Source organism: Dromiciops gliroides, chromosome 1 (genome assembly GCF_019393635.1).
Source record: "Dromiciops gliroides isolate mDroGli1 chromosome 1, mDroGli1.pri, whole genome shotgun sequence".
NCBI lineage: Eukaryota > Metazoa > Chordata > Mammalia > Microbiotheria > Microbiotheriidae > Dromiciops > Dromiciops gliroides.
Window position 1 is genome coordinate 303,381,374 of NC_057861.1, and position 288,358 is coordinate 303,669,731.

The following is a 288,358-nucleotide window of genomic DNA, read 5'->3' on the forward strand; positions in this document are numbered from 1 at the left end:
CTAAACTTTGTTTTAGAGATTTCTCTGAAGTTTTAATCCAGTGTTGGGACAGTGGCATAGAGAGAAATATGACAACTCTGAAGTCACACTCAACAGGATTGAACCACATACCTTATGAGGGTATTTGGGGCCTTAGGGAAGAGAGAAAGAGAGAGAGAGACAGAGACACAGAGAGACACAAGAGAGAGAGATGAAAATACAATACATGAAATTATGTGTCATGCTTTTCTTAGTAGAAGGTGAAATAATAGGTAATGTTATTTCATTATGCAAAACATTAAATTCACCCTGTTTTGACAGTTTCAGATGATCTTTACTGTACATGCATACAATATAGAGGATTACAAAGAAAACTAATTATTTTGAAATAGGTATCAAAATCTTTTTTGAAATCCATGGACTCTAGATTAAGAACCCCTGTTTTAAATAATGAATCTCCACTTTTACAATAACTGATTCACACACAACCTTTCAGGAACAGCACTACTATATATAAAGTCAAGCTATACATGTGTTGGTCAATCCCATCCTCACACTGTGAGAATCATCCATTCTGATGACTCGTGGTCACTGGCCCAAGGAGACATTGCTTCAGTTCTTGAAAGGGCTTCTTAATAAACATAGTCAGGACCAGCCCAGTGGTAAATGTTAAAAAGCAGTGTCCTGGGGCAGCTAGGTGGCACAGTGGATAGAGCACCAGCCCTGGATTCAGGAGGACCTGAGTTCAAATCCGGTCTCAGACACTTAACACTTACTAGCTGTGTGACCCTGAGAAAGTCACTTAACCCCAATTGCCTCACCAAAAAAAATTAAAAATTAAAAAAAGCAGTGTCCAGAGAAAAGATAGAATTAAGGAAGGAAAAGAAGGCAGAGTGGGTATGATTATTCTCTGGGAAAAAAATAATTAACTGACATCTTTCCTTTTACTTAGTAAACATGTGATTACAAGCAGGGCTTCAATATAAACACAGGCATGCAGATATAGATATAGATATAAATATATATAAACATATGCATTGGAGCAAAGCCATTCATACCTTTGCCTAGGATTTCCTCTAGTCCTCTCATATATCAGCACACTTCCTAGGCCCTTCCCCATCTATCATAGCACACTTATCTCCCATGGAAACTGTATTACTCACACCCATCCCTCCTCCCCAGAGATCTAAGCTTACTATAAGATTAGAAGTCACAGACAAATTGCAGATTTGTCAGGGAATCCATCATACTGATGAAATCATAGGTCCAGCCCAAATAACGATGATGGGAGGATAGACACAGTTAGTGATATCATTCAATATCAATTTTTAATACCCAAAAGACAATGACAAAGCAAATGCTTTGTAGTAATATTATAAAGTGGAGCACCTAGGTGGCACAGTGGATAGAGCACTGGGCCTGGAGTCAAGAAGACCTGAGTTCAAGTCTGTCTGACCCTGGACAAGTCACTTAACCCTGCTTGCCTCAGTTTCCTTATCTGTAAAACAAGCTGAAAAGGAAATGGCAAACCACTCCAGTATCTTTGCCAAGAAAATCCGAAATGAAGTTACAAAGAGTCAGATATGACTGAAACAACTGAACAAGAACAAATAGTATAAAGTGCTATTTATCTTTATTTCCATTTAGATCTTGACCAGTAGCTTCCCTCTCTAAATTCCATAATCCTAGGATTCACCATTATGACTTCATCAAATAGCTCTGTTGACTAGTTGGCCCCCAAACCCTTGTTACAGAAAGAAAAATTATAAGGATGTCATATTATGCCAAAACACTTCTCCCTTTTTCAAGAAAAAGCAGAAACAATTAAGCTCAAAGAAAATGGCTTTTTATCGCCTTCATTTGCCAATGAAAGAGCAGATTGTGTCACAAAGAGCCAACAAGAGAACTCACCATGTTGGTGTCAGTGTAGTGAATAAGAGTTTCCTGAAGGCCATTGTACAGTATGATCAGCATTAGATGTACCAAGTAGCAGGCGTAACTAATGTGGGCAAGTAAATTCCAAATGTCACCAGAAAGCACTTGATTCACCAGACCTGTGAAGAAACAGTCTTTGACTCACTGTGGTAGTAAACACTTCCTTTCAGCCTGTATTAGATACTCATTTTTGCTTCCTTTGGCTTGAAAGTCAAAATCTAGGAAAACTATCCTAAGGAAGCATCTACTTATTTGGATTTAAAAGGGATTAACACCATTACTAAAACCTGAAGGAACAGCTTCCTTTCACTGCTAGTGGGCCTAGAGAGGTTAAGTCCTATGTACTCATGTTCCCTGACAACAAATTAACACTTTCTACTACACCACACTGCCTGTTATTACCAATCTTCCTGGCTGTTGAAACTAGGCCATGAAATGGGCATATCATTAATTTCTTTATAAACCATTATGGTTACTAGAACACCACTTAACAGACTTCTTAAAGGAACTATGTCTTTTTTCAGAACTCATATTTGGGGGGGGAGGGGAAGGGGGATTGAAACAAAACATACAGTTTTTAAAAATAAACCCAGAAATATGGAAGTATGTTTTATATAACAAAACATGTATAATCTATATCAAATTGCTTTCCTTCTCAAGGAGGGAGGAGAGAAGGAGAGAGGGAGAAAATTCTGAATTAAAAAAAATTTTAATGAATGCTCAAGATTGTTTTTACACGTAATTGCAAAAAATAAAAAACAATAATTTTTACATTAAAAACCAAACAGTGGCTTAGCTGCAGTAAAATTTTACAATTTATCATCATTGAGTCAACATCATTCAGTGAATGGTTATTTCAGCAATAAAAAGTCCTTTATGGTCATCTTGTATTTTTCCTTTTTCCCATTTTTACATTAGTCACCCTCCTAGAAACAAAACAAATGACTCAATAATGCACATCCTATGCTATCCTATACCTCCATAGCCTTCTTGACATGCAAAAATGATCCAACCCACAGGAACAGCCTACAGAGTCCAGTGAAGTGCCTGATAGCGGGCAGCTGCCACTGAGTGTCAAAGGAATCATCCACTAAACATGGCAGAGACACTACTGCTAAGAGGGTGACTAAGCAGCAAAGCCACCCAGCAAGAGGCTGTGTCTGGGGGAGGAAAAATGGTGTTTATAGGTCATTTGGTTATTTTGTAGTGCTGCTCTTTCTTCCTTCCTTTCATTTTTCCATATGTCCCTTTATTCACTGCAATTGCTAAAGCTGTCTCTGCAGTATGCTTTTGTGAGCCCTGTCTCAAGGCCAAAGTATGGCAACAAAGAGTATCTTGGATGTATGTGTGAGGGTTGGGGGAGGGATGTGGATTTGTAATGTTCTGACCACAGTCTGTGTCACTAGCTCCAGAATGCTTCCAAGACCTTCCTTTCACCCCTATTGCTTGAACTCTAAGGTCTTAGTCCCTTGGAAACATGTAGGGAAGTTGTCTGCTGCCTTCCTTGACTTTCTTCTCTCTGGTTATCTACTCCAGATGGTGGGCCAGGCAGAAAGAAGAGGATCATAACAAATTTTAGAACAAAAATAAGTCTTGGGAATTATTGAGTCTACCCCCTCCCATTATATAGATGACCAAACTGAATCTCAGAAAAGCAAAATGTCTTGCCTAAAGTCACACAGCTAGTTAGTAGGAGAACAAAGCTAAACCCTAGGCCTCTGATTTCCAGTCTTTGCATTTTCCTACACTGCCTTTCAAGGAAGGACTTACCTTGCTCTTGAGAATATTAGCCTGGTCATTGTGGTGCATGAAAATACTGAGCATCACGCACACGGGCAAAGGTCTGTAACAGCAGTAGGACTTGTTGTAGTACTCCAAGAAATACAAGACAGCTTCGTGTTCTCTGAAAGATTTGAGGAAATTGGGGCAGTTAGGTGGCCCAGTGGATAGAACACCCACCATGCAATCAGGAGAATCTGGGTTCAAATCAAGCCTTAGACATTTTACTAGCTGTGGGACCCTGGGCAAGTCACTTAACCCTGATTACTGACCCCCTCACACCAAAAACATTGAGAATGCTAAGAAAGTCAAAAGATTTAGGCATGAAAGGAAGCAGGAGCTCATAGATCCATGGGCACGGGGATCAGTGCAAGTTGGAGAAAGCAGGGGCTCATAGATCCATGGTCATAGGGAGCAATGCAAGTTGGAGAAACAATCTGATAGAGTGGGAAGACAACTGACTCTAAGATCAGAGGACATGGATGGGTTTGGATACCAGCTCTGTTACTGAGTGACTCCAAGTGAGTTTATTTCAGGGAGCCACATTTTTCTCAACTATAAAACAAGACAGTTGAATTAAATGATCTCAAAGTTCCCTTCTAGCTGCCGTTAGGTTGCACGATGGATAGAGTGCGGGGCCTAGAATTAAGACTCTGACACTTAGTAGCTGTACAGCTCTGGGCAAGTCACTTAGCCTGTGTCTGCCTCAAGTTCCTCAACTAAAAATGGGGATAATAATTATCCTCACAGGGTTCTGAGGAGGATCAAATGAGATAATATTTGTAGAGCGCTTAGCACAGTGCCTGGCACATGCATAGTAGGTATGATATAAATGCTTATTTCCTTCCTTTTCCCTTCTAGATCTAAAGCCCAAGAGTTTTAGAAAGAAGCATAGTTATCTTCGGAAACTAGAAGGAAGGGGAAGACAGGAAGGTATTAAAGTGTGAGAAAGGGTTGAGGGAGCTTGAATCAAAGTGCCTTGAGGTGAGGTCAGTTATTAGAGAAAGTAAGAGTTTGAATTTGAACAATTATAAGATATTAAAAAATATATTGGGGGCAGCTAGGTGGCGCAGTGGAGAAAGCACTGGCCCTGTATTCAGGAGGACCTGAGTTCAAATCTGACATCAGACACTTGACACTTACTAGCTGTGTGACCCTGGGCAAGTCACTTAACCCCCATTGCCCTGCAAAAAAAAAAAATATATATATATAATGCACTGTCTGGAGCTACAGGGTGTCATAATTATGTCTCTGTTTTGTATTTTACCTCTTATTCCAGAGTTACTGGACCCATTAAGAAATGTACTTTTGTCTTTATCTGTGTGAACCACATGTAAGTAACCATCATCCCAAGCCATTCCTCCCATTTCTCCAAGTAAGAGACAACAGAGACTTCATATTTGAATCCTCAGCAAATATGGAAGTGGCTGAGGGGAACATCTGAAAAAGCATTTCAGCAATGGCTGCTGAGTTCCCACACACTTTGGAAAAGTTCTGTACAGTAGCTGAGTGTTGAGAAGTTTTGAAGAAAAAGGGGGTCTTGATATGGTATGGATGAAAGCTGGGTGGGAAGAACTCAAAAGGAAGGGAGGGGAAGGCTCAGAAGAAACAATGAATGGGTCCTGAGCAGAAAGGAATGGGTCCACAGCTTGTTAAGCTAGAAGGAGAAAAACAAGGCTGGGAAATCCAGGCCTACCCTGTCTTATTGAGCTTCACAGTTATTGCATTTTTTTTTTACAAATTGAAGGTTTGTGGCAACCCTGCATTAAGCATGTCTATCTATGCCATTTTTCCAAATGCATGTGTTCACATCTGTCTCTGTGTCACATTTTGGTAATTCTCACAATATTTAAAACTTTTTCATTATTATTATTACTTTCATCATCATCATTATTATTTTATTATTATTATTATATCTATTGATATGTTATTAGTGATTTGTGATCAGTGTTCTTTGATGTTACTATTGTAATTGTTTGGGGAGACCATGAACTTCAACCAATTAAGAGTGAACTTAATTGATAAATGTTGTGTGTGTTCTGAGAGTTCCACAACCAACCTCTCCTCTCCCTCCCTCTCTCTCTCTCTCACTCTCTCTCTCCCCTAGAGCCTCCTTATTCCCTAAGGAGGGATAAAATTATATTAATAATTAATAACCCTACAATGGCCTGTGAGTGTTCAAGGGAAAGGAAGAGTCAATAGATGAGGCAAACTCCATTGTTGTCTTATTTTAAGAAATTTCCATAGCCTCCTCAGCATTCAGCAGCCACCACCCTGAAGGGTCAGCAGCCATCGACATTGAGGCAAGACCCTCCACCCGCAAAAAGATTATGACTTGCTGAAGGCTCAGATGACAGTTAGCATTTTTTTTAAGCAACAAGGTATTTTTAAATTAAGGTATGTACATTGTTTTTTTTAGACATAATACTATTTCACATTTAATAGCCTAAACTATGGTGTAAACGTAACTTTTATATGCACTGGGAAACCAAAAAAATTCACATGAGTTACTTTATTGAAATATTTACTTTATTGCCATGGTCTGGAACTGAACCTGCAATATCTCCAAGGTATGCCTGTATAGATTTAGGAAATGAAGGCTGGGTAGGGGGATTAACTAGTTGAGGGCCTGGAAATTCAGAATAAAGAATTTTATTGGGTTCAAGAAATAATTGGGAGTTGTATTCTTCTTTTATACTCTCACTCTTGGTGAAAAGAATTTTAAGAGCAAGTACAGTCCATATTTCCTTTGTATGCACGTGTAGAATTCCACATGCAATCTTAATGGCTTAGTAGTTTTAAGGGAAAGAATATATTAAAAATTCCACCTGGGGTGAACATTTACCTCAAATGTACTCATAAGAATAGGGAATAGATTGTGATTTAATTGGTAGAGAGAACTGGCTGGTGAAGAAATTCCCCCTACTAATAAAACTCAACACCTTCTCAGAAACTTAAAATTCTTAGAGTTGCCTAGATGGGTGGTGTCAAACTCCAATAAAAAGGAGCCATTAAACTTTTCATAGGGATCTCCCTGGACTACATATTGATTGAGAAAACCAAACAGTATCCTTATCTATGTTCTGTTCTATTGTATTTTTAAAAATATTTCCCAATTACATTTTAATCTGGTTGCCTTCTGGCCCCATTTGATTCTCTGACCTAGAGGACCTAGAAGTTAAGTGATTTACCCAGGGTCACACAGACGATATGTTTCAGAGATAGGACTTCAACCTTCCTGGCTTCAAAGCTAGTTCCCTGCCCTCTACTATACCATGCTGTTACTAATAGCTTATTGTACATGTGTGCACATCTGTACACACATGTGCATTTGTGGGGGTAGATATGTATGAATGCATATGTGTAAGCATATACACATATAGTATTTTGAGATTGACAAAGTATTTTCCTTGGGATATGCCAGTGAAGCAGATAATATGAAAATGCTAAAATGTGATGGTATAAGTGATGGCGATAGATAATAAAATGGTGATACTAATAACATCTACCACATTAGATCATTGTGAAAATCTTATGTAACTGTTAATTATAGGTAGGGCTGTGGTTGTTGTTCAGTCTTCTGACTCTTCATGATCCTGTGGACCATACTATCCATCAGGTTTTCTTGGCAAAGGAATTGGAGTGGTTTGCCATTTCCTTCTCCAGTGTATTAAAGCAACTGGAGGTTAAGTGACTTGACCAGGATCATACAGCTAGTAAGTATCTGAGGCTGGATTTGAATTCAGGTCTTCCTGACCCCAGGCCCAGGCTTTATCTACTGAGCCATCTAGCTGCCCCTATAGGTAGGGTGCATATTGCCAAATCCTCTTATCATCTCTTTTGAGTTTGCTGACCATGGGGTGGGGGAGGAGCATCAATCAATCAGTCATCAAGCATTTATTTACCACCTACTATGTGCCAAATTATGTTCTAGCTGTTGGGGACAGAGACAAAAATGAATCAGTCCCTGCCCTCAGTGAACTTACATTCTCTCAGGGTAATCAACATTTACACATGTAAAAACATGGAAGATATATACAAATAAATACAAGGTAATTGGGGTGGGGGAGAGGCACTAGCAGCCGTGGTAAAGGAAAACGAGGAAAAGCTTCATGTGGAAGACCGCATTTGTGCTGAGCTTTGAAGGAAAGGTAGAGGAAAAGAGGGAATGAATGATATTACAGGCCTGGGGAAGAGCCTGAATAAATGCACAGAGATGGAAACTAAGAGTCACATGTAAGGAACCATATGGTAGAATACAAAAGAAGGACTCTACCCCTTACCTTGCTTCTAATGGGGATGCAACAGGAAGTTTCCAAGCCAGTGAAAGCAGTGATGGCGAAGGATGTCAGGAAGAGTACAGCTCCCAGGAATCTCAGGACATACTTACCTCTGGGGAGAAAAAGAAGACAACTCTCAAGAGTGAGCTCTCCAGCTTCCTTAGGCTGCAAAGCTTAAACACCTAAGGCCAGGGAAGGAGTAGTTTATTAAGTGTCGATTATATGTCTGGCACTATGCTAGCACTAAGGCATTGAGGTGATGCAGTAGATGTAGAGCCAAAGTCAGGAGGACCCTGGAGTTAGGAAGACCTGAGTTCAAACCTGGCCTCAGAGACTTATTAGTTGTGTGACCCTGTTTGCTTCAGTTTCCTCATCTGTAAAATGAGCTGGAGAAAAAAAATGACAAACCACTGCAACATCTTTTCCAAGAAAACCTCAAAAAGGGGTCATGGAGAGTCGAATAGGACTGAAATGACTCGCTGATGATGGGGCTAGCACTGGGAAGACAAAGATAAAAATAAAAATAATTCCTGTCTTCAATAAGCACAGAATGCTGAGGGAGGAGAAAGGGGAACATGTGCCCTGACAATAAAAATACATAGAAAAGAAATGCAAAGGAATTTAAGGACTGAGGATCACTAACAGCTGCAGGAATTAGGAAAGGGTTTTGGTAGGAAGTGGCGCTTGAGTTGAGGCTTCAAGAGAGGGAAATGTCCTGAGAGGAACTGCGAAGGCATCAGAGTGGGAGATGGGATATTCTATACAGGGAACAACAAGTTAGACGATTTGGCTGGAAAATAAGAGAATCAAAGACAATCATCCTGGAAAGATAGTTGGGAAGTTGGGAAGGGCTTTAAATGGCAAGCAGGGAGTTTACATTTTATCCCTAGAGACAATAGAAATCCACCACAGTTTCTTAACCAAAGAAGAGTGCCCAGGTTAGATCTGTGCTTTGAGATCATTCATTCTGCAACTCTGCAGAGACTGACTTTGAGATGAGTGAAGCTGGATGCAAGGAGTCCAATGAGAAGGTTACTGCAGTAGTCCAGGAGAGAGGTGGCCAAGGTCTGAACTGGGGTGATACAAATCATTGCAGTTGAATATCATGTAACTCCTCTGGTATGTTGAACCCTGTTCCTGTTCCTTATTCTTGAAGATAGTGTGTGTGTATATACACATACATGCATGTGTATGCATGTGCATGTGTATATTGTATTAGTATAAATGTATATATATTATACTTATATATATATATATGGACATATACATTGACTTGGGAATGTATTATTTGCTGGGAGGGTGAGTTTCAGATTTATCTTTTGTTTACTATGCTACTGATAGCTTAATATTGAAATGAGAGTGTATTATCTTTTGCTACATTTGCTGGATGGTGGGAGAAGGTAGCAAAGGGGGCTAGGGAAGATCAAACAGTTGAAAACTCTACCACAGATAATCCACAGATTGTAAATCCATCCATAAATAATTACACCTTTAAAACTTTGCTGAAACAAAATAAATAGAATTGATTTAAAACTCAGTGTTGGCAGGATTCCAGGGGAAAGCAAAACATACATCACTGGCTGGCATTTTAAATTGGTCCATTCTTGCTGATGAATAGTCTTGGGTGCTATGTATGTAGCAAGAATTAAAAAGCTCTTCAGGGGCAGCTAGGTGGCGCAGTGGATAGAGCACTGGCCCTGGAGTCAGGAGTACCTGAGTTCAAATCCCGCCTCAGACACTTAACACTTACTAGCTGTGTGACTCTGGGCAAGTCACTTAACCCCAATTGCCTCACTAAAAAAACAACAACAAAAAAAGCTCTTCATACCCTTTGACCTGGTAATCCCATTTCTGAGAACATACTGAAAGAAATCACCCCAAAGGGTAGAAAAATAATTTGTGCAATGTTATTTCTAGCAGATCTGAGTATGGTGTTTAAAAAAAAACACAACTGGAAATATCCTGAATGCATCATCTAGTAAGAGAAATAGCTTATAAACTATGAGTTATTAATACAGTGAAATATACAGGGATTTTAAAGGACTATCAATATGCAAAAATGGACTTATGAGATAATATTTAATGAAACTCATAGCACAAGTTAACGCATATAATGATAGCAACTATAGAAAAATGTAGTAAAATGTAAGGTTCTTGAAGGCAGCACCTCTTTTTTTTTTTAATCCCTGACACTTGTACAATGCCTTGCACACACAGAATGGTTTTTAGAGGCAGCTGGGTGACATAGTGCACAGAGGACTGTGGGCTGGAGTCAGGGAAACCTGAGTTCAAATGGAGCCTTAGGCACTCCCTCGCTGTGTGACCTTGGGCCTCAGCTTTCTCATCTTTAAAGTAAAGAGATTGGACTACTTATCCCATTAGGCTGATTCCAAATGAATTTCTGATTCAACTGGACAGAAATCAGAAGAAAACTTTGAGGAATGTCAATAATTTAGCATTTGATATTCAATTATATTTGTTTTTCATAGAAAGTTGCTCAAGTTGTTGCTATTGTTCAGTCATGTCTGACTCCTTGTGACCCCATTTGTGGTTTTCTTGGCAAAGATATTAGAGTGGTTTGTCATTTCCTTCTCTAGCTCACTTTACAAATGAGGAAACTGAGGCAAGCAGGGTTAAGTGCCTTGCCCAGGGTCACACAACTAGTAAGAGTCTGAGGCCAGGGCAGCTAGGTGGAACAGTGGATAAATCACTGGCCCTGGATTCAGGAGGACCTGAGTTCAAATCTGACCTCAGACACTTGACACTTACTAGCTGTGTGACCCTGAGCAAGTCACTTAGCCCTCACTGCCCTGCAAAATAAATAAACAAATAAATATTTTGGGGGGCAGTTAGGTGGCACAGTGAATAAAGCACCGGCCCTGGATTCAGGAGGACCTGAGTTCAAATCCGGCCTCAGACACTTGACACTTACTAGCTGTGTGACCTTGAGCAAGTCATTCAACCCTCATTGCCCCAGAAAAAACAAACAAACAAAAACAAACAAACAAATAAGAGTCTGAGGCCAGAATTGAACTCAAGAAGATGAGTCTTTCCAACTCCAGGCCTGACACTCTATCCACTGTGCCAGTTGGCTGCCTGATGGTTAAGTATCTACCTTTTAAAAAGCTTTCTTTTCTTTTACTAAGGCCCTGTGGGGAGGGGTCAGGGAAGGGCCAATTTGGCAGCATCCCAGGCCCAAATGAAACTCACTTTCTATAGATGAAGATCACAAGGGGTGTTGTAAGATGGAACTGGAAATCATCAGTGAGATACCATGTCCAGCCATTGTACTGAAAACAGAGAGAAAGAAAAAGGCACATCTTTCTCACACTTTCCAGCAAAAATAAACTTCCTGAAACTGCAGCTTTTCCTGACTACTCTGACGATGAGAAGGGGGTGCTAAAGGGGAATGTTTGGACAGCTGCTGAACACTTCTGTGGGCAAGTCGTCTCCAATGGGGCCGAAAGGATGTTTGGGCAGCTGGTGGGTCATTCTATTGGCAATTTTTGCCCTCTGAGAGACTAGGGGAATGAGCATAGCCATGTTCAGAACCACCGAGTGAGGGAACTGGGATTCTGCTACAGAGACATTGCAGGGGAGGGACAATAAGCAAACTTCTTCCTCAAAGCAGTCAGTCCTTCAGCCCACTCTCTGTGCACCTTGTGATTTTGCCATGGCCCAGGCCACATGGCATAACAGTCCCCACTCCTTGCCTGATTAACCCTGGACAGCCACCCTCCCACTTGCAGACTCCCATCATCAAGGGATCCCCCATTCTCCCAACTGAAGCCAAATTCATTTGCAGGGGAAAGAACGACCTCCTCTGTAAGATAAGTGTGTGTACACACACACACACACACACACACGTGTGTATATGTGTGTGTGTGTGTGTATATATACAGATATACATACACATATAAACTGGAAAATTAGTGTATGTAAGTATAAATTTATGTATATATATATATATAAACTGTTTGGAAATTCAGTATGTATATACACGCATGTATATGCATGTACATATAAATTTGGAAATTCAGTATGTATGTACACGCATGTATATGCATGTACATATATGTGCACATATATACATACATGTGTACATTCACACACATATATACATACATATATAAGTGTGCGTATGGGTGTATATATACATACATATCTTAACTGTTTGGAAAATCGGTACACAAATTCCTAATACCTGGAGAGTTTCTATGTAGCCCTGGTGATGCTTATAATCCTATTTCCAACATTTGATTAGAGAATTAAAAAAAAAACATGCTCGTTGGATACATATTATGATACCTTCTGCAAAAGAGTGGACCTGGATGGTGTTTGGTTAGTCTGACACCATCACCACCACTACCACCATCAATCCCTACTAAATTTGCACCAGAGAGAAGAATTTCTAATCATAGTTCTGGCCACTGAGCAATTATCTGACATCAGAAGATGGGCAAAAGCCCATATTTAGCCTAAGATTCACAGGAAAAATGAATCACAAGAAGGGGAGAGGATAGAATATTCATTCATTTGTTATTCATTCAACAAATTGTGGCTAAATACTAATGGCAAAAATGGATATCATAGAGGAGATCCGTTAATGTCATGGGGTTTGATGCAGTCATCACAGTATCATTTACCCACGGGAGCATCCATGTATAGGGATTTCCTCTTCCATTTGTATATTGCAAAGGACATCTTCCATGACACAGGAAAACACCTTTGTGGAGTATTCATATTTCTGTTTTGTGTCTCACTTGGCATTAAGAGGGTCACTGAGCAGAGGAAATCTTTGGAGATTGTGATCATTACAATTCATTTGTTACCTACCAGTACCCTTATGGCTAGCAAATTTCCACCATCTGTTACTCTCTTTATCCCTCTATTACTTAATCATCTTCTATGTAGGAGTAAACCAAATCCCAGTTCATTTACAGTTACAATCTCATACCCATGTTCCACTTCAACTCTGTCTGCCTCTTCCACCGTGCCCTCTGCATTTCCCATTCCATAATGACCACACTTCCCTTCATTCTGAATCTCTTCCTTTCATGCTCCTTCCTCCTTCTGGAGCTCATAGAGACCTATCTCCCTCTGGATGACACTGCCTCCCTAGTCATCCCACACATGCTCTTGATACTGTCTTCTTCAGTCCTTGTCATCAAACTGTCCCCTTGGTCATCCCCTTTCTCTCTCTAATCTTCAGTCTCTGTCTACTTCTTCCTCAGCACCTCTGAGCATGCCCAAGTCTCTCTGATCTTTATAATAATCTCCCTAGACCCTATCATCCTCTTGAGCTTTAATTCTATATTTTTCTCCCTTTCTCAGCCAATTTCTAGAAAAATAAACCATTTGCAATCACCATTTCCACTTCCTCTTCTCTCCCAGTCACTCTTCACACCCTTGCAATCTGGCTTCCAGACACATCACTCAACTGAAACTACTTCTCCAAAGTTACCAACATGCTCTTTAATTGTCAAACCCAATATTTTTTTCTCATTCCTCATCCTTCTTGTTGCATATGACAGTATTGATGACTCTTCTCCTCCCTCTCTTTTCTCTGGGGCTTAATGACAACGACTCTCTCCTGGTTCCCCTCCTATCTGCTGTATATGATCACCCCATCTCATTTTCTTTTGCTGGATCAGCATCAATATCAAACTCCCTAAATGTGGGTATTTTTCCAATGTTTCTTCCTTGGGCTTCCTTCGCTTTCTATACTTTCTCTCTTGGGAACCTTATCAGCTCCTTTGTCTTTAATTTGTCATCTCTAAGCAAAGGCTCACAAACCTCTATCTCCAACCCCAAACTCTTTAAGGACTTTCAGTTCTGAATGATGAGCTGCTTATTGGACTTTTCAAACTAGATGTCCCAAAGAAACCTCAAACTTAAGACATACAAACTAAATTTATTACCTTTCCCCTACAGCCCACCAATCTTCCCCAAACCCAGATTTCTGTTAAGGAGGACACTATTTTTCTAGTCTCTAAGGTTGTAACCTTGATTCCTCACATAGTTATACCACATATCCAACTGCTTGGCAAATTTTGCCATTTTTACCTCCACAATATCTCTTGTATCTGATGCCTTTTCTCTACTCACAACACCATCTTATTTTAGGCCCTCATCAGCATTCACCTAAACTAAGTAATGCAATATTTTCTTAATTGGTCTCCCTATCCCAAGCCTCTTATTACTCCTTTTACTCTAATCTAGCTTTCACACAGTTGCAAAATCATTTTTCTTAAGTGCAGAGCTGAGCATTTGACTCCACTACTCAAAATATGACAGTGGGCCCCTCTTGCCTCTAAGATAAGATATAAATTCCTCTGACTTTTAAATCCCTTCACAATCTGATGCTAATGTATCTTTCCAGACTGATCACACATTACTTCCTTTCCCCCTTACTCTATAGTCCAGCCAAACACCTTCTCTCTTACTCATGCATGGTACGCCATCTTCCATCTTTGGACCTCTGCACAGGGGCTCTGGCTATCCCTAATACATTGGATAAACTTATAATAATAATATAATAAAAATTTAAAAACTTTCTTAGTTAATTTATATTTTTGGTACCACGAAAACTAACAAACTATTGTTTTATATAGCTAAAGGAAGCAATAAAATTGATCTAGAGGAGGAAAGGTCAAGACTCTCAAGGGAAAATGATGAAAAAAAGTAGTAAGGACAGGGATCTAGCAATATCAATCTCAAACTATATAAGGCAGCAATCATTAAAACTATTTTGTAATGGCTAAAAATAGAAAAAGTTGGGGCAGCTAGGTGGCACAATGGATAGAGCACCGACCCTGGATTCAGGAGGACCTGAGTTCAAATCTGAGTTCAGACACTTGACACTTACTAGCTGTGTGACCCTGGGCAAGTCACTTAACCCCAATTGCCTCACCAAAAACCAAAACAAAACAAAACAAAAAAACCCCACAAAAATAGAAAAAGTTGATCAATGGAACAGATTAGGGATACAATATACAAAAATCAACAAAAATGGTGGCATAGTGTTTGATAAACTCAAAGGCCACAACTACTGAGACAATCAATGACTCACCAAAACTGCTGGGAAAATTGGAAATGAGTTTGACAGGAATGTAAACCAACTGCTCATACCATATACCGATATAAGTTCAAAATAGATACATAATTTTGTTTTGTTTTGTTTTTTGGTGAGGCAAATGGGGTTAAGTGACTTGACCAGGGTCACACGGCTAGTAAGTGTCAAGTATCTGAGGCCATATTTGAACTCAAGTCCTCCTGAATCCAGGGCCAGTGTTCTATCCACTGTGCCACCTAGCTGCCCCTACATAATTTTGATATTTAAAAAATCACACCACAAACAAATAAGAAACAAGGAAGAAAATATCTGTTACATCTATGGATAGGAAAAGAATTTGTGACAGGAAGGATAGAGAAGATCACAGAAGATAATAAAATGGACAATTTTGATTGTATAAAATTAAATAGTTCTGTACAAACAAAATTAATGTAATTAAATTAAGAAGGAAAACAATTAATTAGGGGAAAACATCTCAGTGGCCAGTTTTTCAAATAGTAGCCTGATGTAAAAAAAACCTGATTCAATTATTTAACAAGAGCCATTCCCTAATAAAGAATATGTACAGGTAATTATCAAAGGAATAAATCCAACCCATCTACAAACATATGGAAATGCTTCAAATTAACAAGAGAAATTAAAATTAAAACAACACTTAGGGTCTGCCACATGCCCCTCAGATTATCTAAAATGATGATGACAATGATGACTTTGGTCACTGTATTGATCAGAGTTTAAAAATCTTTATTTTTCTTTATAGTGTTATTGTTCTTGTATAGTTCTCTAGGTTCTGCTTACTTTTCTCTACATCAGTTCAAATTTTTCCAGGTTTCCCTGAAATTGTCTTTCCTCATTTCTTTTTTTTTTTTTTTTCGGGGCTGTGGGGGTTAAGTGACTTGCCCAGGGTCACACAGCTAGTAAGTGTCAAGTGTCTGAGGCCGGATTTGAACTCAGGTACTCCTGAATCCAGGGCCAGCGCTTTAACCACTGCGCCATCTAGCTGCCCCTCCTCATTTCTTTTTCTAAAAATTTTATTGTTATTTTCATTTCCAAATTTTCTCCCTCCCTACACCCCTCTCCTATTCATTGAGAAAGTAAGAATACAATATCCATTATCCATATCTTTCATTATTTCTTGAGGAGCGATAATATTCCATTACATTTACATACCATAATTTGTTCAGATATTCCTCAATTGATTGCTACAATAAAAAGTGCTGCTTTAAAAACTGTTGTTTATATGGGTTCTTTTTCTCTTTCTCGGATCTTTTTTGGGGTATAGGTCTGGTAATGATATATCTGGGTCAAAAAATGATGCACATTTTAGCAACTTTTGGGAAATAGTTTCAAATTTATTTCCAGAGTGACTACACCAATCATAGTTCCAGTAACAGTGTGTTAATGCAACTGTTTTCTTTCAATATTAAATTAAAAGTTAACACATAATGTATAATTAATTATAAACTTTAAAGCTTTCTAATATGATATTATAAAAGGCTCTAAGAAATTTACCTACTCTATTTAGTTTTCTTATGCCTAACTCCCTTCTCGCTCTGGTCCTTAATAGTGGTTTGCTTCTAGTTCAGAACCTAGGAATCAGATAATAAACACTACCTTTCACAGCCCTCCAGAAAGTGCTGCTTTAGCCATTACTATGCCATGCAAGAGTTTGAGGACCTACCCAGGGACTCTCCTACAACCACTCAAGACAGTTAATCTTACTTCTTCTCTGGCCTAATGACCATGGTCTGGAAAAACCTATCTTATGTCTCCCAAACTTATGGCCAGAAGAAGCTGTCCTTATTTGAAGCTCCAAAACTGGCTTTCCCCAAGCTTCAGGCCTACCTGAATGAAAACCACTGGTTTTCCATTTTTCTTTTCCATCTCTCATTCATTCATCTCTTTCTTCATTCAAGGCTCTATCTTAGATCATCTTCTCTTCTGGACTATTGTATTAGCCTTTTAAACTCATCCTCCTGCCTCCAATTCTCTCTCCAATTCATTCTTCATACAAAGCAAGATTTCTAAAGCACAGGTTTGACATGTCACCTCCTTATTCAATAAACTCCTGTGGCTCCCAGTTATTCTTAGGATAACATACAAATTCCTCTCTTTGACCTTTAAAGCTCTTCACAAGCTGGATGCAATCTACCTTTCTTGTCTACTTTTATCCATTCCAGTCCAAACTAGCCTTTATACTGTTCCTCATGAATAATATTCCATAATCAATCATGCCTTTGCACCAGCTCTCCCCGATGCCTGGAATGCACTACCTCCTCAACTCTACCTCAACTTAAACCCTATCTCCTTCCTATATATCTTTCCTTATCTCCTCACCAAAATTACTGTGTATTTTTATATGTTCTTTATATAATTTCTTTTAAATGAGCTTATATGTACATATATTACCTTTTCTGGTAGAATGTAAACTTCTTGAGGGTAGGGACTCTTTCATTTTAGCTTTTTATCCCCAGCACCTAGCACAATGCCTGATACTTGTTTGTGGTTTAGTTCTTTTTCAGGAGTGTCTGACTCTTTGTGGCCCCATTTGGGGTTTTCTTGGCAAGAGTTTGGAGTGGTTTGCCATTTCCTTCTCCAGCTTATTTTAAAGATGAGGAAACTGAGGCAAACAGGATTAAGTGACTTGCCCAGGGTCACACAGTTAGTAATTGTCTGAGGTCAGATTTTAACTCAGGAAGATGAGTCTTCCTGACACCAGGTCTAGCACCTTATTCAATGAGCACTCAGCTATCCAGCCTGACACATAGTAAGCATTTAATAAATGTTTGCTGATGGATGAATTGATTCCCTCTCTGTATTTCATCCCTTTGAAATCTCATTAGCTCCCTTGGATTTAATGGCTCTATACAAATGACTGGCAGATCTATCTAGTCCTGTTTTTTCTCCACTATAAGAGTTGCAAGGTACAAGCCTGGCCATGTCATTTTCCTGCTCAAAAAATCGGGCCTCTTATGATAAAACACAAAATGCTCACTCACTATGCCTTTCAAGACCCTGGCACAGTCTGTCTCTAACATACTTTACCATTCTAATTTAGTTCTAATTAATTCTAATTCTTCACCCATCAGGCAGCTAGGTTGTGCAATGGACAGAGTGCCAGAGCTGGAGTCAGACAGACTCATCTTCCTGAGTTCAAATCTGGCCTCAGACACTTACTAGCTGTATGCCCCTGAACAAGTCACTTCACCCTATTTGCCTCAGTTTCTTCATCTATAAAATGAGCTAGAGAAGGAAATGGCAAAGCACTTCAGTATCTCTGCCAAGAAAACCCCAAACGGGGTCATGAAGAGTTAAGCATGACTGAACAACAACTCCACCCATACATTCCAACCAAACTGGAAAATCCACTATTCCTCTAACTGGACAATCCATCTCCTCTCTCACATATGTATATGTGTACAAGTCATCTCTGCCATGCTTGGAATTGATTCCGTCATCATATCTCCTTTTCCACTTCCCTAGATCCTTATCTTTTTTCAACTCAGGCACCCCTTCCTCTAAAAAACCTTCCCTAATCTTTCTAGTTATGAATCTCTCTAGTTACTCTTTAAATTACCTGTATTCATTTATGTGTGTAATTATTGTAGACTTTTCATGAAACATGTAAGGTCAGGAACTTTTTCATTTGTGTGCCCAAAGCCTTGGACGGTGCCTCATGAATAGGCAGCACTTATTAACATTTGAACATTTGTCGAGTCAAATCGAGTCCCACTCATTGAGTGCCCAGGAGGTCCTTGAGGTCCATAAGGATATGTGATGTAACTAGACCCACACTCCTAATTCCCACAGAGGAGCATCCACTCTACCACTTCATCTGCCCCTATGTCCTCTTGCTTCCATGAATGGACCAAGCCTGACAAACAAAATCCCATTTGTATCCTCCAGCAATTGCAGCATCCCTAGACCATCTACTAGATGGGGATGTGGCTCATACCATCAGAGCACTGCAAATTAGGATTGCTTGAGCCCTGAGTGCTTCATGTTGGGATGGACTAATTCAGCCACAGTAAACACCATTTCCAGGCTTTCTCTGCAGGGACTGGTTTATACCACTGCTAAACCCCTTGGCTACTGGCCAGAGAGCAATAATCTGGGCAAAGAGGCAACTGATCTCCTAATATTTTCTCCTAAGCATCTGATTGAGAGAGGAAGCACAGTAGGGATGTTCTTCATTCTCTCATATTACCCCCTCAGCCCAGTTTTATTCTTGTTTTCTGGAGACCTTTCCTGAATTTCCAATAAAATGCAGCCCCTATTGTAAAATCTCTGAGCTAAAAGTTCATGAAATTGGACTACACTTTGAACAAGCACCAAACTGTCTGGGTTGTAGAGAGCAAATTAGAACACAGGATCCAGGTGTTGCTTTGATACCTTTCAATCGTGTCCTACTCTTCATGACCCCATACGGGCTTTGCTTGGCTAAGATACTGGAGTGGTTTGTCATTTCCTTCTCCAGCTCATTTTAAAATGAGGAAACTAAGGCAAATGGGGTTAAGTGACTTGCCCAGGGTCACATAGTAAGTGGCTCAGGCAAGATTTGAATGCAGGAAGATCAGTGTTCCTGACTCCAGGCCCCGCGTTCTGTGCACTATGGTGCCACCTAGCTTCCCACAGCATTAAGGGGTATATTTTCCAGAAGTGGCCTCCTGATATGAAGACAGTCATGTGGAAGATATCTGTAGATTTGTTATCAAACCCAGCCTCACCCAGAGCCAAGGTGGGGGGATACTGGCCAAGCTCCCATCAAATCCCACAGTATTGAGTGGAGCTTCTTGATGGACTAGCATTTATTGTAGGTCTTTACATAACACCAGATGTCACACACAAGAATTGGACTATGGCCAAAAAGTAGTGGCATTCACAGGGGAATAGTCTGCTAGACTTGGTGCCAGGAGACCTGGGTTTGAATCCAAGCACCAGCACAAAGGGAGATCATCATACTACTGACCTTGGAGCTTTTGTGAGGAAAGTGATTTATGAGCTTCCTGAAGCACTATATCAGTGCATATTATTAACCATTCTTCTATTTTTTTTTCTTCTTCTTTTTTTTTTTTTTTTGCAGGCAATAGGGGGTTAAGTGACTTGCCCAGGGTCACACAGCTAGTAAGTGTCAAGTGTCTGAGGCCGGATTTGAACTCAGGTACTCCTGAATCCAGGGCCGGTGCTTTAACCACTGTGCCATCTAGCTGCCCCCACCATTCTTCTATTTGATGTACCATCTCTATCTCTATAGCAGTAGCAGGGCATCATGACAAGCCTACATGACTTCCTCATCATGCTGAGAGGTTTGCCTACTGAAATAGCATAGGCTTAGTTTGCCATGAACTTTCTACATGACTGCCTAGACCTCTGGTGCTAATATTATCTGTTTTCTCCACTCCACAGGTTCTGCTGGTCTGGGCAATTGGGGTATATAGGGGGAGGGATAATGGTGGTTCTTAACCCATTTTGTGCAACAGACCCCTATGGTTGTCTGGTCAAACCTCTGCACCCCTTCTCAGAGTAATGTTTGTAAATGTGCAAGATAAATTACAGAAGATTATAAATTTGTTGCTAACTCTTTTGTTGTCCAACTCTTCATGACCCCATTTGGAGTTTTCTTGGCAAAGATACTGGACCAGTTTGCCATTTCCTTCTCCAGCTCATTTTAAAGATGAGGAAACTGGGGCAAACAGGGTTAAGTGACTTGCCCAAAGTCACACAACTAGTAAAATTCTGAGGCCAGGTTTGAACTTAGGTCCAAGCACTCTATTCACTGCATCACCTAGCACCACCTAAGATTACAAAGGAAACCAATTATATTGAAATGTAGTTTTAAGAAGAAATCTATACACCCCATTTTAGGAACTCTAGATCCATATTGCGGAACACTGTGTCTGCCAGCATGTTCTATATCGTGGCATGTGAATGATTATTGTAGGTTGTTGTTGTTCATTCATTTCAGTCATGTCCAACTCTTCATGACCCTTTTGAAGGATTTTTGTCCTCATAAAAATCTCACCCCATTTTAGGGAAGTTGAATCATAAGTACCAATATCTACCCCCGCTTCCCCAACATGAATTAGGCTAGATTTTCCCTAAAAGATAAGGAAGCTGGAACTTAATTGGCCTGCAAGTAGGGCTATGTCAAGCTGCGCCACCCTCGATGCAGCTTCCCGGCATCCTCTGGCTGTATTGACGAGAATTCCTGGTGACCTGGGACACAAAGGTGCCACCCACATGGGGTGGAACCTTCAGATTAGGTGTTTGCCCAAAGATGTGTCACCATGTCCTGTCCTGATGAACAGGTTAGTTTCTGGGACATCTAACTAATCTGTCGGGGTAGCTAGGTGGTACAATACATAGAGCACTGGCCCTGGAGTCAGGAGGACCTGAGTTCAAATCCAGCCTCAGACACTTGACACTTACTACCTGTGTGACCCAGGGCAAGTCACTTAACCCCAATTGCCTCAAACATCTGGGCCTCTCTCCAGTCGTCCTGATGTATATCTTGCCACAGGACCCAGATAACTCTGAAGGAGAGAGTGAGCATGGTGACTTTGCACAGCCCTCCCTCACTTAAATCTAATTCAGTACAGGTTATGACATCACCCCAATGTCATGGTCCTCTTCAAGAATGAAAGATGAACAACAACAACAACCACTGATGCATTTCTCCAACAAGAAAGGAAAGTTATTCTCAAATATTCAAAGATGTCCTGTCAAATGAAAAAAAAATTAAGATCGTATGATCACAAATTTAAAGCTGGGCCATCTGTTACTACCTCTCGTTTTACAGAAGAGGAAACTGAGGCCAATACTGCAATACGGTTAAGATTTCCCATACATAGGACACAATTTTTAAAAACATCATCCTCGGCTCAAAAGACAAACTAATGCAGAGGGTCAGAAAGAGCCCTGTGAACAAAATGACGGCAAGTTTCCAGGAAGTTGGTCAGTCAAAGGGCCATAACCCAGTATCCACGGTGTTCTCGCCTAAGGGGGAGCGCATCTGTGATTCCTCCCTAAAGCTAATTCTTATGAGGTTATAAGCTCTGTGTATGTTCAGGGTATATGGGGATGGACCCTCTATGCCCTTTCATGTAGAGCCATAGCTCTCTCTTTTGCTTAAGAATCAGGGTACTCTTGATAATGGTTGAGAATAGATCAATGCCTTCTTCATACTTCTCTCACTTATTTGGGGTCTCTTGTATATTGGCTGGTGATGTCCCAGGAAGGAGGTCTATGGGGGCAGCGACTGACCAGGCTTCTTTTAAATAAACCAATCGAGGGGGCAGCTAGGTGGAGTAGTAGATAAAGCACCAGCCCTGGATTCAGGAGGACCTGAATTCAAATCCAGCCTCGGACACTTGACTGTGTGACCCTGGGCAAGTCACTTAACCCTCATTGCCCTGCCAAAAAATAAAAATATAAATATGAATAAATAAACAAATAGATAGATAGATAGATAGAGAGAGAGAGAGAGAGAGAGAGAGAGAGAGAGAGAGAGAGAGAGAGAGAGAGAGAGAAAGAAACCAGTCAGACCAGTCCTTAATCCTAGGAATCTGGGCCCCCTTTCTTACTCCTTAAACAAAGCTAGTAGTTTGGAGGGGAATTTTTCTGGGATGTACCTGACCTCATCTGAGAGGGTAGAGAACCTATACTGGACCACCCGTGACACATGAGGAGCTGTCTGCGGTAACCAGGTTAACCAGATCTTCCAAGGGCAAACCTATTTATCTTCTACTATAATCTGTTTGCCAAATAGGAGGAGTCGTTTTATGCCATGCTTCACACACATCTATGGATCTTCCTTCAGTGGTCTGACTTTCAGAGCCAGCACTGACTCAGTTGTCTTCTAGGTATAATTGTGAATAGAGTGCTGGACTGGGTAGAAGGAAATCCTTAGCTCAAATTTTACCTCAGGGAGGTAGAGCCAAGATGGTGGAGTAAAGGCAGGGACTTGTCTGAGCTCTCCCAAATTCTCCTCCAAAAAACATTAAAATAACACCTCAAGGGGGCGGCTAGGTGGCGCAGTGGATAAAGCACTGGCCCTGGATTCAGGAGTACCTGAGTTCAAATCCGGCCTCAGACACTTTACACTTACTAGTTGTGTGACCCTGGGCAAGTCACTTAACCCCCATAGCCTCGCAAAAAAACCAAGCAAAAAACAAAAAACACCTCAAAATGAATTCTGAAGAGCCAGAACAAACAAAAGGATGGGGTGAAACAACTTTCCAGCCCAAGACAATTTAGAAGGTCAGCAGGAAAGGTCTGTCTCACTGGAGTGAGAGCAGAGTGCAGTCCAGTGCAGGTCACTCCCTAGCAAGCCAGCAAGCAGGCCTTGGGGTGACTGTGGCAGTGGCAGTGGCTTCTGAAGCTCTCAGTTCACAGATAGTAAGGGGGGAGGTGTCCAACAACTGGTCAGAAGGAGATTACAGGGCACCCTTTGAAGGCACTAGGAGCAGGATTCTGTTGCATTGCCTATATGGTGTTCTGGGTCATAGTACCAGGGTGAGGAGGAATGGCAGGAGCAGGGACCCTGGTCACAGGTCCAGGGTAGAAAAGAATGCTTATGATCACTCACAGACCAGAGCACAGGCCAAGAGAACAGTAATCATACTGCTCCCTAGATCATAGATTTCAAGATCACCACCTTAGAAGAACTAAAAACTTACAGATTACCAAAACTAGCTCTGAAAACAGCAGCATGAAAAACCTGAAGTTTGGGACAGTACTCCCTCTACCCTGGGAGCAGAGCCCAACTTTAACATAAAGTTAAAAGTCAAGAAATAGGGGGGCGGGGCAGCTAGGTGGCGCAGTGGATAGAGCACTGACCCTGGATTCAGGAGTACCTGGGTTCAAATCTGGCCTCAGACACTTAACACTTACTAGCTGTGTGACCCTGGGCAAGTCACTTGACCCCAATTGCCTCACTAAAAAAAAAAAAAAAAAAGAAATAGGGGGGCACTTGGAGTAGGGGGAAGGGAAAGGTAGAATGGGGTAAATGATCTCACATAAAAGAGGCATGGAAGAGCTTTTACAGGAGAGGAGAAAGTGTGCGAAATGATCAATGCTTAAACCTTACTTTCATTGGTATTAGCTCAAAGAGAGAATACTCAGTTGGGTATAGAAATTTATCTTACCCTACAGGGAAGTAAGAATAAAGAGGGATAAGGGAAAGAGGAAAACTGATATAAGTTATAGCAAATTAAGGGAGACAGTAGTCAGAAGAAAAACACTTTTTGGGGGGAGGCAAAGGGTAAAAGGAGAGAGAGAAAGATAAACGGGGGGGAAAGTAGGATGGAGGCAAATATACAATAATCATAACTGTGAATGTGAATGTGAATGAGCTGAGCTAACCTATAAAATGGAAGCAGATGGCAGAGAGGATTTCACAATTTAGACATAAAAGGTGATACCCTAAGCACATTAGGGGATCATGGAATAGTTTACCTGTCAGATCTATAGACAAGGGAAGATTTTATGCCCAAACAACAGATAGAAAGCATTACGGGATATGAAATGGGTACTTTTGATTACATTAAACTAAAAAGATTTTGCACAAATAAAACCAAAGCAGCCAAGATCAGAATTAAAGCAGAAGGGGGCATCTAAGTGGTGCCTGTCTCAGTGCCACTGCCAAGACTGCCCTGTCTCTCTTTCTCTAAACATATCCAAAGATTATGAAGAATCGAGCTCTGAAGTGCAGAGAGTCCCCTTCAATCTAATCAAGTTCCTACTTTCTGAAAATGTGACAGATCATGTCTTGAAAGATCAATTCACACTGATCAAGAAATGCCAGTGTGGGCAGCTAGGTGGCGCAGTGGATAGAGCACTGGCCCTGGAGTCAGGAGTACCTGAGTTCAAATCCGGCCTCAGACACTTAACACTTACTAGCTGTGTGACCCTGGGCAAGTCACTTAACCCCAATTGCCTCACTAAAAAAAAGAAAAAAAGAAAAAAAAAGAAATGCCAGTGTCCTCTTCCATCTTTAGTTCCCTCAAATAGGCAGGCATAACACAGAAGACTCCAGCGTCAATCATAAGAGGGACAAGAGGAACAATTTCTCCAAGTGGCACTGAACAGCCTTTATTGCTAGGCTATCACTAAGGTGGTTATTACCTACAACTCTTGTTCCTGTTCTCCCAATATCTTGACCAAGTGCACTATCCCTTTCAGGGTAACTGAGGCTTTGTTGTTCAGTTGTTTCAGTTGTATCTGACTCTGCATGATCCCATTTGGGTTTTTCTTGGCAAGGATGTTGGAGTGGTTTGCCATTTCCATCTCTAGCTTATTTTACATATGAGGACAGGGTTAAGTGACTTGCCCAGGGTCACATAGCTAGTAAGTGTCAGAGGCCAGATTTGAACTCAGGTCCTCCTGACTCCAGGCCCTACACTCTAACCATTGTGACACCTAGCTTTCCCTGTAACTAAGGCAGATGGGTCCATTAGGGCTGCTCTGACCAGCGTGTACCAGCACTAAAGATAGTGCTACTCCTTCCTTAAATTAAGAATATAGATCCCTGATACTCATCCCCTGGATCTACAGCCCTAGATGTGCTCGTTAATCCTGTGCCTGTTCCTAATGTATACAATGCTGGGCCTGAAAGGTTCTTACTAAAGGCCATACCATTCCAAATGCCGTCCCTGTCTGTGTGTGCTAAATGAAGCAGCTGCTTTTTCATGAAGCCAAGAAAATCCTTGGAGCAATTCATTTCATTTGTTCAGGGAGAGAAGGACCCTGGCTTCTTTCTTCCTGCAGCCTGACAGGGAGAGGGACAGAACAATCAGATTCCAAGCACAGCTTTGCCTCTGTTAAAAACGAAATCTCTGCCAGGGAAGGGATTTTGTGCACATTTGCTGCTGAGAACCTGAATAATTCTGATTTGGGGGATTCTTGGTGCCCTGTAATTGAAATTAAATGGCACCAGACTCATGTCCTCAGCGCTCCACTTCCCACAGAGTGCCACAGGCGATCCATATTGGGGCCTCGGTGCCCACGCCAAAGCTCAGACTGTTTCAGGGAGGACGGGAGCAGAACCATACTCCATGCTCTTGTGCCCATCCTCAGGGAACTTTCTACACCTGCAGGTATTTAAACAGTGATTTATGCTCTCTCTAAACTCCTGGGCATCTGTGAATGGAAGGCAGTTGTTTTGTTTGTCAACTGGGTTCTGTTGGGTAATTAGGAAGCTGCCACACATGAGCAGTCAGCCATTCAGCAGACTTTGTAGCTACACACCCAGAATCTGGGGCATCATTTAATTACCAGCACAAAGCTTTTATTCACAAGGAGCGAATTACAGGAAAATTGCTTCAGTGTCTTCAGAAGCAGCTCTGGGACTCACCGCAGCCTGTCCAGCTAAAAATCAGAGACCAACTGGAGGTAAGGGTAGCTAACACCCGTGTGATGGGCTGTCTTCTGTGTATAGCGTGGCCAATATGCACATTCTATCAAAATGTGATCAGGTGGGCAGCTAGGTGGTGCAGTGGATAGAGCACTGACCCTGGAGTCAGGAGTACCTAAATTCAAATCCGGCCTCAAACACTTAACACTTACTAGCTGTGTGACCCTGGGCAAGTCACTTAACCCCAATTGCCTCTCTTAAAAAAAACAACAACAACAAAACAAAACAAAAATGTGATCAGGAGACAATCCACCAATTAGCAAGCATTTATTAAGTGCCTACTATATGCCAGGCACTGGAGATTCTAAGACAAAGTGAAATAATTCCTGGCCTCAAGGAATAAGTACAAAATATAGGGTAAGAGTCAACACCCTATGCCACACATACTAAGATGTCCTGTAAACCTTTTGCCTTCCTTGCCTTCCTCTCTAGCTAGGTGGCCACAGTGAATAAAGTACTGGCCCTGGAGTCAGGGGAACCTGAGTTCAAATCTCACCTCAGACACTTACTAGCTGTGTGATCCTAGACAAGTCACTTATGCCCAGTTGCCTTAAATATCCAGGGCCATTTCCAGTCATCCTGATATATATCTTGCCACCAGACCCAGATGGCTCTAGAGAGAGTGAGGTTGGTGAACTTGCACATCCTTCCCTTACTTAAATCCAATTCACTGCAAGTTATGACATCACTTCCCAATGTTATGGTCCTCTTCAAGAACGAAGGACAGGGGCAGCTAGGTGGCGCAGTGGATAGAGTACCGGCCCTGGAGTCAGGAGTACCTGAGTTCAAATCCAGCTTCAGACACTTAACACTTACTAGCTGTGTGACCCTGGGCAAGTCACTTAACCCCAAAATTGCCTCACTAAAAAAAAAAAAAAAAGAACGAAGGACAAACAACAGCAATCCATTCCTCCTAGTCACTTGAGAGTGTTATCTTCTTACTCGAAAGTTAACACCATATATCCTCCCTCCCTGTCAGATTGGCTAATATGACAGAAAAGGAAAATGGCAAATGGAAGGGATATGGGGAAACTGAAGCACTAATGCACTGTGATCCAACCATTCTAGAGAGCAATTTGGAACTATGCCCAAGGGGCTATAAAACCATGCAGACTGGGGCAGCTAGGTGCTGCAGTGGATAAAGCACCAGCCCTGGATTCAGGAGTACCTGAGTTCAAATCCGACCTCAGACACTTAACACTTACTAGCTGTGTGACCCTGGGCAAGTCATTTAACCCCAATTGCCTCACACAAAAAAACAAAACAAAACAAAACAAAAACAAAAAAACACCATGCAGACCTTTTGACCCAACAATACCACTACTAGGTCCGTATCCCAAAGAGATAAAAAACAAAAAGGGAAAGGACTTCTATGTACAAAATTATTTATAATAGCTCTTTTAGTGGTGGCAAAGATTGGAAATTGAGGGGGTGTACATCAATTGGGGAATGGCTGACCAAGGATTGTAATGGAATACTACTATTATAACAAATGATGAGCAGTATGCTCTCAGAGAAGCCTGGAAAGACTTCTATGAGCGGATGCAAAGTGAGGTGAGCAGAACCAAGAGAACAAGGAACATAGTGACAGCAACACTGTGCAATGATTGGCTGTGAATGGCTTAGCTACTCTCATCGATGGAATGATCCAGCATAATTCCAGAGGACTTGTGATAGAGAATGCTCCATCTCCAGAGAGAGAACTGATGGAGTCTGAGTACAGATCAAAGTATGCTTTTTAAAAAACTTTCTTTTTCTTAGGTTTTTGGGGTCTTGGGGGTGGTCTATGTTTTCTTTTGCAATGTAACTAACATGGAAATGTTTTGCATGACTGCACACATATAGCCTATATCAAATTGCTTGCCTTTGGGGGCAGCTAGTTGGAGCAGTGGATAAAGCACTGGCCCTGGATTCAGGAGGACCTGAGTTCAAATCCAGCCTCAGACACTTGACATTTACTAGCTGTGTGACCTTGGGCAAGTTACTTAACTCTCATTGCCCTGCAAGGAAAAAAAAAAGAAAGAAAAAAGAGACAGAAAGAAAACATGAGTAAAAATAAGATGGAAGAAAATTCATAAATAGTAATTAGAACTTTGAACGTGAATGGGATGATTATAGCAGTTCTCTTTTAATGGCGAAGAACTGGAAATTACAGGGATACCCATCAATTGGAGAATGGCTGAACAAGCTGTGGTATATGGTTGTGATAGAATACTACTGTGTTATAAGAAATTATGAGCTCAATTATCTTAGAACTTTTTTTTGCAAGGTAATGAGGGTTATGTGACTCACCCAGGGTCACACAGCTAGTAAGTGTCAAGTTTCTGAGGCCAGATTTGAACTCAGGTGCTCCTGAATCCAGGGCCAGTGCTTTATCCACTGTACCACCTAGCTGCCCTGAGCTCAATCATCTTAGAAAGGCATGGAAAGACTTAAATGAAATAGGTGTCCAAACTACTGACATTAATATAGTGAGCCTGAGATCAGGGGTTACCAGGTTAGCCAAGGAGCAGAAAAGTGGCCTAGGTTGGAAGCAGAGTCAAAGTTCTCATGCCAATCCATGTGACCAGACCAATAAATAGCTTCTACATTTGCAACCTGGCTAAGATAAAGAGACCAGATGGTGAGAGGAGAGGAAAGAAAGAGAAGGCTGGGGAGAGAAACCAGAACTTGTTTGTGGGGTTGGGGAATCCTTTCATCAGAAATTCTTCTTAGAACATTTACCGTACCTGGACTTGACCCATATTTAACATCAAAAACCAAGTGATAAAAGAAGTATCTTTCTTTGTCTGGCTTTCCTTTTCATTGAGAAACCTTCTGGTTAAATAAACTCATTTATGGATTCAACAGATATTTTCTAAGCACTCACTATGTAAATAAGACCCAGAGAGACATGATATATATAAATGCAAATTAGGCCCATATTATTTCAGAACAATGATAAAATGGAAATATATAAATAAACATGCCTTACAAGTCGATTGAAAAGGTATCTCAGTATAACTTTGGGGGTTACTCCTTTTTCGTAATTCCAGTACAGCTTTAAAAATGACCTTGCACTTAAACAGCCACTGAAAGAAAATAATTCAATAATCAAATGAGATTTACTTATTAAAATGCTATCAGTGGCAAGGAATACCTTCCCTTTAATATTGCACCATATAGCTTTCAAAGTCCTTGTAATACTTGATCCCAATTGATCTTTTCAACAACCCTGTGTTTTTTAACTATTGTCCCATTTTTACACCAATTATCAGGGAATTGAAATTACATACACAAGATAACCTGACTAAAATGCTTAACCCAAAATTATTTGGTAACAAAATTAATTAGCTACACTTTATAAATAAGAAACTGAGGTTTTGCTTTTGGGGTAAGCTATTTTTTTTCTTTTAGGTGGGATAGGAGGGTTCAGATCTATTATTTCATCACTAATGGGAATGCTCATTATGGAAACTCCCTCCATCAATTCAGATCAAAGATTCATCTACAATATAATCTTTTTTTGTGAGACAATTGGGGTTAAGTGACTTGCCCAGGGTCACATACAATATAGTCTTTTTTTTTTTTTTAGTGAGGCAATGGGGGTTAAGTGACTTGCCCAGGGTCACACAGCTAGTAAGTGTCAAGTGTCTGAGGCCGGATTTGAACTCAGGTCCTCCTGAATCCAGGGCCGGTGCTTTATCCACTGAAACACCTAGCTGCCCCCACAATATAGTCTTAAAGAGTTTTCCAGGGGCAGCTAGGTGGCATAGTGGATAAAGCACTGGCCCTGGATTCAGGAGGACCTGAGTTCAAATTTGACCTCAGACACTTGACTTCAAATACTTTCTAGCTGTGTGACCCCGTGCAAGTCACTTAACCCTCATTGCCCCCCACACGCACACAAAAAGAGTTTTCCATGGCACTAAGAGATCAGTAAGATCAGCTAATTAGTTGTTCATTGTTTTCCCTTCCTTCTCTCTCTTTTTTTTTTTTTTTTAGTAAGGCAATTGGGGTTAAGTGACTTGCCCAGGGTCACACAGCTAGTAAGTGTGTGTTAAGTGTCTGAGGCTGGATTTGAACTCAGGTACTCCTGACTCCAGGGCCGGTGCTCTATCCACTGCGCCACCTAGCTGCCCCTCCCTTCCTTCTCAAAGAGAACCAAGACATCAGGGTGATATCATGCCTTTCACTGAATTGGATTTAAGTGAAGAAGGGCTGTGCAAAGTTACCAGCCTCACTCTCTCTTCCAGAGCCAATGGGTCCAGTGGCAAGATATATATCAGGACAACTGGAGGTGGCCCCAGATATTTAAAGCAATTGGGGCCAAGTGATTTGCCCAGAGTCACACAGCTAGAAAGTGTTTGAGGTGAGATTTGAACTCAGGTCCTCCCAACTTCAGGCCCAGCACTCTATCCACTGTACCACTTAGCTGCCCCCAGCTAATAATTTAGGGATAAAAGAAAAGAACTGAATCCCAATCTCCGGAGTTTCAAATCTAATATTCCTAGCCAGTAGTCCTCCCTAATGGACAGCTAGATGATACAGTGGATAGAGCACTGGGCCTGGAGCCAGGAAGAACAGAGTTCAAATCTCACCTCAGTCACCAGCTATGTGACCCAGGGAAAGTCATTTAACCATGTTTGCCTTGTTTTCCTTATCTGAAAAATGAACTGGAGAAGGAAATGGCAAATCATTTCAATATCTTTGCTGAGAAAACTCCAAAATGGGATCATGAAGAAAACTCCAAAATAGGGACACAACTGAAGAAACAACTGAATGTCTTTACTGATTGTTTTGGTGAGGACCCAATATGTCTCATCCCGAAGAGAGGGGATGAAAGTGTCAGTGGTAGAGATATAAAGTGACATCTCTAAGGAAGTCTTTCATTCTCTTCCTCCTGTATTTTCCTGTGAAATGCAGCAGGTGGGATGATTCACACCAGAAATTAAAGTCATGTGGCCATTAAAGGAGATGTAGCCAAAATCAGAAGTAGAACAAACAGTTCCGATTTCACCTCCCTCTTCATTTCAAGGTAGAATGAATTGTTGAGCTCAAGAGATCCTTAGCCTTGCCATGGAAATTTACATATCTTCTACCAGCACTGGTTTGAAGTGAGGAGTGTGTGTGTGTGTGTGTGTGTGTGTGTGTGTGTGTGTGTGTGTGTAATTGCTTTTACAAGTGTGAGGGTACAAACTACAGAGAGAACCAAATGCAAGAAAATGGAATCAGAAAAATATAAACAATCCCAAGGAAAAGAAAGACATAAACTTATGAAACTGAGCCTTCCTCTTCCAAAAGAGGTCTCTAAAGAGGAGCAGCATGGCACAACAGAAAGAGCCCTGACTGCTTATCCTAAGACCTGGGTTTGTGCCCCAGCTCTGATAAGTAATAGCTATGTGACTGTGAGCAAGTTTTAGCCACCTCAGTTTTTTCTTCCATTACTTGGGGTATTCATATTTGCACTACCTACTTCACAGGAGTAGGGAGGACCAGTGATATAATGTATATGAAAGTTTTGTGTGTCTATAATGGGAACCGGCATTATCAGTGTGCACAGTCTTATTATCTAGCCTGAGAAAATGACTTCCGTCAATCATAAGTTAATAAGTATAAATAATTTTTGTTCAAAAGGCAGTTTTATGGAAGTTGCCACCCTCATTGGATGCAAAAGCAGAAACTGAAGAAAATAACGATTGTGCAGATCAAAGAGAAAGGTTGAGGCAGGTTGAACTCAAGCTGGCTCTTGGGGCTCTCAAGAGCCTGTTGTTAAATTTTCAGCATGAGCATTTATGCTTGGGAAATTGGCAGATGCTACAAATTAGGACTTGGTATTGTTTTCTTGGTTGTCTACACTCAAGACAGTGAAGGAGAACATTTTAATAATACAGAATAACTTAAAAGTGTATAGTATGTATATTTTTTTTCAGAGCACCAATTGTTAAACATTTACCAGCACACTCCTGCAAATATACCCATGAGTACAGAAATTTATAGCAGTTCTTGTGTGGTAGCAAATGACTGAAAACTAAGGGAGCTTGCCTATCAGTAGAGGAGTGGCTGAGCAAAATATGGTATACGAAGGTAATAAAATATTATTGTGATGTAAGAAATTACAAAAGCAATGGTTTTAGAAAAACCCAGAACGATTCGTGAGTTGATGCAGAGTGAAGTGAGTAGAACCAGAACAACTTACACAATAACTACAATATTTAAAGACAAACAACTTTGAAAGACCTAAGAATTCTGATCATTTCAGTGACCAATACAAAACGATTTCTAAGGACTCAATGGAACAGGCTTCCACTTCCAGGTAGAGAACAGTTTGACTCAGGGTATAGAATGAGATATTTTTTGGGGGGATATAGACAATATGGGAATTTATTTTATTTGATTATGCATATTTTGCAGTTTGAGATGAAGTACCTGGGAGGAAGAAAAGGTGTATTTTTGTTCATTAAAAAAAATAGAATTTAAAAAAGAAAAAAAGAAAAATTTTAAATAGAAAAAGAATATTTGTGGCTTTAAAGCTGTGAATAGAATCAGGGAGATAAATCAGTTACCTAAAATTAAATTTGCACCATACACCTTTTCTTATTGGGAAAAGTTTTCAGTTAGCAATAATCACACCACGGATAAACCTCACTGGCTACACCTTTTCTTATTGAAAAGATAATTGGGGCAGCTAGGTGGCACAGTGGATAGAGCACCGGCCCTGGAGTCAGGAAGACCTGAGTTCAAATCCAGCCTCAGACACTTGACACTTACTAGCTATGTGACCCTGGGCAAGTCACTTAACCCTCATTGCCCAACCAAAAAAAAAAAGGAAAAGATAATTGAAGCAAGAGGAACAGGAAGGAATTGGGTGTGAGGGGGAGTTTGACATTAATTACCTGATTAAGAAAAATGTATCAACTCCAAGGTAGAATGGACCACTTCAAGAAAAAAGGTAGAGGAGATTTTTAAGCACTCTGGTTTTCCATGCAAGCACATTGTCTATAATGAACATAAAAGCACATGTAAGCCTATTTTTCTTAATTTAGTCAATTTTACAATAAAAGATAAACTAATATACTTAAGCATTCATGGCAATTTATTAATAACTAACACTTTGACCTCTTCCAACCCTTGTGATAGTTTTTTTTGGGGGGGTTGAGGTTTCTTTTTGGGTTGGGCAATGAGGGTTAAGTGACTTGCCCAGGGTCACACAGCTAGTAAGTGTTAAATGTCTGAGGCCGGATTTGAACTCAGGTCCTCCTGAATCCAAGGCCGGTGCTTTATCCCCTGAGCCACCTAGCTGCCCCACCCCCCTTGTGATAGTTTTTAACAGAATCAGTGTTAGAGGACACTAAATTCTATTCTTTTAACTGCATTATTTTTCTGTAGACTTTCCCATATTTCTGTATATTCTTCATATTTTCCCCTCTTAATTATGATATAGTCTTCTATCAGATTTTTTTGGGTATCTGAGTTGTTTCCAGAATTTTTCTTTTACTATTGTAATTAGTACAATCATGACTATATTTGTACAAATTGGTCTCTTTTTGCTTCAAATAATTTCTTTGGAATATGTTCTCCGGAGTAGAATTTTTAAGTCAAAGGGTCATAAGGAAGGTTGCCAGCCAGATGGTATTCGACCAGCTTGGCCAGCATTTTATCACAGAAGCCGGCTGCTTCTTCCTGACAGTCTATTTTAATGCTGTTTAGTTTTTTATAGGTTTGATTTTCCTAACTCGCACAAAAGCCAGTTTTATGGCTCTTGCTGAATATTGCCAGATTACTTTCCACAAAGTTGGTACCAGTTTGCATTGCCACCATCAATGCCAGCCAGTAATGTACCTGTTTCTCCACCATGTCCTCTATAAAAAGTTTTATGATTTTTTAAATTTATGTTTGCTGAGTATGAGTGTGAGGTGGTACTTCACACTTGTTTTAATGTGAATTTTTTTCATTACTACTAAGGTTAAAAATTCTACAAGTATTTCTTTTGCTATTTGTTTTTCCTTGTTTTTGAATTGCCAGTTGCCAAAGCAAAGTTCACTGGAGCCTGGTTATTACCCAGCCTATTTTAATGGAAACCAGGTCATCTAATATTTTGTGGTTTGTTTGAAATGGGCAAAGATAATGAGTTTCTCTCACGTTTGAAGACTGTTTAATTACTACTGAGGTCCCCCAGGCAGGGTGCCATGGTGGAAAGTATATTAGGTTCATAATCAAAAGAAATCTGGGGTTCAAAGCTTGATTTGGTCACTTCCTGTCTTTTTTCCTCATGGTGTCACATGTAACCTCTATGTGTCTCAGATAACTTCCTAATTTACCTATTAAGACATAGGTCACATTTTCTAGGGATAATAGATACTAGATTTCAAAGGGATATTATATATTATCTAGCTCAGTCCCCCCATTTTAAAGATAAAACAAAATCAGGGAAGTAATGATTAATACTAGTTGCAAATTAGAAAATGAAATACCTCACTTTACCTAGGGATTCCAGTTTAATTCTGGCTCAAAATTGCATATCATCCTTGCAAATGTAATAAGGAGGTTTTTTCACATGCTTTTCCATTAAAATCCTATTCCAGTATAAATTCTACTCCTTAGGTTCTCAACAGCTATGCCAGGGGAGCACAAACTCAGGCAAGTCCCATCAAGCTAAGTACTGGCCCCAAAATAGGCCACATGCCTACTAACTATCTCAGGAAGTTTGGAGAAACTTATCATCTGAAAGTTGGCTACTCAGTGACAAATATTTTTGGACACGGTAATTCATGAAGACTGTATTTTAAGGCATGGAAAATATGTTGCCTACACCAATGGACACAAAGATCTTTTAAATTATTGAAGTAACTAGTTAATATTTATACTTAATGGAATTAAAGAGTTCTATTTATCATTAAGGAAAATTGAGTTACTTTTAAATGGTGCTTAATTTTGGCCTTCATAGCCATGACTATGGATACTCTGGTAGTTCCAGAAATTTCAAACTTGCCACCACTGGCCACAAATAGTTGCAAAGATCCAGGCCTGAACCAGATTAAAATGTAATTGGGAAAGGTTTAACAAATAAAATGCAATTTAACATAAATACTGTTAATTTGTGGGGAGGTTTTAATCAACATGTGGCCCACAGGGATCTGTTTCTAATTGATTCTGACATCAATGGTTTAAACAATGAAGTACCTGAGCATCATTGGCAGAAGGGTCAGAAAAAAAAGGTCAGTGCTTAGGGCAGATGCTTAAGGCTACTGAGCGAATAGCAAAATGATTTGTTCAACTTCCAATAATAAAATGCAATACTGACCGAACTCCATCTGTGAATATGTCTAATAGCAGTGTGCATTAACTCTCCATACCCAGAGACTGCCAGGCGGTCATCTGACTGGTGTGTCCAGAAATGACCCATAAAAGACTCAAGACTCGAATGCCATTTAATGTAGAGCAGGCCCCTTCAGGTAGCTTCTGAGTCCAGACAGCATGCATGTTCTTCTGCCAGGAAAAACATTTCAGAGATCGGTCCAAGATTCCTAAGAATGCTAAAGAACAAAAATGGTTTCATGAGGAAGTCTGACCAAAGCAGATCATGTTTGTACCCCAGATGACATCTCTAGTGCTTTTCTCAGTTGAGTTCACACACCACGAAGTCTTTGGTGTTAACCAAGGTATAAGGACAGGGCCTATGATTTCATTGATGTAGAGAGCCAGTAAACAATTTTTTAAACATTTTTTATATATTTAAGGGGGAAATATTAAGTTACTATCTTCAGGTTTTTTCCATTTAATTAAACAAACATTCATCAAGCATCAACTTTGTAGAATACAAAGACAAAAAAACCCCACAAACTAGTAACTGTTCTCAGAGCACTTATATTCAGCAAATATACATTTTGAGTTTTGACACTTTTTGCTTGATACTTTGCTGGTTTACTATTGATGAGAATCCTAATGGCTTCCAACAGTGATAACATCTCTAAAATTCCTGGCTCATTTCCAAAAAGTAATTTACTCATTATCAAGATCTAGGCAAACTTTGAAAAGCACAAAGCTTTTCAAGTGAAATACAATTGTATTTGATGAAAAATGAATTGATTTTACCTGAACTTTTATGTTCCAAATTCAAAGAAGCTCTTTAGCCTCAGTTTCCAAATCTCTATTATAAAATAGAGATAACAATACTCACATTACCTACCCCACAGGGTTGTTGGAAGGATCAAATGATAATGTATGTAAAGAATTTTAAACCACAAACCCTATATCTTTATTTTTATAGTTTCATGTTGTTGCCTGGTTTCTAGCCAAAGTTATTCTTCTCCACCCACATGTACAAAAATAGCTACTTTTTTGTGGTGGCAAAGAATTGGAAATTTAGGGGACGCCCATTGATTGGGGAATGGCTAAACAAATTGTGGAATATAAGTGTAATAGAATACTATTGTGCTGTAAGAAATGATAAGCAGATGGATTTCAGAAAAACCTGGAAAGACTTACATGAATTGATGCTGAGTAAAATGAGCAGAACCAAGAGAACATTGTATCAACAACATTTTGTGATGATCAACTGTGATAAACTTCACTCTTCTCAGCAATACAATGATCAGAGACAATGTCAAAAGACTTATGGTGGAAAATGCTCTCCATATTCAGAGAAAGAACTATGGAGTCTGAATGCAGACTGAAGCAAACTATTTTCACTTTTGTTGCTTTTTTGTTATTGTTCTTGTTTATTTTTTGTTGCATTTTTTCCTTTTGTTCTGATTAATGTGGAAATATGTTTAACATAATAGTAATGTGTAACCTTGAGGCTTGCAGGCCTCAAGACGGGGGAGGGAAGGGAGGGTGGGAAAAAATTTGGAATTCAAAAAATATCTTTACATGTAATTGAGAAAAATTAAAAATTAATATTAAAATCCAAAAACCCCCCAAAGTTATTCTTCTCACTCAGCCCTTTTCCCAGGCAGAATCAAGAAGTAATAAAGGCAGCTGTACATGAGCAGGAATTTTAGCTCTCTCCTCTGGTCAGTATTTTCTCTGAATCCATACAGAGTGAAGAGAGAGCTTTAGGTTAATTTTTAAATATATATATTTTTAATTGTATTGATATCTTTTGTTATTTATTTTTTATTTTTTATCATTTTTATTTTGTTATTTCCAAATCTGTCCCTCCCTCTCCCCTTCTCAGAAAGCCATTGCCTCTAACAGAATAAAAGAGAAATTTTGGTATTGTTCAGTTGTTTTCAGTTGTGTCTGACTCTTCCTGACCCCATTTGGGGCTGTCTTGGCAAAGATGCTGGAGTGGTTTTCCATTTCCTTCTCCAGCTCATTTTATAGATGAGGAACTGAGGCAAACAGGGTTAAGTGATTCGCCCAGGGTCACACAGCTAGTAAGTATCTGACGCCAGATTTGAAGTCAGGAAAATGAATCTTTCTGACTCCAGGCCCAGCACTCTATCCACTGCCCCCACTAGCTGCCCCTTAAAGAAAAGTTTAAAAATGGAAAACAAGAAAGCAGTTCTACAAAACTAACCAACTCATCAACTGAGTCTGGTGGTTTATTCAGTGCTACACACCCATAGCCTCCATCTCTCCAATAAAGGGAAGGAAGGAGATAAATGCTTTCATTGTTTCTTGTAGGAAAGTTTGGTCATTATGGTTTTCATTTTATTTGTTATAGTTGCTTTTATTTTTCTTGAGGCTAGGGCTTTGTAAGTACAGCATAAATGTGGGTTGTTACTTAAATCAGGCCTAATTGAAAGTCATCCTATTCAGAAGATTATAGAAACTAGAGTGAGAAAAGACCTTAACCAATCACTTCACCCAACCAAGTCATGCTACAGCTATTTCTGGTTCAGGATCCCTGTTGTCTTATTAGGTCCTGTTGCTTCCTAATTCTCATTACTTTGGTTTATGTTGATTAACTGGCAATTTGATTAGTTGGAGTTGTGTAATTTAAGATTCTAAATGTGGATTCTAATCTGTTCCCCCAGTTTTGGGGGAAACTGACTAAAATCATAAACGAGTTTATGGTTTTTATGGGTTTATTGAAAAATAGAAAGAAAAAGGTTGAGAACAGAATTCCAACAGCCTGGCATTCCTATCTTTCCTCAAATTTCCTGTGAAGTCCTCTGCCGCCACCACCACCACCAAGTCAGGAACCCAAAAGAGCCAGAGCTCTCCGCACAGGCTCCCTCTCCTCCTTCCTGTCTCCTTGCAGAAAATAGGAGGCTCCTCAAGTTGATTGGCTGGTAGCCTTGATAGACAGCACCCATGAGCAAACGTCATTTCCTGACGCCAAGGAAAAGCCACATGGCCTTGCCCTCTGAGGCATTCTCCTCATGGCGGAGCTTTCCCACAGCAAGTCTCCAGTAGGTGGCATCATTCCAGTCATTACAGAGTACAGCGTCCACATGAACAGAAGGAGCGAAAGCACAGTTCAGGTGCGAAACCTGGAAGTGTTTATTGGCAAGTATGGCACACAAGCACGCGGGAAATAGCAAAACGGAGTTTGCTGCTTCAAAGAAAAGATTGGGGGTTTATATGGTTATACAACAAAGGGAGGCAGGAGAATGGAAGGAACACAGAGTACCCAGAAGCAGGATGTTTATGCAAGAACTTTCCATTTGGGGCCAGTATAAACCAGTTTGAGCCAGTTGCTGGCACAGCAGAAGTATCCTGGATTCACCCAGAAGACACCACAAAGGATCACTGGTATGTCAAACTTGAGCAACACTCATTCTACCTCCTGATTGGCTGATTTTGATTCCCAGGTTATTTCAGCCTCTGCTGCATAATAAGGGAGCTGAAGCAAATCAAGGTGATTAAGTCAACTCATTATTCATTCCATTTCTACAATGTATACCTTTGCAATCTCACACACACACACACACACACACACACACACACACACAAATAAACATATTTCAATAGAATGTATAGAACCTTTACCCTGTGGATAAAGATTGAGATCAAAGACTTACCTCTTGGAGAATTGCTAGAAGGGACCTAAGCCGTACCGTGACCTAGGACTTTACTGGGGATAGGATAAAGCTAGATAATTCCTACAGAAGTAAAGAAGCATCTTTCAGCAGTTGTAACCTGTAAAAATGTATAGGTCTGCATAGCAGATGGATATATCAGTAATAAGCAACCTCAGTATGTGACACAGTGAGAAGAACACCGATTCTAGAGACCCTGGGTTCAAATTCCCACCTCTGATACTTTACTATACTCATATAACCTTGGGCAAGTCACTTCATTTCCCTGAGCCTCTGTTTCCTCATGTGTAAAATGAGCGGATTGGTATAGATCATCTCTAAAGTCCCTTCTGGTTAGGGAGGTACTGTAGTGGATAGAGCACTGGGTCTGGATTCAGGAAGATCCGAGTTCAAATCTGACCTCAGACCCTGGGCAAATCACTTAACCCTCTTGGCCTCAGTTTTCTCATCTATAAAATGAGGTAGAAATGAAAATGGCAAACTACTTCAGTACCTTTACCAAGAAAACTCCAAAAAATAGGATCACCAAGAATCACAACTGGAAAATAAAAGTCCCTTCTAGACTTAAATCAGGGACCTAGATCTAGAGAGAATGCTGGGACTGTGGTTGGGAAGACCTGAGTTCAAATCTGACCTTGGCGACTTCTTGGGTGTGTGACCCTGGGCAAATTATTTAACCTCCATCTGCCTCAGTTTCCTCATGTATAACATAAGGATAATAACACCACCTACTTCTCAGGACTTTTGTGAAGGTAAAATGAGATAATATTTGTAAAATGCTTTACAACCTTAAAGCTCTCTCTTTTCACCATCCCATCATCCTTTCAAAGGACTAAGTGTATTAGAATGTGCGAAAAGAGTCTAAAATTGGATGTGAAAGAATAGTTTTGGGGGGCAGCTAGGTGGCATAGTGGATAAAGCACCGGCCCTGGATTCAGGAGGACCTGAGTTCAAATCTGGTCTCAGATACTTGACACTTACTAGCTGTGTGACCTTGGGCAAGTCACTTAACCCTCATTGCCCAGACCAAAAAACAAACAAACAAAAACAAATAGATTTTGGCATTATTTTTCCAGTGAATCCTTGTCTCTAGGTCATAGACTGGACACACACACACACACACAGGTCTTGGTGTCATATAAATACCTACTTTTTCTTCTGCAGGAGATATAATCACAGGTTCCTGATAGTGAAGAGCTACTCTGAGACTCAATCCATCCAATATTTCTTCTTGATTTATCTCCCTCTGTCTCACCCAAAGACAGAGTCCCGTAGGAGGCCAGGGGTAAGTCAGCAGATGGTAATTCGCCACGCTTTCCTTCCCAGCCCACAGCTGCCACGTAGAGAGTACCAGCCACTGGCAAAGCAATGAACAGCCAACTGATGCACCTGTAGAGAACAAGAACCATGTCTCTGCTCAACTCCTGCTTTCCCTCCCACCTAGAGCCATCCCTTTCTCCTCAGAAAGGTTTCTTTATTCCTCGCAAATAGCTCAGTTTCAACCTCCTCTTTATCTTTTTATATGGTCCCAGCTGGCTAAATAACTTGTTTAAAAGCCACCTTTTCCGGAAACCTTCTCTGATTAGCTAGCATTGTATTAGATTTTTCTACACATAATACATAATTCACAAACATGTTTATATAGTTAGTGCCTCAGCACTAACCCTCAGAAAGGATTATTTGACAAAAGCATGAAGTAGAAAAATTATGTATCTCTTCCCATTTCAGGGCCCACACATACCAAGCATATTCATGTGGCCCTTGCATGTTCAATGCTCACCTTCAAAGATTTACCCTCATACTATGAGAACTATTCTACCCGTTAGTGAAATTACCTTGTCCTATGTGCCCATCTGTGAGTCTTTTTTGTGTGTTTTGTTTTGGCAGGGCAATGAGGGTTAAGTGACTTGCCCAAGGTCACACAGCCAGTAAGGGTTAAGTGTCTGAGGCCAGATTTGAACTCAGGTCCTCCTGAATCCAGGGCTGGTGCTTTAGCCACTGTGCCACCTAGCTGCTCCTGTGAGTCTTTTTGAGGTAATTAGATTGCTGATTTCTGGTGACCTAATTCATGCTATTGTGCTAAAGACTAATAATGGCTAAAGAATAATAATGTGCTAAAGACTAATAATTCCCAGCTTTCATGGGAATAAATGCAGGATCCCTGGAGAAATTAATCTCTAGTATAGATTCTTAGATAACATGACAAGTTGTGGGGAGAAGCAAAGAGACATTTGGGGGCAGAGGAAAAGTCTGTGATACTCTTTGAATCATAGCATAGATCAATGCATGCAAAATGCTTTGCAAACCTTAAAGAGCTACATAAATGTCATTTTTTACTCTCAACGTTGTCACCCAAAATGGAGGTCTCTAGTGGAGTGGCACAGGGCTCTCTCCTTGCTTTTCAATAAGTTTATTCGTGATTTGGATGATGTATGGCCAGCATGCTTATCAAATTTATGGATGACTGAAATTTAAGAGAGATCCCTTGTATGTTGGGTAGAAGAACTAGGACGCAAAAAGATTTTAGCATGGAAAGAGTGCTGGACCTGCATTCAGGAAAGACCTGGGTCAAAATTCCACCTCTAATACTAGCTCTGTGACTATGGGCAAGCCTCTTGATCTCTTTTGGCCTCAGTTCCTTTATTTGTAAAATAGGAATCATAGTACTTTTTTTTTTGTGAGGCAATGTGACTTGCCCAGGGTCACACAGCTAGTAAGTGTTAAGTGTCATAGTACTTCTTCACAGGATGATTGTGAGACAACATATACTTGATCAGATGAGATGAAAAATGTTTAAATCCCTTTGTTAAATGTTGTTAAACCATTATTATTTCAGTAGGCTGGAACAATAGACTACGTTTAAGAAGAATGTAATTTAACGAAAATAAATATAACATTCTGAATTTGGAGTTCAAATATTAACTCCACAAGTACAAATCAGGGAAGATTAGCTTAATGGTCATTTATGCCAAGGAGGAAAAAAAAACTGACAGTTTTAGTGGTCTGACAGTTTAATATTAGCCAGTAGTCTGACATAATTGGCACACACACCCAACTATAATGCAATCCTAGACTTCATTAATGAAATAAATTACTTGTATTTTCCTCCTAAAGTCTTACTCTGATGCATCACCATGGCACAAAAATTATCCTGGGCTCTTGCCAAGGGATCTCTAGCTCTGCCAGGTCCTTCTAAGTTGCCAAGGTTTCAACTGATGATCCAGAAATAGGTCCTATGCCTATCATTTGAGGACACTCATATCTAAGTTAGGAGAATCTATGTGTCAAGCAATACATTTTTTTTAGTGAGGCAATTGGGGTTAAGTGACTTTCCCAGGGTCACACAGCTAGTAAGTGTTGAGTGTCTGAGGCCAGATTTGAACTCAGGTACTCCTGACTCCAGGGCCGGTACTCTATCCACTATGCCACCTAGCTGCCCCAAGCAATACATTTTTAGCCACCAACACTCAAAGGGAATCAGAGAGGGATTTCTATCCACCTTGGGTGGAGAGAACATATCTAGACAAAATCACAGATACTTGAAATAGTGTGTAGTGGTCTGTCCATACCATTCATTCATTCATTCATTCATGAAGTATTTTTAAGCACCTGATATTGCCTCAGAACTTATACTCTAGTAAGGGGACCTAACATACATCAGTTACTATTCCTTCAATAACAAATGCAAAGTACATAGCAAAGTGCTATGTGGCACTCAAGAGGAAAAAAGGTCATCACTCATAGGCAGAATGAAAAAAAGGCTTCCTGGAGGAGGTGGCATTTGAGTTAGACTCTAAAGAATTTGTAAGAATTCGAAAGGTGGAGTAGGGAATATATTCTATAGGGAACAGTATGAATGATTATAATATTTATATATCATGCTAGTTTTTGCAAAGGCTTGTGTGAGCTCATTTCGCCAAAATAACTGGGTGACAACATTTTATAAGGGAGACATAATAATAATGGATAATAATTTAATAAATATAATGCCCATTTCATATCTACTTTACAAATGAGAAAACTAAGATTTAGACAGGTTGACTTAAGTAATTTGCTGATAGTCATGGACATTTTGAGTATCTGAGATACATTTGAACCCAGGCCTTCCAGATACCTAGTTGTCAATAAGCTCTCAAAAGCACAGAGCTGGAAATATGCAGGGAATTTATGAGGAATCACGGGGTGGTGTGGGGGTCTATGAGGTCAAAACTTTTTTCATAATAACACTAATATTTTCTAATACAGTAAATTTCAATAACTATAACCCATGCACACAAAAATTCTTTAGGATCTTCATTATTTTTTTTTTGACAGTACAAAAGGTCCTGGGACCAAAACGTTTGAAAAGAGGAAGGGAAACAATCATTTATTAAACAGTCTGTGCTAAGTGCCTTATAAGTATCTCATCTGATCTTCACAACAACCCTGGTGGGGTAGGTCCTATTATTATTATTCCCATTTTACAGATGAGCAAACTGAGGCAGACAGGTTAATTGACTTGCCCTGAGTCATTCAGCTAGTGTCTGAGGTAAAATTTGAATTCAGATCTTCCTGACTCCAGGCCCAGCACTCTAGCTCACTGGACTATATGTTGTTGTTGTTGTTGTTGTCTGTTGCTGTTCAGTCATTTCAGTTGTGTCTGAATTTTTGTGACCTCATTTTGTGACCTTGGTAAAGATACTAGAGTAGTTTGCCATTTCCTTCTCTAGGGCATTTTACAGATGAGGAAACTAAGGCAGACAGGGTAAGGTGATTTGCCTAGGGTCACACGACTAGTAAGTGTCTGAGGCCATATTTGAACTCATGAACATAGTCATCATGATTTCAAGCCCAATGCTCTATTCACTGAGCCACCTAGTACCCACCTTACTATATAGCTTTCTCTTAAAGTGACTTGTCTAAAACAGTGACGTCAAACTCAGATAGAAATGGAGGCCACTAAACCATACATATACATCCCTGTGGCCTGCAGGTTGACTTAGAAAACTATATGTTTATTTTTTTTCTTTTTTATTAATATATCACCATGTTAAAATCAGATAGGAGGGGCAGCTAGGTGGTGCAGTAGATAGAGCACCAGCCCTGGATTCAGGAGTACCTGAGTTCAAATCCAGCCTCAAACACTTGACACTTACTAGCTGTGTGACCCTGGGCAAGTCACTTAACCCTCATTGCCCTGCAAAAAACAAAAACAAAAACAAAAAAAATCAGATAGGAACTACATTTTTATCCTATTAGAACTGCACTCTGGGGTGTTGTAGGCTTTGTGAGTCCCTTCAGGCCACATGTTTGACACCTGTGGTCTAAGGCATAAAGTATCTGGAGGAGAATGGTATGAAATAAGGATGTGAAAGTAGGGTGGAGCCAGAATCTGAAAGATCTTGGATACCAGACTTCAGCATTTGAATTTTCCAAGTAATAATGATCCACAGAGGAGTTTTAAGCAGAAGAGTGAGATAAGCACTTCTATAAATGGAAATAACATTGCAGCAATGTGAAAAGAGGAATTGGAGGCAGAGACAATGGAGGCTCAAAGAACTTCAGTTTTCTCATCTGTAAAACAAAGTGGGGCAGGGGGAGTTAGGACTAAGATGACCTAGTAAATGCTTATTGAAAGAATGAATATTCTTTAAGGTTTCTTCCAACTCAGATATTCTCTGATTTCCTACCCTAGTTATTCACAAAGTCAGATCTCCCCTTAGATGAATTAAACTATCTTAGGTCTTTTTTTTTTTAATTTGCTTGGACTAGATTGTGATTTTTCAAAATAAAAGACATCAATTACCCCAGAATCACCCAATAAGTGAGAAGTCATTTATATTTACTTTAAAGACTGAAAGTCTGATGTCATTGTTCCCATGAAATATACCTTAACCAGTCAGACCAAGGCTTTATACTCATAGACACAGGCTAGCAAATGCATCAAGTTGGAGAGGCTCAGGAGCACATCTGGCAGTACCCCAAGTTGAGGAGGTGGAATTTAAAGAGAAGTCTAGAAAGGGGGCTAAAGGGTAGCTAGGTGGCACAGTGGATAAAGCACCGGCTCTGGAGTCAGGAGTACCTGAGTTCAAATCTGGCCTCAGACACTTAACACTTACTAGCTGTGTGACCGTGGGCAAATCACTTAACCCCAATTGCCTCACTAAAAAAAAAAAATTTAACAAGGGGGCTAAAAATAATACATTCCTGAATTTTAAAATATCTGCCAAAAGAGAAAAAAAATAATAAAAATAATATTTTCTAGCCTTATAGCACCTTATATTTTTCTTTTTAAATTAAATTTTATTTTATCAATTGTCATGTTTTCTCTTTTCTCCTTCCTACCTCTTTCCTATTGAAAAGAAAAGAAAAAGAAAACACTTGTGACAAATAAGCAGTTAAACAAAGCAAATCCCCACAATAACCATGTCCAACGAACGTGTGTCTCATTCTGCGTTTTAGTGCTTCTTCTCCATCAGTAGAGAGGCAATGTATGTCATCATCAGCGTTCTGGAATCATGGTAGATCATCTTGTTGATCAGAATTCTTAAGTCTTCCAAAGTTGTTGTTATAGTATAAATCATTCTCTGGGTTCTGTTCACTTTGCTCTATATGTTCATATAAGTCTTCCCCAGTTTCTCTGAACCATGTTTTTCATTGTTTCAGCACAGTAATATTCCCTTATATTCATATGCCATAATTGGTTCAGCCATTCCCCAGCTGATGTTCACTCTCTTAGTTTCAAGTGCCTTGTCACCACAAAAAGAGCTATTATAAATATTTTTGTATAGGTGGGTCGTTTTCCTTTTCCTTTATCTCTTTAGGTGGAATAGTGGTACTCCTAGGTCAAAGGCTATGTACAATTTAGTAACTCTGGGGATGTAATTTTTTTAAGTGAAAATTTTTATATTTTATTTTTTGCAATTACATGTAAAAACAATTTTTAACATTCATTTTTGTTTGTTTTTATTTTTTTGGTGGGGCAATGGGTGTTAAGTGACTTGTCCAGGGTCACACAGCTACTAAGTGTCAAGTATCTGAGGCCGGATTTGAACTCAGGTCCTCTTGAATCCAGAGCTAGTGCTTTATCTAGTGCACAACCTAGCTGCCCCTTAACATCCATTTACAAAAAAAAAATTTGCAGGGTCAGGGACAGCTAGATGGTGCAGTGCATGGAGCAGTGGCCCTGGATTCAGTAGGTCCTGAGTTCAAATTCGGTCTCAGACACTTGACACTTATTAGCTGTGTGACCCTGGGCAAGTCACTTAACCCCAATTGCCTCACAAAAAGAAAAAAAAAATTGCTGGGTCAAAGAGTATGCCCTTTAGGCATAATTCTAAATTGCTTTCCAGGATAGTTGACCCGATTCACTGCTTTACCAAGGGCACATTAATATACTTATTTTTCTGTAGTCCCTCTACTTTTTTGTCATTTCCCCTTTTTTGGGCAATTTTGCCTGATAGGTATGAGGTATGAGCATCCTCAGAGCTCTTTTAAACCTTTATGCTTTTCAAAGTACTTGCCTATCTTTGATTTTATTTGATTCTTACCACTGTTTTTTTTTTTAAATACTTTAAGCATCTATGGGTACCCCCTTCACCGATCCATTGTTCATAAGCCTTTTTAGGATTAGGCATCTGGGTGGTGCAATCGATAGAGCATTGGGCCTGAAATAAGGAAGGCCTAAGTTTAAATCCAGCTTCAGACACTTAATAGCTGTGTCATCTTGGGCTAGTCACTTCACTTGTTTGCCTCAGTTTCCACAAATGTAAAATGGGGCTGAAAAGAGCCCCTAACTGGCAGGGTTCTTGTCTGGCAAATAAGAAGCACTATATCAATGCTTATTTGCTTCCCCTTCATAGATTTAGAATGGAATAATACCTTAGAGGAGTCTAGTCCACTTCCTCCTTTTATATCCAGCAACTGGGTGAGAGTGTTTGTAGTGGGAGGTGCTGGGCTGAAGGGCAGAAGCAGTCAGTGACCCCCTCTAGGCTATGTGCTCTACCACCTACCACTTCTCTCTCAGCTGCATTTGAATAATGAAACCCACAGATCAGCCATGCAATGGTTAACCACCTCTTTGTTTTTGATAAAATGGTTTTAGAACAGCAGAACAGAAAGGAAGACAGAATCCTAAGAAACAGGGATCAGGAAACTAGCTCATTTCTCTCTCAAGACAGACATCACCAGTTCTGGTCTCAGCAGCAGAAATGGCTCCAGTTACTGTGCGGCTTCTACATAGCTTGGCAACAGTCATTGCCTTAGCATCTTGGCAATGTTTCCCCGGCCCTTGTGTTCTCAGGGACAGTGCCCAGGCCACGCCTACTCCCACACTCAGTCTCGATGCAGGACCGCCATGGCCCTGGCTTCCCCCCAAGCCTCAGAGTGCTTGTACCAGTCTCTCCCTCTCTGATTAAGTCCTCATCTCTCTCCTGAGACTTCTCTGCCTCCTTCCTTTGGGAGGGGGTGAGGTAAGTCCTCAAAGAAAGCAGTAGAGAAAGATTGGGCAATTCCTGTCTTCCAGGAAGCTTGAGTCTCCACCAATATCCAGTTAAATACAGAAGAGGCAACTAAGACCTAGTGACTTACACAGGTGGCAGAGACAAGATTTAAATTCAAGCCCTCTGACTCTAGAAGCACTCTGCAGTCAGGAAGACCTGAGTTCAAATCTGACCTCAGACACATGTACTAGCTGTGTGACCCTGGGTAAGTCACTTAACCCTGCTTGCCTCAGTTTCCTCATCTGTAAAATGAGCTGGAGAAGAAAATGGCAAGCCACTCCAGTAACTTTGCCAAGAAAATCCCAAATAGTGTCACCAAGACTTAGAAATAACTGAAAAATAACTAAAAACCTCTCACTCTTAGGCCAAGGGCTCTTACCACTGTACCACTCTGATATGGATGCATAGGGATATAGAGACAGGGACCTTCCATTTCATTGGCATCGTCCATGCAGTGTGAGGAAATTGATTATACCAATTCATATCCACACCTTCTCTTCTGTTTATCTTTTGAAAGATGAGTAAAACACTGAGAGGTCAAGTGACTTGCCCAGGGTCACAACAGCCAGTATGTGTTAGAGGCCACACTGGAAGCCAGCTCTTCCTGACTCTGAGACTGACTCTCCATCTGCTATGCTATGCCACCTTTCATTTCTAAATATACACAATGGGAAAAAAATTGAAAATCCTTATTAAGGACTTTATATGTTATGGGTATGTAATCACTGGTACGGAGACTGCTTCCTCTTGATCTTGCCTGTAATTTACAGTCTTAGAAACATATTCAGAGGGCATCGAGAGGTTAATTGACTTTCCCAGGGTCACACGTTGAGCATGTGTCATAGGCATAACATGAACTCAGGTCATTCTGACTCCGAAGGCTGTCTCTTTAACCACATTACCCTTTGATGAAATCACAAATCCAGACCAAAAAATTATGATGGCTGCAAAACTGTGGTATCAAATGAAAGAACAAAGAGCACCTCTGTGGGCCCAGATTAAATTTCCATTCTATTCCATGATTTCTGACGGTATAACATTTCCCTCATGCTAGAGTCCTTGGTTTCCAAAGAGTACAACTTAATAGCAGCTTGAAAAGCCATCATTCTGTTGAATAGGAAAGCCTCTCTGCCCATACATAACTCATACCCCTACTCTCATCAGCATCATAGCCAGATGCCAAAGCAAGTCACAACACGGGTTATCTCAATGATCCCAGGATCCAGCCTCCTACAGAGTTGGCAATAATGTGAAGGTAGTTATCTTCTTAGGGCAGAAATCTGAAGCCTGATTGCCCAGGGAGTGGGAGAAGGGAGGCCTGATTTCTGGACCTGCCCTGTACTGCTAAAGAACTGGATGAACTTCATCAAATCATTCAGCCTCTGAAACTTGGCAACCCCACCCACCAGTAAGACAAACGATACTCTTTGTCCTTATTCCTAAGAAAATTCCAGGCTGGGTCATTGCAAAATGACTTCACCATGGAGTTTCCCAACAGTGCCAAGCAGTATGACCACGTATGCCTCATGACTCAGCAAGTAAGTATCACTAACAAGTCACTGAGCCTCTAGAAAGAAAATGGGGAAATCCAGAACAGCTCAGAGAGCTTTTGAGGCCACAGCAAAAGGTTCAGATGAGGTCTGCTCCAGACCTAAGGTTCCTGCTTTGGCCCCTGGCTAACTACTCTCCATGATAGGTGCAGGCTGGTCCTCCAGGATTGAGGTAGAAGAGGACAAACTCGATTAGAAATCAGATCTGGTAGTTCTAAGAACCTCTGAGAGAATCCAGTGGAATTTGAATAGAACCAGATCTTCCTTAGTTCCTATCCTCCTCGGGAGACCTTTTGTGGAGAAAGAGTCTGAAGCTAGTGAAGTGCCTCCCCTGGGAGACTATGGGCTTATTGGCCAGTTCTGGCTCCTGACCAAGCTTCTCTGCATGTTCTTTCCAGAGGCCCCAGATCGCCCCAGGATGTATATAGCATGTGAGCTAAATCTCACTGTCCACTCCCCCTGCCTGCCAGTGTTGGGTGGAGAAACACAATCCAAGAGGGCCTCTTAGTAGGGAAAGGCTAGGTACAAAGAGGCCTGGTTTTTTACCCTGATGAAAATGCTAGCAATTCATTCAATATAATCTCATCTGCTATTCTTCACCATGAAATCACCACTCCAGGTGCCCAGTCTGAATTGCTGTGTTCCTTCCTGTCTCTGTATCTTTACTCATGGTATTACTCCCACCTAAAAGACCATTCCCTTCTTCTCCACCCATGCAAGTCCTACCTAGATAAGGGGGAATGTGGGGACAGCTGGGTGGCACAGTGGATAGAGCACCAGTCCTGGAGTCAGGAGGACCTAAGTCCAAATTCAACTTTAGACACTTACTGGATGTGTTGACCCTGGGCAAGTCATTTAACCCCAATTGCCTCCCCCACCCCCTCAAAAAATAAGTGGGAATGTGGCTTAGTGGGAAAAGCCCAAGATTGGAATCAGGAGACTTGGATGGTAGCTCTGCTATTTGCTGTCTAAGTTTAACTACAGTACTCTGGGCTTCATCCATAAAAATACAGGACCAGATGATCTTATGATAACAAAGAACAGGGAGGGAATCACGAATGGAAATCTACTGATACCTAATCTTCAGATAATTCAGTTCCTGTATTATATTTTACCCTTCTCTAAACTCCTAAAGCCTCAAATGTTAATTATTCTTCTATGTGTATGCTTTGTCCCACCAATTAGATTCAACATGTATGGAGGGTTTTCCTAAATTCCATGCAAGGCATTGTACCTAGAGATAGCATTGTCAAGTAGAGTTATAGGTCAGACACCTATTGGTTATGTGATCTTGAACAAATCACTTCACCACCAAACTTGAACCTTCTTATCTTTAAACAGACATTGTACTAGAGAACTGTACAGTTGCTAAGAAAATATGAATGTTACTAAGGTTACAGAATTATAGAACCACCAAATCTCAGAATTGGATGGAACTTCAGAGACCATCTCTGCCTGTATCTGAGGAAGGAACCCCACCATATCATTCCCAGCCAGTGATTATTCTATCTTGGACAAGAGACCTCTGAGGAGTGGGAACCCACTATTGTCCCCACCAGTCAATTCCCACTTTTGTTAGTAGGTAGGTAGGCTTTCCTTGCTTCAAGCCTGAATTTACCTTTTTTCAAACCATCTTTTGCTTTTTCTAGGTCTTAATTACCACTCTAGTTCTTGCTGAACTGAACTAGACAGCAAGGAAGGTGTCTGCCAAATAAGATCATTATGTAAAGCACTTTGTAACTAGGTCTACATATAAATGTAACCTATATAAATGGAACTTGTTGTGTCAACATTCTTTGCCATTTTTTAGACTCCTTAGTCAAAAAAAAAAAAACTACTATACACAAAATCAAGGGTTCTAGTGAGCTTCATGCTTTGATATTTGGGAGGGTAAATATCTCTGAGAGAATATACAGACTGGTCTTGGATTAGGGCAAGACAGAGTCTTCAATCATACCCAGTTACAGACATGATACAGATGGTGAACCAGCAAAGGAAACTGAGATGGAAAGGACAGGTTGGAGAAGAATCAAGAGAGCAGTGTTAAAAAAAAAAAAAAACAGAGAGGGTAGGAAGAGAAGGTATTCAACAATGTCAAGAGATGCATACAGTCAAAAAGTTTAGACTACAGAAAAGGTCAAAGGTATGAAGACCGAGGATTTGACACTTAAGAAATTAGTGATAGCTTTGGGGAGTTTCAGCTGAGTGATTAGGGAAGAAGCCATATTACAAGAAGTTTAGAAGTAATCAGAGGGGCAGCTAGGTGGCACAGTGAATAAAGCACTGGTCCTGAATTCAGAAGGACCTGAGTTCAAATCTGGACTCAGACACTTGACATTAACTGTGCGACCCTGGGCAAGTCATCTAACCCTCATTGACCTGCAAAATAAATAAACCAACAAACAAATGAATGAATGAATAAATGGATGGATGGAAGGATAGATAGATGGATAAATGAATGAATGAATAAAAAGAAGTAATCAGAGAAGAGAAAGTTGAAACAGTGATTACAGAAGGCTTTTTCTTGGAATTTAGCGAAAGAAGTAGAGGACAATAGCTTGAGGGGATAATAGAATCAAGTGAAAGTTTCTTGATGTTATGATGTTAGTAGGGAACAGAGGCCGAATGAAAATTAAATTATTTAAAGAAATGAAGTTTCTTCTTTTTAAGGGCAAGTAATAAAATAGGTAGTGCACAGTTTCTCTCAAAGGCTAACAGCAAATGGCAAATGGGATTGTCAATTAATAAGTCACTAGATTTTCTTTGTAAATTCAGATTAGTACATGTTACTTACACCCCCTTGTCCCTTTGTTGATTTATCTGTTTAAATTCAAGGTCTTTGAGTTTTCTTCTTCCTGAAATCTTTGGTACTTTCAGTCTCCCCTCCCACCCACCCATTTTCCTTATCGCTTACTTCCTTACTCCCTCCCCTCAGAGTGTGATTTCCTTGGGGGCAGAATCTCAAAGCATCTCAGTCTTCTCCCACACTGGGCAATTCATGGTTCACCATGGTTCACCTTAACTGGATGCTGTGCTCTTTCCCTCAGGCTTCGTGGAGTGTTGCACAGCCCCCTACATACCCAGTGTCTTGTCCTGGTGACTTGTCCCATTCCTTCTGTTCCTCAGTTCTCTAGCCCAGCACAGGTAGTTCAAAAACTCTTTTGCCCAGAATTAACAATTCAGAGGTTTGCAGTGCTGGTACCTTCAGGCAGCCCTTGCCCCCCAATTCCCTAACCCAAAGCTTTTTGCTCCTGAAGGGTGGTGATCAAGCTGACTGTCGAGGTTCAAGCACATTTCCACAACTTGGAGCCAAGATGTCCACAGCACTGGAAAGAGGGAGGGGGCACTGGAATATAGGAGTGAGTTTTGATGTGTCATGTCCTTAGGTCCCCTAGTACAGTCTCACTCCCAGTAGCATGGGAGGTTGGGATGGGGTTCTAAGTGAGCTCAGGGTCAATGAGTGTCAATGAGCCTGAACTCATTCATTTTTTTTAACTTTCTTTTGGATACTGGTTGTCCTAGTTGCTTATCTTTTGCATGTAATTTCTATTTCTGATAAGTTTGAGCAGTTATGGGGATTGAAGATAATATCTGCCATCCTTTTTCTCACATGACAAAGAAGTCCCTCCACTTCTTTTTGAAACAGGCTTCATTAGAATGGCCTTCTCTGGGGCAGCTATGTGGCGCAGTGGATAAAGCACCAGCTGATAAAGCACCAGCCCTGGATTCAGGAAGTCCTGAGTTCAAATCCAGCCTCAGACATTTGACACTTACTAGCTATGTGACCCTGGGCAAGTAACTTAACCCTCATTGCCCTGGGGGGAAAAAGTTCCTTTAAATTCTTTGTCAAGTTTAAGGTACTATATAAAGGTTATGATGAACAGGATGCTATCAGAAAAACCTGGAAAGACCTACATGAACTGAAGCAGAGTGAAATGGACTGTATACAAAAGAATAGCAATAGTATAAGATGATCTGCTGGGAAGGACATGGTTATTTTCATCAGTGCAATGATCCAATATAACTCTGAAGGACTTATGAAAATTGCAGTTCATCTACAGAGAAAGAACTGATGGTATCTGAAAACAGATTGAGGCATAATTGTTTTCGATAGTTCCTTAATCTGAATCTCACAACCTGACTAATGTGGAAATGATTTCCGTGACTACTCACATATAAACTATATTGAACTGGGGCAGCTAGATGGCGCAGTGGATAGAGCACCGGCCCTGGAGTCAGGAGTACCTGAGTTCAAATCCGACCTCAGATACATAACACTTACTAGCTGTGTGACCCTGGGCAAGTCACTTAACCCCAATTGCCTCACTAAAAAAACAAAAAAACTATATTGAACTGCTTGAATTCTTGGGGATGGGGGGTGGGAAGGGAGGGAAGAAGAGAAGTTGGAACACAAAGTTTTAAAAAATTGATGTCAAAATTTGTTTTTACATGTAATTTGAAAAATAAAATTCTAAACAGAAAAAAAGAAGAATGGCTCTCTCCAAATTTCCAAATATCGATTTTCTATTTTCTCTGCTTTGAACAAAATTCAAGGTAAATGTTACCTGTTTATGATTTGGAGCCCATAAACCATAATTCTTTGCATGCGATCATAACAACTCAGCAGTGGGCAAAATCAGACACTCTCCTTACCAAGGGAGGCCTATACCCTACTCCAAGAGACATATTCCTTTCCATCAGCTGTTTTTGTACTTAAAATGTAGAAATGTCTTGGAAGAAATCTAATTTCCACAGATAAATTCATGTCAAGTCTGCTAAAATAGTAACTAGACTGTTTTCCTTTCTTCTCTGCACCTAGCTCCTTAAGGATAGTCATCATAACACAATATAAATCACACTATGGCCTGGAAAGGGACACTGAGTAAATGAATTTTCTTTGCTTCTTGTTTGTTTATAATGTTGGTTCTTTTATCCTAAATGTTAAGGGCTCTGTAAGATTTTGCCCCTTGCTTTATATATTTATTTCTTTTTATTGTTATTAAACTCAAAATTAAAAAATAATCTTTAATGCATTTTATTTCTCTTCTTTTTCATTCTTTTTTTTTTGTTTTTCAACATAGGCCAAACAGTGTCATTAATGTTATATGCAGGGTATCCCAGCGTATCTTATTGCAGCTTTAAAATAATAAAGTTGAAAACTGCACTAACATTTTTAGACTATCCCATATATATATCATTACTAGGTTACTAATAAATTCCAAACTGACAATATTATTTAAGGAAGCTAGGTGGCTATAGTAGATAATAGTAGATCTGGAATCAGGAGAATTGAATCTGAATCGACACTTTTATGACCCCAAGTAAGTCACTCAGCCTCAGTTTACCCATCTGTAACATGGGAATAATATAGTCCTCTCTCACAGGGTTGTGAGGTTCAAATAAGATAACATATGTAAAGCACTTTGCAAATTTAAAGGGATGTGTGTGTCTACACATACATATACACTTGTCCTTGTTCATATCATATGGCTAATCTTGTGTCTAAATTTGGAAACTGGAAAATCTGAAGAACAAAGGATGAATTTTCTCATGAACAAAGGTTAAGGAGGTGTCATCTCAGATGAAATGCCACTCACTAATAATTGATAATCTTGAAGGTGTGATTTAATATCAACAAATTTGCATTTGTTTTTTACCAAGAAAAATATAGATTAGCTTTGGAGCTTGGACCTCCCCCATTACTCTTCTAAGTGGTATACACACATATTAAAACATATCTAATCCTTGTGTTCAAACCAGAAGGTCCTAGTTCTGTCTTGGATAGGGGTTTATTTATTCTACTCAATATAAGTCAGAGAGGAGCAGCTAGGTGGCACAGTAGATAGAACACTGGCCCTGGATTCAGGAGTACCTGAGTTCAAATCCAGCCTCAGACACTTGACACTTACTAGCTGTGTGACCTTGGGCAAGTCACTTAACCCCCATTGCTCCACAAAAACAATATAAGTCAGAGTTAATTCAAGTGATAGGCTGGAAGATACCTTGGAGTATCCAGTTCCCATATTTAAATATGTGAAAAAGTTGATTTTAGTGACTGTCTCCAGACCTCAAACTTAACTGGTGGCAAAAAGGTTAGAAGGCAGCTGTCTTCACTCTGATACTATTATAGTGCTTTCCCACAGTCCCCGTGGTTTAGGATGTCCTTCAGAGGTTGTGAATATTGGCATCTAGCCATTTGCACATAAGTATGTTTATCTGTGTGCTTATCTAAAAGGGGAACTTTTCCACTTGGGCCATATTATAGAAACATTCAAAGTATAATGTGTCAAAAAATAGACAACATAATAAAGTAGCTAAGGGAAAGGTGACAAACCCAATTCAAACACAGCAATGTCTGTACATCAGTATATATTATTTTTTGTCTTACCTAACTGAGTCATCAGAGCTACATCCTCCTTGGTGAAGGAGTCAGGAACACACAAACCAATACTATAGCCAGTTCCATCCTAGGAAACATTATGTTGAAAACCTTGAGTCCAAATGGTCATGGAGACATATGTAATATTTTTTTAGTAATGCCATAGCTCATCAGTTATAAATCAATTAGGTTAGTGTCAAGATAATGGAATGTGATAGATGAGATTTGGCAGATACTCTGGAGCCCACCTGAGTGGACTACTGGCTGATTTGACTGGATTAGTAGTTGACTAGATTCTAAGTACTTGAGAGTACTTAAGAAAGCATGGTTCTCAGAATCTAAAAAAACTTTGAACTTCCAGCCCAATCAACCAACCAGCTTGAAGAACCTCCCCATTCTGGGAGGGGACAGGAAGGAGGAAAGGGGAGCCTGCACGAAGAGCGCTGTCTTTTTGGTTCCTGACTTGGTGGTGATGGCAGAGAACGATGGAGAGGAGCTGAGGAAAGATAGGATTGCGAGGTTGTAGGCATTCTGTTCTCAATCTTTCTCTTTCTATATTTCAATAAACCCTTAAAAATCTAAACTCGTTTTAAATCAGTGATTTTAGTCAGTTTCCCCCCAAACTGGGGGAACAGATTAGAACCCACGTTTAGAATTTTAAATTACACATTAGATAAACTCCTTCAAGGCTGGATAATCTAAATATATTCAACTCTCAATTATCTGACAGGGGAAAGTAGCAGATCTTACTCTCAACTACCTCTTGTAGATTTTCTCACTTATTCTGCTTTTTCCAGCTGTCATCATTACCAACAGCGTTTTTGTTTGTTTGTTTTGTTTTGTTTTTTTCTGATGAAAAGAAACCAGCATCATTTATTGTCATGCCTGGAGTCAGCCGTCTATTCCTAATTGCCAAAAGCTGTCCAGGAAAGACCACCTCATTTTATTTGATGCAATTCAAAACATGACAGATTTTACAGGTAAACAAAAATGTATGGGCCAGGAAAGTCCTTAAAAAGACCAGAGTCCAACCCTATTTTAAAGATGGGAACATTGAGACACAGAGATAGGAAGTAACTCGGCAATGGTTACAATGATTTTAAATCTAAAGCTACAATAGCAAATGCCATTTCCTCAAGAAAAAGCGATCATTCACTTGAGAGGAGCTGGGCTTCAGAATGAGGAAGTTAAAAGTTCAAACCCAGCCCCAGACATTCACTTGCTGTGGGACCCCCAGGTAAATTACTAAATACTCATTTTAACCAAGACCATTGCATATCGGGATTTTCAACACTGTGTAAATATTCCTAACCCAGTGACTGAATGGATAATGAGATGACCAGACAGTGAATAGAGTTAGCTGTTACTCTTCGAGTACTTTAGCACACCACGACAACAAGCAATGCCTAGATGTGACTCTAAGTCTCGGTACCAACAGTGTTTTAATATGGTCCCTCTATACAGCCTGAAATCTATCAAGACCTGGATGAAATGCCCTCCCTTTTTTACATTTTGTTTTATTTTTATTGATAGCTTTTGTTTTTATATCATAGTCATTTGCAAATATATACTTCTCCTTTTTCTATCCAGCAAACCACCTCTTGTAACAAAGATTAAAAGAAAGATTTAAAAAGCAGCTCAGCAAAACCAACAGACATATTAGCTGTACATGATAGTAAATGAAATAGTCCACATTCATTGTCCCCCACCTCTTTGAAGAAGAGAATTTTATTGACTCTTCTTTGGGTCCAATCTTGGTCAATATAATTGCATAGGGGGCAGCTAGGTGGTGCAGTGGATAGAGCACCGGCCCTGGAGTCAGGAGGACCTGAGTTCAAATCCAGCCTCAGACACTTGACACTTACTAGCTGTGTGACCCTGGGCAAGTCACTTAACCCTCATTGCCCCACAAAATAAAAAAAATAATAATTTGAAAATCTTTCATCTCTAATCCCTATGGAAACATAAATCAGAAAAAAAAATAATCTAAGCTCTTACTTAACTCTACTTTCATCATTCTTGAAGTGATGCTTTCTGTCCTCCGTAGAGAATGAGATCATGGCATAATGGGAATTATGCTAAGAAATGAAAGATACTGGGTAAGAGGCAGATAGTTAACTAAGTTTCCTGGTTCCCCCTGAATCAAGTCTTTACAGTGTAGCTTCATTTAATTTGAAGTATCCAGAAATACCAGGTACCTCTATGTTTAAATAGAAACAAAAAGCCCATGGCAAAAGCATGAATTTTTTTTGTTGTCTTTTGGTTTGGGAAGAACTGTGCCTGTGATTTTCTCCATGAATACAGATGAGTTTGAGGAAACTGTCTTCCATATTCTCTACCAGCAATTTAATCGTGGTAAAAAAAAAATGTATCAACTACAGATTTTATTAATATCCTAGACTAATAATTGAAATGTCATTCCTGAGAAGGAAAATATAACATCACAAATTAAAACCTCAGGCATGTTTTTGTCAACCCCAGAATTTATGACTAACATTTTGCTTTTGATTCAACCTTATTAATCTGTTTCAAAACATCAGAAAAGAAATTTGTATACGCTGATTAAAAACTTAATAAATCATCACTGTCATTGCCATTGTCCAACAGGGCCTCAACTACAAACGAAATGATGAGGACAGTCTTATTTGTCCCCTCTCTTTAATAATGTGAGTCAGTTTGATAGTACCAGGGTGTGGCATATGTTGAAAAGCCGACTTTTCTTATTGCTATTTTTATTTAATATTTGGATCCCAAGAAATGTCATTTTCTTTTAGCCATTTGTAATGTTAATTTTTTTCTCTGAGCCTAAAGAGAAAGTAAACCTTCTATTGTTTGTCATAGCAGAAAGGAAGTTATATGATTTGAAAATAGAAAAGTCCTTTGTTTTTTATTACTACTTATGTGACCTTAGGCTAATCTAATTGACTTCTCCGGGGCCCCAATTTCCTCAGTTGTAAAAAAGAAGGGGGATGGAGAGAAACCCCAGTGGCCTTTTCAGATCTAAGTCTATGATACTGTTGTTTTAAATAGGAATTTGTTGTTGTGATTTGATGCTCTGAATTAAGAGAATGCTTAATAAATAACACAACTGGGAAAATTCCTAAGCTTTAGCCAATTTGCAAAAAGTTCTAATACACGAGAAAAGCATATAAGCATTTTTAAAAGATCAAAGGTGAAAAATTGTGTGGCCATGGGTACTTGACTTCTGAGCCTCCATTTTTTTTTCATCTATAAAATTGGGATGATCATACTTGCACAGGGTTGTTGAGAGGTGTGATGAGTAAAATTAAATCACCTTACTTGCCCCCCAGTGTGGGGGGAAACTAGCTAGGATTTACTTATAATTAGAGGTTTCAACAACAGTTTAGGCATTGAGCATTTATTAAAGTATATTAGAAGTTAGTAAAAAGAGAACACGTGTCTCTGAAAGAATGGAAAAATCTAGCTCACATCTACGAGAGAGAGAGAGAGAGAGAGAGAGAGAGAGAGAGAGAGAGAGAGAGAGAGAGAGAGATCTCCCTTCATCTAGCTGGTCATGCTATCAAAGAGAAAAAGCCTCAGTCAGTTCAACTGGAAGTTCCCTGTGGGACTGGAAGAGGGGCGGTCACCACACACAGCTTCAAGCTAATTGGCTGGTAGGTTTCAAGTCCATTAATTGACATGACTTAAAGGTGGTCCATGAATTGTGAGGCAACTTCTGGGATGCCAATTCAACCTTAGAAACATCAGAAAGCTCACTTCATGCTTTCTCGGCAGAGGGCCCTGGAGAGTAATATTCTCACAGAAGGATGCATTTTGTAAATATAAAAGTAAGCTATTTAATGAAACTTATCAAATCCATTATCAGTCTCTTAAAAATGAGGCCTTTGGGGCAGCTAGGTGGCGCAGTGGATAGGGCACCAGCCCTGGAGTCAGGAGTACCTGAGTTCAAATCCGACCTCAGACACCTAACACTTATTAGCTGTGTGACCCTGGGCAAGTCACTTAACCCCAATTGCCTCACTTAAAAAAAAAATGAGGCCTTTGTTTTTGTTTGTTTCTTTGTTTTGTATTTTTTTGTGGGGCAATGAGGGTTAAATGACTCGCCCAGGGTCACATAGTTAGTGTCAAATGTATGAGGTCAGATTTGAACTCAAGTCCTCCTAAATCCAGGGTCAGTACTTTATCCATTGTGCCACCTAGTTGCCCCCAAAATGAGGCCTTTGGTAAAGAGATGTTTACTATATCAGGGGAATTAACAAGAAGTAGCAGTTTAATACAAGATTTTTAGGGAATGCAAGTTCTAATTGAACTCCTACTGTGCTTCAAAAGCCTCAATTGATTCATTTACAAAACAGGAATACTACTCTAGATCCACCTTTTCAGTTTATTTAACTAGATGACAATGGCAAATCACTTTCCTAAATGATAAATTCTGAAAGGGATAAAAATCCAGAAGAGAGATCACATATTTTTAAAGTTCTTTTTGTCCTTTGTGAAGAACTCTACATAATCCCATTCTTTTTTAAAATTTTTAAAAATTTTTATTTTTTTTAGTGAGGCAATTGGGGTTAAGTGACTTGCCCAGGCTCACACAGCTAGTAAGTGTTAAGTGTCTGAGGCCAGATTTGAACTCAGGTACTCCTGACTCCAGGGCTGGTGCTCTATCCACTGCGCCATCTAGCTGCCCCCATATTCCCATTCTTAAAAAGTTGATTTTCATGGAAGAAGGAACCAATGGGATGGCAGTGAATTACAATTATGTCCTATGTCTGTGCCCAGAGAAATAAACGGAATAACCTACCTGCTGTATCTGTAGTTTGCAGTATCGCCCATGGAAATGCTCCCTAGGAGGTCTGGCCGAGAGGCATTCACTGTAAAATCCCAGTATGTCCATATTCCCATTCAGAATGTTGCTATGCACCTTCCCAGTGGCATCATACATTAAGGATTGAAAACACAGGCACTCATGTAAAAGGGCTGCATGTGGGAATCTCAGACCTTTGGAAGGACAGCTGATCTGTCCTTCTTCAGATTAGGAAACTCACCTGACCAGGAAAGGACACATACTATTTTGTATAGACATCCTCCATTTTCTTCAGTGGAGAATAAATAAGATACATACATAGATAGACAGATTATCAATTGGTAAACAGTTTCCCAATTTAATTTTTGTTAACAACATTATGGGAAGCGAAAAACTGTAGCTTAAATCAGACGTTTGAAAGAAAAAGACTAATATATATGCTTAAATGGAATTTTAGGAACTACCTAGTTCAACTCCTTGTGCAACAGGTAACAACAACAATACTAAGAGCTAGCATTTCTATATTATTTTAAGGTTTGCAAAGTACTTTACAAATATTATCTCATTTGAGCCTCACAACAACTCTGTGAGGTAAATGCTCTTTTAACCCCCGTTTTAAAGAGGAGAAAGCTAAAACAGATAGGGTTAAGTGACTTGCCCCGGGTCACACAGTCAGAATGTATCAGGATCAGATTTGCACTAAGGTTTTCCTGACTCCAGTGCTCCATCTACTAGCTACCTATGGAACTCCCCAGCTGCGCCATTGTCTGATTAAATGACTCACCTAGAGGAGTAAACATGAAGCCCCCAAACTCTAGGATTTCAATCTAGTCCTACTTCCACTCCACCTTTTGTTGTTGTTGTTGTTCAGTTGTGTCTGACTCTCTGTGACCCCTTTTAGGGTATTCTTAGCAAACATACTGGCTGGTATAACAACACTTTTTTTTTTCTTGCTATAGTAAGGAACTAGAAGTTCAGTGTTTTCTTTAGTCATGTCCAAGTCTTCATGACTTCATTTGAGGTGTTCTTGGCAAAGGCGCTGGGAGTGTATTGGGTATTCAAGGAGGATTTAGCACCTCTAGTATGAGAGGGCTTGCTGAGCGCTTTTCAAGGTTACTCATCCACCTTTGGCATCTACTTTGCATTCAACTCTCACCGGTGGCTCCAAGAAGCTGCAGCACACAGAGCTGCCATACATCAGTGAACTATCTTGGCAGATAAACTAAACCAGTTTGAGGAATAACTGACAGGCAACAAACCCTTCAGTGAGTTGGAGGCAGTGCCTTACCCTAAGTATGTGAAGACTTCCCCCTCCCCCCTCCCCCCTCCTCTGTAGAATGGGCAAATGAGAACAATTTGTTCCAAAGGCTACTAAGGTGGCTGAAGCAGGCATCGTGGAGAACTTAGAACTTGGTCAGATATCAAAGACATCAAGGTAATTAACTGCATCCCAGGTCGGGTCATCTTGACTTTAGTCTTGCCACTGGGCTTCAATGACTGAAAGAGATAGTGAGGCTGACTACTTTGTGCAATTTTGCCTCATTTAAATCCAATTTACACAAGAGTCAAGATATCACCCCATGATGTCACTGTTCCTCTTAGAAAAGGAAGGACAAACAACTGAAATGGTTTGCCATTTCCCTCTCCAGCAAGTATTACAAATGAGGAAATTGAGGCAAACAGGGTTAAGTAACTTTCCCAGGGTCACACAGCTAGTCACACCCAGGGTCAGGCAGCTAGTAAGTGTCAGATTTGAACTCAGGAAGAGATTGAGTTTTCATGGGAGGCTGTTCTGATAGTCTTCACCTAGTTCCTCCAGACAGTATTGTGATCCGGTTTGGTGTGACACAAAGAATCCTAGGGACCAGAAATCAAGAGGTGTGAGTTCTAATCGAAGCTCAGCCACAAAGGAGCCATAGACCTCTCCCATGGTCCATTACTTCATCTGACAAATGATAGGTGGTATTTGCACTACAGCCTCCAATGTTTCTAATAGGCCATGATGCTCCAAGATCCCTCGTTTAGATGAAGGGACAGAGAGTAGCACATTGGAAAGACTTCTGGATTTGGAATCAGCAGACTTCAGTTCAAACCTTAGTTTAGATATTTATTGCCTGTGTTAATTTGTGTTACCTTTTCTGGACCTTGATTTTCTCATCTATAAAACAAGGGGAGAGGATTATATAACCTATAAAGTATTTCCAGCTCTAATCTATAATTCCATAAGATTGTACAGGAGGCCTAATGGCACAGTGGCTAGATCGAGCACCAGGCCTGGAGTCAAGAAAACCAGTTCTGGGGCAGCTAGATGGCACAGTGGATAAAGCACTGCTCCTGAATTCAGGAGGTCCTGAGTTAAAATCCGACCTCAGCCACCTGACACTAGCTGTGTGACCCTGGGCAAGTCACTTAACCCTCATTGCCCTGGAAAGAAAGAAAGGAAGGAAGGAAGGAAGGAAGGAAGGAAGGAAGGAAGGAAGGAAGGAAGGAAGGAAGGAAGGAAGGAAGGAAGAAAGAATACCTGTTCTCAAATCTGGCCTCAGACACTTACTAGCTGTGTGACCCTGGGCAAGTCATTTTACTCTGCCTCAGTTTCCTCATCTGTAAAATGAGCTGAAGATGGAAATGGCAAACAGCTCCAGTATCTTTGCCAAGAAAGCTTCGAATAGAGTCATGAGGAGTCAGATATGACTGAAACAACTCAACAGCAACAACAAAGTTTGTACTCCAAGTGACTGATAAGGTCTGTGGCAGTTGATTCAGAGCAGTCTTTTTTTTTTTTTTGGTGAGGCAATTGGGGTTAAGTGACTTGCCCAGGGTCACACAGCTAGTAAGTGTTAAGTGTCTGAGGCCGGATTTGAACTCAGGTCCTCCTGACTCCAGGGCAGGTGCTCTATCCACTGAGCCACCTAACTGCCCCATTCAGAGCAGTCTTAACTGACAGACTCTGATCTCTGAAATATCTGGAGCCACAGTAAATCTAGAGAGATACTATGCTATTTCATAAGCTTTGGATTCCTTTTTCTATGATTTAACTAGTAATCTCTCTCAAGATTAAAAAAATGTTAACCCTTTAAACTAATCAAAGCAAAAAAAGCCTAAATAATTAGTTATAAAACAATATCATATTGATATTTCACCACTTACACTTTGGGCACTAAACTATGTTTTCATAGTTTATGTTCTCATAGGATCATAGAACCCTAGCTTTAAAGTTGGAAGGGACCTCAGAGACCACTGATGGATGAGGAAACTGAGGCCCAGTGTGACAAAATAACTTATCCAAAGTCACACAGGTAGCAAGTAATTCTAAATTTAGTATCCAGGGGACAGCTAGGTGTCACAGTAGATGAAGCACTGGTCCTCAGGAGGACCTGAGTTCAAATCTAACTTCAGACACTTGACACTTACTAGCTATGTGACCCTGGGCAAGTCACTTAACCCTCATTGCCCCACAAAAAAACAAAAACAAAATTAGTATCCATTCCACTGTCATGTTGTTATAGTTGAATCCTCATAACTAAGTTTTTAGAACTCTCTTGAAAGTGAAATGGAATCTTTTCTTTTCATAGGAAGCCATCTTGAAGTGACTTAAGGTATTATTCATGGTACAAGGATTTTTTTTGTTTTGTTTTGTTTTTCAAGAAGCCCTATGAGCCATCATTTGGAAAGTATCGTCACAGACCTTGGTCGGGTCTGGTAACCAAATCATCAGTGCCAACAGACTGACTCCTCTTCTTTTGGCTTCCTCTGTTGTTCAGGGTGGAGGAAAACAGCCAGTGGGTGTGAGTTAACATTGGCCTTTTGGAAATAGGTTTGTACTGTTCCAGGTTGTTATCATATGTTGGGAAGAACTGCCCACCCCATCCTCCTCCACACACATTGGCCTCTGCACTCAGAAGTCTGGGACTGGTCACCAGCTCAGTCATTTGCATGTACCCTTGGTCTATAGTTATTGTGTTGAACTTTGCAGAAAGGTTCAGCTCAATACACAAATTCAAATTCTATGAAAAAAACATTACCATGTCCCAATATTGTGACTCATAAGAGCATACATTTATTTATTTTTTAATTTTTATTTTTTTAATTTTTTAGTGAGACAATTGGGGTTAAGTGACTTGCCCAGGGTCACACAGCTAGTAAGTGTTAAGTGTCTGAGGCCGGATTTGAACTCAGGTACTCCTGACTCCAGGGCCAGTGCTCTATCCACTGCACCACCTAGCTGCCCCTAGAGCATACATTTATAATCAGAAGGGACTTTAGAAGTCCTTGAGTCTAACTACCTCATATTACATATGAGGAAGGGAAGGGAATAAAGTCTTCAATGATTTATCCCCGGCTCTATAGCTGAGGCTGATTAGATTGCAACTACTGGATTGACACTAAGAGCTAAAGCAGGGAGAATCAAGGATTAGGCACAACATAGAGAGAGAAAAGACCAAAGAAAAGTGCCCGCCTCAGCCTCGACCTTACCCAAAAATATGATATTCATGAAGCTGACCACTACTTCCCACTCCCCTTTGAGAGGAGCCTGGAATTCAGAATTGGAAACAACCTCAGAGATCATTTAGTAATTGGTGTCAAAGTCAAATAGAAACAGATCTCTGTCAGATCATACATACTGACTTAGAAAACTACAAATTATTGACATCTGTTTTACTGTGTTTTTATTTATTTCGTTAAACATTTCCCAATTACATTTTAATCTGATTCGGGCTGCAATCAGGAGTTTTGTTGGCAGCAAATCTGACACCTTCCCTCTAATGCAATCCCTTCCTTTGACAGGCTAAGAAGGTCTCTTTGAAGTCCAAGGTGACTTTTCAAGGTCCACAAAGGAAACAAGGAAGCAGAGTTGGAATTCAAAATGGATCTCCTGATTCCAAATTCTGTGTTGTTGTCACTAAATCATAAAACTCCATTTCCTGTTTAAGGTGCATGGTTTATTATAGGCTGTTTGATTGTTTTGTTTTGTTTTGTTTTGGAGGGTTTGCCCAATGATGTAATTCTAGGTGCCACAGGGAGGTTTGGGTTATATTTGTTTCCTTTCTTATTATGGACTCCCTAGAGCAAAGTGTCCTTTCCTAGTTATCTCAATGATGTGCTTTTTATGGTGGTCACAAGAGACCTAGGGGCAGTTCTAAATTAAAATGGATGATGATGATAGGAGCAGCTAGGTGGCCCACTGGAAAAAGCATCAGCCCTGGATTCAGAAGGACCTGAGTTCAAATCTGGACTCAGACATTTGACACTTACTAGGTGTGTGACCCTGGGCAAGTCACTTAACCCTCATTGCCCCACCAAAAAAAAACACCACACAGCATAAAATGGATGATGATGATGAAGAAGAAGAAGAAGAAGAAGAAGAAGAAGAAGAAGAAGAGAAGGAGAAAGAACAAAAATCTGTGTTAATGATTAGAGGCACCTGCTATTTAAAGTAACATGCTGCTCATTGCAAGTTTTCATTTCCCAAAGATTAAAAACAATTCATTTCAATTATGTTGGACTAATGTTAACCACATTTCCTTTTCCACACAGAAATGTCGAGACGTTATCAGATATTGGTCTCTGAGATGGGATGAAAAAGAAATAAAAATCTTGACCAAAGAACCTTAAAATGCCAAAATGTGGTCATCTACCTGGAAAATCTGAGGCAACGACATCCTCAAAGAATGTCCAAGCAAGCAGGGAACTTAGACACCAGCTGATCCAACTCCCTCATCTGACAGATGGAGACACCTTAACCATTAATCAGTTTATTCAACATCACACAACTAATCTGAGGATTCATATAGTCTAGTGTTCCTTGCACTTTACCAAAATGGAGCAGCATAGAAGTAAGTCATTGAGAGATAGATAGAATATCAGTTTATAGACTAAATTTGAAACCAAATCTTTCTCCAAAGAGCTATTTATTTCATTTAACAAGGGCAGTGTGTGGGGCAGGGCAGCTAGGTGGCACAGTGGATAAAGTACTAGCCCTGGATTCAGGGGTACCTGAGTTCAAATCCAGCCTCAGACACTTGACACTTACTAGCTGTGTGACCCTGGACAAGTCACTTAACCCTCATTGCCCTGCCAAACACACACACACACGCACCCCAAAAAAACAAAAACAAAACAAGGGCAGTGTGGTGTAGCAGGAGTAGGAGTTTTGACTCACTGCTCTGCTACTAACTAGCCGTGCAACCTCAGACGAGTCACTTAATTTTTCTTGAGTGAGCATATCGGTTTCCTCACCTTTGAAATGAGGGAATTGAATTAGTTATTTCCAGTCGTATGATTATAGCACTGAACTTGAAGTCAGGAAAGGCCTCCGATGCATCTTGCCTCTAACACTTGCTAGCCATGTGATCATGGATGAGCAAATACATGAATCTGTTTCTTCATCTGTGAAATGGGGATAATAATACTCTTACAAGTTCGTTGCAAGGATCAAATGAAATAACATATGTGTAATGGGGCCTTGTAAACCTTAAACCTCTATATTAAGATCAGCTCTTATTATCCCAGACTATTGACAAATCCCTTTTATCCTACAGAAAAAGTGGCAAGGGGAGGCACTGCCTTCATGACCTTCTATTAGATTACAATCAACTTGAGGACAGGGACCCTGTTGTTTTTTCATCTTTATATTCCCAGGTCTAGCACAGCACCCTACAAATAAGTGTTTCATCATTTTTATTTATTTTTTTTTTTGGTGAGGCAATTGGGGTTAAGTGACTTGCTCAGGGTCACACAGCTAGTAAGTGTTAAGTGTCTGAGTCCGGATTTGAACTCAGGTCCTCCTGAATCCAGGGCCATTTAATTATATATATATATATATATATATATATATATATTTTTTTTTTTTTTTAGTGAGGCAATTGGAGTTAAGTGACTTGCCCAGGGTCACACAGCTAGTAAGTGTTAAGTGTCTGAGACCGCATTTGAACTCAGGTACTCCTGACTCCAGGGCTGGTGCTCTATCCACTGTGCCACCTAGCTGCCTGACCCCCCCCCTTTAATGATTTTTAATTGATATGATTGAATTCTTTTCCTCGCTAATTCTTTTTATCTATTGTTGACAACTTGACCCCCTCACCCTGCAGTGATTTCCTGCCTTGGCTCCATCACATTTACTTTGCCTTATAGGCTCCAGTTCTACTTCAGACTGGGGACCTCCTTCGGGCATAGAGAACCAAATTCAGAGCAGGGATTAATAAAGGATTTGACATGGTGATGAGGAATATTATATGAAAAGGGGGACACTTAGCAGGAGAGTGCACCAAACCTCAGACTCCCAAATGGATAGAATACCCTAACATATTCAGCATTGCAAATGACCATGTTGACCAAAATAACCTGTGGCTGCCATTTGATTCCTGTCCCAATTTGGGGCTCCATTATAAAGCTCCACTACCTTTACTTGGGAAGTGTGTGAGTACGGAAGACCACGATACCTAAATCATGCTCACGACTAGAGTCCAAAGCAATCCCTTCTGTTTGTACAGCAGTTCCCAATAATCAAAGCTATTGAACTGCCAGCTGGTGGCACAGAGAACAGAGAGCTGAGCCTGGAGTCAGGAAACCTTAGTCTGAATCCAGCCTTGAACATTTACTAGCAGTGTGATCCCTGGCAAGCCACTTAATTTCTGTCTGCCTCAGTTTCCTCAACTGTAAAATGGGGGTCATTATAGCAACCATCTCCCATGGCTGTTATGAGGATCAAATGCAATAATATTTGTAAAGTTCTCAGCACAGTGCCTGACACACAGAAGGCATTTAATAAATGCTCATCCTTTTCTTTTCAAAACATTTTCACATCTACCGCATCATTTTATTCTTGCTTCTGATGCTTGCTTGGCCACATGACCATGGATGGGCCAACATACAACATCTAGGAAACTGTTTCCCCATCTGTGAAATAGATATAATAATACTCTTATACAGATTAGATGAAATAATATATGTATAATGGGGACTTGTAAAAGGGCTTTGTAGGGGGTGGCTAGGTGGCGCAGTGGATAAAGCACCGGCCTTGGATTCAGGAGTACCTGAGTTCAAATCCGGCCTCAGACACTTGACACTTACTAGCTGTGTGACCCTGGGCAAGTCACTTAACCCCCATTGCCCTGCAAAAAAACCCCAAAACAAAACCAAAACCAAACAAACAAAAAAGTGCTTTGTAAACCTCAAAATTCTATATCAAGATTATAAGAATACATGTTCTTACAACCGACTTGTCTTCTGAAATGTTGGACTAAAACATCCTAAAATTGTCAAATCATTCAATTTAACAATTTATTAAGTATCTAAGTATTGAAGACACAAATATGGTAATCACTATCTAACATCAGACAGCACTGTGATTATCAGCTTTTCATTTATTTATTCAATAAGCATATATATGTGCAAAACTCTATGTCTGGCTTTGAGTACATGAAGAGAGAAACAAAAAAAATCCCTACCCTCAGGGAATTTACATTCTATTGGAAAGACACAGTGTTAACACAGAAAAGTAAACACAAATATAATAGGGATGGAAATTTGACCTGTTGTTTCTTGGTGTAGGTAACTCCCTGATGAGGAAACTCCCTCTACCAATTTAGGATAGGCACTTTTTTTTTTTTTTGCAACTTATCATCTTAAAGAGTCACCTAGAGCAGGGCCTCTTAAACTTTTCCACTTGAGACCCCTTTTTGCCCGAGAAATTTTTACACAACCCCAGGCATATCAGTATATAAAATAGGTATACATAACCTTTTACTGTTACCGAATTTTTCGAGGTTCCCACATTTAATTACATGACCCCATATGGAGTCTCGACCCACAGTTTAAGAAGCTTTGACCTAGAGCACTGAGAGGTTAAGTGACTTGTCCATTGTGCGTGAGAGGGAGGACTTGAACTTAATCTTGCTGGTTCCAAAGCCAGCTCTATCTGCTATGAAATACTACTGTTTGAGCCATTTGATCACAACTCTTTGTGACCCCATTTGAAGTTTTCTTGGCAAAGATACTGGAATGATTTGCTATTTCCTTCTCCAGCTCATTGTACAGATGAGGAACTGAGGCAAACAGGATTAAGTGACTTGCCCAAGGTCAGGCAGCTAGAAATTGTCTGAGACCAGATTTGAACTCGTGAAGATGAGTCTTCCTCACTCCAGGTCTGTGGACTGTGCCACCTGGTGGGCCCCCTGGGCAAGTCACTTAACTTGTTTGCCTCAGTTTCCTCGACTTTAAAATGGGTATAATAACAGCATCCACCTCTCAGGATTGTTGTGAGGATCAAACGAGATAGTAATCATAATGCGCTTAGCGCCTGCCCACACATAGCCCGTGCTTAATCAATGTTTGTTTCCTTCCTTTCTTTCACATTGCATTTGGGGAGCCTTGGTGCAAGAACTCCAAATTTATGCTCTCCTCTTCCTTACCTACACTCCTTCCTTGGAGAAAAGCATTATCTTAAGAAAGCAAAGCTCTAGGTGGCGCAGTGGATAAAGCACTGGCCCTGGATTCAGGAGGACCTGAGTTCATATCTGGCCTCAGACATTCGACACTTACTAGCTGTGTGACCCTGGGCAAGTCATTTAACCCTCATTGCCCTCCAAAAAAAAAGGAAAGCAAAGCTCCCTCCTAAAGCACTGGGGTCAAGATTTCCATAATGACCCCCTTGTCTCCTCACTGTTTCCTTCACTTTTAAACTTGAAAATCCTGTCCCGCTAGACAGGATGGTCAAGAACTACTCCAATCAGAGCTTAGTACAGTGCCTGGCACTGTAGACCAATTGATTAACCAGCCTAGGATCTGTTCCTTCAGTCTCTGCTCTGGCAGCTATGGTGAAGGTCCTCAGAGCAGGGCTTCTTCTAGGGTCATTCACAAACATGATGGGCTTTGTCACTGCCATTTTGTTGCTGTGTGTAGAACTCTGTGCTAGGCAAACATTGGGGAGCCAAAGAAGAATTAGACCTTAAGAGCCCTTTTCAGGCTATCCACATGAAAAGTTAAGTGACTTTGTGGATGGTTGAATTCTTTTGATAGAAGGCTATCTGAATCTGCACTGAGTTTCTTATTATGTCTAACCCAGGGCCAAATGCATAAATTTTTGTCCTAATGCAGCCCAGGAGACGGTTTTGGAGTACATAAATCTCACTGAGGGAGGAAAGAACTTGTAGCTGTGGCCCAAGCATCGCCAAATGAAGTTCCCACTCCCGCCCCTTCACTAAGTGCTACAGTAATGACACTGACTTGAAATGAAATGCTATCCACTTCATTCAAGGGGATGGTGGAGAAATACTGCCACTTCTTCATCCTCTGTGGAACTGGAAGTGGAAAGTCGAAACCCACAGATGATCCAGAAATGCTATCTCAGACAACGGTGTCAACTCTCTCCCTGAAAAACTTTAACAGATTGACTTGCATTTCACTTCCTCTCTTGGCTGTTGTTTCCATCTCTGAAATGAACAGTTGCTCAAATGAACTGGAGTTAGGCAGCAGGAGGGAAATCCAGTTAGACATAGAGGCTGAATAATATACAAGCTAGATAATGAGCCCTTAACAAATCCGGAGTTGTACTTGGATAGGAAGAGGAGGAAGGAGAATAGGAGGAAGCAGAGGAATGTAAAAGCTCTCCTATTAACCAGCTGTGTATAGTACTGGGCAAGGAACTCTGGGGGAGATGAAAGGAGAACCCATCTCTGGTTTGTCATTTATCACTTGTATGGCCTTCAGAGAGTCATTTCCTGCCTGGATTTCAGCTTCTTCATCTTGAAGATGAAGGGGGTTGGGAACGTTTCTGTACTGCGTACCCTTAGTGGCAGAGACACCACTACTAGGCCGGATCAAAGAAAGAGGATGAGGTCCTATAGAACAAAAATATATTTAGCAACTCTTTGTGGTGGCAAAGAACTGGAAACTAAGGGTAGTGCTCTTCAACTTGGGAATGGCTGAAAAAGTTATGGTATGATAATGTCATGGATTAGACTCTAAAAACAACAAAAGAGATAATTTCAGAGAAACCTGGGAAGATGTGTATGAACTTATGTAGAGTGAAGAGAGCAGAATAAGAATAATTTATCTGTAACGTAAATGTAAAAATGAAGAATTTTGAAAGACTTGAAGAACTGATCAGTGCGGTTTAGAGACCATGATTCCAGAATACTGATGATGAAGAATAAATGCTACCTACGTTTTGACAGAGAGGTGACTGCAGAATGAAGCACATTTTGGGACATAGCAGTTATAGGATTTGCTTTCTTAATTATACTTTTTACAAGAAATTTGTTTTAATTTCTTTTTTAAGTGGGTGGTAGGATGTATAATCTATGTCAAATTGCTTACTGTCTTAAGGAGAGGGGGAGGAAAAAGGAGAGAAGGAAAGAATTCGGAACTCAAAATTTAAGAAAACAAATGTTAAAATTGTTTTTACCTGTATTCACAGAAAAAAGTGGGTGGTATGTGGGAAGTAGAAAAATGCTTAGTTAGGGGCAGCAAGGTGGTGCAGTGGATAAAGCACTGCCCTGGGTTCAGGAGGATCTGAGTTCAAATCCAGCTTTAGACACTTGACACTAGCTGTGTGACCCTGGACAAGTCACTTAACCCTCACTGCCCTGCAAAAAAAAAATGCTTAGTAATTGAATAAATACAATTTAATTGAAAAATGAAAGATTATAGTTAGAAATAGAAATTATAGCCTAAAATCTAAAATAAAGGGGCTGTATTAAATGGCCTTTAAATCCTATCATTCTTCACAGTCTTTTTGCCCTTTATGAACCTCTGATCCAATGGGGAGATAAGACTAACACACAGAAGAAGACAGTTAAATAGCAATGAAAGGCAGTACCAAAGTGAATGATATGGTGAATACCACAGGAGTTCAGAGGCAGAGGAAGTCAACATGAGTTGGATAAGTCAGAAGAAGGCATGGAGGAAGTGAAACTTTAGCTAAACCTTCAATGCCAGGTTCTGACTAAGGGAATGGCACTCTTTAAGTGCTGTATTTCAAGACTTATGGTGAGGAAGGAGCATGGTGTGACTTTAAGAGATAGAGGCAAAAGTAGTAGGTTCCAGTTGAGAAGTGGGAGTACTGCATAAGCAGAATGGGCTAGGCTATGGGAAGCCCTATACATCAGGCTGTGGAGCATGGACTTAAAGAGGAGTCAGATGACTCTGGTTTGAAGTTGACATTAGTTTATTTCCTCTATTACCTCCAGTCCTTCACTGTAAAAGAGGAGGTCAGACTAGATTATTTAAAGCTACTTCCAGCCTATGACTTTGTCCTTTAGATTTGGGGAAGAAAACTTTTTTTTTCCTAAAAAGGGTCAGAATATACTAGAATGTTATTAACTGGAAGGCATCATCTACCTCGAGGCTTTCGTTTTTTAGATCCAGAAGATGAATCCCCCAGAATGCTGTGCCTAAAGTGCCAGCAACAGAGCCAGCTCTGGTCCCTAACTCCTAGTCTGTTGATCATTTTACCCCAACACAGAGCTTCAGTGATCACTTGAAATAGTTACAGGTTCTTAAATTTAAAGCTGAAAGGGACCTTAGTAATTCTCTACTCGGATCCTTTTGTTTTATAGAGAAGGAAACTGAAGCCCAGAGGTGAAGTGATTCAGTTCTTACAGAGGGTAATTACTGAAGGGTGGTGCTTTTTAGTTCAGGTAGGAGGGTTGGGTGTGGGAGGAAGAATCGGGGAGTTTAGTTTTGAGTTTAGTTGAGACCAGTGCAATTTGTAATGCGTGGCTTCTTATAGAGGGATGTTTTGGTTTTTTTTCTCGTTGGCACTGCCTTTCAGCTTCCCCTAAATAAACTGCAGCTGGACTCCTCCCCACCTTCTCTGCTTCCTTAGCTGAGTCCTTGGGATTTCAGTGAAATGATAACCCCCAAGGATCTTTCCTAAGTAGGGCCTCTTCCTTTCTTTGCACGTACTTTCTCCTCTGGTGCACTCAAATGCTCCTGTGCTTTCAATCATAAACTCCAAGCAGATAATTCCCAATTCTGTAACTCTTACCTCATTAGTTCCCTCGAGTTCTCTTCTTATTTCCAGTTGCTTGATGGATATGTCTTCTTTGGACTCAATAAGATCCAAAGAATTCTCACCATCCTTTTCCTCTAAACCTGCCATTCCTCTTGGGGCAAAAGAGCAGTGTGACTAAATGGGGGACAATGTTATAACAGAGGTTTGAAGGATCTAAGGTCCCTTCCAGCTCTCAATCCTAAATTATGAATCTCACGCTCCTCACAGCTGTGCTTCTGACTCTTTAGACTCCAATACCTTGCCTCAGCTGCAGTCTCACAGGGACCCTCCCTCAATGTCTGGGGCCTCCTAACCCTGGAACATGCATCCTTGTCAGTGGTCTTCTCATCTTGCAGTATACCACCTCTATGCTGGTCCCCTTCTTTTATTATTTAGTTCCTCCGGGTTCCTCTGTCTGGGGAGGAGAGATACTGCAGATTTGAGGTGATAAGGGACTATATTTGGCTGAGAGAGGTAATGGAAGCCCAGATAAAGAAAGTATTTTGGATTTTTGTCTTAAGGTGTTTTTTTTTTTAATTTTTACTTTCAGTTCCAAATTCTCTCCTTTCTTCCACCCTCCCCCAAGAAATACAATACCTGTTTTATATGCAAAACATTTCCACATTAACCATGCTGTGAAAAAAAGCAAGAAAAATAAAGAATGAGAAAAAAAAACATGCTTCCCACACTCAAGTCCATCAGTCCTCTATCTGGAGATAGATAGCATTTTTCATCATGTGTCTACAAAAGATACTTTGAAGGAACAATCAACACGACTTGGGAAATTGGAAATATAAGATGAAGAAGATTTATTCTCCAATATTCTTCTTCTTCTTTTTTTTTAAAGTATTCACAAGTGTTTAATTTCCAAATTCAGTCTTATGATCACATCATTTAGCAGATGAACTAATGGTACATCTTTACAGCTAAACATTCCAGTGAATATTAACACTACTATTCACATACTGTAGAACACGTCTGCAAACTTCAAATTCAATAGGTCTTAAAAAGTGAATCCAGGGGCAGCTAGGTGGCAAAGTGGATAGAGCACCAGCCTTGGATTCAGGACTACCTGAGTTCAAATCCGGCCTCAGACACTTAACCCTTACTGGCTGTGTGACCCTGGGCAAGTCGCTTAACCCCAATTGCCTCACTAAAAACAAAACAAAACAAAACAAAAAAAGTGAATCCTAAGGTTTGGCTGAGCTTCAAACGAAGCTCAGCAGAAGGTCCTAGCTCTAGCTGAACTCATCTGGACTTCTTCACAGTCCCAAAGGTCACTCACTGGGTGATGGGATGTTCTTTACTCAAGACTGTTATACAATAAAGTACTCTGAAGCCTTTCAGCAATCTGAAGGCAGAATTTAAATAAAATCTTTGTCATCAGACTGTTTATGCATAGAAAATTAAGGAATTTAAGTTGGAAATGCCTGGGCTTGTTTTGATTCAGTAGACCTTACCTTTGGACAGACTGGGGCACTTTTTCCAAAGGATAATCCCCCCTCCCCAAACATATTACAGGTAAAAGTCCTATGAAACAATTAAGTAGGCTTTCCCCACTGTTTAGTCAAAAGAAACCAGATTCAATTAAAACTTTGCAAGACAGAGGTGGAGCCCATTGCCCTTAATAAAAAAAAGTTGCCTAATCAAATCTTTTTAAAAGCATGATAGGTTGGTAGTGACAGAAAACAATCATTCTCATTTAAACACAAGCCTACCTAATCTACATAATTCCTTTATTAGGACTGCTGAGCAATGTTTTTAAGCAGACATTCATGATGAAAATTCCCAGGTTAATGAAACCAATTTAAATAGAGTCGTTTTGGTACATGTAAAAAAAAAAAAAAAAGGAAAGAGATCTCATATGCAGAGACCTCCGATTAGAATAAATAAGGCAGCAGATAGTTACTCATTGGTGGCCTGTTTAAGGTAGGCTATCAAATCGGCCCTCTCGGACTTCTTCATGCCGGCGAAGATCATCTTCGTCCCCAGGATGTACTTCTTGGGGTTTTCTAGGTAATCCATCAGCGTATCGTCATTCCAGGCGATGCCTTTGGTCTTGTTGGCGTCGGTGTAGAAGTCCTGGGCTTGGCCGATCTTGCGGCCGAAGAGTCCGCTCAGGTTGGGGCCGGTCTTGTGCTTGCCCCCCTTCTCCACGGTGTGGCACTGGGCACACTTCTGCACGAAGATTTTCTTGCCCTTCTCGATGTCCACCATGGTCAAGTCAGCTCAACCCGCAGTCACGCACGTTCGCGTTTTATCTCCAATATTATTCTTAAAGGTGCTCATATGTATGTATGAGGTTTTGTGTGGGGCTAACTGACTAATTATCCCATTAATATGGATAGGAATGTGGAAATGGAAAGCTAATTGGGCAAAAGGAAGATGATAAGTTAAGTTTCAGATATCTCAAGTTTGAGGTGAAAGTGAGCTATCTAACAAATGAACTATAACAGTCCAGGACTGTGGATGTAGATTTGAGAGTCATAAACATAGAGCTGATATTTGAAATAATGAAAGGGGCAGGAGGAATAACAGAGAAAGAGAGAGAAGGGAAGGGAGGGGGAGAGGAGGGGAGAGGAGGGGAGGAGAGGGAAGGCGAGGGGAGGAGAGAAAAGATGGAGGGAGGGAGAAAGACAGAGAAATGGAATAAGGGGTAACACAAATTTAGAATATAAACTTATTTGTAAAATGATCCAGAGCCTAGCCTTAGCATAGGCTCAAGGTAAAAAGAGAAAGAATTCTCATAGAGGATCAAGAAGAAAGAAACTAAAAAGTGGGAATAAGCCCCAAGAAAATTCAGTGCCACAGTACAACAAAAGTGAGGAGTCTCAAGGAAGAAAATGGGGGTGGTCTTTAGTATTGAGCATCACAGAGAGGTCAAGTGGAATAAGAACTGAAAAAAGGTAATGAAATTGACCCGGGGAAGGCCACTGAGGATCTCTGAGAGAGAAGAGAAGAGTGGAGGGAATGGAGACTAAATTGTAAGGGATTGAGGAAGAAGTGGGTGGTGAGGAAATGGAAACATCGAAATAGAGGCTTGTCAGTTACAGGAAGTGGAAAAATAGAAGGGTAACTTAGGGAACCAACAACATACAGAAGCATCGTTTCTTTTTTAAGGTGGGCAAGGCCTGACTACATCTGAAAGCAGAAGGGGGAGTGATGGAGAGGAAGAGATTGGAAAGTCACCCTCACACCTGAATTACCTTAATAGATTATTCAGTAGGTATACCTTCCTCCAGCTTGTCTCTGTCTCTATCTCTTTCACTGGAACAAGTCTAAACTTCTTTATTCATCTTTCTATCATCTAGCTTTACCCTACCTGTTCAATCTCATTTTCCTCTGTTCCCCCCATATATGTATATATATATATATATATATATATATATATATATATATATATATATACACACACACACAAATATATACACATACATGTGTGTATATATGTATATGTGTATATATGTATACATACACATATACATATTAATATATACACAGAGATATTCATATTCTTTATTAACCTGCTCACATGTTAAGCTTCCATGTATGTCTTTGCTGATGCAGTTTCCACTATCTGAAAAGCCCTCTTTTTCTCATTCATCTTATCCACCCTGATCCAACAACCAAAGCCCATCTCAAGTCTCACTTCCTCCTTTATAAGGCCCTTTCTGATTATTCCAGGCATCTATCCCTTCTCCTAAGTCTTAACTATGCTTAAATACTAGAGACACAGAGACAAGAATATTGTTCGATGAAGAACTGTGAATGACTTGACTATTCTCAACAATACAATGATCCAAGACAATCCCAAAGGACTATTGATGAAACATACTAATCCCCCTCCAAAGAAAGAGCTGATATCAATGGAACAGACTGAAGCATGCTATTTTTTTTTACTTTCTTTCATTTTTTTCTTTTAATCAAGTTTTCTTGTACATAATGACAAATATGGTAATGTTTTACATAATCACACATGTGTAACCCATATCTGATTGCTGCCTCAGGGAGGGGGAGGGAGAAAAAGAGGGATAAACATTGGAACCCCAAACTATAAATAAAAATGTTTTATTATTAAAAAAAAAGGAAAGAAAAAGTCGACAAGAGACAAGATTTGGTGACTAATTGAGTGTGGGGTATGAGGAATAAAGAGGAATTAAAAATGAAAAAATACTACAGAGCATTTTTTCCTATTTATGGTATTACTGTTTTTCTCCATCTAGGCAGGAAGGTGGTACAGTGGATAGAGCTCTGAGCCAAGAATCAGGAAGACCTGAGTTCAAATCTTGTCTCTGACACTTACTAGCTGTGGGACTCTGGACAAGTCACTTAACCTCTGGTTGCCTTAATTTCCTCAACTGTAAAAAAAAATGGGGAAAATAATAGCACCTACCTTGCAAGACTTTTATGAGGAACAAATGACATAATATTTGTAAAGTGCTTAACATAGTGCCTGGCACATAGTAGGCACTTAATAAAATTTGTTTCCTTCCTTTCTCACAAGATTCTACTTCTTATAGTCCAACCCCTAGAGCCCATCTCCAACCTGGACACATAAGGATAGGGATTGGACTTGTGAGTCCATTGAGGAGAGGGGGGAATGGAAATAAACATTTATATAGGGCCTACTATGTGCTAGACACTGTGCTAACTACTTTGCAAATATTCTCATTTAATCCTCACAAAAAACCTGAGGTAGGTGCTGTTATTATCCCCATTTGACATTTGAGGAAACTGAGGCAGACAGAAGTGAAGTGACTTGCCCATTGCTATGTGGAACTCCCAGGTGAGCAATCTCTCTGTACCAATAGAAACCAGCTCTCTCTCTCTCTCTCTCTCTCTCTCTCTCTCTCTCTCTCTCTCTCTCTCTCTCTCTCTCTCTTTCTCTCCAACTTAGAGAATTGTCTATTGCAGTGAGAATTTGTGACTTGCCCAGATCACACAGGCAGTATATATCATGCATAGGATTTGAACCCAGGTCCTCCTGGCTTCAAATCCAGCTCTTTATCCAGAGACATTAAATATGCTGATGTTGCACTAGCAACATTCCAGAGTGTACTCCAAACTAGGATTAAAATGTAATTAGGAGGGGCAGCTGGGTGGCGCAGTGGATGGAGCGCTGGCCCTGGAGTCAGGAGTACCTGAGTTCGGGTCCAGGCTCAGACACTTGACACTTGCTGGCTGTGTGACCCTGGGCAAGTCACTTAACCCCAATTGCCTCACTAAAAAAAAAAAAAGTAATTAGGAAATATTTAACAAAATAAATAAACACACAATAAAAATAGCATTATGGCTTGCATAATCCTTATGTATGGATTAATGGCCCCAGTTTCCATCTGAGTTTGACACCACTGCACTACACTGTATTTCTCTGGGCACATAACTAGGGATTTCTCAATAGATACCTTTTACTTTACTCATTTACTGATTGCCAACAGTAATCATTGCTTGTTGATTAGATTCACTTTTTTTTCTCTCCCTAAGAATGACTGTATTACTAGAAAAACCCATCTGAAAAGATGGAACAGAATCCCAAACCACGCTACAAAAAGACACCAAGGACAACTAGGTAGACCAGTGGATAAAGCATCGGCCCTGGATTCAGGAGGACCTGAGTTCAAATTCAGCCTCAGACACTTGACACTTACTAGCTGTGTGACCCTGGGCAAGCCACTTAACCCTCATTACCCCACCAAAAAAAAAAAAAAGACATACTGAGTTCAAGAGCAATCACCACTTAAACCAATACTGGCTGCTCTGTAAGAATGGAAATCAGTTCAGACATGCAGGGACCTAAATCTTATTCCCCATATAGCCAACTGACACAGTGATTCATTCTATTCATTTTGGGACCAAATACCTCTGGCCCTATTTTTAGCTTTGCAAAAGAAAACAAACCCCTCTCTTCCCCTCCCTTCTCTCCCTCCCCCTCCCTTCCCCACTTGACCACCAATGGTTGATTTTCAGAATCCTACACATAGTACAACCTTCTTGACATGACATTCAAGAAAATTGTTCATTAAATGAAATGGAACTAGAGACAAAAGCTTTGGGTCATCATTACATCAGCAGACATTGCTCTGAAATAGTTCTGGTCCAGCCTACTAATTTGGCTTTCAGTTTACCAGACTATTCCCAGTCAACAACAGATAACCCCATCAATTCAACAAATAGTCATTGAGATTACTTTGCTTATTGGAATTACTTCTTATATTTTTCTCGAATAACAATAGTTATCAGACAACTGGCAGAAAAGGCAACAGCTTCAAGTTACATCCTGTCATGAATAAGCCACTGTTGGTACTACTGAGTTTTCATGCATTGTTATTGTACGTTGAAATAAAGTATACCCTTATTGTTATTATTGTATGTTTATAATAATGTAGAACATGTTTTCTAAACATGAATAAACATGGAAATTATCATTTTAATTATTCTATATTAGAAAAGAATGAACTTTTTACACATACACACCTTGACTCTTTGTCTTAGCTCTGGGTTTGCCCTGATATCACAGTCAAATTTAATAAACATTTATTAAGTGCATATTATGTACAAGGTACTAGGATGGCCATCCATGTTGTCTACAAACACTGATGGACGACACTCCCAAGTGGAGTCAGGATAAGATTAAAATGAAAGTGGGAAAGATTTAACGTAAATAAATAAAAATTCAATAGGACATAGATAATGGTAATATCTGATTTTCTAAATTAATCTCCTGACTGCAGGGATCCTTAGGCACAGTTTAGTGGTCCCCATTTCTATTTGAGTTTGACCCCACTGGTCTACAGTGAGTATGAGGAGTAGGCCTGGAATGGAGGAGGAGTATTCTATAGGAAGATAGAATCAGGGCAGCTAGGTGGCACAGTGGATAAAGCACCAGCCCTGGATTCAAGAGGACCTGAGTTCAAATGCAGCCTCAGACACCTGACACTAGCTGTGTGACCCTGGGCAAGTCACTTAATCCTAATTGCCCTGCAAAAAATAAAAAAGCCCTTCTAGCTTTAAATCAATGATCCTATGATCTGCAAACTAACAAAATGGTCCTAGGAAGATAGAATCAATCAATCAATCCAACTGTCTTATTTTGCAGATGAGGGGACTGGGATGCAGAGAGAGAAGGTGACTTGACAAAAGTTATATAACTAATTAGTTGTAAAGCTGGTACTAGAACCGGGTTATCCTATCTCATGAAATCAAATCATCTTAGAGTTGGAAGGGACCTCACAGGCCATCTAGTCTAACCTATGCCCAGACAAGAATTTCCTTTATAATATCCCCTAACTAGTCATTCAACATTTACCTGAAGACCATGAATGAGGGAAAATCCATGACTTCTCAAGGCAACACATTCCACCTTTGGAAAGCTCCAATGGTTAGGAAGTCAATCAATCAATCACTCTAACCCTCTTCTTTTATAAATGAGGAAAGTGAGAACAGGATTCTAGTGCAAGTGGGGCAGCAGGTTTGTTTCCCCCTCTATTGACTGCCTTTGTTTTAGAAATTCTTAAATGTTAAAATAATAGTAACAATAATACATTTTTCTAGTGCTTTAACTTTTGCAAAGTATTTTGCATACATTATCTCCTGGCAGTTTTGCAGCAACCCTATTTAAGAGTTATTTTAGGGGGCAGCTAGGTGGCACAGTGGTTTAAGCACCAGTCCTGGATTCAAGAGGACCTGAGTTCAAATCCAGCCTCAGACACTTGACACTTACTAGTTGTGTGACCCTGGGCAAGTCACTTAATCCTCTTTGCCCCCCCCAAAAAGAGTTATTATAATGTTATTTTCATTTTATAGAAGAGAAAATTGAGGCTGAGAGAGCTTAAGTGACTTAGCCAGGATTATATAGTGAATAACGTCATAAGGCAGGAATTGAACCTGTATCCTGACTATACATCTCATACTCTCTCCTCTACATCATCCAGCATGACCAGCTGCACAGTCCTTGGCCTGCTTACATTTCAGTTTCTAAACTTAGCTACCTATAGCTGTTCTGTACCTTGCCCCTCGGCCCCTGCCAAAGCCTACTTACTTTTTATCGCATGAGCCTTGGGTACCACTGAATTCAGATCACAAAGGAACTCATCAGTGTCTTGAACGCATCTCAAAGAAAGGTTTCTTGCAGAAAAGGCATAAGACAAGCAAAGGAGCCAAAGTGCTAACAACCTGGACATCATCATTTTCCTTTTTTACCTGCCCAAATGGAGTGTTCTTCTTGGAGGTCAAACCCTATATTTATGGAACAGTGGCCTTAGACGGTATGTCAGAGGAAAATGTGATCCTTCTTTCTCTTAACTTGAGAAACAGGCTGCATTGTTTCCAACACCTGCAGAGTAGCCAAGATGAACAAAGCAGGAAAGGCAATTTACACACAACTTATTATTGTTGAATAGAATAGATCTCTGGGTTCATATGTTCTCCAGAGCACCTGGCTTCCATTAAAATTTCCATTTCATTTGGAAAAGTGTACTTTCCTTTAGGTGGAGAGCCTTGTGTTATATTCTGGGATTTTAAATATCCAAAGTATGTTCCACTTAAAATATTCGATGGCAAATCTCATTTTTTGCTCAAGAATGACCAAAAATTTAACTCAAAGGAGACAAATACTAAGGAAACAATTATTGGGTCTTTGCTGCATATTTGTATACATATAGTCTGTTGTGTCAAACTTTTCATAGAAATATATGTCCTAAAAAGGAAAATAATAAATGTTGGAGAAGCTGTGGAAAAATTGGAACACTAATGCATTGCTGGTGGAGCTGTGAACTGATCCAACCATTCTGGAGAGCAGTTTGGAACTATGCCTAAAAGGTTATGGGACTGTTCATATCCTTTAACCCAGTGGTACCACTGCTAGGTCTGTATCCCAAAGAGATTATAGAAAAGGGAAAAGGACCCATACGTACAGAAATATTTATAGCAGTTCTCTTTGTGGTGGCAAAGAATTGGAAATTGAGGGAATGTCCATCAATTGGGGAATGGCTAAACAAGTTGTGGCATATGAATGTAATGCAAATACTATTATGTTTTAAGAAACTATGAGCCATCAGAGGAAAAACTGGGACTTCAATGAAAAAGAGAACTTTCAGGCATTTGTGATGGAAAGACCTGAACTGAATAGAAAATTTGACTTTCAAATACAAGACCCTGGAGAATCATAAAAAGGCAAACAGGAAAAAGAAACCAGGAGGGACATTAAAAGGTTAAACTGTTTACATTCATACATGAGAAAATAAACTTCCAACTCATAAGAACTTTTCAGTAAGGAATACACAGAGGACATAGGTCTGAACTGAATATGAAGAGATGGTAATTGTAAAGCATTTATTTTTTGTGTATCCTTGTTCTTTGTGGAGCAAACAGGGTGGGTTGTCTTGTGTCTGGGGCCGGATTTGGGCTCTGGATCTCCTGAGCCCAGGGCTGGTGCTTTGTCCACTGTGCCACCTAGCTAACCCATAATGACATCTTTAAAATAGGGTTGAGGGGTAGGAGGAATAGACTGGAGGAGTGGGAAAGGGAGAGGTAGCTCACATGAAGAAAACAAGAAAAAAAGCTTGTGGAGGGGAGGGGAAGGGGGGAAGGAATGGGGGAGTGAGTGAACCTTACTATTATCAGAATTGTCTCAAAGAGGGAATAACATACATACTCAAGCGGGTATAGTAATATATTTTTGCCCTGAAGAAAAGTGGGAGGGGAAGGAGATGGGGGGGAGAAGAGGGGAAGGAGGGAAGGGAAGTTTGTGGGAGGGAGCTGCAAAAAGCAAAACACTTTCAAGGAAGGTGAAGATGTTCTGCATAACAGCACATGTATGACATATATTGAATTGCTTGATTTCATAGGGAAGGTTGAGGGAGGGAGGAAGAAAAATTTAGAAAACAGAATTAGCTCAAAGACCTTAACCTCATCAAAGTGGACTCAAGGAGGGAATAACACACACACACACACACACACATACAATTGGGGGGAGTAATCTATTTAACCCTACAGGAAAGTAGGAGGGAAAGAGGATAAAGAGGGAAGGGTTAAAGAAAGGAGAGTAGAGTGGGGGAGGGGGCAGTGAGTAGCAAAACACTTTTGAGGAGGAATAGGGCAAAATAAGATAGAAAATAGAGTAAATATCATTGGAAGGGAATAGGATGGAAGGAAATAGTTATGATGATTGACTACAATGTCAAAACATATGGTACCTACTCTGCTGGGCTATTGTGAAGAAAATTCTTTGTCAAGTTTAAGGTACTATATAAAAGTTACGATGAACAAGATGCTATCAGAAAAACCTGGAAAGACCCACATGAACTGAGGCAGAGAGAAATGTACTGTATACAAAATAACAGCAATAGTGTAAGATGATTTTCTGGGAAGCACGTGGGTATCTTCAGCAAGGCAATGATCCAATATAACTCTGAAAAACTTATGAAAATTTCAGTACACCTACAGAGAAAGAACTGATGGTATCTGAAAACAGACTGAAACACATTTCTTGTTTTGACAACTCCTTAATCTGAAGTTTTGTATTTATCTGTATTCTCTTACAACCTAGCTAATGTAGAGTTGTTTTCCATGACTACTCATGTATAATTTATATTGAATTGTTTGAGTTCTTGGAGTGGCAGTGGGAAGGGAGGGAGGAAGAGAAGTTGGAACACAAAGTTTTTTTTAAAATTGATGTCAAAATTTGCTTTTACATGTAATTTGGAAAATAAAATACTAACAAAAAGAAAAAGAAAGAAAGAAAGAAACAATGAGCTGGAGGATTTCAGAGAAACCTGGAAGGACTTACATAAACTGATGCTAACTGAGAGGAGCAGAACCAGGAGAACAATGTACACAATAACAGCAACATTGTGTGATGAACATCTGTGATAGACTTGGCTCTTCTCAGCAGTGCAATGATCCAAAATAATTTCAAAGAACTCATGATAATAAAGCACCGACCCTGAATTCAGGAGGACCTGAGTTCAAATCCGGCCTCAGACACTTGACACTAGCTGTGTGACCCTGGGCAAGTCACTTAACCCCCATTGCCCTGCAAAAAAAAGAAAGAAAAGAAAAGAAAAAGAAAGAAATAAACAAATAATAATAATAAAGAACTCATGATAGAAAATGTTCTCAACATCTAGAAAAAAGAACTGTACAGATTGAACCATACTGTTTCTACTTTGGGGCTGGTTTTTTTTTTTAATTGTTTTTTGAGGTTTTTTTCCCTTGTGCTCTGATTCTTCTTTCACAATATGACTAATGCAGAAAAAAAAAAGAAATTTATGTCCTTCGTTTCCTTGGGGAGTAATATGTTCTTGGATCAGATTTTTGGTAGACATGATTTTTTTTTGAAGATTCAGGTCAGAAAACTGGGTAATCTAAATTTTATTTTTTACCGAACTAGCTTGTTACAATCATGCTGTAATGATATGCCTACCCACCAATACACCTACCAGATTGGCTAAAATGATAGAAAAGGAAAGTAGCAAATGTTGGAGAGGAAGCAGAAAAACTGGGACACTAATCCATTTTTTGTGGAATTGTAAAATGATCTAACTATTTTGGAGAGAAATCTGGAATCATGCCCAAAGAGTAATTAAACTCCCTATACCCTTTGGCCCAGCAATACCACTACTAGCTCTATTTCTAAAGATGATGAAGGGAAAATGAAAAGAACCTATATTTCTAGAATGTTTATAGCAGTTCTTTTTGTGGTGGCAAAGAACTAGAAATGATAAGGATGCCCATCAACTGGGGAATGGCTGAATAAGTTGTGGTGCATGATTGTGATGAAACACTACTGCACTATAAGAAATGAAGGGCTCAATCATTTTAGAAAAACATGGAAAGACTTGCAGTTTCACATCTCTTTATTGTACTATGTTATATAAATGCTTATTTTATTCCATAAATTAAAAATAAAATTTTAAAAATCATGCTGTAGGAATAGTTCCAAATCTAAAAACATATAACATATACAAACATGGACTTTTGTTGTTGTTCCGTTTTTTCAGTCATATCCAACTTCTTTTGTCTTTTTCTTTTTTCTTTTTTTTTTTGTGGGCAATGAGAGTTAAGTGACTTGCCCAGGGTCACACAGCTAGTAAGTGTCAAGTGTCTGAGGTAAAATTTGAACTCAGGTCCTTCTGAATCCAGGGCCAGTGCCTTATCCACTGAACCACCTAGCTGCCCCCTTAACAACTTCTTTTGACCCCATTTGGAGTTTTCTGAGCCACTTAACTGCCCTAAACATGGACTTACAAAGTAGGAAAATTAGGGTATGATTATTCATAAATTCTAGAGTAGAAGGGCAACAAGGTGGCATAGTGGATAGAGTGCCAGGCCTGCAATAAGGAAGACTCATCTTCCTGAGTTCAAATCTGGCCTCAGACACTTACTAGCTGTGTGACACTGGGCAAGTCACTTAACCCAGTCTACCTCAGTTCCCCATCTGTAAAATGAGCTGGAGAAGGCAATGGAAAACCACTCCAGTATTTCTGCTAAGAAAACCCCAAATGCAGTCACAAGTTGGACACAACTGAAAAATGAGCAAATAACAAGAAGAGTCATAGAGCCGGATGGACCCATAGAGATCATCTACTTCAACCTTTCTAATGCCTAAATCTCCTTTATGAAAGTCCTGGATGTCATAAAGTCACAGATCTAGAAAGGATCTCAGAACCCATAGAATGCAACCCACTTATTTTACAGAAGAGGAAATTGAAGCCCAGGGAATTTAAGTGACTTGCCCAAGGTCATACAGGTAGTCATTTTTGGAGATGAGACATTCTTTCTATCATAAAATACTTCAGTATGTCATCTATCTCTTGCTTAAATTTCTACAGTGTCAGGCTTCAACTTTGGAAGAAGACTATTTCATTTTTGAAAAATCTAAATTCTAGACAGTTCTTGATTTGCCTACTCACGACCCAGTTGTTGATTATAAGTCTTCCTTTTGGAATGAAGAACAAATTTAATCCTTTTTTCATATGGGACCTAAAAAGGTTCTTTCTTCTTACCTGCTTATTCCTCACTGATGACAGGGGGAGGCTAAACCTCAGATTCACACTCCTAGACAAAAACCTAATTAAGCTAGTCTGGGACCAGGTTTCACTAGCAATCTGCCTTAAGCAACCTGACCAGTTCAGACCCGTCCTGACTCCTTATATATACTTCAAAACAAACACAGAAAGACAAAGTCTACTAGTCTTTGGAGATTCCCACTTTTCCAGAAACTCAAGAATGAGATATATTTCCCTTGGCAGAGGCGGGGAAGCAGCTTATTTAGATCACCAACATTTAACCTTTGCTGATTCTAGATTAGCCAAGATGGCTGCCTGAATTAAGACAAGCAGATCAGCTCCCCCCCCTCCCAAAGCCAGCAAAACATACACACACACACACACACACACACACACAAACCTAAAGATCACAGCAGGCCGACTAATGATGAAGAATTCCAATGAGAAAGTACAGTGAGCTACCTCTTCTGTTCCCAGAACTATGCAAAAAGTTAGCCAGATTCCCATAGGCAACAGGAAAGGGAACCCCCAGCAAAGTCACCACCAGTACAAACAACCAGGGGTGTGCTGGTAAATGTTTAACAACCTGCACTCCAGGAAAAATGTATGCTGGACACACTTTTAAGTTTAATCTCCATTGTTAACATTTTCTCCATCACTTTCTTAAGTTTAGACAGTCAACAAAACAGTAAATCAAGCCCTGCTTTGTAGCTTTGCCAGTTTCTGAGGTGTAAATGCTCACACTGAAAATTTAACAATTAGCTCAGCAAGCTTGAGTTGGCTCCAACATATCCCTGAAAACAAGCCAGCAGCTGCCCAGAAAGATCAGAGAAAGGATAGAGACACTGGTAGCCTGCAGGGCTCTGTATCTGGAGTCAGCAAGAGTTGAGGGCTTTCCCAGAAAGCGAGGTGGTTGAAAGCCCACACAGGGGACCTTGGAAGCCATCAGTAATGGCAATGACCAATGTGGGCTTGGTCCTCATTGTTGTTGTTCAGTCATGTCTGATTCTTTGTGGCTCCTTTTGGGGTTTTCTTGGCAAAGGTACTAGAGTGCTTTGTCATTTCTTTATCTGGCTCATTTTATACATGAGGAACTAAGGTAAACAGGGTTAAGTTACTTGCCCAGAGTCATACAGCTAGTAAGTGTCTGAGGTTAGATTTGAACTCACATCTTCCTGGCTCCAGGCCAGGTGCTGTCCCATGGGTTTGGTAGCCCTCAGAAGAGGAGACTCTAGCAAGGCTCTGAAGTCCCTAGCTTTATTTCTCCTGAGATGTCTTAGAAAGCCATGCAGATCCAGTGCTCTGAACATCAAATATCTATTTCTGGAGGTACTTACTCCCAGGCAGTAGGAGTTAACACAAGAACCCTGGTAACCTAGGCCAAGAATAATTAGCACCTGGGGCAGCTAAGTGGCACCATGGATAAAGCACCAGCTCTGGATTCAGGAGGACCTGAGTTCAAATCCAACCTGACACTTGACACTTACTAGCTGTGTGACCCTCGGCAAGTCACTTAACCCCAATTGCCTCACCAAAAAAAAAAAAAAGAAAGAATAAAAATAATTAACACCCACAATCCCACCCAAAATTGTGGCAGGGGGCAGGACCTGTCTCTGACACTAATCCTCAGTTCAGGAACTAAGACTTCAGAGATGAGTAAAACAAAGAAAATATCAACCACTATAAGGAACTATTGTAGATGCAGAGATATACCAAAAACCCAAATGAAAAGGTGACTATCACTGTAATAACTTCGAGCAGAAATACTAAGAAAAAATGGATTTTCCACAAAGACTATATGAATACCTAGAAGAAATAAAGCAAGAGATTAAAATAAAATAAAATAAAACTTTTCTGGAGTAAAGAATAGGAAAAAGAATAGCTTAGAACAGAAAATGCTAAACCTTATCAAAGTAATAAACTCTCTCAAAATTAGAAGAGACCAAACAGAAATAAATGACTTCAGAAGATAGAAATATTAGAACAAACTCAAAAGATTGAATAAACAAAAAGAAATGTAAGATATCTGATATCAAAAAGAATTGAGCTGGAAAACAGTTCAAAGAGAGATCATTTAAAAACTACTGGACTCCTGAAAATCATGAAAAAAAAAAAGATCATGGACACTATATTTCAAGAAATCACAAATGAAAACTGACCAGATATATTAGAACCAGAGGGCAAAATGAAGACAGAAAGAAACTGCTGATTACCTTCTGAAATGAAAAGCCCCAGGAATGTCATAACGAAAATTCAGAGCTTCCACATCAAAGAAGAAAGGTCATAAGCATTCAGAAATAAGGAACTCAACTATAAGCTACAGTCATGATCATACAAGATCTGACAGCTACTACTCAGAATGACAGGAGACCTAGTAATACAATATTCCAAAACACAAAAGACATGTGTTTACAACCAAGAATAATTGACCCTGAAAAGCTAGATATAATCCTACAGAAAAAAAGAAATGGACCTTTAAAGAGAAGATTGTCTTGTTTAGAATTTATTTTATTTTATGAAATAAAACCAGTATTTCCATAACAGAGAATAATAAAAAGATGATTTCATATGAAACTGAAGATCTATTATGTACAACTTGCTATTCCTTTTAAATATATAAGAAATTTATCATGTAAGTTTTTTTTCTTTTTTATTCTTCTCTCCACCCATGAAGAGATGGCTATCATTAGACACATATGTATGTATGTGTGTGTGTGTGTGTAAAATCATTTTATACATATTTCCGCTTATCAATTCTTTCTCTGGATGCAAATACAATCTTCCTTCATATGTCCTGTGTAGTTAATTTGGGTATTTATAATTGTCAAAATTAGTCACTCAAAGTTGTTTTTAAGATGATATTGCTGTTACTGTATATGATGTTCTCTTGATTCTGCTCATTTTGTTCTTCAGTATTTCATGAAAGTCTATCCATGTTTTTCTAAATATCAATGAGATCATTGTTTCTTATGGCACAGTAGTATTCCATCACAGTAGCGTACCACAACTTGTTAATCCATTCTCCAACTGACAGGAATCCTGATAATTTCTAGTTTTTTGCCACCACAGAGAGAGAAGCTATAAATATTTGTTTGTTTTTGTTTTTGTTTTTTTGTGGGGAAATGGGGGTTAAATGACCTGCCCAGGGTCACACAGCTAGTAAGTGTCAAGTGTCTGAGGTCTTATTTGAACTCAGGTCCTCCTGAATCCAGGGCCGGTACTTTATCCACTGCACCACCTACCTGCCCCCTGCTATAAATATTTTACTTTAATTTTTTCCCCTAATCATCACTGGAAACAGACCTAGTAGTGAATTTCTCAGTCAAAGGTTATAGACAGTTTAATAACTCTTTAAGCATAATTCCAGATCATTCTCCAAAATGGTTGGATCACTTCACAGTTCCACCAACAGTGAATTAGTGTCCCGAGTTTTCCACCTCTTCTCCAACATCTGTCACTTTCCCCTTCAATCATTTTAGCTAATCTGATAGGTGTAAAATGATAGGGCAAGGTTGTTTTAATATGCATTTTTCTAATCAATAATAATTTAGGGCTTTTTAAATATGACTATAAATTGTTTTGATTTTTTATCAGAAAACTGCCTGTTTATTACCTTTGAACATAACATTTTTTTTCATAACATTTATCAATTGGGGAATGATTCCTATTCTTAGAGATTTTACAAATTCTTTATATATTTGAAATATGAGACCTTTATCTGAGAAACTTTCTATAAAATTCCACCCCCACCCCCACAGTTTTCTGCTTTCCTTCAGATCTTGTCTACATTTGTTTTATTTGTACATAAAGTTTTTAATTTAATGTAATCAGAATTATCCATTTTACACTTTCAAAGATTTCGAAGTGGGAACTTTGAAATACAAACACTAATATCAAGAGAAATCTAGAAAGGTAAGTTTATTTGAGTAATTGGAAGGAGCTCTAAGGTGATGTAGTGCTACCTATCTGTTAGGAGGAGAGGAAAACGTGAAAAACATTAATGTCTTCAAAAGGAGGGGAAAGGAAAAAATTATGTTATAGGTCCTGAGGGTGGATTGTTTCTCTTCAGAGGGTTTAAGAGGGGATAGAGAAAGGAGAGTAAAAGGAATACTCTAGTGTAAAAAGGAAGAAGAGCTGGGACTTGATTTTCTCATAATTGGTGTGTGTGAGAAGAAGAGTACAACATGGAGGAAAGGGTAGGGGAAATGGGCATTAGATGTACTGTGCACTTATTTAAAATGGACAAAAAAACACTGAACATACAAACACACACAGAGAGCTTTCTGTAGAAATAAACTCAATAGAAAACAAAAGGGGAAATGGAAGGGAGGAATAAAAGAGGGAGGATAAGAGGAAGGAAATAGTCACAAGCAAAACAAATTCCCTGATTCCAAAGAAGAGATTAAAGGATGGGGAAAAAATTAAATGACTGCAAGCTAAGGAGGTTTCTATCAGTTAGGGGAAAGCTATATAATTTGTGGTTTAAGAATGTAATGAGAAGGGGGCAGCTAGATAGCGCAGTGGTAAAGCACCGGCCCTGGATTCAGGAATACCTGAGTTCAAATCCGGCCTCAGACACTTGACACTAGCTGTGTGACCCTGGGCAAGTCACTTAACCCTCATTGCCCTGCAAAAAAACAAACAACAAAAAAAAAACAAGAAGAATGTAATGAGAGCAAAACTCACAGAAGAATGTGCTGAAATCATCTTCTAACCAAGAATGGCTTGGAAGGTCAGAAGGAGGGAGCTGCTGTGCTGATACAGGAGTTGAGTCCAACCCCACAGTCACCCTGACACAGATCCAGTCGCAGGAAGGCCTCACCAGAAAAGCAGACCCCCAGAGCCTCTGAATCAACTGAAGCACCAGTGTTGTCTGGAACTAAGCTCACAGTCTGGTGAGTGGGCTGAGCTCTGGGCAGGGGGCAGGCTACAGGGGTCTATGCTGGTGCTAAGGCAGAACTTGGATTTTACACCCCTGCTGAGAACCAGGAGGTAGGCTCGAGTAGCAGTGGCCCAGGTGGGGGAGGGGCACAGGCTCGTCAGAGCTAACAACCACAACACACAAAGCTGGTTGATTAGCAAGTTGGTCTGGGGTCATCTAAGGACCAGGGAACAGGCTGGGGGAGTGAAGAACCTGATTCTCCTTAAATCATACCACCTGGGATTTCTTAAGCTTGGGATACTGCAGCCTGGAAATAATGCCCCACTTTAAGGAGCTAAAAGTCTAGTAAAAGAAAGGCAAGATGAGCCGACAGAGAAACGTGAGGACCATAGAAAGTTTCTTCAGTAACAAGGAAGACCAAGGGGCACCCTCAGAGGAAGATGTCAACATCAGGGCCCCTATATCTAAATCTTCCAAGAAAAATACGAATTGGTCTCAGGCCATAGAGGTGCTCAAAAAGGACTTTGAAGATAAAGTTAGAGAGGTAGAGGAAAAAATGGAAAGAGACATGAGGGTGATGCAGGAAAGACATGAGAAAAAAAGTCAACAGCTTGAAAAGTCAAATTGGCCAAATGGAAAAGGAGATACAAAAGCTCTCTGATGAAAATAATTGCCTAAGAATTAGGATTGAACAAATGGAAGCCAGTAACTTTATGAGAAACCAAGACACAATAAAGCAAATCCAAATGAATAAAAAAAAAATAGAGGGCAATGTGAAATATCTTCTGGGAAAAACTGCCGACCTGGAAAATGGGTCTTGGAGAGATAATTTGAAAATTATTGGTCTACCTGAAAACCATGATCAAGGAAAGAGCTTAGACACCATCTTCCAAGATAGTCTCAGGGAAAATTGCCCTGAAATTCTAGAAGAAGAAGCTAAAGTAGAAATTGAAAGAATCCACCAATCACCTCCAGAAAGAGATCCCAAGAGGAAAACTCCTAGGAATATTATAGCCAAACTCCAGAGCTCTCAGGTCAAGGAGAAAATATTGCAAGCTGCCAAAAAGAAAGAATTCAAGTACTGTGGAGCCCCAGTAAGGATGGCACAAGATCTAGCAGCTTCTACATTAAAGGACCGGAGGGCATGGAATATGATATTCCAAAGGGCAAAGGAAATGGGATTACAACCAAGAATCACCTACCCAGCAAAACTCAGCATTATCTTTCAGCGGAAAAAATGGGACTTTAATGAAAAAGAAGACTTTCAAATATTTGTGATGAAAAGACCTGAACTGAATGGCAAATTTGACTTTCAAATACCAGACCCTAAAGAACCATAAAAAATTGGAGCTGGGGACATACCTGGGGTTGTACAGTGGGTGACTGTCTTGTGTCTGTGGCCGGGTTTTGGCTGGGATCCCCCTGGGTCCAGGGGTGATGCTTTGTCTACGGTGTCACTTAGTTAGGTGATGACATCTTTAGGGTTAATTTGAGGGGTGAAGGGAATTCACTGGGGGAGGGGGAAGGGCAGAGGTGAAATCCTACATGAAAGAAACAGGAAACGGCTTATGAAGTGGGGGAAGAGATGGGAGAGGAGCAGGGCAGTAAATGAATTTTACACTCATCAGAAAAGGCTCAAAGACCTCAATCTCATTAGAATTGGTTCAAGGTCAGTTGGGTGGAGTAATCTCTCTAACCCTGCAGGAAAATAGGAGGGGAAGGGGATAAAGAGAGAGGGGCAAAAGAAGGAAGGGCAGAGTAGGGGAGGGGACAGACAGAAGCAAATCCCTTTTGAAGAGTGATAGGATGAAAGAAGATGGATAATAGAATAAATATCATGGGGAAAGGAACAGGAAGGAAGGGAAAGTTAACAATAGTAATCATGAAAAAGAGAAAAGGGGGAAAAATTGTACAAAAAATATTTATAGCAACTCTTGGTGGAGGCTAAGAATTGAGAATCAAGGGAATGTCCATCAATTGAGGAATGATGGAAAAAGCTGTGCTATATGATTGTAGTGGAATGGTCTTGTGCTACAGGAAATGACAAACAAGATGATCCCTGAAAAAACTGGAAAGACTAATGAACATCGATGTATAGTGAAGTGAGCAGAGCTGGGAGGACATTGTGCATAGTGACAGCAGTATTGTTCAATGAGCAATTGTGAAAGACTTAACTACTCTCAGCAGTGCAATGATCCAAGACAATCCCAAGGAACTAATGAGGAAGCTTACTATGTACCCCTATAGAAAGAACTGATAAAAAGAACACTTGTGGATTGTACATATATAACCTGATTGTGATCTTGTGGAGGGGGGAGGAAAGGGAGGGAGGGAGGGAGAACAATTTGGAACTCTAAATCTTATGAAAATGATTGTTGAAAAGTACCGTTACATGTAACTGGAAAATAAAATAAATCTTTGTTGCTGAAAAAAAAAAAAAGAATGTAATGAGGGGGCAGCTAGATGGCACAGTGGATAGAGCACTGGCCCTGGAGTCAGGAGTACCTGAGTTCAAATCCAGCCTCAGACACTTAACACTTACTAGCTGTGTGACCCTGGGCAAGTCACTTAACCCCCATTGCCCTGAAAAAACAAACAAACAAACAAAAATATATAGAAAAGGGAGAGAGGAAAGTTTTGTCCAGAGGGGCGGTTTTTTGTCCTCATGAACTGGCGCTTTGACATTGGTCTTGCAAAGGGAGGGGCTCTACAGAGAGTACATGTAACAGATGGTGTATATTATAACAGAAAGAGAAAAGAAAAAAATAACAACAACAACAAAACAAAACTGTTCATTTAAAGTCTCTGAAAGTCTTTTCTCAGATGTCCTCTAGGTGTAGTCATTCCAATCATTACACTATGCTTTTGGACATGGGAACTCTGGGAATTAATTTTGCTTGATTATGCTTATTTGTTACAAGGATTTTTTTCCTCTGCTTTTAATGGTAGGGAATAAGGCAAGAGAGAGGTTAGCAGTAGTGATGAGAAGAGAGCAATTTAAACATTTTGAAAAAATGCACAGAAAAAATAAAAGTACATCTTGAAAAAAAAGCAAAAACAAGCAGGATGATTTTGAAAGTAATGTAGAATTTTTTATACATATATGTAAATATATACGTTTTAAAACAAGTCTCATAAAAGACTTGTAGTTTCATATATAATTCCATTTTGTGTTCTCCTGTCTACATGGTTATACTGTTTCTTTTGTGCGTGTAGATGTATTTAAGTCAGAATAATAATAATAATAAAACAAAAACCTGTTTCTGGGAGGGGTCAGTGATTAATAAGCATCTTGGGTCTAGTTGTGCTTCATGTAAGGTTGCTTCCAGGCTACTACACACCTGAACCCTCACTTCCCCTGGGCATCTCCGCTCTAATAGCCTGAATTAGTGACAATTGCTGATTGGTAGGCAAGGCTCTGGTTAAGCTGTGTAGATATGTTTACTCCCAGCAGCACCTGCACCACTAATGCCTCAAGGCTTTTCTAATGTAGAGCTGCCTCTGTTGTCAACTGCGCCAACCCCAAACCACTGACAAGCCCTTGAGATATTTGAAGACAGTGACTGGGTCCCTAACAATAACATGAATTTGATTAACAACAAAAGGATTGCTTTAAATAGCCACCTGTAAAGAGTTCACACACAAAAAACTGGTTCACTTAGAATATGATTGAGTTGACAAAACTCGAAACTATGCTTTAAGAATACATGTATGGGGCAGCTAGACGGCGCAGTGGTTAAAGCACTGACCTTGGATTCAGGAGTACCTGAGTTCAAATCCAGCCTCAGACACTTGACACTTACTAGCTGTGTGACCATGGGCAAGTCACTTAACCCCCATTGCCTAAAAAAATTAAAAAAAAAAAAAAAGAATACATGTATAGGGACAGCTAGATGGCGCAGTGGATAAAACACCAGCTCTGGATTCAGGAATACCTGAGTTCAAATCCAGCCTCAGACACTTGACATTTACTAGCTGTGTGACCCTGGGCAAGTCACTTAATCCTCATTGCCCCACAAAAAAAATAATACATGTATAGCACAGAGCAAGTCATCTGTATTTCACATGATCTCAGCACCTTTAATCTCTAAAGTATGTGTAAGGCACTGTTCTAGTTATGAAGCTAGGTCATCAACACAGGTAACAGCATAGAATACATCTAGCTTATGTTGTACCCTAAATGTGAATGACCACCTAAGTGCCAACTGAGTGGCCCTAAACATTCCCTTTTCTTCCCAGAGTCCTCTCCTGAGGATTTTTCTCCATTCCTGCCCCTGCCTTGAGGCATTCCTGACTGCCACTTGGTACTTTCTCCAAGTTTCTCTCTCTGGTCACCTTGACTCAGTGACAGTGTAGAACAAGACAGAAGGTGGCCAAGAGAAGTGGGAGTCAGACTTTCCTCCTCATCCCAACCGATCCTTCTGCCCCAGGTGGTTTCTTTGGCGGTATTCTTAGCTGCCTGTCCTCCCCCATTCCTTTCCTCCCCCCCACCCCTTCTCAGAGCTTCTCGGACAGTTCCTTTGAGGAAATGTCTAGGGCACTCACTGGAATAATAATGTTCTAATAAAATGTAGATGACTCTTGTTCCAGTCCTTTAAGTGCTTACTACAACCCTATTATGCATCTGTGTGCAACAAAGCAGTAAAAAAAGAAAAAAAAGGATTTGAGGTAAGGGAGGTGTAAAGAAAAGAGACTTTTCAGACCCTTGACTATTTCTTTGTTTCTAGCCTTAAAAGATATCTGAGAAAAACTTCAAATGCTTGCTTCAGAAACAGGAGGGTAGATGGGAAAAAATATGAGACTGCATTTTGCTTTGTTCCACAGTGGGTCAGAGTAGGAGAAAAACCCTGGTCAGAAGCAGCAGATGGTGTCTATTCAAAGAAGCAGGCAGGCCAGTTGATAAAAGGAAGGGAAGTTCTCAAAAAGGCTTGATAGTAAGTCAGTCTTGATTAAGAAGTATTCCTGGGCAGCTAGATGGTGCAGTGGTTAAAGCACCAGCCCTGGATTCAGGAATACCTGAGTTCAAATCCGACCTCAGACACTTGACACTTACTAGCTGTGTGACCCTGGGCAAGTCACTTAACCCCATTGTGTACAAAAAAAAAAAAGTATTCCTTAGGATTTACCCTAACAAAAGGTGCTGGTGGACACTTCCTGTAAGCTCCTCACCAAACCCCTGGAACCTTGGTTTCTGACTTGTAATACTTTTTGCTTATCTCAGTACAAGTGACTGGCATGCCCTCCTGAGGCCATGGGAGTCACCAGAGGGAGGTGAAGGAAAGGGAAGGGAAGGGAAGGCCCCAATTCTTCCCTTAGCCAAGGCTAAAAGTGAGAGGAAATATACTGCTAGAATCTGAGAAGAGTTCTCTTCCGGTTTAGTGCTAATGGGGTAAAAGAGCTTTTGTGTGGGTATTTGAACCTAACCGGCTCCCTGGATCTGTTTGTTCATTTATAAAATTAGGAAGTAGGACTAAATTATCTCTAAGGTATCTTTTCAGCTTGAATGATCAGTAAACTTGTACAGAGGATATTGTTTCTATAGGAAAATGTATTTTAGATTTATAGGCTCATAGGTCTAGATCCAGAAGGATCTTATAAGTCTAGTCCAATGAGGAAACTGAGTCACTCCCCAAAGAAAGGGGGTGACATCCATATTCACATAAACAGTAGGCAACAGAGCCATGATTTGAACCCAGGCCCTCAACTTCCAAATCCCATGATAATTCTACTACAACACACTACCAAAAAAAAGTGACTTATAAATGACTGGAAGTAAGTTATACTTGTATATCATTTTTTTTGGAAACAACAACAAATTTATTGATAGTCATTAATTCTGTAGAATTTAAAAAATTTTATTTTATTTTTAATTCAGCAGAATTTTTTAAAAAAGCTTTGAAATAGGTCTTACTGATTATAAAAATTCCACACAGGGAAATTTAACGAATATAAATCTATTGCCATAAGAAAGAATAAAAGAACCTAAAAAGTGTCTTGGTCAAAATTGCTTGACTTATCAAGCAAAGAGATATAGTAGCCAAGGGCAATAATTCCCTAAAAATCTCACAGAGAAGAATGGTGGAAGATTATGAGCAGTATCACCCAGAGAGGAGCAATCCAATATAAAACCAGTTTAAAGAAAGGTTGGCAAGAAACCCAGGAAAACAAAGACATCCTGAGGGCATTTAAGGATAAAACTCAAAGGAAGACAATAAATACATGATGAAAGGTAGAAAATAACTGTGCATGGTGGGTGTAAGCAGGCTGGAACATGTGACAGAGAATTATGGAGGAAGTATAGAGTAAAATACATCATCAAGGAAATGCAGAAGCAAAAATTGAAATGCCTGGTTCCATGGAAGGTTCAAGGAATGACAGGGGAATGGCCCAAGTGTTCTGCTGATGTACTTTTTTTGGGGGGGGTGTGAGGCAATTGGGGTTAAGTGACTTGCCCAGGGTCACACAGCTAGTAAGTGTCAAGGGTCTGAGGCCAGATTTGAACTCAGGTACTCCTGAATCCAGGGCCAGTGCTCTATTCACTGCACCACCTAGCTACCCCCAGCTGATATTCTTTTGATGTCAAGAGAAAGTGAGGAAGGTCCCCAACAGGTTGGATGAACTGTCTGTGGAAAATTTATAGCAAGACATGGATAAATTAATAGGAAGAGCAGGCATGGATGGATTGGAATTTGTATTATTGGAGGAAACATACATGTTGATGGGATCATGGCTCTATTTGGGGTGTTTGAGAAACCAGTATTAAGTATCTTCACATTTATAAGTGAAATACATTGAAAAATATTTTTATATTTTCCCACTGAATAGTATTATTTCCAATTACATGTAAAGATAGTTTTCAACATTCATTTTATATGATTTTGAGTTCCAAATTTTCCTCCTGCCCCATCTCCTCCCCTTCCCAAAGACAGCAAATGATCCACATATTTTTCTTTTTTGAATAAAAAAAAATGTCTCAAATTCTACCCAAAACATATGTATATATGAGTGTGTGTGCTTGTGTGTGGGTATCTATGTATATCCATCCATCCATCCATCTGTGTATGTGTATACCTCCAAAATGTTTCGCTTCTACGGTGACAATGAAAAGTAGTTGACACTTACAAAGTAAACAAATGTTAGGCAAATTGTAAAGCAGGTAGAAACCACAAACGAAAAGGGCTCTGCAGGGCAATTGTTTCAGCCACCAGCAGGGCACATGTTTCAATTTATCTTGGCATCTAGGCCAGTTCTGTAACAACAACTGAAACTGAGAGGTGTTATCCAGGCAGAATATTCATTGTGAGACATGATTCAATGAATGGAAGCTGTACACAAGGTTGTTGTGGGTGTCCCTGTGTAATAAGATTAATAGTTATCATTTATATTGTGTTTACAATGTGCCAGAAACTGTGCTAAGCACTTTACAAATATTACCTCATTTGATACTTACAACAACCCTGAGAGGTGGGTAATATTATTAGGTATTATTATCCTTGTTTTATAGTTGAGACAAATAGAGGTTAAGTGACTTGTTCAGGGTCACACAGCTAGAATCTGAGGCTGGATTTGGACTCAGTATTCCCAAGTCCAGTCCCAGTGCTCTACCCACTGTGCCAGCAAGCTGCCTTACAAGTTCATTTCCTCAATTCGTCAAAAGGTAGCTATCAACACTGCTGGTTCTATGATGGGCCAGGTATCTAAAGAGGCCACATCTTTCCTCTCTTCTCTTGATCCTTCTTTCTAATCCTTAACCTGAGAAGTAGAAAACATGTGACAGTGATTGAGCTATGATTCTAGTAGCCTAACTCCCAAGGGTGAGGGAGAAGGGAGGAAGAATAGGCACTTATTAAGGGCCTTCCATGTGCTAAGGGCTGTACAAATATTTCATTTTACCTCATGACAATGCTGGAAGTTAGGGGCTATTATTATCCCCTTTTTACAGTTCAGGAAACTGAGGCAGATGGAGGTTAAGTGATTAGTTTAAGGTCACAGCTTTTTGTTGTTTAGTCGTTTTCAGTCATGTCCAACTCTTCATGACCCCATTTAGGGTTTTCTTGGCAAAGATACTGAAGTGATTTGCCATTTCCTTCTCCAGCTCATTTTACAGATGTGAAAACTGAGGTAGATGGAGGTTAAGTGCCTTGCCCAGGGTCATACAGCTAGTGAATAAGGAAGGGCAAATTTGAACTCATGCCTTCCCATTTCCAGCCCAATGATCTATCTGTCACACCACTCAAAAATAGATTTTTTTTTTTCTTAACTTAAGGCATACTCTGAGAAGAGACAGAGATACCACATACTACCACGTGACCCTGGGCACCTTTGTGACACCTTTGGGCCTTACTTCTTTATCTGTAAAATGTGGGGATTGGACTAGATGGTTGAGAAGGACTCTTCTGGGTTTATGATGCTATGAATTTCCCACTGATCATAGAGGATAGCTAACTCCTGGTCATAACGTGGTCCTTCACACCTCCCCCATAAACTTACATATGTGTTCACACATACATATATGTAGGTGTGTATATGTAAATACATATACACAAACATCAGAGCAGCAGAAACTAGAAGTGGAACAAGTACTGGACTTGGAACAAGAAGACACTGATTTGGGCCTTGGTTCTATACTTTGTAGCTGTGTGACTATGAGCCTCAGTGACCTAATCTGTAAATCAGAGAAAAATCTATTTACACACCTACTTCACAGTGTTAGTTTTCAGGATCAAATGAGATGATTTATGGGAAAGTGTTCTGTAAGCTGTAAAGCACTATAAAAATATGTGCACTCTAATTTATTGAGAGACTGGGAGATACAGATGGGAGAGAAGGGAAGACAAATTGTACCTAGAGGGGTAGCTAGGTAAGGCAGTGGATAAAGCATCTGCCCTAGATTCAGGAAGACCTGAGTTCAAATCTGACCTCAGACATTTGACTTACTAGCTGTGTCACCCTGGGCAAGTCACTTAATTCTCATTGCCAAAAAAAAAAAAAAGACATAATGTCAAATTGTACCTATAATCCAATTCTCAGTCTTTTGACTAAGATTATGTAAGATTATATGAGAACAGAGGAAAGAATAATTTATAATTTGAAGCAGCTAATTTCTCATTCTAAAATGTTATCCCCTTCCCCTTGAGTATGAGTCCAAGCCAGCTAGCCTTTACCTAAAGTTTAATCATTTTTTCCAGAATGAGAAAAATAAACTTTTAACCTTTTATTGGATCATGATCCCATACTGTTTATTCAGACTGTTCATTTGCAGATACACCATAGAGGGTAAGGGTAAGAGGGAATAAAATAAGCATGTATTAAGTACCTACTATGCACCAGACATTGTACTAAGTACTTTAAAAATATACCTCCTTTGATCCTCACAACCCTGTGAGGTAGGTGCTATTATAATCCTGATTTTCCAGATTAAAGTCTGACAGAAGTTAAATTACTTGTGCAAGGTCACACAGCTAATAAGTTTCTTAGGCTGGATTTGAATTCAGGTCTTATAGACTCCAGGCCCAGCACTCTGCTTACTGCATTGCCAACTCGTTCCCTTCAGATTTGCTATAGCAGATCCTTGTGATGATTCTCTTCCCCCCCCCCCCCGGGACAATGAGGGTCAAGTGACTTGCCCAGGGTCACACAGCTAGTAAGTGTCAAGTATTTGGGGTCGAATTTGAACTCAGGTCCTCCCGAATCCAAGGCCAGTGCTTTATCCACTGTGCCATCTAGCCGTCCCTTGTGAAGATTCTTAAAAGAAAACTTGGGTCTTTCTACAGAGCTTCCCTCTACAGCTGAACCTTCATAGAAATATGATTTTTAGCAAATACTAGCAAAGTCTGTAGGATAAAAAATTGCAATAACAGATTAATACAAATGAAAAAGTTTTTAAAAGGGATACTCTATAGGCTAAAATCTCACAAGCTGCAATCAGAAGCAATTCTTGCAAGTCATGTTTTTGAAAAATGCTATTTAGTGTCTTTAGGTGAAGGTAACCACTGGCAAAAAACCCAAAAAAAATCGAAAAAAGAACAAAAAACCCCCACACGAATTGCTTTAAGATAAACTTTGTAGAATATGAATGAAAGACAAATGCAGGACCTTATGGAATCCATGGCTCTTGCTAAAGACCTAAGGTAAAAGACAAAGATACTCTTGTAGTTCTGATGTAAGAAGGTTCCATCATCTGTGGCTTCTTTGTGAAGACAGAGTCCTTAAAGATAATGCTGTGTAATCAGATAAAATATAGGTCTGGGTCTTTAAGAAACCATCTAGGGGCAGTTAGGTGGTGCAGTGGATAGAGCACTGGCCCTGGATTCAGGAGTACCTGAGTTCAAATCTGGCCTCAGACACTTAACACTTACTAGCTGTGTGACCCTGGGCAAGTCACTTAACCCCCATTGCCCCGCAAAAAAAAAAAGAAAAGAAAAGAAACCATCTGATCCAAGCCATGCCTGACATTTGCTATTCAGGTACAGATTAGAAGAGATGGCCTCTGGGGTGCTTTCCAACCTGAAGGTTGTATATATAATCCTTTTTTCTGAGAATTTTTTTTTTTTAAATCAATAGTTGACTAAGTAAAATAAAGATGGCAGTGACTGAAATAATGATTTTTTTGGTTGTTGTTTAGGCATTTTAGTTGTGTCTGATTCTTTATGATTCCATTTAAGGTTTTCTTGGCAAAAATACTGGAGTCATTTCCTTCTCCAGCTTATTTTAAAGATGAGAAAACTCAGGCAAACACAGTTAAGTGACTTGCCATTAAGGTAACATAGCCATTAAGTGTCTTAGGCCACATTTGAATTCAAGATGAATCTTCCTAACTCCAAGCCCAGAACTCTATCCACTTCTCTACCTCACTGCCCAATTTCATTCTTAATGTAATGAAATAAAAAGGGTTTTTTTAGAAGAATGATAGCTGGTATTTCAGACAAAATAAAGGTACTTTTCTCCCCCCTCTAAAACAAGCTCCTAAGAAAACACTTAGAATGCACACTACCTCCCCTAACCGAAATGAAAAATAATAATTTATTTTGGCTAAGAAAGAAGCTGAGAATTAAGATGTACACAGTCTGTCCAGAAGATTCTTGAATAAAAAGGCACTTTGGCTGAGTAGCAGATTCACATCACCATATGTCAAGTGCCTATATTTGTGAAGCTCTGTAGGATGAAGTTTGTAGTACTATACAAAACTGGAATAAAACAAAGTAGGAACAAATGAGTGAGCTAACTTCTTTGAATAAAGAAATTTTGGATATGTTTTAAAGATAAAAGGACTGACAACCTGAAATCTTGTCAGTTCAGTTGTATTTCAATCATACCTGACTCTTTATGACCCTTCTTAGGGTTTTCTTGGCAAAAATACTAGAGGGGTTTCTCATTTTACAGATGAGGAAATTGAGGCAAACAGGGTTAAGTGATTTGCCCAGGGTCACACAGCTAGTTTCTGAGGTCAGTTTTGAAGTTAGATCTACCTGACTCTAGACCCAGCACTCTAGTCACTCACTGAGCTGTCTACCTGTCTCACCAGCTTTACCCTGTTAAAAACAACCTCCTTGCTGTGTGACCCTGGGCAAGTCACTTAACCCCAATTGCCTCACCAAAAAAAAATTTTAATTTAATTAAATTTTTAAAAAACCACCTTCTTCACATTGTACACAGTAACATCAACATTGAGTGTTGATCTACTGTGATGGACTATATTCTTCTCACCAATGCAATGGCACAGAAGAGTTCCAGGGAACTCATGATGGAAGAGGATCTCCAAATCCAGGAAAAAAAAAACAAACTGCGGAGTATAGATGCTAAATGAACCATACTATTTCTTTTGTTTTTGATGCTGTTGTTTTTTTTTCTATTTTGAGGTTTTCCATCATTGCTCTGATTTTTTTCTCTTATAACATGACTAATGCAGAAATAGGATTAATGTTATGTGTATATATATATATGTATATATATATATAACCTATATCAGATTACCTGCTGTCTAGGGGAGGGGGGAGGGAGGGGAGGGAGGGAGAAAAATCTGAAATTGTAAAGCTTGTATAAACAAAGGTTGAGAACTATCTTTACATATAATGGAAAAAAAATAAAATACTTTATTAATTAAAAAAAAAACTTCTCCTTCAAATCCAACCCGTATTAATGATGCCCTACAGGTGGTTTTCCTTTACTTCCCTCCCCACTCATTAATTCTCTCTTTCCTAAGAGCTATGGTGCAATGGATAGTGCTAAATCTGGAGTCATGAAAACCCAAGTCCAAATCCAGCCTCACTTACTAGCCTGGATAAGTGACCTAACCTCAATCTACCTCAGTGTGCTCATCTATAAAATGGGGATAATTGCACCTACCTCCCTACCTCCCATGGTTGTACACTGATAAAATGTGATATTTGTAATGGGTTTTGCAAACTGTAAAATTATGATGTTTCAAATCTAAATTGTGTGGTTGCCTTAAATTAGAAGCTTTACCACCAGTCTTTGGGCATTAAGCATTTATTAACGCATACCAGGTATTCAGTGGAGTTCAGAAAGTTAAGAAAAGGCCTATCTAGCCTAGAGTTCCAGCCTGGTTTGGTTCTTTCTCAAGTCCTCCTCCACATGCCTGCTTTGTGTACCAAAATGGCCTTTTCTGTGAATAGAGAGGCATATCTGGTGATAGAATTTCCAGGGAAGAAGTGGCTTACCTTCCAGAGACACCCAGATGCCATTGATCTGTTTTGCCTTGACTTTCTTTTTCCACTTTTTCCATCTCCTAATACCTTACGGAGACTGAGTCCCAGAGCATGTAACTGGGTCGTAGGATTTTCAAATGGGAACTGCCTATTGCCTCTGAACCCTGTTAGGTTCTTTGTTGTGTGGATGCTGGTAATCAGCTAGGAAAATTTCCTAAAAAATTGAGCTTAACACAACTTTAAAATAGCTTTGTCAATAATCAAATCAAACAATGAGAGTTCTTAAAAACATGTCTAAGGGAATTCAGAATCTTAGTTGTTACACATCAAACATATAATAAAACAAAAATTAAACAAAAATTAAAACATTCTCTAAAACTTAATATTACTACATTCCCCCCTGCGGGGAATAAATTGAGAAGACAATTGTTGAGATAAATTGGCCACTCCAATATCACAAGTAAAAGGCCTATACTTTCTAAAGAATAGGAGTTAGTAAAAAGAAAAAGTAATTTGAATTTTTTAAAAAATCAAGTAAAGGGACCTGGGTACAAGATATACTAGAAATTTCAGTTAACTTTGCTTTTTAATCATAACCCAGAAGCATGCACCCTTATGCTAACAGACAGTCATAATTTCTTTTTCCACCTTAGAAATTACAGAATCTAATATAATTGGTAGCAGACGTCAAGGCCAAATCCAACATTGTATTTATCATGACACCTGAGATAATTATGGGGGTCACCACAAAAGAATAGAGAAATGATGGGATATGAGCATTCCCACACTTGAGCAATATATACAGCTCATGCAGTGTGCCAAGCTTCTACTTCAGAATTATCATAAGTGAAAATAAACTCATACTATTAATTTAAAAATGTAGATAGCATAGAAACCTTTATGTAACACTTGAACTGACATTATTTCTCTGAGTGAATTTAGAGCATTTTTTATTTCGATATCTAAAATCTCCAGATCTCATATTAGTATCTTGCTGTCTACTATTGGTTAGCATCATCCAGTTTAGCTTGGATAGGAAGGTGACCAGAAAGCATCTCATAAGGAGATATATGAAGTTCTCCTCTTGGTCTGCTGTGTAGATAGAATAATGCCAATGGTAGAACATCAGGCCATTTCAAATGGTGAAATGTACATAATTTGCCAATCATGCTCTTAAGCTCTTTATTCATACTTTCAACTTGGCTTGACCTTTGTGGGTGGTAGGGTGTATGGAATTTTGGAGTTACTCCCAAGAAAGAGGAGATTTGGGATAAAACCGAATCAATGCCTGCTCTTGTATGTATTCCTCTCATGGGTGAAGGCAATTAATGTCTTAAATGGTAAATTCCCATAACCCAAGTCTCAAAGTACTATATGAATACTAATTAGTTATTACTTACCATTAAGTCCATTATTATTCTGCCTTATAATAGCTGTTTGTACATATTTCAACTCCCCAGTAAATTGTAACCTTCCTAAAGGTAGTGTAATGATTGGAATAACGCCACCTGCTGGATACTAACTGTAGAAGAGTTCTGCCCATGAAGCGAAGGTCTTTGAGGGCAAGACCAGGAGTCTTTGGTATCAGGAAGTGACGCGGACTAGTGGGAGGAGGAAGGAGGAGACGGAGGCTCTCTTTCCTTTGGACTCTGGTGGAGAGCGGAGCTAGAAATGTGCTCTCCCTTTAATAGCTAGGAATTTAGGCCTTTTTCTCTCTCTTTACCAAATTCTTATTCTCCTTAATAAATGCTTAAAAGTCTAACTCTTGCTAAAGCTTATAATTTATTGGCGACCACTCATTAGATATTTTAGACAGTTTAGCTAGAATTTTATCCCTTAACAGTAGCCTGGTGGTACAGTGGCTGTAATTCCAGGTCTGGAGTCAGGAAGACTGGAGTTTGAATCCAACTTCAGATATTCACTAACTGTGTGACCCTGGACAAGTCACTTAGCCAGTTTGCCTCAGTTTTCTCAACTGCAAACATGAAGGTAACAGCACCTAGTGAAGAGGGCTATTATGAGGCTCACATAGAATTTTTATAAAGCACTTTAGCATAGGTGCCTGGCACACAATAAGCACTTGCTTATTCCTTTCCCTTCTGGACTCTATCTCCTACTTCAATTCAACTACATATCCTGAGAAAACCATTTAATATATTGCCTTTTTTTTTAAGGTGGGGCAGGCAATGAGGGTAAAGTCATTTGCCCAGGGTCACACAGCTAGTAAGTGTCAAGTGTCTGAGGCCAGATTTGAACTCAGGTCCTCCTGAATTCAGGGCCAGTGCTTTATCCACTGCACCACCTAGCTGCCCCCTAATATATTACCTTTTACCTAGCAGAGAAGCTCAATAAATATTTGTTGAATCAAGAGTGGAGATCCTGAAAAAAACAGCTGGTAATGAGAATGAGAACTTCTACATTTCTAGAATGAGGATTTTAAAAATCTCATTCCTACAGTCCATTTTTCAGGAACTAATAGCTTTCTAAAGTTCATAAAACTGTCAGAACTGAACCACAAATAAAAGTGACTCACAGACGCACAAGGGCAAAATGTGCCACATTTATTTACATATGAAATGTGTTTAATACAGTTATAATGAACGTAGTGTATAACATCTGACAGCAGCAAGACCCTTTAAGGAACGGAACGGTAACTACAGTATATCATGCAAGTATCTATATATACACAAAAGTTCTTTTTTAAAAAAAAGTACAAAACTTGTTTAGGGATAAATACAAGATATAAAATGCAAAACAAAAAAAAAACACAAAAAAATATAACTCTCACAGAGAACTATATATGGAAGGGACAGAACAGTACCTTTGCTGTGCTTCATTAAAGCATAACTACCAATACTAGATATACTTATTGAAATGACGGAACAAAAACCTGGCAGCTGTGTGCTCAATCTGAAATGGCCGATTGGAATTCCATAGGCTGCTGTATTAACACATCAGTAGGTAGCAGCTTCAGTTGTGCATCCTAACTCTAAGTACCAGAACATTTGGCATTAGCACCCAGAATAGGAAAAGTCAATTCTTGAGACAGCACAGGGTTAAATGAACTATTTTCTTCCTTTAAAAGCCAAAGAAATACTTGATTTTGTATTTGTCTCTATGTTTAATAAATTACAAGACAAAAACCAGACTGTATAAAAATCTATTGATCTAGTTACATATGTTTCTTCTACAGCAGTCCAGCCCTTTCATCAGCCTTACATCCCTGTGATCTTAAAACAGTCTTGCAAATAAATGCAAGAAAAACTCTTTTTGCCAGCCCACGTATTTTTTCTCATCTGATTTTACAATGGACTCCTTCCTCCTCTCTTCATAGACAACATTAAAGAAAACACCATTCCCTTCTACTTGCCTGGTCTAAGTTCTTATCCACCAGTGGGTGGGTTATTTGCAAGGCTGCTTTAAAAACTCTCTCTTATGGCCCTAAAAATACCTAGAGATGCACAGATATGCAATGATGAGTTTCAAGGCGCACACATACTTCTTTCAAAGTAGATACACTGAGTACTAGTGCTAAGACACTTGAAGAGTCTAGTGTTCTTGACACCTAAAACCAGCTACAATTTATGTAGTGAATTCTAAAAAATAAAAAAAATACTAAAAAAGGCCTTGTGTTAGCCCGTAATTTAATTAGCTAAACCATTCAAATGCATGGCATACAAAACAGTTTATCTGAATCCAAGGAACTGCCCCCAGTGCTAAGAACTCTGTTTCAAAGAAACTTAGTACAAAAAAGAAAAATTCTAAACAAAAAAATAACTCAAAACATTTTCCACTAAATACTGATACAAACACGTAACAAATAGTATAAAAGTTATTAGTTTAAATATATACAAACTCTTTTTAAACTCAAATACTGTTTTAATACTTATTGAGGGTATATACGATGAGGTGAATAGGATACATTTAGGGAGAATATATTGCAACAGCCTAAACAGTACTGTCAACTCTATTATACTGCAAACTTTCTGTAACAAAACAAAAAAAAAAAGTCTTTTCCATTCCAATGTGGAGAGAGGTTTTCCTTTTGGAATACTCATTTTTCAGCTGAACTCATTCTTTTAGACTTAATGAAGGCCATGCCATGTGTTCTCATGTGAGTATTTAAGGCAGCTTCAGTTTCAAATGTCTTTGCACACACTTTGCATTTTCTGTCTGACATCAGACTATCCGATGATTCATCTTCTTGACTCGGTTTGTTTTCCTGTTGATTATCTTCCCCAGAACCATTCTGCTTAGACACTGGTTGAGGTTCCTTTAATTTGTGGACTATGAAGAGATGCCGGGAGAGAGAGACATGGGAGGTGTAGCAAAGGCCACATTCTCGACATTGGTAAGAAGAGCCATCAGACTTATGCTGAGGGATATGTTCGTGAAACTGTAGAAGATTTTCTGTTGTAAAGCCACACACAGCACACTTGTGAACTTTAAAAACATTTATCTTTAGTTTCTTCAATGGCTGGGTGATTGCTCCTCGTGGGGGTCTGAATTCTAAAACTGGTTCTTCTAATTTCCGCTTTGGACTGGGGGCCTGATAAGAGAAAACAAACAAAAAACATTGACCAAATTAAAATAGTCCTGCTATCTTCCTGAAGAACGATCATCTCTGATTGAGCTAAAAATCAGTACAAAGATATGATCATATTGTGGCATTAAAAAAAAAAAGGCATGCTTCTGCAAATGTTTTACCCTGTTTCCAATATTAATGTGATCTCATCTTCATGCTGTCCTTAATCTCACTGTCAGTCATTATTCTATTCACGGACATCTATCTGGCTGAAGGCAGTTAGGAAGGCCTGAGTTCAAATATGGTCTCAGACACTAGCTGTGTGCCACTGGGCAAGTCATTTAACCCTGTTTGCCTCAGTTTCCTTATCTGCAAAATGAGTTGGAGAAGGAAATGGCAAACCACCCTAGTATCTTTGCTGAGAAAACCCCGAGTGAGGACACAAAGAGTTAGACAGGACTGAAATGACTCAACAACAACAAAAAATCTCTCACTGAATAGAGTACTAGAAAGATTATACCCTAGTTCTGAACTGTGACCGACTTTACTATTTTTGTCACCTAACTACTCTGAGCCTCAGTTTCCTAATGTGTAAAATGAGGTGGCTGGACTATTTGACATCTAAGTCTGTGCTCATTTTATCCACAAATTCCCCAATGAAAGGCAATACAAGAAATGCCATGCTCATTCTATTTCTTTCAGTTATAATGCTTGTTTTAGGCAACGATCTTATGCTTCTTTAAAGGGCTAAATTATTACCAAATGCTGGAAATAGTTAATCCGGACCCAGGAAAAGAAGCTGGTGTTCCAAGCCTGCTAAAACCAGGGACCTCAATTGCAATAAAACATGTTATTAAATCTCCCATGTCTTAGTCTCATCTCTCAGTGCTTCCTGATACTAATAACTCTATGCTCCACCCACTGTACCCCATCATATTTGTTCATGCTGTTTCTCTTCTTTTCTCCTCCTCCCTAATTAAATCTTGTTCATCCTTCAAGGCCCAGCAACTCTACTTTCCTAGACAGTCCCAGCTCACAAAAATCTCTCTTTCTGCATTCTTAATCATTTATTGCCTTGTAATATAAGTTTTCTCTCCATAGGTATGTCTTCAACAACTTCAATTCAATTCCACAAATATTTCTTAAGCATCTACTATATGCCAGGGCAGTTAGATGGTACAGTGGTAGAATGCCAAGCTGGGAGTTGGGAAGACTCTTTTTCTTGAATTCAAATCACTTACCAGCTGTGTGACCCTAGGCAAGTCACTTAACCCCATTTCCTCATCTGTAAAATGAGTTGGAGAAGGAAATGGCAAACCATTCCAGTATCTCTGCCAAGAAAACCCCAAGTGGGGTCACAAAAATTCAGACATGACTGAAAATGACTAACAGCAACATGCCAGGTACCGTGGGAGAAACTGAGAGACTGAAAAACAAAAACAAGCATAGTCCCTGTTCTTCAGGAGCCTGCGATTAAATAGGGGCCAGAACACAAATAAAGAAAATAAAATGTGACTAGGCGAGATCCATACAAATCTTAGGTGAGAGAGAGCTTACTTTCCCAGAGGGAAAGTAGTCTTTGTGCAGCATATGAGTTGGGCTTCAAAGAAAGAGAAGGGCTTCAACAGGTGGAATGAAGAGGGAGAACATTTCAAATATCAGGGAGATCTGCATCAAGGCACCAAGATGAGAGGGTACAGGATGAAATTGGGAAACAATAGTAATCCAATGTAGCTGGACCACAGAGTGTATAAAGGGGAGTAATTGGAAAAGGGTAAATTGTAGCCACATCGTTAGGATTTTAACTGACAGGTTAATAGTTTTAGTTTATTCTCAAAAGGTGGCCCAGAGATCGGGGGGGGGGGGGGGGGGGCGGGCGGCAGGTTAAAAGGTTCCTGAGGTCAGTATTATTTTCATAATAACACTTAAATGTTTTTCTTTCTAGTTTAATAAATATGGATAGATGTGACCCACATAAAAGCTCTTTGGGGGAACCTCAATAATTTTTAAGACGATAAAGGGACCCTGAGATGAAAAAGTTTAAAAACTGCTACTCAAAGCAATAGGAAGAATCAATGCTGTTTGAGCACAGAGTCAGACTTATGTAATAGTAATTAATATTTTGGATTGAAGAGAATCGAGATCCTGAAGGTGGAGACTACTTATGAGGCTATTATAACATATTTTGTTATGTTATGTTGTGTCATGTCATGTTGTGTTGTACTATACTATACTATACTATAAATTATTATCATATTGCTGTGTGACTACCAATAGCCTAAGAGTACTGGCTCTGGAGTCAAAGAACTGGGGTTCAAATCTCATTTATGATACTATCTGGGTAGGGGCAGCTAGATGGCCCAGTAGTTAAAGCACCAGCCCTGGATTCAGGAGGCTCTGAGTTCAAATCCAGTCTCAGACACTTGACACTTACTAGCTGTGTGACCCTGGACAAGTCACTTAACCCTTATTGCCGTAACCCCCCCCCCCCCCCCGGCCAAAAACAAAAACAAACAAACAACAATCCTACAATTCCCAGTGGGAGAAAAAAACCAGATTTGATACTATCTGGATGAAAAATTCATTTGTGTTCCCTGGGTTTCAGTTTCCTCATCTCTAAAATGAAGCAAATGGACTAGATATTTATATCATATCATATCATACAATACCATATCATATCATAGTTATATTATGTTCTGTTAGGTGACGCAATGGATAGAGTGCTGAGCCTGGAGTCAAGAATACTCATCTTCCTGAGTTTAAATCTGGCCTCAGATACTGCCTAGCTGTGTGACCCTGGGCAAGTCACTCAACTCTGTTTGCTTCAGTTTCCACATCTATAAAATGAGCTGAAGAAGAAAATGACAAACTATTCCAATATCTCTGCCAAGAAAACCCCAAAAAGGGTCAATGAAGAGTTGGACACAGCTGAAATGACTGAACCACAAAAAAAATTTTACCATAATATTAAATAATCCAGGTGACGTTAGAGGCCATCTAGGGTGGTGTGATAAATTAGATAACTGGAACAGAGTGGAAGGGTATAAGAAGTATTGTGGAGATAGAATCAGTAGGAATTAGCAACTGCTTAGATGGAGGTAAGAGAGCATTAAAGGGGAGAAAAAAAAATTTTAATGTCTGAGATTTTAAGTTTTGTGTGAATGGGAGGGTGGGGTTGATAGTATCATCAACAGATACAGAGAAGTTGGGAGGAGAGGTGGAAGACATTCTGAATATATTAGGTTTGAAGTTCTAGTGAGACATCCAGATAGTTACCTACAGTGGGGCTGAAATTCACAGAAAAGACTCGGGTTAAATTCTATAAAAACTCATCTTTCCTCCTCAACTAAATCATCAGCTCCTCAGGGGATCAGAACAGCAAGTGGTAGTGGGAAATGAGTGAACCACACTGACTCTATCTTGTGACTCAATTCTAAAGATAGCCTGGTTCCCTTTCTATTCAATTATGGGTCTAGTCCAATTTTTGTCTTGTGAGAAAACTTTATTCAATTGTAGGAATTGAGAGAAAAGTTTCTCTTTCACCTGCCACACTCCCTAAGTGCAAAGACCATATCTTACTTTTTTTCTCTGTATTCCCCATAGCATTTAGAACAGTACTTTGCATTAGAGAGAGCATCCAATAAATATCTGTATATTGATTTAAATTGTAAATCTCACCCAAGCCCAAAAGATAGAAAAATAATGTGAAAAATTGGGATATTGTGTTTTACCCCTAACACTAATAAATTTCCAAGTCCTGATCTATTTTGTTGTTATAGCTAAGCAGTCTGCACTTTATCAAAGCACTATATCAAAGAAGATCATTGAAGCACTTTTAAAAATGCACAGAAGGGGGGCAGCTAGGTGGCTCAGTGGCTAAAGCACCAGCCTTGGATTCAGGAGGACCTGAGTTCAAATGCGGCCTCAGACACTTGACACTTACTAGCTGTGTGACCCTGGGCAAGTCACTTAACCCTCATTGCCCTGCCCCCCCACCCCCCAAAATGCACAGAGGAAAAAAGAATAAAGTTCAGAAAGAAACACAGACAAGCAAGACAGATGTGAAAGTAACATGTTGATGTTTATTATATTCTTTGTTTAAAAAGCAAGCTTGTACATAAGAGAAAGTCGCAGTTTCACATATAACCTTTCTGCTCTACTTTGTATATGGAAAGGTTCTCTCTTTTGTCATTTGTGGAGTTCAGAATAAAAAAAACTAAATAAAAAAAAGTAATATATTACAGTGTTCTGTAGTGGAAAAAGCACTGGACTTAAAGAGTCCAAAGACCTGGTTTCTAATTCCTTAATAGGTTTTCTCAGGATGTTTATCAAATGAAGGGGTGAAATTAGATGACTTCTAGGGTACCTCCAGCTTTAACAGTCTATGATTATCTGCTAAAAATCTATTTTGCACTGTTATTAGAATCAGCATTCAGAGATAAATCTACCTAGCTTCCTATACTAATATTCACTGCAAAGAGAGCAATTCTTATGTGTTTTACCTTGGTCTCTTCTTTTATTTCTGTTTCCTCCACACTGGTAGATTCTGTCATTTCTTTTAAATCAGGGTCCTTAATCCCATGCATCAGCTGAATGTGTTTCTCTAGCATTAACCGTTTTGTAAATGTGCGCCTTGATTCTGGGCAGTGCCTACATAAAACAACAAAAGTCATGTATACATTTTGCTTATAGGGATTTTCAAAAGAACTCTAGGCCCACAAAGATGGTTTACTGGTCTTCAAGATCCTCACAAGCCAATCTTATACTTACCAGTATCAAAGACACAGGGAAACAGCAACAGCCTAAGAGCACTGGCTCTGGAGTCAAAGGACCTGAGTTCAAATCCCACTTATGACACTAACTGGGTGACCTTGGGAAATTCACTTATTCTCCCTGGGCTTCAATTTACTCATCTCTAAAATGAGGCAATTGGACTAGATAGGCTCTGAGGTCCCATAGAAGCTCTAGATCCATGGTCCTGTTGGTCTTCTTTCCCCATTTTATTAAACATTTTAAATTGTTGGTGTCACTTTTTTTTGGTAGACTCAGATTATTTTAGTATAAGTGAATTAGAAAATATTTAATCTCTTGCAAGGAGATGCTCTTCATTCATTTTTTTCCCCTTTAAGATGACTTTAAGAATATTCTTTCATAGGTGCTTTAATATGAAAGAAATAAGGCGCTCTTCTACCATCTAGTAGTCAGTGAGGCCAGCTATATGCCAGTTACATGACAGAGAAACCTGCTCTTTATCTTCTGAAGCATGCAGCACGGGCAAGTCTTAATGACAATAATAATCTAACAAATATATTGAAAATTTTAGCTTTATGGATAAATTATTTTTCAGCGGCCAACCAATGGGTTAAAATACAGGTATTTAAAAACAGTATTAATTGAGAATATCACAGATAAAAGGTAGAGTAAATATAAGCTCCAATTTAATATTGTACTTTACAAAATGGAAACTTATTGACATGAAGTGACTTGTTCATAGTCACACAGCTAGGAAATGAACCCAAAGTCTTGGGACTCTAAGTCCAGTACTTTTTCCATTTTACTACCCCTCCTCTCTAAAAAACCATTCTGTAGAAGCAAGGGATAACGATGTAGACATATTATTTTGGTTCCTTTTTGGAAGATGAGAAATTATCACTTTTTGGATAACAGCTTAGGAAATCCTACAGTTTGTTAAATCAATGGCTACTCCCGATTTATACATTATAATGTAGACACCGAGAGCAGCATTTCAGTGAGGAAACAAATAGGTAGCTGAACATCCTATGGGCTTTTTCAGAACTGAATCTGCTACCTTCCAGAAGGCTCAGAAGAACTTTCTACGGGCACTAAAACAAAACTGAAGTACTTTCTAAACCCTTCTGTACAAGCGACAAATGAAACCAGCGCTAATACCAAAGGGTGACAAGCATTGTTCTGTTCAATCATTGCTTAATGATGTCAATATTGAAACCACCAAAGAGTTTGTCAGATGGTTTTGTGCACCTATAATGGCTTCCCAATGCATTAAATATCAGTGACTCTAGGTTTCTATCTAAAAAATACTAACATTGTGTTTCAAAGCTAGCATCATTAGGGCTACACTGAATCAGCTTAATTCCATACTTTCTTTTATTCCTCAGTCAAATCTCTCTACTTATCCCCTTCTGAGCATCCCACTCCCACACTTGAGCCTAATTCCTGGCTCTACACTATTCATAGAATGCAGTCCCCTCAATAAACTCTCACCCTTTTTTCCTTTTATTCAGACAGCTCCCATGTCCTCTTTTAAGGTTCCCTAACTTCAAGAGACGCAGGAATTCTACTTTGCCAAATCCTTGCCTAAATATGAAATTTCCATGCCTTTTTCAAAATACGCACTTACATCTCTGCCTATGGTGTTAACTTACAATTTGTGTATTTGTTGTGTACATCTGCCCAGTGTTTGTTCAGTTCTCTAAGCATCCAAAGGGAAGATACCATGTTTTCTCAACTTCCTTCCGGCAAAAATTAATATAGCAACACATGTAGGCTAACTACTTTAAACATACTTTTTAGTCAAAATAAGGTAATGGCATTGATATTAATTACCAAGATGATATTAGTGACCACAGACTGATGATGAATTTGGGTCAATTTCTCTATTTACTGATTCCTTTGTGGGTGATGGCATGAACCGGTGAGAAGATTTGCATGGGTTAGGGCATGAAAAAAATGTTTCAGATGACAAATTAACCCACAGCCTTAGTCTTATTGGTTTAAAGCTTTAAACAACTGGGAAGTACTGAAGATAAGGTTTTGCAGGTGACAGCTTAGAAGTTTCTGGAGAGGTAATCAGTCATTCTGAAGAAATATTTTCTGTAATATCATCTGTCACCATATGATGATGTACTTTTTAGGTCAGGTTAAACATAGGGCAATTATAATGATTATTTTACTTTTAAAGAAAATTATGTTAGTCACATCACATATGGAAGAATCAGGTGAAAAAATTATGCAAAAATCAAATGAGTTGAATTGTAAAGTAAAACAGAGCAGTGTATAGTGAAAAGAGCCTTGACTATAGCATCAAAGAGCGTGGATTTATATCCCCACCTCCCACCCTGACACTTTCTACTTGTGTAACCTGGGGGAAATCACTCAGCCTCTCTGGTCTGTTTCCTCATCTGTAAAGTGAGGAGATGGAGTTGAACTAGATGGCCTCTGAGATTTCTAATCCCTTTCTAAATCTATGATCTTAAGATCTGCAAAAATGAAGATATCAATAAATATTAATTTTTTAAAAAAAGAACATAAAATCAAACAAACAAAAGATCCTCTTTTTATTTCTCATGACCTTTATATTAAAAACCATCACTTACGAGCAGGTGTAAACTTTCCTAATGCCTTTGTGTTTGATTCGATTATGGCGACAGAGGCTGTGCGATGAACTGAATGATTTGTCACACTGGCGGCAAGGATGCTTCTTCATTTGCTTTATTAAAGAGAAGAAAGGAAAGTCAGTGGCAGGTCTTTAAAACCAGAACACACTTTTAAAATAAGAAACCTTGTCTTATAGGTTGAGTTTAACAGGTGCCTGGTAGCACTTGACAGCTCTTCAATGAATTCATTTAAATGAGAAAGTGTGTGTGTGTGGCCGGGGGTTGGGGGGTGGGAAGGCTGGTCTCAGATAGTTAAGGGAAACTTTACCACGAGAGTGGAAATTATGGTTTTCTAGGAAGACTTCTTTGCGGGGATGGGCAGTGGGGAATAGGGTTAAGTAACTTGTCCAGGGTGACACAGCTAATAAGTGTCTGAATCTAGATTTGAACTCAGGTCCTCCTAACTCCAGGGCTGGTACTCTATCTACCGTACCACCTAGCTGCCCTTCTAGGAAGGTTTTTAAGTCAAATGTCCCTTTCAAACACAAAGGCATGGTTTTTCTGAAAGTTACACCCATCTGAAATCAGAGGGAAAAAAATGATTTATATGTTATTTAAACAGAATCACTGGATTTACCAAGAATATTAATATTTGAAACTTCTCCAAACAATTTTAAGAAAACAAAACCAAAAAACCCACATAACATAAATGTAGTCAAGTTTAATTTCCACTTGTCCCTGAGAAAAATGACAGTTTATTTGTTGAAACATATTCTAATCCAAGAATGACTTTCATACCTCTGAAAACTCGAGTTAAAATAACTTAACATCTATGAGTATAAATTGTAAAATAGTTGCTGCTCTGCACTGGTAAAGAAGTTTCCTAATTGGGGGGTTCCCTTACCAATGATATAATAGCCCACACCACTCCCCAAAAGTGATGATGATGAAGAGATATGAAAGGTAATACTGGTGCACTGGAAAAAAGCATTAAACCTGGTCAGAGTCAGCACACCTGAGGTCTAATCTGACTTTTCTATTACTTTCCCTCCTTTAGCCTCAATTTTTTTACCTGAAAAATGAGGAAGATGACCTAAATTATTTCTAAGGTCTTTCCTAGCTCTAAAACTCAGTTATTTTCAGACACCTTTGTTTCTTTTCTTCATCTTTGTTAAAATAAAAACAAATGCTATGATATGGGGAATACCAAAAAAGAGTTGCAAAGTGCACAGCCCTAAAAGTGTTGTGCTCTGGTGGAATCTCAGGAATTTTTATCTCTAAGATTCTGTGTTCTTTACAGCTCTATGGATCCTAGAGCACAGTACAAAATTTACTTATTCTGGCTTTACAAATGAAACAGGTAATTTTTACTGGTTTGTACTTCTAAAAATTTTAGACAATTCAAAATAATTTTAGGTATTCTAGCTTTGAAGTGATTTTTACCCAAACATTCATTAAAAAGGCCTTTTAAATATTATATCTGCATTCCTTGTGGCCATGTGACAGTGGCCACGGATAAAGTAAAAATGTGATAATGATTAGTGACACATAATAGGAATTTAGCAAGTTAACAACTGCCGTGTGGAAGCCCATGATAAATAAGTGTTATACATATCCTGCTAACTTTTCTTGTACAAACTCTCAACTCCCACATTACACTGTTAATTTATACTGAATTTGAAACCCTTAAAGCCACCCTCCCAGCCCATACATTTTCACGGAACTGTTTTCTCACCATTTACCATACACTTATACTTATGAAACTTATTTCTGGAATCCAAATACAGGATTTTCCACTTTAATGTAGTAAACTTAATCTTTGTTGCATCCTATTGTTTCTGCCTATTAAGATCTTTGGAGATGCAAATTATAATCTAGTTTACACTATGGAAATTAAGAAGTCATTTGACATGACAGCTATCTTTCCCAAGTTTCATGTCATCTAGCTGTGCCCTAAAATGTTCAATTGAACAGTGTGCAAAGGACAGAGCCCAGGGAGGTCCTTCCAGACTAGCATCATTCCATTAATCACCAGCTTGTGTGGCAGAGCTATTCATCCATTCAAAGCCCAAGTGCCACCAACTATGGAACAAATTCTTGATTCATCCAGCTCTTAGTGGTATCCCCATCTCAGGCTACCCTGCAGTGAAATGACCTGGTTTACAAGTATACTCCGTACATATAATGTTTCTCTGACCAAATAGAATGTCTCCCCAGAGCCTAGCATAGTGCCTTAAGCATAATAAGCACTTAATAAATGCTTGCTGAACTGAATTTAATTGATGCTCCTACCTTCTAAATGATGAAATTATTCAAAAGCAAGTAAAGAATTTTTCACTTTTTTTTACATATATCAAAAACCTCTGGCAGAAATCTGGATGGTGACATCCTCAATGTCTTGTATATCTTGCCTCCATGCCAACTTTGTAAGTGACCATTTATTCCATTTGGTTGAGCAGCTGGTAATATGCTACCACCATAATATCTTTTCTCTTGCCACCTTTTCTCCTCCAAATGATCTTCATCATGCTTCTTGCCTTTGGACTTCATACCTCCATCTTCTTGATACACACGCTATTTCTGTAACCCTTTTTTTCCTGTTGAATAGCCTTCCATTGTCTTATTCCAGTCAGAAGCAATATCCTATCAAGTCTCAAGGATGCCAGTGAGTTTGTATTTACCTCTCTAAATTAAGATTTGGAGTTTTGCTTTTTTCTAGTGTACTAATCCTCAGTGTATTTGGGTAGAGACATGGTTAGGGATTGATGTAGCCTCACTACCATTATATGACACATGTGCCATTTCCTCCTCAGATGGTCCAGTACGATACCCTTAGGAGAAACCCTCAAATCTATTGAGAAGGTCACTAATAATTTATAAGCCCAGTGGCTTTTTCTCAATTTTTAACCCCTTTAACCTTTATGCAGCATGTGCCACTAGTTACCATACCATCTTTCCATGGTTTCTATTTCATTGCATTATTTTGGTTTTCTGCCTCTGATAACTATTTTTTAAAAATCTTCAGTTACTCCTTTTTCTTCTCTTGTCCCTTCCCTTACATTGGTTATTCCTGAAAGTTTTGCATTCTTTGCTGTTCTCTTCCCATTATATACACCCTCCCTTGATGATCACAGCTATTCCCCAACTATCGCTTTCAGTATGGCTAATTCCTAAATCTATTCTCTCCTGCCCCCAAATCTCTTCCAAGTTACAATCCCTCATTTTTTCCTTAGGGGCAGAAATTGTGTATTATATCCCTATAATATCTGCTACAGTGCTATACCCACAGCACTTTATAACTATTTGCTGAATGAATGAGCCATGCATAATAAGATTATAATGATCAGAAGTTAAACATTTCCAAGGGATGAATGAATGAATGTCCTGCACAAATAGTTTCAAAAACACACACTGTACCTTCAATAAGCTTATACCCAAACAAAACAAAAGACAGAAAAAGAACAGAAAGATAGCATCATCTGAGTAATTCAGCAAGAGGTTAGAAAGTGAGACACAGAGTTCTAACTTAGGCTTTGCCTTTATCTTAGTCTTTGATTTTCAGTGAAATACCCTCAACTTTAATATTCCATTTGATCTCTCACACCCACACATCCTTTTCTTCCCATTTGCCTTCTTTCAGTCTACAAAACTCCTACTTACCTACTCCTCCCCTATCACCATCATGTTTCTTTCCTATAATATATTCAGGTAAAACATTCAAATTAGGTAGAACTATACTATGAAAATTTTAAAAATTTATTTATTAGCAACTAAAAACTTAACAAATAAAGAACACATAAACATAAGTATGAGGTTTTAATCTGAAAAATCTTAAGGTACTACTCATTTTCTAACTAAATAAAATCTACGTCTTCAAAGATAAAATTTTTCTATCACTACTTGCCCCCAATATTATAGTATAATCTCATTTGGATAGTTCATAATGTTTTCATTATTTTTTTTTTTGGTGAGGTAATTGGGGTTAAGTGACTTGCCCAGGGTCATACAGCTAGTAAGTGTCAAGTGTCTGAGGCCGAAATTGAACTCAGGTCCTCCGGACTCCAGGGCCGGTGCTCTATCCACTACACCACCTAGCTGCCCCTGTTTTCATTATTCCTTAAAAAATTTAAATTTGAAGAATTTCTCACATTCTTTACTTTTTTGAAAGGTATAGTCTTTTGCTTCTTATGTGTGGCTTTTGTTTGTTTTTATAGTTCACTTTCTAGTCAAGCTTGAAATGTAGCAATACTTGCCTAAAATTAAGACCTGGTCTTTGGGGCCATAACAGAGATAACTCCTACTTTCTCTCCCCCAATAGAATGTAAGCCCCTTAAGCTCCCCTCTCTCTCTTAACAGATTGTAGTGGATACTCAAGTGGTGGCCTCACTCAGAGCATGGACAATTTAAGTTCAAGTCAAATATTATGTTTGTGGCTAAACAAGCTGAGGTATATGATGGTGATGGTATATTATTATGCTATAAGAAATGACAAGCAGAATGATTTCTGAAAGGCCTGGAAAGACTTGTATGAAGTGATGTATAACTAAGAGAGCAGAGCCAAGAGAACATTGTGCACTGAGACAGCAATATTGTTTGATAAAGAATCGTGAATGACTTGACTGTTCTCAACAATACAATGATCCAAGACAATCCCAAAGGACTATTGATGAAACATACTATACACCTCCAAAGAAAGAATTGATATAGATGGGACAGACTGAAGCATGCTATTTTCACTTTCATTTTTTTCCTTTTATTCAAGTTTTCTTATACAAAATGACTAATATGGTAATGTTTTACATAATCATACATGTATAACCTGTATCTGATTACTTACCACCTCAGTGAGGCGGGGAAGGATGGGAGGGAAGAAGGGATAAAAATTGGAATCCAAGACTATAAATAAAAATGTTTATTACTTTAAATATATATATATATATATATAAATAAACATTTGACACATAGCCTAGCTTGAGGCAGTAGATAGAGTGCTAGACCTGGAACCAGGAAGACCCAAGTTCAAATTCTGCCTAAGACAGAATAGCTATGACTAGTACGTCACTTAACCTCTACTTGCCTTAGTTTCCTCATCTGTTAAATGGAGATAATGATAGTCTCCACCTCCGGGGTTAGTGGAAATAGTGGAAATAAATTCACAGTGCTTTCCAAACCGTTAGAGTGCTATAGAAATGCTAGCTATTACTATCAATATTATTACTATCACAAATCCCCTAAATTTATAGTGCTGCAGGAAACTCTCTAAGACTATAAATTGCAGAATAGTTGCTAATTTAAATCAACAGACTTTCCTCAATGGAAGCTTCATATACCAATGAAACCACAGGTACAGCCTAAAAATAAATAAGGCAGATATAGGTAGAAATATGAATGCAAGTGTAGCTATAGATACATGACTATATATTGTTAAGTGTGATGCTGTGAAAAAAAGAATAGACAAACATAAAAACACATTAAGTAGCTAAACTTTTCAGGGTTTGTGATTAGGACTTATAAGATGGAAAAAATATACATAATGTGTGAACATGAAAGAAGCTGAAGAGCTTCTCAGAGTATCAGGATTCACAGGACAGCTGCACATCCACAAAAGCATGGATCAATTCTTTGCCAATCGCTGTCCATCCAAACCTTCTCTTTTTCAAGAGAAGTATGCCCAGCTCTTTAATCTGATTCTCGTGACACATTCTCTAATCCTTTTACCAACTCTGACTATTCTGGGCTCTCTTAGCTTAGAGAAACCCTTCCCAAAACATATAATGACTTTTAAATGTTTTTCTTTCTTTTAACATAAAGGAAGAACCAAACAACTGGAAGGATATCTATTAAAATAAAAGTGCCAGTATCTCATATATTCATTTATTTATCTCATATAATACTAGTGAAAATACTGATTTCTGGGTCATTTTCTCTGATCCCTACAACTTCTCGACCCTCTCCAAAACAGAAAGATAAAGCAATTTCAGTTATTTTTATGGTCTAGGACACCGAAAAACCAAAAGGATTTTTTTTTTTTGGCGGAGCAATGGGGGTTAAGTGACTTGCCCAGGTTCACACAGCTAGCAAGTGTCAAGTATCTGAGGCTGGATTTGAACTCAGGTCCTCCTGAATCCAAGGCCAGTGCTTTATCCACTGCACCATCTAGCTGCCCCAAGGATTTTTTTAAAAATCTCCCCAAACTGAATGGCTGGACAAGTTGTGGTATGTGAATGTAATGGAATACTATTGTGCTGTCAGAAACGATGAGCAGGAGTTCAGAGAAACCTGGAGGGTCTTGCGTGGGCTGATGATGAGTGAGATGAGCAGAACCAGAAGAACACTGTACACAGTATCATCAACATTGTGTGTTGATCTACTGTGATGGACTATATTCTTCTAACCAATGCAAAGGTACAGAAGAGTTCCAGGGGACTCATGATGGAAGAGCATCTCCAAATCCAGGGGAAAAAAAAAAGAACCGTAGAGTATAGATGCTGATTGAACCATACTATTTCTTTTGTTTTTGGTGCTGTTGTTTTTTCTATTTTGAGGTTTTTCTTCATTTCCCTGACTTTTCTCTAATAATATGACTAATGCAGTTATATGTTTAATGTTATTATGTATGTATGTATATATATATATATATATATATATATATATATAAAACCTATATCAGATTACCTGCTGTCTAGGGGATGGGGGAGGGAGGGGAGGGAGGGAGAAAAATCTGAAATTGGAAAGCTTGTATAAACAAAAGTTAAGAACTATCTTTACATGTAACTGGAAAAAAAATACTTCGTTACAAAATAAATAAATTTTTTTGAAAAAATCTCCCCAAACCCAGGAAATTAAGTTCACTGACTCTGAGCTTATTTAGCACCTCTCCCCTAGCTTCCAATCTACCAGCAGCAAGGCTATCCTAGCAGACCCAAGGACACGATAAAGACATAACACCCCTATATCCTAGTACCCCCTCCATTTTTCCAAAACCATGGATAGCCCTGTTCAAGGTTGCAGAAATTTCCTTGGGCCTCAAGAACCAACTTGGTCACAGCCCTTAGGGAGCAAAAGCCTGCTAGGAATTATAACCCAGAAGCACCACTGCTATAATGCTCTGAACAATAAGTGCCAAAAAAACCCCAAAAAACAGGCTCTGAGTTACCAGTGATATGCCAGAAAACTGAGAAAAAGAGGGAGTGGGACAGGACACTGTGCACGTGGGGGGCTGTGGAGCATTCCAGCAAGCCCAAAGGAAAGAGCACAGCTCCTAGCTGGGGCCAGTTCTGAATACCAAAAAGTCAAGAGGGGACCTAGGCTGATGAACTGTCAATTGCCAAGTGTTGGAGAAGTCAGAGACACTTTGAGATCCAGCCCTCATGGAAATCATAATCAGAGGGGAGAGAGCTAGGATGTGAATAATAAGGAAAATAAAATGGTGTTAAGGGGGAAGAGAGTCCTGAAAGTACCAAAGATTTGAGGAAGAAAACTCTAAGACTTTGAACATAAAACAGATAAATTAACATGAAAAATTATAACAACAGAAAGAAATATGACCTCTGGGTCTAGTAAACAAGTTTAGGCAACTATGAAGAAATACTGCAACATAAAAGAAAATGATCAAATATTTGATAAGACAGAGGACGCTGTGAAATCTGAAGAGAACGTGGAACCATAACACACTGTTCCTGAGTGGTTTAAAAAAGAAATAAGAATTATGAAAGTAGAATTTGTGTCTTGCATGGCAAAAATCATGAGCAAAACAGGAAAACAAATCTGCAAGAGCAATGATCAGAGAAATGCAAATTAAAATAACTCTGAGGTATCACCTCACACCTATCAGAGTGGCAAATAGAATAAAAACGGAAAACACTGGATGTTGGAGAGGATGTGGGAAAGCTGGGACACTAATCCACTGTTGGTAGAATTGTGAGAAGATTCAACCATTCTGGAGAGTGATTTGGAACTATGCCCAAGGGGCTATAGAACTGTGCATACCCTTTGATCCAGCAATACCACTGCTAGGTTTAAATCCCAAAGACATCCCCAAAAAGAGAAAAAGATCTGTTTGTACAAAAATATTTATAGCAGCTGTTTTTGTGGTGGCTAAGAATTGGACATCAAAGCAATGCCCATCAATTGGGGAATGGCTAAACAAACTGTGGTATATGATGGTGATGGAATATTATTGTGCTGTAAGAAATGACAAGCAGGATGACTTCAGAAAGGCCTAGAAAGACATGTATGAACTGATATATAATGAAGTGCGCAGAACCAAGAAAATATTGTGAATGACTTGATTGTTCTCAACAATACAATGATCAAAGACAATCCCAAAGGACTATTGATGAAACATACTATCCACCTCCAAAGAAAGAACTGATATTTTAAAAAATTTTAACCAAGTTTGCTTGTACAAAATGACAAATATGGTAATGTTTTGTTTGCTTGTTTGTTTTGTGGGGCAATGGAGGTTAAGTGACTTGCCCAGGGTCACACAGCTAGTAAGTGTCAAGAGTCTGAGGCCAGATTTGAAGTCAGGTTCTCCTGAATCCAGGGCTGGTGCTCTATCCACTGTGTCACCTAACTACCCTGGTAATGTTTTACATAATCATATGTATATAAGCCATATCTGATTGTTTGCCACCTCATGGAGGGAGGAAGTGAGGGAGGGAATGAGAGATAAAAATTGGAACCCAAAACTATAAATAAAAATGTTTATTATTTAAAAAAAAAAAGAAAAGAAATCTGATGTAGCAGCTAGGTGGCACAGTGGATAGAGCACCAGCCCTGGATTCAGGAGAACATGACTTCATATCCGGCCTCAGACACTTGACACTTACTAGCTGTGTGACCCTGAGCAAGTCACTTAAACCTTATTGCCCTACCAAAAAAAAAAAAATCTGCAATGGCAAGCCTCACTGAAGAAACAAAAGAGAGAAAAATAGATTAGGAATGCAAATACACAGAAATGAAGGACAACCTAGAAGAGGAGAAGCATAAAACAAGAACATTAAAAAGAAAATTTGTTCAGTCTGGAAATAACATATATTGAACTCAAAGACATAGTACACGGAAACAACCTATGGATCAAAGGTCTCACAGAAGAACATAACAGGACAAAAAACTCTTAACACTATAATGAAGGAACTAATAGAAGAGAACTTCCCAGGAAGTTTAAACATAGAAACAAAATTTTAATTGGAAAAAAACAAACAATTCATTTCCAGAAACAAACAAACAAAAAACCAAGACTTCAAACACCAAGACACATAGTGGTTAAATTTAATAATTCAATTCAGAAACAACAAATACTATAAACCATAAGGAGAATGACCTTCAAATACAAAGGAAAGGATATTCAAATAAGGCAAGACTACTTTTGCACTCATTAGAAAAAGGAGGAGGAAAAGGGATAATGTATTCCAAAGAGCAACAGAGGTCATGATGTTGCCTAGGGTGACCTATCCTAGAAATCTGAGCTTAACAATACAAGACAAAAATGGACATTCAATATTAAAGAAGTATTTGAAACATTTTCAGAAAGAAAATACTAAAGGGCTCTTTTATAGTGCCAAAAAAAAAGATCAAATTTTTATGAACTATAGGCAGTTCTTAAAAGAAATGTAAGATCTCTAGAGCTATAAGAAAATAATTCTCCAATCCTCTAATAATTAGAAAAATGCAAATTAAACCAATTCTAAGGTTGCACTTCACACTCATCAGACTGGCAAAATTTACAAAAAAGAAAAAATGACAAAGTGCTTTGGGAAAACAAGCACACTTAAGCATTTTTGGTAGAATTGTGAAGTAGCCTATCAACTTGGAAACTAATTTGTAATTATGTCCAATAAGTTATTAAACTATGTATTCTCTGACCGCCACCCCCCCCCCAAAAAAACCCCCACTACTTGGCCTGTATTCCAAAGAGATCAAAAAAGGAAGAAAAGATCCCAAATGTACAAAAATATAAACAGTTGCTCCTTCTGTACTGTCAAAGAACTGTAATTTCTTTTTTTTTCAATGAGTGGAGGGGATTAGAAGAAAAAAATTATGCTTGGTAAATGAAGAAAAATTTAAGCTATAAGGCAAGAACATAAATGGGAAACTTTTTAAAAGCTGAAGATGACTCCACCTTCCAAATTTCAAAGTATACTACATTTATGAAAGTTGTTATTGGATTAGCAAAACAGAAGAGATCAATTATACAAAATAGAAAATATAGGAAAAAGAACCAAATATCCACAAATCTGGTGTTTGATAAGTTCAAGATTAAAAAAATACAATAGCAATAATTATTAAATTAAAATTATTTGAAAATTAGAAATAATGATAAAAAAATAATGTAAGGCCAGGTCTCATACTGTATACAATAATAAAGCTCATGTGCATCAATGATCTAAACATTTTTAAATCAGAAAAAAGGATAATATTTATCACATTTCAAGAGATACATTTTAAAATCTATCAAATAAATGGAAACATTGGAAGAAAAATTTACATATTCCACTATGTAAGCATTTTTAAAAATTCTGAACAACAAAAATATATTTTAAAAAGTGAAAGTTTAAGGTATTTGACAAAAGTCTGAAATCCAGATTCTTTGAGGAACTGATACATGTGTTTAAGAGTAAATGTCCAATCCTCAATGGACAGCAAAGGATAGAAATAACTTATGAAAGTGGAAGCACAAACTGTACATATTGCCTTAAAAAAAAAGGTTCCAAACAATAAGAGAAATTGTTTAAAGTAACTTTTGAGATCACTATATAATTACCCTGTATTTTGGAAAAAATAGTTTAAATTGAAAAAAAATCAATGTCAGGAGTGTGGGGAAATAGACACTCTATTACAACTGTCTGAATGATAATTTGGTGCTACTTTTTTTTAGAGGGCAATCTTGGCAATGCTTCATAAAAGCTACAAAACTGACTGTACCTTTGACCAGTGACCTCATTAATAGGACTACACTTAAATTTACAACCAAATTTCTAAAACTTTGCACAAGTAATGTAAGGTTGAAGTGTGAACCAGTTCAGCTATCTTGGGGGAAAAAATTTCAACTAGACCCCAAAGCTTTTAAAACCATGCCGTCTTTGACGCAGAAGTATTGCTCTAAGGGTATTGCTATGTCTCTATCCCCAAGAGATAAAAAAAAAAAAAAGAGGAAAAGGCTGTAAATGTACAAAAAAATTTATAGGAGCTCCATTTGCATTGGAAACATAGGGAATACCCATCAATTGAGGGATGGCTAAATAAGTTATGGTATAAGAATGTGATAGAATACTATTGTGGTATAAGAAATGATTCAAGGAATGAGGTTTTTAAAATTTAATTACATTTTTTTTCGGTTCCAAATTCTCTCCTTTCCCCTCTCTTACTCATTGAGAAAGTAAGAAAATAAAACTCATTACAAATGTAGTCATGCAAAATAAATTCTCACATAAATTCTCACATTATCTATGTCAAAAAAAAAAAGAAAGGAAAAGAAAGAAAAATTTATTTTTTCAATCTGCATTCTGAGTCTATCATCATGCTATCTGGAATTGTGGTTGTTCACTGAATTGATCATAATTCTTAAGTCTTTCAAAGTTGTTTGTCATTATAATATTGTTATTGTAAAACTGTTCTTCTGCTCACTTGATTTTGCATCAATTTGTACAAGTTTTTCCAGGGTTTTCTGAAACCATCAAAGAGGGATGGTTATCAAATAGGCCCTCTCAATATATTTATCTCAGAGGAAGTTTTCTCTCAGGTCCTCAGGAGTCTGTGTCTCTCCTCAAGCATTTTTATCTGAGAGGTTGCTTTTTGAGTAATGTTCTATGAAAAAAATTCTCTTTCTCTGACCTTTTCAGTTAGCCCAAATCACCACAGGACTTACATTAGAAATTGACCATTATCTGTACCTGTGCTACTTTCATGATCTCAAAATCTGGAAAATGATCTTTCTTAACATTTTAAGTTCGACCTTTCTATCTCTCTCTTTACCTCACATCTATTCTTCATCCTCAACATAAACTCTGGTCAATGTATCCCTTCTCTGGTCTCACTTAATATCCTCTTTTTGACATTAAACTACTGCTTCATCAAAACATAAATGAGAAAAGAGAAAGATGGAGACAAATGAAAAATTCAGGGACAAAACCAGATTCAGAATATTTAAAAAACCATATGGCTGACCAGTTCAACAATACATTTGTCTTCCACTCTTGAAACCCTCGCTACCTTGTCCTAATGCAATTTATATCCTGTAAACCTTTATTCCTGGGCCACTACCACCTACTATTCCATTCCAACTACCAAACTGCTGAACACTACACTGAGGGAAATTATGAAATAATGACAACTACTTTAAATAAACATATTTACACATTGAACTTACACATTGGAATGGTTCCCATCTCCTTCCAATTAGTCACCTTGGCAAGCTGTACACTTATTCCAACAGTGCTGTTCACCATCAATCAACATATTTCTAGGACTCTCCTTTGGGAAATTGTTTTGGACCCTGAAGTGCATTCTTTTCAACAACTTCTATGTTAGCAAATCTTTGACCCTTTTGGAGTTGATTTTTTGAAATAACCAAAAGCCATTCAGAGCAAAGGCTGTGATCCGGTGTAAGGTAAAAACCCATTTGCAATAAAAAAAAAAAAAAACAAGATATGACTACAAAATAATGTATCTGTACTGAGGGGGAAGGCGAAAAGGGTTATAAGTGGTATATAAACCAGCACAGAGGACAATTCCAAAAGATAAAAAAAAAAATTTTGAAGTCCAGCAATAATGTTGAAATAAGGGTATAGTCATCAATGGTGACTACTTTGAAGAGGGCAACATTCATATATAGAAGTGAAATTTTGTTCTGTTTATTGAAAAAGCAGTTTCATCACTTGACAGTCACCTTTCATATGTGTTTACTAATGTATCATAAGACTGTTTAACTGTGATTTCAGAGTGACTCTACAACAAGGAAAAATCAAGACTGAAATTACAAATAGGTATTGAGAGACCAAGCTCAGAAGAGAAACAGGAAGGAAGAATAGTTTACCACATAATTTTTTTTTTGTTCCCAGGAAAGCATTGCACATATCTGGATATCTGGGCAGAGTGTTGGGGGGGGGGGAGGAAGAAATGTTGAAAAGAGAGCTAACTGTACACTGTATGTCTACCTTTCTATTTCTAGCTGGACTATTATAAATTCCCAAATTAACTATGAAGGACATATGAAGAAAAACACTATCTACATCTTTTACATACACACACACCTTTTTGTGTCTAATGGTAGCATCTCTAGGGCAGGAGGTGGGAGTCAGGAGGAAAGGAAAAAAGGAAAAAAGGAAAAAGAAATTTACATGATAAAAAAAAGAAAAGAGAGCTAACTTATCAGGAGGCTCTAAGAACTGTACAGATAATAATGAGAAGGCTACAAGAAAGTGAAGTGTCCTTTGTACATACCCAATTAGGAGAAGGACCTTCATCACTGCTGGCTTGTGATCTGTAGCATAGGGTCAAGAGACTACTTCTTTGTTCCTAAACTAGTTTTTATGTCTTTCCCCTTGGAACAACTATCCCATCCCTCCCTTAGCTACACTCCCTGAGAAAGAAAGAAATTCTTTTGCAACAATTTCTAAATTATCATTTCTTCTGTCTCCTTCTCTCATCACAGCCCATGAAACAAAAAAACCTAAATGTCTGGTGCTTTTATGGCTTCCACTATCACATTTTGCCAAGCTATGCACTGGCCATTCATGAATTAAAGATGACATGACCATGAGGAAAACCCTCATTTCTGAATACTTCTGGGTCATGTTTAATTCTTTTCCCTTTTGTTGCTTAAAGCATTGTCCTTTCTCCAAGTTAACTTTAGTTCCTAAATTGTTCTAAGTTGTTGCTTGCAGTTTGGGTTGTTGTTGTTTTTTTTTTTTAATGAACTTTTTTGTGTGATTTCAGAGTGAGGGGTTTTAAAAACCAAGGAGGAATGCAATATGTTGTTCATAAAAAAGAACATGGACCATGTGTAGGGCATATGTGGTTCAATAATATTTCTTCATAGCAAGGAACTGCTTCAAAGTTCCTTTCAAAATATGCTGAGAAAATTTTTTTCTAAAAGATAGTCTTTTCATTTGTTTAGTTTTGCTTTTGTAAAGAGATGCTAGGCTGGTTAGGAAGTAGGAAGGAGATCTCTATAAGGCTTTGGGGAGGGTGGTAGAGGCAACATAGATATAAGATGGAAGAAAAGGGATGGATAATTAATTCAACTAACAATAAACATCAACTGAATTTAAAACATTGCAATTTAACTATTCAAGGATCTTGTAACTAAATAAGAAGTAAATATTGAAATAAATTTATGCCCTGAAAAATTCTCCAAAATCTCTCAAAAATTACCTTGTTCTAAAAATATCAACTCCTCCCTTAAATGTATTGGTCACTACCTCCCCTATTTTCTACAGGTGAAAATTTTCACATTAGCAAGGAAACTATCATTAAGATAAAGGCTTTTAACAGAAAAAGAAAAAGAAAAAAAAAGAAAACCATACAGTATAAACCAGTTTATTTTCTCCCTGTACTACTTTTCACTGCACCAGACAGACTTTCAGTAAAAATGGCCACACTGGTTTCTATCCATGGAAATCCTTATCTAAAATTACCATCAGTCATTTTGTAACCCACTGAATAGAAGGGAAATGAAAGTCAGTATTTAGAAAATCACTGCTATTTTAATGGATCTTCCCATAAAAATTCATTTTTGATGCTGTATTTAAAAACGTGTTCTGAAAAAGAGTAACAATTCTAAGCCAGTTATTTATACTCCTAAAGTGTTTTGAATGGGTTCAATCTTTACCAATACTAATGGACAATCTGTCAAAAAGAAAACTATTTGGTTCAATACAAATGGCCATTAGTATTTACAGGAGAAAGTATGCAAGGAAAACATTGAAAATGGATTTAGGTGTAGGACCAGTGAAAAAGTTTGTAAATCAAAAAATATATACACAAGAGTAGCTTAGCTATGCAACAAATAAAGTTGTTGAGAATAAGTTCAATGTAAAAATCTAAACCTGGAAAAAGAACAGTAGACTTTTAAAAATGGAATTATTGTAAAACATAATTTCTAAACTAATAACTTTGGTATGGGGATAAAAGAAGAAAGAAAATTTATTCTATAGTACCTGTACAGGTTAAATAATAATTATGGGAACCAGTGAGGCATTTAATATCAGTGGGCACAAGATGAATGCAAAGATGGACTTGAAAAGCTTTCTCATGGCTCTTTGAGGCAATCATGTATTGTATACATTTAGACAAAACCTTTGCAAGTTCTTCTGTATTATAGTTGCCAGAATGTGACCAAATTATTCACAATTACACACACACACACACACATACACACACACCCCCCATTGTATTATTGAAACCATTCATTCATTTATGGCATATAGGTTAAAAGTGTCACTGAACTTGTTCTAATACATCTGTAGTATTTAACTTAATCAGAATCAAATTAGATCTTCCCAAGAAAGTTTGCAATCATATAACTTCAGATCAATGGGGGAAAGGAAGGAGGGGTGTTGGGTGAGATAAATGGAATCTTTCAATTGGAGTCACATGGCAGAATAAAATTGGCTAAGTTAACAATGATGTTTTGTAGTGCTGTTTTTTTTGTCTTTTTAACCTCTTTCTCACATCAAAATACACATGTAGTTTAACTTGTGATCCAAACCACTATCAGTAAGAATAAATCACTCTTCTAGAAGGCATGGCCTCACCTTTCAATTCTGTTTTCTATATTCTATGATATCACTCATTCATCTCTCTTAATTTCATTGTCATTCATACTAGTTGTACACACACTGATATATGCAGACATAAATATACACATCATGATATCGATGCTAAAGCAGAAAGGCAATAAATTACACAAGTATTAAATTCCATTCTGGGAACTTTTTGTTCAAATTAGTCTTTCAACATCAATTTTTTATATCTATACTTCTTATTGATCCAAATTAGTTTTTAATCTTGAAAAGTATTTTTAAATAATTTCTGCTAGTTTCACTGAAAAAAATCTATTTTCTGCTTTATAACCTGCTAAAAGAAAACATTGTTTTTAATTTTTTAAACAAATACAATTCTATGTCTTTGGTATATTGCTACCAATAAGCTCCTAGAATACTCTAAGTCATAATCTTATTATCTTTGTTTCTCCCTCCAATGCCTATTAACTACATTACATTACCTGGATTTCAAGGACCTCCATAATCTGGCAAAACATTCCTTTCCAGTTTCATCCCATATAGATTTCCTTCATACACTCTTCTCTCCAGGCAAATCAGAAAATTTATCACTTTCCTTGCTTCCTCCCAGATTCTTCTTCCTCTACAACTTTGTGCTGTTCCCTGTGCCTAGAATCTCTCAAACTCTTCAACTGGTAAATTACTACCTACCTTTTAAAGTCTACCTCAAATGCCAGCCCTTCCAGGAATTCTTCCCACACTCTCCCATTCAGTCACCACTTTTCCTATCTCAAATCTCATATATCACAATTTTGTTTGCATGTTCCATTCTACACTACATTATAGTTATTGCGTATGTGTCACTGGATTCTAAGTTCCATGAGGAAAGTAAGCAAGGTTTGGTTTAAATTTTTTATCTATTTCAGGCATAGCACAGTTATGCTGACAGGAGGCAATTAGTGTCTATTGACTTAAATGATTAAGAGATTAAGGGATTTTTCTCAACAACTAATAAGAAAGAATATATTTGAACCCAGGTCCTTTGACTCTAAATCCACTGATCTCTGTTTTTATAACCAGCTCAATCAGAACCGGAGTGAAATTCTAACCTTCCCCCACTCAAAAAAATAAAAACAAGCCACAACAACAACAATAAAACCCAAAACTTGACAAGAGACTCCAGACCAAGTCAATATATGTATTGATACTTGAGGTTTACAAGAGGAAGAAAGATACAGGACATGATGGCAAAAAGTGCGTTAAAAAATATGGTCAGACAATCCCAAAGGTCTAATGATGAAGCATACTATCCACCTCTAGAGAAAGAACTAATGTTGATTGAAACATGCTGTTTTGTGATTTCTTCTTTTTTTCTTCTTTTACTTAAGTCTTTTCATATAAAATTACTAATATGGTAATGTTTTACATAATTGCACATGTATAACCTATATCTGGTTGTTTGTTGCCTCGAGGAGGGGGGAAGGAAGGGAAAAAGGGAATGAGAGAGTTATAGAATTTGGAACTCAAAACTTTAAATAAATAAATACAAAGAGAACAAAAGTATGTAAAAAAAAGAAAAATATGGTCAGGATCAAGAAATGAAAAACATCAGAGTATGAAAACATCTCATGACTGTATATGTTGACTTCAAGAACAGTTGGAAGGTTCTGGATACGGAATTTTAAAAAAAGTCAAAAAACAAAACTTAACTCTATCTTAACAGACTGGAAGTGATTAGTTTCCAACATGAGAATGATTTCAGAGCCAGTTGTCTGTGTGTAGGCAGACCTTCAATTAGCTAAAGCAAATGTTAAAATCAATACCATAGGGGCGGCTAGGTGGCGCAGTGGATAAAGCACAGGCCCTGGATTCAGGAGTACCTGAGTTCAAATCCGACCTCAGACACCTGACACTTACTAGCTGTGTGACCCTGGGCAAGTAACTTAACCCCCATTGCCCCGCAAATAAATAAATGAATAAATAAATAAATGAATGAATGCATGGATAAATAAATAAAAATCAATACCATATCAGAAAAAAAAGTATAAAGATGTTGTATACAATAATTATCATTTTATTCTAATAAATTACTGATGCAAAAAAACAGACTATAGAAACCACATTGATGCTAAATGATTGTCACCATTTTCTTTATAAGTTTAACCACATAAAACAAATGCCACATGAAGGAGATTAGAAGAATACAGAAAACATCTCCATCAACAAACATCTGATCTCCTTGCCAAGTAGAGAGACATAGATGCCAAGGACACTACCAGTTCAAAAATATAAACATATTTCCAAATGTGAAAAGAAAGATACTGGAAGATCACAAGTGATATCTCACAAAACAATGAAGAACAATTAAGGGGAAAAACAAGTTTGCAGAAAACTTGATGTGAAATACAAATAAGTCAAATCATTGTAACAGCACTTAAAGATAAAAATGTTAGGTAATGCAAAAGATTTGATGGTCTTTCTCTAGCAATTTGTTTTAATTATTTTGATGACAAGGAAACCACACTTGGAGTTTGTGTGTATAAATGTGTATGTGTGTGTGTGTATATATATATATATATATATATATATATATATATATATATGTTTATGTATGTGAATGAAGTAGAAATAATACTTAAAAAGGTGGAAGTTAGGAAGAACAGCTAGATCTGATCAAGTTCATATAAGACATATGTGCCACTGGCAAATGGTTTTGAAAGCACATTCATTTTAAAGACAAGTGAAAAATCTGAAGATGCAAATATGTCAAATGACTGGGGGAGGGGTAATATAAGACACTGACTGGATCAATTAAAAAAAAGTGATCACAATGACATTAGTAACCATTAACACATATCACAATCTCATCTCTATAAAATCTTAGTAAGAACAATGCACGTGCACATCAAGTTTCCTTTATGAAAATATGGCAAAATAAGGATTTCATAAATGGCTTTCTATATTAGATAATACTTGTATAAACACATAATTAATGGAAAGTTGCAGAAAATACAATTTCCAACTTGTGTACATTAATATAAAAAAATGACTCAGTAATGTATTTATCGATCTAGAGTTAGAAGGTATTTCTAGTATCTTAGAAATAAACTAAAAGTTTTCCTTAGTGACCCTATGAGTATCATTATCAAGCAAGGCATAAAATAGAACACCATGCCCCATGAAAGTATTTTATCTTAAAGAATGTCTTTTATAAAATCCAAACGGAAGAATGCTTTGCTATAGATGTTTGAGGATCTCTCCAGATGTTACTGTTTGCACTTGCTATTGTACTGAATTCACCAAAGCCCACAATTCTATAGAGCATTCTCAAAGAGCTCCAGAACCACTAAAAAACAAAAACAAAAAACAAAACAAAACAACCGGCCTAACCATCCACAGAGGAAAAAAACCATAGGAATTAAGACTATCTTTTATAGGCTATACCAGACTACTGAATTGGTCCAGTTCACGTAACTTGGACACAAAGTTAAGCCTAACATTGAATTAGAAAAAAAGAGAGTAGAACTAGATTGGATTTTTGTAATTGTGTTGTGCTTTCAATGGTACCCAGGTGTCCATGACATGAAAACTCGTATTTTTAATACCAATATTCTCCAAAAGGTACTACTGAGCAATAAATCTTGGAACATAATAATCTCTGAAGAATCAATATTCCACATGATGCAAAGAGCAACAGATAAGTATTTGGTGGGTATGATTGGGCTGCATTACATTACAATGATGTCTTCTGCATAATAAATGACATTAAAGATATCCAGGAACTGTATGATTGGAAAAGGAGGTGAGTCAGTCATGAATCAAGAGCAAGGGATAATAAGATGGCTCTAGTACCCTAGTAATATTAAAAGACCCAGAGAAGAAGGACTCTGGAATGTTGGACAAGCCTCCATGGATAAACTATGGAAAGGCATGGGTAAGGATTACACAATGAAAAGTGTAGAAGCATTTTTAATCTGTACCACTGGAGAGAATATCAGCTTTGTAGTGTCCTCTTCTCACCTCTTTGCATCCTTCTGCACTGTCCCACAGACCTCTTCTCTTCTTTTTTCCCCTTCCTTCTCCTCCCCACTCTCTCCCTTCCCCTTCTCCCACATCCTGTGCTATTTTCTCAATAGAAACATCTTTAAATTTGATGCTTTTATTGAAAGGGCACATTTTTATGTTCTGTGTTAACATCAACAGCTGACCTCATTTAAAAATGAGGTGAGCTGAACATTTTACCTGTCTCTTAAATACATATACACAACAAAAATATAAATGTATTTCCCTTGTGTATGGTCATCAATTAATTTTCTTTTTTGACCCCTCATTTAGAAGGAGAGACAAATTCCAAGATTCAGAATTAAATTATTTCTCACTTTTTCAGTGACTGTGTCTCAGAATATCCCTCTTTATTCTCAACTTACTCAACTAAAAAAAAAATAGGTTGTCAGAAGAATACAGTTTAGAAATCTCAGTGCTTAAAAAAAAAAAGAGCTCTGGACTCACAGAATGTCATAAATGAAAAAAACATCGCATTTAGTGCAACCCCTTCAGTGACTTGCCCAAGATCACACAGCCAGGAGCTAGCTGGCAAGCTGCAGTACAAATTCTAGTCTCCTGATTCCTTTTCCAACACTCTTTCCATCTTAAAGGTAGAAGAAATTATATCATTTTACTTACTTTCCCGTGTTCTTTCCTCATGTGGGTTATGTAAACATCTCTCTGAGTGAACAGGCGGTCACACTCCCAGCATGTCCATCCAGGATTGGCTACTTTCTTGGATTCAGCTACCTTTTTCACAGGAGATGGCAATTTCTTTTCAAGCTTCTCTTTCCCATTGATGGATTTTGGGTCCTCTTTGTTATGGCTGGCTGAATTTTGAGTTGTAGGCTTAACGCTAAAGGGCAAGTTTATTCCCAAGTTTGGAGGCCCTTCAATACTTTTCAATGTTCCATGCATAGACTACATGGGGAAAAAAATTTAGAAATCATATCACTAAAAGTATAAATTTTTTAAAATAATGCATTAATCTGTTATTAGCTTTTTGCTAGTTTATAAATCACTTTTCCTAAACACACTCCTTTAAATTATGAGAAATTAAAATGTGCAAACAACTTAAAAAAATAATTTGCAACAAAAAGAGGATATAAAAGATTACTTCAGAGGTGGTTACAAATTACACATTTTAATTCCATCTAGTCAAAAATAGTTTTGTAATTAAAAAAAAACCTGGTCTAAACCTAATCTTGGTATTCTATCTTTCCACCAATATGTGGCAGTTCTATTAAAATAAAAAAAAAAGGAGAGTAGAGATTATTAAACTATGGTAAACTTAAATGATTCATGCTAGTTAGCAGGGGTGGGACTGGGGAGAAGGCCAGTTTTATTCATTTCAATTTCTGGCATAAAAGGATCGTCTCCAGACCTATTTTGACGCCTCTAGAAATCTTGCAACTGCATAAAGTGGTTTCTCTTCTTGCAATTTTTAATAATTTTCTCCCTGATCTTGTTTTGTTGTACTTATTAAGCCTTTTTTAGTATGCACTTGTGATTTCATTGGTGGGGTAGACTCCTGATATGAAACTCCTTCCACTGATGCATATGAGCTAAACATCAGTAATTTATAATCTTAAAAAACACTCAGGGCTACTAACAGGGAGATTAAGTAACTTGGTCAGCTAGTATATGTCTGAGATGGGACTTGAACGCAAATCTATTTGACTCCAAGTCATTCAATCCCCTACACCTAACTGCCTCTCTGTAAACTAAACTGCAATTCCTAACATAGTGCCCTGAATATAACAAGCACACAAAAAGGTTTCTAAACAGATTAATTTGCTTTTAGTAAGCCTTTTCTTCACAGAAAGTACAAAGGTAAATTTCCACCTAGCCTTGACGCACATGATCTCAAATTCTCCTGGCATCAAATGAATGAGCTTTTTACTCCAAAGGTTAGGCTGCCTGTTTCTATTCTGTTTTCAAAGCTATTAAAAATAAGAAACTAAGAGGCACAAAGGACAGGAAGAAAACAATTTTGTGTTTTAATGAACAACCCATCTCCAGTAATATAAATCTTCCAAGTTTGCTATGACTATATTAGACTACAGGGAAGCTATGATAATGCCTCTAAAATAGTTAACATAAATGCAAGTCTTTTATGTCACTGAAATTTTAACATTTATGCTAGTTATATAGGGAAACACACATATATAACATTATATATGTATATATATTTAACTTCAATGACATAAGAGAGTTATATTTGTGTAAACAACTTTAGACATATTTTTCAATTTTGCTTTAAGTCTAATTACAGTCTGACAAAAATTGGGAGGATTTATATTCAAGAGGCACCTGCCCAAAACAAAATTGTTCACTATAGTCAAAAAGGAAGCATATAGCTTCCTGTTTTATTATTTAAAATTTCTGTCCTAACATCTTAGAAGTTAACTATTCCAATGAATGCTACTGGAAAATGCCCATTCTTTTTCATGAGATATAGTCCCATGCAATAGATCTAGCCTCATGCTATAGTAGAATGCTCTTTAGGCTTAGAGGATATACTTAATTTTTTTTCCCATTGCTTGTACCCTCAAGAAAGGGATTATTTAATTTTCTCAGCACCAGGAGTTTCATTGATTAAAATGACTACTAACAATCTGACAACGAAAATTGTCTGAATTTCCTTTGCAGAGAATTGGGGGAAGGAATGAGTAAGTCACATTCAAAGGCTATGTACTGGGTTCTTTTTTTTCTTTTTCTTTTTTTGCAGGGCAATGAGGGTTAAGTGACTTGCCCAGGGTAACATAGCTATTAAGTATTAAGTGAAACTTAATGAAACTCCTTCCACTGATGCATATGAGCTAAACATCAGTAATTTATAATCTTAAAAAAACACTCCGGGCTACTAACAGAGAGGCCGAATTTGAACTCAGGTCCTCCTGAATCCAGGGCCAGTGCTTTATCCACTGCAATACCTAGCTGTCCCCTGTTTTTTTGTTTTTTTCAAATGAGAGCCCTATTCCTTTTGTTTGGCCAAACATAAGCCATACATTTTCAAGATCAAAAGTCAATGCACATTTCTTTTAAATCATTTAAAACACAAAAGAAAACAAAAAAAAATCATGGTCCTAAATATCCATAATACAAAATAATTTCAAAATATGAATAGTGATTAAAGAACTAATTCTTTTAATCTAAACTATAACTTGATAACATAATATCTAAAGAAAATAAATGAGAAATTCTGACATGGGAGAAGAGCACATACAGGAAGAGAAAAATGATTATGCTTTCCAACATTTGACAATTTTATACAACAAAAATATTATTTTATTAATAATTAACAATTGCTTTTATGTATAATTTTAACCAAATACATTTAAAAATTACTTTTCCCTAGATGCTACAAAAGTAATAATTCTAGTAGTAGGATTTTAGTTCAAAGTATATGTGACAAAATAGGGATGCAAGGGTTGAAAATTTATAAGACTTGTCATTTGAATAGATCAAAGAGAAGATAGAATTTTGGATTAAACTGGCATAAATGAAGAAAAAGAGACATTTTCTCTCTTCTATTCCTGATTAATTCCTTCTGCATTAGGACCTATACGGGTAAAGAAATGTTTGGTGGCAATTAAGTGAAGTGACACGTGATACTAATATGTATGGTCAGAAGGGGTAACTATGTACTTCTCTTGAAATCAAATCTCTTTTCCTATCTTCTTTTTCAAATAAATCTACTAATATAAAATATTTATGAAATAAGGATGGAAAGAGAATATTCTTACTGTTTCTGTATCCTGTAGTTCTAGGAAAACTCAAATTAAAATATACTCCCTCCTTGTGCCCATTGGATTTAACCACTCCTTTTCTGTCTGTTTCCTAGAAACTCATATTCATTCCTTCAGACTCATAATGAATACAACAAAGACCTTAAGCACAACACTGATGAACCTATGAACAGATTTTAAAATGTGTTCTTAAAAAAAACACATTTAAAACCCTCTTTAAAAAAATCTACTTGTAATTTTTCCTCATTTATTTTATATTCAAATATGCAGCAGCAATTAAGTTTTTATTTCCCTCTTTAAGATTTATGTGAAAGAATTTTTCTTAAGTGGATGGCCTCATGAAAAATGACTTTTTTTGTGAATGAAAAGTGAAGATGTAGAATTTATCTTTAGTTCATTTTATTCACATTTTGTCCTCCCACAACCAGCCCCTAGCCAAAGACACATTGCAATCTCAGAAGAGCCTAACTAGGCTCATGGGTTTTGTGAAATAATCGTCTACCTCCAATGTGCACTGTTCAGTCACGTTCAAAACAGGGCTTCAAAGGCTAAATATCTATTCATCTAGTGACAAAAGCCTAGAATAAATCAGGGACCTCATTTGCTTTTAAAAGTACCCTGCCTGAAGTTATGAAATTTTACTCAAATCTCCAAATGTAGTATCATACTGGAATTAAAATAAAAAGTTCTAGTTTATTTTTTTTTAAAGGATAAGACCTTGATTCTATGGAAATTTGGGACTATTTGTTTTTCTTCAGGGAAAAAAAAAGTTTTTCCTATGCTTTTAGTATGTCTAAGCACCCAATAAAGGGTATCATCACCTAATCACACAAGGAACAAGATTGTTTAACCAGTCAGACTGGTTACTGGAAATGTTTGGACTAAAACACTGGCCTCTTGGGGGAAGTCTAAGTAACTCCAAGTGCATTTAGATGCCTGTACCTTATTTTTTGAAAAGTCCAAATAGGTCATTTATTGGCCAGTTTATTTGCAGGCTTCAAAGAAAGAACCTAAAAAGATCAAGGGATGAATAATACTACAATGAGAATTTAACTTAGGTAATTATCAAGAAAAAATTTTATTTTTCTACATATATACACACATCTACATCAGTGTATTCTCTACAAATTCATTAGTTCATGAAACCAACAGGGAGGTACAATACATCTTTCTATGATGTGTGTAAAAATAGTATATTGCAACCCTCAGTAAATATTCAATACTACTATTCAGAACTGGAATTTCCACTAAAATGAATATTGTGTTTTTAAGAAGTCATTTTATAAAATTATAATTTACTATTTATTTTTGCTTAAATTTGGGTAATCTACTGACTATTCAATATTAGAAAAAAACCCAGCATTTCATTTTTCAACTGATTAAAAGTCTGCAGGTTACTCCTGAATAATCAATGCCTTGCATCCATGACTATCCTTGATAGTACATGCTTTAAAACAATTTACAGCCTCTATCTAGAACCAATGAATGTATCTGCCAATTAATTTAAAAGATAGGAGTTGATAGATGCACACACACCTTGATATGGTCCATCATAAGTTGCTTCTGTGCATATAAAAGAGAACAGTCTGGACACTTGAAAACAGACACCTTCTGGTTTTCAATGTGTTGGTCAAAGTGGCGATACAGCAAGGTTTGCAGAGTAAACACAGTGTCACACATGGAACATTTATATATTATTCTAAAAATAGAAGAAGTGTGGTAAAATAATGTCAGTCAGCCTGATTGCTTAAGTTAAAGGAATTGCGACTTTACAATTTTGCTTTCAGGAAGTAGAAGCACAGTGAGAACAAACATACATGATAAAATTAACAACATTACTTGGCTGAGGAACAAAACCTTGAAAGGAAATTGTTATTGGTCAACATCTGATCAACCTTGTCATTTGAAGTAAAGAAGTAACTACCTGATCTTAGAAGTCAAAAATAATGACCTTCTCCCCTCTTACAGATATATAAAAAAGCACTAACCTAAAGTTTTGGACTACTAATAGGTAACAATTGCTTTTACATATAATTTTAACCAAATACATTTAAAAATTACTTTTCCCTAGATGCTACAAAAGTAATCATTCTAGTCACAGCCCTGATCCTTTAAAGCTACCTTTGAGCATAAGGGATAGTTCCATGAATACATTATCTTTCAGTTGGCATCCTGGCCTTAATTAATAAAATTTATTAAATGATTTAAGTGGGCTGTTATCCTCTATCTTCCTGAGTTCATAAAATGGGACATTCCCTTCCTTTTTAAAATAAAAAAAATACTTTTGTATCTAGTCTCACTACAGTGAATAACCATCCTTTTAAGAATAGAGTGGAAAATACCACACATAAATTTCATCAACAGGTTTTCAAGAACTAAAGGTTTATTTTACTTTGAAGAGTTAAATTAATCCCTATTAACATACTATCTCATTTAAGGGGACTACTAGACAATTTATAATATATTCTGAACCTCAGTGGTCATTACCACTACCACCCATCATCATTTACCAGGGATGTCCTGGACAAGAATTGTCTAGAGGAGTTCTGACCTCAAATTCTTCCTACCACCAACCTTTCTCTTGAAATGGATTTGATCAGTCACTTGTCAATGGTTCTACACACAGTAGGGGATCCTTCTGTCAGCCATTGTTCTAGTTCATGTTGGTCCTCATGGGAGGCCCCATGAGAACCTGTACTTTCTTTGAAGGGCTGTGGGAATAGGCACAAAGAATTCTATGGGGCAGTGAGGGAAACTGACTGAGAAAGCAGGAATGTAGAGGTCATGGGATGAAAGAAAGGGGAAAAGAGTTGGAGCTTCCCCCTACCCCCCGGTTCATCTACAGTGAAAGCTAAGAAAAGAACATTCATTAAAAAAAATGCAAGCTCTAGTCTTCTACAAGGCAATTCTTGTCTGTACTTGAAACCCTTCATGGCCTATTTCCCTATGTTGAAATAGTCTTTTATAAAAATTTTGCTGTTGTTGGAATTCTTATCTTCTGATGTGATTGATTTATTATTTTAATTTGGGAGTGTTTTACTTAAAGTTTTTATTTACCAAGACAGCTGTCTCATGTAAGAAGTTAAAATTTATTAGCTATTTATAAACATTTTCAGGATTTAGTCTCATATTTATATTACATTCAGAATGGTGTAATTATATTTAAAAGTGTTGGACTTAGAGAACAAAAGGCTACTTGATTCTTTTGGGGGGGTAGAATTTTGAAAGCAGATAAAGATCATAGGATTTATTTAGTTGCATACTTTCTGATACTCCCCCCCTTCAAAACATGATAATAATTCTAGTTAAGTATATAAAATTATACCCCTTTGCCTCTCAGTGAACATTTTAACCCAAGATAAGGCATTGGGGTGACTAGAAAAATCCATCCCTTCTGGTCATCCTCATTATCTTCTTCTTTATGAATATTCCATTAGAAAAAATAAAAGTCACAAGGCAAACTAAGAGGGTTAAGTAAAAATGCTGGGCTGGGAGACAGAAAAACTGGTTTAAAACTCACCTCTAGGACCTATTAGTTCTGTGACCCAGAGCAAGTCACTTAAGCACTATAGGACCAAACAATTGCTCAAGACTTATCAACTAAGTCACGGGCTAGCTGCAATCTTTTAAGGATTCCCAAATGGGAGTACTTCACAATGATACAATTATATATCCTCAGTCTATTACTTTATGTCAACAGGCAAACAACAGACTCTTTAACTAATTTTAGGGGTAATATAATGCACATAAAACCTTCCTTAAACTTCACACTTTTATTTGGTATCTACTATAAGATAAATTATGCTAATGGTGCCATCACTTTTACCACTAGAATGTACTGTAATTCTCTAAACCATGGAAGTACCAATTAATCATACATATAGTATAATATAAACTTTTTCATATTTCTGAACAGATTTTCCTTTATTCTAATTTATATATGATAAATAACACATTTTTTAAAATACACTTTTTATTAAGTTCTTACATTTATCATGGAAAACAAGATGAGAGAAGCCAACAGAACACAAATTTAGACTCATTTTGGAATAATAAGCTGCAGTGTGTTTACCCTAAATTATGCTTTAATGATTCACTATGGTTTCAATTATTGGAGGACAATTTAATTCACTGTACTAGATGATACAAGTTCTGCCTAACATGGTTTTGAACTTCCATTCTCCTCCCTCAATAAGCAAGCATTATAACAAAGTTTCAGAACAAAAGGGCATAATGCTCCCAAATATGAGATCATAACTATGTCAACCTTGACCCCCCTCCGATGTCCCTCAAAAAAGGATCCAGAATAATGCTGAATGAACACACCATATTCTGAGGAATGGTGAACAACGAATAACTTTATTATGGAACACTGACTAGCTGAAAAATTCTTTATTTCTATTTGTATTTTATGTGTTTTCCACCTTTCTGGAACTCTAATGGTTGACTACAAACATATGTGGAGGAAAATATCCACTTGTAAGGGATCCAAACAGGCAAACAGTCAACTAGGACATATTTTTACATGCACACTTAATCAAATGTCATATGACCTGGTCATAACTTGCTGAGAAATCCCGTTCATGGGACCACAAAGACAGGCTACAAAACATAAGATAAACATGATTTTGTGTTTCATATTATCCTACCACCTGTATGCTTGTGAAACTAAAACAGATGAAAAGCTAGTTGAGGTAGATATTATTACCCTTGTCAGGATGATCTAAGTTTACTTTTGAATAAGCTTATACTTTCACACAAGACAAATTATCTGTGTTGATTTTTTCAAGTTATTAAATTCAAAAGAAACCACAAATGTGACTTTTTAAAGTCCGACCAGTTCTGTCATGATTTTTGCATATTACATTAAACAAATATGTAATCTAAATTTTACACTTCTACACATCTACAGTCACAAGGTTGAGTTCAGGCATAATGAAAAACTATTTCTAACATCCTTTTTAGTAAGTGAAAGGAACACTGAAAAAACCATCTTGTTAGAAGCCTCCCTGGGCAATACTTTTTAGAACATCTTCTATGATTTTGTAATCATATATGCAGTAAAATCTTAGTGTTTAAGATCATATGCATGAAACATGCTTGCTATGTTAAAAATAAATTTAATTCTGAGCCAAGCTCTGATATTTAAAGTAGAAAAATATTAGTATTATTAGTATTGGTATTAGTATTATACTGTCAACACTGGGGTTGATTATGTATTGGGCTTGGGAAGTAGGAGTTGTTGAAATATATTTTCTGAAATTTTAAAATAAGTGAATCAATTTTTTTCCCACCAAAGATAACTAGGTTGTTTGTTTTTTTAAAATAATACAAACCAGCATGTTCTAGCACATTCCCTCTATTAATAGACTTGGATACTGGTCTTGGCATTAAGAAATCCCTGTTAAAATCCTGCAGAGGACGAATCAGTGACATCTCTGAGCCTCATATTCCTCCTTTGTAAAATCAGGTATTATAATGGGGCTTGTACTAGTTATTGTGGGGAGAGTGCTTTGTAAACCTGAAAGCAGCATATGAACATGAGTTATTATTATAGATTACATCATTTTCACTGAGGTCACTACTACAAATTTGACATTCATGCTTTCCCCCCCAAGGCACTATAGAATCCTCCATGTGCCTTCCAGGTAACTATCCATGCATCAGTGAATCTAGGGGATTTATAGCCCTGATTGTTGACATTTTATCCAAATCTTCAAAAGAGAGGGATTTCACTTTTTAAGAGCGGTCACAAATGTCATCACTAATTCTCCAAACTGGATTAATTTAAGGATTTAATAAACTTGTTCTCCAATGGGCCCAGAGAATGATTTTGAAGATCATAAACTTCCTTTGGCCTGAGCAAAAGTGTCCTTTAAAATCCACGTGTGTATCTGTATGTATATGTGTATGTGTCTATATGTGTGTATGCATGCATGTACATATGTAATCTCTAGATTAGGGATGCAAAGTCTTGATACTACATCTTTTATAATTAATTTTATAAGTAGTTTTGAATAAATAACAACATGTTTACAGAGCTCTCTAAAGCTTGTGAAGTGTCTTCCAAGCAGTCATGCTGGGACATAGGTAGTGAAAATATTAGTCTCCTCATTTTGCAGATGAGGACGTGGAGGATGTGAGATGTATCTGAGGTATGATTTGAATCTGGGCCTCTTGAATCTGAGTCCAGCACCCCTTCCACTGTGCTATCATGTCTCTAAACTTCTAATACTAAATTTAATATGAAAATACCAAATCAATAGGCTCAAAAGTTCATTTTACTCTGATAAGCATTTATTAAATACTCAACATACTAAGGGCTAGGAACATGAAAAATAAAATGAAAGAAATCCTGCTCTTACAGAGCTTATAGTCTGTCTACTGGATACAAATACATGAACAAAGAAAAGCCTATTACCCTAAATGAAATCATGTAATCTGAATGATTCTATTTTTTGGAGGAAATAGAAATTTTTAACAAAATCCTAAAGGAAACAAATGATTTATTCTACATAACCTTCCCATCTCTTTTGCATGTGAGTGCACAGTTATAACAGTTTTGGTGTTGTCTATGTGTATGCATGTGTTCAGTACGTGAATATATATGCAGGTGTATATATATATAAACATGTGTATGCATGTATACACACATATGTACATACATACATATGCATATATGCATACACAAAACACTTTGCATATATCAAAGGAGCACCAGAAAATGTCAAAAATTAATTGGTAAGGGGGGCAGCTAGGTGGCACAGTGGATAAAGCACCAACCCTGGATTCAGAAGGACCTGAGTTTAAATCCGGCCTCAGACACTTGACACTAGCTGTGTGACCCTGGGCAAGTCACTTAACCCCCATTGCCCAGCAAAAAAAAAAAATAATAATACATTTATATCAGTTGGTAAACCTAATGCTAATGTATCATAAAGTAGGCAGTAACATTGCTAATGTTTTTAAACATTATGGCTGCACACAACTATAGCAATTATTGTCTTTCTGTTCCTGCTGTAATTCTTCCCTCCTATAACAGGCCTATATCTGATCCCAGGCTTCCCCCTTTTTTAAACTCACCCACCTTTGGTAAAGTTTTAATTTGCTTACTTTCTGAGAAGAGAAAACTGTCATTTTTTACTGTGGCCCTAATTCTCACTTCAAGTTTCAACCCCTGACATATAGATACAAGTATGCTCTAAAAGGCACAAACACAGACTCAAACTTGATTCAAATTTCCTTCTAATTCCTCACTGGCACTTCCTAAAGTGGTGCTGATCATTTCTCTCCGCTCCGCCCCTCCCCCTAATCACTTCCACACACACAACGCCCCTCTCCCAAAGCAAGCAGCATTTATAATCCTTCCCTTCCCACCGAACTTGACATAGATGCAAGACAAAGTAGTAGTATGGAGGAAACACAAGGCAATGTGGGAAAGAAGTAGTGACTCTTTCCCTCATTCTCATGGTACCTATCACTTTAGCGGTTTATGAAGATATTTTCCTCCAGAGGAAATCTTCTATGTGCCCAGCTTTGAGAAGTCAAGTATTTGATTTTAAAAAAAAAAATTCATTATTTAAGCTCAGGGATTGCTTTCAGCCATTGCCCAAGCTTTCTTGTGATATGAAATAGGAAATTAGCTTTGGAATTAGGAATTGAATTCCTATGAAGTTGTTTGTTTTTATTTTTAATGAAGAGGGGTTAAATGAAAAAATTGAGCCCTTTGCTATAGTTGATATATTTGTCATATTCACTTTTTAAAAAATATCTCCCACAAAATTAATTTTTTTATTTTGGAGTGTTTTTGTCCTTAAGGGAAGAAAATGAACTTGCAGTTTTAAGCAGCATATGAAATTCAATTTAATTCAAACATTGAATAAATGTTTGTGGAACTGAACTGAACTGAATAATCATTCATCAATACAACTATTAATATTAATGAGAAAAAGAGTAATAAGAATAGCAATGCATAAATATGTATATAATGCTTTAGAGTTTACCAAGTACTTTCCTCCCAATCCTAGAGCTGAAGATAGTGTAAAAATAATTTACTCTCTTTTCAGGCAAGTAGATTAATCAACAATGACACTAAAGAAAACAAATTTAAAAAGAAAACTGAACTAGACGAAACACAGTAGGGTGTACAGAGATGGGGTTCATGTTTGAGATCATATAATTTTTAGGGCAATGAGGAAGAGAAGGTTAATATATCTCTGAAAAATAATATATCATATGATTAGAAATATTCAAAGATGTTATTACTATCTCCAAAAAAGCCAATCAAGAAGATACCTAAGGGGCAGCTAGGTGGTGCAGTGGATTGAGCACTGGCCCTGGAGTCAGGAGTATCTGAGTTCAAATCCGGCCTCAGACACTTGACACTTACTGGCTGTGTGACCCTGGGCAAGTCACTTAACCCCAATTGCCTCACTTAAAAAAAAAAAAGATACCTAAGACTACCAATCCATATATCTACATTCTCATCACTGCAGAGCTTTATGAGATTTATACATATATATATATGTATATACACATATCTTTGATGATGATGAGAAATACATTTTTCCACAAAAGAATTTTATAGTAGATAACATCTTTACAGTCACAGAAATTGACTGAAAGTTATAGATATACAGTTGTGTTTGTCAACTATAAAAAAAGTTTTTGATTCAGTATAGCCAAATTCAACTTCTAAAGTCTCCCTTTCAACAAGATGCTCCTAGTATATAAGTTAAGATCATTAAATATTCCTCGATCAGAGATAACTTTGTTTAAGCAGCCCTTAACAATTATTGGCAAGCACAGCCTAAAACATATACTTGCTAAAAATGCTTCCCACTGTCATGGAGGATGCCCAGGGTAGACTTTAAAGGGAATAGTGAGTCAGAGGTTGAGGTCTTTCAGATGCTCCAGTCTGTGGTTGACATTATATTGACTGTAGCAACAACAGAAATATCAGTCTCCTAAATGGGATCCATAATTACAGAAAAGAATTTGGTTTAACAATCCATACAGGAAAAATTAAATGAGAGGATGGGGGGGGGGAGGGTGTCACATGATCAATAAGACCAGAGCAATAGAAAACTTTGAAGTATAAACACAAAAGGAAAAGATGAAAAAGATAAATAAGAATGAACAACAATAAGTAAATAAACAATGATAAGCACACCACTTTGGGAAGTACCAATGAGGAATCTGAAAGAAATCTGAATCAAGTATGAGCCTGTATGTTTGTGCCTTTTAGATTATACTTGTATCTATATAAGTCAGGGGTTGAAACTACAATGAAAATTTAGACCACTGTAAAAATGACAGGGTTTTTTTCCCCCCCTCAGAAATCAAGCAAATTAAAACTGTACCAAAGGTGGGTGAGTTTTTTTTTCTTTTAAAGGGGGGAGATGAGAACTAACTTGTAAAAAGAGCCATTACCAACTGGTAAATGGTCAAAGGATATGAATATGCTGTTTTTAGAGAAAGAAATTCAAGCTATCAATTGCTGTATTTTTAAAAATGCTAAAAATCACTAATAATTAGAGAAATAGAGATTTTAAAAAACTCTGAGCTATACCTTCTCACACTTATTGGATTAGCAAAGATGACAAAAAAGGAAAATGATAGATGCTACAGAGAGTGGGAAAACAGGTATACTAGTGCACTGTTGGTAGAGCTGTGTGACTGACTAGTCCAATCATTTTACAAAGCAACTATACCCAAAAAGCTATTAAACTGCAATGCTACTAGAAAGTCTATGCCCCAAAGAGAACAAAGAAAGAGGAAAAGGATCCAAATGCAGCTTATAACAGCTCTTTTTTTTTTTAAGTGAGGCAACTGGGGTTAAGTGACTTGCCCAGGGTCACACAGCTAGTAAATGTTAAGTGTCTGAGGCCAGATTTGAACTCAGGTACTCCTGAATCCAGGGCCGGTGCTTTACCACTGCGCCATCTAGCTGCCCCAACAGCTCTTTTTTTAAGCGGCAAAGAAGAGGAAACTGAGGAGATGCCCATCAATTGGGCAATGGCTAAAAAAGTTCTTGTATATGATTATGATGGAATACTGTTGTGCTGTAAGCAATGATGATGAAGATGGTTTCCAAAAAAAAGTTGATAAGACTTATGAGAACTGATGCAAAGTGAATTGAGAAGAACCAGGAGAACAATTTATATAATAACAATAATATTGTAAAAATAATCAACTCTGACAGACTTAGTAACTGAGCAACACAATGACCAACCACAATTCCAAAGGACTCATGATGAAACATGCTATATACCTCCTGATAAAGAACTGGTGGAAAAAAAAAAAGAACTGGTAGATTTAGAGTACAAAATGAAATATATTTTATTCTCTTTTTTTCTTATTTGGACATGGCATCAGATGAAGGAATCAAAGCTATCTATTGCCATATGAAAAAATGCTCTAAATCACTACTGATTAGAGAAATGCAAATTCAAACAACTCTGAGGTACCACCTCACACCTATCAGATTGGCTACTATGACAAAAAAGGAAAATAATAAACGTTGGAGAAGCTGTGGAAAAATTGGAACACTAATACATTATTAGTGGAGTTGTGAAATGATCCAACCATTCTGGAGAGCAATTTGGAACTATGCCCAAAGGGCTATAAAGCTGTGCATACCCTTTGACCCAATACCACTATTCAGTCTTTATCCCAAAGAGACCATAGGAAAGGGAAAAGGACCCACATGTACAAAAATATTTATAGCTGCTCTTTTTGTGCTGGCAAAGAATTGGAAATTGAGGGGATGCCCATCAATTGGGGAATGGCTGAACAAGTTGTGGTATATGAATGTAATGGAACACTATTGTGCTGTAAGAAACAATGATCAGGTAGGTTTCAGAAAAACCTGGAAGGACTTACATGAATTTATGCTTAGTGAGATGAGCAGAACCAGGAGAACACTGTACACAGTATGAACAACACTGTGTGATGTTCAACTGTGATAGACTTGATTCTTCTCTACAATACAATGGTCCAAGATAATTCCAAAGGACTCATGAGGGAAAATGCTCTCCACATCCAGAAAAAAGAACTGTGGAATCTAGATGCAGACTGAACCATACTGTTTCTACATTTTTTGTTTTTGTTTTTTATTTTTTGAGGTTTTTCCCTTTTGTTCTGATTCTTCTTTCACAACATGACTAATGCAGAAATATATTTAATGTGATTGTACATATATAACCTATATCAGATTGCTTGCTATCTTGGGGAGGGGGGAAAGAAGGAAGGGAGGGAGAAAAATTTGGAACTAGAAATCTTATAAAAACAAATTTTGAAAACTATCTCTACATATAACTGGAAAATAAAATACTTTTATGATATTTGGACATGGCAAATCAGTTTTGCATGACTATACATATGTATAATGGGTTTTGTTTTTCTTTATCAATGGATGGGCGAGGTGCAGAGGAAAAGAATTTTAAACAAAATTTAAATCAATTTTTTTTAAGTGAGGCAATTGGGGTCACACAGCTAATAAGTGTTAAGTGTCTGAGGCCGGATTTGAACTCAGGTACTCCTGACTCCAGGGCCGGTGCTCTATCCACTGCACCACCTAGCTGCCCCTAAATCAAATTTTAAAAAATTTTAAAGAAAATTATAGTGATGTAAAAAAAAGACAATTAAAACTTATTTTTTAAAAAGAACTATCTTGTGTTGTTTTTTGAGGAAATCCTATAGCGTTTATAAAGAAAATTCAATTACAAGCTTGAGAGAAACGGACTTTCCTGCGCTTACTAAAAAGACAGAAACATTAAGATGTTTAATAGATTTTATTAACTGAAATGAGTTGAATAATTTGAAAATGAGTATATAAATGCATAAAAAAGAGTCATCTATTGATATATTGAGGACTTGAGGTACCCTGGGTTTTAATACTGGTTATAGAAATAGCTTATTATTTATTCCATTTCTTAATAAATCAATTAAAAAATTTAATCTAAAAAATATTCACTGAATTAAGTGCTTGTAGCAATGGCAGGAACTATGGAGGCTATAAGATGAATAGTAGCAATAATGATGACATTTGTTTTATATGTTTAGTTCTCTAGGCCCAATGTCCCTGTCTAATTTGATAAACCTGCTTTAGTACCCCAAAAAAGGGTACCACAAATTGCAGGGTGTTTGCACCTAAGAGCTAAGAGCAGAATCTAGAGAAGGAACTATAAAATTCCCTTTAGGATTTGCCTCTAGCCTTCCTTTACTGATACAAATAGCACAAGGCTTTAAATCAAAGACCAATTTATTTTATGATAGAACCACAGAATTCAAAGGGCTCTTTAGAGGTCATGTATTCTATCATTCATCTTCAGGCAGAACAATACATAAAATACCCCACAGAGATTGTAATCTTTCAGAACTCTACCCCCACAGCCTCCCTCAGAAACCAACTTTAATAGCCTAAGTTCTCTTCTTCCTAACCCAAATCACTTTATTCAATGCTTAGACCCATTTCTTTTTGTCTTGTCATCAATTAAGGAAAAATAACTACTTATTCTCCTTTAGAGTAATTAGCCTGAATGCAATATACAGTTAAACAAAATGTGGCTTATATATTTTATAGATAACTCAAGATGATCCTGGTTTGTTCCTGAAGACTTTCAGATCCTTTTCTCACTGCCTTCAGTTAATACATGCAAAGGGAATTAAGAGTAATTTTAATTATACCTGAAGAAAAACATAATTAGCAGGATAATAGTTATAAAAAGAATTCACTATAAATGTACACCAAAGCCAAATACTACAATACCCCACTTATGGGCCATAAGGAAATTACTATAACTTTTTTTTTTAAGTATGAGGGTTGTTCTTATAAAAGGAGAGTCAATACTTGCACTTAAAATTAATCTTGTTTGGACAATTTAGAATACTGAGTATATAGCAGTTCTTGCCTTTTTTATATTATATCAATAAAGCAATAATACATACTGTCGTTTGGAGAGTCACATAGTATTTTATATTGCATTAAGACAATGATATAGTGGATAAGGGTATTAAAAGTCAAGAAGACCAGGGATCAAATCTTGGCTTCTAATATAGTAGCTGTAGATCCATGAGCAAACTGTTTAGCATTTCAGTGCCTCAAGACATTCTCTAAGACCATGAGTTGGAGAGTTGCTGATCTGAATCAGTGAAGGAAATTACACTGTTAATTTCCTACACCAATCAAGTCACAGGTATGGTCAGACCCCCCCCTTGCCCCCCACCAAACACAAACACACACACTCACTATAAATACCTTGAATTTATAAACAAACGCGTATTAATAAGTAATGAATAACTAGAACTTTTACCCAATGATTCCTAAAATATGGGTGTATGTGCATTTGTTTCCTTCCTCAACTTACATCTTATATTTGGGAAAAGATAGTAATGTCCCCATTACTTGGGAGGTCAGATTCTGGCAAACTCAATTCTCTAAAACATAGTCCCAAACTGAAAGTAAATGAAGAAGGCCTCATGGTTGTTACAAAACCCGCAATCCAAAACTATATGATTAATTCCTTAAGCTCTTATTCAGAAGTTTCCTATCTCTTGCTTAACATGTAATTTTAATAAACTTGATTATGAGGTTTCCCCACTTAGAGCAGAAAACAGAATCATAAAGGTGTTGAGGAATTGCTGTTAGAAGAAGTCCCAATAACAGCATTTTTGCCTGCCTCCCCACCACCCAGAAAGTGTTTAATAAATACTTGTTAATTAATTAATTGACTGGGGTTGACAAGCTAACATGGAGGGACAAGATAAACAACCTGAGAAATAAACATACACACTCAAAAAGCAGATATCTATAATGATAATCCTGACTCAAGAATACTTATTTAGAAAGAGAGTATGATGCAGTGGACCTAGGAGTTAGGAAGACCTGGGATTAGGTCTTGCCTCTGAGATAGACTAGCTGTGTGAGTCTGGGAAAGTCAGCTGACCCACACAACTCCCTAACACTATATGCTGCAGAATAGGCATCAATCTGTATTGGTAGTGTAATTTCACCTGGAGTTCCCACATCAGTGAAACCACAGATCTAAACCAAAAAGTAAAACAAAACAAAACTCAAGAATGTGTCTATTCTAAACAATGAAAATGAAAAAGCTCAGTGCATTAAGTTTCAATTTTCTAGAAAACAAACTTAAATGGAAATAAATCATTACCAGTCTTCATGGATAAATGAGAAGCTACTATAAAATTATTTGAGGATTGTCCACTTTTTCTGGTTACAAAGATAAAGAATTTAATGTGGAATTTTAGTCTCCTTTCTTCTTTAATAAAATATTGCACAAAAAATATGTAAATGTTTTGAGTCTGCTTATCAAGTGGGTTAGAAGTCTTTGCCTATCTTCGTGAAAATCTGCTCCTATAATCCTCATGGAGCCAATCTCCCAAAGAACCACATGACTCTGGATTTTCCATCAACAGATGGGTGGGTAGCATTTTTAGACACTTAAAAACATTAGGTTGTTGTGTACACTGTATCTCTTTTAACCAAACAATAAGACTGCAGGGATGCCTAAGAGCCCCCAGCCATGCAAATGGAAAACTAAATATGGTGGTGATCTTACCAACATCTTGAGAGACAGAAGGTCAATTTCTACTAACTATTCTTTTGCCAATTTTTTACTCCCTCTGAGGTAGCCTTTCTTTGCCTCTATATCTCATCTACAAAGATCAAAGCAGAGGAATTAAGAGAACAGAATTACAAAACCACCTAATTTGAAAACTGGGATGGATGTTGACAACCATTTAGTCCAATCCATACATTAGCAAATCCCCGATTCCCTGGTCATGAGCAGATAACCTTATGGTCATTCAATATCCTCTTGAAGACTGCCAAGGAGGGAAGTCCATGACCTATCAAAGCAACCCACACAATTTTTGGACAGTTCTAATTGTTAGGAAATTTTTCCTTACATCAAATCAAAATGTGCCTCTTTGCAACTCCTCCTGGTTATATATGCTAGGACTAACCCGAAAAGGTTTTCTCATAAGCCAGATCAGTACTAGATCAAAACAGAGATAGTACTGATCAAACTGTGTACCTCAAATCCCTCAAATACGTACAGCAAAAGCCCAGTGTACATGATTAGCCTACAAGGTATTAGTCCTATACTCCACACTACTTTGATAAAGGAGTTCCATTCTATTTCCTCCACATACTCTCAGGAAGACTTTGATATGATTTGCAAAATATTTTTATCGATATCATGTTTTGTGTCATGCATCTCTTAGCAATCTGGTGATGCCTATGAAGCTCTTCTCAGAATAATATTCTTAAATGCTTAAAATTAAATACCCAAGATTACAAAAGGAAATAATTGTACTGAAATGCAGTTATCAAAATATATTTTTTATAAAAACAAGTTTACAAATCCTAGGTTAAAAAAAACCTTTCTGCTACATAATTAAAGGAACAATCACAACATACTTGCAGCAAGTACTTTTCATAATTCTTTTGTATATGAAAATTTAAAGGTGGATTCAGATTTTAATCATGTAATAAAATAGGCATTTGGGATATTTGAAAAGGTAAGACAAAGATAAAATGAAAACCTCATCAAAAAGTTGTACAGATTATGAAACAAATTTAGTAAGCAACATTCCCCACCACTTTCTTCTATTCCCTCTTATTAAGAAACAATTAAAAGATACATGATTAGAAAGTCATTTCCTACAAATGTTATTTATTGAGGGAAATTTTTAAAAAGGAAGGATAGGTGGGAATGATTTTTTTTAAATCCCGCTTACTTGTTATGCATTTATGAAAAGAGTATATGTAACACATATCATTTATGCTCATCATTTAATGAAGTAATAACTTTCAATTAGCATGTAGCAAAATAATCACAATGTGCTAGATTTATCAACATATCCTCAAATATCCTTAAACATACTTAGCAGTCAAAACCTCTTTCTATAATTAAAAAGTTGTGAGGAAGAATCATAAATTAATATAACTTACTTTGGTTCTCCTATCTTAATGCCAGGATGTTGTGTATAGGCATGTGAATGGGTACTTGGAGCAGATTTAAATGCCATTGGACAGATAGGACATTTGTAGAAAACTTCACAATGAGAACCTTGAATGTGAGACTTCAGGGCTGCCACATCAGAGTACACAACATTGCAGTGTACACACCTATTTAAAAAAAAAGAAAAAGAAGCAGTTAATGCCAAATAAAAAATGAAGTCAGTAAATCCTTTTTTAAAAATTCAAATTATATATTTTATTTCTCTTTTTAAATTTCTAGAGATTATCCATGAGTTCATTTTGTTTTTTCTCTGCAGTAAAACTCTTTCTGAGGATTGAGGAATATCAAAGGAACTAATAATATTCAAGCAGTTCAATTTTCACATAACCCTAAACCTTGCAGGGGCAAAGAACCACACTAATGTGACTAACTAGGGGAACAGAGCTATTAGTTCGAGACGCAGAGGCAGACTGGTATACTGAACAGAATCCCTAATAGGAGTTGGATTTGAATCCTGGCTTTGTGAATTCCTAGCTATGCAATCAGGTTAAGTCACCCAGTCACTCTAAGTATCAGTTTCCTCACCTGTAAAATTAGTATGTTGTAATATATGGCCTCTAAGGTCCTTTCCTTCTAACTCTAAATCCTATGATTTCTGAAGAACAACTCTGTGTTCGAAGTGATTCTTATGTTGGAGCATCACTCTGCATTCTGCATCAGTTCCGTAATCTTGGGTTTCCTTTCCATCCCTACAGCCCAAATCACATCTTCAAATGGGGAATGAGGGTAACCTACATTCTACTACAAGGTGGCCTAAGAGACCACACCAGGCCAGATCAACTGACACCAATAACACGGATGGTGGAAACTTCCTCTATTTGCTTTCCAGACATATGTTGGCTGTTAATATGTCAAGGTATTTGTTCCACAGGTACAGAAAGATGTTAAGCAAAGTTAACCTTTCACTGTATTACCATCTTGTCTTTTATCTACAAATAAATAGTTTTCATTATACTGGTCCAATTTAATGGCAAGCATTTTAAATGACAACATTAACTATGCCCCTGAAAAAAAAATCAGTATTCTTGGACAAAAAAATTGCCTCTCCACCTCCATGACATTATTCTTCACACATTATCTCTTTTATACTTGGCCATCTGTCTTTTTTCCTTTGGTATCATTTCTCTAACTGCTAAAATTTATTCAAATCACAATTACATCCAGCAAATTTTGTCTTTACCTCCACTCCCCCTTGATTTTATCTTCATTCAAGGTAATTCCATTCTTATTATGCTCACTATGGCCTTCATCTGACTTGAAGTCTTTCTTTTCTAAGCATTTGAGGCAACATACATCAGGCATTTTGTGAAGTCATTTTCATTCAGTTAACACACATCTTATAAAGCTTTTCCTACTCAATTTATTATTCTCATACTATAGGAGTACATAGCATCACTGGTTAAGCATAAATCTTGCCAATATCATCATATCCATTATTATCAAAGCCATACCCACCTGAACTAGCTTTTAGGGTAGAAAAGCAATATAAACAAAAATCCTTCTGGAATGTCAAGGACTAGTATTAAATTAAAGAGAGAACCATGATGGTATAATGGAAAGAGCACTAACTGGATAGACATGGCGAGGAGACCTGGGATCCTCCAAGTCGCAGTTCTGCCATCAGTTCATCATAATGCCCATGAGTGATTCACTGCCCCTCCCTGTGTCTCCATTTCCTCTATTTTCTAAATGGATCAGAGAATCTCTAAGATTTTATAAATGTTGTGAATTCAGTGACTCTAAGATTAAGCCAATCCCGCTATTATTTGTGAGTTTTAAGTAATACAATGATTTGCTTCACAGTAAAATGAAATATTTTGTTGTGGACCCAAGTTCTTTTCCTGAAGGCATGCTTAGTGTCCATTCTCAGAAGAAAAATGTCAATAATCATTAGGAAAGAGATCTTGGTCTAAGTTACATGCACTCTGGGGCTCACTGAAGGTACAAAGAAGTAGATGACTAGGGTAAAACTTATAAAATTCAAATTAGGTCCATATGTTGAAAGACAATGTGACCTAGTGGAAAGAGTGATGGACATGGGAGTCAGGGGACCCAGGTTCAAATGCCCTCTCAGATCTCTATTAAACTGTGTGACCAGGAGTGAGATAGTTACTCAGGATCTCAATTTCCTCATTTGTTAAATGGGGATGATAATACTTCTATATCTTATCATATGAGATTGTAATAAGTAAAACACTTTTAAAACCTTAAGGAACTACATAAATGTGACTTGTTATTCATTTTTACACATGCATGGTAGCCATGCCAGGATACAACATACAAATAACATACTTGCAGAATGATGAACAATGAAGAAGTAAATAAAAGTAATGTGAAGTTAGGTAATATACAAAAATAAAGGGAGTTCTAATGAGACAGAATAATTTCCCACTTTAATGTAAAGAAAAGAAACTCCCATCCACAACTAGGTGATCTTTAGAAGACAAAAGGGAGTCCAGCGTTCGACAAACAGAAATCTGTACGGAGAGAACAATTCTCTGACATTAGCTAGGAGGGGGATTAGTCCTTTAAAAAAGTAAAGTCATAAATACATATATAGGTTAAGGTGCTGTGGTATTGTTAGTGCAATAATTATGGTAAAATTCATAGTTACAGGAAAAAAAAAAAAAAAGGAAATTTTGGGTTTCTGAGGCTATAGAGGCAAGGGAATAATCTGAATTAAGAGAGAAAAACAGGACACAGACCTCAGCCAGAGGAAGATCCAGTTGCTCACCAAATTCTCTTCTATCTATGAATAACTTCATGAATCTCAAGTTGCATTGTGTCAGGTACCATCAGGGTAAAAAAGAGGGTATGTGTTTAAAGAGTACAAAAATACATCATTCCACTGAAGAAAGTTTCTGTGTAAAGAAAAAGCCACCAGAAGTAGATCCAGTGTAATAAGTAGGCGGGAACTTTAGACACCTAGTTGACCAAAGCAAGTGATCCGGGGGTCACTTTATATTAGCAAGCACACTATAGAATGGGAGAACTGGGAGGAAAGTCTTTATCATAAAGTCAAAGTACAAGTCACCATTAACCACCACTATGCAAGCAATGTTGAAAATCATTAATTGCATTGCTTGGGGTGGAGGGTGGAGGTGTGACCATAAGCAAGAGTGTAGCTATGCTTTAGTAGAAAGGTAAATACCTTTATAGAAGTAAATGCCATGAGTATTTAGAGATTTATGTATGGTACAACACAACTTGAAAATTCTGTGATTACTGGGGAGTCTTTTTTTTTTCCTTTATAAAAGGCACAGTATATGAATAGTGGAGTGCTAGAGCTGGCTCAGATGAGATTTCACAAAAGCCAACTGAAATTTTCAGTGTAAGCATTTATAACTTGGAAATCAGCAAAATCAGGGTTTGACTTATTGTTGTTTGATTGTTTATGCTTAAGAGAGTGATGAAGAAAATGTTAATAATGCAGATTAAACTTAAAAATGTATCATGCCTGTTTTTTCTGAGAGCCAGTTTCCTAACATTTACCAGCATACCCCATCTACAAATCATACTGTAGAGAAGACATGCATATCCCTAAAGGTCCCTAGGTTCAGAACAAGAGAAAAATTTGCTGTTTAAAAAGATTTTCACTAAAAATTATAATGTAAAACAATGGTCTTTTTCAGGTAACTTGAAATAAAAAAACAGGAGGTCACAACTTTGTGTCAGAGTCAAGGACAGAGTTTATAAGATAATTTATTTCTTTCAGTCTGCTCATAGGGATAATTTTGAGAATTAGAAAAAACAAATAGGTTTAATTAAAATCAGTTAATTCTGCTTTACCTTCTGAATTCATTTCAACATTTTCTACTTCTAACATACTCCAGACACAGTAACATTTCAGTTAATATTTAAACAATATATACCAAGTGGCAAAATTTAGTACCTGTTAAAATCTACAGGAAAATGTTTAATGCTAATTTCTATTAAGAAATATTAAATTTCAAAGTAATCATGAAAAGTATATGCAACTATCAAAGGAAGTGAGTTCTATTTTTATATAAATTTTCTGTTAATACATTTAACATAATAATTAAGCTACTTTGGATTTATACCTTTCTTCATAACAACTCAATGGTTTTCATAGCAATCATTTCATTTTTATCCTAGCAATACTATTATGTAGTTAAGGTATCACCACCCCTATTTTATGGGTTGGGGCATCATGCACAACTTATGTCATGTCACTTGTCCAAGTTGATGGTAAAGACAGAATTAAAAAACCCAGGTCTCCTGATTTCTAGCCCAGGGCTCTTTCCATAAGACACTGAAACAAACCAACATATCAGGCTTTTGTAGAAGGCAAGGTTGTAGTAAAATAAAGACTACAGTATAAATATGGGGCAAACTTCATAGTTTCATATATTAGGAAAGGGAAAAGGCTGCTGTAGATTTAGAATTCAAACAGGTAAAACTGAGCTCCCGCATTATCCTATCATAGGAACAACTTAATTTTGGTGCATTTAAGTAACAAAATTTGTAATAATAAAACCATCTTCGAGTATAACACTTTGAATACAAGAGAACCACACATACACAATACTTATTTTATGTTTGATATAAAATACAGTAATACCTCTATTAACAAAGAGGATGTATTCTATAATATGCTTTGTTCTCAGAAACATCATTGCCAGAAGCAGATTCTAAGTAGCATACATCAAAAAATAAAGGAATTAGTTTGTAAATATCAAATGCTAATTAAATGCATTGTGGAATATAGAAAGGTGTTAAGGTTAGGGGTGTGGGGAGGTAAGCTGTGCTTTATTCAAAGAAGGATGAGAGGACAGGGAGAGATCCAGAAGGGATCTGTCCAGCGGGATGGGCTCTAGTGGTAGCAGTACAAACACCAGATCTTTTCCTGGTTTAATGGGAGATAAAATGAAAGAAGATACTATATGATTTAAGTGAAGGAAAGAGTCTATATCAACATGGAAAAAGAAGAATAAAGGGAGGACACCTAAGAAAAGCTTCACCAACTTAACATTATTGCCTCACATCAGCTCTGTTCATCTCGGGCTGTGCTTCCTGCAGAAGCTTGTGCTGAAGTTTAGTTTGGTTTAGTTTCTTTCTTTGCTTGTGCACAGCTGTACATAATGCATCCCTTCGCAGGAATGCTGCCACTGAGCCCCAAGGTGCACACCAGGGCTGCTCACTACATATGTGTTTTTTTCCTTTGTTTTATCATTATTATTTTAGTCGGCTTAAAACAAAGGAACCATGTTCCCAGAGGATTCGTTAATTGAGGTATCACTGTATACTAATGAAAACTGTGATAATTCAACTTAATTCAATTCAACCAACCTTTATTAAGCACCTACTATATGCAAGGCACTGTGTGCATGGACCACTCAAAATGAGATCTAATAACAAACAAATAAAGATTACTTGCACACGAGCAAATGACATACTGACCGAAAACCAACTCTCCGAGTATAGTGCAGACAGTTCTTGGTGACATGGGTCTGGAAGTGGACCGATCTGCAGATTGCCCCACACTCAGGGCACGTATATGGAGATTTGTGCTGATGGATTCTCTGGTGTGATGCAAAACTGCACTGGTTAGGAAGCAGCATCTGGCAGATATTGCATGTCTTCTAAATAAACCAAAAGGGGAAAAAAAAAAGTTTGGTCCCACTATGTATTTTCTAATCTGCAAAGAACTTGTTAAACCTCAAAAAAAAAAATCCATCTCTCATTTTAAATATTATTATTATTATTACTGAGGCTAAGCCCAAGGAAAAATGCAAATTAAAGAATTAAAAATTAAACGTGTCACTCCCTAACTTGTGAAGTGCAAAAATATATAATGTATTAAAGCCAAACCAAAAGGAGGAGCTAAAGAATGTGAAGCTTTACACAGATTTTCTGATTTTGTTAGCTTGTGGTACTTGCTTAATGGTATCTAAATCCAACAGTTTGTACTTAACTTTGTCTTATAACCGTGAGGAAAAAGCACTTTACCTACAATTAAAAATAAGAGACTAAATTTTTACTAATGCTTCTACAATGAAAAACCACGCTTATTTTTTTAATGCAAACTTGTACCTTGGCAGTAGTCACAATCCCAACCAACTTTTTTCTTCAAAATACATTTTCAAAATAAATTTTAGGCTAATCCTTTTTCTGATTTCTGTCATTTCAGTAACATGAAATCCAAGATATAGAAGTGCAAAAGAACATCCACACTAATTAACTGTTCTTTTTTCCTTCATTTTAAACTGATAAACAGACTTTTTCCTTTAGTGATCAAGATTGCTGATATCAAGGTCAGAGATTAAATGACAAAATAAGCTAAAAATTGTACAGAAAAGCTTTAAATGACAAGACTATTTACATATAAAATAAATATGAGTCAACATGACACTGCTTCAATTTTAAAATCTATTTAAAGCCAAAGCATATGAATCCAGCACTTAGCCATTCTCCCTCACTGACAGATAGGAAATATAATTTGTATAGAGCATCATAGATTTAGAGGTGGGAAGGACCTCAGAGGTAATGTGGTATACTTCTCCCCTCATCTCACAGATGAGAAAACTAAGGCTGAGAGGTAAAATGATTTGTTTTAGCTGACCTGGGGAGAGCCAGCAACTGTGAAACAAGAATTGAAACCAGGTTTTCCTGACACTAAGTCCAGCACTCTAACCACTGTAACACAATGTCTCCTATTTACAAGGTTGAGGCTTTCTAGAAAACCTAACACAACTTGACAAATGTGCTCTCCTTAGTCTAAGGCCTCAAATACAGATTTTTCCAATGATTTTACTCACATGTCAAAGATTTTGAAAGTGAAAAACAATAGTGTTTTCCATCATTAGTCAACTATTGGCTTTTAATCCAGTCTGCCATTTAAATTTCAAATTTAACATAATCACAAAATTTTGTAGACTAGAAACAATATGCAAATGAATTTTATATTGATTTTTCCAGAAAAAAAGCAGCACAGTTTTGGTGGATAGAGAGCCGGTCTCAAAGCTAAGAAGATATTCTGCAACCCTTATATACATAATGTCTGTGTGACTCTGGGCAAGTCATTTAACCTCTCAACATTCTAGGAAACTAAGACTATAATTTGAGATGAAGATCTGCATTGCTAAAGGGAATTTCCTATACTAATAAAATTACAGTTCAATCACTTTCCCTGTGGCCTTAATATTTTTAAAACCATACTTTAAATTCATTAAATACTGATTATCATCAAAGACAGACAGAACTTGTGAGGATCTTAAAAATCCATTTAATTCAATCCTCTCCCTTTAAAAATGAGTGATTTGCTCAAAGTCACACAGTGACAAAAACCCCTACTTTAACTTAGGGCTCCCAATTCTCATGACACTATACTTGCTACCACAAAGCAAGAATGTTCCAAATAATTTTCAGGAAATACAACCCTATTAAAAAGATGGCATTCTGTCTATGTAGAGACAAACATCCATGCAAATTCATTCATCAGGATCCTGTCTATAATTTCACTTTTAAAATAACCATTTATTTCTCTGAAATAAAATCTTCTGCCTTCATTGTATATTGTCCAATGCCTGGTACTGAATGACAATGATTAAATTTCCACAATATGTTAGAGTTTCTTGAATTGTCATGGGTTGAGACAGTCAATATTTTTACATTCTAATCTCCAGAACCAAAGCACAGGTCTTATTAAAGCTAACAAAAGGGTTATGCTTTGCAATACAAAAGCATAAATCAAATTTACCAATGGTTTCTTGTTTTGCGAACCTGAGCAACATAAATGTAATTGGGGGCTTGTTGGTTGACAGGAAGATTTTGTTGTTTTTAACAATGAAGGTTATTAACTAGCGCCAAAGTCATTCTTTTGATGGCAGACTTCAAAAAATGCATTTTTCTTTCGGAAATATTAAGACTCTTTATACATAGGGTTCTCTATAAGAAAATGTGGAAAATGTTTTTATAGTCTGCATGCTCATTTTGTGTTCATCAAGGTCATTCAGATGCCAACAAACCTACAGGACAGAAGGAAATGGGTAGGAACAGAGTTCTCACCAGAATCATATGATCTACTTATACTGTACTGGATATGAGGGCAAAAGTAACCAGTGAAAAGCTGACTTGAAGAAAAATTGGCACGTGTTCCTCCCCGCTCATATATACCTGTACTTTTAGCTGCATTGAACTGTATTTTCTCCTTTTTATTTTTCTAATAGATTTATGTCCCTTGCTTCCTCTGCAGGAGTATGATAGTAACTGGACAATTAACATAGCTTAATCCTCAAACTCAAAACAACTTTGATCATCCTTAAATCTGGAACATCTTGTGGGATATTTAAAATATTTATTTCTACATACATACATATAGACCATATTTATCCACATATTTCTCTTCTTCAAGTACTTTCTTTTTCCCCCCACCACCATTCTGAAGAAAATTATTTTTCTTTTTTTACTCCCTACATCACATCTTTGCAGCCCCAACGCTGCCTTTACCATGACAGCTGGCCTAAATCCCTAAAGACCTGAATAAGACTAAGGATTTTTAACTTGACTCATTACTTTCAGCACAGAGAGAACCAAATTCTTACACTAACTAAAGAGTTATGATCTAGATCAAGAGTTCTTAATCATGCATTAAAAAACATTATTCTGGGAAGGGGTCCACAGGTTTCACCAGACTGTCAAAGACATTCATGACACAAAAAAATATTAAAAACTGCTGATCTCAAGGCTTAATATGAACTGTCACACTTGTTTTGTGGGGGAAATAAATCTCTTACTGAGATAAAATTAACAGAAAATGGTGATGTGTTCTCCCAACAGCACTGAGGGGACCTATTCTGCTGACTTTTCTGCATTCGTGGCAGTGAATGGCACATGTGTTTTAGTAGGGGTTTCCAAAGTTTGCATGTTTTTCAGAGCCCTATGAAATTCTGATTAACTCTGCTAACCACCCATGATTCTTCTCAAAAAGACTCTGGAAAAACTGTATTTATTTTCATCATTTTGATTATTTGTATAAATGGCTCATTATCTTTTGGACTAATTGGGTATTGCTAGGCATAAGAACAGTGAACAAAAAATTAAAATTGGGAAAAATCACTCTAATGACTGTTTATTAGGGGAAGATAGGTGGCACAGCAGAGAGGAAGCAGGAGGACATGAAATCAGGAATACTGGATTTCAAATCCTGCCTCGATCACTTACTTAGCCACTTAGGCTTAGTTTTTTAAACTCTTTGTACCTCAGTTTCTTCTGTAAAATGGGAATAACAGCACCTACTTTACAGGGTTGTTGTGAAGATGAAATGAGTTAACATCTATAAAGTGCTTTGCAAGCCTTCAAGCACTTTATAAATGGTAGCTGTTATTATTGGTGTTGTGAGCAGCAGCAGCAGTAGCACCCTCACTACACTTATCCAAACCTCCATAGGGGGGCAGGTAGGTGGCGCAGTGGATAGAGCACTGGCCCTGGATTCAGGAGTACCTGAGTTCAAATCCGGCCTCAGACACTTAACACTTACTAGTTGTGTGACCCTGGGCAAGTCACTTAACCACAATTGCCTCACTAAAAAAAAAAAAAAAAAAAACCCAAAAAACTAAAACCTCCATAGCTCTGGATGTATAGGGAACAGCTACCAATTTAATCAAGGGTACATGATATACTATAACTGCTAGGTTTCACCGTCAGAGGGACATGACAATAATCCCATACCTCTGACCTCCTTCTCTCCACTTATCACACTTTTAACAACAAAATATTTTCCTGTTCTGGTGAAAGAGAAATATGCAAGCAAATGTAGCACGTTTCTTTCTGTTGAGAATTTCAAAACTGACCTCACAGCATATGCTCTAAGTAGACCATATCAGCTTGAATAAGTATTTTAATTAGGGATCTAAAGGTCACATAGACACTGATAGTTTAAAATGATGGCCCATAATTTTAGAAAATTGGTTCTGTTTCCTGACTGGTCAGGCAATCCACCATGTTATGTCTGATTTTTAACGTATTTATTTACTATTTTGTTTCCTAACACTTTTTCCCCCAATTTTGAAATGAAAACACAAAGCATTTAATTTCATTCTCCTGATGTGTACTAAATGTTTAAATTTAAGCTATTTATATATAATTTCAAAAGAAACCATAATTTTTTAAAAGAAAATTCTATGGCTAAGAGAACTGCCTTTAGATTTTGACTTATTTTGTCATAGGCCCAATTAAGAGCAAAAGCCTAAAAGAACTCTGTTTAAAATTATCTTACCACATTTATTGAGCTTCAGAACCAATGCCACAATTTATCTTTTGCCATCTATGCATTAATAAGTAGCAATATAAAAGTGGAGAATCTGGAGTATTCTTTGATAACATAAGAAAACGGCAAAAATAAAACTTCTTATTCCAATAATAGAAACATATGGATTTTTTTTCTTATTCCTTCCAAAGCATCTTTCTTTGCAGCACTACAAAAGAAAATCTAAATGTTATGCCACAGAAAAAAGCCACAGATCAACCACATGAATTATCTTTGAAATGATTAAGTAAAATAGTTTACAGTACTAACAACCCCACACTTACAAATCCCCACCTCCACTGTTAGTGTGGGCCATAATTTGGGTACCCATAAAAGAGGTAGAAGTTAAACTCTACTAGCTTTTGGGGAAAAAACTTTGTTATTGAAAATTCAGTTAGTGGCCAGAGTTTGTGATTATTTTTCACAAAGATTAAGGACAATGCTTTTTTATCCCCAAACCACCCTAACTTTACCATTTCAGTTTGATGACAACTATATACTGTCATTAAGAGACTACAAAGGAGTAAAAGTTACGGGGTGGAAAAGATGGAGACAGAAAGTGAAATGACATTTCTTTGGTCTATTGTGTTTCTAACTCATATGACACAAAGCCCAAGTGATAATTGCATATTAAGTCCACCATATTCAACTCCAGGGGGAAATATACTTTAAGATTCTTCCACATATGCATACTTTGGAAAATAAACAGTATGTCTTAGAAGTGCTTCTCATCTCCAGAATTCCTTGCCTCCTCTGAGAGATTCCCTGAGTTTTAAGGAGCAAAGCAAAGAGTAAGACTTACCTTTTTTAATTAACCTAGCCTTATCAAGTAAAAATATGAAAATTCTGTTATTAGCTTTCCTATTCTACATGTTACCCATTTCAGTCATGTTATAATTCCTTCTTATAAACATTTTAAATAAAGGACATTTCACTAGGCCTATACATCCTGGGGCTTTAAGAAGAAAAGATAAAATTTATTTATTTGATGAAAGAAACATCAAATAAAAAAGGGTAGATATTAAAAAAAATGCTTTGAGATAAAAAGGTTTACTTTGATAAAGACATTTTCGCATCCATTTTCAAGAAGGGAGTCCATCATCAGAAGATGAAAAAAACAAACCTTCAATTTCCTCACTTCCAAGTACTAGAACCTTTCTAGATTTACCATCTTTGACATTAGTCAGAGTCAGCACTTAGAGCTTTCCCGACAGGTTGGTTGCTGTTGTGAAGTAGGTCTCCCTCACTTGACACTTTCACTTTAACCTACTGCTTACCCTACCTTCTCCTGTTCTCTCTAAGAGTTGAAAGTCCTACAAGGGTTTTGGTGCAAAGACTGAACAAGATAAGCCATTGCGCTGCTTTATGAACCCGGTTAGTAGTCGCGCCCTCCCATATTTTCAGAACACAGAATCCAGGACAGATTTTTTTCTTGTACACATACATCAGCCTGAACTTGTGTCACTAGAGTCTATCTAAATGTTCAACTCAAACGCCACTGAATATCAAACTCAAAAAAGACCCAAAGGCATCATCATCAACATCCAGCACAGCCTTCTCATTTTACAAGTGAAGAAACTAAACTCCAATATGGGGGATGTGACTCAACTTCCCTCACTACCTACTCTTCCCACCTACACTATACTAGCTTCTTTAAATTTCAGAATCATAGAATTTTAGACCTAGGAGAAACTAGGACTTTACTGTGCAAACATACTTTAATCAATGGCTTCAATGGAAATCTTTTAGTCAGGCTAGATTTAGCCACAAGTCTAAAGATACGTTCTTAAATATCAGCTAATTTCCATTAATTATCAGCAACTTTGTAGATTGTGCTTTTGTTGGCCCTTCTACTTCAAGGTTTATTATTTATTTATTTAAGTGCAGGCAACTGTTCTCATTATAAGCTTTTAATCAAAAGCATTTTTAAAACAAAAGCAATCAGGCTGGAGTCATCACTCACGATTGTAATGTAACACATACTGAGTTTCAGTAAACTTTTAAGAAGTTAAAAACCATTAGTAAGGATAGTAGCTATTGGGTAAGTAAATTAAAGATTTAGGATAGAAATCACATGTATGCACAATATATTGATTCTAAGATTGGTGAAATGCCATGTGGTCTAATAGAGAGAGTACTTAACTTTAAGTTAGGAGATATGGATTCTAGTTCCAGGTCTGAGACTTGTCTTTGTGACCTTGAGTAAGTCAAAGCCTCTCTGGATCTCCCTTAAACTTAAAATCCCTTAATTTCTGTATTATGATAAAGAATTCCTCTTTTGCTGTGACTAAATAAACTAATTTGGCTGTGGGCCAGGGAAACAGAGTATGAGCTTACAAACCTTAAACATGACATTTTGAAGATTCAGAACACATAATTTAGAAAATGGAATAACAGCAGGAGGTAAGAGAATGAATCTCAGTTTGCATTAACCTATATCTATCTACAGTTTTATGAGATTAAGTAATGACATGCCAATGCATGGAAACATTAATTATTAAAGCTGATGTCAACTCCCTAGAACTGGTTTGCAATTTAAGAAAAACAACAAAATATATTTATAAAAGAGCCTCCACTCTATACATAGAACACACCAAAATCTGAAGACTAGTTCTACCAATTTAGTCTTTAAAAAAACTTCACAATTTTTTAAAAGCATGGCAAAAATTATAAAAGGAAAAAAAAACAGTTTTAGGAAGCTGAGCTCTCCCATAAGAAACTGAAGAACTCTCCAATGAAGTCAGAGCAACTTAAGTACATCCTTCTCTGTATTAAGAGAACAACTGGATTTCAGCCCAGGTAGGATCAACATTATTCATAATTAATGTGCACCCTATTTAGTTGAGTACCTATTGGCTAGTGCTATATGAGAAAAGTATTTCCACACCACCCATGCTGTCTGGCTCAAAAACATTTCGGTTTGTTTTGTTTTGCCATCTGTATCAAAGATAGAATAGCTTGAGAACCAACTCAGAGAGAGTCAATCATGAATCTTCTGTCTAAAAAACTCTGCCCCCTCCACTGTGGCAAAAATGCTTTGAAATAAACGTGAACAAAAAGTTGCATCCACATGCCTTAGTTTATCAGTTGCCAAGATGCTGGTGCAGTAAGCACTAGGTAGACCCTGAGTTACTGGGTACAGACACTGAGTATAACATTGGCTTCAATGCCAACAGTTCAGCCTTAAATCCAAGTTTTATTATGCCTAGGGTCATATGAGAATTTGAAATGTTCTAATCATTCCATTTTCTAATCCCTTTTCAAAATCAAATCATATGTACCTAGGAGGACACTCTTTTGGCTCTGCTCTAAGCTACTACTACAACATTCTATGGCTTTCTTACTGGACATTAGTATGTCTTGTGTTTTACTTAAGTGTGTAAATGCATTATTTCTCCAAGTTGACTGCAAGTTCCACCAGGGCAGAAGTATTTCTTATTGTTACTGCTAAACCCTAGGGTGTCTAAGATAGCACTTCACACACAGTAAATGCTTTAAAAATGTTATTTGACAATGAATATTGAGTATGTGTGTCTAAATGAGAACTACATACAAAATATACATAGTACATACATTAAAATCCTATTCCAACGGCTTACATATATCCTTGGTTCTCAAATTCTATGATAGCAAAGAACAATTTCTCACAACACCGGCTTCAAATATGACTTCAGTAACAATAGTCTGTATTGTGTTCTCTGAGCACTAGCCCAGCTAAAAGTGAAGAAGTACATCATGAGTAAACTGGCTATCCCATAATTATTACTTTTTTGGCCATAGGAAGTTATGAAGATTACCTCCTAAATAAAGCATAGAGGGGCAGCTAGATGGCACAGTGGTTAAAGCACCGGCCCTGGATTCAGGAGTACCTGAGTTCAAATCCGGCCTCAGACACTTGACACTTACTAGCTGTGTGACCGTGGGCAAGTCACTTAACCCCCACTGCCTAAAAAAAAATTAAAAAAAAAATAAAGTTAAAAAAAAAATAAAGCATAGAGAATTAGGGCCATCTGTGGTACCTGAAATTTCACCATTGAAAATATTCACCTTTCAAAGTATGGGAGTATGTGCCTGTGTTTTTATATATATATATATATATATATATATATATATATATATATATATATATATATATATATATATATATATATACACACATACATATATACATATATATGTATATACACATGTGTATGTGTATGCATTATGAAATAAGAATTATGAGAGAGTTTATGACTTACAGGAAGAGCCTGTCTTATGGTCAAGAAGACTTGGGTTGAAGGTCTACCTCTAATACATAGCGGCTGTGTGACCTTGGGCAAGTCAGCCAACCCCTTAGAATTCCAAGCAACAGGGGCAGCTAGATGGTGCAGTAGATAGAGCACCGGCCCTGGAGTCAGGAGGACCTGAGTTCAAATCTGGCCTCAGACATTTAACACTTACTAGCTGTGTGACCCTGGGCAAGTCACTTAATCCCAATTGCCTCAGTAAAAAAAAAAAAAAAAAAGAATTCCAAGCAACTTTCTATGACTATAAATATTGCAGAACAGTTACTGATCTGCAGTGGTACAGGGAATTTCCTCACCAGGAATTCACTGAAGCATTGAACAGGACTGGATATCCTCTCCAAAAACAACAAAAAAACCCTTTCATACCAGAAAATCAGGCTCATCAAATATTTTCATGTGATCATCCTCTGATCAAGTCAGAAGCCTCAGACAAAAGATTAGCATGAGCACAGATGTGTACACAAAGCACATGTTAGCTGTTACATAATGTGTACATTAATATTTTCACTCATTGATTACACTAAAACATATTAATAATGTAATACTCACAACCCAATTCTAAGACCTGAAAACTACTTTGGTAACAGTCTTATTTTTAAAGATTTCAAGAAATGATTCTGTATTTTGGGTCAAATTTCCATAATTCTTAAAATACAACAATGGAAACTTTTTGACTACTAAAAAGTGTCTTTTTGTCAAAGCACAGAGAAAGTCTGTTTGAAGTTAAAATATGCTTAGTGTTAAAATAGTTATATTGATTTATAAGTTACAAATATGGCCATTTAACAAGATTAACCTGGTATTAACATCTGAAAATGGAATGGAGAATTAGAAACAATCAAATCTAGATAAACTTCTTCATCTATTCCCTGAAAAGCAGATCTAGACAATAAGACTAAACTATTTCACTTTGCCATGGCTAACTCTTCTACTCAATGTCCTCAATCCTTTTCCTTTTCAACCACTTCTGTTCCTTGAGCCACTGACCATTCCCTTGACTCATCATAAATCTCTTTCTATTCACTTGTTCCTGCCTCTCTGCCCTATACATATGATCTACTCCTATACCTCCAAGAATCAAAGAAAAAAGAAAAGTAAATATGTGTACAAAAATAAATTATAGTAGTTCTTTGTGTAAGTGTTAAAACAAATGGAAAATTAAGGGGTACCCATCAACTGAGGAATGACAATAAATTATGATATAAGAATATAATGCAATACTACTATATGGTAAGGGACAATAAATGAAATGGTTTCCAAGAAAACTGAGAGGACTCCTGTGAACTGCTGGGTTAGAAAATGAGCAGAACCAGGAGGAGGTCAATCTATATAATAGCAACATTGTAAAAATTAGCAATTTTGGAAGGTTAAGAATGCTGATCAATGTGATGGCCAATCATAATTCCAGGGGAACAAAAAAAAGGAAGCATGCTACCTGTTCACCACCTGAGAAATGACAGACTCAGGATGTAGGATGGAACATACATTTTTGGCACAGTTAATGTGGGAAGTTGTTTTGCTTGACTGTAAATGCTTATTTAAAAGGATTTGTTTATCAATTGGGAAAGGAGAAAAAATAAATACTTGTTGATAGGGAAAAATTCAAGTTTTTTAAAAGAGAAATAAAGGAAGGAAAAAACATAGTTCACTCTCCTCTATCCTTGAAAAATTTTTCCTTCATCCTGACATCCACCATCACCCTTGATCCCTCCTCCCTTTCACAGTCTAACTTCTAGAGTCACCTACATTGGATTCCTCTATTGACTTCCAAGCTATTTTATGTCTCAACACCCTATACTCTGACTTTTTAACACATCACTCTATTGAAACTGTTCTTACCCATGTCACCAATGATCTCTTACTTGCTAAAACCAGTAGTCTTTTCTCCTCAACTTTAACATTTCATCTAGTTTGTACAAACCTATAGCATAAATCCTCTTCATCATTACCTGAGTCCTTATCTTCTTTCAAGGTATCACCTACTGCATGAAGCCTTCACTTATTTTTATCTCAGAGAAGAATCACTCCCCTTCCAATTCCTAATAAACTTGCCCTCTTCAAATTTACTTAAATTTCCTCATCTGTGTAAATAATTATATTTTTCCAGTAGAATGTAAACTCCTTAAAGGAAAGGATTATCTTTTGTCTTTCTGTTCCTGGTACCTAACCTAAAGTAGATGCTAAATTAATGTAAATTTGATTTATTAAAATTGGTTTAAATGGGGAAAAGTATATTTGTCAGTGTAAAGGGGGGTTAAAATTAAGAGAAAAGGTTTTTTTGTGCCTTCCCAAGTCCCTTCCCTAAGATATCAAATATTTCAATGTTTACAAAGAAATGGGAGGAAATACAGTAACTGAAAAACAAAGGACACAACTGCAGTTAATATATCTAGACTTGTATCCTTTTAAGAGGAAAAGAAATTCTGCCCTTTTAATGAAGTGGTGACAGTGTAAGAAGTTTATCTGACTGAAAGAATTCCAGGCATTATCACTAAAATATCCTAGGATATCATTATATTATTCTCTTCATTTTGACCTATCAAACTGCCCTACTCTTCTTTAAGGGCTCACTATTAGTTACATCAGGATAAAAAAACCCCTAAGAATGCTGTCAAAATGTAAGGCTGAATTATCATGATACACTTAACACCTCTGAAATCCCCCTCCTAATTAACTTCCTTTAGGGAAAGGAGGGGGAAAAAAACTTCAATATAAGTTTAGGATCCTAAAAAAAAAAAAAGCAGGATAAAACATGAGTACTCAAATATTTTTAAGGGCTAATTTCATTGATATGTCGACTTACTGAGAGAAGCAACATGAAATGAATGAAGAGCTACCCATTGGGAAATTTATTTCACTAAATACCAATTCATACTTGTTAAACTACATACCCTCCCCCCCCCCCAAAAAAGACTCACAAATCCCAGCAGGCATTCCATTTAAATGGAAGGAGTGCCACTTATTTCTAGCTGAGATTCACTGAAGTGAAATATATTACTCTAAATTTATTTCCTGGCTATCATCCCAGACACACCATTAAGCAGGGCACCAATTAAGTGTATTTGACCGTACATAGAAACTCCAACATATACAGCTGAATGAACACGATAAAAATATTCAAAATTTGTCACTGATGCTCAGAACCATTGACAATTAATCTGGACCCTTAAGTATACAGTATAGTGTGAAGAACAGCTAAACTATCTAAAATCTCGGGTCAAACCCTAACCCATGCTCCTGTGAAAAGATTTCTTTCACTTATTTTAAACCTAAGGTGCTACTATTGTTTACTTACTTATTTGCCATACCAAGACATTCATCTATTTAAAAGAATCGACTTCCAAATAATGGGGGGGGGGAAGCTATTTGTTCAATATGGTTCATAACTAGCTATTTTTACCTTTTCTGTAAAAATAAGCATCTTATACTCACTTTCCCCTGCCTCTATCAGATCATAAATTCATCTTACTTCTGTTGTACACACATTAAGATTTATGGCTGAAAACACAGAAATTTAAATAGAAGATACTCTACTTGTCCACTTGTATCTGCAGCCTGTTGGAAATGTGTAGCCAGTGACGTCTCATCTTGGAAAACTTCATTACACTCCAAACATTTTAGACTATGTCTACAGAGTTTGGATGGGTCTTCATCTAGAGGCATAGCCGGAATGATAGGTGTACTCGAGGGAGCTGAGATTACTGTCCCAGTTATGCCAGACTGAATTTTTGTTACATTATGCGTGCCCCCTCCCGCAGAGCTCTGCAGAGTAGAGGATGTTGTGGAAGAATTGCTTGAAGGAGAAGCTATCATCTGATCTGCTGGGACCGGTTTTAAGATTAAATGAGAGCACTGCATCACAACTCCTTTCTCCTTATGTCCACGAGCATGGGAAAGCAGACTGCATTTGTTATAAAAAACTAAGTTCTTTGTACAATGGTTACACGTTACTTCAATGCGCACACTCCGCCTGTCATAATGCTGAGTCAGACTCTTTTCCAGAGCAAATGAGTCACCACATTCCAAACACTTGTAACCCCGGGTGGGTAATGTGATACCTGTGTTAGCTGGAGGACTAAGGTTCGGGATGTAAACGGGGACTGGGTTGACACTACTCAGCACCTTGTTGAAAGCTTCTACGACAGAACTTTGCAAAGAAGATACAACCTGAACTCTGGACACCTTTTTGGGCGGCTGCGAGGCTGCTGCAGAAATGATTGCCTGCTTTATTTGCTGCTGAGGTTTAGTGAGCACTTGGCGGAGTTCAGAGGTGGCCTGGGCACCTTGAGGCAAAAGATTAAGGTTGGCAAGGTGCACTGTCTTTGGCACAAGTTTAGCGTTAGCAAGGCTCGAGGCAGGTACCACCACCGTTTGCTGCTGAATAGCATTGGCTGCTTTGATGATGGCACTGCTGGCGCTCTGGACAGAAGCGGCAGAGATGACGGTGGCTTTCACTGTGGTATTGTTAGCAAGCTTCAAATTAATCACTTGAGACCCTGCTGTCTTCACTGCTGAAACAGGAAGGAAGGCAGTAGCCACAGGCTTGATGGTGACCTGTTTGGGAGCCAGTTCTGCAGAGGAAACTGTATTTGTCACCACAGCAGACTGGAGAGGTGCTCTGGGGGGAGAAGACAAGACAGTAGCAGAAGTTGGAGAGGACAAAAGTGACGTCACTGAAGCCACCATGGAAGGAGTCTGCTCGGGAGGCTTTTTTCCAGAGTCTGGGTCAACTTCGGGCAAAACCCTCGTTACCGTTCTCTTAATTTCTCCAGAAGACGTCTTGATGGTCTTGATGCGGACTTTAGGAATTGCTGGTGTTGACCCTGCAGGAGAAGAAGGAGATCCCTTACTGCTGTTTTCACTGGACACGCTCCTGGGGCTATCAGGTGGCTTTACAGGTGGTTTTTTTGCACCATCAATAAGACTCTGAGATTCAGGGGACTTTTCAACAGCACGAGGACTATCATTCATTTCTTTTGGTAATGGAGAAGGTTCTCTTGAATTGGCCACTGGTTCTTTACATGTGTCCGTAGCAGCCTTTTTAGCACTAAGTGCTGCAATTGCAGCAATGCACGAAGATAGCTTAGCTGATGATTTTGCCTTTGACTGGGCAGCACTGGCAAGACTGGCCTCGTTCTTCTCAGAGCTTAGCTTTCCGTCAAGTACCCTGTTTTCAAGCAACTTTTCAGAGCTTTCTTTCAATTTGTCTTCCACTTTTCTAACTTTAAAGGGTTCATACACACCCAAGGCGATGGAATTTGTTTCTGTTTCTCTTTTAATAACTTTGTTTTTGTCTAAGGTGGTAGCAGCAGGAATTCCCGGCTTGATTAAGGTTTCCCCTCCAAGTGCTTTTAGTTTTTCATAGTCCTGTTGGGAAATTGATCCAGTCAATACATTTGCTCTGAAGTTTGAACGAATTTCCTCCTTATCGGGTGGGTCGTCCACCTCTATTTTCTCATCTTCATCAAACTCTTCTGCACTTGAGATAGGACTAAACTGATTGAAAGTTGTCTCTTTAAGTTTTACCTCAGGGGCTGGTCCATCATCTTTCAGAGACTTTGTTCCCTCTTTATTATAACTTTCCAGTGAGGATGCTGTCAAGAAGCCATTATGTAAACCATTGCCTGTAGAATGATGGCCATCTTTATCAACTCCTTCAGAAGAATCAATGTTCCGGACATTTTTAACAATAACACTGACACCCACGTCAGAGGATGACGGGGCATGTGAATCCTCATCAACATGAGCATTCTGTTTTATGTGACTGTCATGATCATCATGGCCGGACTCAATCGCTGCTTTAGGATCGACCATATCTGGGATGTCAAAGGCTGCAAGAAGATCATCAAAGTCTGGGGTCTTCATATCCCCCATGGTCATGAATTTGTTTAGAAGAGGTTCTGTGAAAATAACAGAAAATCATTTCATTAGCACTTGAATTAAATAGATATCTTAAAAAAATTATACCAGCACACTGTTAGATATTGGCAAACGTGTTTACGAAGATGGGACTTGCAGTCACAAACTCCTAGGTTCAAATCCTGCCTCTGAAATTTACCAGTTTTGCAACCCTAGACAAAGTCACCTGCCTGGCACTGAGTTTCTTCACTTATTAAACGAAAGCACTGGACTAAATAGCTAACCTAGCCTAGAGCAGGAAAGGTATCCAGATTTTTTTATTAGTGGTACACAGGATAAAAAAAAAATCCAAATGTCTGTATGGAGTGGGGGGAAAGGTTAGAAGAGAGGGGGGTCATATGATTTTAATTTCATGGTTCACAGTAGCATGGCCAGGGCAGCAGCTTCAGAATCATCTAGTCTTGTTGCCTCATTTTGCATTTTCTATACTCAGGCCCATAGAGGTAAAAAGACTTCCTTGAAATGATTAAAGCAGTAAATGGAAGAGCCAAGATTTGAACCTTAACTCTAAAAAGAGCATTCTTTCCAATATGCTTTCTATTCAACTTTTATTATAATTATGAATTGTTCCAAATCCACTACCACAACATCTATTAGCAGTTCAGTTACACAACTGTGGTGGTAGGCAGGTATTTCGGTCCTACTGTTCCATTACATCACCAGTGGGAGCTAATTAGGGGAAAAAGAAAAGTTTTCTGTTAAAACTCTTAGGCGAGATCAATATGATCTACCAACTTACTGGATGCCTAAATCCTAGAAAAACACAATGATTTAGTAGAATAACTAGAAAATGTAAAATCTGTCCGTGACACTGGACAGACTGCTTTCAAAGGCATTTTCTTGCAGAAATGTTAGAGGAATATTTCACTTTGATTGCTATTAATTTAGCTGACAAAATAATCATTATGAAAATTCTCCAGATTTTTAGCCAATATTAAATTTGATTCCTCATATTTTGGGTCATTGAGTTTAAGGAAATATATAACAATAAAACAACCAATTAAAGATTTCCATCCTTGTTCATGGAAGACAGAAAGAAGTCAATAAAATGGACCCAAACAATATATCTTAACAGAATTAAGTAAGCACTATCTAGAATGGTAATGTGAATAGAGCACTGGTCCTGGACTCACAATGACCTGAATTCTAATCCTATCTCAAATGACGGTGTAAGCCTGAGCAAGTCACTTAACCTCTATCTGCCTCAGTTTCTTCATCTGTAAAATGGGGGAAATAATAGCATCTACCTCCTAGGGTTGTACTAAGAACAAAATGAGATAATATTTGAAAGTACTTTGAAAACTTTAAAGCACTACATATGTGTGTGTGTGTATATGAATGTATATAAAAGTTTAGATTAACACTGTATGTTGTTGTTTAGTTATGTCACAATCCCATTTTGGGATTTTCTTGGAAAAGATAGTGGAGTGGTTTGCTGTTCCCTTCTCCAGTTCATTTTACATATGAGAAACTGAAGGTTAAGTGGTATGTCCAAGGTCACACAGTAAGGATCTGAGACTGGATTTGAACTCATGAAGATAAGTCTTCCTGATTCCAAGCCCAGTGCTCTATCCACTGCACCACCTACCACTATCTAAATTAGCATAAATTAAATTAAGAGCATTGGATTTGCAGTCATGAACCCCTGGGCTCAAATCCTGGCTCTGCAATTTGCCAATTTGGACAAAGTCAAGGTTACAAAATTTCTAGCTATTATTCCTATAGCTATTCCTAGCTATAATTCCTATTATTAAGGTGGGGTGGGGTTGGGGGTGAGAATTTAGGTCCTTTTTCTTTGTATCTTTACCCTGTTTTCCTTTTCCCCTTTAAATATCATCAGAACAAGTCATCCTTGCTCCTAAGTAAAAGAAAAAAGTTTTCTCTCCACCCTTCCCCTTTCCTATTAAGTACAAGTAGCAAGCTATTAAGTACAAGTAGCAAGCTGACTTTCCACCTGCCCTCAAATTATCACTCAGATGACAGAGATGAACTTCTGACTAAATGGAAGCTGAGAAAAGCCCCTTCCATAATTGATTTTCAGCATGTGAGAATGGGCACACAAGAAGAGCTATCACTGTACACTTCTTGGCAAAGGGGGAAAGACAGATTAGGAGTTGCCAACTTTTTGTGAAGTTATTTTCCATTTCTTTAATATAGAGGTGGGGAAGGAGAGGGTTTTTTTAAGAGCAAAATAGTTGGAAAGTAAAATATTTAAACAGGAGCTAGAGTGAGTGTTGACCATGTAAATCCCTGAGTAAAGGAGAGAAGAAAGTCCAGCTTCTGAATACCCTTTGCTTTCCCCTAACCTTGTAGGTCTAAGAAACCCCCCCCCAAAAAAAACCCATGAAGAATGCAGCAACCTCTGGACTAGGGGCTCATCAGGAAAAGACTGGAGATCTTGATTTGTTGGTTGGGGATCCCAAATTAGCCAAACATTAAGGTTTGTTCCAGGGCTAAAATTCTGTCATTTTCCCTATTCAAGATGTTAGGAGAAAAAGCATCAATGAAACATGAAAAATTCACAAAAGAGAGTAAAAGGGAGCTAATAAGATGGCTCGTATAAGCAAGGGAGTGTTGGTACAGCATTGATATCATCAAATAGAAATTAATATGTATATTTAAAAAATAAGCTGTGAATGATGGATTCATATATAATCTGCTTTTTCCTATGCTTTGTATACTGAAATGTTCCAAGTCTGATGATATTTGTTAAATTTGTCATTAAAATTTTTTTTTTTTAAATAAAAAGGACACCACCCTGGATTCAGAAGGACCTGAGTTCAAATCTGGCCTTGGACACTAGACACTTACTAGCTGTGTGACCTTGGGCATGTCACTTAACCCCAATTGCCTCACTAAAAACAAGCAAATAAAACGAAAACAAAAAAGTTTCCATTCCCCTCACTAAATAAAAAGGACACCACACTTGGAGAAAACTGGATTCAAATCCTATCTCTAACACTTACTAGCTGTGTTACCACAGTAACAAATGTAGTAAGAGACAGAAGGAAAAGAAGCACATGAAAGCACAAATGTATCATTTTTCAAATACTCTAAATATAAACATCCAGTGACATACAAAGCATATGCTAGACAAAGATAACTAGCAATGTTCTACATAGACTCCAAAAGAAAGAGCAGAAGGTGAACTTTTCCAGATGTTTCTGTTCACAGGTGACATTTTGTTGATTGAACAAAGTCCAAAATATTACAGAGCCTACTTCCCAAATAAGAACCACAAAAAAATGAGAGATCCGTGTGGTATTCTTTTCTTTTTTTTTTTTTTTTGGTGAGGCAATTGGAGTTAAGTGACTTGCCCAGGGTCACACAGCTAGTGATTAGTGTCTGAGGCCACATTTGAACTCAGGTCCTCCTGAATCCAGGGCTAGTGCTCTATCCACTGCGCCACCTAGCTGCTCCCCAGTGTGGTATTCTGAAGGAAAAACCAAGCAGACAAAAAATTTCTAGGCTGTACTATGTAGTGCTATGGTAGGCAAGGAGCTGGATCTAGGAAGGCAAGAGGAGAGAGCTGGAATGAATCTGGACTCTGTTTGCCTTTAAATGACTCCAAACTATTAGCTTACATCCAAACAGAACAATCTTTTTTTTAAAAAACACTAATTATATCCTTGTGATAACTGCAAAGTATGAAAATCTATGACTTTTCAAAGAATGAAAACTGTGGCTAACTCAAAGGGAAAGATTAAAATGTGGGGCACGGGAGGGTGAGGAGTAGGTTATATGGCACAAAAGACACGACTAAGGAAAATTATGATTGGAGAAGGAAATGTGTCAATCATGTACCATGAGTCAGGTAGTGTACAGACAGTCTGGGTGCTGGACAGAGACCCTCAAAATATTATTGTTGTTTCAGTTGTTTCTGACTCTATGTGATCCCATTTGGGGATTTCTTGGTGAAGATACTGGAGTGGTTTACCATTCCCTTATCCACCTCATTTTATAGATGAGGAAACCGAAGCAACAGGGTTAAGTGACTTGCCCAGGGTCATTCAACTAGAAAGTGACTAAGGCTAGATTTGAATTCATAAAAAAGGTTCTTCCTTACTCCCAGCCTGGCATTCTATCCACTATGTCATCTAGCTTCCCTGTTAAAATATTTACAGGACATTTTAGTCAACCCTCTCTGGAGAATTTATGCAAATACATTTTTAAAAAATCAACCAGGATTTGAAGGCAAGGATGAGTTAAAGTCTGCAATAGTGGAGGGTGTGCCTTCATCAATGAGACCAAAGGAACGAAGTCATTAAAGTACTGAAGTCAGAAACAGGAGAGTGGAATTCATTTTCTATGTTTCACTGTATTTTTATTTCTTTTGTTAAATATTTCCCAATTATATTTTGTTTGGTTTTGGTTTTGGTTTTTGTTGGTTTTGCAGGGCAATGAGGGTTAAGTGACTTGCCCAGGGTCACACAGCTAGTAAGTGTCAAGTGTCTGAGGCCAGATTTGAACTCAGGTCCTCCTGAATCCAGGGCCAGTGCTTTATCCAATGCACCACCTAGGTGTCCCCACAATTATATTTTTAATATGATTCTGACTGCACTCAGAAGTGTTCTGGGCTAGAGGCAGTGTGTGATCTGACTTAAATCATTCCTTTCCAATAACACCAGGTATCCTACACTTAATTCTGCACTAGAAACCACTGGTATGTTGTCTTCTATATTTTCCCCATGAAATTTATTAATTTTAAAACATATCTCTATGTACATATTCTACCTATATGTGGGATGCCATTAGAGTTTCATAAATAAATTATACATGAAAATATTTGCTCATTCAACAAGCATTTTTAAACACCTACTATCAGTCAGAAACTATGCTGATGCCTGGGAACAGAGTGGAGTATGATGAGGCACAAATGAGATAATGGATATAAATCGTGTTGCAAACCTACAAGTGCTATGTAAATGCCAATTATTATTATTGCTATTATGACTGCATACTATTACTAAGTCTCCAATCTGACACTGGCTTCACCTTCTGTACTTCTTGCTTGACTAAGGTCAAGCAATGTTTATAAAACAGGGGGAAAATATACATACACACTTTCAAATTTAATTTGCATTATTAACACTTTCTTAAATCTAAACAATCAACAAAACAATAAATGAAGTGCTGATTTCTGAAGTATAAAAGCTCACATTGAAAACAACTGGTTCTCCACAGTTAGAGCTAACTCTAGCACACTCCTCATACAAAGGAGAGAGGCCCTTTCCTCAAAGACCTTAGAGAGTCTACATGGGGAGAAACATACCCACAAATCAGTAATTCTATCCCCATTTACATATATATGAGATGTCACAGAATATATATGTAATTGGGAGCGGGAGAACATGATCAACTGATCAAAAAAGACTTCATGTGAAACAACTCAAGGCCTGACCTTTGAGGAATTCTGAGGCAGAAGGACAGGAGTGCATGCTAGGCCTCAGGGACAGCCCAGAAGTTTGGCATAGAGATAGAATGTCATCTAGGACAAGCAAGGCAATCTGAGAGTAATGTGAATGGGAGTGATGTGTCAGACTGGAAAGGGAGGATGGGGAGAGATTGTGAAGAATTTTTTGTATTATCTTTGAGAAATAACACGGAGGCACAGTAGCTTTCTGAGTAAAGCAACATTAAGTATAGACGTGTCTTGGAAGTATTACTTTAGCAATTATGTTCAGAATTGCCCCTTTTTCTATAGTCCTCTTTTCAAAGTTCAGTCTCTTGAAGGACAATTACTGGTAATATGATTGAAATCTCCTCAATCTTGGTCAGACTCCACCCAACCTTAAAAGGAATTTAACCCCACTGTGTTCTATTCAGGTTTGAATGGGGGATAAAATTATTTGATTAGATTGCTCAAGGCTGAGAATAACTTAGAAGTAAATAACATAATCAAAGTTCATTAGAATAGGTCCAGCCTTAGGGGCAGCTAGGTGGTGCAGTGGATAGAGCACAGGCCCTGGAGTCAGGAGTACCTGAGTTCAAATCCAGCCTCAGACACTTAACACTTACTAGCTGTGTTGACCCTGGGCAAGTCACTTAACCCCAATTGCCTCACTAAAAAAAAAGAAAAGAAAAGAAAAGAAAAAGAATAGGTCCAGCCCCTCATTGTAATATTCATTCTCTCATTAATTGTTAACCAATCAGAATTGAGTGCCACTCTCAGGAACACCCCTCTTCCAAGGGCACATATGCCACAAGTCCACTGCCATGAGGGTCTTTGGCATTCAAGAATGTCACTGACTTCTTTTATTAATAACATGTTAGTCTTATTAATAAAATGGTTAAATTACCCAGAAAACTATGTCTCTTGAATTTTCTAAACCTCACAAGCATAAATTGGAAAAAGGGGAGACTTAAGGCAGAGAGACAAATCAGGGCCTGAACTAAAGCACTGACCATGTATGTGAGTAAAAGAAGGGGGATGGATACAAAAGATGCTGTAAAGGAAGTAACAAGACATATCAAATTAATTACTGTCAAAAGATGGCTACCTGAGGAGACAGCAGACTGCCCTGCTCCCCCATACCAGTCTCAAAAATTATTGCAAATCTAAGGAATCACCCTTCCCACCGCCACAAAAAAAAAAAGTATCAAATAACTCCCCAATAGCTGCAAAGAGAAATTCAAAGGGGAAAATGGATTTTCCACAAGAACAACATGAATACCTTGAAGAAATGGAGAGATTAAAAAAATGAAATAAAACTCTTGAGGAAAGAATTGGAAGGAGAATAAGTACGTTAGAACAGATAGTAGTAAACCTTATTATCCAAGGAATGAAATTTCTGAAAACTTGAATAGACCAAATCAAAATCAATGTTTCCATAACAAGCTAGAAATACTAGAACAAACTCAGAAGACCAAAAAAAGTATTAGAAAATGTAAAAGTAACTGATATTAAAAAAAAAATAAAACTGACCTGGAAAACAGAACAAATAAATATAATTTAAGAAGTAATGGCCATCCTGAAAATCACAATTTTTAAAAATTGGACAGTAACAGTGAGAAAGTCTGTATGTATCAGGATATATATAAAGAAATCATAGGGGGCAGCTAGGTGGCACAGTGGATAAAGCACTGGCCCTGGATTGAGGAGGACCTGAGTTCAAATGCAGCCTCAGACACTTGACACTTACTAGCTGTGTGACCCTGGGCAAGTCACTTAGCTCTCATTGCCATGCCAAAAAAAAGGTCAATCTGTGTCTGTCTTCCACTTTAAAACCACATAAACAATATAGCTACCATTAAGAAACAATTCTCTGATCTATCTTAGCTAACCATGTTTTACCCATTTTGAAGATAAATGATTCTGGTCCATTCCTCCTTACTCTCCAATTACACTCAATTTAAAAAATTAACATCCCCCCCTTATAAATTTAATCATTTACGAAAACAGAATAAAAGACATCAAAGAGTTTCAAACAATTCATAGACTGTCAGACCTGCTACCACACAAGACAGAAGCCAAAGATGAGTCAAATACACAGAATATCCCACGAGAAGGTGAATGCTTAATAAAATGTTTTCTGATGATAATGAAAAAAAGATATTAAATAATACATGGGGAGAAAAATCCTACCGAGCAATAAGCTATGGTTGAGGTAAGTACTGGTTGTTTTCACATATACTCAAGTTGCCTTGAAAAGGCTTCTGGACAACATGTGAATACACAGAACACTAACTTGGATTTTTAATGGTATCAACAACTACTTATACATTCCAAAGACATTCTTGATGATTACTATGGAAGAGGAGGAAGAGGAAGAAAAAAATGCAGGGAAAAAGAGGAAAAAGAAAGTAAGACTTCTGCATCATTTGGAAATCTTTAATAATAAAAATACCTCCTAATTGTTACCCTTTAAAACTCACTTCTCACAACAATTCTAAGAACTGCAAAGTTATGCATTCCAGTCCCATTTGACAGGTAAGGAAAACAAAACTCAGAAAACCCCAAGTCACAAAACTAATAAATAGAAGAGCTAGGATAGGAATCCAGATCTCCTCATTTCAAGTTCAATGCTCCAGCTACTACATCATTCTGTTCAACTCTTTTGGATTAGACTTGTTCAAAGCAGTTTTTATCCCTTTCATTTAAACTTTATCTGAAACCACTGATGAAACTATTGGAGATAGTTGCTGCTTTATGTAAACTGCCTTCAGTTGGGTCCTCATAGGGTTCCCAGGCACTGAAACCACTTCAGATGCTGGAAGCAGAGCCAGTGATGGGTCAGGATCTTGTGAAGCCTCATGAGGGGAGGGAGAGGTCCGCAGAAGGGTCCATTTAGGTTAAGTGAGAACTGGCTGCCAGACCCAAGGCTGAGTTTACAGATCCATGCTAGAAAAATAATGGTTTTGATATAACAATGTACAGATATTCCTTGTAATGAGGGGAACTTAGGGTCTGGAGAGATGCACCACTGAACGTGAGCCTGTGTCAAAGATGGGGCCCCAAGACATGCAGTTCCTCTATACCATTATCAGAGACGAGAGGTCCTTCCCTGTGCATTGATCAAAGTCATTTTCTGTCTGGCCGTAATGTACTTCACAATCTACTTTTCTACAAATGGCTCAAGCTGGGGCAGCTAGGTGGCACAGTGGATAAAGCACCGGCCCTGGATTCAGGAGTACCTGAGTTCAAATCCAGCCTCAGACACTTAACACTTACTAGCTGTGTGACCCTGGGCAAGTCACTTAATCCCCATTGCCCTGCCAAAAAAAAAAGAAAGAAAGAAAGAAAAAAAACCAAAACAAATGGCTCAAGCCCATCTCTTGGAGGAAAGGGGGAAGGGAAAAGAGGGTGGAGATTAATGAACCAAACCAGGGAAGAAAAGAAATGAAACAGCTTGAAAAGATGGAAGGTCTGCAAATGGATTTTCAGTGGTTTTGAGAAATAGGAGTTGGCCTCCTTCACTGACCTAAGTTTCAGCTATAAACTAAAAATGCATAACTGGCATAATGATCTGAGTACACTGGCCAATTTAGAAGGTATCACATTGTCTGAAATGTAAGAAGATTCCTTTTTTGAAGGTTGGTTCCTATCTCTGGGTTTGTATAATTAGTGTAATAAATACTACTATCTGTAACCTCACACTTCTTTTTTGGTTTATAGAAATGTTCTTCATTCCCACAATCACAATGTCCTATTACCTTTTATCTTCCCACATTCTAGAAGGCAAAATCAACTTTTCCTGTTGGGAAAAAATGCTTAATGCTCTCATTTAACTTCTGAAAAACTATGTCTAATATGAAGGGAAATGCTGATAGTTAAAGGTTTCCCTACATGCTACTGTTCTAATTGTTTTCTTTTTAAATCATTACAAACATAAACCTTGATTTTTTTAAGGAAAAAAAAATCCTGAGTTAGATTCCTAAGCCTCTTAGAAATTTCCTTTCTAGAAAGAATGTTTGAGTTACTCAAACATAATTAGTCTTCTAATCCATCTGTATCTAGTCCAACACATCTTCCTCCAAAGCTTCAAATGATATCTTTTCATTTAGGTATAAAGCCTATAAAAATAACCTACCATTTCATAAACAAGATTTGTATTTGCATTATATCATTTTATCCAGCAGCTCTGAATAGCTCTGCATGCACATATACATACATAAATTTAGACTGGCACAATTTACAGTAAAGGAAGAAGGAGCTTACGTCATTTGTCTAATGTCACATGGTAATTCTATCTGCCATAGAAGGTAATAAAATGAAAATCTCTATAATCCTTTCCATCACCTGTCATAATCATCAAAAACACAATCCCTCCCTCTCTCTCTCTCTCTCTCTCTCTCTCTCTCTCTGAAAAAGCTACCAATCCTAGAATTAAACTTCTTTATTTTGCTCCCTAGTAGAGAACCAACCCTCATAGAATCCATTCTGAATTTCCAACTGAAAAAAAAAGCTAAGCTAAGGTAAAAGGCTCAAGCATGACAGAAGAATCTGGGCTAGAAATTGCCCTCAAACAGAAAAGATTACATACCTGAAACATAGCCAGCTAGATTCTGGTACTAAGATACTAGCCAATATATGGCTCTATAAAGGTCATCCAGACAAGTGACAGAAAACTGTTATCATCTTTACCTGAATTTAATTAGTTTTTCAGGTTAAAAATTAGGAAAATGTAAAATCATTCTAATCAATTCTTTTCACAAATCAAATAATATGTTGGCAATGCTATATAAATAAAACAACAATAATTCCATAAAATAATTGTAGTAATGATAGTATTAAAACAGGGCCCATAATCATAGGGGGGGAAGGGGGGGAATCGGCGCAGTGCTTTTATTGTCACCATTTTATTTCTAGAAACATCTGGCTGGCTGAGTTTTGTCAGTGTCTACTTTTTTCCATTGGACCATTAAAAAAAAAATCATTCCCTCAACAGTTTGAATAGATTTCACTATTTACATTTCCCTTATTTAAACTAATAACAGCTTTAGCTATTTTTAATTCACATATCCATATGAAAACTTCCATTTAAGTCATACATTCAAAGCATTTTATATGTTTAATTTTTCTTCAAAAAGTGAAAGTAGAAAAGATGAACAGAAAAAACCCCAGTGATTTTTAAAAGATATATGGTTAGAGGACAAGAAAAGATGTTTTCTTGTCATATTAGATTTTAAGAAGTGTCCTTTCCTACATAAAACCTTAGCTCTTTTTTTCATCCTCCATCCCCATTCCCTTCTTACTCTCTTCAATGTTCAGAACTCTCACTCCTGCTTCATTTATGAAAGGCTAATAACTCAAATGAGGAGTAAAAATAATTTCTACCCCACTCCTTATTCCCATCTGCCCCTAGCCCACCTTGACCAGACTGGATTGCTAACTTAGGGGAAAGATCTACTCACTGCAAGTCCATCTGAAGCACTAAGTCAGGAAAGCTACTTGTGCAGTGGCTCTGCTTCCTTCTTCTCAGCTTTTCCTAGCCCAGCTGGGAACAGATGTCAGTTCTATTGCCAAATGAAAAATAACTGACCGGCTACATCCCTGGAGCAGCTGTGGTGAACTATGGCTGCAGTGATCTAAGGAAAAAAAGGTTATGGGTGGCCCTGAAATAGTTCCACTCAAAGCCACCATTCCTCTGGTATATAATACACACATACACACACACACAAGGCATCTATGTGTGTATGCATACATAGATGCATGTATATAAATGTGCGTGTGCATATGTATATATGTATTTAGCCTAGTACCAGGAACGTAGTAAGTACATTATTATTGTTGTTATTGTTATTGTTGTTGTTGTTGTTATTATTATTATTAGTTCATGTACACACACACACACACAGAGTAAATATTTTTGGGAGCTCCTTGCCCCCAAACAGTGAATTGTTGTTGTTCACTTGTGTCTGCCTCTTCATGAACCCATTTGGGATTTTCTTGGCAAAGATACTATAGTGGTTTCTTATTGACTTCTACAGCTCATTTCATAGATGAGGAACTGAGGTAAACAGAGTTAAGTGACTTGCCTAGGGTCAAATAGCTAGGAAGTGTCTGAGGTCAAATCAGAACTCATTCTTCCTGACTCTAAGGCCAACACTATCTCCTATAATACCTAGCTGGTCTCCAAAAGTGAATAAAGGCTGTGAAATCTTTTTTTTTTTTTTAAAGAATTACTTATAGGTCACCTAAGGATCCCACAGAAACTGGAGGAGGAAGGGTACAGGGGGAGAAATGCTGTTTTCATTTTGTCTTAAATCCCAAATACAATGAGGTTTGAACTGTATGCTCCACAGTTAGTAAATGCTAAAAACGAAACTATCTTATCTCTTTTCTACTTGCCTATGGCCAACCAGTCATTTTCTAGTCACTTGAAGGTAGCTAGTGTCTACACACCTTCAGCCACATGCCTCCTCTTCCCTCTCTCATATTTCAACCCTTACTGGAGCAGCCAGGTACATAAAGAGCCCAGTAACCCGATCTTGTTTAACCACCTACAATACTGATTTATGTGACGTGTAATTCAACTGAGTATTCATTTATAAAGCTCTACCACATGCAAAGCACTGTGCCTCAGAACTTTGGGAAAGACAGAGACTTAATTTCATGGAGCTTACAATCTAGTGGAAACATAAAGAAGATGAGACTCACTAAATGTTCACAAGTCAATATAAAAAGGTGGCCTCTGCTACCAATGCCATTATTGTTTTATTTTGTTTATTTTTCTTTTGAAACACCAATCTCCTCCCAATGACACTATAAGGTTGCAGATCAGGTAGCACCAGAACACCACTGTTGATGGCAAACAGTCTTTACTCAACCTTGGGGCCCAAGGCTACCACTGAACATTTATCAATTAAACTATTCTATAAGAAAAAAATCCAAACAGGTAGTTTCTCCATGTCTTTGGAAACCTCTCTGATATATGCCATTTTGTAGTAATGATTTGTAGTTTTCTGAATAAAAGACACATTCCACAAGATAAAACATATTTACAAAACATAGACTTGATTGGGTCATCATGCAAAGCTTGTATCATCAAACAGAACAATAATCCCTTTCTTTAAATGTTTGTGGACCCTGGAGAATCTTTTCCTAAAACTCTTCAATCTCTTTTTCTATTGCTCCCTCTAAGGATTCTCCTCTCCATCAAAGGTGAACTCGAGATACTTCCATTAATTGATGTAATCAAAGACTTCTTTGTTCAATACCCTGATCAGTTTAAGGCAGGAAGAACAAGGTAATTCCCTTAAGTGGATCAATTATGGGCCTCCCTCCCATTGTTCCATCATCACCCCAACTCCACATTCATAGAGACCAGAGTTCCTTCCTGAACTTTTACCCAGTTTCTTTAGTGAATAGCCTTTGGTATGAGGAAAAAAGGGTTAAGTATTGTTTCCTCTATTAGAAAAAATGCTTACTAACTGAACTGGAAAGTTAATTAGGCACCAATAAGTTCTTCAGGTCAGCTAGGTAGTTCAGCAAACAGAGACTTGGTCCTGCAGTCAGGAAGACCTGAGTTCAATTCTGGCCTTAGACACTAACTGTGTGACCCTGGACAAGTCACTTATCTTGTTGTCCTCTTTTTCCTCATCTGTAAAATGAGGTGAAGAAGAAAATGGCAAACTACTCCAATATCTTTGCCAAGAAAACCCTATATGGGGTCACAGAAGGACATGATTGATACAACTGAACATGTTCTTCATTGAAACAAGTCATGAAAGGACCAGATTAGAGGATTTATTTCTTGATGTTTTAAGGGAAAAAAGAATACTTTGTTCCTACATCATCATCTTTTTTTTAAAAAAGTCAAAATTGTAGGTGATCCAAAGGATAATGGAAGGCAAATGTTAAGAAAAAGCAAGTTGTAGTATTGTTACCAATTATGCCTTGTGTACCATATCTTCAAGAATATTTATGACTGGAAAAGGAGAAAGCAAGGTGGGGTACAATGTTAATGATGCAAATTATGGCAATATCATTCATGAAATGTTTTTTTTCTTTTATTTTTAAATAATTGATTTTTAATTTCCATCCATGCAAAATGTAAAAAGTTTAGAAGGAAGCTTCAAGTACATTGATAAATCCTCAATGGAGAATTTACATAACTACACTGACAAGAATCACACAGAATAAGAAAGCATGGTGGGATTACATCCTCCAGAAGTCCCATGATGATATGGTTAAAGATCCACTCAAGTACTGAAGAATAAATATATGTTGAAGAATTGATTGATTACTCTATGTTCTTCACATTTAATCAAGACATTCTTTCTCTTGCAGCTGCCAGGGAAGGACCAGATCATAGATATGCTAATGGGAACTATAGCCAAGTTCTTCCCTGCTCTGAGTAAAAGTGACTTGCTCAATTTTTAGTCTCATTCTGGATTGAAAAGACAAACGAGAGCAATAAAAAGTTGGGTGAACTTAGAACATTCCAGGAACAGGGAATGTATTAATAGGATGTGGTTCCAGATGGTTTGATCAGGTACTTTCCATTATTATACCTAGAGTTATCAAGGTTTCCCATGGGAAAGACAATTTCTCATAGGCCTTCATGGTAGCAATGGCTAGTCTATCCATTGCCATTTGCTGTTCTAAGTAAGCTTTAGAAACAACAAAATACAAAGGTTGTGGCATAGTGGACATAGCACCTGAGCTTGGAGTCAGGAAGACAAGTTTAAATATGGCCTCAGACACTTACTAGCTATGTGACCCTAACAAAGTCACTTAGCTCTGTTTGCCTCAATTTCCTCATCTGTAAAAATGAACTGGAAAAGGAAATGGCAAAGTACTCAATTATCTTGACCAAGAAAACGCCAAATAGGGTGAGAATCAGACATGACTGAAATGACTGAACACTACAAAATCCTGATTCCATGTATAAATGGCTAGAGGGCTGGATTTCTATTTAATTCCTTCTCAAAGGATATTTAATACATTTATGGATTGGGCTTCTACTTAGTCCTCTATTTTCCAAGTGACTTTTTTTTTCTTTTTTTTTTTCTGTTTAAGTAAGGTCAATTCCCAATGTATCAGGTTTCCTGATATGAAACTTATGCACTAGAAATATATTTCTATAAATTAAAACTATAATGTCATTCACTAATGACCCCTTATGAAGGCAAAGTCACTTCCTTAAACACTAGGCATCAATAATATGTGTAAATAGTGACGTTCAATTAACCAATACGTCGATTGTTCTTTCCTGTGAATCTGCTTTGATAAATATATATAGACAGTTTTTGCTTTGCATGAACCTGCATTACACAAACTTGATTACAAAAGAAATCTGCATAAAACCCACCACCTATATTAACTTTATTGTATGGTATTGTCAGCTTTCTCTACTCCTACCCTTTGGCTTTGTACTTCTCCGCCCCTTATCCCCTGCCACCAAAAAATATATAATAAAACCCCCTAAAAAACCACCACCAAGTAAAAACAGAAAAGACCCTTAGAGAGACCACCAGGTTCTAGTAGGATAAAGCCTTGGCTTGAGACCTCTGGGCATGAGAGAGAAGACCTATGCCCTGCTCCACTCATCCATCCCTATCTTCCTGTGCTGAGGTACCATGAGTCTGTCCCTGGCCCATGCATGTCACCCATCCCCTCCTGTGCCTGTGTCTAGGCCCCACATTTCTGTCCCTCCACCTCACATGTTCTTCCTCTCAGTTCCTGAAAGGCCTACCCATGGCCGGCCCCAGCCCGTGGGTTACTCCTCCTGCTCTCCCTTTTCTGTCCCCAGCCCCAATGTGTCTAAACCATATACTAGCTCCCTCCCTCCGAGAGTGTGTGGCCTTCTTCCAGCCTCCCTCCCTCTCTTCCCCATGTCTGCTTTATATAAAAATTCGACGTCTGTCAAATGATCCACTTACAGAAAGCCAGAACTGTCTGTACAGAATTACCACTTGTCTGGTATTTCCAAGATAGGCAGTAACAAAAATGAAGGGATCCATACAATCTTCTGTGGTAACAACTTCTTTATATATACCGAATCAGGGGCTTACTTAGTGTAACAGACATTTTTCTAACAAAGAACAACTGTGCAGAAAATGAGTAAATCAATATCCTAATAAAAAGGAGTTAACAGAAATTGGTGGCAGTGGATAGAACCCTAGGCCCAGAGTCAAGAAGACCTGAGTTCACATCGGGTCTCAGATACTTCTTCACTATGCAATCCTGGCAAAGTCATTTAACCTCTGTTTGCCTCAGTTTCCTCACCTGTAAAATGTGGCTATTAATAGTACCTACCTTACACGATTGTTGCAAAGATCAACTGTAGTAATGTTTGTAAAGAGTTTAGGGGAAAAAAAAAGAGTTGAGCACAGTGCCTGACATATAGTAGGGGCTACATAAATACTTATTCCCTTCCCCTCCCTGCCACTAAGCTACACAGGGTTTGGGTGGCCCCTCACTCTTCCCACCTTGGTTTTCATATTAATTTTCTTTTATCATCTTTTTTTTTTAAATCTATAAAATGAGAATACATTGACCTGCCCACAGAAAGGTTGTGAACAATTTTTTTTAAAAAAACTGAGAATCCTTGCAAAATCATAAGGTATTTTAGACAAAATTCTGCCCAGTTCAGTCAACTACTACAAAGCAATTAGTGCTGGACACTGATTTTCACGGAGGCTTTCTAATCTCTTCATCTCTACAAACAACATCATCTGTCATAGATTGGAGACCTTATCTTGCCGTAAGATCTGCATAACATTTTGGTTTTGTAGTTTGATTATGGGTGAATTATTCTCCTCCAAAAGAACAGTTTGTGATTCAGTCATAAATCTTCCCAAAAGACTCTTGTATTGCTCCAGAACTAGATTCTTAATTCCAAAAAGCAGTAGTACTTTAGGAAAGGGGGGGGGCGGAAAAGAGGAGAAAATGCAAATGAATGAAAATTCATATTCTCTTTTCTTGTGGAGACAGGAAGTGGTTTTTTTATTATTATTATTTAAAGAAGTCAGCAGCAGCAGCTAACATTCACATGGTATTTACGATGTGCCCGGCACTGAGCTGACTAAGCACTTTACAATTATTATCTCAATTGATCCTCATATAAGACTGGGAAGTAGGTACTATTAAAGCTGACCCAAAAGGTTTTTCTACAAAAAGCAAATGGAGAGAGGAAATAATTTCATATTTTACTGTAAATGCGTATTATTCTGGTTTCAAGGCTTTAATTAAATATCATATTCTTGTCATTCCCTAAAGAAGGTCTAACTACACCTTATGTTTGGAACTTCAAATCCACATTTCCAGCACAGCTCAATTTTATTTCACTGTAATGCATTTTTTAAACCAAATACTAATTAACAAAATAACAAAAAATGTTAATTAACTTTAATGTAAGTTTTTACCTAGCTATTTAAAAGTCTATTAAAGTACAGAATTCCTGGAAAATGTACTTCAAGAAAGATAAATAAAACACCAAAAATATCATCAAACTAAAACCCAGGGTTTATACCCAGACCCCTTTTTATTATGTGATGGATAACATTCAAGTCACCCCCCCATAATAACAAGTCCCCTGTACTGTTCAATACCTGAACCAAGAAAGCACATTTTTATTCGCCTAGCATTAGTCTTTTGAAGATACTACTACTACAAATACACAAGTCAAAGGTTCATATGCCATCTTCTGAAAAAGTTAAGGTGGGAAAGAGAATAAATGGGTAGAGATAACAAGTAAAGATGCATGTGGGACTGTTTATGAATTAGTGAGAAAGAGAAAATGAGTATGTAGAAAGAGCAAAATGATATGAAGTTCAGATAGGGTAGCTGAGGTGAAAGAAAGATACATAATACAGTCCTTTCATGGCTTTCAAAGAACATACCATAACTTGGGTGGACAATTGGCTATGATAATGGAAAAAAGATTCCTAAAATGTCTAAACAATATATAAATGTAGAAGGCATGAAAAGGAGTTCTTCAATTTATTATCTGTTATCAACAAGCTTCTTCTATTTTACCCATGCCAGTCTTATGAATAAGTCTCAAGGCCAAATATTCAAGAAAGTGAGGACTACTTTTTTTTTTTGAGTTCGAATATGATCTTCTCCATCTAGTATTTTCAAATTCATGCCTTTTCTCTGACTTCCAGGTACAAATTATTGCTAGATCCTCTTACGTCAACCAGTAAGGAAAGAATACCCACAGACCAAGCTGAGTTTCAGTGGTACTCTCTAGCACGCTAACCTAATTACTGACAACGTTAAAAGCCTGTATTACTAGCTCTTTTACTCATGCCCTACATATACATAGGGATGATTAATGTGACTTACTCACTAACACAGGAATCTTGTAATCAGAAACCTAGTCCAATCCCCACATTTTACAAATGAGGAAATTGAGACCCATAGTGGTTAAGTAATTTGCCCAAAGTCATGCAAGTAGCAAGTGGCAGAATCAGGTCCTCTACCTCCAAATTCAGAACTTGTCCCATCACCAAATTTTTTCCTTATCAATTAATAACAATGCTGAATGAGGAATTGTGACCATTAAATAAGGTACATTTTACAGAACTTAATGCTAAGACTAAATCATAAAATTTTTAACAAACACTGAAAAAAAATCCATATTGTCTAGCACATAGGTCAGGGATGAGTTTTAGGAAAACCTAGAATATCCCTAAATGTTGATATTCCTCAAAGCTCAATCCTGGTCTCTCTGGTTTTTGTCAGTGCTTAGCACAATGCCTGGCATACAGTAAGCCATTAATAAATGCATCCATTGACTGCCTATACATTTTCCGAGATCCACTCCCACATCTACCATGGCGCCTCAGTCATCATCCATGTTGATGACTCCTAATTCTAAATCTGCAGTTTCTCTAACTTTGCTCCTGAGTTCTAGTCCCCGAAATCCAACTCTTAGAGATATTTCCAACTGGATAATACACTATCACTTTAAAAAATTATGATGTCTAAACCAAAATCCATCTCCCCAAATCTAATTCTTTCTCATACCTACCTGTATCTTTAAATGCTACCATTTAAAGTGAGCAGAGGCCAGGGCTGAGTTAGGGATGGGCAGAGACAATCAATGAAAGGATCACAGATTTGAAGGTAGAGGGCACTCATTTTATAGATAATGAAATGAATGAATAAATGAATGACACTGTCACTTAAACTTGACACCTGAGTTATACCAAACTTCTGTCACCAAATCCTATAACGTCTTTCATTTCTATCCCTTCTTTTTTCATCTCATAGTCCCCTGCTAGCTCAAGCTCTTATTCTCATCTTAGGTAGGAACTACTTGCTGCAACCTTTGACACTTAAAAAAAAAACCTCTTTACAACCTGGCCCCTTCCTCTTTTTCCAGTCTTCTTATCCTTTACTCCTCTCTAGGTACTTTACAACCTAGCTACAATTTGTGGTTCTTGACCATGATACTTCATCTTCCAAATCGGCATCTTTTCACTTGATCATCCAATATACCTGAATTCTCTTCCTCTTCCTCACTGCCTGTTGGTGGCTTTCCCGGCCTCCTTAAAGACAGGTCAAATCCTACCTTCTACATGAAGCCTTTTCAGGTCCTCCACACTGCCAGCATCTTCCTTCTGAAACGTCCTTCCATTTACCTTGCGTGGATCATGAACACGGTGATGTGCGTGTGTATGAACATTCTACAGATGTAGTTGTCACCATATTGTCTTCCTCATTAGAATGGGAACTTGAGGGCAAGACTGCCTATCTTTTTATCTTCAGTGCACAGCACAGTGCCTGACACACAGTAAGTGCTTGGTAAATGCTTCCTGATTGACCGAAATAGTTTCTTAGTTTGTAAATTCATCCAACCTTTCTGATTTCTAGTCTAATAGTTTATAATGATAGCTTTTATATAGTGCTTGAAAGTTTGCAAAGAACTTTACATATGTTATCTCATTTGATCCCCACAACAACCTTCTGAGGTAGGTTCTATGATTATCTCCATTTTGCAGATGACCTAACTGAGGCTGAGACAGGTTAAGTGATTTTTCCAGGGTCAACAACTACTAAGCATCAGGACGGATTGGAATTACGGTCTTCCTAATTTCAAGTCCAGTACTTTATCCACTGCACCACCTAGTTACCTCCAATATATCCTGCATATTGCTTACACAGAATAGCTTCCTACTGGGGCATGAAATAGACTGATAGAATCCATAAATTCTGGCTAAGCAAGAGAAGGAATATGCCTTGGAGTATGAAATAGTCCTAGGATGAAGGAGTGGGTTAAGCATATTCTGCAACAAAATAGAAGATATTAAACATATTTGGAAATGGAAAAATCATCATGGATGAAAATAATTACACATAACTATTTTATGTGGGGAAAATATTAGTAACAACAACATTTTTCCTAGAAAAGCCCTATTTTCACAGGGAACCAGAGTGGGAAATGATGACCTAGAAGGATATTCAGAACGTTTAAATTCATCCTTTACAGCCTTCTACAACAAGGCCACAGACTACCTTTTTTAGTATTATGTGTCAGTACTGCCCTCAGATACAGTCAAACTGGCTTTCTCATCATCATGTATCTTGCACTTTCCTGCTTCCCATGCTTTTGTTTTTAACACAGCCCCATCTGAAAGACCTTCCAACTTGCTAAATCTTACATATTCTTCAAGCTTTTCTCCTGCATAGGACATTACCAGCCCACCCCAAACCATATTGTTTTCTTTTTTCCTAAATTAAAGTCACAGCATTCTGCAGAATGAATGTGTACCCACCGTCCCTATCAGTGTTTAGCATTGAGAACCCATACAATTCCATGATGCACACTTCCAACGCTAAGTTGGTAATCAATCTCAGAGCTATAAGTTTCCATTTTACAAATAGGTTGTGTTCCCAAAGTCCATTTGCAAATCATAGAATCATAGAATTTTATAGCTGGAAGAGACCTCAGTGTTCATTTCATAGATAAGCAAACTGAGACCCAAGGAGCAAATGACACGTGGAAGGTGGCTGGGCTCTGATTTCCTGACTCCAAAGTCAGTACTCTTTCAATTACCATCTTCTTTAGCTGTTTGGAATTGTTAACACAATCCCACAGTAATAATGTTACAAATAGTGGACGGATTAGAATGGGCCCTAGGTTGGTAGTGATAAGAGTGTAAAGAGCACTGAGTTTAGAGTCAGGAATTGAGTTTAAATTCGAGCTCTTGCTAGCCAGAATTGTTATACACACACTAACACTCACTAGCAGTGTGACAATAGGAACCCTTCATCAAGTCTTCATGACAACAGATCCAGCATTCTATCCACTGCACCACTTGGCTGTTTCCAAAAGGCAACACCATTCTTTCAATACCCAAAGTGGCTTTGGAGTCAAAAGATCTTACTTTGAATCCTGCCTCTATCATTCAGTACCTGGGTGACCCTTGGACAAGCCTTTTAATCTCCATGGGCTTTATTTTCCTCATTCATAAAATGAGGAAGTTGGACTAGATGATGTTTGGTCTCTTTATACTTTAGATCTATGGTCCCACAATTAGATACTTTATAAAATTTAATTCATCTAATGCTAAAATTACATCATACTAACTTTGAATGTATTTCATGTGTATTTATATGTATACATGACTTTCCTCCATAGGACATAGGTCCTGAAGGGTAGAGACTGTTTCTATTTTGTTTTTGTAGGCCTAGTACACCTAGCAGGGTATACAGTAAGTGCTTAATAAATGATTGTTGATTCTCTAACTCTCTAAATGTCTTTTTCTCCTCTACTCATAGCCTTTGTCTCTAGTCAATAACCAGGTACTAACTAACTAGAGTCAAGTCTATAAGCTCTGAATCCAAGCCCTCCCCAAAACACCTCTGGTTTCCCCTTAGCAGACATAAGATTCCTGGGTTTCATCCCACTCAAGGGTTTAATTGATAAGCAGACTTGAAACTCAAATTGCCCCCTAGAAGGCCAGCCTGGCCCCAAGTCCTAATTGGTGCTGTGGAGCCAGGCAGCAGGCTAAACTCACAAAGTCATACTCTACTGGACCCCTGAAATAGAGGGAGAGATAGATGATGGATGGATGGGAGACAGAGAGAGAAAGACAGGGAAGAAGGAGAGAGGAGAGAAAGGGAGAGAGGAGAGAGGAGAGAAAGAGAGAGAGGAGAGAGAGAGAGAGAAAGAGAGAGAGAGAGAGAGAGAAAGAGAGAGAGAAAAAGAGAGAGAGAGAGAGAGAGAGAGAGAGAGAGAGAGAGAGAGAGAGAGAGAGAGAGAGAGAGAGAGAGAGATCGCATTTACCCCCAAGGAAATTACTCTAATAGGGAAGACAACAAATAGAGGAGCTGGAAGACAGAAGAATACCTGATATCAAGACCTTAATAACAAAGCTCTGTATTTCAGGATGAAAAAAAGACAGTCAAAAAATAATTCTAGCACCACGGTGAGGAAAAGGATAAGAGAAATACAGAAACTTTCCAGCCTAGGAAAGAGTTACAGAGGACTTCAGGCCAGAGAAAAGGGGCAAGCTCCCTTCAGATAAGGAGGTAGGTAAAAGCTAGAGCAGAGTCTGAACTGATATAAATAAGAAGGGGAAAGGAGTGCTCTGTAATTGGACAATTATATTTTTAAGTTGAGTGTTCCCAAGTCCTGTATTCTTTATACTTCCTTTGTACTGTTGGGCTTTGAAAACCCTTCATATCCTGAACCCTTTCTACCACTCCACTTTTCCTAGACCTCTGTCATTGTTCAGTTGTGTCGAGCTCTTTGTGACCCCATTTTGGGATTTTCTTGGAGTGGTTTGCCATTTCCTTCTCCAGTGGATTAAGCAAAGGATAATTATCTTGTTCAGGATCACATAGCTAGCGAGTGTCTGAGGCCAGATTTGAACTCAGGTCCTCCTTCCTGACTTCACGCCCAGCGCCCTATCCACTGTGCCACCCAGCTGTATCCCAGACCTTACTATCCAGTGCTTCTGGCCTCCTTGCTGTTCCTTACACAGGACACTCCATTTCCCTGCATATAAGCCATGCCTGGAACGCTCTCTCTCCCCCCTTGTCTCTGCCGCCTGGCTTCCCAAAAGCCCACCTTCCCCAAGAAGCCTTTCCCAATCAATACCCCTAAATACTAGTGACTTCCTTCTTAGATTACCTTCAATTTATCCTGATTATATCTTGTGTAGTGTTTGTCTCCCTCAACAGAATATTAGTTCTTTGGGGACAGGGACTGTTTTCTTTCTATCTCCAGCTCTTATCATAGTATGGGCATATAAACTTTCATATGCACTTGCCAACTTGCCTTTGGCTTTTGACACCTTTTTGGATTATTCTTCCTACTGTTCTTTAACCCCACATAAATTAAGTGGAAAAAAATGTTCTGTACTGTTATTTAACTTTTTCTATGTTCACACAGTCTATATAGACAATAGATTTCTTAAGGCATTACTACTGTGAGTACATAAGGGTCGAATTCCTAGCAAGAATATTCCCATAATAAATAAAATGATAACCCACTTAGACCTTGCCATATTACTCCTTTGCACTCAGTTGAGAGATGTGCCATGAAAAGTTGAAACCAAGAACAGTTTGTAGGCATTTCAGCATTTCTGTGTAATAAAAAAAATACCTGACCCCACCACCAACACACACACAGAACAAAGAAAGGAACACTTGAGTAAGTTCTCTTGAACTTTAGGGAACGTTAATCAACATCTTGTGGAGAACTGGTCAGATTATTTAGGATATAATCTGAGCAACTGCATATTTCAATTCCTTCTTCAATGCAAATAACCATTAAAATCCACTGGAGTTATGAGCATTTTTCTCAAGAAAACAACTTAATCAAATGCATATTTCTTTTAATGAATTAAGTACAGATTTATAGATTATAAGAGAAAAAATTTATACATTGATGGTGACATTTAAAATTATAAGCTTATGTTGTTACTGTGTTTAAATTACTAACAAAACTGTTGACAGTGAAATACAGTAAATTCCATTCTTTGTCAGACAATGTTATGTAACTGCAAATATCACAGTTCCTGAAATAGTAACCTTAGTTGGAGAAATTGTATTCTATGAATATTCAAATAGGAGTTTAATTGTGTATAATTCCTTTTTAGTTCATTCTCTTCCCAACCCAAACTTACTTAGGAAACCCTTAATTCAGTGAAAATTAAACATATGGAAGGAATAAATTTGACTGTTTTCAATTACTTAGATGCCAGGGGAAAGAAAAAGCAAAATAAAATATTTGCTAATCCATATTTTGTGCAAAAACAGTTCAAGTTTTATTCAAACTTATGAAATGCAAGCAAATACATAGTAAAGTATTAGTACAGATAATAATTTACCTTTAAATGAAGAGAAAAATTTTAGCCAATGGACTTGTGTTTGGTCAAGATCTGAGAATAAACTTCTATCAAATATTTTTGTGATAACATAGGATCAGAGATCTAGAGTCAGAATGAACGTCAGAAGCTATCTAATCTAATCCCTTTGTTTTAGATAGAAGAAACTAGGAAATTTAAGAGACTTGCCCCTAGACACAGAGGCAGTTAAGCTGAGAGGAAGGATCACTCTTTAATGAATGAATATCTGTCAGGTCTTTTTATGTTTTCACCATGCCTATTTTAAATTATAAGAACCTAACGGGGGGGGGGGGGGGAGATTATGATTTTTGTCTTTTTTTTTTTCTATTTACAAAAAGCTACATTTTCTCTCTCTTACCCTCCCACTGAAAAAGATCATGTCTTTTCAACCACTTTCCCATTTCTCTATCTTTACATATGCCATTCCCTCTACCTAGAAAGCCGTCTGTCTTCCCTCATGAATTTATACTTGGAAAATCATGATTCTCATCAAGTTCCAATCACCCACACGTACTTGGAGGGCTATCAGTATAGAACATTGTATATATTGTCAAATTAGATTGATGTGCAGGTTAACTTGTGTTAAACTGCTTTTTTTTCTTATTTGTTACAAGGGTTGTCTCTCTGAGCACGGAAGAAATGAAATGATGTGAACACAACAAATATCTAGAAAACATTTTTTTTTAATTTAAAGAAGTCCCAATAACTCTATTTCTCTTCTCAATAGAAATGAAAATACGACATTTTAATTCTATTACTTTGCATTTGTTTATCTTTCTTTGTATGTATTCTTATAACTTTTTTACATGTTTCTCAAGTGGACCATAAACTCCTTCAGGGCAGGGATTAAATCATACTTCCTGTATATATCCTTGAAGTCCCTTGTACAAAGAGTACTATTTAGTGGGGCCATTTACACAGTATTTCAATCTTTCAAGGGACTGTGATTTTATTGGTGTGGGTACTTCCTGTAGATCACAAACCTTCTGGAAAGCAGTAGATGGCCTTCAAGGGTTCCTGTGGCTGAAGAATTCGTCACCCTACGGGCAACCTAATGATCACATTCTCTGAACTTTAACAGTCCTCAAAAAATAGATGCACAGTACATCACTAAGCTTCTATTCAAGGTCTTTCTAGCTTGATGGAGCCTTCCAGGGCTTTTACTTTAGCATATTATCTACCATACATAAGCAAAGTTATGAGAGTCACTACTTGAAGATACCTTTCAGACCCTGACAGTAAACATGTCCCTAAAATGACCGTATACTCCTACTTCATGAACTTAAAGCAAAAGATTAACCCCAACAAAACCTTCATTCAAAACATGTGCTAGGAGGCATTTTAAAAAACAAAATATAAAGAGGCAAAATAATCAGAATATCACAGATTTAGAGTTGGAAGTGATTTGAGAAATCTAGTCCAACTCCTTCAATTTACAGAGAAGGGAAAGAGGCCCAGAGAAGCAAAATGTTTTGCCCAATGTCATACAAAGTCCAGTAAGTGATAAAAGTATGATTTGAATTCAAGGTCTCTGACTCCAAATCCAAAAATGCTAGGTTACCTAAATAAATGAAGTCTTAAAATTCAAACTTGTGAAAAGCAACCATTTAGCTCACGTCCAATATTGCCCAATTAATAATGGGGCACTGATCGAAACCCTGAACCATAATCATCTTAAAAACTATCAAATTGTTGTACCAACCAAAAACATGCTAAAGGATTTTGATCCTAATTTGAAGTGAAGCCATATGAGGAAATTCCTTAAGAGTTTCTACCTAATAGATGTTTATACCCAAGGATAGAGAGAGAAAAGGGAAGGAAAAGCTAATAAGGGACTAATTAAGGGGGCTATGATTCTAAATACAGGTTTTTTTCTTTCCCTTCTCCACAAGAAATAGGGTTTTCTTATATAATTCCTTTCCTACTACAAATATCACAATCCATTCAGGATCCATTTACAGACCCCCAAACTATGTACACCGGTTCTACAATGCCCTATGACAATATTAACCTAAAACAAATCTCCCAAATTCCTAGAAAAATGTAAGTCAAGCTATAGATGAAGTGCCAAGGAAATTCTTTAAAGTCTAAAATAACCCCAATTTTAATGGACTGACACCCGAGAAGAAAAAGGGAAGATCAAAATTATAGTAAAATAAAGACAGATACCATACTCTCTTTGAGAAGAATGAGGCTTCCAGTACTACAGAAGTCTAACAAACCAAAACTCATTCAGGACAAATTATGACATGTTCTATAAAGAGTAAAAAAAAAATTGTCTGAGATTTAGATTTATTTGCAAAATTGTTCTGAGTGGTTTTCAGATGAATCAAGCTAGAATGACTTCCGGTATCCTGTGAACAGTTAAAAGCCAACAGATTTCTCCAAAGCCACTGCCAGGACAAATGTTTCTCTTTCTCCCTCTTAAATAGTTCTAGTCAAGGATAAGAGAGGTATTGGCTCTTATCTTAAAACCAAAGGCAGCAATAATAATGGACACAGGATAAGAAACAACTTACAATGCCGAAAACCATTTTTTTCAATATCATGGTGACAAGGGCTCTCAATCTTTACTCCTTTTGAAGTCTGGTAAAGCTGACAGACCCCTTCTCAAATTGTTTCTGAATACATAAAATAAAATAGAATGAAAACAAATTATGTTGAAATCACATACTCCAGGTTAAAAATGCCTGACATAGGGAATCAAGTTAGAATTGAAGACCCCAGCTAATCAAAGGGAATAGCTAACATAGACTATGTATCTTACCCAAGTGCACATGTACCAACCATTACCCAGCTTGATACTTCAGAGACTTGTAAGCCTAACCTTTTAAAGATAAACAGAACAAATTTCAAGATAGGCTTTTTTCCCCAAGTCACAAATTAGAAGGTTCAACAAGAAGCTGGAGAGACTGAACAATACCACAGTGTCTCTGTACTAAGTAGGGAAGCCTCCAAATGTCTTGAGAAAGATACTTCCTAAATTTGTCTAATTTATTTATAGAAAAGAGCTATTCCATTTGTACAGTCTGGCTCCATTATGTAAAGTAAGTGTATAGATGCCTAAACCAACTTCAGAGGATCATATGGTTAGAGTTGGAAGGGACCTCAGGGATTACCTAGTCCAGTTCCCTAATTTTAAAGATAAAGAAATGGAGGTCCAATAAATTTAAGTGACTAGCCCACAATCACATAGTAAATGACCTTGAGCTGAGCCAAGGTTTGAACCTACATGCTTTGATTCCAGATATGGCTTTCTTTCCATCTTGCTGCTATTTCACAAAGTGTTTCAAAAATGTATGTTATTTGATTTGTTACCATGGGTAGAGGTGACTGGACAACAGTTTGTTGTGCTATCATTTTTCAGTTGTGTCCAACTCTTTGTGATCCCATTTGGGGTTTTCTTGGCAGAAATACTAGAGTGATTTTCCATTTCCTTCTCCAGCTCATTTTACAAATGAGGAAAGTGAGGCAAACAGTGTTAAGTGAATTGCCCAGGGTCACACAGCTAGTAGTAGGTGTCTGAGGACAGATCTGAAGTCATGAAGACGAGTTTTTCTGGTTCCAAACCAGAATTTATTCAGCATTTCCTTCTTCACTACTATATACCCTCCTGTGATTTGCTGTGATTCATGTCAAGTTCGGGAACAAACTCTTTCCCTAATAATCTCAGCAATTCTGCTATCAAGAACATACCCCTCCAAATTCAATACCTGTATGTGAAAAGTGACCTATGATCTTAGCTGCATTTTCTGATCCTATACATAACCTACTGAATATAGCTGGAGGAAAACATGAAACCATGCCAAATGGGTTCACTTACGATTTCATGTTATCTTCCAACTCCCAATGTAACGCAGAAAATCCTTTATTCTTTCCTCATTGACTCTCTATCATATTCCCCATAATGGCTATTACAAATTTACTCCTCCTCTTCCCATGTCCTCAAGGCATGACATGCCACCTTTAGTGTACTCTCTCCAAATGACCTTGTCTCCCACTTCTATGAGAAAATAAAAGCCATCTCCCATTAACTTTCTTAACTCTTCTACTTCACATCTCAAGACCCCTCTACATCATCATCTATTCTCTTCTCCTTCATTTCAGTCTCAAAAGGAAGATGAAGCCCTTCTCTTTGCCAAGGCTAACCCTTCTACTTGGGCCCTTGATAATTAATCTCCTCTAGGAGCTTGTCCATTGATCATAACCTCAGTTGCACACTGCCAAGTCCCTGATAGACATGGCCACCTGGATCTCAAATTCAACTTGTCCAACACTAAACTCACCTTCCCTCTAAACTCACTTGTCCCCCAAATTTCCTTATTTCTATTGAAGAAACTAACAAAATCTCAGTCATGCTTCTCTCTTTCTCTCTCTCTCTTTCTCATAACTAGAATATCTAATCATTTGCCATGTCCTGTCCACTTTTACTTTCAAAACTTCTCTCAAATGCATCCTGTTTTGCCACTTACACAGTGAAGTACTCATCACTTCTCTTCCAGACTATTGTAGCAAAATTAATTCATCACTCACTTCATTCACCCACTTAAAAGTTTTCAGTAGTTCTCTACTGCCTCAGGAATAAAATACAAAGTCTTCACATTGGCATTTAAAATATTTTACACTACTTTTGTAGATTTCCAATTACTCCTCTTTACAATCATGACATTCCAACCAAATTAGGAGATTTTTCAGACTCAAAATAACATGTCTCCATGTTCATACCTGCAATGACTGACTCTCCTTCCTCATCTACACCTCTCAAAGTTTTAATCTTCCTTGAAAGCCCATCTCAGGTAGAATCTACTCTGGGAAGCCTTTCTTGATTACCATGGTTCTTAGTGCTTTCTTCTTCCTCAAATTTGTGGCAAATCTTTTGTCTGATCTCTCCCTTTGCCAGTTGACTCCCTAAACGGTTTACTTATTATTATTTGTTCATTCATGTACTATGTAAATTTTTTATCTTCCAGTAGAACTTAAGATTTTTAATGGAAAAGGCTGTTTCATTTTTGTCCCTGTCTCCATATTACTTTGCACAGTGTACTACACTGTAGGCATTAAGTCTGATGAACTTCACTGAAATAAAGAAAGGGTTCTAAGCAAGAGTCAAGGGGGCGGCTAGGTGGTGCAGTGGATAAAGCACCGGCCCTGGATTCAGGAGTACCTGAATTCAAATGCAGCCTCAGACACTTGACACTTACTAGCTGTGTGACCCTGGGCAAGTCACTTAACCCCCATTGCCCCACCAAAAAAACTCCACAACAACAAAGAGTCAAAAGGACCCTAACACTCTTTTCCACCTCCTTCCTGAGTGGGATTCAGCATGACTTCAATAGTAAGTTAAAAGTATAAATACCAGAAACATCTGGCCATAAAATTATAAAATAAAACCATATTGCCTACTTCTTAGTCTATTAAGAATTTTGCCTATCCTTCTTTCAAATATGCCTACTTTGTTCAATGGTCGTAAAGGGTTCAAAAGTAAAAAGGTCTGACCCCCAACTGAAGGAGCCACTTTGGAGAAAGCAGCTTTTTGAGATGTATAATTCAACACAGGAAGAGAAAGGGAGTTCAGTTAGCACTCCAAGAGTAACAGAGAGGTGTTAAAGTGCATTAACAGTAGTCCTATAAGTAGAAGCAAGGAAAAGATAGGTGTAGAGCCTTCTTCTAAGTATCAATGAAAATCAATGTTTAAATAAACAGAGCTTATATGAGCTAAGTAATAAAGATACTTAATTTGTCCTTAAGCATTTGCATGTCATTCAAAAGTATATATGCCACTTTCTTAAGTCATCTTTTGGTAGCAAAAGTCGAGGTGAATGGATACTATATTATATGCTTGCTTTTCTCAATTGTCTGAATCTGAAAAAAAGTCTACCAACTAGGCCTAAGTCATGTCCTAAACAGGCACTACCATTCAGCTAGGCATAGTGCCAAGGAGGAGTTCATTAACCTCCAGAGGACTAAGTCTTGTTTCTGTTAACCAATTTTAATGACAGAAATTTCACATGACCATATGAGGTTTTCTCTAGCATTACCACCTATCACTCCTACAAATAATTAACTAAATGTAATATAGATGTCCAAAATAATTACTACATAGAAGATGAGTATAATGTTCCACAAGAGAAAGTGGGGGAAAAACACTTGAACTCACTATATGTTAGCACTATTTCTAAGGAGAAAAACATAAAAGCAAACAGTATTTTGACATTTTACTGAATTTAAAAGGCATGATGATATTGGTATGTGGAAAAAAGAACACATTAAGGTATGTCTATGTTTCAGAGTACTTTCATTTGATACTTAAAAATTTCAATTTACCAAGATTTCTTCTGTCAACAGAAGTTCTAGGCATTTTTCTATGAGCTGATTCTAGAAACTCTGCAAGTCTGCTACTTAGCTTTGAAGTCCCTCCCTGCCTTACCCCAAAATACAGGATGTCCACAACAATAAATGGAATGGAAGGGGAAGAAGCCATTTCAGAAAAAGCAGTTGTATCAAAACGCTCAAAGGATTAATGCCTATCCTTTTAGGTAGGTGGCTCCTTTGCCTTCTATACTCTCTTCTAGATTAAAAAAAAACAAATCAATCCTCGTATCACACTCATCATCTGTGTAGAATCTATTCAATAAATGAGTCTTCAAAAAGCATCACTGCTTCAGTTTCCAGTAGAAGCTTTGTCAGGAAGTGATTCCAACCACAGCCTGAACTGTGACTCAATGTGGTTTCAAACATTCAGTGAGGTACTATGATTTGGAAGAGGCCACGATAACCACAACTAGCAATACTGGCTATTCCTGCATGACACAGAAGCTCCTTTTAGTTCAGTTCAATTTTTTTTTTTCAAACCCAGCTGGAAAATTAAAAAAAACAAAACAAACCAACATTCCTCACAAATGTAGCTGTTAACTGCAGGTAGGTTACTTGCTCATTCTTCTACTAAATGTTAACTTCACCATTGAAGAGGGTTACCCTTCTCAACATTTTTGATAGAAAACTGATTTCTCACTGTGTAACTAACTTTGCACCAAAGAGAAACCAAATAATGCAATCCAAGTTGAATCTAAGGGGTCTTTTATTCTTCTTATTAAAGAGCCAAAAATAGACATCTGTTTACTTAGCTGTTGCCCTAAAGGCATTTTAATGCTCATGTATCAATTTACTGAATATATCTAGCTTCCAAAAATACTTACCCTCTATTGCTTTTCTTTGTACCATCAAATGTGAATTTAAAGGACAAAACTGACCTCATTAAATTTTTTTTTTAATTTTATTGCCAAAATTCAGATACAAAAGATAAAGTTTATAAGTATGCTGACATGAAAACCCTCTACAAGCAGAACTGCCCTTGGAGGCCCTGACAACTGGCAAAGGTTACTACAGACAGTCCTCCCACCCAGAAACCTTAGCTCATGCATTTGGCTGTGTTCCTCTATAGGGGTGTTCTCAATTCCATCCCCATGGTTATTTCCAGGAACAAGATTGATTTACCTAAGTTACCTAGGTGAAAACTCCTCTCCAAAGTGCCACCTAGGAAAGGGAGTGCAAATACCAGTTTGTTGTGCAAGACTTAGCTTGCCCAGATGTCACTGTTAGCTACATAATACACAGTTATACACAGCACTTAAAGGATTACAAAGTCTCTTCTTCACAACCACCCTGTGAGGTGGTTAACATAAGTTTTATTTTCCTCATTTCACAGGTAAGAGAGGTTCAGTGATTTCACACATCTAGTAAGTGTCTGAGCTAGGATTTGAACAGAAGTGGAAAGAGTATTGGAACCTAGCTCTGCTACCTAATAGGGGTTTGACCTTAAACAAGTCACATGATGATTCTAGGTATGAGTTTCCTCATTTGTTAAATAAAAATACTGGATTAGACTATCTTTTCCTTTCCAGTGCTTAGCACAATTCCTTGTTATAGTATTAAAACATTTGATAAATGATTATTTAATTGAATGTATTTTTTTTCCTGTACAGCTCTTTTTCTGATTTAAATACAAAGACTTTTGCTGGCAATTTACTTACTAGTTTTATCCATAAAAGGATGGATAAATTTCCAGAAGCACGCAGAGTTTCTCTAAAGCCACTAAAACAGACCAATTTTAGCTTCTGCTTTCAGTGATTTAATTTTTCAAATTCTCTCAGGGATAATCGAAGAAATTCTTAAATTCCTGGACTGTTAAGTATTAAACAGCTTTTTTCTTTCTTTCTTTTTTTTTTTTTGGTGAGGCAATTAGGGTCAAGTGACTTGCCCAGGGTCACACAGCTAGTAAGTGTCAAGTGTCTGAGGGTGGATTTGAACTCAGGTCCTCCTGACTCCAGGGCCAGTGCTCTATCCACTGCACCATCTAGCTGACCCTCTTATTAATTTTAAAGAAATTAGAATCATGGAATTTTAGAGTTGGAAAGGACCTCAGTGACCACTGGGAATAGTCAAACTATACCCCCCAAATGAATTCCACTAGTAAAGAGCTGCTCAGTCTTCATCCAGTGTCTGCCTGAAGACTTCTGAGAAAGAACCCATAACCCCACAAGGCAGACAGCCCCCGTTCCACTACTGGATAGCTCTAATTGGGAGGAAGGGTTGTTTGGGGTTTTCTTACATCAATCATAAATTTCCCTCTTGGCAACTTCTACCCATTATTTCTTGTTCTTTACTATGGGTTTAAAACAATACAAATTTTAATCCCTCTTCTCCTCTACAGCCTTCCACATACTGAAAGCCAGCTATTGGGCCCTGAGACTTTTCTTTAACTAAACATTCCATTTCTTTAACCAGACCTCATGATACGTACTCAAAGCTTTTTTCAATGTCCTGGTTACTTTCCTTTGGACTCTCTATAGTTTATCAATCCCCTTCCTAAACTGCAATATCCAGAACTGAACATAATACTCCAGGTGTGAAATGACCAAAGCAGAGTACAGTAGTACTATCAATTCCTTATATACCCAGAAGCTAAGCCTCTCTTTTTGCAAAGCAAGTATGCATTAGTTTTTGTTTGTTTTTTGGAGGGGGGCGATCATATGATACTGCTGACTTATGCTGCATTAGAGGTACACTAAAAATTCAAGAATCTTTTTCAGAAAACTCCCATCTCTCTAACATATTAGGCTGATTTCTTTTAACCCAAGTATAAGACTTTGCATTTACATTTCTTACTTTTATTAAATTTATACTAATCCTCAAGCCTGTCAAAATGTGTTTTGGACCCTGACACATATATGAATTCAAAACCAAAGAATTACTACTCATTCCTATATTGTTTAACATATATAAATGTAGATATACTGAGATAATGTATACTTCATTTCTTTGCAAACCTTAAACTGTAATATGAATGAGATATTACTGTTTGGCTAATAAGTAATTCTTCATTTACAAATACAATTCAAAGTTTCACAGTACAATGAAAATTTTATACAGTATTTAGAACTCATTTGTATGCTATAATTTAATGAATTTATTCAGCTGACAGGGGAAACTGAATTGGATGGTCTTTTTATTTGCATAACATAATTCCTAATTTGAAAAGTCTGTAGTTTACCTTCAAACTGGACTTGCAAGGGTATTACCAAACAGTATGGTATTTATACAGCTCCACTGAAATGTTTCTAAAGCTTTTGTCCTTGAAACGCTCTATTCAATCTAGTGGCTCTATTTATTATCTTTCACTTTCATAGACACTGATTTTGTACTTTTTTAAAAAGCAAGCCAAGAATTATTTTAAGCCATCTATATACAAGAATTCTAACCTGAAAATTACAGAAGTGAATAATGCTGGATTTGTATATTCATTAACATATTGTTATTAGCATTTTAAAATATTAACATTTTTAAAAACACATTTTATTGATGCCTTTTGTCATTTGTATTTTAAATTTTGTGGGTTTAAAAAAAAAACCATACAGAAGGATAGGGTATGTGCTTCCTTCCTTACATCAATGGAGTCTTTCTTTTGGATTTCTTATTACAAAGAACTTTGAAAATCTTGGCATTACTGTTTATGCCATAATGCTATAGGAGATAGAAAGTTTTCACTCTCCCCCTTCGACACACCAAATCAGTGGAAGTATCACAAAATAAAGCCCTTTTGTCTCTAGTATCTGATTAAAGGCAGCACCAAAAGCTCAACTGGTTTACTAAACTATTATTGCCACTTAATGTAAGAAATAGATTTAAAGTTTTGTTGATGAATTTGAATGATAGGATCAAGAAATGGAGACAGAAGAACAGGGCTTATATATCCCTCTTATGCCTTGCCTGGTCCCAAACTAGCTAAACCATCCCATCCATTTCTCCCATTCCACTTCCTTTGCTGACCAGGGCTGCCTTCTCCATTACAAAGTCAGGTTAGCTAACTTCAGATGAATCCTAAAGCTGCTCAACAATCCTCCTTCTGAATTTTAGAAGATGCCCTTTCACATTACCCAAAAGAGCTAGTCCAAACCATTTCTATACTCCTCAGTGTTAGTCCTAAAATATGGCTGCTGAAACTGAATATAATACTCCAGATGTACTCTGTTCTGACAGAGTATGACGGGTATATGTAGTCTCCCTAATTCTGGGAATGAATTGTTTACCTTTGTTTATGTAGCCTAAGACTGTATTAGCTTTTCTGACTATTATGTTGCAGTTATGTTGATCCAACTAAAAAAAATCGCAAAACTTTTCCAGATTTGCTGTGATCTAGCCACTTCCCACCCATTCTGCATTTGTGAACTGCTTTGTAAACCAAATTGAGACTCTACATTTATTCCTATTAAATTTCGTCAGATTCAGACTATCATTTTAGCCTACTGATAGATTTTTGTATTGTTACTGTCACCCAATGTTCTAACTTTCCATTTTTCTTTTACAAATTCAACAAACCGTTATTCATGCCTTCATCCAAGTCATTCATAAAAATGTTAAACACCACAAGACACTTCACTAGAAACTTCCTTCAAGCTCATAGTGATTTGATAATCACTACTCTTTGGGCTATTCAACCAATTCCAAATCCATCTGATATAGCACTATTATCTAGTCTATATCTCCCCACCATGTCCACAAAAAGATTATCAGAGACTGTCAATACTCAAAGGCATTCCCTTAATTCACTTACTAGTAATTCTATCAAAAAGAAATTAAATTGGTCTGGCAGGACCTGATCTCCATAAAGTCATATGATTCCTAGTGTTCCTTATTTCCCTTTCTATATATTATTAATAATATAAAAATCCAGAATCTCATCAGAAATTCTGAAAGTCAAACTCATTGGACTAGTAAATATCCCAACCTTCCAGTAGGACATTTTCTTGTCCCCTGTCCTTGGATATGTCTCCTCCATATTTTTTTCTAATATGAAGGCTGTTTCTTCTAGCCCATTGGGAACCCAAAACTATATGTACCTGAGCACTTAGACTGACATTTTGGATAATAATAATAATGGTATAATATGTATTTTTAAGATGTATAATGTCAGGGGTGGGGGGAGGGGAGAATAAATCTCTTAATGTTTTTCTAGCCAAAAAGTATGGTTTCCCTGGTAAGTTTTGCTTGGGCTTCTGAAAACTCTTTATAACTTTTGCAGATGGGACTTCACAGCAGAAGGGGCCAGAGAAAAAGTGAATTGGCCTTTATACAAAGGGTATATGTATAAAAAGAACAGTAAAGTCCTTGGGAATATTAAGTACCAAGGGGACTGTCTGGAGTAAGAGTAATCATTAAATATTAACATACTTATGTTATAAGATAGTTTCTTGTTTTGTGAGATGGAAATACCAAGTCTAAGGGTATATAGTAAAAGCAGGTCAAGAAAATGATCAGAGTCACTTAATTCTATCAATAAACCATTTTTAAAAGCCAGGCTCTTAACAGTAGAGAACTGTGTAAAACTCTCTACTTCAACTGCCTGAGGCAGATTAAAATGTAATTGGGAAATGTTTGTCAAAATAAAAAGAAAAGAGAACATAGTTAATGCTCATTTGTAGATTTCTAAGTCAATATGTAGCCCACAGGGTACCATTTGGGTTTGACACCATTGGTGTAAAACTAATATTTAAGCATGTTACAGATCTTTAAATCATTGTTCACATATTGGCAATAAAATTGAACTGAACAGGTTCATAGGAAGGAGAGATTATTCTGTCTGGGGGCCAGAACTCAGACCAATGAGTAGAAGTCAGAGTGACAAAGATTTTGTTTTCACTTAAGCAAAACCTTGACATTTAAAGCTGACCAAAAATTGGATGAGATATGTAAGTAACTCATGAATTTAGCATCACTAGAGGCCTTAAAGGGGCAGCTATGTGGCATAGTGGATAGAGCATTGGGCTTGGAAACAAGAAGATTCATCTTCATGAGTTCAAATCAGGTCTCAGGCCCTTACTAGCTGTGTAACCCTAGGCAAGTCACCTAATCTTGTTTACCTTAGTTTCCTCGTCTGTAAAATGACCTGGAGAAGGAATGACAAACCACTCTAGTATCTTTGCCAAGAAAACCTCAAATAGGATCATGAAGAGGCACACATGACTAAAAAACAACTGAACAAAGATGTCTTCAAGCAGAAGCTGGATGACCAACCATTTGTTGGGTATGGTGTAGACAGGATTCCTGCAAAGGAAAGCAGTTGGAAGAGAAGTAACAATAATAATTATAATAGTCCTCTCCTTAGGTTGCTGGATTATCAGCTCTCTGTCAAGTCTGAGTCTATGATTCTATGAGATACTTTACACATAGCCTTTCGGGATCTGCTGCAGAATCAACACCTACATGCAACATTTAACAAGCAAATAAGATATGTAATATAATCCTAGGGTAACTCGGAGATTCTATGGTTTTAAAGCAATGAAGCTACAAACATGAGAATGCTCTATTGAAAGAGGAATAATAAGCAAGAGAATGCTTTTAGAATGTCTAATCAGCAGCTGCAAGATCATGATGAGCAAGGAAATGTTATCAGAACTCTCATAAGATTATAGGATAACATGGGGGAGCTAGGTGGCACAGTGGATAAAGCACCGGCCCTGGAGTCAGGAGAACCAGAGTTCAAATCCGGCCTCAGACACTTTTAACACTTACTAGCTGTGTGACCCTGGGCAAATCACTTAACCCCAATTGCCTCACCAAAAAAAAAAAAAAAAAAACGATTATAGGATAATAAATCTAGAACCTTGAAAAGGATCTCTGAGATAGTTCACCTACTTCTGCCCCCTCATTTTCCTAGTAAGGAAACTAAGACTTCAAAAAGTTAAATGACCTAACCAAGGTCACACAATTAGTCAGTGGGAAAATCAAGATTTAAACCCAGATTCTCTGACACCAAATCTACCTTTTTTTCCATTATGCTTTCATAACAGTAACAGAAGCAACAAGTATTTCCTTTCTTTAGCCAAAGAATGGCTATTTGACCAAAGGCATAAAAAAGCTAAAATCCAAACTGTACTGACTCCTACTATGTCATAATCTTATTAAATTGTCCACAAGAAAGCACCATTAAAGAAAATTATTGGCCCTTCAAATATTCAGCTAACACTGCTTTAAATTCTATTTTTCACAAGACTTAACACCAATCAGACCCAAGTGTACATTAACTGATATCTGGATGTTAGGCAGTAACAAACATAAGTGTACATAAAAGCTAACATTTAACCTTCACGAACTATTTATTTCACAATATCCCTGTGAAGTAGGTAGTACATTATTATCCTTATTTTATGGATAAGGAAACTGAGCATCAGAAGAGTCAAATGACTTGCCCAAGGTCATAAAGTTGACAACTGCCAGAAGTTACAAACCTGAACCTCGAACCAAGTCCAGTGTTCTTTCCACTAAAGCAAAATTTGGTTCATCTGGTTAGAAAATGGTGGCAAGGAGGTTAAGGCAACAAATTTAATCTCTATATCACTGAGGAAGGATTCATGCTCTGCCAGTAGACTATACCTTAACCAGCCGATGATGATAATGGTTAACATTTATTTAGCAATTTAAGGTTGCAGACCACTTTTTATAAGTTCTCCTTTGAGTCTCACTCCAGCCCTGTCCCTGTGAGGAGGCTATTATGTTATAAATAAGGAAACTGAGGCTTAAATGACTAAACTGAGATAAAGTAACTGGCTCAATCACATATATCTGAGTATCTGAGACAAAATTTGAATTCAGGTCTTTCTGACTCCAGGTCTATCCACTGTATCAAGATAGTCACCTACAAAATACATGTCACTGACGATAAGGCAAACTGGTGAAGGAATGTGATTGGGTCAACGCAAAACATATCTTTAACCTACTATTACCAAAAGCTAATAAACAAATAAATTCCTACCCTCCCCTCCAAGAAAGTTGCCGTAAAGTAGTTCTCAGCTTTAGGCCTAGCAATATTGGGGGGGGGGGGGGGCAGGACAATGAGCGTTAAGTGACTTGCCCAAGGTCACACAGCTAGTAAGTGTCAAGCAAGTGTCTGAGGTCCCATTTGAACTCAGGTCCTCCTGAATCCAGAGCTGGTGCTTTATCCACTGCACCACCTAGCTACCCCTAAGCTTAGCAATATTACTGGAAAAAGTGATGGTCAATCAACATTGTCACATGTGTTTATACCCCAGACCTTCCATTTACTAGTTATCTAATTTGTACAAATTACATAACCTCTCAAAACCTATTTCCCTATCTGTAAAAATGGGACTAGTAATATAGGGTTTAAATGAGATAACAGATGTGAAACCACTTCTTTAGTTGTAAAATGTGCTATAAAAAGAAACTATTACTTATAGAGTGTCTTAGTAAGCAATCCTTACTTTTCACTTCTTTTTTAGCAACTGTGTCCTTTAATGCTGCCCTAAAATAAAGGCCTATACCCCACTTTCTTCCTTGACCCATTCATTTGAGGAATTCTGCCAGTGTCTAAACAAATATCTCATATATTAAGGGATTCCATCATAGAGTGGCTTCAAAGCAACCTCCAGAAATGCTCAAAACAGGAACTATCCTGCATAGCTCCATACCAATGAAATTAGTCAGCACTTGTTCTTTTGTTTCTGCCATGTATATGTACAATCCTTATTGTATTGATCCTATTTCCCTTAATAGATTGCAATCTTCTTGATGGTAGAGTCTCATATTTACTGGAGTTTTGTTATGTGCTTGTATTTTAATATCTTCCTTGCGCTTTTTACCTGCCAAATTTTGCTACTTCCCTGAATCCATAATTCTTTCACCTTACTGAGAAGCTGGGCTGGGACTACTTCTTACCTGAGTTTGAGTCATATAAAAACTGTGGGTCCAAAGCAGTGTGTGGTTTCAGTTATCAGGGCTCTTCTTGCTGCTACTGGTCTGAATTTGGTTTTCTACTTGCCCTGCTCTGACCTTTCAGCTCCTGCAAATCTCTTGCTTCCTATGTCTTGGGATTTTCCATATTGCTTTGACCTTTAATGTTCGTGTCTGTCTTGGCCTTTTACTATATCCTTTTTCAGTTGCACAACTTTATTCTGTCCTTCTGTGTCCTCTTGATTTGTCTAGTTTCTAAATCTATTCTCAGCTATTATGGAAATCCTGACTTTAACTTGCTAACCATTTCTGACCCACAGTCTTGCTCTGCTACTGTTTTCCTGAATTTGCCTCTATACTTCTTCCTTGACCATCTTTTCTAGGTCTAGCCTATACCCACAATTAACCCAACTCTCCTAATCTTAGTTTCTCTGACACTTAATAGCTATATGATCCAAGCAAATTACATAAAACCCTGGGCTGCATCAGTAAAATGGGGTATTTAGATGGCTTCTAATGTTTAGATGTTTAGATGGCTTCTAATGTCCCTTCTCGCTCAAAATCTGGGCTCCTATAAGCCAATAAATCTGAGCTCACTCCCTGGTTTACAGCAGATTTTATTGAACTGTGCCACAGTTAAGGATGGACCAACCTGGCATCTGACGACAGGGCGGTTCATTCTGAGCACTGGCCAAGAAAACAGCTCTTTGCATGTTGACTCAAGAACTGACAGTCTCTACGACAACCATTAAATTACAACAGGTGGCTCCAGCCCAAACATCCCCTGGATCTAATCTCTGTATTGAATTTACCTTTTAATCCTGTCAACACCAGGACTTCAGGCAGCAATTGGTTGAAAATTCGAGGCAAAGAGCCAGGACTTTGGAGGGCCAGGCTAAGGATAGGGGTACAGGAAGTGGGGATGACCTAGAGAATACCCACAAACCAGTAGTCAAGCCAGAAATAGGCATCTAGAATTAGGTTAGGAGGAAGTGTCAGTACCAAAGGTTAAAGGCAGGTAGTAGATCAATCAATCAAATATTTATTAAGTACCTATTATAAGCCAGGCACTCTGCTAAACTCTGGGGATACAAAAAGAGGAAAAGACAGTCCCTGACCTCAAGAAGTTTACAATCTAATGGGAGAGCAAACATGCAAACAAATTTCTACAGAGCACATTATATACAAGATGAAAAATAAGTAATTAGCAGAGGAAAGGCACCAGAATTAAGAGGGGTTGGAGAAGTCTTCCAGTAAAAGAAGGGATTTTAGTCTGGACTTTAAAAAAGCTAAGGAGGTCAGTAGGCAGAGTGGAAGAGGATATTCAGAAAGGCTTAAAAGACCTCACATGATGTATCTTGTCCCTCTTTAAGGTGCTTATCAGGCATTACTGTGTATTACTGTTATCATTATTTGTCTTATCCCACTGCTATATTTTTAAGTTTCCTCAAGGCAGGAACTACAAATTATCTAAACTTTTATATGTCCCCTAGTACCCAGCACATCACACTACAAGCAGTGATTGCTTAACAAATCTTGATTTTAATTTGTCAGGTTATGAAAGGCCAGAAGAAGGAACAGGTCTGGAATCCAGGAAGAGAATTTGGTCCAAGAGCCCAGGAAAGGAAATTAGACAACAAGGGCTTAATAGTCTGGAGTCAGAAAGAGCATGAAAAACAGGAGTGGGAGCCTGGTCTAGGATTCTAGACAATAAGCACCAGCAGTTTTATTTTACACTGGGTCAGATTCCTGCTTCAGATCCTGAGTGTGTCAGAGACCAACCTTAGGTCCTTTAGCAGGGAATAGTTCCTATGAAGTGATTAGGTTCACATGAAGCCCATGGATTGGAAGAAGTAGCAGATTCTGGTATACGTGGGACAGTTTCACATCTATGCATTTTTCCAAAAGAGACTTGATCAACAGTCCCCAGTGGTATTGTCCAATACAACCAAATAATCCAGTAAAATAAGATTTCACAAATCCTGAGGGATTTTTGTCTAAGTGTTCTATCAGTCTGAGGCCACATTGTTTCCTGTTGCCAACCAACAGGCAGCATGTTGTACTAGAGAACATGCTGGGGTTACAAAATCAGAAAGATCCAGGTTCAAATCCCATCTCAGACAGTTACTAGCTATGGCATTCTGAGCAAACCACTTAATCTTTCTAGGACTCAGTTTCCTCATCTGTAAAATGAGGTTGAACTAATGACCTCTAAGGTCCCTTCATAGGTTTAACTATGAACTCATGTTAAATCCCTAAACAAGCTTCTCTGGGGGGCAGCTAGGTGGCGCAGTGGATAGAACACCGGCCCTGGAGTCAGGAGGACCTGAGTTCAAATCTGCCCTCAGACACTTAACACTTACTAGCTGTGTGACCCTGGGCAAGTCACTTAACCCCAATTGCCTCACTAAAAAAAAAACAAAAACAAAAACAAAAAACAAAAACAAGCTTCTCTGATCAGAACTAGCTCCCCATGCCAAGTTTCTGGTTTCACAAGGCAGTGGTTTTCACTGGAATAGAGGAACCAGGTTTAATCTCATTTAGGGAGTCATTCCCATCTATATCCCCAATCTGTTCTTATTTACTGGTTGCTACTCTACCTTCTATGAAAAAAAAAAAAAGCCTTCCTTCTCTCCCCCCATCACAAAGATAGAAAAGTTGAGGAATAAATTTTATGTGGATCTCAATCCCAATGCACCTTCCTTTGGGAAGAAAAAAATCATCTTTGGTCATTCCCTGATAGCCTGAGTCAATATTTTGTGGAAAACTGGGGGAGGGAAAGCCTTATCAATTATATAGAAAATTATCTCCTATCCTCCAATATTTTATCTACCCTCTCCCCAAACCAGTAAGAATTGTTTTATTTGCAACCTCCCAACCACCTCTTTTTTCGTCAAGACCTATGATTTCACTAGTGTAGGGAGCTCCAGTGAGAAAACTTCTACCAATGCAGTTCAATAACTATTCTGCAACTTAAAAACCTTTGAAAGTTCCCTAGAATACTCTGCTAACTGAACAGCCAACATGAGTGACAGGTGGAACATGAATCCAAGGCAGGCTCTCTATCCACATACTTCTTATTGACTTATATGTAGAAATTTAATATTTCTACTGAATTGGTTGAGGCAAAGAAACTCTTCTTTTATGCCTTAATATAAATTATATCAAAGGATGATTAGCCAGACAATGTGAATCACCAGCAGGTTTAAAATTTTCTTGAATCCAAATTCAAATGGCTGAGTATAGGCTTAGCTCTCTGACTGCAAGATATAGCCAAAAAAGAAACAAATATACCACCTCTGCTCCCAAGTTTCACCCACTTTAGGGTAGATACAGAGTCACGATAACTAAAGCCTTCCAAAGATAAAACTATTCAGTTAAGACCAGTGAGATTCTGAGTTTACTTGTACATCTCTCCTCCCCCCTCCCCCAAAAAAGAAAGAAACATTGAAAACAGAGAAGGGAATGTGGAACCCTCCACAATCTAAGAAAATCAGGGAAGCAATTCTACTCCTAAACCTTAGAGCAGTGAGTGATTGCCATCTTTCATGGGGACTACAACAAATTAGGACTTCTTTAACACCTCTTGTTTATTTGGTGATATGCATATTTCTGAACTTTCAAAAATATAAAGGCAGAGGAAGGATTTCTATCCCAAATACTGGATGTTCTGAAGAAAAGGTTAATAATAAACTAGTCTATTCAAAGAAAACTCTGAATAGATGAATATTGAATCCCCTCCTCACTGTCCCAACTATCCACATATAATAATAGTACCAACTAATAGGTAGCCAATTCTTAGAACTAGACACAACCACATATTTCATCCTTGCTTCATATATAAAATCTTTACACTTGCTGAATAGCAGAGAGGATGTGTGTGGATGTGAATGTGTACAATGAAGGATGTTTTATTGTGATTTTTCAATTATCTGAATCTACAGTTCAAGAATTATAAAAGTGGACAAAAATATAAAGAATTTGGGTTTTAATGAAATTATAATGAAATCAATGACTAGAGCTAGGCTCCAAATGAACACACATGAAAATGTGGCCTATCCCCTTTTCTAGAACAGATTTTTGCTCATATTCTTAAATTTCCGTAGTGCTAAGCTCTAGGAGAACCTGGAAAAGAGTCACTTGCAGGATTTGCCACAAATCCAATTGGATTGTCTTTCTTGAAAAGATAGTAGGAATACCTAGAACATAGTACATGAATATCATTTTTCATTGAGACTGGAATATATGATGCTTTATCTAATACCTTTGCTACAATATCTATCAAGGCTTAATTTTGAGAAATATCATTGAGAGTTTTGTACTCTTGGTCAAATAAAACCCTCTGTATGCCTGGAATATTTGATACTAAAAAAAAAAAATGACAACTTTACTAGACTAAACAAAATTGTATGTGTCTTGCTGGATGAAACAGATTTCATGTCTGTCATGGTAACCTTAGGTATCTATATTGTCATGTATATAAAAGATTTGTAAATCTTCAAGTTCTATAGAGAAAGATAGCCACACATCAGGTACTATGATCATTATTTCTAATGTTTAATAACAAGGTTTTTTTCTCAGTTCTCAGTTGCAAACTGCTAGCTACGATCTCCAGGCCAGGCCTAACAACTTGCTCTTTCTACTTCTCTTTATCCCTCTCTCCTTCTGTCTCTGTCAGGAGAAAATCTAGTCAGGCTTGGCTCCTTCCCCCAAAGGAAGGGTGGGGTGAAGATGGCTGACAGAGACAGAATGACTGACTAATCCATAGGTGTAACCACTAAACACCAAAGGAATTGTACCAAAGTCTAGTGGACATCTTTATCTTACTTAATTCTGTCTAATACAGTCAAAGGTCCTTGGGGAACCCTAGATTGATGTTTTTGTAAAAGGTTCCAGCTCCCTTTGTTTACTTCTGAGTATGAGGCCCAATATTTGGGGGCCACTTCATAGCCAGTCTTGGCAGAGATCTCCTGGGTGGAACACATGTAGCTATGACACATCTATGAATCATGATAGAAGGGATAGGTATGTCACAGGTCAGCATGTGCCCTCACCATAGTCTTTATTTTGAGATCAATAAATTATCATTAGGTTAAACTGACTAATTCATGATGAGCATGAGATACCTCTTCTAGAAATCCAGAATCCAAATGGCATGTATATAAGCCTAGAACTTGGGACTAGCTCTTAATTGGACATAACTATTATTTATTATTTTAATGAACCTTAATACAGCTGTAAAAATATTAAACTTCTGGAAATATAGCTGTAAAGAATAAAATAAATTCAGTACTTTTTTGTTTCCTGTTTTATCTAATTTAGATTAGTTTGGGGTTATGAAGCACATCACCCCATTAGACAATTCGCTATTATCATTTCATCTCACATTCTGATATCTGTTCACAAAACTTCTGTTATGCAATATGACTTCAGAGGTCTCAAATGAAATTTATAAGGTTGGTCTTTTTTCAGGTGATGAGGGCAGCTTTTCTTTTATCACTGAAAGCTGTTATTTCTTAATTCATGAGAAACATGATTATCTAAAATATTAACACAAAGAAGATTGGGAGTTATAATTAAGAGTAGAAAACAGTAACCCAGAATTATTTTAAATGCCCTGTTTCCCTTTTATTGGCTACCTTTGGACATTCTACATCTGGGCAACATAGCCATCATGGAGTTCTACCAAATAACCATTCCAAGGACATGGGAAGGTTATTTGAAACCAGCTAAAGACATCCTATACCCCAGAGCAAAGCTCAAAGAAACACTTCAAGGGAAACGGGGAAAAAAATACAGGCTGCAAAATTTTAACTCATATATAGCTCAAATAACCTAGCCAACAGGTAATAAAGGAAAAATAACCTGTTAAATGTTGATGACCTTCTCCTCCTCTAATATGTCTTTGAAAACATATCCCCCCAAAAATAGAATGGAGGAAAAAATTCGAGAGGAAAAAAATCTGAGGAGGAAAAAGCTCATCTTTCTCAACAAGTCAGATTTCATGATAACATTCAATTAATGTAGGTGGAAAAATTAATTCTCCAAATAGAAGATAAAAAGAAGCATGGGTTTAAGACTCCAGTTACACTTTCTTTCCTGTTTACCTTTTATAGCCAAACTAACACTTTCTTTCTCCAAACTAGATTATAATTCACGCTCAGAAATGCTTCAATACAGCTGCAGGCAATCTCAATGAGCTTTCTATCTGAGGTAGGATAGGGCCTGCCTGCGTGCACAACCAGCTACCATCAAAGCAAGGGCCCTGAAATGTCTATGTCAACATTTTGCCCCTTTCCCAAGACTCAACATGCTAATGCATAATCGACCAGTTTGTATTCATATTTCCAACTTCAACTACCTCTAAAATGAGACCTGAAACTTGCTAAATTGTTGTACTTCTGTGTAAGTCCAAATACTGGAGACAAACCTCAATCCAAGATGAGCTCATGATTACTGATGCAGAGAACCAGCCCTCCAACGTTAAACAGCATTTTCAGCTGGAAATACTGGCCTACATACAAAATCCAAATGCTATTTTCCAGAAGATTTATGAAAACATAAAGCTAAAACCACCAACAGGACTTCAAACCAAACTGCTATTTAAGCATATTCTATGCGTGCAATTCCCAAAAGGCATTTTTAACATCTTAGCAAAAAAACAAAAAACTGCCACTAGTCAGAGGTTTGTCTTTCAGATTTAAATCAAAAAGAAACACTGACTTTAAGAGAATGATTTCAGTGACCACAATTTTAAATCAGCTTATTGTTCTAAAATTAAGAGTGATTATGTTTAGTCATATGAATTTTGGTTGGCAGCATAGAAAATGCAACAAATATGAAATGTGGATTTCAGTCTGCTTTGCAAGCATAATTCTGTGGTGAAATACAGAACCTCTGGCAGTCAGAAATTATATTGAATTTGAAAAACCATTTTAGAAACATTTTTAAAGGAATTTTGCTCCTTTGTTCTACCAGTTTAACAAATCTAAAAAGGATATCCATACAAAGTATTTTTTTCCTACCTACAATGCAATCTTCTCTTCCTTTTGTTACACTTCAACAAAAATCTTAGGGTCTGAAGACTAAAATTTTAAAGAACAAAGATAACACACCCTTGCATACCTCCCACCCTTTAATCCAGCTATCCTGCCCACAACTACCACTACTTAATTTATAAATTCTCAATGTTTCTGAGATTGTCTGCTCTTCTGAATAGAGAGAAGAGCAAAATAACCACTTCACCCTAGTCACAAAAAATTCATTTTCAATGATTCCCTCCATGCTCACCCTCTGATTATAGTTTACTAAGGTCCAACAGGCAGGACTGGTTATATTTGTTAACATCATTTTGGAAAAGATTCTAGAGTTGCTGATTTCCTGTTTTAGGAAGTTACAGTCCTTTCGCAAGGATCCCTAAGGCAAAATGCTTAGTGTTCCTGTGTAAGCTCTAACAGCCTTTGTTCTTTACTTTACCACATTCATTACTGCTTTATTCTCTCTTCTCTTCCTCCAAAGCCTTTACTTTTCCATGATAAATTTAAAAGCCAACTCAAATCTAAGAAAATACTTTTAAGACATTAGAGAGACTTTCTATTATCCATGATTGTGACATTATAGGTTGGAAATAGGCATCTTTTGGCAGAGGATGCCAGCCCATCCAGTGTTCTTTGGTATTTCATTATTACTCCACATTAAAACGTATCCCACAAATAATCCACTAGAATATTCAGCTTCTAGTCCATCAACATCCCCTCCAACACACCCATCACCACTACTACCACCACCACTAAAATCACTAAAACATTCCTCTACTTGGCTCCAAATGAATCCCTTTCAGGATGAGACAATGCTGCAAAGTAAAATAAAGCTGGTCAGTTGAAGGAAGAAAACGTATGTCTAAGTCCAAAGTCTCTAAATTCTAAAATGATAAGCAGGTGGCCTCCATTTGATGAGGCAGTTACCTTTTATGTAACCATACGGAAAATGTTACATGAGTAAATGCTACATGGGTAGGACTGTGGTGCAATGCAAAACAATGCATTTTCTCCACAAGGCCCATGGTTTCTTACCAGCATTTGCACTTGGCACTTTTCAAGGCCTCTTTCTGGAGACTGAGTAGCCAGCAAGATGCCTATGCACATGCTATTTAAAATGAAGCCATCCTAAATTAGCTCTGATAACAACAATGTCATCATAAAGTCATGCTAATCCCATTAAACCTGGATAAGATATGAGTATTTCTTGTAGAGTCAAACCACAATTTCTTCACCAGTGAACCAATCGTTGTCAGATTTAATCTGTGTATGCATGTATCTTCAAATTATTATATTCATGCTCAAAATATCATATCTCACCTTGTGAACCTTGACCTTTTGGAAAGACTGATCAATGCTCAGTTACTGTCACACAGATGCATTACCTCTGCAAATATGAAAGGGTTAAAAGCAGCCCCAGTCAATAGGCCTACAAGGAAAAAAAAGACAGTATGTATGCCTTACAGCATCACTGCAATGCATTTATGCTCATTCCTAGAACAATATTGTTACCTTTTGGCCTTCACAACTGTCAGATGTAACCCCCCCCCCCCAACACAGACACACACAGACACACACACACACACCCTTTAATAGCATCTAAGATGAAAAGCACAAGACAGCACATAGCCTGCAAAAGAAAACAGCATGCAAAGCAGCATTCTCCAAGTCACAAATAAAACTACAATTACAAAGCCATCAGTTCATTTTGGTTTGGTTTTTAAAAGAGAGAAAGAGACTGCAAAAACCAAGTGTCCCCACCCTAGCAAAGCACATTTTTTTTTCTTTAATAAGGGTCATAAATCTCAGCTCCCTGTCCATCCCTTAAGCAAAAGAAAAAGGCAGGAAAAGCCCAAGTAACCTCAGATCCTGCAAACCTGTCCAATTTTTTTTCTCCTCTTCCCTACACAGAATCTTTTAGGACTACATTAGACACATACCAGTGCTGTGTGGTGTCTAAAGTGTGCATTCACATACTGTGTTGGGATGGTACCTTCCTGCAAGCTCCTCTGCTTTTGGCTGCCATGAAGGGAGGAAGCTGCTATCCCACTGTAGTAGCTCAGTGACTGCATTGTGTTCAGGAGCTGATCTGCCTCAAACCAGTTTCAGCCGGTTCTGGTCACCCTACATAAAAAAGCTATGGCAACCCTCGCTGAGTTGCCAACAAGTCCCTGAAAATCAACAGCGCAGGGGGGATCTCGCTAGGGGTTGCTTTTTCCTTTTTGGTCCTGGTGAGGAGGGGGAAGTCATCGTGTATCCCCCCCCAACACACATGCACAGACCCTTGAAATGCTCACCTCTCCAGCGCCCCTAAAGCCTCTCAGGGCCCCATTCCCCCCCTCCCTTCTACCCGAAGCTCCCAGCACATCCATTTCCCCCTCCTTCCTTTCCCCACTTACCTCCCACAACCTGGCTCAGATCTTTGTGTGTGTGTGCGTGTGTATTTCTATGTGTGTATGTGTGTCTCTGTGTGGGGAGCTAACAAAGAGCCCCCCAATAAAGAAAAATCTAGAGCTCTGTCCTCACTCAGGATGCGTTTGCTGCACACGACGGCCTTCAACCCCATAGCAGAGCGCTGCGGGCTTGCTGACCAGGTTCTTCTCTGCCTGACACCCCGACTCTACTCCACCCCACCTCCCTGCCTGCCCCCCCTCCCAATACTGTCACCACCACCACCACCACCACCACCACCACCACATGCCCCACACCCACCCGCCCACCCAGCCAGCCAGCCACCCACCCAGCCAGCCAGACAGCCAGCCAGCCAGCCACCCAACCACCACCCCCCCTTTTTCTCCAACCTTCTCCTCTTCTTTCAAGCACCTGGGGAGAAAAAAAGTCCAAATCCCTTCACCCCAGGGAAGAAAGCTGGGGATGTCCATAGGGAGAAGGATGAAGGGGAAGGGGAGGAGTGGGGGGACAGAGGCCCCTTTAAAATAAACAGTGTAGAGACAGTACTGGGGGAGGGGAGGAGGAGAAGGAGTGCCCCACTGCTCACGTGGCCCCCTCTCAGAAGCCGTGGGGCCTAGCTCCAGCGGCTCCCTTTTGCAACCCCCCAGGAAAGTAGCAGCAAAGAGAAGAGACGCTCTCCCCAGAGAAGAGATTGGAGAGGCCAATGCTATCAGGCCAAGGGGACTAAGAATCGCCCATTGCCACCCCACCCCTGCAGTGGTGACAGCAGCTAGGGGCAGATGCGAACGCGACCTACCTACCCCCCCACCCATTGCAGTCTTCTACCCAGAGCCCCCCTCTCCTGGTTCCTTCCTGCCCTCCGACCCTCACCTTTCCAACCACCCACACCCACATATACACACTCACACACATAGGCGCACACCCACCCCCTTCCCGGTGTTGGCCTTTGCAGCGGTCAAGCCCGGGTGTCTGGGCCGCAGCTCGGATGACCTTTGTTTAGCGCGGCGCCGCCGGCTGCTGCTGTAGCTGTCGTGGCTGCTGCGGCTGCTGCTGCTGCTACGGCGGCGGCAGCGGCGGCGGCTGCTTCCATATTACGGGCGTGTCATCTGCATTCCCGCTGCCTGGGTCTGTGTGTGTGTGTGTTGGGGCGGCCTCGCCGCCGCCGCTGTTGCTGCTGCTGCTGCTGCTGTTGCTGCTGCTGCTGCTGCTACTACTACTACCACTGGCTGCGCCGCAGCTTCAGCTCCCCGGGCAGCTGCAACAGGAGCAACTACAGCAGCAGGGGCTCCGGGGCCCGGCCCTACCGCAAGATACCCCGGGGCCTGGAAAATCTGAAGCCCCGGGCCAGGCGGGCAGGCGGGTGCCGGCGCTCGGGTCCCCGCCGCGCGCGGCCCTGTGCCTCTCTCCCGGGGAGCCGCGCGCGACGACCCAGGGCAGCTTGGCAGAGTAGGCCGCGCGCGGCGCCGCGAGCCCGGGGCTGAGCAGAAGCTGCGGCCTAGGGAGGGAGGGGAGGGTGCCGCCGTGGCCCCAGCTCGCCCAGGCACGGCCGGAGAGCCGAGCGAACAAAAGAGAGGAAAGGGAGAAGGGGGAGGGGGGAGGGGGGGCTGGGAATGGGGGAAGGGAAGATTGGGGAGGGGGGGTGTTGGTTAGAGAGAAAGGCATGCAATATGCTATTATTCTTATAACTAGCTTAGATTATTACGAATTTTAAAATAAGTCTGACAGACCTGCCAAGTCTCACCCATATGGGGCTGCTGGATTTTAACTCTCGCCCTGGTGATGGTGGTGGTGGTGAGAAGGATGGAGAGAGGATTTTTTTTTTTTTTTGTCCAACGTGTATTTCAATCAGACATTTTAGGATCTGACTCAGTCCTTTAAACGGCCGCAAGCCGCAGCTACTGGAGAGCAAGGCCTTGCTAAAGATGGCTGGAAAATATCGAGAGGCTGAGGGTGGAGGGGGGGGGGATCTCAAGGAAAAGAAGGGGGAGTGGTGGCTCTGTTAGCCTTATAATGGTGGCAAATAAAAAAGGGGGAGGGGGAAATCTTAAGAGAAATTAATTTTAAGCTTCTCCCTTGAGGGTAAAGAAGGGGCCTTTTATTTATAGGTCCAGCTTGAAGCCCTTTTTAAAAATAAACTGTGCCACAAAAGGAGTGAAGACACCCCAGCGGGGAGATTGAGTTTAAAAGCCACGCATTTTGCTATCGGGGAATAAAAGGGAATTGGGACTAAACCATGGCATTTTCCCTTTCTGTGGTAGTTTTTTAAAAGTGGAGAAAATAGTATTAAGAAAACTGAGGAAAGAGAAAACAAGATGCAAAAAGCCCAAGTTTTTAAATTCTAGAAGCAAGGTTTTTTTCATAAATATAACATGAGGTTTTTTTTAAAAGAAGGAGCATACAATAGTCAAACACATGCATAATAATGAAATGTCTAGCTTTCCTTGTCTTAAAGGTGAGATTACATGGTTTTCTATTGTAGATTGAGCCTCTTGTTTTATCCATTTGTATGTCATGGTTTTTGAAATGTCCACAATCTGGTTTTTTTGGGAAACATCACACAAAACTGAAAAACAATTTAAAACATACAATGCCAATTGAGCAGCCACTGGGAATAGAACAAAATGGGAAAATCTGTTTTAAAAAAAGAAAAAGAAAAAATGCCTTTCTCTCCAAGTCTACTAAGACTTCACTTGGTTCTACCACTACAAATAATGCATCAAACTACACCTTTTTAAAATCCTGCTATGCCATTTTACTAAACTCCAGTGGCAAAGAATATTTCCATCTGACTCTGTACTCTGTGAAATAATTCTAGGTGCTTCCTTTTGTTGGTTTTAAATTAGATTAATTAGTTAATGTCTGCAGAGCATTTGGAAGATGAAAAGCACTTGAAAGATGTGTACCTTACATTAACTTCCATTGTTCTTATGTTATAGAGTTAGAATTGAACATAACAGTTTTCCCATTTAAAAAAAAAAACCTTTTCATATGAATGAACTGAAATATAGAATCAGAGATGTCCTTACTTTTAAGTCTAAAAGAAATTGCTAATAGTTGCATATACATTTGATTATATTTACGATTTTAGAAAGGTCTGTGTAAATGGCAAAATTTTCACCAACATACCTCTTTTTCCAGTGACATATGATAAAATGGAAGATCATCAAGGGCCTGAAAATAATCACTTCCAATCCTATATGAATTGTATTTTCAATTTTACTTGAACTTTGATTCTTTTTTTCTTCTCCAAATCGTAATGAGCCTATGTGGCCCTATGAGCTACAGTGTACACTGTATAGTCTACAACAGAATATACTAGTATATACTCATGGTATTGTTATATTCTATGGACATATATGGCAAGCAAGCTGTAATATTTAATAAATGCTATAACACTTAATAGATTTGGGCTCTGTGGTCAATTTGATAGCATTTCCTCATCCCTTTTCCATTGTAGTTCATGTTAGAGAACAGCCAAAGGGATTTGGAAGGTTGCAAGATTTTAAGAAGATGAATGTTTTCCATGGAGTGTCTTCATATTCAGAATTTCCTGATGGTCTCAAAATGACAAAGATTGTTTTTGAACAGGTCACTTTGCAAAAACATTTCAGATCAAAGTCTTTCTCAAAATAGCAGAAGTCCTAGAGAAAACTGGTTTGCAAATGTGCCTGGATTCACAGATAATAGATCCATTGTGATAGTCTTCAAAGCATATAAATATATCAAACTGGTAATAGAAGATTCAGTTTTCCTACAAATCATCAAGACCTTTTATTTCTAGAGGGGTTTAGATGAACCATTTTGCTAACTAACCATTACTTACAAGAGAAATAATAGACAACTAAAAGTATAAGCTCCAAAATGCTGCATTTCACAAAATTATGAAATTCCAGAATTGGGAGGAATTTTTTTTAATCCAAAGTATAAAATTAAAAAATCCTTTACCCCACCCCCCCAAAAAAAATCAATACAAAAGCTCTTTGGAAGGATACACTGTATCCTATCATTTTATACGACTAAACAAGAGAGGCAGTTACCTGACTATGCAAGATTGAAACAAATTATTGTTTCTGAGTGTCATGCATTAAAGGTCAACACAAAGAAATCATGTAACATTAATGCCAAGCAGAAACTACAAGAATTTCAGTTCCTGGGAGATTTAGTTATTTGGGGGGGCTTTTTTGCTGTATAAATCAAGAGGGATTTGATTTTTCAACAAAGGCACCCATCAGTGGATCTCAAAATGCCAGCTTTGGTTTTTTAAGATGATTTTTATCTTGTAGAACTCATTAGTAAGGCACAGAGAGAGCCATCCACATATCTTTCTGTCTTCCACATTCCTCAGTAGAAACAGGATAACATCCTATAGAGTACATAAGAGGTGACAAATACACTTTCCTAGGTGTATTTGTAGTATTTGATTCCTCTGACTGAAAGGTATATGACCTCTAAAGATATATAGGTTAAATTTATCATTGATTTTTTTTTAAGTACTGCTAACTTTATCCTTTAGTCATGTAATTTTAGAATTTGTATCACATTGGCCATCAAAAACATCTACCAGGTTTTAGTTTGTTTTTAGTGATGATAAAAAGATTGCTAAGATTATCTGGCTTGGCTACATGTAAAATTGAGGGACTTATAACTAAATAAATATTATCAGGCCACTAGAAGGATAAAGAAGGGTAGATATAATGGTGTAGGGTTCAATTCTAGTGATCCTAAACAAACCAACAAAGAAAATCCTTTTGCCTTTCATTAACTATATTAACTGCATAATTAACTGCATAATAAAATAGATCTATGGCAAAGAGACTTATGTAATATGGAGGCTACTTGGACAGTCTCTATAAGTGAATGATATAAAATTATGATTCCTTTAAGACTAAAAAACTACATGGATAAATCTTGAAGTTTGCCATTCATTCAAGCTAAAGCATTGGAAAAATTAATTTCTGGCCTTTTATGAGACAATTTCCTCAATCTGTTAAAATGTGGTCCCAAGGAAGCCAAATCCATGAGTCAAATCCATTACAGATCAGTAAGCCTGACAGGAAAATTTTAATCAGGCTGCACCCATGACCTCAAAAAACCATCTTCAAAATCCATGCTACTGAGTTTGGGGGGTGGGGGTGGGAATGGGAACCAGGTGAAATGTCTAAGTATATTCCCATGCCTGAGAAGACTTATAGAAAACAATTTTGATCTATGCCCCAAAAGCTATAAAATTTTAACCCAGTGATACCACTACTAGATCTATACTACAAAGTGATCAAAAAGAGGAAGGAAAAGGATCCATATATACAAAAATATTTATAGCACCTCTTTTAGCAGTGTCCAGGAATAAATGAATGTGATGAAATACTATTATGCTATAAGAAATGATGAAGGGTACCATTTCAGAGAAACCTCAGGAAGACTTATATGAAGCGATGCAGAGTGAAGTGAGAAGAACGAGGGGGAAAACTCATAAAATAACAATATTGTAACAACTTTGAAAGACTTAGAAACACTGACCAACCACAATTTCAGAGGACTAATGCTAAAATAATGCTGCCCATGTCTTGATAAAGAGGTAATGGAATCAGACAGCAGACTAAGAAATATTTTTTGGACATGGCCATTGCAGAATTTATTTTGCTTGACTGTATATTTGTGACGAGTGTGTGCATTTTCTTTCCCATGGAGGGGAGTGGTGGGAGGGAGAAGAGGGAAATCTTCATTTGAAAATAAAATAATCAATTCTGCCATAATTCTTGTTTTGAATACTAGAATTTGTTCCAACAGGATTGATAGATTAGGGAACATTTTGAGCATAACACAACTTGCTGATATTTAATTTCTTACATGAGCAAGAAGGCATAAAACTGTACCACTTCACAATAACTCACAAGCTGCTACCTTCTCTATACACCAGACTCCCACCTTCCACAAGCAAACTTCAGGTCTTTGTCAAGAAAAAGAGTCATATTTATTTCTGCTGAAGTAGGAACTGGGGGAGGGGGGCGGGGCAGGAGGGCTGGTCTGCATTCTCTCCCCCACTGAGAACTTTCTAGCCCCAGGAGCAAGCCAAGCAGCAGCCACTAGTTATTGTAGTATTTATGTATTTCTTAACCATTTAACAAGTTTAAACTACTAGTTGTTTTTGTTTTTTCACTTTACCAGTAGTAAAAATATTACTACTTTTAGTAGTTCCTATCTTTTTAAAAAATGCCACTGGTGAAGTTCTTGAGTGTAGGGCCCCTAACTCCATTGTCCCTATAAGCAATGTGATTTTTGTTGTGAGAAATGCATGGTGCTTTTTGGGAGCACATATGTCAGGCTGGAGCATAACCAATTGTAATTATTTCAGAAAAAATGTCTACAGCACACATCCACTGAAATTCTAGGTCAAGGATACCATCTTGTCAGACAAAACTAGCATGAAACTAGAAGGTAAAAATTGCAACTAGATGGATTTGGATAACAAATAATTTTTGTCAATGACTTGAATGAAGACATAGATGGCATTTTTAGCAAAGGTGTAGATAACACAAAGTTATGTAAAGGGGTAAAATTCTAGCTATGATGTCTAAAATCTAATGAGTGGTCACCTTAAATTAGGAAATGTATAGCACCAATCTTTGGGCATTAAGTATTTATTAAAGTATATTAGGGGTAAGTAAAGAGAAACACGTGGATCAAGTATGAAATTTGCTTGCTCTCCCTCTCCTGCCTGCTCTTGCTCCCCAGCTGAAGTCTCCCACTAAAAGGCCCACTCACCCCTCGGCTTCTCTCAGAAGCCTCCTAAGAAACCAGAAACAGGGCTGTCCACACACACAGCTAATTGGCTGGTAGTTCTGATTGACAGGTCCCACGGGTGGTTCTATAAATGTAACTTCGGCAACTTCTGGACGCTAAAGTCACATAGTTTCTAAATCACATGCTTTCTCCTCATGGCGGAGCTTCCCTGCAATATCTTTCCCAGCAGGGGGTGTCATTCCAATACTCACAGTTAGGAGGAACAGGTTAGACAACATGTCCAGGATACAAAAAGTTTGTCCAGAAGAATGAACTAGCTCTAATCAAATAAAGCCCAACAGGAATAAGTGTAAAGACACATGTTTGATTTTTTTTTTCTTAAATCAACCATGCAGGTACAGAATGGAGAAAGCATGGCCAGACAGCAGTTCGTGTGAGGAAAAAAAAAATCTGTGCAACAACTCAATATGAGTCAGTGTGCCACGGCAGCCAAAAACAAAACAAAACAAAAAAAAACTCACAAAATCTTTGTCTGTATCAATAGACACAAGGTCCAGAACAAGAGAGGTGATAGTTCTGTTGTACCAAGCCCTTATCAGACCACATCTGGAGTGCTATGCTCATTTCTTGGCACCATAATATAGGAAGGCATTAAAAAATTGGAGGGACTTCCTACAAGCATGACCAGCATAGTGGGAAGTCTGGAGAATCAATGATTGGTTAAAGTAATTGATGATGTTTAACTCAAACAAGAAAAGACTGGTGGCCAAGGACATGATTTATTGAAAGGGCTATCAAATGGAAGAGACATTATCCTTGTTCTTCTGGGCCCCTGAGGAACTAGTAACAATAATTGAAAGTTGGAGAGAGGATTTTGCCTCAATGTAAGGCAAAAACTTTCCCAAAATTTTAGCTGTCCAAAAATAGAATTGACCCACTTAGTAGATTGTAGGGCTCCTCATAAGTGGAAACAAGACTTGTTGGGGATATTATGGTATGGGGATTCCTATATAGATATAGGTTGAACTATGTGATCGAGATCCCTTTTCACTCTAAGTCTATAGTTCTATAAAATGTCAACTCCTGTCATCCATCAGATAGTTATAGGTTATTTTTAAATTTCCCTTTTATATTTTGAACTTAACATTCATCAATAAACCCAAACATTTAAATATACAAAGAACTAAAAAGGGGATTGTAATAGACCCCAGGAGCTGTTGCAGAGGTTTTTTTTTTTTTTAATGTCTATTGAATTTAACAAGATAAGAACCAGATTAATTATTCATTGACATCACTCAAGATTTAAAGGACAAGGCAGATTTCTTATACTCCAAAACTGAGCTCCTACATCATGTCATTTACTCATGCCACTTGCAGTCTAGTGCATGTCATCAGTTTAAATGGACACTGTGTGGAAATTTCAGGGTAGAAACTATACTTGGCTAAGATGTGGAAGTATATTAAAAAATCTTTTTAGTTGAACTAAAATATTAATAAATAAATGTTTCTTTAGCCTAAAACCCTTTCCAGACTTTCAGACTTTTCCCCCTAGGAAATTATGTAGATGGTCACGAAGAAAAAAAAAAACCCTAAGTCTTTAGAAAATGGGATAAGGGTGGTAATCAAATTTGTGACAAAAAGTAACTACAGGCACCCCAGCACCTGAAGCAATTCACTCTATCACTTAATGATAGTGCCCTTTAACACTGGGAGGAAGCCCTTTGAATCCTTAAGAAGAATGACAATTTTTAATAAATTAAATCACTATTGTTCTAGAATGTGGGCTCCAAAACTATATTTTAACATATTGTGACCTTATTGGAGTTCTGATGCTATGTAACCCTGAATTATCTTGAAATAGAGAGGTTTCAGTGCCTATGCATTGAATTGGAGTTGGAGGGTGGGGTTGGAGGATTACAGCATCTTGGCCTTTTTTATTTTATTTTATTTTTTGTGGGGCAATGAGGGTTAAGTAACTTGCCCAGGGTCACACAGCTAGTGTCAAGTGTCTGAGGTCAGATTTGGACTCACTCAGGTTCTCCTGAATCCAAGGGCCAGTGCTTTATCCACTGCGCCCCCTAGCTGCCCTCCCCCCCCCTTGGACATTTCTATCTCTACTCTAGAAATGCCTGGATTTAGAAGTTAAATTAATGAAAATTATTTCTCACAAACTTATGCCTAAAATGGACAGAGTACAGCATTAATTTTTTTTCAAAAAATACACAGCATTATTCACTGAGTTTGAAGCATTAAACTATCCCTTCCAAATACAAACTGCTGTCATTTCTCTTCAAAACAGGTTCTTCTGGCATTTGGCCTTATGACTGTTTTCCACTTCCAGACCTGTGTTTTGTTGGGGAGCCAGTGGGGTGGGGGTGGGGGGGCCTCAGCCAAGTTCTTATTTGAGCCACAGTTACATATCTAACTTTCCTCTGTGCTGACTTGGAGTCTTCCTCCTTTAGCCATTTAGCTAGTGTCCCACTGCTTCCTGCTCAAAGAATGCTAGTTTTTGGATCCTGGAGAAAGTCTCTAGAGCCTATCTTTCTCTAGCAAGGACTGTCTTTTACCTCTTTTTGTATCCCCAGCATTTAGCACAATGCCTGTTAGCCTAGCAAATACTTAATAAATGTCTGTTGACTAACTAATTTTACATTTAAGCAAACTGATATGCTCTACTGCCCCATATCTTGTTTCCCTATCTTAGAATGAAGTAGTAAATTTTGCCACTCATGACATACTCCAGATGAGCCATGTTGGGAGCTTCTTGGTTTCCCTTCTTTTTTCCCCTCAATCATTACTCTTCATCCAGAGCTCTAAGAATGACCCCACTTTTTTTTCTTGTCCAAAGTATGATGGCCAGCAGCACAGCCATAAGTATCCAAAGCTCCTCTCCTTACACCAGAGGTTCACCTTCTTTCTCAGGCCAAGACAAGAATCGAGCTTTAGAAAGCACTTCCAAAATCAATTCAACCTGACTTTTATTAAGCACTTATCAAGCAGAGGAGGGAGTAAGAATACAAAGACAAAGATGAAATAGCCTAGCCCTCAAGGAACTAAGGGGATTCTGGCCTTAGGAGGAGGAGGCACTTGTTCAAAGATAAAATAGAAATGAAAGACAGAAAAGTAAATTACAGTGTTTCCCCCTAAATAGTATTTCCCCCAATTACATGTAAAAATAGTTTTCAACATTCATTTTTGTATGATTTTGAGTTGCAAATTTTTCTCCCTCTCTCTTTCTCTCTCTCTTCCCTCCCCTCTCCCCAAGACAGCAAGCAATCTGATATAGGTTACATATGTACAATCATGTTAAACATAATTCCACATCAATCATGTTGTGCAAGAAGAATCAGAACACAAAGGGAAAATGGCAAGAAAGAAAAAACAGAAAACCAAATAAAGTGGAAATAGTATGTTTCCACCTGCTTTCAGACTCCTTTGTTCTTTTTTCTGGATGCGAGAGCATTTTCCATCATGAATGTTTTGGAATTGTCTTGGATCATTGTATTGCTGAGAAGAGATAAGTCTATCGCAGTTGATCATCCCACAATGTTGCTGTTACTGTATACAATGTTCTCCTGGTTCTGCTCACTTCACTCAGCATCAGTTCATGTAAGCCTTTCTAGGTTTTTCTAAAATGTGCCTGCTCATCATTTCTTATAGCGCAATAGTATTCCATTACATTCATATACCACAACTTGTTTATTGTTTCCCCAATTGATGAGCATCCTCTCAATTTCCAATTCTTTGCCACTACAAAAAGAGCAGATATAAATATCTTTGTACATGTGGGTCCTTTCCCCTTTTTTATGAACTCTTTGGGATACAGACCTAGTAGTGGTATTGCTGGGTCAGAAGGTATGCACAATTTTATAGCCCCTTGGACATAGTTCCAAAATGGTTGGATCCCACATCAAGTTCACAACTCCACCAACAATGCATTAGTGTTCCAATTTTTCCACATCTTCTCCAACATTTATCATTTTCCTTTTTTTGTTGTATTAGCCAATCTGATAGGTATGAGGTGGTGCTTCAGAGTTGTTTTAATTTGTATTTCTCTAATCAATAGTGATTTAGAGCACCGGCCCTGGATTCAGGAGGACCTGAGTTCAAATCCGACCTCAGACACTTTACACACTTACTAGCTGTGTGACCCTGGGCAAGTCACTTAACCCCAATTGCCTCACCCCCCCCCAAAAAAAAGACACTATCCATCTCATCCCCTTCTGCTTCTGTCCATAGTCTTTCCCACATCAGTCTTTTCCATTGAATAGTGATTTAGAACATGTTTTCATATAACTATAGATAGCTTTAATTTCTTCATCTGAAAACTGCCTCTTCGTATACTTTGGCCATTTCTCAGTAAAAGTCAGTCTTAATTTCTCCCCCATCTCTGTATCACAAAGGGCTACCGTTCATTTCCACTGGGTATCCCATCAGGACCTCAAATTCTATATATCAAAAGTGAAATTCATTATCTTTCCTCTCTAGACAAATGAATATTTCTAAATCCTAGATCTTATCATGTCATTGCCCTTTCAAAAAATCTTCTATGGCTTTTTTGGCCTAAGACTCATAGGTGAAGGTATTTTTTTTCCTCTCTTCTTCCCTAGATACTAGCGAGGCTTTCCTAAATTTCAGGCCAATGTACTTGCTCTATCTTTACTAATACCTAATATGCATTAATAAATGCTTAATGGCCCCCCCCAAAAAATCTTCTATGGCTCCTGTTTAGGATAAAATACAAACTCCTCACATCTAGCTTTTAAAGTTATCCACAATCTAGATAAATGTTGTCTTTCCAGATTTATTTCCTATTACTTCCTTTTGTGCATTTTCTATTCCAACCTATCTAGTTTCTTAGGCTACCCCCAAAACCAAGTCTCTCCTAAGTCTCAGTGCCTTAGGATGAGCATATCAGTACTTGTCAGGAATGTGTTCTGCCTTTTAGAATCCTTATCTTCCTTCTGGGCTCCGGTCCTCTCTCTACCTCCCATTGTTAATAATCTTTATCTAATCAAACTATCTTGCATTTACTTACAAACCACTAACAAAACCAGCCCAGCAGAATATAAACTCCTTGAAGGTAATATATATTTTGATTCTGTCTTTGCATACCCAACGTCTAACACAGTGCTTTGTACATAATGGGCATTTTGGGGTTTAATTTTGGGGTAATTTGAAGAGAAAATGAGCACTATTAACTCATTCTCTGGGAGAGCCTTCCTTGGGGTGTGGCACTCATGTCTCTAAGGAAAAAGGATTCTGAGAGCCCCAGGTGAAGGGGGAAAGCATTCCAAACACTAAGGACAAGCCCATGCAAATGCAAAGAAATGAGAATTGGAATGCTAAAATTGGGAACAGCTATTACTAAAATTAAGTATTATTTAGCATTCTTTCTTCTGTAACAGGATATCTTTCCCATTTCAATATCTCTATTTTGGAATTCATAATACATATACTCATGTTTAAAGCAATCCCAACTGACTAACATGATATATTTCAAAATACTCTGGTTCTTTCCTTTGCCCTCGATACAGAAGCAGACGCACAATTGACTTTCATTTTTAGAGGACATGGCATTTTGCAACAAACACAATCTGAGAATTAAAGCCTGGAAAACAAATAGGAGCCAATAAAGTAGAAAAGGAGACTTCATGATTTGAGATCAAGGTATTAAGCAGGTCAGTAGGGTGTGATGGAAGGAGAGAGGAAATGTCCCCCAGTCATCTCTGGGAGCCTACTGGAATCTAGTACATTTATTTGGAATGCAGCAGAAAATAGAACTATGGAAAGATCAGCTCCCTTTACATTCTAGTCCAAGAGAATCATCCAGCGAAGCCTTCATTGTGATGAGATGAAATCTGAGGGAATAATAAAGTACAAAAAAAAAAAAAAGTAAGGTATTTCTATTGGTGGGAGGAGTAAAGTTTTGTTTTGAGTAGGTTCTTTACAATGCCTACACTGGGAAAGTGTATTTAAGTGTGTTAAGTGGCATTTAAGTGTGTTAAGTGGACTTTAATTTCCAAATAAAAACCTTTTCTTTACTGTTGTGCAAGCCAAGGAATTCTACACTTCCTCCCACACCCCTTTTAACAGAAATCTGATTGACCTAGTCAATACACATTTATTAAGTACCTACCCTGTTCTAGGCACAGTGCTAACTGCTGGGCAGAAAGGCAAGAGACAGATTCTGCTTACAATCTAATGGGGGAAGACAACACATAAAAAAGATGTTGACTGGGAGGCAATGGGAAATGTTAAGATAGATGCCCTAGGGACTCCCCTGAAATGGACAATCTGGGAGATCTCCAATGTCCACTCTCAACCCTCTCCAATCAAGAATGGCCCCAGAAGGGGGTGGTACTGAGGAGATTATAATTTAAGAATTGATGCCATCTTGCAGGGTGATACATTTCTGGAGACCACAGTGAAGTCCAGGAGAGCATTTGAATGGAGAATTCTGGTGAGGAAGGTCCCTTCCCCATGCATATCATACCTGTTCTCTTATTTGGAAAGTTATTTGGGGTGCTAAGAGGTTAAATGGTTTGTTCATCATCAGAGACAACATGGACCAGAGGTCAGGATTTGAACTCAGGTAGTCTTCCCGACAATCAATCAGCCCCAGTCTTTATCTAGTATGGCACATTGCTTCTCAGGGACCCCTTTACCACCTAAAAACCAAACCCTGCATAGAAGGGGAAGAGAATATTTATTAAGTATCATCTATGTGCCCAACCCTGAAGAAAACACTTTACAGATCTCATTTGACATGCTAAAATAAGTAGGATCCTCTTTTTCTTCCTTTAAGGATCATGAAGGACATTATCATTTTTAGTTTCATTCTACCTTTTCACCTGCTCAGCTGCCTTTTTCTTTTTCTTTTCTTTTGTTTTCTTTTTAGGCAATTGGGGTTAAGTGACTTGTCCAGGGTCACACAGCTAATAAGTGTTAAGTGTCTGAGGCTGAATTTGAACTCAGGTCCTCCTGAATTCAGGGCCAGTGCTTTATCCACTGTGCCACCTAGCTGCCCCTCAGCTAACCCCTATCCCTTACCCTAAATAAGCACCCTGTGGAAAATCATACAGTATAACTAACTAACTAAGCATATTGGAGCATCAGAAGAGTTGTCACCGTTTGGCATCATTCGTGCATAAGGCACACTCTCCTAGTACTGCAGGAAGATACAAAATAATTCTCCCTGCGGAACTTACAACTTACTTCAGGAAGAACATGTTTACAGAGTGAATAACAATAGTCAACAATGGCAAAATGCTACAGTATCAATCTCATTTCAAGTATCGAAAGGCTAATCTATATTCAACTTCTATTCATATCTTGGCCTCCTTGAGCTCATCCAAAAACTGTCAGTTGTCATGGAGATTCAGTTGGTAAAAATATACTTGCTTTCTGGCCCAGATACTAGATGAAGACCATCAGCATATTTCATTGGCTGCCAAACCACTATCATGGAGAAGCTGTTTACAATTCCTAAAAGTCCAAACTGGATTGGAGCCAGAAATGACACTAAAAGATTGAATCCTTATTTTGCCAATGCCCTACCCTTTTCAATTTTTTTCCAGTGTGTCCACAACATACAAGTACTCCCTATCCTCACTATTGCACTACTAATCTGTAATCTCTTTCTTGGATCATCTTTTGGAGTATAGTAGGCAACAATAAGGCATCAATTAAATGACCATTATAGAAAGAGCTCTCCTAATCTCCCAGAAAGTATTCTCTAAAATATTTCCCCTAAGTTGATAGCTACCTTCCCAAAAGGCCAACTTCAATTTTGATCAGTTTCACTTTGGTATTATCACATTCTCCTGAAGATTAACTTGTTTTCATTACATCTGAATCAGCACCTTGAGGTGGGTTTTTTAAAAAAATTCTCTTTAATCACTCATTCATATTTACTCAGCTGAGTAATTCTTATGATCCATGGCATTCTACTTTTCAGTGACTTCTCTCAGATGGCAGACAGCCAGAAAGAATGCAGTCTGGAGCCCAAAATGCTCACCTCTTTCAGCAGGCGTCTTTCCTCTGAAAAGAGAGAAAATTACTTTACTGTAGTGACTGTGCTTGAAAAGAGTTTTTGTTGAAGGGAAGAGTATAGTGTAGAACAAGCCCTTTAACTGAAAGCCTAGAGACCTAGGTTCTCATCTCCACTGCCACTAATCAGCTGTAGGATCTTTAGCACTTACTTAATCTTGTTTGTTGGTTTTGGTTTTACATCTTTACATCACTTCTGACTCTCCAAGTCCATCACTCAAGTTTTCTCTTATCTGAAGGAGGCCAAACACTGAAAAACATAGTTTTGTCTTTATGTACAATTAAAGATGTGTTTTTCTTCTACCCTTAAATGAGTTTACCTAGAATTTATTTAATTTCATTTTTCAGATCAAGCTTGTGATTTCATTGGTAGAGGGAAATCCTGGTGAAGAAACTCCCTGTATTAAAGCTGGCCAGCACCTGTTCTATAATTTATAATTTTAGAGAGTTGTCTGGGGACACTGAGAATTAAGTGATTTCACCAGTTATAAATCCAGTTTGTATGAGAGATGGAACTTGAACAAGAATAGGTCTTCCTGACTTCAAGACAGCTCTCGATCATACTGCCTCTCACTGATTTAAACCTATAGTTTAGATTATGAAGTTTGAAAAATCCAAAGAGATATCAAAACCGAGCAAATTTCAAATTCTAATTACTATGTACTTTTGAGTTACTGTAAGTAAATTAGTTTTCTGAGATACCCACATGTAAGCAAGATGGTGAGGGGAGCTATTGGTCATTTTGCAGAGTCTCCCAATCAATTTGATGATATTTCAGGATATGGATCTTTGTTGGAAGTATGCCTCCCATAGAATTACACCCATGCCCCACAAACTCACAGAGAGGACATAGGAAACTCTTGATTGGTTCTCAACCGCTAAGGCTTCCTCCAGAATGATTGTCAATTGAGAGTCAGGAGAGATGGAGTTTAAAGACCTTCCCCAGGAGCAGAAAATGTCTACTATCCCCCAGTAGAAGGGGGAATTCATGAATCTTGAGCCTCTTTCTGAGGTGGCCTATCTTTGTTCCCTTTTCTGAGCACCAACCAGAGACTGGAGTTCCTGAGAATGGGTGTTTCTATGCCTTCCTTATTATCTCTTGGGAAATTCTGAGTACCAGAATTCCTTGATTATAGGATACCCAGTCAAGCACCAGCCTGTTAGATGATTTACTCAACAGCCCATTCCTTGAAGTAGGACAGTGATATCCTGAAGGCCCAAGACTCCCTGAAATCAGGCAGAGGATCTGGCAAGAAGTCTGGACCTTACTAACCCTGTTATTACCATAAATTGTTTGGACAGTGTGGGTGTGACCTGACTAGGAAGTATCCATTCAGCAGTCCTTTCATTCAATCATCTTTACCTTTCAGGAAGGACTTTGATAGAATGAATACTGTTTCTACATGTGTTCATGGGCTCTGACAAGACTTTTGCATCTTATGCATATTCTGTGGTGGGAAAAATAAATACTGCCCAAACCCAGTGTCTTTATTGTTTATTGCCTGTGTAGGAGTTGGGGGTCTTTGTTACCCAGTCTTGGCAAAACCTGGACACATGCTACACTTAAACTATATTCTGAAGACTTCATTCTAAGATGGGATATGAATTAGAGAGAGAGAGAAAAAAAGTTAAGTTGGGAAGGTAATCCTCTAGGCTAGGACCCAGATCTTTGTGAATCCAGAATCCTGGGAGTGGGTTGGACCAGTGATTCAGTCAGCCAAAAAAATTTTTTTTCAAGTGCCCACTCTGTGACAAGACACTGTGCTAAACACTGGAGATTTCTTTTTAAAAGGGGGACAAAAGGGGCAGCTAGGTGGCGCAGAGGATAGAGCACCAGCCCTGGAGTCAGGAGTACCTGAGTTCAAATCTGGCCTCAGACACATAACACTTACTAGCTGTGTGACCCTGGGCAAGTCACTTAACCCCAATTGCCTCGCTTAAAAAAAGGGGGGGGGGGGGACAAAAGACAGTCTTTACCCTCAAAGAACTCAAAATCTAATGAAAGAAGACAACATATAAAAAGAAATCTAAGTGGGGTTGGAGGAGAGGGTACCTGCTTCAGGGGCATGTTGTATCCTTATGGGAAATTTTACCTTAGGATGGTCCTTTCCTTAAGTGGAGAGGATCTAGGAGTAGCTTTCTGATGTCCACCTTCTTCCCTCTCCAATCATAGGTAGGGAGGGGCCTCAAGTGCAAGGGATACACCAAAAATCACATGCTTTCCTGGTTTTCCTACTTCTCTAACCAATTCTTAGCCTCCTTTGCTCTTTACCCATTTCTTCGTTTATTGTAAACATGCAGTTTTCTTTGTTTTATTCTCCTATGATATGGAAATGTTTATCTTATTTCTTTTTGCTTGATTAGAATTTTATTTTCCCCCAATTAGATGTAAAAACAATTTTAACATTCATTTTTAAAACTTTGCATTTCAAATTCTCTTCCTTCTACCCTCTCCACCCTCCCTTTAAGAAGGCAAGCAATTCAATATATTATACATGTGTATTCATGCAAAACATTAATGCTTGTCTTATTTCACAAATTAAAAATAAAATAAGTAATTTTTAAAAAAGTAAATGGTCCTTTCTTTTTTTCCTTCCTTTGTACAAGGCACTATGCTAGATATTAGGTGAATCATTAATGTGAAAAAGAAAAGGTCCATACCCTCAAAGCGCTTATAGTCTAGCAAAATAGGAAAATTCTATCTTCCAAAATAGCTACAGTATAAATTCTTTTTCATTTTAAAATTTATTATAAGTAATAACTATTAATAAAGACAATCAAATAGATAAACAATATGGAAAATAATCAAAGAAAATGATTAGCATTTAACAATGTAGAAACAAAAGAATTATCAGACAAATGCATTTGTCACTGACTTTTTAATATATGTAAGCATTTTCATTTAATTCTTCCTATTTTAGCACACACATATTTGTAGTCTCTTCATCATCCTTTGGTTCACCTCAAATTCTGATTCCTCAGAAATTTTGATATCTCAATATTAGACACTATACAGCATCACTGGGAGAACATTTATTTAAAAAGACAGGGCTGGGGGCAGCTAGGTGGCACAGTGGATAGAGCACCGGCCCTGGAGTCAGGAGTACCTGAGTTCAAATCCTGCCTCAGACACTTAACACTTACTAGCTGTATGACCCTGGGCAAGTCACTTAACCCCAATTGCCTCACTAAAAAAAAAAAAAGATCAATAGTAGTAAATGCACAGTTTCCCAAATGCAATCTAACTCATATTCTTCCTCCTATTCAGTTTTGGAAATAATTCATTTCCCATCTACAGTATCTAACCTCAATATATGCACACAGTCAATGGACTAGCCATCCAACTGTATACTGAGTATACAAGTAGAATGCAGTATATTCCAGTGATAATCTATGTACAGAAAATGTTTTGAGTGCTGTTAAAGGGAAAGTACAGGGGGCAGCTAGGTGGCACAGTGGATAAAGCATCAGCCCAGGATTCAGGAAGACCTGAATTCAAATCCTGCCTCAGACATTTGAGACTAGCTATATGACTCTGAGTACGTCATTTAATCCTCATTGCCCCACAAAAATAAAATAAAATAAAATTTAAAGAGAGAAAGTACATGATCAGAAATGGAATGGGGTCAGTTATGTGGCTAGAGTAAGGGGTAAGAAATGGAAAGCTGGGGCAGCTAGGTGGCACAGTGGATAGAGAACTGACCCTGGATTTAGGAGGATCTGAGTTCAAATACGACCTCAGACACCTGTGGTAAGATTATTGGAATTTTGACTGACTCATTGGGAGGGGCCACACCTGGCCTGCCCTGAAGTTACCAAGCTACTGATGTCAGAAGGAGAAAGCCTCTCTCCATAGGCAGTTTTTTAAGGATCTCCCCTTTTTGGGGAGGAAGATTAAACACTAGCTGAGGGGAGTCTGAGGTCTTTTCCAGAGTTTCCCTCTTTCTGGTGGTGCGAGCAGCAGGAGTAAATGCCCAGGTGGTAAGTTGACATAAAAACCCTGCTTTCTTTTGAACTAGCTTAACTGGAAATGAGCTGGGGATTATATAGATTTAGGTTAGAGCTAGGAGGATTATCTGTATTTCTTTTTCCCTATTCCTTTATCTTTGCTTTTTATTAATTTCACCTTTGCTGTTTATTTTATTCCCAATTAATAAAATCTGATCCATTTGTGGAAAAGATGCTGTAACACTCCTTTCTTATTGGCCTGGGAGAAATATCTAAAAAGGCAGTTCGGAGGGGAGGGAGCTTTGGAACTAGAGGTCCCTCATTATTTCTGGGAGTCCAATATTATGGTGAGCCACTCAATTAACACTCCAGATATTCAATTTGGCCCTCACACATGACACTTACTAGCTGTGTGACCCTGGGCAAGTCACTTAACTCTCATTGCCCTGCAAAAAAGAAAGAAAGAAAGAAATGGGAAGCTGATGTGCTGCACTGATAGTCACAAAATGTACAAAGATATAGGAGAAAGGATCTTGAATAGTAGGTGGAGGATCTGAGAGGTGGGAGGATGGACAAGAATTAAAAAGGATAAGAAAGAGTGGATGGGTTGAAGTCTCCACTAAAGGAGAGAATAAATACACAGACCCATGAGATCATAGAGCTACTGAAGTATCGAAGTGTATACTGTTCTGGTTTTGCTGTTGTGATGTGGTATCACTTCACTCAGTCAGTCAACCAATCAACAAACATCTATCAGGTGCTTACTACCAGCCAAGCATTCTTGTAAGTCCAGGGTATACAAAATAACTTGAGTTTGGGCTCTGACTCTGAGGGCTGGGCTGTGGCTTCTCAGGTGCACACAGTAACCACAGGATTCTAGAGTACTCTCACGCTTCTGTGAGGTTCTGTTTCTTCTCTACCACCATCAGCATGAAGCTCCACTAGCTGTGTTCTCTGCCTTTTTTAGGGGGCCAGTGACTTTCCAATCTTATTTAACCACTTAACTCCCAGAATAGTTTATACAAAAAGATATTTACTTCAAAGTTATAGCAAGAACAAATGTCCAAATAATTCCCCTTATGTCACCTTCGGTCTCTGGTGGGGTAAGGGTCAAAATTTAACTCAGTTCCTTCTGAGCATTGATCCTGCCAAGTTCATTTCCATATATAGCAGCCAGCTGAATCTTTCTGCTGGGCTGGGGGTCTTAAAGGTATTTCTCTAATATGGCGCTTTGTTCCTTGGGGGGTACTGATGCTGTGCTGGATACAAAAATCTAGCCTGTATTCTGACTCAGAGATTCTTGTAGATACCTCTCCAAGTCTCTGAAATGTCCAAGGTTAGAGAATCCACTATCTTCACCTAGATGTGGAAAAGAACAAAAAAGGTCAAAGGCTGAGGACTATATCTCAGAGTCACATGGCTTCAGAAGACAGAGGGCCCTCAGCCTATTCTGTCCTTGTAGTATAATCTCTCATTAGGTGACTGAGTCACCTAATGAAGTGTAGGGAAGGCTGAAGCTGATGCAGGTCTTTTTTTTTTACTAAAGTATTTCATATTTTTTTTCCAGTTACATGTAAAGATAGTTCTCAACTCCTGCCTATACAAGCTTTCCAATTTCAGATTTCTCTCCCTCCCTCCCCCCTCCCTTAGACAGCAGGCAATCTGATACAGGCTACCTACCTACCTACACACACACACACACACACACACACACACACACACATACAAAATAACATTAAACACATTTCAATGCAGGTCTTTTTTGAAGATGTCAAATGTTCAGACTACACAGCTTCCTAAAAAAGGGTCATCTTAATCATGTGGCTAGCTGACTGGAACCAGTTATAAGATATTTACATGTGAGCCACAGTTTCTCCAAGGCATTTCTCTTATACATCATTATGATTCTCCCCTAGCATCATCCATGTGGAGAGGTTGTATCAAGCAAGCCAATAGGACCTAGGCACGCACTAGCTTCCCATTATGCTAAGAAAGGCAAAAACACAAAAATAGTCCCTAACCTCAAGGAGCTTTCATACTAATGGAGGAGATAATATGTACATAAATAGCTACATGTGCAAGAGGTAGAGTTGACTGAATGACTCAAATTACCCCACTCCACTTAATGAAACTAATAAGATGCTATACTGGTTACCTTATCAAGGTGAGAATACTTCTATTGAATCAGTCAGTCAAAGGCTTCAGACTAAATTTTGGTTAATCTAGGAGTCCTTGAAAATCATTGCATGAAATGGAATGACATTGAATAGAAAATGTGTTTAAATTGGTTAGGAGACACAGTCATAGTGCATGGGGTTTGTATGAAACCCAGAAGCTAATTGGGAATTTGGAATTTGAGTATTTGGCATTTTAAGTGATAGAAGCCTTCTAGCCAAGCTTCTGAGAATAAATCCCTTAAATGAAAGAAGAGCTCTGGTCCTAGTCTAGCCTCACCTCCCCTTACCTGGAAGAGGACCTTTCAAATTTTGAAGGACTTTGAGGATTTCATACCTCCCATCAGCACCTGTGGCACCCCCAGAACAGCTGACAGCAGTGTCTGCATCAGAGGGCAAGGATAGACTGGGTGAGAAGAAGACACATTCAAGGCTCTACAAGAAGCCTGGCGGAAAAGTTACACCAAACCTATGGGGAACTTCATGAATACTCTACAAAGGATAGACAAAGCTCTTCAGCAACTAGGATTTGTGAGTTTTTTCCTTTGCTCATGTTCTCTAAGCCTGATACCACATTCCCCTGGAAACTATGCATATGTGGGATAGTGTGTCACAGACTTTGGAGCAGGGATGAAGGTTTGTATTAACTATACTGATATAGTAAATACCCATTCCTAAAAAAACTAATTGTCTTGCTGACTAATTTATATTATCTGATTATAACTAGGAAACACACTGATAGAGACTCTGGAGCCATACAATTGGTAGTCACCCTCCCAGCCTGCAGTCATTAACCCTAGAGCTTTGAGAAGACATAGGAACCGCTCTCAGGGCCTCCAAGCCTGGCAATGATAGTGGAAGTTGGGATATATACAAGGTAGAACAGAGATAAATGAAGAGGACAAAACCCAAGTGGATAAGGGGACCTTGAAAATCTTCTGCAGAAAGTGGTGTTTCAATTGTGTCTTCAAAGAAGCCAGAAATATAATTTTCCAACTTCATAATAGTCCATTACTTTAAAATATCATAGTTTTCAGCTATTCTCCAAGCACTGATTATGTAGGTTGCTCCCAGTTTTCTACTATGACATATTAAGTAGATACAACCTTATTGTACAGATATATCCTTTTTAAAAATGATTTTTCTTTTTTAAAAAAAGGTCATTGTTTTTTGCTTTTATGCAATAATATCCAATTACACCTCCACAACCACCCAGTGAGACATCCTTTGTAACAAATATTTTTTTTTAAATAAGGAAGGAAAAAATAGTTCAGCAAAACAAACCAAGATATTAAGCTATGGCTCATAGTCTCATAGCATTTGGAATATTTTACTCCCACAGTTTCATAGTATTTGGAATGTTTTACTCCCATAGTCCCCCACCTGTAAATGAAGCGAAGGAGGTTCATTTTCTCAGTTCTTCCCTAGGGCTGAGATTAGTCATTATAATTACACAATATCCAGCTCCATTTTTTTCAGTTTACGTTGTCATAATCCTAGCATATATTGTTTTATTGGTTTTATGAATTCTTGGTTCACTAAGCATCAGTTCATAAATGTCTTTTCATGTTCTCTGAATTCTTCATATACTTCATTTCTTAAAGTACAGGAATATTCCATCATTCATGTATCACAATTATTTTCTTTTTATAATTTCTTTGGGATATCATTCTAGAATGGAATTGCTGGATAAAAGGGCTTTATTATTTTTATAACCTCTATTTTTCAATGCCACATTGTGCTCCTAAATGTTTAGACTGGTGGCTCAATGGATACAATGCAAGACTTGAGTTCAAAACCACACTTAGACACACAATAGCTGTTTGACCCTGGGAAAATCGTGCAACCTCTGTTTGATTCAGTTTTCTCAACTATAAAATGAGGGTGATAATAAAAGTACCCACCTTACATTGTTGTGACGATCAAGTGAGGTAATATTTGTAAAAAAAATCCTTAGCACAGTGCTTGACATATAGAAAGCACCACATAAATATTTATTACCTTTTTTTCCCTTTCCTTCCCATCCTATCCACCAAAAGTATATATAATACAAATTAGAATAGAAAAATGCATAAGGGCACAGAGTGCTCCAGGAATTAAAAGGAGGGAAGAATCACTTAAGATAACAATTCTCAACTTAGTATCCTGAAGCAGTTACTAAGTTACTAAATCAGTTTTAATAACATTTTTTCCCCTCCCAATCATGGCTACAAAAATGTACTTGATTTAAAAGGCTAAACAGACACACAGAAATTCTACATATTGAATCCTCAGGGGCCCCCAAGCATAGAGAGCTCTCAGACCTGGGCCACATGAACTATAGAAGAGAGACAAACTGAGATATCCTCCCCAAGAGTCTTCTAAAAAAAGATTCTGAAGACCCCAAAATCATAACCAAAAAAGGAAAGAGCAGATAGAAATAGGGCCTAAGATGGTCAGGTGGATTACAAACTGTATTAAAGAATAATGGTATTATAATAAGATTTTTAAAAAATGTCCCTTTGGTGGGAATAAGGAATATTCTATTAAAGTTATGTTTTTATTTAGAGCAGAGACTAGAAGTGTGGCCTCTCTGGTTCAAGGAATATTTCCAATCCTGGGCCTTCAGGATGATCTTTGTTGCTACACAGGGAATTCCCAACACGGCATACGCTATCTGCTGAGGACTTTCCTACTTTCCTGAAAAAAAATCGAGGCTCTTCTATATCAACTCCTTCTTCTACCTTTCTCTTCAGATTATAACCCATCCCCTAGTGTCTCCTTTCCTCTGCTCTCTAATAATGAGGTGTTCTTTCTCCTACTTCTCAATGACAACCTACTTTTCAAATTCTTTTGGTCCAGTTTTATCCAGCAGTCCCTTTACTCATTCTTTCTCCTGTCTTCTTGTCTCTGTTTCTGATGATCTGTCTCTGTCCCTCTTGCTTTCTTCTTTATTCATCTTCAATTTCTCTCTCTTTCTCTGTGTCTCCCTCTATCTCTGTTTCTCTGTCTGTCTGTCTCTCTTTCTCCTGGTTCCTTTCTTCAAATCTCAGCTAGCCAAGGTAGTGCTCTCCTGTGATCCTTTGTCCTGAATAGACTGAAACTGATGGTTAGGTAGGACGAGTGAGGTACTGAGCTGCAGTAAGTCTAATGCTGAACTGGTATCTACAATAAGCCTGGCACTAATATGATGAACCCTCAAAACTGTAGGGCCACCAGATTGCCTAAGGAGGAATAAATTCGCCCAAGTTAGAAAAACAAAGCAGATCAAAACTTCTATGTCAATCAGTAATGGGATCAAGCCTATGCTTCTAGCTTAGGTAAGGTAGGAAAACATAGTATACAAAAACGAAATAAATTAAAAAGCCCCTCTCCCCTATTCTTTCTTTCTTTCTTTCTTTATTTTTTGGGGGGTGGGACAATGAGGGTTAAGTGACTTGCTTAAGGTCACACAGCTAGTAAGTGTCCAGTATCTGAGGTCGGATTTGAATTCAGGTCCTCCTGTATCTGGAGCCAGTGCTTTATCCACTGTACAACCTAGCTGCCCCTCTTCCCCATTCTTTAAAAAAAGAAACCTTCCCTAGACTCTACCATTCCCTCAAGTTATCAGTTCCCTTCCCCACTATCAACCTTTCTCCCCATTTCATGTAGCCTATTAGCTCCATGTATGAGATATAAGACTTGGTCTTCAAGGAATTTACCACTATTAAGGAAGAAAAAGCTAATAAAACACATGAAGGAATCAAGAACAGTATAAAATAATATAATTAAAGGTCAAATTAGTAGAACAGATAATCAGTGATGTGCAAGTTCAGAGGAGGGAGACATTCATTACTCTGGGTTGGAGTGGTCAGAGAAGGAAGTGGGATTTGATCCAGACCTTGAAAAATGTATGGCATTTCAACAGGAAGAGACAAGGGTGGGGGAGGGAATGCTAGAGTGGGAAATAGCATCAGCAAATATACCAAAGTGGGGAAGAAGCAGATGTGTTCAGGGAACAGACAGTGAGTAGCCCAGCATCATAGAAAAACAATGCTGGAAAGGAAACTGCAATGTATTCCACATGGTCCCAACTCCCCCTTTTATAAAGAAGGAAACTGAAGCTGAGAAACTTGAAGGGCCCTGTAGAGTTCACACAGCTGGAAGTCAGGATTCTAAGATATTCCAAATGCAAGGTCAAAGCCTTTCCCACTCCAGTGTGCTGTCTCTCCAGCTTGGCTCATGAGGCAATACATCTGCAATCTTTGATTTCTGATATCCGGGGAACTTCCTCCACTGATGATGACTATTTCTCCCTTATAATTTAGTAGATAGAATTAGAGAGTTGTCTTGTGTTTCAGAGAGGTTAGGTGACTTTCCCATGGTTAGAGAGCTAAAGTCAGAGGCAGCATTTTAACCCAGATCTTCTTGACTCCAAGCCCACTACTGTACTGTTATGCAATCATGCAACCATGACTTGGTTCTTTGGGGGGGGGGGGGGTAGAGACATCCTAAAAAACTTTGGGAATTGAAGGATTTCTGGAAACAAGTCTGGGGATTGACAAAACAAGGGTCATTATTAGTCTTTAAGTTTGGAAGGGGTGTCTGTGTGTCTGTGTGGTTTTAGACTTTTTCTGCTTCCACAGACAGGGTTACAGAAGTGAATAGAGTAATATATTGTCAAAAACACTTCAGAGACATTGTAAGTTGAGAACTGTTCTTTTGTTCTGTGTCTGTCTTTTTGTGTGTCTCTCTGTACTTTACAATGTCACTTTTAAGCATGAAAATAAAATAAAACATGTAGAAATGTATTCATATGACTGCAAATGATCACACAGTGATAAAACTAAACTTACTTTCATTATCTAAACTAAAATTATTTACAATCCCTTCCCACTTCCCTCCATATGCATACACACACATATTTCCCTTTGCCTCCCTTTTTTCTATTATTTTCTTCATCTCTTCTTCTAAAATTCTGTCTCTTTCACTTCCTCTCCTTCCCTCAGCCTTTTTTCTTCTCGGCCTTGTTTTTCTTCTCCCATGCCTTTGCCTTGACTTACCAATATTTTGCTCATAGATTTATGTGTGGATCTAAGGACTGAAAATGTTTTTGACCTCCAATTTTTGTTCAAACAACAACTTCTGAAGAATTGGTGAAAGTAAATCTTCAAAGAAGTGTTTGGTTGAAACAGTCACAAAGTCAGTTCATCTCTGATGGACAGATTGAACTGCCCAGTTGTCTAAACATATCATAGAAGCTGTGTAGCTTTTTAGGAGAAAAGGTGGTGAGTGAGTGATAATAGATGGGCAGTCTAAGTACTGCACTGAAATCCACAAAATATTAAATGGTCCTGAGGAAGGTCTCCCAAAATTTGGTAGATCCTGTTAATATATGGAAAGACACAGATAAGGATTGCACAGGATGAGAAGGCAAAGGTGAGTAAAAATATGCAACAATGAAGGTAATATCCATGTGACTGAGATAATGGATTCAAAAGTACTAAAGTTTCAAAGTATATGTTCAAATGTTTCTTTCATTAAAATTGTATTTCTAGAAAGTTTTTTTTTCCTTCCTATGTGAGATTTTTTTATGGTGGTCTTCAATTTCACATTTAAAAGATTGTTTCTGTTTTGTTTTTAATTTAGTATAGCAGAAGGAAGAGGCAACAAATGCTTGTTAAGTGAAACAAATTAATTTAATTTTAAAAATGTATTTATCACTGCATCTTGGGTCTATCATCTCTGTCTGGTGACAGGTAGCATTCTTTATCATCAGTCCTCTGGAATTATGGTGGGTTGCTGCACTGATGAACATTTTTTAAGTCCTTCCAAATTGTTTATCATTACAGTATGGTTGTTATTGTATAAATTGTTCTCTTGATTCTGCAGACTTTACTCTGTATCTATTCATACAAGTTTTCCCAGGTTTCTCTGAAATTATCCTTTTTGTAATTTCTTTTAGAACAATAATATTCCCTTACATTCACATAAAATAATTTGTTTATCTACTCTCCAGTTGATGGCTGCCTCTTCACTTTCTAATTCTTTACCTCTACCAAAGATTACAAATATTTTTATACATATTCCTTTTCTTCTTTCTTTGATCTCTTTAATGTATAGATCATATCACTGGGTCAAAAGGAAGGCACAGTTTAGTGATTTTTTGGCCATCATTCCAAACTGCTTTGCAGAATGGTTGGGACAATTCATATCTCCACCAACAATGCATTAATGGGCTTATCTTTCTGCAGCCCCTTCGATAATTGTCATTTTCCTTTTTTGGTCATATTTGCTAATCTTAAGAGTATGAGGCAAAACCTCAGAATTGCTTTAATGTACATATCTCTAATATTAGTTATCTGGAGTATTTTTTATGCTGATAGTTTTGATTTCTTCTAATGGTTATTTATACCCTTATCTAAACCTCTCCAGGGTTTAGACTAGCAGTGGATCAAGTTTCATAGAAAAACCTTGTTACAGAGATCAGAAATGAAATAAACAAAACCCTGTGTACTTGTCAGAAGCCAAACTCACTACAAAATCAAGACAACAAGAAAAAATGTCAAGGACAAAGAGAAAAATATGGCAAAAACTCATAGATGCAACAAAAGTCATTTAGGTAATACAAATGGGAGACTTTTTCATCAGGCCCTACTCCTGTTAGAAGGCATTAAAGAAATGCATGTAGATACATCCCAGTGTCAGAAATATTTCTGATGCTAGTGATCCAATTGACCTTCTGGTTCCATGCCAGCTAGTTCCAATAATCATAGATAGATGCAATAAGAATGGTTTAAAACTGTGGTTTGCCAACATTAAGCTGAAGTAAGGACATGGAACTCAGAAAACTCCCCCCCTTTCTTTCCCCTTCCCCAACCCAGGATTAATGATCCTATTCTTTTTCATTATTCTGTTGCAGTAAGCTAAGCAGTCAAACAACTAATCAACAAATATTTATTAAGTGCCTACTATGTACCAGGAACTGTGCTTGGCATTGTGGATGTAAGTACAAAGAATGAAAGTATTCCTACTCACAACAAGCTTACATTCTAATGGGGGGGGGGAAGGGGGAGATAACAAGTTCATATACAATTATAGTTTTGTTGTTCAGTCTTTTGGAGTCATGTCCTACTCTTCACAACCCCATTTGGTGTTTCTTTGGCAAAGATACTGGAATGGTTTGTCATTTCCTGCTCCAGCTCATTTTACAGATAAGGAAACAGAAACAAACTTGCACAGATTCACATAACTAGTGTTGAAGGCTAGATTTGAACTCAGGAAGATGAATCTTCCTGACCAGGCCTGGCACTCTATCCACGGCACCACCTAGTCAATCTTAAAATTATCCATATGACATAAATATAAAATTAATAAATACAAACATATACAAAATACCTAAATACAAAGCAGGTTGGGAGAGAGGATGCTAGGAATTGGTGGAGTCTGGAAAGAATTTACTTTAGAAGACAGTACTTGAACTGCATCCTTAAGGAAGAGAGGGACTTTTTAGGCAGAGGTGAGGTAAAAAGGGAGTGAATTCCAGGCATGTAGTACAGTAAAAGCAGAAGCACAGAGATGGAAAGTGAAGGACAGAGTGTGAGGAACATAAAGTCAGTTCTTAGAGTACAGTGAGGCTCAGATGGGATCAGCAGATTTGGGCTTCCGCTAGTAGAATTTTGTCCTAGGAGTCATGTCTTGTCTATATGTTTCCTAGGGAGAAATTCTTCTAGTCTTTCTGTGGGTAGCAGCAAACATCCAAGGAACTATGCTAGGTTGGTCAGATTGCTTGGGAGGGTAGTCTCTGATAGAAACTAGCTCAAGATTAGGCTAACCAAAATCATATCTGAACATCTCTAAATTTCCTCTTATCTCCACTTTCAAATAAAAGACATAAGAAAGAAGACAGTTACTTTCAAAGAGAAAGTATCATGTATCTGTTTAGGTACCCAATTCCTAGGGCTCCCCAAATATTTGTTGATTAAGTATATATAAAGTTATGGTCAAGTTCTGCTGTTTATATCATTTAATGAGAAACAGTGCTAGATAAGAGGAAATTTTTTTAAGTTAGGGATTCTATAAACATCTTTAAAATTGTTAGTGATGGGGTTGGAGCCAAGATGGTGGAGGAAAGACATTAAACACACAGAGCTCCTGATACAATTACCCCCAAAACAACAATAAAAGAACTCCTGGAGCAGAAAAAACCCCCAAAATATGGGCTGAGATTATTTTCCAGCCATAGACAGATTAAAGGGGTCCATGCTGAGCTACTGGTAAAGTCCAACCCTGTGATCATGCCGACAGAGACCCCAGGCACCAGAGGAACTTAATCCCTGAGCCTCTGAATCAGCTGCAGCACCAGTGTCTTCTGGAACTGAGCTTTCGGTCTGGTGAGAGGGCTGAACAGCTGGCTGGGGGGAAAAGTGCAGGGGTGTCAGCGGGACCTAGGGAGGAATTCAGCTGTGCCTCCCCAGCGGGGAACCAGGAAGAAATCCTGAATGGCAGGTTGGGGAGGGGTGCAGGCTCATCGAAGCTAAGAACCACACCACAGAAATCTTTGCTGGTTAGTTGTTTAGTAAGTAAACTTGAGGTTATTTTCAGACCAGAGAATAGGCCAGGTGAGAGAAAAACCTGCCCTCCTTCAAACCAAAACACCTGGGGCCCTCTGAAGCTGGGGACAGTAGTATAGTCTAGAAGCAGGGTGCCCCATTGGGGAGTTAAAAGTCAAGTAAAAGACAGCAAGATGAGCAAGCAAAGAAAGTTTAGAATTATAGAAAGTTTCTTCAGGGACAAGGAAGATCAAGGTGCACCCTCAGAAGAAGATAAAAACCTCAGGGCCCCTACATCCAAAGCTTCCAAGAAAAATATGAGCTGGCCTCAGGCCATGGAAGTTCTCAAAAGGGACTTTGAAGAGAAAGTAGGAGAGATAGAAGGAAGATTTAGAGAGAGGGAAGAAAGAATGGAAAGATAAATGAGAGTAATGCAGGAAAGTCATGAGAAAAAAATCAATAGCTTGAAAAGTGAAATGGAAAAGGAGATAAAAAAGCTGTCTGTAAAAAATAATTTCCTAAGAATTAGGATTGAACAAATGGAAGCTAGTGACCTTATGAGAAATCAAGACACAGTAAAGCAAATCCAATTGAATGAAAAAATAGAGGGTAATGTGAAATATCTCCTTGGAAAAACAGCTGACATGGAAAATAAATCCAGGAGAGATAATTTGAAAATCACTGGACTACCTGAAAACCAGGACCAAAATAAGAACCTAGACATCATCTTACAAGAAATTGTAAGGGGAAATTGTCCTAATATTCTAGAAGCAGAAGGTAAAATCAAAATTGAAAGAATCCACCGGTCACCTCCTGAAAGAGATCCCAAAAGGAAAACCTCCAGGAATATTATAGCCAAATTCCAGAGCTTCCAGGTCAAGGAGAAAATATTGCAAGCAGCTAAAAAAAAAATACTATGGAGTTCCAGAGGGAAAAAATGGGATTTCAATGAAAAAGAGGACTTTCAGGCATTTGTGATTAAAAGACCTGAACTGAATAGAAAATTTGACTTTGGAATACAAGACCCTGGAGAAGCACAAAAAGGTAAGCAGGATAAAGAAACCATGAAGGACGTTAAAAGGTTAAACTGTTTATATTCTTACGTGAGAAGATAATACTACCAATGAACTTTTTCAGCAAGGAATACACAGAGGACACAGGTCTGAACTGAATATGAAGGGATGATATCTGTAAAGTGTGAGGGTCAAAACCATCCTCTTCTCAATAATTCTCAGGAACTCAACAGGGATGTGACAAAGGCCCTTTATTTCCTTCTCATGAGGAGGCACTCTAGTGTGCAGCTAGTGGGTGCAAAGAAAGGGGGCTCTCAGGCCCTATTTTATACCCTAGTCCCTAATGTGAATGGACCCTCCCCTTTTTCATCACTGGTCCAATTACTCAAGGGTTACAATCTACACATAAAAACTAGCTAATCAGAACGCAGTATTCCCACCCCTCTTCCTTTTATGGGCATAACTCAGGAGTGGGTCTTATACTTCCTTATATGGACACAACTCTGGAGCAGAACTTATTGAGACCAGGGCCCCTTTAACCATGTGATTTTGTTAGCCTGAGGGGGAGGAGGGGATCTGAGACCTTTGTCCTACAAACAGGTCAGGAGGAGTATGACTGACTATTATATCCACATTGAGAGGAATCAACTACCCATTTTCTCACATAAAACATTCAATTTTTCTTTATCCTTGTTCTTTGTGGGGCAGACAGGGTGGGGTGTCTTATGTGTGGGGCCAGATTTGGGGTCAGAGCCTCCTGGGTCCAGGGCTGATGCTTTGTCCACTGTGCCACCTAACTAACCCATGATGACATCTTTAAAATAGGGTTGAGGGGTAGGAGGAATATACTGGGGGAGGGGGAAGGGGAGAGGTGGAATGGGGAGAGGTAGCTCACATGAAGGAAACAAGAAAAAAAACTTATGATGGGAGGGGAAGAGGGGTAAGGAATAGGGCAGTGAGTGAACCTTACTATCATCAGAATTGGCTCAAAGAAGGAATAACATACATACTCAAGTGGGTATGGTAACATATTTTTGCCCTGTGGAAAAGTGGGTGGGGAAGGAGATGGGGGGGAGGGAGAAGAGGGGAAGGAGGGAAGGGAAATTTGGGGGAGGGAGCTGTAAAAAGCAAAACACTTTTGAGGAAGGTGAAGATGTTCTGCATAACAGCACATGTATGACATATATTGAATTGCTTGATTTCATAGGGAGAGTTGAGGAGGGAGGGCAGAAGAAAAATTTAAGAAAACAGAATTAGCTCAAAGACCTTAACCTCATCAGAGTGGGCTCAAGAAGGGAATAACATACACACCCAACTGGGAGGAGTAATCTATTTAACTCTACAGAAAAGTAGGAGGGGAAAAGGATAAGGAGGGAAGGGTGAATGAAGGGAGGGTAGAATGGGGGAGGGGGTAGTCAGTAGCAAAACACTTTTGAGGAGGAATAGGGCAGAATAAGATAGAAAATAGAGTAAATATCATTGGAAGGGAATAGGATGGAGGGAAATAGTTATGATGATTGACTACAATGGTAAAACATATGGTACCTACTTTACTGGGCTATTGTGAAGAAAATTCTTTATCAAGTTTAAGGTACTATATAAAAGTTATGATGAACAAGATGCTATCAGAAAAACCTGGAAAGACCCACATGAACTGAGGCAAAGAGAAATGTACCGTATATAAAATAACAGCAGTAGTATAAGATGATCTGCTGGGAAGAAGCACATGGTTATTTTCAGTAAGGCAATGATTCAATATAACTCTGAAGGACTTATGAAAATTGCAATGCATCTACAGAGAAAGAACTGATGGTATCTGAAAACAGACTGAAACACATTTTTGTGGGGGGACAACTCCTTAATCTGAAGTCTTGTTTTTATCTGCTTTCTCTCACAACTTAGCTAATGTAGAGATGTTTTCCATGACTACTCATGTATAACTTACATTGAATTGCTTGAGTTCTTGGGGTAGGGGGTGGGAAGGGAGGGAGGAAGAGAAGTTGGAACACAAAGTTTTTAAAAATTGATGTCAAAATTTGCTTTTACATGTAATTTGGAAAATAAAAAATTCTAAACAAAAAAATTGTTAGCGATACCTAGAGCCAAAAAAAAAAACCCCACAGAAAAGAACAATCTATCCCAAATCCATTGTTGTAGTCATTGACATATTTTTTACTGCCACCTATGACTGTGCAGTAAATCTACATGTTATTTTTTTTGCAACTTATGGTTATGGTAATCCTATTATTGCTTTTAATGTCTAGGAGAACTACTTTATTTTTCAGAATTTTCAGGGGATTCTACTGTTGCTTTTGTTTTGAGGAGAATAGTTTTCTCTTCAAAATTAGAAGGAAATTGATGCTAAGGAGCCCCTACCCCAAATATTTAGAGCAACATGAAGGAAACTTATAGGATACAAATGAATTTTAAATAATCTTTTCTTTTTCCCAATTACATGCAAAAACAATTTTTAACATTCATTTAAAATTTTTTTGAATTACAAATTCTCTCCCACCCTCCTTTTACTCCCCCCTACCTGAGAATACACAATTTGACATAGGTTATACATGTGAAATTATGCAAAACATATTTCATGATAGAAATAAATTTTAAAGCATTTTAAACACGATTGTGGGTTTTTCTTTACAGTTTTGCTTGTCTACTTTTAAGCTTGAAAATACAATAGCTAATCAAATAAAACTATCTTTTTTTCCCTTTCCTATGAAACATAGAGAACATTAATATAAAAAAAGGGTGATGGAATGGCAAAGTCCATTATCAATTTTTTAGTGGTTGGTTTGTTAGTGGTTTCAGAGAGACCAATAACACAACTTTTAAAATCCAAATATGCCTCACATGTTGGATGTGAAAGATTATTTTTTAATTCATTGTACCATACCCTACCTAGGACTTGTCACAAAGAAGGGGAGTCTTTGGTTTGATTTAATCGGAAAGAGACTGCTTCCTTGGAGCATTGTGCTCTCTAATCTGGAGGAAAGGGCTTTTTAATTATAGTTGGGTTTTATTAGGTGACTGTAACTTTTTTCATGGGGTGTCAGAGGGACAGCTGGAAAAGACTTTTATTCGTTTATGAGGATAGCAGGGATGATATCAGAGCAAGATGTGGGTTGAATCAATAAATCTTAATCCCAAACCATAACAAACCTGGAGAAACAGCTTCTTGTTTCAGTTCCTTATTCATTAATTTTTCCTCTGCTTCAGATTGCAAATCCTTCAAATAGACTGGAAACTGGGGAGAAGGGGAAAGTCAGAGAAAGTTCAATTAAGGGTGACCAAGTGTGTTTGGAATACCTCTGCACTACAAATTTCAAGAACTCTACTTCCTTCCATGAGCAGTGCTGAATCAGCACTTTCCAGGCATCTCTGACTCGGGCCATTATTATTTAAATGATTCACAGCAACATAAGGCTGCCTAACAACCATAAGGTTTTGGGGATTGAGATTTTGAAAGTATCAAGTTATCACAGATTGTTTGAAATTCTCCTGATTAATTATTTGTTCCCTTCAAATTACTCCAAAACTATATTGTTGTGCTATAAAAAATAACAAGCAGGAGGATTTCAGAAAGGCCTGAAAAGACTTGTATGAACTGATGTATGGTGAAGTGAGAACTAGGAGAACGTTGTGCACAGTGACAGCAATGTTGTTGTATGAAGAACTGTGAATGATTTAACTATTCTCAGCAATACAGTGACCAAAGACAATCCCAAAGGATGAAGCCTACTACCCACCTGCAAAGAAAGAACTGAAGCACTTTCTTTCACTTTTTCTTTTATTTAAGTTTTCTTACACAAAATAACTAATATGGCCAAGTTTTACATAATTGCACATGTATAACCTATATCTGATTGCTTACTTCCTCAGGGAGGGGGGAGGGAAGGGAGGGATAGAATTTGAAACTCAAAACTTTAAATTAAAATGTGTTTTTTAAAAAACCAAATTACTCCAAAACTTAGTAGCAATTATGTATTCATACTGAAAAAAAAATAGAGACTATCAATGAACTCGTGGGATTGGACTGCTCTAAACTTGAAGGTACTAAGACCCAGGAGTTTTCACATAGTTGAAGCTTTATTGCACCTTGGAGATTTTGCCTGCAGGGTTTAGACACCATCTCTTAAATACTGATATATATCTTTGAGGAATTTGCCATCCTTCCCAGAGTCTTCCTGTCTTACTTCTAACCCCAGTAACATTTCTATCAAAAGCTAAAGGCAGGGGGCAGCTAGGTGGCCCAATGGATAAAGAACCAGCTCTGGATTCAGGAGGACCTGAGTTCAGACACTTGACACTAGTTGTGTGACCCTGGATAATTCACTTAACCCTCATTGCCCCTCAAAAAAAAAAAAGCTAAGGGCATCTGACACATCTTAGGCCATGGGAGGAAGGGAAAACCTTGATCAGGATGATTCAGAGAAGCAGTATGCAGACAGATGTGGGGACAGCTCAATTTTATCTCTAGTGCCTCCCCCTTGGTGACATCAGTGCTTCCAATTTCCTTTCTGAGTTCTTTCATGGTCTTAGACAGACTCGACCAGTGGCAATCCCCAAATGCTTCTTTCTCTCTCAAGGGAAACTCATGAGCCAAACAAACTGCACATAAAAACATGGTGAATGCTCATTTGAGAGGAAGAAAACAAGACCATAGCAGCTTTGGCTCATGAAATGGAACTTTTTTGCCCCATCTTTCTTGAGTTCAACACATTTAGATCTTTCTCTTGCTCTACTTATTGCTAGAGTGACAATGGATCTCTGTCCATTCATTTATTCATTCATTCATTTGTTTATTAGCTTGTTTGTTTAATTGTTTAATTACCAATCATTTCTCTCCCTTCCACATCCCACCTTCACTGGGGTTGGGGGATGGGGGTGGGGTGGGGAGTAGGACTTTGTAACACATAAATTCAACAGCAGCCTCCAGGTGACTGGAAACTTAGTCCTCACCTCTGAGGAGAAAAATGTATCCTCAGGTATGTCTACCACTGTCAAGCTCCATTGTACCTCTACTCTAATTCTGGCTGTCCACATAACTCTATCTATCACTAGGTGATTTATTTGAAAAGACAAATGAACAAAAGCCTCTGTGTCAAAATTTTACATGTGTCTGAATTCCAGGTCCATAAATGGCTAGTTATTCGCCTTTTGTCCTTTCTGAGTTCATGAATTTTTTAAAAACAAAAACCAGCACTGAAAATGCTTGCAATTTTCCAACTGAATTGTTAAATGGCAAAACAAAAGGAAAACATTTTTCAGAATCTCAGAATTGTTGTATGCTCTGGTGGTATAGGAGATATCAAATAAGTGGGCTTTGAAATTTGTCATATTGTCCTGAGTAATCGGTACCTACCATTCACTTCGTGGAACCTCATTTTTAAAAAGTATTTTAGAGGCACACATTCTAATGTGTGGGATACAAGGTAAAGCAAATGAACAGGTATTTTTCACACTCTACCACCTTTCATCTAGATCCAGGGCCAGCTTTACACATAGGTGGAATAGAAACTATCCATATGTATTACTAAAGAGAAGGGGGAAACTGCTCTTCCATACACACCTTAAAATTATTTTCTCCTCTGGTTTGGTTATGAGGCCTGCAATCCCCTTGTTCCTTGCTCCTTTGGCTAAAATTATTGAAGGCTCCAGTTAACAGTAGATATTACGGAAGGACAATATGTTAAGCTCTCACAAATCACTCACATAGAAGCCCAATTTAGTTGATCCGATTAACCTTATCAAAGAGCACACAATTTTATTTCTCTCCTCTTGACCTGCCTCCCTCCCTGTTTGCTTGTCTCATTTTTCTATTTCCCTTTTTCTAATCTGCTTACCTCTGACCATATTATTTTCATGCCTCTTATAAATATTTCCTATTACCCCAATGTCACCCATCCTCTTAGTTTACTGGGTATATATACACACACACGTGTGTGTGTGTGTGTGTGTGTGTGTGTGTGTGTATATTTATATATATATATATATATATACACATATATATAGTCAGTTTACTGAATGTGTGTGTGTGTGTGTGTGTGTGTGTGTGTGTGTGTGTGTGTGGAGAGAGACACACAGAGAGACAGAGGGGGAAAGGGAAGAGGGAGAGAAAAGAGAGAGACTCAGAGAGAGGGAGGGAGGGAAGTAAAAGGAAGAGGGGAAAGGGAGAGGAGACAGACAGACACATATAAACACACACACATATACTTGAGATAGCTAGTATTAAGTGGCAAGGCCAAACCTGAACTTGTCTTGTGACTCCTGGCCCAATACTCTTAACATTAGGAGTTATTGCCAAATATTTGAAATCTGTGTGTAGTGGGGAACTTGCCAATGAGATGCCAGTCCTAGGAGCAGGTGCATTTGTGGAGATTTGGTGATCTTGCTTCTGGGAGTTCCATATGACGTGTAATTAAAATGTCTTATCCTCAACTTCAGAACATGGGCAGCTATTTTGTGGCTATTTCCAGATCCTGATCCATATTTGAGTCTGTTACAAAAGGCACTAACTGACAACTTTGCTCTTTACCGGTGGTGATTGAGGAAATAAATTCTGAAAGCCTCAAGTTGGGGAAAGAGATGGGAGCAGCAGTGGCCTCCTGTTCAGCCCAACTTGTAACCATTGGCACGCACCTCTATTACCTTGACTTTTCTCATTTGTCCTTTTCTGCTCTTATGTGAAGGAGTATTAGAGATGGAATGGGCTAGACTGTGACCTTCTGAGCTTTGACAAGTAGAAAAACTACCAAGTGTCTAGTAATTGGTGTCCATACTAGAGTTTGCTGGCAGCCAAGCTGGGTGAGATGCTAGCAAGGCCCTGAAACCCAGTCTAACAGTAGGTTGATTCCAATATTTTGTGTCATGTTGCAGCAAAGATTAACTTTGTTTATCAACTATGATAAGTTCATAAATGTTTATTTTTGGAAGGGGGGGAATGAATGCTTTGTGGCAACCATTTTAAGTGTGACTCCATTGTCTCCAGGTCCCAAAGTGGTAGAGGGGGGAATGTGTCCCTGTTTCAGGGACATTAATGTTCTTGCTCTATCTTCTCAGTAAACATCCCTTTTGTAAAAGATTAATTGTTGTTAATTGGTTAAATTGTTTTTTGGAACACTAATTTATAGCATTGATGATATTGAGGAGAAATAAATGACACTGGTTAAATAATATTTGTTAGCAACAGTCTTTTTTTTTTTTTTTTTTGCAGGCAACGGAGGTAAAGTGACTTGCCCACGGTCACACAGCTAGTAAGTGTCAAGTGTCTGAGGCCGGATTTGAACTCAGGTACTCCTGAATCCAGGGCCGGTGCTTAACCACTGCGCCATCTAGCTGCCCCCAGCAACAGTCTTAATGTGGTGCTCAGGTTTGATGTTGGGACACTCACAAGTCATTGAACAGTTAACAAAAAGAGGTTTGCTTTACCCTAATACAACAAGGTTATACAAGAAGGATACAGTGGCACTTAGTTTCTCTTACTTTGCTCTGCCCCTATCTCCATATGGAAATGCATCTCATAAACAGACAAGAATGATTTGCATAGTTTTCAGGGATCCACCAAATTAGAGGAGACCACATTCTAAATGGGTAGAACATAGTTATATTCTCAGGTGAGCAGGAAGCTGCACTAAGGGAGACAGAGAACAATTAAGTCCCAGAGATAGTTTTGTTACATTTTAAGGAAAGATAACCCATATTAAGGGGAAAGGGAGAACTCCGGTCCTTTCAAACACTAAATAAATGATACTAGTTATTGGAGAGAACACACTGGAATGAAGAATCAAGCTGATATCATTAGAAATATACCTCCAGGGAGCAGCTAGATGGCACAGTGGATAAAGCACCAGCCCTGGATTCAGGAGGATTTGAGTTCAAATCTGACCTCGGACACTTGATACTTACTAGCTATGTGACCCTGGGCAAGTCACTTAACCCTCATTGCCCCACAAAAAAAAAAAAAAAAGAAAGACAGAAAGAAAGAAAGAAAGAAAGAAAGAAAGAAAAATTTTTTAAAAAGGAAAAAAGAAAGAAATATACCTCCAATCTCTCAGGAGTATCCTTAAAACCCAGAGAGGGAGTGCAAACTACTCTGGGGACTCAGTGTGATGAGTTGGGATAAGGCCTCCAAGGGCTTATATGGGCTAGGTATGCTTGAAACCCTGTTAAGTTTTCCAGTATAAAATATTTTTCCTCCAGAAGACATATGTAAAACTATTCTAAGGAACTGCTAAAGCAGTTGGAATCTGGGGGCCAATTGCTAAGAGAACCATTATGCTATGTTTGTTGTGCTTAGATCTCCCCTATCCTAAAAGACCCTTCAGTAAACTCTAATTCTTCTTCAATCTATGCTCCTACTTCTCCTTTTCATTTCCAAAATTTGAAAAGCATCTATAGTAAGTAAAATTCCTGCTATTCTCAGGACTTAGTCACATCTCAACTTTTTATGAGCTAGTTTCTATCCCCAGCACTCTAATGAAACCACTCTTGCCAAGATTATCAATGATCTATTTATTATTACAGCCAAAAATCTTTCCTCGGTCCATATTTTTTTGGCCTCTCCAGCATTTGACACAATTAATCACTCCTTTCTTCAAATTTTCCTTCTTTGGTTTCTGTGACATTGCATGATTGCTGAGTTTCTGCTTTGCAATCAAGCTATTTCTTCTCTGTTTTATTTCCTGGCTCCTCTTCTAGTTATCCCATAAATTTTAGCATTCTACATAATGCTCCCCTCTCCCTGTTCTCTCTTTGTTATTTTCCTCAATGATCACATTTAGTCATTCATTTCCATGGAGATGAATTCCAAATCTCTATTTCCAACTTCCAACTTCTTTACTTAATTCCAATCTTACATTTCCAACTCTTTACTGGACATTTCTTCCTGAATATACCATCAACACCTGAATCTCAACTCACTATCTCTCTCCCAACCATCCTTTCTCCATCAATTACTTGTTCCTATTTCTGTTAATGTTATGACCATTCTTTCCCAGTGGAAAACTTGGAGTCAGCTTTGAGTCTTCTTTTTTTCCTCAATTAACAGTCCAATCAATTAACAAATCTTATGGATGGCTACCTTGACACATTTCTAGTATCTGTCCCTCCTGGTCTGCTATGAAGATGCTAGTTCAGGTCTTCATTCCATCATGCCTAGAGTGCTGTGATAGCCTTTTAACTGGTTTCCTCTCTCCAGTCTCTCTTCCTTCAAGTTCTAATCTATCTTGTATATTGTTGCTAGTTTAATTTTCCAAATGGCCTGTTTTGATTGTTACGCTCCAGATTAAAGAAAGAAAGAAACTTTAATAGCTTCTCATGTCTTCAGAATAAAGCCCAAATTCTAAGGAATTCATGGGCATTGTTATGATTATGATTTTGTATAATATCTGAGAATTGCATATCAATTTAAGATCTGCAAAGTTCTACACAAATGTCTCATGTGAGCCTCACAATAACCTTGAGAGGTAGATATGACCAAGTATTATCATCTCTTTTATAGATTAGGAAACCAATGAGGTTCAAAGAACTTAAGTGACTTGCCCATGGTTGCACAGCTACCAAATGTTAGAAGCCATTTAAAAACCCAAATATTCTCAACTGAATTGTGCCAGCTTTATGTTTTCCTAGTGTCCCATATCTTGAACAGGGTTGCCACTGAAGGTGTATGGGGCATTCCTAACACAAATATATACTATGTTTATATTTGTATGAATACAGGGCATTTATCAAATACTGTGTTCCAGGAACAATGTTATTAAGTGAAATAGGAAAAATCAAAAGAAATGTGACAGTCCAGGCCCTCAAATTGAAATCCCTTGTACAAAGCCTTCCACCATCACTTGCAACCTTATTGCTCATTCTTCCATAATACAGTTCTGCCACTCCAGTTACTCTCTTTATGGACCTCTACATACTTATTTTCCTTTGGTGCTTTTGTTAAAGAATTCTCCCCTTTTCCAATACAAATCTCTTTTAGTCCCTCTAAGTCCTGATTCAGAAAGAGTGTTTTTTTTTCCTTTTTATATATTTTATTTATGTCTTTTTTCATATCCTAGATGTTTCTAACCTATCACCCCCTTTACTGACTTTTTCCTCTTTAAGAAGAAAAATAATTCAGTAAAACCAACCAAAGCAGTGACCACATAAGCAACATTCCTCATCCACCTCACATTTGAAAGAAAGGCAATGTATTTCATCATTCATTCTCTGGAACTAAGATCATCCTTGTAATTAATCTGAGTTCAAATGCCTTTTTAGTGTTGTTTTCAATTGTTTTTGTCATTGTGATGCTCTTAGCATGGCTCTACTTACTTCAGTTTGCATCAAATCATACAAGTCTTACCAAGTCAATCTGAATTCCTCATATTCTTCATTTCCTATGGGAAAATGATTTTCCAATATATTTACATACCACAATTATTTGGTCATTAAGCAATCAGTGTTTGTTTGTTGTTATTTTTTTTAACTAAAAAGTTGTCTTCCCAGGAAGATTTTCCTGACTAGCCTGATGTGATTACTTCATTCTGTGCCATTTCACTGGGTACTTTAGTAGACACTTTATATTCCATAAATACTGACTCAGACAACCATTGAAACAAAAGTTGTGAGTGCTTGAAGAGTTTGATTTCTTTTTCTTTGGCCTCCCTTTCTTCCTGCTTGCCAAGCACTTCTTACTTCTAGCCTGTTTACCTCTCATTCATTTCATGTGTCTTTTGGCCCCCACTGGCAATAATCCCGTTTATATTCTTCCTCTTCTAACAGCAAGTTGAACACTGAATTAGAAACTGCCTGAAATGCTTTGTAGTGGTTTCATGTGATTGTGTTATCATCCTAAGAACACTGAAACATCCTTAAGGGCAGACGGACTCATTTTTGCTTTTCTCATGAATTCCTGAAAGTGCATTCTTAAAAGTGCTTTGTACAAAGTTGTATCTCAATAAATTGAATTGAGTTGAATTTTAATTGAACTGAAGTATTCCTCTATCTCAAGAATGCTTGTAATTTCCTAGAAATCCAAAATCCAAAAGCATAATACCAACATTCAGGTCCCTTCTTCAATAAAGGATACTACCTCTTGCATATACTGCATGAAACTTAGGCCATGAGTCCCAAAATTCTTTCTCAATCTAGGTCATGAGGGAAAGGAGGAAGGAATCTTTTCCCTAAATGTATACTTCCTCTATCTGTTTTTCATGCTGTTTTTATGTCTCCAACACTTCCAATAGTCTTTTTTTTTCTTGGTGAGGCAATTGAGGTTAAGTGACTTGCCCAAGGTCACACAGCTAGTTAAGTGTCAAGTGTCTGAGGCCAGATTTGAACTCAGGTCCTCCTAAATCCAGGGCCAGTGCTCTATCCACCGCGCCACCTAATAGCCCCCACTGTGCCAACTAGCTGCCCCTCCAAAAGTCTTTCTCACACAGTAGGCCCTTAATAAATGTTTGTTGCATTCAATTTGGAGTGCTTTCCACATTTGCCCTCTTGAGTCACATGGACATTTCTAGCTGGAAGCTAGCTCAATCTCCAATTCAGATTCTGAAACACCAAGGATCCTTGGAATCCCTTCTCTCATCCTTCTAGTTATCTCAAGCCTTCATGAACTATAACCAAGATATGGTGGAGAGACCTGATTTGATTCAATCCACCTTTGGATATACGATCCAGTATAACTCAATATAATTCTAATATAGAATTATACACAAAAATTAGCAACGAGTGCATACCCCTTGTGACTCAGCTATATCACTGTTGGGACAACATAGAACAAAAAAAGAGGAAAATGTTCTTTATGTGCAAAAATATAGCAGTTATTTCTGTAGTGTCAAAAAAAATAATAAAAAAACAAAACAAAAGAAAACTAACAGAGTACCTGTCAACTAGTGAATGGCTGAATGAGCTGTGGAATATGAATGTGATGGAGCACTATTGTTTTGTAAGAAATGAGGAAATAGGGGGTTTTGAAGAGGTATGAGAAGACATGCAGAATGAAGCGGGAAGAATCAGAAGAACAATTTATCCTTAACAAAACTATAGAGAAAATTATGAAAGCTGAAAGAACCATGAAAAATACCATGACCATCTGTGATTCTTTTTTTTTTTTTTTTTGCGGGGCAATGGGGGTTAAGTGACTTGCCCAGGGTCACATAGCTAGTAAGTGTCTGTGGCCAGATTTGAACTCAGATACTCCTGAATCCAGGGCCGGTGCTTTATCCACTGTGCCACCTAGCTGCCCCCCCTTTTTTTTTGCAGCCATCTGTGATTCTAAAGGATCAATGATGAAATATAATCTACCTTCTCACACAGAGGTGATATGTTTCAGGGTGCAGAGTGAGACATATTCTTGGAACACAGTCAATGAGGGGTTTTTTTTTTTGCTAGACTTTGCATATTTATTAAAAATGATTATTTTTGTTTTTTCTTTTTCAATGGAGTGAGGGTCAAGGTAGAAGGGAGAGAAAATAGATTTTTGTTAATTAAAAAAAATAAAACCATAAGGGAAAAAGGAATTGAATTATCTTAATAGTTGCCCCAATTCCTGAATGTCAAAGGCTATCAATAGTATCAAATGTATGCAAATACAGGGCTTAGATAATGATGCTTTACATCTTTCCCTACACTTCTGTGGCAGCCAATATCATGTCTGCAGTATAGCAATATCTTAAAACATATTGTAATTCCCAAAATGCTAAAATGAAAGATGTTATATAGCCATTCCACACAGCATGGTATACATTTTGGGGACTCCTGGTGATGTTGTGAGGCATAGAACTAAAAATTGGATTTAATCAGCCAAGAAATTCAGTAATAGTCTAGAAATACACTGGCTAGATTTTTTTCTATTATAAAGTGAAATTTATACAGTACATTAAAAAACTTACCAGACCTAAATATGTTATTACTTATATATGCAAAAAGCCTGTCTTGAAGCTCTGAGCATTCCACGAATAAGTTTAACACATCTGTCTTAGATCAGCTGTGCAATAACTGCTATGGATGTATGAGATGGAGTCAGACCCTGATAGATCTATTAACTTTTTAATAACATAGAGGATTTTCTTTCCCTACAGATTTTGCTAATATAAAGTGCTATCTGTCTTGAGACTGTTTTCACTATTCATTTCTCCAGCTCTAGATTCATGATTCTATGACCCCTCTCTACAGCTAATCTATCACTGAAGAAGGAAAAAAAGACCTTTATTTTTAGATTGAAATGAGCTATCATATAACATTATATAACTTTAATTCAATTTTTAAACATTTCCAATGGTCAATTATTTATTTTCTGATTATATGTATGTAAGTATATATATATATACATATATATATATTTGTGAGTGTATGTGTATGAGGAAAGAGAGGGAGGGAGGGAGGGAGGGAGGGAGGGAGGGAGGGAGAGAGAGAGAGAGAGAGAGAGAGAGAGAGAGAGAGAGAGAGAGAGAGAAAGAGAGAGAGAGAAACTATTGACCACTTCCTTTCTTTCTTAAAACTGATTCCTGCCCATAGCATCTTGTAACATTACATGTAGTATTCTAGTTCTCTTCCTACATCCCTAGTCATTTATAGGATTCATTTACAGTTAGAAAGGACCTTATCAAAGGATATGAATGGTCAGTTTTCAGACAATGAAATCAAAGCTATCTATAGTCATGAAAAAATGCTCTAAATCACTATTGATCAGAGAAATGCAAATCAAAGCAACTCTGAGGTATCATTTCACACCTATCAGAGTGACTAATATGAGAAAAAAGGAAAATGTTGGATGTTGGAGGGGATGTGGGAAAACTGGGATGCTAATCCATTGTTGGTGGAGTTGTGAACGGATCCAACCATTCTGGAGGGCAATTTGGAACTAAGCCCAAAGGGCTACAAAACTGTGAATACCCTTTGCCTTAGCAATACCACTGCGAGGTTTATATCCCAAAGACATTACCCTAAAAACGAAAAAGACCTATTTGTGCAAAAATAGGTATAGCAGCTCTTTCTGTAGTGGCAAAGAATTAGAAATTGAGGAGATGCCCATCAACTGGGGAATAGCTAAACAAGCTTGCAACAGAATATTATTGTGCTATAAGAATTTACAAGTAAGATGATTTCAGAAAGGTTTGGAAAGACTCGTATAAACTGTTGTACAGTGAAGTGAGCAGAACTAAGAGAACGTTGTGCACAGTGTCAGCAATATTGTTTGATGAAGAATTGTGAATGACTTAACTACTCTCGGCAATACAATGATCCAAAACAATCCCAAAGGACTAATGATAAAGCCTACAATCTCCCTGCAAAGAAAGAACTGATATTGATTGAACACAGACTGAAGCAAGCTATTTTTCCTTTTCTTTCCTTTTTTTTCTTTTATTCAAGTTTCTTTATACAAAGGACTAATATGGTAATGTTTTACATAATTGCATATGTATAACCTATATCTAATTGCTTACTGTTTCAGGGAGTGGAGGAGAGGGAGGGATAGAATTTAAAACTCAAAACTTTAAATAAAAATGTTTATTATATAAAAAAAGAAAGGACCTTAGGAGCCCCATTAGTTCTATCATTTTAAAAATAAGGAAACTGTGATTCAAAGTGGTGAGGTAACTTGGCCAGAGTCATGCTTGTATTAAGCAGCAGAACTGGTATCCTCAAATTCCAAATACTCTCCTCTTTCTGTTATCTTACAATGCCTTCCCATTCCTTTTGGGTTTCCCCTGTCTCCTCCAAACTACTGTGAGTTTAACCAAGGTCCAGACCTTAGCTTTCTATTCTTCTCCTTTTACCTTCTCATTCTAAGAACTTATCCATTTCCATGTTTTCAACTATCACCTTTATGTAGATAGAGTTTACCAGACTGATTGATCCAGGAAATGATATGCATAGTGTGTCCAGACTTAAGAAACCAATTCATGTTACTCTTGTGAAGGGGGTGGGGTTTGGAATGCTGGCTGAATAATAGTATTTATAATTAGTTGGGTTCATAGAATTATAATATTTTAGAGCTAGAAGGGACTTTAGATAAGCTGGTTGAATGTCCATACCCCAAAAGCATTGATTAATGGATTCCTGTCAACCTGAGAGGACATAACAGCCTGCATCAGAGTTCTGTCCCTAGTCTGATCCTATACAATATTTTACTACTGAGTTGGATGAAGATATAGAAGGTACAACCCTGTAATATGTTACATAAAAGGATTGACATTCAGAAAATGTTGACAGGCTCAAATGATGGGTCAAAACTAACAAAATCTTTTTTAATTGGGATACTTTAGATCCAAGAAACAATTGAATAAGTAAATACAGGATGGGGTCTCTCTGGCTTTCCAGCATTTTCAAGTAAATATAACTTCTAAGTAAGCTCAGAATGAATCATTAATGTCACACAGACACTAAAATAATCTCAGATTTCATAAATGACGGCATAATATCCAGAATTAAGAAATTCATCTTTATTCCTATCTGGATGCTCTCCTGGACTTCTGGATCTCCAGAAAAGTTATCATTCAGCCAAATGACACTTGAAACTCTTACCTGCTCAGCAGGGCATTCATCTCATTATTTCCCACTCTACCTGCAGGGCTTTATCATGCACGTGCACTGGGGGTCCTCCCCTCTCACCTTTCCCTTTTAGCTTCTTTTTATGTGTTGTCTTTCCTCCATTGGCGTATGAGCTTCATGAGTGTAGGGATTGTCTCTCGCCTTTTCTTTGTATCCCTAGGGCCTATTACAATGCCTGGCACACAGTAGGTGCTCACTTTATAAGCACCTTATTTATAAATGTTTATAGAATCTGACTCTGACTCTAATCTTCCTATTTCACTCTGCACAACCAGATTGGTGAGCAGCCTGAAAACCAGGTCACATGAGGACTATTTGAAGGCTCTAGAGAAGTTTAGTCCAAAGATATGAAACCTTAGTCCTATGGTTTATGCTGAGGATGAACAAGTGAGACTAGGTGAGTTAGAGATCACAGAGAAATTGTCAGTAGGACTGACAATGTAGTATCACAACAAGTACCTTGAACTTGGAGTCAGAAGATCTGGGTTCAAATCCAACTCTGCTACTTTTTAACCTTAGTGATCAAGGGTAAGTTACTTAATTTCCTAGGTCTCAATTTCATTAACTGTAAAACAAAGGGTGGAGGCAGATTAAATGACTAATAAGGCCCTTTATAGTTCTGAATGCTATGAACTCTTTTTGTCCCTGGAATTCTATCTTCTTCCTTTAAAATTGGCATTTCAGGGGCAGCTAGGTGGCGCAGTGGATAGAGCACCGGCCCTGGAGTCAGGAGGACCTGAGTTCAAATCCAGCCTCAAACACTTGACACTTACTAGCTGTGTGACCCTGGGCAAGTCACTTAACCCCAATTGCCTCACTAAAAAAAAAAAAAAAAGAATGGGCATTTCTCCAATTGTCAAAAAGCCAGGCTGGAGCAGGCACTCAAGATGGTCTGGACCAATTCAGCCTGCTGAACAGGGTGCCAGGATGGGATGATACTCTCATTGAGATAAAACATCAGTCTGCAATCTAGAAAGTCTTGGAAAATGGAGCTTATTAACCTCTAAAAGACCATGGGGCATTGAAGAAGCCAAACAGCATAACCCAGTATTTATAGTATCAGAGATTTAGACCTAGAAAAGATGTCAGAGGCCATTTAGTCCAACCCTTCATTTTATAGATAAGGAAACGAAGGCTCAAAGAGGTGAAAAAAAAATTAAAAAGAGGTGAAAAAAATCCACCCAAGGTCCAGGATTTCTTCCATTGTACCAGGCTGCTTTCCATTCTCTATCTATATAGGCCATGCCAGGACCAGAAGGTTGTTTTCCATGATCCTCCTCCCAGTGTCTGTCTTGACTAAGGTGTTAGCTGATAAAAGCTTATATAATGGGGGCGGCTAGGTGGCACAGTGGATAGAGCACTGGCCCTGGAGTCAGGAGTACCTGAGTTTAAATCTGGCCTCAGACACTTAACACTTACTAGCTGTGTGACCCTGGGCAAGTCACTTAACCCCAATTGCCTCACTAAATAAGAAAGGGGAAAAAAAAGCTTATATAATGATTCCAGATATTACCTCCCTGACAGTATTTTCATTACAACTGGAGCTTGGCACATAATTGGCCTCTCAATAGGTCCATTGGATTGAAGTGAATTAAATCAAATTGAATTTAATCCAATCAAAAATAGCAATGGGCTTGAGATTCATTAAAAAAAAAAAACACACCTTTGACTTCATTGACTATAACAGTTCACCATGCCATTTTCTCCATCTGCTAAATGAATTGAAATAAAAGGCTTTCTTTTTTGTACTTTTATTTCTTTAATTTCTTATATTTCCTTTGCCATAAGAAATCTAGGAAAACTGGATATATTTTAAAATTAGAATTTGGAAAATTTGAGATGTCTCAAAATATCTCCAATAAAAAAAATTTTAAATTTTTGATGTTTTTTTTTTCAAATCAGTAGGATCATAGGATTCAATTTAATTTTTGTCAGTTTAATAAATATTTATTAAACATGGCGCATCCTTGGCATATCTTGGTCAGATAGGATCACCAGCACAGAAGTGCTCCAATGTGTGCAACTTCCAAGCATCTACACGCTACTGAAACAAAGACAGCTGCACTGGCTCGGTCATGTGCACTGCATGCAAGACAGGCGCATTCCTAAAGACCTACTCTATGTCGAGTTAGCCCCAGGCCAAAGTCCTGCTGGACGCCCCCAGCTTCCCTACAGCGATGTATGCAAGCGAGACTCTGGGAATAGACATCAGCAGTAGGGAGGAGATGGCCAAGGACCGCGCAGATGGAGTTCAGTACTCAGGAGCAGCTTGTGAGCAGCTGAGATGGGCCTCCAAGCTCTGGAGGAAGAAAAACAAATGAGACGCAGGAACCAACGGGCAACAGAGAGCGAAGTTTTCCGATGTCCTCGTTGTGGCAGGAGCTGCAGCTCCTGTATGGGACTACACAGCCACACTGTGGCCTGTGGCTCTTCAAGGCGCTGATCCATGGTCATCCTCGATTGTCAGAAGCCTAGCATTAAACACCAGTAAGCAGGATACTGTGCTAGATACTGGAACTACAAAGACAAAAGAAACGATCCTTGCCTTTAATGGAATTATATAATAGTGATGAGGGATACAATCTTCACAAAAGTAATTATTTACAATGTATATACAAGAAAAATGAAATATGCACACAGAGTAAAATAAAACGTGCATAAAAGGGAGAGGGGGCTAATAACTGGAGGCAAACAGGAAAGGTTTCCCAAATGAGTTGACACCTGATCTGGGCTTTGAAAGAAGCTGGGAATTGTAGGAAGTGGAGATGAGGAGGGAATGCATTCCAGACATGGAGGATCACTTGAGCAAAGGTACAGAGATTGGAAATATATGGGATTAGCAGATCAGCTTAATTGGAAAACAAAACCAAAAAAGTAATGTAAATGAAAAATGTAAAAAGGGTAATGTGAAAAATGAAGGGAAGTGAATGTAGGAGTCAAATTGTGGAAAGCTTTAAGTGTCATGTTGAGAAATTTGACACATTCTAAAAGTAATAGGCAATCATGGAAGATTTTTGTGCAGAGGGCAGGGTGACATGGGCCAGACACTCTGTGTTTTGACAACTGTGTAGACTATGGATTGGAGAGGGGGGAAATGGAATCATTTGATCATAAGATTTAGAATTGGAAGGGACTTTAAAGATCATCATATCCAACCTCTTTGTGTTACAAATGAGGAAACTGAGTCCCAAGGAGGTTAAACCTCCTTGGTTTAAATCTTAGGTTGTATAATTTTGGTGTCTTTTTCTTTTTTGTTTTTTTAGTTTAATCATAAAAGAATTTTATTATTTTCCAGTTACATGTAAAAAGTTTTCAACATTTGTTTTCATAAGATTTTTAGTTCCAAATTTCTCCCTCCTTCCTTTTCTTCCCCCTCCCCAAGACTGAAAGCAATCTGATATAGATTATATATGTACAATCACATTAAACACATTTCTGCATTAGTCATGTTGTGAAAGAAGAATCAGAACAAAAGGGAAAAACTTCAGAAAAGAAAAAAAAGACAACAAAAAGTAGAAACCGAATGGTTCAATGTGTATCCACAGTTCTTTTTTCTGGTTGTGGAGAACATTTTTCATCATGAGTTCTTTGGAATTGTCTTGAATAATTGTATTGCTGAGAAGAGCTAAGTCTATCACAGTTGATCATCACGCAATGTTGCTGTTACTGTACACAATGTTATTCTGGTTCTGCTCACTTCACTCAGCATCAATTGGGGTCTTTTTCAAAGAAGAGAAAGGTACTTGCTGGGAGTATACAGGGCCAAACCAATGAGTATGCAGAATAACTCCAATATATGTGTGTCTACATATATACATCCATAAATATATATACTATGCATATACATGTTTAATATATGCATATTTAATCTCTCCCATTAATGCCTACAATATTGCTTTCAACATTCTATCACTACATGCCACTATTCTTCTTTTATGGTCCATCCTGAAAAATATAATAAATTCAATCACTGATGTTGAGATCATGTCTTGCACATTTATACATGCCCATAGTGCCCACCATAGTCTGTTATACAAATTATCACTCAATTAGTATTTTGAATGAATGAATGATCACTTTCTCTGGTAACAAGGTGATAGGACAAGATTTGGATATTGGTTATTTGGTGTTTTCATTTTGGTTTTTTGGTTTTTTGGTTTTTTGGTGAGGCAATTGGGGTTAAGTGACTTGCCCAGGGTCACACAGCTAGTAAGTGTCAAGTGTCTGAGGCCAGATATGAACTCAGGTCCTCCCGAATCCAGGGCTAGTGCTCTATCTACTGTGCCACCTAGCTGTCCCAGATATTGGTTATTTGGCAAGGGAAGGGGTGTTGAAAGAGGAGGGTAGCACAGAAAGGGGAGGTGAGTGAAAGAGGTGACTTTCCCCTACTTGGTAGTTTTCACTGGGACTGGTGTTAGTTTAATGATTCATTTCAATTGAAGGCCAATAACCCATCAATGAGTTAGGAAATATTTAGTGAGGTCTTTCTGTTAACCAGTTTCTTTGACCATTATTTGGTTTCCTGGAACAAATTACTTACCCAGAAAAGATCTATTTATTTATTAATTTTGGCACTTTAAAATGTGTATTAGATTGGATTAGGTCAATATTTCATTTCCATTACTCTGCTAACATGTATGTTTTGCTTTTCAGAAACATTGTTTTCTCAAGTCCAATCAACAAGTCATCATGTAAAGAATTAAGATTCATTTTATACTTCTGATTGAATAGTAAATCCTTAGTCTTTTTTTTAATGCTAAAAAAAATTCAGAAAAGATCTACATCAAACTAATATGCATCTGCTCATATTATTGAAAGTTAATGTTGCTATGTGTTAAAGTGTGGTTGAAAAGAATGTAACCAACGATGGGGAGGGTTTAAAATTTTTTTTTTGTTTTAAGAAAAGCTTTCATATCTCATGTATGAGTACTAAGAAAACGAGCCTGACTAGCATCCAGATTGGGTCAGTTAAGTGGTGTAGTGGATAGAGCACTGGTTCTGAAGTTTGGAGGACCTGATTTCAAACCTCACCTCAGACACTTACTAGCCATGTGACCTTGGGCAAGTCACTGAAACCCAATTGCCTTAAACATCTGGGGCCAGCTCCACTCATCCTGATAAATATCATACCACTGGACCCAGATGGCTCTAGAGCAAAGAGTGAGGTTGGTGACCTTGCACAGTCCTCCTTCACTTAAATCCAATTCACTGCAAGTCATGACATCACTTTCTAATATCACAGTCCTCTTGTAGAACAAAGGACAAAAACAAAAGCAAAACAAAACCCAGAATCCAGGTCACAGGAAGAAATAATCCCATTGGCCTGTTTGGATCACATGTAGAGTGCTGTGATTAGTTCTAGATGCTGTATTTTAAGAAGGATGTTGACAGCCCAGAACATGTCTAAAGAAAGACAACAAGGTGGACTAGAGATGTGGAAACCATACCATTCAATGAATAGTTGAAGGACATATAACTTTGTTCAGTTGTTTCAGTTCTATCTAATTCTTTGTGATCCCATTTGGGGTTTTCTTGCCAAAGATACTAGAGTGGTTTGCCATTTCCTTCTCCAGCTCATTTTACAGATAAGGAAACTGAGGAAATCAGAGTTAAGTGACTAGTCCAAGGTCATGAAGCTAAGTAAGTGTGCCGTACTCTATCCACTATACCACTAATTGCCCTTGGAGATATGATACCTGCCTTCAAATATTCAAAAACCTTCCCTCTACCCCCAACAGGTAGAGATTTATGTGTGGCTACCAGGACCAAGGAATGAAGAATACAGTGAAGTAGAATTTGACTCAACCTAAGAAAGGCTCTTCTAACAATTTGAAGCTCAGGGCAAAGTAAGATCTCCCTCACTGGAAGCATGGTAAAGAGAAAGCTAGACATGGAGTTGAGAGGACCTAGGTTCGAATTATGGCTCTGACATTTACTAGGTTTATGGTAGTTGGCAGTTTACTTAATCAACCTGAATCTCAGTTCCCTAAAAAATGGCAAAGACTTGCAATATCAAGTTGTAATAAAAGCACCTTGAAAAACAAAGTTCTTTGCAAAATTGAAGATTTTGTATGAATTCTGTATGTAAGATTCCATAAGTTATTATTCCAGCAAAGACTGAGTGGCCATTTGTCAAGGATATTATGGGAGGAGACTCCTGTGTGGGAGGCTGGACTATATAAGGGGTTCTTTTAAAAATTTTTTAAATTATTATTATTTTTAGTTTACAAAAGGAAGTTTACTTTGCTCTACTACATCAAGGAAATGCAATAAGAATATAATGGCACTTAGCTTCTCTTAACTCCATCCCCTCCCCTTTCTTTTTGTGGAACTGCTTCTTGTCAGCTGGGCAGGTACAATAATAGGCATAATATTCAGCATTCCTCCAGTGCCCGACTCCATAGGTGTGATATTTTTTATGTCCTTAAGTAACCAGAAAGCAGCTGGATCTTTGTTTTCTAGATCAGGGGTTCTTAACCTGGATTTTATGAACTTGGATTAAAAAAAATTTTTAAATAAGTACTTTGGCATAATTGGTTTCTTCTGGAATCTTCGATATTTTATTCACTTAAAACCATAAATCTAAAGAGTCTGTAGGCTTCATCCAGATGCCAAAAGATTTCCTGAAATTTTAAAAGATTTAAGAACCCTTGCCCTAGATGATTTTTTAAAGGCCCCTTCCAACTTCAAATTCTATTATGTATTAAAATTGTTACAGGAAAATTGGCTTTACACATTGCTCCTTTTAAAAATTTTAATATTTGAAACTACATTTACTCCCAGAAAAATGACTTGCCACCCAAAACTTTGGCTTTGGCAGTGTGACCCAATACCTTTGCTGCCAAGGAATCAATTCAATTCAATGAAACAAACATTTATTAATTTCCTTAGGAGTTGAAAACACTTCTCTAGGAAAGACTTTGACCCCATTGATCTGCAGATGCTCAAAGGTCAAAGATGAAAAGAAAGGTCTTACATACACCTGAAACCTTAAATCAACATTTTGTAGTAGCAATGAATTGTGAACAGGTAGATGCCCACAGATTGGGTAAAGCTAAACAAACTGTGGCCCTATAATCAGTGAGTTCTTTTCTTACTATCCATTTGAGGAAGTTCCCGTGCCAATAATCATGCACTTTTCAAACCTGGACCAACCAATGACCCCCCCCCCCCCCACCACTACTTCTTCAACTTGTTCTCACTCCCAGCCCAGGTGGTGCCTTACTCATATCTCCCCTGCTTTGAGCTGCTTTTATGTGTTGTCTCCCTCTGCATCTCCAACTGGAATTTAAGCTAGTCAAGAGCAGGGACTAACTTTCCTTTCGTTTGTCTTTTTATTCCAAGTGCTTAACACAGTGACTGGCATTTAGTAAGTACTTAGTTAATACTTTATCTCTCCATCATCTATCTATAACTCTCCACGCAACATAATATTACTTTCTTAATACAAAACAATGAATATAAAGTATTCAGTGAAGTATGGGAAGACTAAAAGGAATCAAAGCCAAGTGAACTAAGGAGAGATAGATCAAGTCAACAAACATTATTAAATACCTACTATGTGCCAGGCACTGTGCTAAGCAATGAAGATATAAAGAAGGGTGAAACACAGTCCCTACTCTCAAGGAGCTCACAGGCTAGAGGTCCAAATGACTGTACAAGCTAGATATATACATGACAAATTGGAGATGATCTCAGAGGGAAGACACTAAGATACAGTAGGACTGGGAAATGCTTCTTGCAGAAGGTGAGATTTTAGATGAGATTTGAAGAAGCCAGAAGGTGAAGATAAGGAAGGAGAGTTCTAAGCATGGGGAACAGGCAATAAAAGTGTCTAGAGTGGGAGACGGAATGCCTTTTGTAAGGAACAACAAGAAAGCCACTGTTACCCACATTCTGATGGGAATAGGGTATAAAAAGACTGGAAAGATAGAAGGAGGCTAGGTCAATGAAAGCCAAAGAGAGGATTTAAAAATTTTAATTCTGGATGTGACAGGGTGGCTGCCACTGGAGTTTATTGAATGGAAGAGTGACATGGTCAGACATGGGCTTTTAGGAAGATCAATTTGATAGCTGAGGAGATGATGAACTGGAGTACGGAGAGACTTGCGGCAGAGAGACCAACCAACAGGCTCGTCTAATAGTCCAGGTGTGAGATGATGAGGGCCTGAAGCAGGGTAGTAGCAATATCAGAGGAGAGAAAGGGGCATATATGAGAGATGTCCTGAAGGTAGAGACAACAGGAGTTGGGAACTGATTGGATACGGGGTAGGGGGACTGGAGCGAGGCATTAAGGATGACACTGGGGTTGGAAACCTGGGTATGGGCTGGGTGATAGTACCCTTGGTAGTAATAGGAACGTTAAGAATAAGGAAGAGTTTGAGGGGCAGCTAGGTGGCGCAGTGGATAAAGCACTGGCCCTGGATTCAGGAGTACATGAGTTCAAATCCAGCCTTAGACACTTGACACTAACTGTGTGAACCTGGGCAAGTCACTTAACCCCCATTGCCCTGAAAAAAAAAGAATAAGGAAGAGTTTGGCAGGGAAAGATAATGAGTTCGGATCTGGATTTGGTGAGTTTAAGATGTACACGGGATATCCAGTTCAAGATGTTTAAAAATGTCCATGAAAATAATATAAACAATGACTACAACAGTGTAAACAAAAGAAACATCAACAACACAAACATAACACAAAAATAAAAATGAATCACTGCAGAAGGAAAATGATCAGCCCTGTCTTAGAAAAGAGAAGATACACCTCTTTCTCTTTGCAAAGCTAGGAGAGTGTGGGTGTGAAACATTGCAGATACTGCCAGACTTTGTTGAGATGTGGTTTTGTTTGGTTGAATTATTTTTTTCCTTTTTCCCTTTCTATTCATTGCTATAAGGAATAAATTATAACTCTATTTAGCATTCACAATTATGTAGACGTATATGTCTCATCTCTCATGTTACCCTGTGAACTTCAAGATTAGGGACTCTATTTAATTTCATTAACATGTATCATTTTCTCCAAAACATCTGGTATCATGTTATAGTACTCAGACTACTCAGCAAATACTTGTTAACTGATTGGCAGATCAACTAAAGTTTAGAGGACCTGAGGATTCTTTATATTAATCATGTTAATCACATAACAAAAAATTGTTAAGCACTTACTATGTGCTAAGCAGTGTGCTAGGTTCTGAGGTGACAAAGACAAAAGTGAAACAGTCTTGTCCTCAAAGAGTTTATTATTTAGCTGGAGGAGACAATGTGTGTGTATCTATGTATATATATATATATATATATATATGTGTGTGTGTGTGTGTGCGTGTGTGTGTACATGTGTACACACATATATATACACGTACATATACATGCACATATACACATGCATATACACACATACATATATGTATGGTTATACAAAATAGATACAAGCTATATTAGGGAGGAAAGCACTCAGAGCTGAGGAGATCACAAAAGGTTTTATGTAGAAGGTGGTGCTTGAGCTGAGTCTTAAAAGAAACAACAGATTCCTAGAAGTTAATTTGAGATGAGGAGGGAATGGATTCCACCCAGTAAAGACAGGAGATAGAAAGTGCTGTGTATGAGGAATCAGAAGAAGGCTAGTTAGGCTGGATTTTAGAGTGGATGAAAGGGAGTAATGTGTAATGTCTAGAAAGGTAAGCTGATGTTGAGAGATGTGAGGAGAGCCCTACAGAAGCTCATATATAAAAATAAATGGAGTAATAAAGCATCAACTGAAATTGCTTTGCATTATATAGACCCCCAAATCAATAACAGTACTCCATATTTGATAGTGCTTGAAATGTTGAAAGCACTTTTACATCCATTATCTAATTTGGAAGTATGGCTTAGTGGATAGTGAGTGGGCTTCAAAGCCAGAAAGACTGGGGGTGGGAAGTTCCCGCTGTCCTGCCCCCTCTACCTACTGCCTCTGTCACCAAGATCAAATAATTTAATGTCTCAGTATTTTATACAACTATGACCACAAGGTACAGAAAAGGTGGTATGGGGTGGGGGGCGTTCCTCAAGCAGGAGTTCCCTTTACTAATGAAATTACAGGTTTAGTCCCTATCCCTATCTCACTTGAGCAACAGGAGAAAATGGAGCAGTAGAGGTGGATTTGGGACCAGGGCATTTGGATTTGAGTTCCAGCTCTACTACTTACAAGTTGTGTGATTAGTCTTATGATAGGCAAGTCATTAAACTTTCTTGAACCTCAGTTTCTTCATCTATAAAATGGGGATCTTAACACTCACAGTAAATATTTCACAAGATTGTTAAAATAAAATGCCTCATAGGTGCCCTTAAGACTCTACAAAACTGAATTAGTCAAATTCCTTGGTACTTCCTTTATAATCATCACCAAATCTGTTGGGATAGGACTAACATTTACATTTCCTGGATGCAGCTTCTTTTTCCTTCCCATAGCACGGGAGGCACAGGCCCTTTTCTCTTTCCCTAACCTTTAAAGATTTGCTGTTGAAGGTAGGACTCTATTTGGGACTCTAAGGAAGTTAGGAGACAATGATGAGAGGAAAAGCTTACCAGGCATTGGGGACAGCCAGTAAAAATTCCTGAAGTTGGGATATGGGCTGTCTTGTTCAGGGAACAGCATGGCAAAGAGTGTCAATGAATCAGTATAGGGAGACTGTAAGGTATAAGAAAACTGGAAAGGTTGGGGAGGGGAGATTATAAAGGCCTTAGAAAAACCATTTGATCCTGGAGGTGATAGGGAGGCACTGTGGAAGCTAGGTGGTAGAGTAGAGTCCTAGGGACCAAATGAGATAATATTTATAAATCATGTAGCACAATGCCTGGCATAGAATAGGTGCTTAATAAATGCCTATTTCTTTCCTTCTTCCTCCCACTGGAGTTCATTCAGTAGGGAGGAGCAGCTAGGTGGCATAGTGGATAGAGCACTGGCCCTGAAGTCAGGAGCAGCCGAGTTCAAATATCACTTCAGCCACTAGCTGAGTGACCTTGGGAAAGTCACTTAACCCTCAATTACCTTAAACATCCTGGACCATCTCCAGTAGTCCTCATATATATATCTTGCCACTGGACCCAGATGGCTCTGGAGGACAGAGTAAGGTTGGTGACCTTGTACGACCTTCTCTCACTTAAATCCAATTCAATGCATCATGACATCACCCTGATATCATGGTACTCTTCAAAAATGAAGAACAAACAACAATTCAGTAGGGAGATGAATTAGTCACCTACCATGTAGGAAGATGACTTTGATAGGTGAGAAGAAGATGAATTGCAATGAGAGATCTCTGGCAGGGAGACCAACCAGCAGGCTATTGCAATAGTATAGGTATGAGGTGATGGGGTACTGTACTAGGGAGGTGACAGTGTCAGAGAAGAGGGGGGGATGTCTATGAGAGATATTAAGAGAAAGTAAATTGAGAGATCTTGGAAACAATTTTGGTATGGAAAGTGAGTGAGAGAGAGGGAAGGGTAAGGATGACACCTACATTTGGAGCCTGTCCAACTGGGAAGATTGTGGTGTTCTTGATGGTAATAGGGAAGTTTGGAAGAAGGGAGAGGTTGGGGTTTGGAGGGGATGATGAGTTCTGTTTTGGACATGCTGAATTGAAGATGTCTAGAGAATATTCAGTTCAAGTTGTTCAATAGGCAGTTGGAGATATGAGACTGGTCAGAAGAGAGGATAAACAGGTTTGAAAATCATTAGCCTAGATATGACAGTTGAATCCATAATAGCTGATGAAGTCACCAAGTGAAAGAGAGACTAGAAGTCTCAGGACAGAACCCCATGGGACATCTATGACCTGGACGAAGAGCCAGCAAAGGAGGTTTAGAAGACATAAAGAGATAGGTAAGAGGAGAACTCAGAGTAGTTTCAAAAAAACCTACAGAGAAGACTATCAGTTTGCTTCTCCATGATCTAAGAAGGAAGCCCAAAGATTTATTAGGTGCTTCTGTTCTGGGAGAAACCACATTCCTCACCTAGGTATCCTGATGACCGGTATTTAATGATTTATTGGCAAACCTGCCTTTTTCAAGTGGGGTCCCAAACTGAGGACAGCCCTGGAAAAAATAGACTGTTCAGCAGTCAATTTCCCCTTGGGCTCTTATGACCTGGCAAAGCCTATGTTTCTGCAAGTCTCTGTTGTAAAGATGAGGCTGAATGGAGTCTTTGTCAGACATTAAAAAGAGGCCAAAAAAAGCAGCCGTTAGGTTTTTGGAGCTCTAAGTGCCCCCAGAATAGTTACTCACTACGCCACCTTTGAAAAGCAGTTGCTTGCCTATTACTGAGTCCTAGCTGCTACTGAACAGATGACACAGGGTCATAAATCACCTTTTGTCCAGAGCTGCTTATTATTGGTTGGTTGATGCATGCTGGTCCCTCTAACAAGATGGGAATAAGACCAGAGTCTTCTATGGCTAAACAAAAATAGTATATTAAAAAAATCATACTTGGGGGGCAGCTAGGTGGCGCAGTGGATAGAGCACCGGCTCTGGATTTAGGAGTACCCGAGTTCAAATCTGGCCTCAGACACTTACACTTACTAGCTGTGTGACCCTGGGCAAGTCACTTAACCCTCGTTGCCTCCCCCCAAAAAAAAAGTCATACTTGCCTGGGTTCTTATGGTGTTAAGAGCCTTTACAAACAGGAAGGGACTCCTCTGATCAGGGAGGCTGACATCTCCAATCAAGACCCTAGGACCCAGTCTCCTCCACTGACCCAACAAATTCACAATGAGTTCTGAACTATAAGGACCTGGCTCCTGAGGAATTCTATTTTGCCTGGTTCAGCAATGGCTCTATCTGCTATGAAGAGAGGACTTCAGCAGCCACTAATCTGGTAGCAGGGAATACCCTTTGGAAGGGGTCAAGTCCTTCCATTGGACTGAGCTTCTGGCTGCATGGGATAACATAGGAGAGACGCTTAAGGTTTGGGGCAGAAAAGATCTTCATCAACACTAATTCCTGGGCAGTGGCCATAGGGTTGGCCCAGAGAGCATAGAAATGGGCAATAAAGGCTCTCTCCTTTTGGGTGAGAACCAATGAAAGAATTTTCAAGTGCCTCCTACTGCACACAATTGTTTGTGGAATATGTCAACATCCATCAAAGGTATAATATGCTAAAATGACCAGGTTGGACCACTTACAAAAACAGAAGAAGCTCAAGAATGAGTGCAGTGTCAATTTGAACTTTGAGATAGTTATTCCATGTTATGCTGTGACCATCTCATCCCACTAATTAAGGACAAAGCAGCTATTCCTTCCCAACTGGGCTGCTTGTGGCAATTAGAGCACCCATCTAACCCAAATGATTTTCAACTGGTCTCTAAATGGCAAAAGAGCACTCTCCCATCTCAAGGAAAGGGGTTTACCCTTACTAATCAACAGCTGCATCATTATAAATCTGACTACCCGAGTCAGGTGGTCCAAACTCCAAAAATCATGTCTGGACAAATCAATGCCACTCACGCAAGGGGAGGGCTCCTTGTTCTAGTGGTTTCTGGAATCCAGTCTCCAGGAAAACTGATTTGATGAGAATGGGCTAGTTTTGGACATAGTTCTGGCTAGCTCTCTCTGGCCCTTTTTCCTTTTCTAGTGCAGAGTTGCCTTGGCTTCAGAGTCCTCATCCCCTCAGAGGGCTCTCTATGCCCTGGAGAGGTAGCTCATAACTCCCTTGATAACCAGGCTTCCTTTCTCCTAGGCTGGTTCAGGCAACTCCTTTCCAGAAAAGGGTAGGGTGACCAACTGATAAAATTATTGGAAGATGTCTTGTTTCCTAATAGCATGGGGGAGGTGAGATTGTCACTATCTTTGGTAGGTATGTATTTACTTAGCTAGGTAAATTATTTATTTTTGGAAAGAAAGGGGACCCCTTCCCTGATATAGTGGTAATTCTGAGCCACTAGAAGCAAGAGGCAAAGTCCTTAGCTCCTGCAGATCTCTAATTGGAAAACAGATTTTGTAACATTCCCTTCATGTGGCTCTTGGGGAAGGGGAGGTTTTTACATGTTGACCATGTAATACTGAGTGAGCGGTGATACAGGGAGAGCCTTGGTATCAACACAGAAGTCAGGATAGGTTGCATGAAACAGGCTTATGACTTCTAAGCTACTGTAATTGCAGATGACTCTGATGCATGGTGAAGAATTGTTGACTGTGTCAGATGTGGTCCTGCTGTGGCTGTAATGTATTTGGAATTGTTTCTGCTCATTGTCTGTACCTCACATTAGGAGAAGAAATCTGTTACTGTAATGGAAGTTTCATCATCTGTCCAGCAGCTCTGCTGTTCCTAGTGCTGTTCCATTCAATTTCACCATTTTACATTAGGAGACTGACTCACTGCAAAAACTTGACATAATTCAACATATGGACCAACCTATTGAGACTTGAGTAGGGAAGGGAAGGTATGGTACCCAGTGCAGAAGCATGATACAGAGGTCCAAAGGAGTTCAGCTGGGTGGGAAATTAAGAGAAGACTGGCCTGGGCACCCTCCTTACATGGAGGTTTGGGGAGGAGCTCTTCCATTCTGCCCACCAGTCAGAGGGGCGCAGTATACTGATAAAAGGGGGAAACCAGGGCTGATGTGATCTTGCAAGATGATGAACTTTCTGGGGGCTGGATGCAGAAGTTCAAAGGAATGAAGCTAGCACAGTGTTTAACCTGATAGATGTTTATTGATTGATTAATTTGATGATTTTTCTTATGTCACCCCGGTCTCTCTCTCTCTCTCTCTCTTTTTTTTACTGTGCTATGCACTTAATTTTTTAATTAATTATTTTTTTTTAGTGAGGCAATTGGGGTTAAATGACTTGCCCAGGGTCACACAGCTAGTAAGTGTTAATTGTCTGAGGCCAGATTTGAACTCAGGTACTCCTGACTCCAGGGCCAGCGCTCTATCCACTGCACCACCTAGCTGCCCCTCCCGGTGTCTTTTTGATCTGAGTACTGACCCTGTTTCTGATTACCAGATTACTTCTCAGTTCAACATCCTATCTACCAACTCTCTATTATTATTAGACTCTTTCCATACATCTGGATCCTCCTGGAGCAGAAACCTTTTAGCTGAGACTTTTCTTCACTTTCCATCTGGGGAGGCATGAACCTACACCATGAAACATGCTCAATATCAGCCCATATGGCAGGTCTCATCCTTGGCCTCTCCACAGAACAGGGCTGGAAGGAACAGTGCATCCACAATGTCCTATTTTTATTCTTAGAACATACTTAGACTTAAAAAAATAAAGGACTTAGAAAGCATGAAAGAAAAATAAAGAGAAGAAAAATTAAATTGGGTGCATATTAGGGGGGAATCTCAAAGAAAATCAATTTGTGGAAAGCTGACATTGCAGCAGATCATAGCTCTAGAGTCAGAACAGACTTCAGAGATCATTTAGTTCAGTCCTCACAGTTTTACACATGAGGAAGGTAAAACCCAGGGAGATTATACGATTTACCAAAGGTCATACAGGTAATAAGTTCCAGAAGATGGATATAAACACAGGTCATGTGGCATGAAAATGAGTATTCCTTCCAATGTGCTATATTATAATTATTACATGAAATACAACATCTTGGAAAATGTTAAAAAATGTACACGCACACATATATAAACACATACACATATATATTTAATTGTAATATTCTTCAAATCACATAATAATAGTTTCAAATGCTAAGTAGAATAACACGAGGTGCTCTAGTGAAGGCAATGGCTTATAGAAGTGGGGCAAACAGGGCAGGGAGATATAGAAAATAAGCAAGCTTAGCCCTGGGGCTCACAGAAATAGGATTGAGCTCAGGCTTCACCATACCTTAGAAGCCACAAAGCAGCTGTATGCTGACTGAAGCCAGCCTGTACAAGTTTGGGAAAGTTGATTTAAATTTTCAATGGGAGCATTTACACCTCAGAAATCTGCAAACACTATAAATCAGGGCTTGATTGGCTTTTTAAAAATGTAGTTTTGACTTAAGAAAGTTACAGAGAAAAATTTAATAATACTGATTAAATTTACAAGTGTGCCCTGCATATTTTTTTTTCTTTCAAGCCAGTCGTTAAACATTTACCAGCACATTGCTGCCAAGAAGCCACTACTGGCAAAGCCCCTGACAACCTAAAGTATATTTTTAGCTCACTGTGTCACTTAGGTTAACCCTGTGGGCCTCTAATCTCATGCTAACATTGAGGGCCCCTAGACACATGTCTAGAGTGTCTACTGGGTAATGTGGCAGTGTTTCTACACAGCCAAATACTTAAGTCCCATATTCCACTGAGAAAAACATTCAGTTCATTGTGGGGGATAAGCCCAATTTTGGTCTTCTATATTTCTTAGTGTCAATGGAAACTAATATCCTTTATCCATTTGTGCAAAGAAAGACTTATGCTATTCACCAATATGTACCTTTTCAACATTTCATACAGCTCCCAAAACACTATTTATTATTGCTCATAGACTAATATTAATAAATAATATAACTGACCATAAAATGATACATAATAAATAATAATAATGAATCATAATAACTAATCACTAAAAATAACTGAACTGAGAGATTCTGGAAGGTGGAAAACATTTACTCTTCAGAAAAAAACCCCCAGAGAATAATAAATAAGAATAATGATAATGATGATGAGAATAATGATTTTTAAAAAAATCTCTGGGGAGCGATCCCACTGTTTAAACTACTCCACAACAGAGTCTTGATAAGGCAGGTATGTCACCATTGGCTGTCTGATTAGATCTTATTTGAATGTCCTGGAAGGAAAGGGTGAGGTCATCCTGCTCTAAAAGGAAAGAAAGCTCTGAGTAAATGAATGACTCACATTCCTGGCTTGAAATACATGGAACTAACTGGCAGCAAGCAAAGTGATTTATTTCCTGCAAAATATGTAGATGCTCCAAGACATGTCCCAAGTCTAGCTTTCTCCATGCTCTAAGATTCTCCTTGTTTGGATCAGGTCAATGAGCCAAGCCTGGAACAAACAGAAGCTTTATATCCATACTTTTCTTTTTCAGCTAATCAACAAACATTTATTGTGCTTACTATGAGCAAGGTTCTTTTTTAATTACCATGGGAGCATCATGGCATAGTGGATAGAGAACTAGACTAGAGTAAGGATGAGATAGATGCCAGTCCTTTCTCTGACACTTACTGTAGGCTAGTCACTTAATGTTTTTCTGTCTCAGTTTCCCCATCTATAACATGAGGATAACCAAGAGGAAGTGGAACTCTGAGTAACTGCAAAAATAATGAAGGATCAGAAAAGTGTTAATGAGGCATCTTTCTTTCCTACATTCTATCTCAAGTCAAGGTGATTGGGGACTACAGTTACCTCTTCCACATCATTGGGGTTGGGACACGACTCCCCACCTAGATCTGGAAAATCCATGTAAAATTTTTTTGGCCCTCCCTTCATACAAGAGAAGAAGTCTGAATTATTATGATGTTAAAAGATAAAATATGTTATTATACAACATTATACATATGTTTTATGCATTTCTGAGTTTCTAAACTTTTTCTGTTGGTCTTCGTGTGTTGTTTGCTCCTTCCACAAAACTGTCCCAAAATTTGTATTTAATTTCTTATGCCAACCCATGATATATTGAAACCACAATGGGGAAAGTCGTCAGATGCAGTCACTGTATCATGTTTTTTGCTTACTTCTTCATCACATGGGAAGGCTTAATGGCAGGTGGTTGAAATGTTGGTTGAAATAAAGACAAAGCATATCAGTAAAAATAATTAAAAAAAAAAGAAAGAAAGAAAAGAAAATGAGGTTATAATACCTATGTATTGATCTCACAGGAATGTTAGGG

General features: G+C 38.2%; 3 protein-coding genes and 1 non-coding gene across 17 annotated transcripts; all 4 read right to left on the bottom strand.

Annotated features, from left to right (window-relative positions):
• Positions 1 to 544: 544 nt before the first annotated feature.
• LOC122748670 (O-acyltransferase like protein-like) lies at positions 545 to 87,830 on the bottom strand. Its single transcript, XM_043994482.1, is given in 21 exon segments — positions 545 to 663; positions 1,875 to 2,033; positions 2,892 to 2,984; positions 2,987 to 3,074; positions 3,685 to 3,817; positions 7,977 to 8,024; positions 8,026 to 8,085; positions 11,184 to 11,263; positions 21,210 to 21,264; positions 26,402 to 26,415; positions 29,436 to 29,532; positions 33,337 to 33,439; positions 35,797 to 35,976; positions 40,583 to 40,821; positions 45,334 to 45,447; positions 45,595 to 45,634; positions 55,851 to 55,929; positions 60,625 to 60,766; positions 81,662 to 81,816; positions 81,818 to 81,856; positions 87,798 to 87,830. Coding segments are annotated over 21 exon segments (2,070 nt in total).
• Positions 57,141 to 57,271, bottom strand: LOC122737774. Its single transcript, XR_006354550.1, has one exon. It is a non-coding gene; the product is annotated as a small nucleolar RNA SNORA3/SNORA45 family (small nucleolar RNA).
• LOC122734756 (cytochrome c, somatic-like) lies at positions 75,527 to 75,838 on the bottom strand. The gene has a single exon (XM_043975828.1). It carries the CDS (start codon positions 75,836 to 75,838, stop codon positions 75,527 to 75,529), a length of 312 nt encoding a protein of 103 aa, XP_043831763.1.
• An 18,894-nt stretch (positions 87,831 to 106,724) lies between the features above and the next one.
• ZNF532 (zinc finger protein 532) lies at positions 106,725 to 226,429 on the bottom strand. 14 transcript variants are annotated; one of them, XM_043977683.1, is made up of 11 exons: positions 224,543 to 224,756; positions 224,084 to 224,295; positions 223,464 to 223,572; positions 173,722 to 176,087; positions 161,053 to 161,234; positions 155,562 to 155,738; positions 141,119 to 141,281; positions 136,470 to 136,751; positions 116,059 to 116,171; positions 113,206 to 113,353; positions 106,725 to 108,727 (listed from the first exon to the last, which is right to left on the bottom strand). In XM_043977683.1, exons 4-11 carry the CDS (start codon positions 176,065 to 176,067, stop codon positions 108,233 to 108,235), a joined length of 3,906 nt encoding a protein of 1,301 aa, XP_043833618.1. In that variant the 5' UTR covers positions 176,068 to 176,087; positions 223,464 to 223,572; positions 224,084 to 224,295; positions 224,543 to 224,756; the 3' UTR covers positions 106,725 to 108,232. The 14 variants fall into 14 exon arrangements, with proteins under 14 accessions (XP_043833618.1, XP_043833620.1, XP_043833622.1 ...); XM_043977685.1 differs by lacking the exons at positions 224,084 to 224,295; positions 224,543 to 224,756 and adding an exon at positions 225,482 to 225,958; XM_043977687.1 differs by lacking the exons at positions 224,084 to 224,295; positions 224,543 to 224,756 and adding an exon at positions 224,967 to 225,306.
• Between the last annotated feature and the right edge of the window lie 61,929 nt (positions 226,430 to 288,358).

Excerpts from the sequence above, each read along its gene's own strand:
- LOC122734756 (XM_043975828.1), bottom strand. The coding sequence starts at position 75,838 with ATGGTGGACATCGAGAAGGGCAAGAAAATCTTCGTGCAGAAGTGTGCC.
- ZNF532 (XM_043977690.1), bottom strand. The coding sequence starts at position 176,067 with ATGACCATGGGGGATATGAAGACCCCAGACTTTGATGATCTTCTTGCA. Across the intron at positions 116,172-136,469 it reads TGAGGAAAGAACACGGGAAA|CAAATGAAGAAGCATCCTTG; the intron begins GTAAGTAAAATG and ends TCTTTAATAAAG. Across the intron at positions 108,728-113,205 it reads AAATAAAAGAAGAGACCAAG|GCCCCCAGTCCAAAGCGGAA; the intron begins GTAAAACACATA and ends TTCTCTTATCAG.